The sequence below is a fragment of the Gobio gobio genome, assembly GCF_949357685.1.
Source record: "Gobio gobio genome assembly, chromosome: 4".
NCBI classification, from domain to species: domain Eukaryota; kingdom Metazoa; phylum Chordata; class Actinopteri; order Cypriniformes; family Gobionidae; genus Gobio; species Gobio gobio.
The window spans coordinates 4,585,755-4,857,504 of record NC_137100.1 but is presented as its reverse complement, the minus strand read 5'-3'; the positions used below and the strand labels follow the sequence as shown (position 1 = coordinate 4,857,504).

Below are 271,750 nucleotides of genomic sequence, written 5' to 3'. Positions count from 1 at the left end.
TACCCTCACTGGGGGCTGAATGAAAATCCTAGAATCGCCCCTGCTGGGTGGTATATCGGTTCATACCGAATACCGATATTTATTTTAGTTATGATATGAATTTTGATGATACCGCAATACCGGTATATGTGGCTTAATCAATTTTCGGAATGCGGCGCAGCGCGTCATTGTTCGAGGGGTCATGTTGCACTGTAGTGAGGACACAGCTGAGATCACATCACAGCCTATGGTAAGTCCCAAATCACCCACCCAAAGCCTCATTCACTATTCCCTACTTTATCCACTTATATTGTTCACTTGAAAGAGTGAATGAAAACGAGTGAGTGAATTCGGACAGCCGGTGTGTGTACATCAGCTGTACACTCGTTATTGCGGTGCATTGTGGGATTGAATGAGTGCACTCAGTAACGTCCACTATGGTTTCGGACACCACTACAAATGGCTGTCCCCTCAAATAATGCCCTATTTAAGGTTAAAAGGGGCGATTTCGGATTCAGTCCTTGATTTCAGTGGAGAATTCAAACTACAAGTGAATTTTTTCTTAAAACAAGCTAAATTATCTGCCAATGGGGTGAGAAAAATAATATTATTTCTGTTTGGGACAGAAACAAGATTTCAATCAGAAACAAGATTATTTTTCTCACCTCATTGGCAGATAATTTTGCTTGTTTTAGACCAAAAAAATTCACTTCTTTTTGATTTGATTTTCAAGAAAATTAGAAAAAATATCTTATATCATTTTACTTATCTAGTAAAAGCATCTAGATTTAAGAATTGGATAATTGAATAGACTGGAAACAAGACAAAAATACTAAGTAAGAAGAGCATTTTTTGCAGTGTGGACCTATTTCATATACTCTAGTGCTCTAACCATGAAGCAGCAGTGTGTATGCGCACATATTTCATCACGTCTTCTTCAAATGAAATGTATGCAAAGGACAGATACAACCGTAAGCCCGACCGCGATGACACGATGGGTTATTCTGCTTCACAGAAGACTGACAATTCAAAAAACAATGGGCAAAAATGTAACTGCTTTATTCTTTCTATGAAGAAGCTTTACACTCGACGGTCAAATTTGAGAAGAAACAGTACAGCACCTTAAAACATCAACCTGCGCCCTTGTCACACTCCCCACTTCATTTTTCAAAAGTGTTTAACTGTTTAGAAGCAGATCTCCTAGAAGTGGTAAACTCCTCACTTCTTTCTGGGACTCCAGGGACTTTCCAAACTCCCTTAAAACCGCAGTAGTTAAGCCTCTAGGTATCTAGATAAGACCATATTGAGCAACTACAGACCAATCTCAAATCTCCCCTTCATAGGCAAGATCATTGAAAAAGTTGTTTTCAGTCAGCTGAACAAATTCTTAAGCTCAAACGGATACTTTGATAATTTTTAATCTGGTTTCCGAACACATCACAGCACAGAGACAGCGCTCATAAAGATAATAAATGATATTCGCCTCAATACAGATATAGGCAAAACATAAATTCTGGTACTACTCGACCTCAGTGCTGCATTCGACACTGTTGACCACAACATACTCCTTGACAGGCTAGAAAATTGGGTTGGGCTTTCTGGAATGGTCCTCAAATGGTTCAGGTCATACTTAGAAGGGAGAGGTTATTATGTGAGTATAGGTGACCATAAGTCTGAGTGGACATCCATGACATGCGGAGTCCCACAAGGGTCAATTCTTGCACCACTCCTATTCAACCTGTACATGCTGCCACTGAGCCAAATAATGAGAGAGAACAAAACTGCTAACCACAGCTATGCTGACGACACCCAGATCTATTTAGCCCTATCACCTAATGACTACAGCCCCATTGACTCCCTGTGCAAATGCATTGATGAAGTTAACAACTGGATGTGCCAAAACTTTCTTCAGTTAAACAAAGACAAAACTGAAGTAATTGCATTTGGAAACAAAGATGAAATTCTCAAGGTAACCTTGAAGCTAGGGATCAAACAACTAAAGATCAAGTCAGGAATCTGGGTGTGATCTTGGAGTCAGACCCGAGTTTCAGTAGTCATGTCAGAGCAATAACTAAATCAGCTTACTATCATCTCAAAAATATATCAAGAATTAGATGCTTTGTTTCCGGACAAGACCTAGAAAAACTCGTTCATGCTTTTATCACCAGTAGGGTGGACTATTGTAATGGTCTTCTCACCGGCCTTCCCAAAAAGACCATTAGACAGAACACTGAGCAGAACCAGAAAATATGACTTTTAAATATCACACCAGTCCTCAGCTCTTTACACTGGCTTCAAGTTACATTTATGATCGATTTTAAAGTATTATTACTGGTATATGAATCGCCTAATGGCCTAGGACCTCAATACATTGCAGATATGCTGATAGAATACAAACCAAACAGATCACTCAGATCATCAGGATCAAGTCAGTTAGAAATACCAAGGGTTCACTCAAAGCAAGGAGAGTCTGCTTTTAGCTATTATGCCAGCCGTAGCTGGAACCTGCTTCCTGAACAGATCAGATGTGCTCCAACAGTAGCACTTTCAAATCCAGACTCAAAACACATCTGTTTAGCTGTGCATTTACTGAATGAGCACTGGGCTTTGTCCGAACTGCTTGCACTTTATTCTGTTTCAATTTAACCCGGTTTCATTTTTGCATCGTTTTACTCTTTTCATTCTTTTATACCTGTATCGTTTTTATTTTTATTTTATTCTTATTATAACTGTTTTAATTATAATTTTGTTAAGGCTGTCTGGGTGGAAGAGGTTGAGAGACGGGAGAGCGATAAATTGAAATCCCTCGATCCGTTTAGATCTGCTCTGACGGATAGATCTGAGATAGCCTTGGTGGTGAGAGGAAGGACCATGTAGATCCGCTCTGACGGTCAAACAAAGTGTTGATGGGAATATTCTGTTTTGACAATTAATATTTGACAAAAATTGATAAAGAGACCCCTGTGATGTTAAATTCTAACAGCTGAGAAGTCATCCTCCATCACAGGTAAGTTGTCATTGTATGATTTCCTGTGGTGGTAGGATTGATTGATTGATCCCATAGAAGGTAGAGATAGCCCTGGTGGTCCAGTCCAGGAAGATTTGTCTGCAAGGGTAATGTTTAAACGCACAGTTTCCTGACAAATATTTTTAAAGTAAACCTGACTCTCCATTTTCTTCCACTCCAGATAGGGGTTATACTATATACAGGTGCTGGTCATATAATTAGAATATCATCAAACGGTTGATTTATTTCACTAGTTCCATTCAAAAAGTGAAACTTGTATATTATATTCATTCATTACACACAGACTGATATATTTCAAATTTTTATTTCTTTTTTAATTTTGATGATTATAACTGACAACTAAGGAAAATCCCAAATTCAGTATCTCAGAAAATTTGAATATTACTTAAGACCAATACAAAGAAAGGCTTTTTAGAAATCTTGGCCAACTGAAAAGTATGAACATGAAAAGTATGAGCATATACAGCACTCAATCCTTAGTTGGGGCTCCTTTTGGCTGAATTACTGCAGCAATGCGGCATGGCATGAAGTCGATCAGTCTGTGGCACTGCTCAGGTGTTATGAGAGCCCAGGTTGCTCTGATAGTGGCCTTCAGCTCTTCTGCATTGTTGGGTCTGGCATATCGCATCTTCCTCGTCACAATACCCCATAGATTTTCTATGGGGTTAAGGTCAGGCGAGTTTGCTGGCCAATTAAGAACAGGGATACCATGGTCCTTAAACCAGGTTCTGTTTGCTTTGGCACTGTGTGCAGGTACAAGTCCTGTTGTAAAATGAAATCTGCATCTCCATAAAGTTGGTCAGCAGCAGGAAGCATGAAGTGCTCTAAAACTTCCTGGTATACGGCTGCGTTGACCTTGGACCTCAGAAAACACAGTGGACCAACAGAAGCAGATGACATGGCACCCCAAACCATCACTGACTGTGGAAACTTTACACTGGACCTCAAGCAACGTGGATTGCGTGCCTCTCCTCTCTTCCTCCAGACTCTGGGACCCTGATTTCCAAAGGAAATGCAAAATTTACTTTAATCAGAGAACATAACTTTGGACCACTCAGCTGCAGTCCAGTCCTTTTTGTCTTTAGCCCAGACGAGACTCTTCTGACGCTGTCTGTTGTTCAAGAGTGGCTTGACACAAGGAATGCGACAGCTGAAACCCATGTCATGCATACGTCTGTGCGTAGTGGTTCTTGAAGCACTGACTCCAGCTGCAGTCCACTCTTTGTGAATCTCCCCCACATTTTTTAATGGGTTTTGTATCACAATCTTCTCAAGGGTGCGGTATCCCTATTGCTTGTACACTTTTTTTCTAGCACATCTTTTCCTTCCCTTCGCCTCTCTATTAATGTGCTTGGACACAGAGCTCTGTGAACAGCCAGCCTCTTTTGCAATGACCTTTTGTGTCTTGTCCTCCTTGTGCAAGGTTTCAATGGTCGTCTTTTGGACAACTGTCAAGTCAGCAGTTCTTCCCCATGATTGTGTAGCCTACAGAACTAGACTGAGAGACCATTTAAAGGCCTTTGCCGGTGTTTTGAGTTGATTAGCTGATTAGAGTGTGGCACCAGGTGTCTTCAATATTGAACCTTTTCACAATATTCAAATTTTCTGAAATACGGAATTTGGGATTTTCCTCAGTTGTCAGTTATAATCAAAATTAAAAGAAATAAACATATTTGAAATATATCAGTCTGTGTGTAATGAATGAATATAATATACAAGTTTCACTTTTTGAATGGAATTAGTGAAATAAATCAACTTTTTGATGATATTCTAATTATATGACCAGCACCTGTATATTTTTTATTTTATTCACTTACGAATATTTTAATTCCATTTGTGTAAAGCACTTTGAATTGCCACTGTGTATGAAATGTGCTATACAAATAAACTTGCCTTGCCTTTCTGTGTTAAACTTACGTCTGTCATTTGTTCAGAGACTGTAGTGCTCTTAAATGTACTGAAAATATCCTTAGACAGTTTAAAGGTTCTTCCGCATTTCTCCCTCGTTTTGTCAATTTGTTGTTATATAGGGTTACATTTTTAAAAAGCTTAAGGTGCCCTCTACTGGGGGCTTTTTTCTCTCTCTCTCTCTATGGTCATATTTTAATATTCATGTGCCTGTAATGAGCATGGTGCAGGTCTGTGTTTTATTGGTTGTTGTCTCCCCATAATTTTGTGGGGCTTTGTAAACCTGAATTAACTCTAGTGTGGGATTTTTCTACAATATTCACTCATCATGACAGTAAAACAGGGCATTCTAGTCAATCTACAGCAGTATTTACTCTCTCAATCAGTAGAAAATGTGGTTAACACCCGGTCATGCATAGGGGGGAAAAAAAAATACTGTGATATAAATGTTTGGTCATACCGCCCAGCACTAGTTGTCAATTATTCCTTACTTAATGCACAGCCGTGGATTATCCCTTCCTTAACATGTTATACAAGAAATATATAACATGGCACTGATACAAAAAAAAACATCTGCTGTAATAAAATGATTTTTTAAACTAGTTAGGTATGTTGTTCTTCCTCTCTAGATGATCTGAGAGGCTAACAAACATGTATGGTTCCCAGCGTCACAGTCCCGAGGCTGTGGGAAGTGAGCGCTCTGCCTTTCATTGTGTGTCTGGACTGTGGTATATATCAAAGTCCCTATAGACTTCGACAGTCCGGAGCCAGTCTCATGCAAATGTCCTACAAAAGCGAACATCTGACCTTTCCTTAGGTATTCTGGAAAGGCAACAGGGCGATTTAAAGACTTGTTTTTAGTGTTGGCTGTACAACAAATCAGTTTTATTGATTTTAACAACAGAACCACATCGATGTGCAGTTTAAATTCTGAAAACTACATGCATGCATTAACAATGTAATGAGCAATACATTTGTTACTGTATTCATTAATCTTTGTTAATGTTAGTTTTAAAAAAAAGTACTGTCATTGTTAGTTCATGTCCGTAACTTTTTTTCTGTTCAAGATTTACAAAAATTATATAATGAGAATGTACAACATGAATCCATTTTCCAAACCGTGTTTTTGTCTTACCCTGAATCATTATGGTACACTAATAAGTGTTTATATTGGGATTATTTCAGCCAGGTCTGGTAGGAAGCGCTGCGGAGGAGCACAGTCCATGCGTGACTCGCCACAGACATAAACTGAGAGAAGTAGCTCCGGCTGCAATGTTCTTCCGCAAGACGCATGCAGTTCTGTTTATTAACCGCTAGAGCGCAAAAAGTTACAGACTGCAGCTTTAAATAGTATTAAAGGAACACGCTGACTTTTTGGGACTTTAGTTTATTCACCGTATCCCCTAGAGTTAGATAAATCCATACACACCATTCTCATCTCCGTGCGTGCCATAACACTGTCTGACACACTCACCGCTAGCTTAGCTTAGCACAAAGACTGGAGGTAAACTGCTCCAGCTCGCCTACCGCCTGAAAATAGGCTAACTTCTGTCAACATAATCAACGTGACAACCTGCTTGCACAGAGAGCGCTGGGGACTATTTCCAGGCACTGTGTAATATCATTGCTCCGCTGCACTCATGGTACGGCTCAAAGTTCATTGATCATTACGCAGGAATGAGAGTATAGTTCCTAGCCATATCGGTCTAGAAAATCACAACTTTTCATTTCCCGTCGGTCTTAGTACACAATGTAACTACACACATAACAACATGTAAATAGGAAAATGTTGGCGTTATTTTGTCACTTATTGAGCGGTAGGCTAGCTGGAGCCGTTTACCTCCGGTCTTTGTGCTAAGCTAGGCTAGCGGTGGCTGCGTCAGACAGAGTTATGGCACGGAGATGAGAATGGTGTGTATGGACTTACCTAACTCTGGGGGATACGGTGAATAAGATAAAGCCCCAAAAAGTAACTTTTCCGTCCGCTAGAGGTCGCCTGTTCAAAACAAAGGCGTAGTTTGATGACGGCACGTTTGAGCGCAGAATCTTGGGACATGTGGTCTCCACCTCACAGCCGGTGGGAAAGAATCGGGATTGGACTCGGGCAGAAATCATGTTGATGGATGTGATTATTAACGTTACTGTAGTCTGAAGTAGAGCAGGACCGAGTGTTGTGGAGCTGAGGAACCGCTGGAGTGATTGTTAATAAGATGAACGCAACACACGCCTCGCGAGCAGCGGGTCTTTTATTATTCCACAGTCGCCGGCGCCACTTCCGCTTTTCCGGTCATGAGTATGAGTTAAATAGTTGGAAACATTTGGGATGTTGTAAGTTCTCAACCGAACAAAATATATAACACTGGCCTAATGGTTTTTAGACATTTTAATGAAAAAATGTTACATAGTGCACCTTTAAGAAATCTGCAAATATTATAATGCATTTTAACTTTGCTTAAAATTATTTATGAAAAGAAATACTGCATTTTAGCTTACATTATCAATATCTTTATAACACATTATACATAAAGTGTTACCGATACAACGTTTGATTTTAATAATGTATTAGTAAATGTTGAAATTAACAATAAATAAATGATTTCATAATGCAGTTAACTATAACAAATGGAGCCTTATGTAAAGTGTTACCGATAAATCCAGCATGAATCTTATCATATATCAAATATATATTGTTTTCTGTATCTGTTGAAAGCGTTCAGGTATATGGGAATCTGTGTCAATTTATTAAAGACACGCACACGTTTTTTCCTGCAGTTTCTTAGAAAATGTTATGATTGTGTGTACCGAAGGCGTTTACGTCTCTTATAGGCTAAACGTATAGGCGTATCTCACGTCTATAATAAGAAACAGCTGTAAAGAGCAAATTCCTTAGGTTTCTTTACATGGGGTAAAACTATAAAGTGTCCCGCAGTCATTTTCATAATTAAGGATGAAAACACCAATAATTTAAAGCTCACAATAATTGCACTATTAACTTCATAATTACTGCACAAATCTCAAGACTGGAGAGCAAAAGCAACTCTGCAAATGCTTTTGCAGCTGAAAGTGTGTGTTTGAATGTGTGTGTTTGTTGTGCATGAGTGACTGAGGGGTTTCACTGTAAACACTGTGTTTTCAATGTAAAATGCTGACATTGTTCTCTGTTCCAGGTTCCAGAACGGCCCAGAGCACGAGAGAGAGATACAGCAGCTCTTTGTGCTTTATCACCCTGTTTTGTCGTTGAACCAAACAGGAAACACTTTTAAAGAGTACTATTTAAAGGTTTGGGATACACCTTTTTTATGCTTTTATTCAGCAAGGATGCACTAAAGTGACCAAAAGTGACAGTGAAGACATTTATAATGTAACAAAAGATTATTTCTTCAAATAAAGGCTGTTCTTTTGATCGTTCTGTTCTATTTGCGCTATTTCTGGGTGATTATTTGCATGTAATTCATGTAAATGTGTGTCTTTGATCATGTGACTCTCTGCACAGAAGAAGGCCAGACATTCTTCTATTGAAACTCAAGATGCTTTGGAACATCCAAAAATTATGCCGGAGAACCTGATCATCAGGTTTTTTTTTTTTTTTTGATTTTCAAGAGTAATCTCAAACTTTTTGATCCCACTGTATGTATAGCTACATATCTGTTTCTGCTGAATAATGAAACCCTTCTAATCCGGATAAACTGAGTCTGTCTTAACATGTTGGAGTTTAAGGGGACGGGGCTGTGTGTGTGTGTGTGTGTGAACGTGTGAGCATGTGTTTTTGTCTGTGTGAGCTTGTGTGTGTGTGTGTGTGTGTGTGTGTGTGTGTGTGTGTGTGTGTGTGTGTGTGTGTGTGTGTGTGTGTGTGTGTGTGTGTGTGTGTGTGTGTGTGTGTGTGTGTGTGTGTGTGTGTGAGAACATGTGTTTGTCTGTGTGAGCGTGTGTGTGAGTGGGCATGTTTTTGTGAAATATCAGGACACAAATGTGTATAATGACATGGGTATGACAAGGAGAGGGTGAAATATGAGGACGTTCCCCATGTCCTCACTTTTCAAAATGCTTATAAATCACAGAATTAGTTTTTTTCACATAAAGTAAACTATGCAGTTTCCTGTGATGGGTAGGTTTAGGGGCAGGGGCAGTGTGTGTGTGTGTGTGTGTGTGTGTGTGTGTGTGTGTGTGTGTGTGTGTGTGTGTGTGATGGGTAGGTTTAGGGGTAGGGGCAGTGTAAGGGGATAGAAAATACGGTTTGTACGGTATAAAAACCATTACGCCTATGGAATGTCCCCACATTTCACAAAACCCCTATGTGTGTGTGTGTGTGTGTGTATGTGTGAGCATGTGTTTGTCTGTGTGAGCATGTGTGTGTATGTGTGAGCATGTGCATGTGTGTGAGCATGTGTTTCTCTGTGTGAGCATGTGTGTGTATGTGTGCGCATGTGCATGTGTGTGAGCATGTGTTTCTCTGTGTGAGCATGTGTGTGTATGTGTGAGCATGTGCATGTGTGTGAGCATGTGTTTCTCTGTGTGAGCATGTGTGTGTATGTGTGAGCATGTGTATGTGTGTGAGCATGTGTTTCTCTGTGTGAGCATGTGTGTGTGTATGTGTGTGTATGTGTGAGCATGTGTTTGTCTGTGTGAGCATGTGTGTGTGTGTATGTGTGAGCATGTGCATGTGTGTGAGCATGTGTTTCTCTGTGTGAGCATGTGTGTGTATGTGTGAGCATGTGTATGTGTGTGAGCATGTGTTTCTCTGTGTGAGCATGTGTGTGTCTGTGTGTATGTGTGAGCATGTGTTTGTGTGAGCATGTGTTTCTCTGTGTGAGCATGTGTGTGTATGTGTGAGCATGTGTTTGTGTGTGAGCATGTGTTTCTCTGTGTGAGCATGTGTGTGTATGTGTGAGCATGTGTTTGTGTGTGAGCATGTGTTTCTCTGTGTGAGCATGTGTGTGTATGTGTGAGCATGTGTTTGTGTGTGAGCATGTGTTTCTCTGTGTGAGCATGTGTGTGTCTGTGTGTATGTGTGAGCATGTGTTTGTGTGAGCATGTGTCTGTGTGAGCATGTGTGTGTCTGCGTGTATGTGTGAGCATGTGTATGTGTGAACATGTGTTTGTGTCTGTGTGAGCATGTGTATGTGTGTGTCTGTGTGAGCATGTGTATGTGTGTGTCTGTGTGAGCATGTGTATGTGTGTGTCTGTGTGTGCATGTGTATGTGTGTGTCTGTGTGAGCATGTGTATGTGTGAGCATGTGTTTGTCTGTGTTTGTATGTGTGTGTCTGTGTGAGCATGTGTATGTGTGTGTCTGTGTGAGCATGTGTATGTGTGAGCATGTGTTTGTCTGTGTTTGTCTGTGTGTGTGTGTGAGCATGTGTTTGTCGGTGTGAGCTTGTGTGTGTGTGTGTGTGTGTGTGTGTGTGTGTGTGTGTGTGTGTGTGTGTGTGTGTGTGTGTGTGTGTGTGTGTGTGTGTGTGTGTGTGTGTGTGTGAGCATGTGTATGTGTGTTTATGTGTGAGCATGTGTATGTGTGTTTATGTGTGAGCATGTTTGGTGTCTATGTGTGTATGTGTGTTTATGTGTGAGCATGTTTGGTGTCTGTGTGTATGTGTGAGCATGTGTGTGTATGTGTGTGTATGTGTAAGCATGTGTGTGTCTGTGTGTATGTGTGAGCATGTGTGGTGTCTGTGTGTGTGTGAACATGTGTTTGTCTATGTGAGCGTGTGTGTGTGTGTGTGTGTGTGTGTGTGTGTGTGTGTGTGTGTGTGTATGTGTATGTGTGAGCATGTGTGGTGTCTGTGAGCATGTGTTTGTCTGTGTGAGCGTGTGTGTGTGTGTGTCTGTAAGCGTGTATGTGTGTGTCTGTGTGAGCGTGTGTATGAGCGAGTATGTGTGTGTGTAGCCCCTGGTTAAGAAAAAAGTAGCACACCCCCTTGTAAACCCCTTTGCCAACTGTTATATAACAAAGCTGTTAAATGAGAGGGGCCCTAAACCCAACATTATTTATGCCTCTCTGTGTGTGTGTGTGTGTGTGTGTGTGTGTGTGTGTGTGTGTGTGTGTGTGTGTGTGTGTGTGTGTGTGTGTGTGTGTGTGTGCAATGAAAAGTGAGAACTGAATGGATGACATTGAGATTTATACTGTATGTGTGTGCTGCTGAGTATCGGGGAACGGCACAGACGTACAAGTCTATTAGAGCTTTGTGTACGTGAGTTTACATATCTGGAGACAAATAATAATAATAACCAATTTGATATAAAATGGTTTGTGCTCATTTAGATGTGTGTGTAAAGTACTATATGTTGAAGTGCATTCTGGTTGTGTGTGTGTGTGTGTGTGTGTGTGTGTGTGTGTGTGTGTGTGTGTGTGTGTGTGTGTGTGTGTGTGTGTGTGTGTGTGTGTGTGTGTGTGTGTGTGTGTGTGTGTAAGGGGCGTGTGTTTATGTAACGGGGGGCTGTGCTATATAAGAGTGTGCCGTGGGACTCCGCTCAGAATTCACCCCTCGAGGTCCAGATTCCCACACACTCCGGACTGCGCTCTGCAGTAGCCATGCCAACCACCATGCTGGGATTGCTGGGAGTTTTGCTCTGTGCCCTTGCCGTTAGTTCTGAGGTCACGCCACATCCCGACTTCGACATCAAAGGGGTAAGACCGCAAGACGGTGATGAGAGGAGGAATCTGTATATGCATCCCACAGATTTGTAACGATGCAGGGACATGAACCATCACTACAAACCAGAACATCCTTTAGAAAATCTTGTTGATGTGTGTGTGTTTCACATAGGTGGCTGGGAAATGGTACCTGATTGGTTTTGCCACCAATGCCGAGTGGTTTGTCAGCCGTAAGGCGAACATGAAGATGGGGGTCGCCATGCTGACGCCGACTGATGAAGGAGATCTGGAGATGGCATATTCCAGTCTCAAGTAAGATCACTAAAAGTAAGAAACTCTGAATAAAACGTTCCCATGTTGCAACGATTGTACCTGTCTTTCCAGTTCTGACGGCTCATGCTGGAGGATGACCCATCTCGCTCAAAAGACTGATTTTCCTGGGATGTTCAGCTTCCGCAGTGACCGTAAGGAAGATATATGATCACCTAGACAAGAAATACAGTATAACAGGACTCGAATGAGAAATTATGTTTTTTTTCACAGGCTGGGAGACGGACAATGACATGCGTGTTGTTGATGTGAAGTATGATGAATTTGCTTTGATTCACACTGTCAAGACCAAGGCCGGCTCTTCCACGGTGCTCAACAAACTCTACGGTAACGGCATCAACACTCCTTAAAGTTTACTTGAATTTGTAGCAGGCTGTGAATTCAGATTCAGTTCACTTGATGTTTGCACCTGGTCTGGTTCAGCTTTGTTTTGCATGGAAAAACAACAGGTTATCGTCGTTCTAAACCCTGCTTTTTTCTGAACGTTTCACACACGCTGTGTTAGAATGTCATAATAACGACATAATAAATCGTTATTTCGACATAATATCTCGTTATTATGACAGAATAAGTCGTTATTTCGACATATTAAGTAGCTATTTCGACATAAGTCGTTACTTTGACATAAGTCATTATTTCGACATAATATCTCGTTATTATGACAGAATAAGTCGTTATTTTGAAATAATAAATTAGGGATGTCCCGATCAGGTTTTTTTGCCCTCAAGTCCAAGTCCAAGTCCGAGTCATTTGATTTTGAGTATCTACCGATACCGAGTCCCAATCCGATACTTCCATAATACATAAAAAAAGAATAAAGAAGAGCGAAAAAACAGATCCAGGATGTTCCTTATTTTTTATTTAATTCACCTTATTTAACCAATAGCGTCTCTGCAACAAAGTGATGTCATGTCGCACGCGTTGCTGTTTCTGTGTGGAATCAAAAGGGTCTAACTCTGTGCCACCGCATAACTATAGATGTGTTAAAAAATAATGAGAATATATATACATATATATCGGAATCCTGATCGGGAGGTAACGTCCGATTCCGATCGAGTCTGAAACCACGTGATCGGGCCCGATTTCTGATCACGTGATCGGATCTGGACATCCCTATAATAAATCGTTACTTCGACATACTATCTTGTTATTTTGACAGAACAAGTCGTTATTTCAACATAATAAATCGTTAGTTCGACATACGTCATTATTTCGACATAATATCTCGTTATTATGACAGAATAAGTCGTTATTTCGACATAATTCGTTAGTTGGAAATAAATCGTTAGTTCGACACAAATCATTATTTCGACATATCTAGTTATTATGACAGAATAAGTCGTTATTTCGATGACATAAGTCGCTATTTCAACATAAATCGTTATTTCGACATATCTCGTTATTATGACAGACCAAGTCGTTATTTCAACATAATAAATCGTTAGTTCGACATAAGTCATTATTTCGACATAATATCTTGCTATTATGACAGAATAAGTCATTATTTCGACGACAAAAGTCATTATTATGACAGAATAAGTCGTTATTTCGACATCATAAATCGTTATTTCGACATATCTCGCTATTATGACAGAATAAGTCGTTATTTCGACTACATAAGTCGTTATTTCTACATAATAAATCGTTATTTCGACATAAATTGTTATTTGAACATAATAAATCGTTATTTCAACATAATAAATCGTTATTTCGACATAATAAATCGTTATTTCGACATAAGTAATTATTTCCACATATCTCGCTATTATGACATTTATGACAGTTATTTCGATGTTTATCGACAGAATTTATTTTAACTACTTTATAATCAAAACCTTTTCTAATCTTCAATGACATAAGTCGTTATTTCGACATAATAAATCGTTATTTCGACATAAATCGTTATTTCAACATATCTCGCTATAATGACAGAATAAGTCGTTATTTCGACATAATAAATCGTTATTTCAACATAACATCTCGCTATAATGACAGAATAAGTCGTTATTTCGCCGACATAAGTTGTTTTTTCGACATAATATCTTGCTATTATGACAGAATAAGTTGTTATTTCGACATAATAAATCGTTATTTCGACATTAGTCATTATTTCGACATAATATCTTGCTATTATGACAGTGTAAACTTCCATCCATTTTGCCCAAAAACCGGATGCTAATGGCTTGGTCAAAAGGAATTCTGCGTGTAGGCCTTTTCAGTATTTTGGTGAAGTTCTCTTAATTTATTGATATCTTATTTTAAATCTGAGTCCATTAATAATTTTATCTGACTCCAATTTTGTGACTCCATAAAGTGTGCTACATTTAGAGTTTATCAGCTGATTTTAAGATTAGTTGCGATTTAATTTAGATCGTTGATTTTCTTTGTATCTTCCTAGTTTTCATATTCGTTCATCGAGAGACCCAAAATAGCTTTCCTGTAGCTCAAACAATAGAGCGTGGCGCTAGCAACGCCAAGGTCATGGGTTCGATTCCCAGGGAAAGCAAGAACTGACAAAAATGTAAAATGTGTACCTTGAATGCAATGTAAGTCGCTTTGGATAAAAGCGTCTGCCAAATGCATAAATGTAAATGTAAATGTAAAATCGCAGAGAAACAGACGCGTCTAGACCGCGCATTCACGGACACAAAATGGTAACTTCTGATATTAGTCAGAGGATGCAGAGTGAATATTTTACCTTTAAGTGGTTGCCCAAGTGGTCACTCAACAAAAAGCGTAATTTTAGTCATATCCACAAACTACAACTTGCTAATCCAGCAATAGTCAGAAATCGGAATATCGCGCACGCTGCGCCCCATGCTTCAGTCGTGGCGTCATCGGTGTGATCTATCATAACACTAGATTTTGCCGTAATTAAGGAGTCTACATCGATCCATACTAGAAAAATGATTTCAGAATCATACAAGATAAATCAAGATTAACATTTATTTTGGCCAGACAGGAAAAATAAATAGATAAACAAGAATCCATGGTACACAACTGATCAGCGTAAAAACATAAAACACAATTGCAAAGCAATATGAAAATAATTTCAAAGAGTCATCTTGTCTGGCTCATAGTCTGTGTATGTGTGTGTTCCAAAAGACACTGACACAGCACCACATGGGGGTTCTGGCTACAGAATTTTTTCCCACTGAAAGCTAGGTTACCCTCCCTTAAATACTCCAACTAGAACAAAAGGGTTGTAAATATTTGCAACACAACCACCTGGCTTTGGGGGAGTGGATCAGATATCTTTGAGGAGACTCATCAAAAGGAGGACTGAATTCTCATTAGTTTTCAATCTTTCTAATACTAATAGTGACTGCAGTGAAACTGAGTCCATTTTACCATTCGCACCGAGACATTTAAAAAGACATCAAACATGAAAGGGATAAAACAATAGATTTACAAGTTATATCATCACTGGTATATCTGGATTTGGTTACTTGAAAACAGGGCAAGGAGAGGGCAAAATGGGGAGGGGGGAGGAATGTTTCATCAGGGTGGCGTCCCACAGTTTCTGTGAGATCTTCTCTCAAGATTGTTGAGTTGCTAGGGTGACTTTTATTGTTCTATTGCTGGGGTGTGGATCTAAGATTTTATCTTAGCACCAAAACCGATCCTTACAACAGAATAAGTCGTTATTTCGACATAAATCGTTATTTCGACATTAGTCATTATTTCGACATAATATCTTGCTATTATGACAGAATAAGTATTTATTTCGACATACATCGTTATTTCGACATAATATCTTGCTATTATAACAGAATAAGTCTTCTTCTTAGTCTACTTACTACTTCTTCGTCATATCAATGCGTGCTCGGCAAGACCGTTTTGTCCTTGAGCGCCACCACGTCGTGTTTTACTGTCACTTCAGCAGCTCCAGGCACGTGAACAAAAGCGCCGATCTCATTGGTCGGCCAGTTTTTAATGCGCCGCATCAAAATAAAAAAACAAACCCGAGGCGTTTTTCTTTTTAAATTACGCTTTTACGCCTGCCGTTTTATGCGTCGTTGTGCACACTCAATTGGCGCCCTTTGCTTAGTCACGAGGAGGCGCTAAACGTCGTTTTACAGTACTGTTAAATTTACCATACAGTACTATTTACAGTTTTTGGAAGTGAAAAAGAACTAGTCATTTTGTAATTTCCAGTGAAAAACCGTAAATTGACATTCCCAGAATTCCCTGCGTGACACTTCACATTTGATGTATTTTCATTGAAATAACTGTTTCTTCTTAGTTTTTTCTAATCAGTTATGTACATTAGGATTGTATGTTACATCTAATGTTGTTAAATTAATGTTTATTGCATTTTTTAAATTGCATGTGTGTAACCATGATGGTGTTTAGTGTTTGTGTGAATGATACGTTCTAAATATGAGAGTTGTTCTCTTAAAAGCTATACTTGTGATGAACTTTGATTCATTATGTGACTCTCATCACCACCTGAGATTGGTGGTTGTCAGTATATATATCAAAGTTAACAGATATTAGTATTTCAATAAGTTGGTAATTTAACATTATTTCATTAAATGAAATGTTATTTTACCATAAATTTACCGCAATCTTTTATAGCGTACATGTAATTATTACAATATAAACCTTTAAATTATGCGGTTTAAATTATGCGGTTTAAATTATCAACCGAAGCTGCCTTTTTTTACTGTAAATTTTACGGGGGGGGTTTACAGTGCAGTAATGTTTTTTTTTTCTTTCTAAGGCATGTTTATAAAATATACTTAAACTAATCCTGGGTTAATCTAAGCCCTGTCTGTGAAACTGTATAAATAAATGGCGTTGTAACTAATGTGCTGATGTACAGTAATCTGCAAAAAGCCGTTCCTGAACCATCACCATTGAGCCCTTGAGCAACACACTTACAGTAAACATGAAAGACTCTTTTTACTTCCTCGTTCCTGATCTTACTGTCAATTAGTCATGTTATTCTTTCATAAGTTTGGTCAAAATGTAATAACTTGTTCGACTAACTAACATTAACATGAACTAAGATTAATAAATGCTTTAGAAGTAGGCATATTTCTCATTGTTAGTTCATGTTAATCAATGAAACCTTATTGTAAAATGTTTCTTGTTGAACATCTTATTCCTCTCAAATAATGAAATTATTTACTAAAGTTTGCATTGATAATGGTATTAGAGTCGGAGTTGTTTCTGTGACATTTCGATGTGCTTGTACTGTGTTTTGTAGGCCGAGCACCAGACCTGAGCCAGGACGTCTTGGACAAGTTCACTGCGTTTTCTCTGGAACAAGGCATTCTGCCAGAGAACATCGCCATCCTGCCAAAAAATGGTAAAACATTGTGTGTATAGAAAGCAAATAGCTGATTAATAACGTCTTCAGACCTGACCTGAACATCTTTTCTCTCTAGACGAGTGCCCTTGATGTGCAGATCCTCTCTGGCCCTGAATCCTGACTGACTTTTGACTGTAGTGAAACATTTAATGTGCCCTCTAGTGTTACACTCTCAGTATCAGTCCTTTTTTACCCTCTTTTCATCTCTTTCTATTATTTCTTCATGAGTTTGAAGCAATAAAATCTTTTTTGAATCTCTGTTATGTGGCTTTTTGGTGGAAAAGTGGAACCTTTATTTGGTAACACTTTCCAATAAGGTTTCATTAGTTAACATTAGTTAAAGTATTAACATGAACTAACCAGACATCCCAAGTCTCCCGGAAGTTCCGGGAGTCTCCCGCATATTTATAGCGGCTCCCTGATGCCCGCAAATTAGTTAAATTCTCCCGCAATCTAGAGCGAGCGAGCAAGAGCGCGCATGCGAGACACAAACTGTGCACGCGCGCACGGCAGAGAGGGAGAGAGAACGAGAGACCTTGCGTGTGTGTGCTAGTGTGCACCTAATGAAGCGCATGTAAGACGGAGAGCATCCTGATTGGCTTGTTTCGGTAAATCAACCAATCAATTGTCAGTGTGGGCGGGCTTTTATCTCTTCTCCCGAACCGAATTAATCAGTTCAGTGCATCTAGAAACTGGAGCGCATGACAGAGGGAGAGTGCCCCAAAAAACGAAAGTTTAAAGTATAAACATAATGACAATCTTGCACGCTGTACAGTTTGTTACTGACATGTTATGGTTGAGTTAAACAAGTTTCATTTCATGTGCATATTTTTCAGGTCGGCTAGTTGCCAAGGCTACATGAAAACAACAAACTCCTAGACCTGTTTAAAGTTGAAATGAAATATAAATAAAAGCAGTTTACATAAATAGTATAAGCAGCTTATGTAAATAGTAAAAGTGATCTACATAATTTTACATATTTCTTTTACAAATAATTGCATAGGCCTATAGAAATTATATTTTAATGATATATATATATATATATATATATATATATATATATATATATATATATATATATATATATATATATATATATATATATATAAGAGCCGGATTAACGCAAAGGCAAACTAGGCACGTGCCTAGGGCCCGATTGGCGGGATGGGGCCCAGACAGAGGGATAAAAAAATAAAAAAATTAAAATTTACAAATGTCCTATCTACAATTTATTTCAATATTTATTAATTAACTAAAAATAGTGACGATGTTTATCTTAACCATAGACTGTTACATTACGTCACATTAACGCCAGCCCATGACTGTATAATCAGGTCAGAGCGGGACAACAAGCAGGCAGGTGTTTTGAGTAGGCTAACATTCAAGATGCTTTCGGTGCGGCAAAACGTAAAAAGAAAAAAATTAAGAGGAACAAAAGAAGAGACAGCGGAGGGCTTTATAGAAGTTTCTGTCGGGCAGCCGTGAACCTGCTCGAGTCAGCAGAGCCAAAGGCCGAGCCATGCCCGGAGACACGGCCCGAAGACGCGGTGGAAGATGCGGCGGAAAATAAGTAAAACAACATTTCCGTGTCAAGTTTTATGCTGCGTTCACACCAAACGCGAATAGAGCGTCTGGCGCGAGTGATTTCAATGTTAAGTCAATGGAAAGGCGCGTTTACGCGCGTCTGGAGGTCCCGCGGCGCAGAAGGCGCGTTTCGCGCGGAACGCAGCATTAAGTTACAAGAAAATCTAATTCAAAATGATAATAAAAGATAAAAACAAATGTAAAAAAAATAAATAAATCAATAAAAGAATAATGGCATGGCCCTACTTTACCATACCTGTCAAGTATCCCGTTTTGGCCGGGAAAGTCCCGTATTTTACCCTTCTTTCCCGCCGTCCTCCCGTATTAGTATTTTCCTGTAAATCTCCCGTATTTTAACCTGCGTTATTAAAAAATAATAATACCGGAGTAAAAAAACAAAAACATTTCCAATCTGAGCTCTGTAACTAGCCTCGCGATAACTGGCATCTGCAGTAGCCTACAGTATAGGTGCCAGTTGTCGCGAGGTTAGTGTGTGAGGTCAGATGACGAGTGACGCGGGAAAAAAACAAAACAGAGACGGATGATGATGGACGTAACGATAGAGACGGATTAAGGCACTCCTGCCAAAATAAAACAAAAAAACCCTCGTGTAAATACCGTGATCAATGGGACAGCGAATTTAATTATAAAATGTAAGTGACTTAATGTTAATTAATTGTTTATGGAACTGGCGTATGAAATCAGTGTAATTTCCAGTCGTGATGGTATTCTGGAAAACAACACTCTTGTTAGTGTAATGTTGCTTAACTGTATCATATGTTATAAATATAATAACTACACCATTTTAACCGTGTATGTTAACTGAGTTTCTGTGTGTGAACGGCGCTCATTTGTTTTCGATTTTCTCTTCGAGAGGCTGCGCGAGCCTCAACCACTCAACATTGTTGTCAGTTCGTTTGATATTATTATCCACTATCGATCGCCACTTACACTAACTGAATGCAGAATCATTATTGCACTTTGGTGATTCCCTTGTTATTTTTTTGTTTTGACATTTTACTCAGGATACTTGTCTGTTGGGCAAGTAAAATTATTTTTCACTTGCCCCTTCAAAAAATCCACTTGTCCCGGTGTTCTGTCGATTTGTCCTACCTTGTCAGATTTTGATACCTCCCATTGAAACAGTAGGTAGCACGATTCGACAGCAAAAAATGCTAGGTATACTGAAATGTAAGAAGTATACCATCCATATACAAGTCTTTAATAGTCTGAATACCTTTAGTTTTCCATAGTTTAAATCCTCCAGCCTTATATTTATTATTATTTATTGTTAGACCGTTTCTAAATGGTCTTGATGAATGTGAAGGGGTCATGTTTGCCTTCTTGTTCTTAATTACAACATTTATAAATGTTGTAAGCTATTGCATTTTGCAGAAAATCTTAATTAAATGTGTTGATTAAATGTAAACAGAGCAAATAAGATAAACTTATTTGCTCTGTTTACATAGTTTACTGATACCTATTGTTTATTTACTGGTACTACTGCCTTAACAATGACACCCCCAATGGATGAGGATAATTTAATAGCATTTAATAGAGCCATGTAATGACGTATTAATAATGAATATCAAAAAATAGTCTGATGGACTGTTTAATATACAACAATTTGTAACCAAAGACTAGGCTATGTAAAATGTGAATTCACTTTTATTAGTAACTTTGGTAAGTTTCAGATTTCAATTCATAAATAACATCGATGGAGGGGGGCCCAAAAAATGCAGCCTGCCTAGTGTAGTCCATTTATTTAATCCGGCTCTATATATATATATATATATATATATATATATATATATATATATATATATATATATATATATATATATATATATATATATATATATATATATATATATATATATATATATCAGGGGGGCGTACCTCCCTGAAATTACTTTTTTCAGGTTGGGATGTCTGACTAACCATGAGCAATACATTTGTTACTGTATTTGTTTCTTTCTTAATGTTAGTTAATATAAATACAGCTGTTCATTGTTAGCTCATGTTAGTTCACAGTGCGTTAATGTTAATCCCAAATAACCACCGCCAAAGAGAATAACACTGTCGTTGACTCTGGCGCCATCTTGTGACACTTAAACACCACAGGTTACATGGAAGACTTCAAAGGTTTCACGGCCGGAACTTTACTTTATAAAGTTATAAATATGGATATTTTTCTTACAGAAACGCATCGATTCGCTTCAGAAGGCCTTTATTAATCCCCCAGAGCCGTGTGGAGCACGTTATTAGACGGACAGCTGCATTTTTATGGACTTCAAAAACAGAGCTACAACTACTGCTAGTATAAAGCTTAGATTAGCCATGATTTAATATAACTCCGATTTTATTCGTCTGATAGAAGAATGTCATACACACCTAGGATGACTTGAGGGTGAGTAAATCATGGGCTAATTTTCATTTTTGGATGAACTATCCCTTTCAGCATTAAATTCAACATATATGGTGGTAAAAACAAATATTTTCAGCAATAGATAAAGGCTTAAAGCAGTTTGGAACTGTTTTTCTTCGCGGAAGCTTTGCGTAAGAGCTAATAAAATATTTAAACTCTAGACAATATTTTGTGTCTAATTTACTTGAGACAATTAGCCGTGTAATAAGCGGGATTTCGTCGCTGTGTTGCCAACAATTTTTCAAGGAAAGTAGCTAAAGCCTGCCCAAAAAGTCATGCGTTAATTTATTAGCATATACGAACGTGACACACCACGTCTATTGTGTTCTGCCTGCCTATACGGTACTTTCTCTCCTAATCCGTGCACACATACTGTATTTTAAAATATTATAATATAGCCAACTGTCCAATAAATGTTCTCATTTCCTATATCTTTTTGTCATACAATAGAACAAGTATGATATAGTGAATGACTAAATTTTTGTGTAAAATAATCTGAATTGAGAGATGCCATTTAAAGCTCTGTGATAGTGAGTAATAGGCCTATACGATTGATAGAAACAAGAGAAGAATGGAAATCATAACATATCCGTGGCAACACTGTGCGCTCATGTGTAGCTGGCTCATTCATGTCTGTCAGCTGGTGTGTGTGTTCAACAGCGTTGCTGCTCCTCTCAGCCACTCACTGAACAGGTTAGACGCAGAGAGAAGTGTGACGGCAGAGAGAAAGCAAGACCTCGCGCTCGCAGGACATTACTGGCGACCATAGGCGTCGATTTCGGGGGGGGGGGGACGCGTACCCACCAGATTTCGTCATGAGTCCTTTTGTACCCACCACTTTTTTTTTTTTTTTTTTTCAAACCTCGAGTTCAATTTTGCGGTGAAGCATTGCTGACACACACATTATTTTTTCCACTGAATTGTGTCGTAATAACGATATCTTATGTCGTTTTAACTACATCTTTTCTCATAATAACGAGATCTTATGTCGTTTAAACGACATCTTTTGTTGTAAAAACGTTTGAAAAGCAGAAGCAAGCTCCGTAAAATAGGCTCTTCCGCTGCCTGTATCAGTGGCAGTGCCCATAACACGAAATTGTTGTAATGGATTGATGTAGCCTATACAGTTCTTAACAGCCATGGGTAGCAGGTGCCATGGACCGCTCATGATTTAGCCTAATGACGGACCCCGGTGCAGCCACAAATATCATAATTATCTATAGGCTAGGCCTACTGTAATTGAGACATTCAAGAAATGTATTAAAAAGAAAGACGCTTTCAGCCTTACTCAAAGTAGAGCCCTACATTTCTGCCCGAGCCCGACGGGCCCCGACTTTTTTACGCCCTAGGGCCGGGCTTCGGGCCAATTTTCCAGTCATAGCCTACCTCAGACGCGGGCCGGTGTGGTGCCGAATTCTGACCCCCTGCCAGATTATTACCCCCTAGTATTGGAAGGTTTAGGAGTAGGTGTGGGGGAGGGGTTAGGATTAGGGGTGGGGTTAGGATTAGGCAATCAGGTAGCGACTTCAACGAGGGGGGTAATAATTTGGCAGGGGGTCGAAATTCGGCACAACGGGCTTCGGGCTTTTCTAGGCTATAGGACGGCGCTATGCAACACGCATCGCCGCAAATGAGTAAAGCAAGCCAACACGCAAACTGCCACAAGTGTAACTGAAAATAAGCTAAGTTTTAGATGCTCAAAAGCACAATCATCTTCATTAAAATTAATGAGACTAAATGCCAGTGTTTAGGTCGCTCGTTCTCATAATGCGGTCTTTGATGTTGAAAAGAGCTGATGAAGAAAATACTCATATCGGTTGATTTCGTTGACATGAACTCCGTTAAATGTGCATATAGCACGGGAATTGAAGATCGGATATATATTCATTTCACGGAGAGGTGTAGCCTAAGGTAAGACAACCAGCATGTTTTTAATTTTTAATTATTTGTTTAGATTGTGTAGCCCGTTTTGTTTGCGCGCGCCGTTGCGATCTGCCTGCCTCATCTTGTCAAAAATGCCTTTTTACTGTGATGGTGGTGATAATAGGCTAAACGTTTAAACGATGCTTTAAGTGTTTTTTATGGATTTAACCTCTTCCCTGTCACCGTCCCGCTGGCGGGACACCTGGCACTCTTTTTTTGATCGGCTTTTTTTTGTATCATATATTTGAGTAATTATCATAAATTAGGTATCATTCGAAAGCTTACGAACTCAAAATTCATCCTGTGAAAACCGTTTTGAAATTGGACATTGCGTTACCATGGAAACGGTACTTTAAATTCTTCCAGCGGGCTCCTCCCCTAGTGGGCGTCATCATGTTTTATATTACAACATTTATTTTAACTACTTTATAATAAAAATCTTTTTTTATCTTGACAAAACACATATCGTCGGAAAGGTCTGAGTCTCAGGGTTCCATATTTGGTGACCATTTTGTGATGGAAGGGATATTTGGACAGAAATGTACAGAAAAATGCATCAAAAAAACAATCAATGGAATATGTGTGACACCCGGTGGCTATTTGTGGTACAGCGCCTAAACAAAATCTCATGGGAACTTCAATTTTTGTGATATCAACTTCAAATTTGGAACACAACTTGGTTAGACATATGGCTTTGATTTTATAGTAATTTTAGATTAAAACATTTTGGTAAAATATATATTTTATATAAAATAAAAATATTTAGTACAGTATTTTTTATTTACAGTAAATTTAAATTTCCATAACTTTTTCATACTTTCATATTTTGAATTGTGTTCACTTCAGCAATAATCTGCCGAGTGTCTTCTTTAAAACAAGACCAAACTTAGGTCTATATTCCAAAGCATTCTTGAATTACAGCCCTTTAAGTTTGGATAGTGCATTTTCATGTATATTCTCAAAATGGGGGGTGACAGGTAAGGGGTTAATAAGCAAGACAAGTCAAGTGTTGATTTCAGAAGCTAAAGTGTTGGGTTAACTCACTGTCGGCCGCTGGCCGCTTGGTCGTCACTTTAAAAAGCAAAAACTTTAGTTTAACAAACATTAAATGCTTTAAACATTTTTCTAAATTAACTTAATAAAGAAACAAAACGAAATATATCTACTTTGACATTAAAAACAAAACTGAACTATTTTAATGGCTGTAACTAATGTGTAATAGGGAGGATAAAAAAAACACAGGCTCCAGTGGGACTCTAATAATGAAGTGGTAAAAAAAATTGCAAAAATGAAAAATATTAAAGAATTCGCGGGACGCTTTCGTCGGCATGAGTAAGATAGGCTAGAAGACCCACAATATGTCTCTCATCTGACATTTTTATTTATTTACATTAGTAAGCTGCAGGACATAGTCTTTCAAAACATGACCTGCGCGAAAGAGGAAAAAAAAATGTACCCAGCACTTCTGAAAATGCACTTCTGAATGCGTCTCTGTCCCCAGCACATTTCAAACCAAACTGACGCCCATGTGGCGACATTTGTAAAGTAGCTGACGTTTGTCCAAAAAGTCGCTAGATTTGTCGCTAGTCCCTTTTTTGAAAAAAAAAAAAACTCGTTAAAGAGGTCTGAAAATATAAATATAGTGACAAAGTTACTACACTTACCCTACTTTTAACTAATGAAACCTTATTGTAAAGTGTTACCGTTTATTTTTAAGAGTGTATAAGAGACTATAATTACTGTTATATTGTTTTTAAAAAAAAGTTGCTGCCTTAAAAGGCACAATATGTAGGATTTTTAGATTAAAATATCCAAAAACCACTAGAACAATGTTATATATTTTATTGACTTGTGGCTTTAAACATCCAAAGTTGATTGTACTTAAAAATGTATGTCATTCCAACTTAAATTACATGAACCCTTTAACTGTCACCATCACATATTTTAGTAATAGTAATCATCATAAATTAGGTGTCATTCGAAATCTTACAAACTCAAAATTCATCCTGTGAAAACCGTTTTGAAATCGGATGTCACGTTCCCATGGAATCGGTACTGTAAATTCTTCTAGCAGGCTCCTCCCCCTAGTGGGCGGTGTCAGGTTTCATATTACAGAATTTATTTTAACTACTTTATGATCAAAACCTTTTCTAATCTTGACAAAACACATATCGTCGGAAAGGGAGTCTCAAGAATCCATATTTGGTGACCGTTTTGTGATAAAAGGGATATTTGGACAGAAAGGTTTTAATTTGTTTGGTGTCGCCTGGTGGCTATTTTTGGTACAGCGCCTAAACAAAATCTCATGGGAACTTCCATTTTTGTGATATCAACTTCAAATTTGGAACACAACTTGGTTAGACATATGGCTTCGATTTGATAGTAATTTCAGAGTAAAAATTATTTAGTAAAATATATGTATTTTATATCAAATAAACAAATATTTAATACAGTACATTTCATTTACAGTAAACTTCCATCACTTTTTTGAAGTGCTTTCACTTCAGCAATAATATGCTGGGTTTCTTCTTTAAAACAAGACCAACTGTAGGTTTATATTCCTAAGCATTCTTGAATTACAGCTATTCAAGTTTGGATAGTGAACTTAATTTGATGAGTTGGAGCAATGTAAAAACATAGGTTGTCATAACTTATTGATCATTTAAGGAATTGTAGCGTCGCAGTACAAACCATCATATGCACAGTTGCTCTCAAACATGATAATGTATGAGGTGAAGAAAAAATGGTATATAAACAAGATCAGCCTGGCTCTACCAGTTTAAACAATTGGAAGCATGACAATTATGTAATGAACAAAATGCAGATCAATTTTGCTTTTCAAAGTTGCCAAAAGTCCAGCTCTGCTCTTCAGTCTCTTGATGTGAAACACACTCTAAAAAATGCTGGGTTAAAAATAACCCAAGTTGGGTTGAAAATGGACTAACCCAGTGAATGGGTTGTTTTAACACAGCGATTGGATTGTTTTAATCCAGCGATTGGGTTGTTTTAACCCAGCGATTGGGTGGTTTTAACCCAGCGATTGGATTGTTTTAACCCAGCGAATGGGTTGTTTTAACCCAGCGATTGGGTTGTTTTAACCCAGCGATTGGGTTGTTTTAACCCAGCGATTGGATTGTTTTAACCCAGCGATTGGATTGTTTTAACCCAGCGATTGGATTGTTTTAGCGATTGAGTTGTTTTAACCCAGCGATTGGATTGTTTTAACCCAGCGATTGGATTGTTTTAACCCCAGCGATTGGATTGTTTTAACCCAGCGATTGGATTGTTTTAACCCAGCGATTGGATTGTTTTAGCGATTGAGTTGTTTTAACCCAGCGATTGGATTGTTTTAACCCCAGCGATTGGATTGTTTTAACCCCAGCGATTGGATTGTTTTAACCCAGCGATTGGGTTCTTTTAAGCAAACATTTAACCCAAACGCTGGGTTAGTCCATTTTCAACCCAACTTGGGTTATTTTGAACTCTTTTTTTAGAGTGCAATTTTAGGCATGTCCAACATATTTGCCTGGTACTGTATTCATATTAATGCATATAAATCATACATCTTATGGATTTCACAGTAAATTGCTTTGGCTGAAAGTGAAATAAATGTAAATGGGAAGCATTCAAAGACCCTGAACCACACTGCCATAATGAACAGAGGATGCAGGAAAATACTTTGCCTTTTATTTCCTTTTTTTTTTAATCATTTTTAAACAAATGTGAAGATACATCCATGACAACACAAAGTTCTGAACTCCTCTTTCCAAAGTGTTTACATCTACACTCTCTCTTTACAGATCTGTGTACAAAACAATAAGTTATAGTCCCATAGATTCCTACTTACATTTAACTATACAACAAAGTTTAAACGGTGACCAAATAAATATCTGCAGTATAAAAATGATCACGGGGGAGAGGGAGAGGCCCGGGGACGTTGGCGACCAATGGCGTCGTTTGAGTGAGGCGGCCCTCATTGCTAATGGTGCTGTTCGGACACAAACAGAGGCTGTTTCAGTGCTTACAGGAGGTCAAGTTCCTTTGGAAACCTCTAGCCAATCACATGCAAAGCTGGGTATGACATCATCCATCACAGGTGCGGGGAATTTGGACCCAAATTGATTCAATTAGCGTTACAAACAAACACAAAAAGGCGCATTTCCAACACGTTTTGCCTTGGTAATTCCAGTTTTTAGTTAACTGTGACTGTAAGGGATGCCAGCTTGAGTGGCGTCGACTATTAAGACAATTAGTTTGCATTGACCGTACATGAACACAGCCAAACAGTACCATCACTATGAAGTCGCCGAGATGAGATAGCGGTCACTCGAGGGTTAAAGGTGAGAGGTTATTGGCAACGGCAAACATATCTGATGCATTGCTTTGAGAATAAACCAGAAAACTCTGCTAACACACACTCATACGCACATACACACGGAGATATGATCATTTGTAATATTCTTGTAGACTTTTTTTAATAAAACTGCACGTCGTGTACACTGATGAGGGATACGCTTGGCCTGATACTGTCAAATAAGGTCATTAAAAATGACGCGATTGGCAAACTGAATTTAATATAGTGTATGTTTAGAGCTCATAAGGATGAAACTCTTTCTAAAAACAAATGCTCAGGTCAAATTTCACCCCAAACACAAGAGATAAAAATAATACATTAATTACAATTAATCAATTTGGACCATTAAGTCTTGCATTGAGACTGAAAATAATTATTTTTCTATAGCAGTAGTGAAAATTTCAATCTCAAAACTTATATTTCAGTATATTTTTTTAACGAATTTAATTAATTTCAATCATTCTGATTCATTTTTCAATGGTGATTTACTGTAATCCAAAAATATTTACTGCAATAATGATTTGTATTTAAAGGTGCAGTGTGTAATATTTATGAGGATCTATTGACAGAAATGAAATATAATATGCATAACTATGTTTTCAGTGGTGTATAAAGACCTTACATAATGAAGCGTTATGTTTTTATTACCTTAAAATGAGTCATTTCTATCTACACACCCTGGGTCCCCTTACAGTGAAGTCGCCATTTTGTGCCGCCATGTTTCTACGGTGGCCCTAAACGGACAAACTTCTCTACAGGGCGCTAGCTACTCTCTGCTGACATCTTTGTCCTGTGTTGGCCACCGTAGCTTCTCTGTGTGCTTCGAAAGGGAGGGGTGAGCTGTTGTAATTCGCAACCTCACCACTAGATGCCGCTAAAATTTACACACTGCACCTTTAAATGTAGAACAAATAATACAACCATTGTGTTTTTGTTTATCTCTCTTGATTGTTGGGTTAAAAATGACCCATGCGGGCTCTTGACATGACAGTTACCCATTTAGTCAACACGTTTAGTAAGTTCTGTGGTCCCATACATCCAAGTGAAATGCATTTAAATCGACTTTCAACATGAGAAAACATTTACCTTTGCATGATTCAAATCTGTCCTCTGTTACCACAGAATTCAAGCTTTCTTAAAATCAAAGAGGGAGTATCTGGTCTCGCATACCCAAAATGCATTGCTGCAGTCTCATAGAACTAATGTCCAGCGCACGCTCAAAATGACCTACAATGATAGGAAAGTGAAGGCAGAGAACGGAGTTTAAAACAACTTTGTTCAGGAGGTGGATGGACTTGATCCAGCAAGTTAAAACTAAGTTAAAAAGAAATGCAGCAGAAGAAAACTAGTTGTGCATAAACCTTAAAGGAACAGTTCACCTTTCAAACCTTTTCTCTTCTATGGAACACAAAAGAGATACAATACTGAAAAGCTCAAAACAGGACAAAAAAGCACCATAAAAGTAGTATATATATGACTTATGTTATATACATTACTGGTCAAACGTTTGGAAATACTACCATTTTTTAAATGTTTTTAAAGAAGTCTCTACTGCTCATCAAGGCTGCATTTATTTGATCAAAAATACAGAACAAAAAAATGTAAAATTGTGAAATATTTTTACTATTTAGAATAATGGTTTTGTATTTTAATACACTTTAAAATGTAATTTATTCCTGTGATGCAAAGCTGAATTTTCAGCATCAAAACTCCAGTCTTCAGTGTCACATGATCTTTCCCTAAATCATTCCAAAATGATTTTTTATTTTTTTTTATAACCGGTGATACTTTTTTTTCAGGATTTATTGATGAATAAAAAGAAAAAAATTGAAATCTTTTGTAACAATATACACTACCGTTCAAAAGTTTGGGCTCAGTCATTAGTTTTTTCTTCCTTTTATTTTAAAGAACTTAATAATTTTATTCAGCAAGGATGAGTTAAATTGATCAAGTGATAGAAAAGATGTTTATTTTGAATAAATTCAGTTCTTTTTAACTTTTTTTTTTCTCTGAAGGATCATGTGACACTGAAGACTGGAGCAATGATGCTGAAAATTCAGCTTTGATCGCAGCAATAAATTATATTTTAAAGTATATTAAAATAGAAAACAATTATTTTAAATTGTAAAAATATTTCACATTATTACAGTTTTTTTCTGTATTTTTCTGTATAAATACAGCCTTGATGAACATAAGAGACTTCTATCAAAAACATTAAAAATAGACAAATACATTAAAAATGAACAACTTTTCGAGCAATATTGTATATTCCAAGTCTTCTGACTTAAAGAAAAAGAGCAAAAGTTAAAGGGATAGTTCACAAGAAAATCATCTACAAACCTGTATTAATTTCTTTCTTAAGGTTGAGTAAATGGTAAAATAATTATCATTTTTGGGTGAACTATCCCTTTAATTCACATGAAAGCCTGGATTTTATGAGCAAATACTGACTTGTCATATGGCCTCCGAAAACTTTAGAGTCGTGTGAACTGTGTTTTTTAATGAAAACAGCAGCTTAGGTGAATGTGATTGTGAGTAAATGACTTTTTCCCTTTCAGGGTGAACTATTCCTATCAAACATAGTCATGATATGTTGTTTATAAGTCTTTGACAGATCAATCATGATTAACACTTTCAGCAATCATTCGAGTTTCGAGAGACCAGACATTCCCCGTTACCCTGTCCTGATATACGAACATTGCAAATTAAGACTGTGTTTTTAGTGCCTATGGTACCTTTCCAACATTTAAACATTTCCTGGTGTCGTCTGACCGCGCTTCGACTCGAGCAGACGGACATGCTAGTAAAGTGCAAGACTGAGTGAGATATCCATCACATGGTCCTATATTCACAAAGCATTTCAGAGAGTGTATGCGCTCGGAGGATTTCAGTCACTCAAAAATGCTTCAGGAATATGCCAAAGGCTGGATGTACATATTAGTTTCATCTGTTAACGTACAAAACCAAGCATAAAACATCTAAGTTAAAGGAATAGTCCACCCAAAACAAAAAAAAAGCCATTATTTACTCACCCTCGCGTCATATGCGGTATTATTTTCTACATGAGAGGAACATTTCAGTGTATAACGCCATTTTTAACGCCAAAAAAAATGAAGATACTTTACTTTTACGGTGCTTTTTAGAGCATTTATGATAAGAAATGTTTCATATTTATATAATACACTATTATAAATGACAACTATAATAATGTATTAAATGAAATAATACATTTATAATATGAAAACGAATCAGAATATTCTCTTTTTTTAACTCTTTCCCCGCCATTGACGGAGTGTTTTCACTGTTATACTGTAGGGGGCGCTATGACATCATCTCTGGATCAAAACACAGGCAACGACGAAGCGATATCATATGCATATGAAAAATAACGCGATTATCAACAATAAACAGCATGTAAATCAAAACGGCCTAGTGTTACTGAATAAGATGTCGACCGAGGACGAGCGATAGGAAGCTTCTACTCCATCTGTGTTTTGTTCATCGTTATGAATTGACAAAAACATTTTGCTCTTTTTTTAAACTTACCCACATTCAAGTGTTAATAAAACAGGGCTTTTGTTTAAAAGCAGAGGCTCTGTACTGTCTTTTGACATATTACATTTTCAGATATTGAATGTTGGCGGTGAAAGAGTTAAATTAAATAATTAAAAAAAAACGTATGTTCCTTGACTTTGGGGTCTCGGTCTACTGCATCTGTTTTGTTCATCGTTCTGAATTGACAATAACGTGACTTTTTGCTTAAAATTTTGAACTTTTTTTAAACTTACCCACATTCAAGTGTTAATAAAACAGGGTTTTTGTTTAAAAGCAGAGGCTCAGTACCGTCTTTAGACATATTACATACATCATTTTTTTATTTTAAACATTGGCGGTGAAAGAGTTAAATTAAATAATACAAAAAACCCTTATGTTCCTTGACTTTGGGGTCTCGATCTACTGCATCTGCTTTTTGTTCATCGTTCTGAATTGACAAAAACGTGATTTTTCTCAGCTTTTTGCTTAAAATGTTGCTCTTTCTTTAAACTTACCCACATTCAAGTGTTAAAGCTACACTCTGTAACTTTTTTAGTTTAATCTTAGCTAAAAACACTTAATGTATATTTACTTCTTTCAAGTAATAAAGTATTCTCGTAAGTTTATAATATGCCATTGAAAATACATACGGGTGAGGGGTTCGAATGCGGGTCGCCATGTTGCTCCTCCATCTTGAAAGTACATTAGCCAAAGAGGGACATACCCGTGAATTCAAGCTTCGCCTTTCGCGTTTTAACACTCGATGGCAGCGTGTCGAATGTGGACGAGGTCGAACTGGAAGCCATGTTAATCTTGGACTAAATCGGCCACCGTAGGAGTTAAAACGAAATCGGAATTGAGAGGAAGAGAAACTAATATTCACTGGATGGTCATATACATTTTTACCACTAGATGGGGGAAAATATCACACAGTGTAGCTTTAACAAAACAGGGTTTTTGTTTAAAAGCAGAGGCTCTGTGTCTTTTGTCTTTTTTTCAACGTTGGCGTCGAAAGAGTTAAATTAAATAATAAAAAAACCCTTTTGTTCCTTGATAGAGAGAAAGTCATGCACGTACTAAACAACATGAGGGCGAGTGAATGCGGACCCCCCTTAAATTTTAGGGTGAACTGTTCCTTTAAGACCGCAGACCATGTGATCATTAAGCATAAAGCATGTTCACATGCACGCCCTCGCATACCGACACAACACACACACGCGCGCGCCGCTATGCACGAGAGGTCTTTGTAAGAGGTTGCTAACATGAGAGATTTCGATTCGAATCAATGGTTGTTTAGTGTCTTTATGGAAGTGAGCGGAGGAAGGGGAGGTGCTCATTCTGCCGGCACCATGTCTTTATGGTGTCTCATAATGTGCTGGTTTTTCTCCGAAGGCCTCCGGAAGCCCTTCGAGCAGTACTGACAGCGGTGAGGATAGTCTTTCGTGTGGATGGAAATAACGTGTCTTTTGAAGCCGGACGCGTCTCCCGTGCTGTAGTCGCAATACTGACACTGATACACCCGCCTTTCCCGCGGACCCTTGGCGCCGCTGGCTTTCTTTACACTGGGCGCCGCTAACTGCGCCGCCCCTATAGTCCTCTTGGGGGCGCTCTTTTCTGTGGGCGGGGCTTGCGGCGGCGGCGACTCCGAAGTGGGCGGAGTTGGTTGTTGCGACGGTTGCTGCTGCTCCTTCGTGTGAACGGACAAGATGTGGCGGCTGAGAACAAACGGGTCGGCGATCTTGAAGTTGCAATGGCGGCACTGGTGCAGTTTCTTGGCTTTGTGCGACGCGGAGTGTTTCTTAAGCTCGGACGGCCGGTGGAAGCCTTTCCCGCAGATGGCGCACTTGTGCGGGTAGTCTTTAGTGTGCACGGAAATGACGTGCCGCTTCAGGTCGCTGGAGTTGGAGCTGCGGTGGTCGCAGTGGCTGCACTGGTGTCCGCGAGCGTCCTCGTGCGTGGCGGCGTGTTGAGTTAGCTCCTCCTCCTCTGCGAAGGTCTGGCCGCAGCGCTCACAGCGAAACGGGAGTTCGCGGCTGTGCTTGGTTTTCACGTGCGTCTTCAGGTTGGACGAGTCGGCCGATTTGTAATCGCAGTACATGCACGAGTACGGCTTCTCGCCGGTGTGCGTGCGCATGTGTTTCTTTAGCTCCGACGGGTGGCGGAAACCCTTGCCGCACTCCACGCAGATGTGCGGGAAGCTCTTGCTGTGCACGGCCAGCAGGTGGCGATTGAGCAGCCCTTGCTCGGCAGTCTCATAATCACAAAACTTGCATTTGTGCGTCTTGGACGCGGCGGCGGCGGGAGGAAGCGGCGACGCGATGGCCGTGGGCGATTTCTGCTCGCGGTGGTGGTGCTGGAGGCGGTGCGAGAACAGCGCCGCCTGCTGGTGGAACTCCTTACCGCAGGTCTCGCATTCGAACGGCGCTTTGTTGCTGAGCGCGTGGACCTCCATATGGTTGTGCAGACTGGCTTTTTTGTTGGTGGTGAAGTCGCAGTCCGTGCACTGGTACTTTTTGCGGCTCAACACGTCCTGGTGGTGGTTGCGAGTGTGGCGCTTCAGGAAGCCGCGGGATTTGAACTTCTTGCCGCACAGCATGCAGGGGTAGACGGTCAGGGGCTGTCCGTACGGACCGATGATGATCGCTGGGGAGACAAGAGAGATGTGAGAGGATGAAGGTTTTGAAGCCGATACAATGCAGACATGACTAAAACAATTAAAAGCCTTTTTGTTCGTTGAAATAAATATTAAACAAAATATATGTATTAGATCAGTGGTTCTCAAACTTTTTATACCAAGTAACACCTCAGAAAATATTTGGCTCTCCAACTACCACCATAATGACCAAATTTAAAATAAAGTAGCGCAGTAGGCCTAACTATTCAGCTACAGCTCTGCACAGATCAAAAACGAGGCAGTTTATTCCTAATAGGAATATGTATTGTTGTCAGCCACTTTAACATTGTAAATACACAGATTGTACATTAACACTGCACTGTGCTTACATACAGGTGAATAAAATAATTAAATAATGATTAAATTAAAGAGTGTTTAAAAGTTAAATTAAAACGGTACTGTACTTTAAATGTAAAAAAATAGATATATTTAGTGATTCCTCTGTGTACCACTAGAGGCAGCCTGAGTACCACACTTTGAGAACCACTGTATTAGATGTAAAACAAACTAAATTAGCTAACTAAAATAAATATACGTTGAAGAACTAAAATTACTAACACATATGAAAATGAAAATATATTAAAAAATAATTTAGTAAAATAACACTAAATACAACATACAATTCAATGATGGCAGTTTAAAGGGTTAGTTCACCCAAAAATGAAAAGTCTGTCATTAATTACTTACCCTCATGTCGTTCGACACCCGTAAGACCTCCGTTCATCTTCGGAACACAAATGAAGATATTTTAGCTGAAATCCGATGGTTCGGAAAGGCCTCCATTGGCACAATGCACTTTACACTCTCAAGACCCATAAAAGGTACTAAAGACGTCGCTACAAAGTCCATCTCACTACAGTGCAGGTTCTACAATAACTTTATAAAGCGGCGAGAATAGTTTGTGCGCAAAAAAAAACTAAATAACGACTTGTATAGTGATGACCGATTTCAAAATAATGCATCATGAAGCTTCGAAACGTTATGAATCAGTGAGTCGAATCATGATTCGGATCGCGTGTCAAACTGCTGAAATACGTGACTTTGGCGATCCAAACCGCTGAATCGACTCACTGATTCATAACGCTTCGAAGCTTCATGATGCATTATTTTGAAATCGGTCATCACTATAGATGTCGTTATTTAGGGTTTTTTTGCGCACAAAAACTATTCTCGCCGCTTTATAAAGTTATTGTAGAACCACTGTAGTGAGATTGATTGTAATGACGTCTTTAGTACCTTTTATGGGTCTTGAGAGTGTAAAGTGCATTGTGCCAATGGAGGCCTTTCCGAGCCATCGGATTTCAGCTAAAATATCTTCACTTGTGTTCCGAAGATGAACGGAGGTCTTACGGGTGTCGAGGGTAAGTAATTAATGACAGAATTTTCATTTTTGGGTGAACTAACCCTTTAACTGCTTGAATAAAAAATATCCATTTACTTTATACTAAATGTTGTCGTTAATATTTTTGTCTGTTATTCACAAATGGACTTGGAAAGATGCAGATCAAGTGCAAACAATAAGTGCAACCATAATCAAAGTACTCAATATTCAAAGTGCAAATAGATTCTTTCTTCAAGCATGATACAGAGCTAAGAGATGGTTACAACTGCACAGATAGTTTTCATAATGAGAGATATGCGCATGCCTCAGGGAGCCGCTTTCAAACAGCGTTTGAATGAGCGCTCCCGTTTACTTTCACTTTCACGATCTGTGAATAAGGAGCGGTGGTGCTGAACGCCCATTTTAAAAGATAAGACAATTGTCTGATACTTCTGTTGCGCAACAAATCCTTCTTCTCGTTACGTGATCAGTGCTCATGGAATTGAAGCGACTTATCCACCTGAATTTTTATTTCTACACATTTTTTACTGTTTTTATTTATTACAAAAGTAGAGTGGATGCGTAATGTAAACGTAGCGTTGACATATTCTATCCTAACTTCACCCTCACACTATGACACGAGACAGCTTTTCACCTCGACGAGAAATCTTTAGTCTCACGACATCTCGTCACACCCCTAGCATTTATGCATCGTTTAATACAAAAGTCGTGCAGTAAAGTCTCAAAACATGTTTATTAAAAGTTGAACTTCTTTTTACTTTACATGGCTTCCTAAAGATGCGGTTCTCTTGTGCGGGACACAAGTGCAATGATCAAATATGTCCATCTAGCGCTTGTTTACATAGAAAACTAATGGAAAAGCGGCTCAGAAAATGTGTTCTGTGTGAATGGCTTGGTTACGTTTGTGGTTTTGACGCAACCAAGACCTTCTCCGCATCTCTATTTCTGCAGTGTTTTGAATGAACAACAGCAGCGCTGCATCTAGTGGGTTCAACTGGACAGGCAAACAAAAACATTAAAACACAACAATAACTCTATCATCATCATCATCACACCTCGTGCACCACTGATAAGGCTGCCTGATGCACATTTTTATTTTAAATTCGACAACTATTCAAAATTCAAATTTCAATTTGACAGCCCTAAATCACAACAACAACAACAACAACAACAACAAAGCTAAGCACTTTCAAAGCAATTCTACAAAACCTAAAGGCCTGTTCACACCGGGATGATTTTCTCACGCATTTTTCGCCGACGTTTAACGCCTCGTGACTAAACAAAGGGCGCCAATGTGTGTGTGCACAACGACGCGCAATCCGGCAGGCGTAAAAGAGTCATTTAAAAAAAAAAAAACGCCTTGAGTTCGTTTTTTTGTTTTGACGTGGCGTGATAAAAACTGTCCGACCAATGAGATCAGCGATTTAGTTCACGTGCCTGGAGCTGCTGAAGTGACAGTAAAACACCACTTGGTGGCGCTCAAGCACAAAAACAGTCTAGCCGAGCACACATTGATACGACGAAGAGGAAGTAATGAAGGCTGAATCCGAAACCGCCCCCTAAACCCTCATTCACTATTCCCAACGTTAGTCCACTAATACAGTTCACTTGAAGGAGTGAATGAAAACAAGTGAGTGAATTCGGACAGCCGTTGTGTGTACACTCGTTATTGTGGTGCAATGTGGGATTGAATGAGGGCACTCCATAACTATGGTACAATCCATTATGGTTTCGAACACTAGTGATGCACCGATCATGATTTTACATGGCCGATTCCGATACCGATTTTTTTTTCAAGAAAACTGGCCGATTCCGATACCGATTTCTGATTTAAACATTTTTTTTTTTTTTACACAATAAAATAACGAAAGTATACATGAACAAGATGTTTATTTGGTATTTAACAGGCTAAATTGGCTTTTGGCTAATGAAAACAAGTCCGCAATCTGAAATTAACGGGAAATTGAATTGGAAATTAAAAGGCTGAAAGGTGAAATTAAAGGCAACAACTGCATATTCTGCAATCCAAACAAAGATGTTACTTAAATCAGCATTTGTTTTTAAATTCAGTGTAAAGAAAAAAAGTCTTTACCAGTGAAATTAAATAAAACCAAAGTATATAATTGTTCCAAAATGTTAAATCAAATAATGTTTAGTGCAACGGAAAAAAAAACTAAGATGCTAAAGCAGGTGCTTTTTAAATCAAATTAAGTCAATGTAATTTTAGGGTAAAATAAAGATGATCATACTATAGGCTACAGAACTGATAGTATTTCATTTCAAAAGTGCATGCATGTTCTTCTTTAGGCTACAAAAAGAAGTATTTCGGCTTTGTCACAAGTTAGTCTGTTTCGTTCTCATCCGATCCAACACGTGAGAAGCTGAGCTGAACAAACGCTCACTATCTACACTTGTGCAGGGTGGAGAGGTAAGATTGCGCAACTTCAGCTCGCGCAACTTCAGCTCGCGCAGGAAAGCGGCTCTTCATTCCCTTCAGCGTATCTCGTCTCTTCCCTCAGTTCTCCAGTTTCCGTTTGTAACACACAAGTGACATGTTCGCGAATGATTGCAATATAGGCGTATGTGCACGCGGGCGCACTTCCAGGAAAAATCGGCAGAAAAATACAAAGAAAACCGGACGGTTGCCGATCGCGCGCTAGAAGCAAAAACCGTCTGGTTCCGGTTTTTGGCCGGTCAACCGGTGCATCCCTATCGAACACCACTACAAATGGCTGTTCCCTGAAAAAATAGTGCCCTATTTGAGGGTATAGAAGGCGATTTCAGATTCCGCCAAAGAAGAAGATGAGCTGCTAATACTGCTTGCCAGTTAGCAAAAAGTGTGTGAATGGTTTTGGCAAGCACGTAAATACCGTCTCTCTTCTTCTTCTGCGTGACAAGCGAGTGTCAGAAGCGTAAAGTGGGGCAGCACCACCTTGTGTACCGGGAGCGCCATCTATTGACTTTGCACGTTCACTCAGTGCATCGCCAGTGAAAATCGCATGGGTGTGAACACAAAGACGCGCGAAACATTGAAAAATGCTGGCGATAAGCGTCCCGGTGTGCACAGGCCTTAAGTCTGATGATGGCAGGTGAGTGTGCGGATACCTGTTTGGACCTGTCGGGGTTCAGCTCGTCTCTTGTTCTTGCCGTGTTGCCGGTTGAGTTTGTCCAGTGCATCCGACTCGTCAATGTGCAGTAACGCGCTCGCCGCACCGTTGCGGTTCTCACAGCCCTCGTCCGCACCTGCTTATGATAGACACATGAGCGTGTTCAAAAATGATTTATGATTAGAAGAAACATCCTCATGAAGGAAAGAACACAGCATTATTGTCCTTCTAAATGCTCATATCTGTCAACCGCTATCAAAGGTGACATGAAGGCACAGTGTGTTTCTAGATCCAAATGCAAAAAGCTTTGAAAACAAGTTGAACACTATTCATAATTAAACAGACAAACCTCTCAGATTAACCAGCTCTTATACTATGGGGCTGTTGAATGCTTGAATCTGATTAGTTGGCGAATGTTCTAAGGTGTGCAATTATTTTCAGGGAAAACGCATGGCTAAAGTAGTTCCATTAGGTCTTGACCGCATTACAGCTTCATATCACTCCACCTAATGATTTCCGTGATTTCAAAAAGGTCTTTACAGCCGACAACAGCAAAAGAACCAAAACCCACAACGACACTGACCGGGCAAATAAATAGTTAACAATAGGATAAAAAACACAAATTATTTCCATGTTTTTTGCCACACAACTAGTTTTATTATGTATTATTATTAGGGCTGTCAAGCGATTAATTTTTAATCTGATTAAATACACAATGTGGTGATTAATTCATCTAATTAAATCACAAATTAATCGCACATCAAATTTGGCTGAGAAATGACTCCCAAAAGATAAAGATAAAGTCATTATTGTGTAAAAAGAAAAATCTAATAGACATCACAAAAAGCTTCAGAAAGAAATATTTTTGGGTAAACTATACCTATAATGTTTGTTTTTATTAACATGGAAATATGAAATTATACTCTAAATAAGAAACTGCCAGAAGGTGGCGGTAAATGTCTAATTGAGTCATTCATTCATTCATTCAAATTGTTCATTCAGGAGTGAAGTAAATGGTTCTCTTTATGAAAATGGTACATTTAAATGGTTTTCTCTATGAAAATAGTACATTTAAATGGTTCTCTTTATGGTCCATTGAATCATTGGTTCACCCAATTCGTTAAAACGTGAATTCAGAAATGAAACGCTGTTTATTGCCCGGAATCGGAGACACACAGTTCTGCTTTGTCTTTATATTTTGGTTGGCTAAACAGACTAAAAACAACACAATGTGGTCTAATGGTGCGTTCACACAAGACACGAATGAAGCGTTTCGCGCGAGTGATTTACATTTTAAGTCAATGCAAAGAGGCTTGGGACGAGATGTGTAGGAAATTAGTCCTACACACAAGCGTTTAAAGGATAAAAACCTGACAAATGTCTTAATGCATCATCTGAACAATGTTTTGAGGTGTGGTAACTGTAGTATAAGCAGAATAATTGACTCCGGGCCGTTAAATTATTGGAAAAATAATACTCAGCTACGCATCACAACCGCATTACCCCCTCGGGTGTGAGTTATTTATCTAATAATTAAACGGCCCAGAGTCAATTATTCATTATTTCAAAACTTCCATCACATTTGACATGAAAGTTTCTAGAGTTTGTTCAACAGATATAAGGGTTATTTTGACATTTCATCAGTGCTGCGTTGACAATCAGGGTTTCTGTAGGTTTCACCAAGTCAAATTTAAGACTTTTTAAGACCATTATGAATTAAATTTGAGAACTATATCACGCAATAAAAAAAGTACAAAGGAAATGCAGAATCACAAAATAATTAATGTATTAGTATTAGTAAACTTGCACCTCCTCATAGCTCAATCCCACCAGGATTGGAAAAAACAGCACTTTTTTTTTTCAGATTTTGTGGTGGTCATTTCCAGAAATGTGCATGTTTTTTTTTTCATAATTAGGATGCCACATTTACCATATTATTATGTTAGACGCACAATAGTCACACATGACAGGTCCAGTGCTGTATTATCTAGCTTTAATAACATGATCGTTTAAAGTGGAAAATATGACCAAAATCTTACAAGTAAACCACATCAATAAGCAAATGCTTAATATAAGTAAAAAGTTCTCAAAGTAATCAAGTAAAGGGTGTGTATTTGTGTGTATTTAATCGTATTTGTGTGTAATGTGTGTATATTAATCGTTCAGGGGCACTACACCTAGAAATAGAAGACATTTGCGCGAGTGCTGACAGGCGGCAAACGCGTGCACAGAATCCACAATCAGTCCGACATCGGTCAGTAACAAACTGAGTTTGAGGTTTATTAACTCTTTTTTTTGTGCTATCAGGCATATCATACTTTTATGTGGTCATTATGCGAGATGGCAGGTGAGAAAGATTCGTCTTTGCTTTCACGACTGCGGAACTGGAAGAACTGGAGAACTATGATTGAAGAATAAAATCTGTTTGATGCGTCTGTGGTACAATCCGAAAGAGACTCATAATAACACGAATAACGCCAATAACACGAAAGCTGATTGGCTGCAATATAAGATGCATGTTGGTCTCATTTGTAGTTGTAATACAGCGAACTATAATTGGACTAGCGAAATAAAGAATTACAACACCCCGGCCCGAATAAACACACACTAAAGCACTGTGGGAGCATTTCAATGTGCAATTATTTAAGACCTAGAACACAATACTTCAGTGAATTTAAGACTTTTTAAGGCCTAAAATTTTGATTTTGAAATTGACTTTTTAAGACCCCGCGGGAACCCTGACAATATCGATTTCTCGATTTTAATCGATTCTGATTTTGATGAACTGATTCTTAAATCTTTTATTCTATGCCGTTTTCAGTCGATGCATGAACAAAGCTTCATGAAACATTATATGTAGCACCTGCCATCCAATAAATCAAAAATACACTTCCTGCTTTGTTACTTTTGATATGAAAAGTTTTTAAAATTCTGTCAGTTTTATCATGAAACTCAGATAAATGAGTTCTTTATAGTGGCGTGACACTTTGCCCGTTTAATGCTTTCTTTATTTAATGTATGTTTGAAAAAAATCCATCAACGTTTAAGTGTTTATATTTTTAAAAAAATTTATTGTAGTAGAAACAATTATATCATGGGCTGAGATTTTCGTCCCTAGAGAAAAATTGACATGAAATTTGAGTCAACACTCTGCCCTACATTTCATAATCCCTGCGTGCATGCAGTGTGTTGTTTGTAGTCAATAGACACTGGTTTGTTTAAGTTCCTGTTATACTACATGTTCTGGGATTGTGGTGTCAGTGAAATGAGGAAGTGATTCGAGCGTCCTGACCGTATGCAGCTGCCCACGCAACAGGCATGAAGTCCTTGCTCAAGGCTGTGCCGTCATACGGCCGGTCATGAGGCACCGGCTCCTCGCCTCCAACCACCACCTCCATATACACCTCATCAGAGAGCTTAGACCCTCCTGCACACAAAACACAAGAAACCCGTGCTCAGACAGACAGAACTAAACAAAAACACTCATCTAAATGTTCAACAGCAGTGTCTAAAATGAAATAATGGCATCATCCACATAAGTAGCATGTTTCATGCTAATTTAATCCTTCAAATCACAGAGTTTCATCTTTGAAAACATGTCATTGCATTTTGTAGCTTAGTAAACCAAACAGGAGTACGTTTGGGACAGTAATAACCCATTTTTATGTCTACCGTGGTTATGGCGCCGGTTCGACAAGTTCCCAGGAAGTTACATAATTTGAAATTTGCAGCACAGAAAGAACAAAGTGCTTTGAGGAGCAGAAACTAAGAGGCTATTTGAGCTTTTGCAGACAATATCAAGCAAACATGTTATGTAGGGAGACGGGCGGCATAACTAAAACCTTAAATCACAGGGTGAATAACTTTACATCACATTAAAAGTGTACATCACAATAGTTATTTATGCTTGAAATGTGTTATATATATTAGTTACATATTTTATTAGTTATTTATATGTCTATTTTTGGATAATCAAGTGAAAGACATACTGTTCATATAAAATACATAGTTTATTAGTTATATAGTTATAGACTTTTTTCTCTTTGTACTTTGAAATTGATAGACACAAAATTTCAGATGATTCCAGTTTAAAAACCAGTGTTATTTTAGTATCAGTAATATACTAGTATATACTAGAATACATTTTTATTTTTAGATTTTTTTATTTTTTTTATTCAATTAAAAAAAATTTTTTTTTAATTTTTTTTTAATTTTGTTGGTTATTTGTAGTACTTCAATAAACTAAAATAAATAAATACATAAATAAATATTGCCTAGAAAACTATGTTTTTTTTATTTTAGTTAAAGGGGTCATGAAATGGCTTTTTTAATTTTTTTATACTATTGTCTGAGGTCAACTTATGAAGTTTGCGTATCATAATGAATAAGTAATAGGCCATTTTCTGCCCTGTTTTTGAGCCTCGGTTTTTATGGGCGTGCCGCACTGAAGACTTGGAAGTAAACGCCCACTGCTATGATTGGATGAGCTTTGCATATTTAATGAGCCTCGGCTCCCCCATGAGCACACGTGAGGCATTGTTTTGAAAGCGTGTGGGAAACGGCAACCGGAATGAAACGCTCACAGGACTCCCAAAATATCTTTATCAAACCCACACAATGATTCATCTCTCATCCACCCGCAATTGATTGGAATGCTATTTTTATATTACTTGGCCTGCCCGATCGCTGGATATAACCACGAACCGTGCATATCACACACACACAAGCCAAGTACGTTGCAGACAGCATGATAAAAACTTCCGTGATTGTATTTTTCCTTCAAATATCAAGTCAATAAAAGATTCTTTTTTTTTATAATAAGGAAGTTTTCAGCTCTGAAACTTACAGGATATTCGTATATCACAGTGAACTTTTATATATCAACGGCTGAAAGAAAAGTAGATTTCTCAATTCATGAGTGACCCCTTTAACATTATTTCAAGTTCTGGGAATCGAAGTTTTTTTTTTTTTTGCTAATTAATCGCATTCTTTCTGTAATTAATCGCGATTAATCGATCAAAATTGTTATATTTTGATATTGTAATAATTTCAGTTACTCTCCAAATTAATGAGGAAACAATTTAAAGACAGCATATTTTAAATATGTGTTGTAATGGCATGTTTTTATGAATGAAGGCCATTATCACTGATACTAATGTCTCTATGAAACATTAATGACGTTACATTACAGTATAACTGAAAGTTGCCAATTTCAACATTTATTAGACTTTAAAAAAACTACTTTTAATTTATATTTACCTGTGTCCTTCCCTGTTAGACATATACAGAAATGTAATAGTTATCAAACACCTTTCTTAACTGCATAAATAATAAATGAAATATAGATGAATCCTCATTAAAGCTACACTTTTCTCTGTTCCCGTTGTTCTGTGATGAACATTAATGACAGGCATCATCAGTGCTGCTGTCGCTTTAAGATCGGCCACTGCTGAACATGATGCGGATCTGACCCGCTGTCCCGCGCATCTCATTCTCACAAGTTCATTTCAGGCATTATTAAACTCATTTAAGACCCTAATATGAGAATACTCAACAAAACTGGCGTTTTGCCAAAATTCTCTGTGTTGTTGTTATTGTTTGTTCAAGAGCAAAAGAGAACTCGATGTATGCACGAGACTGGCACGAGTCTGTCTGTGCATCGAGTGTGTGTGTGTGTGTGTGTGTGTGTGTGTGTGTGTGTGTGTGTGTGTGTGTGTGTCAGAGTGTCCCTCAATGAGACACAGACAGGACACTCACATACAGCGCATTCTCTTCTGTCTTGTCGCGCTTAGATGGTTTAAAAGCATTTACATGAATAAGAGCGTGATCATATAATGTAACGCTGGGCAAAAATGGATATAAAAGCGGACGCTGCGTTAATTTCGTTAAATATTTTTAATGCGTTAAACTGAAAAAAACGAATCGCCCGCATTAACGTGTTAATTTGCCCAGCACTAATTATTTAAATTAACATAAATGTTTAAAAATATTTTAAGTGTTAGTTATGAAAGACTTGTGATCAATACTAAAGACTCCAAACAGTCAAACAAATATTATAAACTTTAATGAGCCACACCAATGCTGTTGTAAAATAGCCTGTTGTAAGCATGTCCGTTTAATGATATAGTAACGTGCGATGTTGTGATTTTCCTCAACAACCATAAACAAAACATTGTGTTGTGCTTAACAAAACCTCATATTTTCCATGCTTGCAATTATATTTACCTCTGTGTAAAAGTTAAACCGGATGCCACACTTCTATGGTTGCATGGTACATACAGTAATACCTCCCAGTCCTACTGAATGCTGTAAATGTAAAAGATGCAATGTGAGAGTCACTCACCATCAGTCTGTGTATGATGACCGTCTCCCACAGACATGTAGACCATCTTCTCTCTCAGCGGCCGAACCACAGGCTCAGCCAGAGTGACTGCCTCATTCTCCCCGAGATCCACGGTCTCTCCTACGCACAGAGAAAACATCAGACCATCAGTCATCTATCTAGTGTTATTAAAATGACACAAAGAACAAAATAAGGGATTTTTCGACATTTCGGATGCATATTTTGCATCACTAGGGCTGTGTCCGAAATCGCTCACTGTACCTTTTAAATATGGCACTATTTGAGGAAACAGCCATTTGTGGTGGTCTCCGAAACCGAAACCATAGTGGACGTTATTGAGTCACTCATTCAATCCCATAATGCACTGCAATAAGCTGATGTACACTCAACAGCTACAGAATAAGCATAATGGGTCGAATTAATTCCAGCGCCTCGCCAAAAGATGGCGCCCGCAGTTGAATCATCCATCCAGTTTCAACTGGTCCAATGTGGGTACAGTTATAAATTCCTTTTTAAAGGTGCACTATGTAACATTTTTTCAGAAAAATATCCAAAAATCACTAGGCCAGTGTTATATATTTTGTTCAGTTGAGTACTTACAATATCCCAAATGTTTCCAACTATTTGTAAATCGTGAGAAATTGCTCTTTTAACCGAGGAACCGGGACGTGTGAGGGCGTGGCCTGTCTATGACATCATATCCGCGTTCCCCTCGGTTTCTAGTTTTATTCTGCAGAAACGCTTTACTCTCACTGCAGTGTGAACAAGTGTCATAGCAGCGGCGAGAGAACGCACAGAGTAACGTCATCACATCCTCAACACACTCAGATGTGTGTAATATGATCAACAGAGCTGCGTTACCTCACACTCATGAGCGGAGGAGCGGAAGTGGCGCCGGCGACTGTGTCATAATAAAAGTCCCGCTGCTCACGAGGTGTTCATCTCATTAACAATTGCTCCAGCGGTTCCTCAGCTCCACAACACTCGCTCCTGCTCTGCTTCAGACTACAGTAACGTTAATAATCACATCAACATGATTTCTGCCCGAGTCCTGTCCCGATTCTTTCCCACCGGCTGTGAGGTGAAGACCACATGTCCCAAGATTCTGCGCTCAAACGTGCCGTCATCAAACTACGCCTTTGTTTTGAACAGGCGACCTCTAGCGGACGGAAAAGTTACATAGTGCAGCTTTAATTGATTAAATTGTTAGATTAAGGTTTATTCATAGTTTTCAGTCACATGACTGTCGCAGAGCCTTGGAAGGCAAAACCGCCATAGAACTCCATTGGACTGCAGCACAAGCCTGTCAAATTTCCATCTTTAAACAAAAATATGTGACCAAGATGCACGTTTTGGGCTCTTATGACCCATATACAGCAACTGCTGCAGTATTTCAGTCACTAAAAACAACGGGACGTTCTAAAACATTTATCGTGAAAAACACTTTAGGGTGAGTTGCACCAATAAGGTTTCAATTAAGTCAAGTTTAACACTAATCTAGGATTTGTTGATATGGGTTTTATTTTAAATCGAGTTGTTGCACCACTTCATTTTAAACACAGATTAATTACGCAGTAAAACCGTTATAGAGCTGATCAAGCAGCAGACGGAGGGTGAACCGATGCCAGGCTAAAGAATCAGTGAAGCCCACCCTTAAAATGCCGCAATGTACTAAAGCAGTGATATTAAAACATCAAATTCAGTTTACACCCTGTTTGATGATGCATACTATATACAGGCGAAAAAATGAGCCAAGAATATGAACGCAACGCGTTTCGTTTATAATGGGTTTCACTTAATGTTGCACTAATATTCGGTGTTCATCTGCTTTCATGGACAAAGTATGCATCATTAATAAGGTATATATTGAATTTGGTCCTTTAATATCACTACTGACTACAAACCTGGTAAAAATGACTGGCGGGCAATGGAAGAAAGCCTTGTTTTGCCCTCCAGGTGGGCGTTACTATAAACGTGTGACATCACGTGAAAACTATGAATAGATGCTAGTTTCCATGAAAGAGTTTAAGATAAATATTTTCAACACTGGAGCTGCCAGTTTGCTACATTTCAAATAATTATTCAACAGCAAGCATAAACTATGCAAAAGCAAAGCCCTCCATTCACACTGACTATATCAGTGGAATGATGTAGGGAATAGTGAATCAGGGGCCGATTTCGAAAACAGCTTAGATTCTTTTCTGATCTTTACTTGCCCTGGCAACATTTTCCGTGGCAAAAATGAAAAATGTCTGGGTGGGTCCCAACAACTACCTCACAATACAAATTTTCACGTTCATGATGCATCACGATATCATAACTGGATCACAAGTGATGCTGTGGCAAATGCCCAAGAAAGACCCAGCGTGTCAGAAACATTTTAATTTGTGTCACATGTCATAGAAGAAACTCTGACCTCTCTGAAAAACATCTGCTTCTTATTGAACTACAGGTTTCATCAACCGGCCCAAACCAGCGATGAATGTTAAAACTAAAAATATTAATTGACGAAAAGCAGAAATAAAATAAAATACAAATATTAGAAATAAATAATAATGAATAATTTTTGTTTTTGTTAACATTATTTCAATTAATGTAAATGTTTTTTAGTTTTAGTTAATGATAATAACAATGCTAGTACTGTAAATATACTGTATACAGGCCACCAGGGTAACATGCAGACTTTATCAAAGAATTTGCTGATTTTCTATCAGAGTTAGTACTGGCCCCAGATTAAGTCATAATTGTTGTTGATTTTAATATCCATGTAGACAATGAAAAAGATGCATTAGGGATTGGCATTTACAGACACTCTATACTCTACTGGCATCTATAGACAACACGTTTCAGGACCCACTCGTTGTAATCATACTTTAGATCTTATATTGACTCATGGAATCAATGTTAATGCCGTTGAAATTCTGCAGCAGAGCGAAGACATCTCAGATCATTATCTAGTCTTGTGTATACTTCATTTAACCATGGCTGCAAAACAAACCTCCTGTTACAAATATGGTAGAACTCTACCACTCTATCACTTCTACCACTAAAGATTGCTTTATGAATAATCTTCCTGATCAGTTTCATCTCCTCGGCATACCAGATAGCTTAGAAGAACTGGGGCACAGCTGGAAGAACAGAAAACTAGAGGTATTTTGCATTTTGTGGAAAGACAGTGTAACTGCATACAGAAAAGCCTTAAAACTGCTAAATCTTGGTTAGGACTAGGGATGCACCGATGTATCGGCCGATTTTTGATAAATTTACAACCGTCGGCATATTGGCTATAGCATGTAAATTGATCAAAAATCGGCCGATACATCGGTGCATCCCTAGTCCTAACCAAGATTTAGCCGTTTTAAGGCTTTTCTGTATGCAGTTACACTGTCTTTCCATGAAATGCAAAATACCTCTAGTTTTCTTTTTATTAACGGTTTATTGATGAACTGCGTGAAGGCACTGAGCTGTGTAATGTCTGATGCATTACCCAAGATTATAATGTAATATTCCTGCTGCGCTGCTGTCTGTATTTTAATGTTTATCAAACAACAAAAGACCAACAAACAAAAAAATTAATTGCTCACTACTCTTGACTAAACTTTCATAAGGATTATTTTGTCCGATGCGGATAACGCAGACAGAATACAGTCATAAAATCAGAATTTACTGCATAATGCGGAACGGCACGGAATTTGTTTTGATGTATAAATAAAACGTTGGTCAGCCACTTAAATCCAATCACGATATATATTAAAGGGGTGGTAAAACACATTCTTTTGAAGGCTTGACTGTGTTTGTGGGGTGCACTGTAACATGTGCTCATGCTTCGTTTTAAAAAAAAAATGCCTTATTTTTCATATATTTGACCTTTATTCTACACTGCTCTGTCCCTCCTTGTAAAACGGTCTGATGCTTTCCGGGTTGTATGAAGCCAGTCCCTCAAAAATACGCAGTGGGCTCTGATTGGTTAGCTGGCCCAGTGTGTTGTGATTCGCTAAACGCCTAGTGCACGTATGTCGGAAACGTCACGCCCCTTACCGGAGGCTGTTCAGTATTAGAAACAACGGCGTCAATAAAACCACACCAATCTGAGCCCGAATCAGACCCAGAACATTTGAGTGAAGATGATCGAGCAGAACCTGTTCAGTCCTCAAGAGTAAAGACTTCGGATCTATAATGATCGCTACTGAATGGCACTTTAACTTTTGTATTTTTAGAACGATTATAGCCAAATATCTGTCGCAAGAACTAACCCAAAACAAACACTAAGCACTGGCTTTAACTAGTAAGTTAGCCAAATCACACACAGAACCATGTTTAGCAAGCCTGTAGATAAACAATACATAAAAGCTCTAATCAAAGAATCATTTACACTAATGCCAGGTTCGCTGTTGAGATTTTAACGTTAGTGTTTGTAACGTTAGGTGTTCGTCGGATAACGTTAAGTAGGAATGAGCATTTAACAGACTGGTTTGCAGAACAGCGTTGTCATCTGTTTACTTCCTTGCTACAACCTATTACAGGAAAACACATCGATGAAAAATAAATCAGACTTACAGGTTGTGGCCCGTAAACAGCTTCTGTTTGTAAATCCAGCTTTCAGGACAAGCCGTTGTGCATATCCTGTATTGAACTCGCAAAGTTTGTGGAAGTTTGTGTTGTCCTCCGTGAAATGTGCAGCGCGCGCGTCATGCATCCACGCACCGGCAGTGTTTTTTTCACGCAGCTGACGTTGTGCAAATTTGGCATTGAAATCGCGAAGACGGTGGATGCAGGGAGCCCTGCGCGCGCCTGATTCCCCGCTGACTCAAACACACGTGCATATAACATGCTGTATGTTAAACGCTCTGCAACGCACCCCTGTCCCTATAAAGGCTGAACAGAGCAAGTACCCCAGACCTGCAATCCGGATGAATATAACAGCGTTTCCTCTGCATCGCGGCAACAACACTCCAGCCTACTATACCACAACAGCGCCGCGATACAAAATGGCCTCACCCCCCCTTATTTAATATTCTCGGAGGAGGGGTTTATGTAAATATTGAGCCTGTTGATGTCACCAACCCTGGAGGAATGTGTGTAGTCGCCTACTTGCCGTTTGCTGTAGTTCTTAGAAACTGATTTCTTTAAAAGCAAATATCTCCCTTTGCTTTAAACTTTGAACGTTGTAACTTTGCAGATGTTGTTTATGCTCAAGCAGCAACATTACACGCTAGCTAAAGTTAGAATAGTGAAATCGTGGTTTACCACCCCTTTAATGTCTGTGAATATTAAGCTACAAAAAGACTGTTTAAATATGAATCCTGCATGTTCCTGTTTCTGTGTCTGCGTGAATGAATGGAGATGCGCTGTGTCATTTACCTCGCTCGCTCTCACACACACACACACACACACACACTGAAACTTGCGGTGTTTTTCAGCCTCTGCCACCTCAATATAAGGACATGAATGCATCTCCAGTCACTTCATGAGCATTTTACCGTTTCAATCGACAAAATCTATTGTCATATCATAAACACACACACACACACACACACACACACACACACACACACACAGGAACTCGAAACTTTTCACGGCAACCCGTCAAAATAAAAGTTATGTGAGATGGTGGTCCAGTGGGTTAAACCATGGAACTGATACGCAGAAGGTTGCTGGTTCAATCCCAGCGGTCACCACCAGTGTGTCCTTGAGCAAGGCACTTTACTCCATGTTGCTCCAGGGGGTTGTCCCTGTAATTGTCACTGTAAGTCGCTTTGGATAAAAGCGTCTGCCAAATGCATAAATGTAAATGTAAATGTAATAAAAGTTCAGTTTAACAAAGTAATTTTGACAGAAATATATTAATGTTGTACAGTAGAATTTAGCTACGTCTCAATGTAATAATAATATATGCATTTAATTTATACAGAGAAGAATATGCAGTGTTATTTAACGTTAAACCTACTTAAAAAGCACAGTTTATTTCATGTTTCACAGCAAACTTTTAATTGCATTATAGTCCGTCTATTGCAATCTCAAAATTGGTCAGTTGATAATATCTAGAATATCACAAATCCTTTTCCCATTTAGCACCTAAACTCTGGAACAGCCTTCCTAGCATTGTTTGAGAAGCAGACACACTCTGTCAGTTTAAATCTAGTTCATTAGAAATGATTTGATAATGCAGGAATAAACTAGTTAGGCTATAAGTTAAAGTAATTTTTTTTTTTTTACTTTGCTGATTTAAAACATGATCAAAACACTCTATTTTAATGACAAAATTTCAAATAAGAGGGCAAGTGACAAATATCGGTATCGGCCAATAATTGTTTGGTATCGGTCCGAAAAAACCCTTTTTGGACATTTCCAAACGGCACAGCAGTAATGCCTTTATTAATTTCTTTACTTGCAACAGTTGCAAGATTTGTAGTATTATAACCATTACAGGGAAAATTATAACCATGCAACTGTATTGCATCAGACATCGTGCTATACACCCCGTTCCCTTCATTATTTGCTAAAGAAGAGGAAGAACCGTCTAAACTTGTTAAATCATCAAAATCAACAACATCTACAGTTGACCCTAAACAGACTAAGCTACAAAAAGGTCAAATATCCTTTTCTTAATATTATTAATGCATCATTGGACACGTACCAAAAACCTTTAAGCTGACAGTTATGAAACCTCTTATTTAAAAAACGCAACTTGATCCTAGAGAACTAGTTAATTACAGATTGAACACGAATCTGCCCTTTGGGTCAAAACTATTAGAAAAGGCAGTATCCTCACAACTATGTTCCCTTTTAGAAAGAAATGGTATCTGCGAGGATTTCCAGTCAGGATTTAGACTGAGTATCATAGGACTGAGACCGCTCTCGTCAGAGTTGCAAATAATTTACTCTTATCATCCGATCGTGGTTGTGCTGCATTTGATACTATTGACCACAACATTCTTTTGAATAGACTCAAGTCTTCGTCGTCAGTGAGGAACCTGGGTGTGCTCTTTGATACCAATCTCTCATTTGAAAGCCACATTTCTAACATCTGTAAAACCACATTTTTAATCTTGCAAATATATCTAAATTACGACATATGCTCTCAATGACAAAAGCTGAACAGTTAGTTCTTGCGTTCATGACCTCAAGGCTAGATTATTGCAATGCTCTACTGGGTGGTTGCCCTGCTCGCTTAATAAACAAACTCCAGCTGGTCCAAAACACAGCAGCTCGAGTTCTTACTAGATCCAGGAAGTGTGACCATATTAGCCGGTTCTGTCAACACTGCACTGGCTGCCTATTAAACATCACATACATTTTAAAATCTTGCTAATTACTTGCTAAGCACTGAATGATTTAGTTCCCCAGTACTTTAGCAAACTTTTAATTGCATTATAGTCCGTCTATTGCAATCTCAAAATTGGTCAGTTGGTAATATCTAGAATATCACAAATCCTTTTCCTATTTAGCACCTAAACTCTGGAACAGTCTTCCTAGCATTGTTTGAGAAGCAGACACACTCTGTCAGTTTAAATCTAGACTAAACCCATCTCTTTAACCTGGCATACACAACACAATCACATTTCTATAATCATATAATATCCGTTAAAGGATTGTTAGGCTGCATATATTAGGTCAACAGAACCGGGTACACGTCCCATAACACCCGATGTACTTGAAGAATGGCATCTACGCTAATATTAGTCTCTCTGTTTATCCTGAGGTTACCATAGTCAGTCGTATCCGGTCCGTATCCACATCAGATGGTGGACCTGCACCTAGACACGACCACAACGCAGCCCTGAATGTCAGCAGAGATCCTGTCAACTAGACAATCCCCTGTGAAGGCCTCGTCGACGCGACAGCCGTCTGCACAGATCCTCAGCAAAGAACCAGACAGGTCCTCCGCACAGACCTATGACCAGCTTCCTCTCCATACTGGCGTGATGAATCCCATCTTCAAGCAAAAGGAACTGGATGAAATATTTAAACGCTACCGATCCCGATCTGATTTCTGACTGCAGCCTGAATCATAATGACACCGTGTTCGTTCGCTGGACAGAGGAGAACTTGCACCTCGACTGAGCCTGGTTTCTCCTACGGTTATTTTTTCCATTCTGTCATCTGATGGCGTTCGGGTTCCTTGCCAATGCCGCCTCCTGGCTTGCTTAGTTATAGATTAAATGAACTAATTTAATAATTGAAGATCTTAACAACGGAGCTGAATCAACACTGAACTGACTTCAGCTGAACAATGACACTACTAAAAATTCATGCTAAACGGAAATATAAAATAACAAAAACTAATAAAAATAACAAAAGCACATAAAATTACTAAAACTTTTAAACACGGTTTTAAAATGAAAATAAATACAAAAAACTAAAAATAGAAATAAATAAAAAAAACACGAAAATAAAGCATACAAATAAATGCTAATAAATAATACAAAAATAGCAATCTCTTGTAGACACTTGACTCACCAAGGTCGTCCTCTCCCGAGTCTGCTTTAAAGATGTAAACTTTAATGACTTCCTGTCCGTCCTCATCTTTCTCCACCTCATGGTCATCTATCGCCCCCTCTACCGTCACCTCCTCTCCGTCTCCTGACACCATCTTACCAGCGTCGTCCACTACAGGGAGGAAGAAAGACCAATATTATGAACGGACCAGAAAAAAAACAGACAAATGAACAAATAAAATGAATAATGAATGAATTAATGAAAAAACTGACGGAATAAATGAACAACAAATAAACTCTCAGCTAAAGCAAGTGAACTAGTTAAACAATAGAATAAATGAATTAGATACAAATGAACAAATTAATGAATGAACAAAAAAACTGATTAAATAAAAGAATAACGACAAATAAACGGGCAACTAAGAGAGTGAACGAACAAATGAGTGAATGAAGTAGCTAACCAATAAAATAAATGAATTGGACAAAAACAAATGAACAAATCACTGATTACATAAAAGAATAACGACAAATAAACTGGCAACTAAGAGAGTGAACGAACAAATGAGTGAATGAACTAGTTAACCAATCAAATAAATGAATTGGACAACAACAAATGAACAAACGAACGAATGACTAAAAAACTGACTGAATAAATGAACAACAAAAAAACTCTCAGCTAAAGCAAGTGAACTAGTTAACCAATAGAATAAATGATTTAGATACAAATGAACGAATGAAAGAACAAATAAAAACTGATTAAATAATAGAATAACGACAAATAAACGGGCAACTAAGAGAGTGAACGAACAAATGAGTGAATTAACTAGTTAACCAATACAATAAATGAATTCGATACAAATTAACGAATAAATTAATGAATAAATGAACAAAAAAACGGATTAAATAAAAGAATAACGATAAATAAACTGGCAACTAAGAGAGTGAACGAACAAATGAGTGAATGAACTAGTTAACTAATAAAATAAATTAATTAGATACAAATTAACGAATGAATGAACGAATAAATGAACAAAAAAACGGATTAAATAAAAGAATAACGATAAATAAACTAGCAACTAAGAGAGTGAACGAACAAATGAGTGAATGAACTAGTTAACCAATCAAATAAATGAATTGGACAACAACAAATGAACGAACGAACGAATGAATAAAAAACTGACTGAATAAATGAACAACAAATAAACTCTCAGCTAAAGCAAGTGAACTAGTTAACCAATAAAATAAATCAATTAGATACAAATGAACGAATGAATAAATGAACAAAAAAACTGATTAAATAAAAGAATAACGACAAATAAACGGGCAACTAAGAGAGTGAATGAACAAATGAGTGAATGAAATAGTTAAACAATAGAATAAATGAATTAGATACAAATGAATGAACGAATGAATGAAAAAACTGACTGAATAAATGAACAACAAAAACTCTCAGCTAAAGCAAGTGAACTAGTTAGCCAATAGAATAAATTAATTCGATACAAATGAACGAATGAATGAATGAACAAAAAAAAACTGATTAAATAAAAGAATAACGACAAATAAACGGGCAACTAAGAGAGTGAACGAACAAATGAGTGAATGAACAAATGAGTGAACAAACTAGCTAACCAATCAAATAAATAAATTAGACAAAAACAAATGAACGAATGAACAAAATAAACTGACTGAATAAATGAAAAACAAATAAACTCTCAGCTAAAGCAAGTGAACTAGTTAACCAATAGAATAAATGAATTCGATACAAATGAACGAATAAATGAATGAATGAACAAAAAACGGATTAAATAAAAGAATAGCGACAAATAAACGGGCAACTAAGAGAGTGAGCGAACAAATGAGTGAATTAACTAGTTAACCAATAGAATAAATTAATTAAATACAAATGAATGAATAAATAAATGAACAACAAATAAACTCTCAGCTAAAGCAAGTGAACTAGTTAACCAATAGAATAAATGAATTAGCTACAAATAAACGGGCAACTAAGAGAGTGAACGAACTAATTAACCAACAGAAAGAAAGACAGAGTGACTTACAGGAGATCATCAGGTAGTCTCCACAGCTGTCCGAGTCGTGTTCGGGGTCCAGCCCGTCCTGCTCCCTCCCCTCCGCCACCAAAACATCCTCGGTCATCTCTGCCATGGCAACCCCATCCTCCTCTTCCTCCTCGCCCTCCAGTGACATCACACAGGTCTCCACGGCAACGCCCTCGTCGTCATCGCAGTGCACGTACTCGGCAACCACGTCCTCCACAGCGTCCTGGATGACGAGCTCGTCAGAGGAGAAGCCCTGCACGGACGCCCCCTCCCCCTCCACCTCAGACACCAGCACCGTCTCCTGCAGCTCCACCACATACTCCTCCTCTCCAGCACCTCCCTCGTCTACAACACACACACACACACTCGCTCAGTGCCTGCCAAAACTACTGATGACAGTCAAACAAGTCTGATCAATACACATAATTCATAACGGCCATTGAAATGGTTAATCACTGGACACTAGAGTAAACAAAAAAAACGATATATATATATATATATATATATATATATATATATATATATATATATATATATATATATATATATATATATATATATATATATATATATATATATATATATATATATATATTATATATAAAATCCTTTTATATCTACTTTTTACCACAGTAATAAAAAAAATTGATGACTAACATAATTGTACTATTAATAATAAATATTATTATTATTACACATATACATAACATATATACTTAGAAATATATAAAACATGTAATATATATTATATATTGTTTGACAATATTTTAATTGATTGTTATTGTGTTGTGGCATGTAATAAGTATTTTTAATTTTAATAATATTTTGTGTTATTCATAATTATATTACATACATATTTTATACATATAAATGTATATTCATAACATACATTATTGTAATAATAATAATACATATTAAATATATAATATTTATAAACATACAGTACCGTATATAAATTATTCAATACATATAAATGTATATTTATAATTTTATTTATATAAACCATTTTATATCAGCTTTTTGACAGTAATAAAAACATTAAACAACAAAAACAACATGCATTATTGTAATAACAATAATATACAATATTATTCATAATTATATATATTTTAGTTGATATTTTTATTGTGCATTGTTCTTGTGGTATTTCAATTTTTTTATTCATAATTACATATACATACATTATTGTCATAACAATAAAATAATAAAATATATTATTCATAATTAAATTATAAATATATTATATAAAATATATTTTGATCATTTTATTGTGCGTTGTTCGTGACATTTATTTTACAAATTACACATACATATATAAATAAATATGTAAGTATAATCAATTATGATACATTATAAAAACTATATATTATTAAAAATATATTTTTGTTTCAAGTTGTGGCATTTAACATTTTTTTAATATATATTTATTACACATATAAATGCATATTTACAATTGTTTATCTTTACCATAATTCCATCTGTTTTTATTTAATTATATGAAAAATATTTGTATTATAATTACATTTAATAATTATTCTAAATTATATATTTTTCTTATGTTAAATGATTATTTACGGCATCAAATTCACACGTCACATATGCCATCGATATGCTAGTGTACTTCTAAAAGTTATTTCGCTTCTGTGATCAAAAATATGATGTGCAATCACATGATCTGTAGTATGAGAATGATGCAACACCATCACAGAGCCATCATCATCATCATCATCATCAGACAGACGTCATGGTGTTTATTACCTGAGCCATGCAGTATAATCTTGGGCTCTTGGGAGCGGAGAGCAAGCCTTGTTGTCACCTCCTCATCCATCGTCTTTATTCTTCATTGGCCACGGCACAACTAAAACACAACAAACACACACAATTCATCTAAAACGCCTGCTAGAGATCACTTATTACAGCACACAAAATGATCATTTCAAACTGAATTAATGTCTCATACAAAAGTAAATACAGAATGAAGCCTTTGCTTTCTGGACTGGGGGATCATAATGTGACAGTTGTCATATTGTAAACATACAATAGGTTTGAAATAGATGTGTATGCACGGACAGACATGCATGCACACACAGATAATTATGAACCTATTATTGACGGTCGTGCATGTCCCTTAAATGTGCAAATGACTGCGACAAGATGAGTGACATGCATACATGCATGCTTGTGTTATATAAAAGGATGCAATGCATTTTAAACACGCATATGCATGAGAGGACACACTGGAAGCTTCATGCATTTGAGAAGAATGTGTGTAGCAGCGCGCGCCGAAGCTTCCCACCCCCCGCGCGCGCGGATAAAGGCAGTGAAGGTTTCCGAAACCGGACATAAACATGGCGCCTTGTTGTGGCCATAATTTCCCCCCGTCCCCTGAAAACAAAACCCCGCCATTTTGAGCCATAATACACCACCCGTTTAATTCCCACGCATGCATATACGCGAGCACGCGCTCTCTGCTTTAAAACAAAGGGGCGTTTGGTATCGCGCGCCTGTGCGTGCATGCAGGGCATTTATAAACAATAACCCACCCCCAGTGAAGAAGGCCCGAGTGCGGCCTACGCAAGGCCCGGGGCCCAATCCGAGGCCTCGCGTCTTCAGCAACATAATGCAACAAAACGTGCAATATCAATGCATTAACCAGACGCGCGCGTGCAACGAGCTCGCGGGATAAACCCCGCGCGGTCCGGTTCGTCTGTGCTGGCGCGCTTACCATAGAACAACGCGCGGGGCGGCCTCCAGATTTTCCCCGGGCAGGCAGGCCGTCGGATTCCCCCAGACTCGGGCAGGGCTGGATCGGGAGTTAGCGGGCGCTGGGCGGGCCGCGGAGTGCGCAGGGAGGGCGGAGCTCCAAAGACAGACGCGCTGCAGCCCGCAGCTTCTCCAGAGCGCGCGACCCGCCGTCAGCGCGACACGTCACTGCGCAGAGCCGCAGGAAAATGCGGAAGGCCGATGATGAGCAGTTTACCCAGAGAAAGCGATGCTAACATCGAACAGTCGCGTATATTTCCCCCGCCAAGCGCATAAGCGTCTCTTTAACTCACTGCTCAACCTTCACTGACCGTAGTGATCATATCAAAGATGCGTGTTTGCATTGTTTTGGCCCTTAAAAGTGCCCACTTCACACATCCTCCTGAGACCCAGGAATACACTTTTGTCCTCTGTAGTGGACATTATTGTAGTGCAAACATGTCACGGTTTTAAGTCTGGATGTCCTGTAAAGAGCACATTCAGGGCATTTCAGAGATACCACATGTTTGGAGGTTTCACCATAACAATTTCTCACATTCACCCAGTGATCAAATTTAGCACTCTTAATTTACGGAACTATGGTAATATTTTTTAAATTATCATTTAAATCTGACTAATTGTCATAAATCAACATGGTTTCCAATCAAATTATGACTTTTTTTTTTTTTTTTTGACATTGATTTTATTCCTGTAGGACACCAGGACTTAAAGGGTTAGTTCACCTAAAAATGAAAATTATGTCATTTATTCCTCACCCTCATGTCATTCGTCACCCGTAAGACCTCCGTTCATCTTCGGAACACAAATGAAGATATTTTAGTTGAAATCCGATGGCTCTGAAAGACCTCCATTGGCACAATGCACTTTACACTCTAAAGACCCTTAAACACTAAAGACGTCGTTACAAAGTCCATCTCACTACAGTGGTTCTACAATAACTTTATGAAGCGACGAGAATAGTTTTTGTGGGCAAAAAAAAAATTTAAATGGCAACTTTATTCTGGGCTTCAGACATAAAGTCATGGAGCACCACGACGCATGCGCGAGAATATGACGTAGGGCACGGTTCGGTCATCCATGAGATGCACACTTTAGCACCATTTTGAGCACTACGCTAATACCATAGACTGTAAAAAAAATATGGACGTAGTGTCCGTGACGTCACCCATAGGATTCTGAAGAGCAGTTTTGAAGCGTAAAGTAGGGACAAGCTGGCTGTCGCCATCTTGCCAGCGCGTTACTCGCGGATAACAGAAAATGGGCAAAGAGGCGGGACGTGGGCGGAGCTGAAGTGACGCGATGACTAACAGACAGCAGACAAACGACAATCCACCTGTCACTCAAAGTGGCCACGCCCTTAATTATGCAGAACTTTAAGGCTTTATATAATGTAAACAAATGAGTTATAAATAAATTCACCCCCTCACAGTCGTCATGAAGGGCAAAATTAGCCGTATAGACCAAAAGCACAATGTGTCCCAGACTGTAAACATGTGTTCTTCTGCTGTAAAGGCATTTTAACATGAGCTCAATGAGATTCTGCTCCTTCTGGAGTCTGTCTCTAGTGGCCAGTCCATGAACTGCAGTTTAAGTCACTTCCACATTGGCTTCAAGAGAAACTGCGGGAGGTTTCCACTTGGACAAGACCTAAAGCACAATCAATGTGTAGTGGTGCTTCGTGAGTTCACGTCAGATGCCCAGAATAAAGTTGAATAAAGTCGCTATTTAGATTTTTTTTGCGCACAAAAACTATTCTCGTCGCTTCATAAAGTTATTGTAGAACCACTGTAGTGAGATGGACTTTGTAACGACGTCTTTAGTTCCTTTTATGGGTCTTGAGAGTGCAAATTACATTACTGCCAATGGAGGCCTTTCTGAGCCATCGGATTTCAACTAAAATATCTTCATTTGTGTTCCGAAGATGAACGGAGGTCCTACGGGTGTCCAACGACATGAGGGTCAGTAATTAATGACAGAATGTGCATACTGGTACCTTAAAGCTGCACTATGTAACTTTTCCATCCGCTAGAGGTCGCCTGTTTAAAACAAAGTCGTAGTTTGATGACGGCACGTTTGAGCGCAGAATCTTGGGACATGTGGTCTTCACCTCACAGCCAGTGGGAAAGAATCGGGACAGGACTCGGGCAGAAATCATGTTGATGGATGTGATTATTAACGTTACTGTAGTCTGAAGCAGAGCAGGACCGAGTGTTATGGAGCTGAGGAACCGCTGGATCGATTGTTAATGAGATGAACGCAACACACGCCTCGCGAGCAGCGGGACTTTTATTATGAAGCCACAGTTGCTGGCGCCACTTCTGCTCCTCCGCTCATGAGTGTGAGGTATGATGAGTGTGTTGATGATGTTGTGACATTACTCTGTGCGTTCTCGCGCCGGCTGCTGTGACACTTGTTCACACTGCAGTGAGAGTAAAGCGTTTCTGCAAAATAAAACCAGAAACCGAGGGGAACGCAGATATGATGTCATCGACAGGCCACGCCCCTCACATGTCCCGGTTCCTCTGGTAAAATAGCAATTTCTCACGATTTACAAATAGTTGGGAACATTTGGGATATTGTAAGTACTCAACTGAACAAAATATATAACACTGGCCTAGTGATTTTTGGATATTTTACTGAAATTTTTACCTTTAAATGTATATATTAGTACCTAAAAGGAAAAAACGTGTACCTTTTGAAAAGGTACCGCCCCAGTGACAGCTTTTGTACCTTTATTTCTTAGAGTGTTTTACAATTAATGTGTTACAATATTGCATCTGGGTTTTTTTAAGTAAATGCATGCTCATATTTAGTCTAGAACTACAATAACAATCATGTTTCTGCACTTACTCATGATTTCTCTCAACATGTGGACAGGAGAGCGGTCAGGCAATAAATGGGGATACAAAGTATCTTGCATTACTTATTTGAAAAAGTAATTTTACTTTGCTCAAGTATTTAATAATGTAATGCGATTACGTAACTTGCATTACACGCAACACTGGTTACTGTACATGTGTAGTTTAGCACCTCCATCTGTTTCTGGGATGGATGTCTATCGAGGGTGCATATAAAGTATGAAAGGTGGAAATCAAGCAAAAGAGCCCAAACGTTCAAATACAAGTGTCACCTGTCGTTTATCATAGTCAAGTGAAGTCATCAGTACTGATAAAAAGTTACATTTTAATTGCCGATTAAAATTCTCAGAATAATGCACTAATAGTTTGTAGTACTTAAATCTGTTTCTCCATCTAAATGAGCTCAGGTGTCTCGACAGCATCTATATCCAGTTGTTTTGACCAGCTGCACAGTTTCTCAGCCTCTTCCTCCCATTCAGACTCGGATGAGTTGTCGTCATAGTCTTCAGTCTCAACTAATGGTAGAACTATCTTGATGCCCCATTTCTCAGTCGTCCCGTTCTGTTTCTTCATGTCATGGTTATTAATGCTGTCCATATGTTCATCTGACACCTGGAAATGGAGAGCAACTCGGGTTTGGTCACACAGAAAATTCAAAGGAATCATTTCATTTCTGGCAAGGTAATGGATGAGACAATGTTGATATGTTTGGCATTGGCGTGCAATATCTTACATTAATTACCCATAGCAAATCTATACAGGTGGAGCTGGGGAAGGTGTAGCGCATATTTACACTGTCTGATCATTCCATATCCCCTTTATAGTGCACTATGTGCCATTCACCATGTAGAAAATAGTAAATGTGTGAAGTGAGAGACTGTTTTGAATGCTTGTATCTTCTAAATGCGAATTTTGTCATTGTTTTGGAGAAACACTAGCTTAGTAAGGCATACTCAATTTTTATTTCATGGGGACTTTAAGGAGGTCTCAGCCTGCACCATCTAGAGTTTCATGACAGAACTTTGTTTTTCATAAACATGTCTTTTTTCTAATCTGTACTAGTATTGGATTTTTTTGAAGCCCGAGTTACAAAATATTTTTTTCTACAATTGTTGTAAAAATGTATTCGTACTATTGAAGTTGTTCTACTACAAAATGTCATGTTTGATTGAACATTGGCCAGACTGTTGATTGGCACAAGGATATCTCTGGTACTGGCTTCATTGCATTGGCTTCCTGTTGAGTTTAGAGTGCAATTTAAAGTTTTGTATGTGATTTTTATGGGATCACATGGACTTGCTCCAGAAAATATTCCTGGGCTGTTACAGCATCATCATACTCATAGACATGTAAGATATCAGAGCTTTCTGAGTGAAAATCGTTTCTACACCTATTATTTCAGTGTACAGTTGGTTGGCATTAAAGGTACAGTATGTAATTTTTTTGCCACTAGAGGTCGCTTATCAAGGCTCGACATTAACGGTTGAAATAAAATGCTGCGTGAGCTCAACCAATCAGCATGTTCAGTGCCCAAGTCCCACCCCCAAAAGTTCCTGAACTTTGAAAAAGTACTACCTCATGAGCAGGGCCGTTTGGAGGGGGAAATATTTACCCGGAACTTCATTTAGACCCTGATCCCTGCGGTCGAAACACATCGAGTACCACCCCAAAGTTCCTAGTTCCTGGGGAAAGTTCCTGCGGTGGAAACGCGGCTATATTAAAGCGTATTTGGTGTTTCCATGGTTTCTACCGGAAATGGTGGGTAACGCGGGTATGATTTCAATGATAGATGACGCACGGTCATGGTCCACTGGTTAAAATTGCTTATTTCTCTGGATTTAAACATTGTTGGAAACATTTGGGATAATGTAAGTACGTACTCAAGTCAACAAAATATATAACACTGTTCTAGTGGTTTTTGGATATTTTAATCCAAAAGTCTTACATATTGTGCCTTTAAAAGTGATGGGTAACCTTATATGTTTAGACCATAGACTGTAAAAAAAGATGGACGACGCGCCTTCACTTCCGTGAAGCCACCAGTGTTCAAATATGGCATCTTGGGTCGAGTCTGCGCAGTCGTGAGCGCGAAGTGGAGCCGTGATATCAAGGTCCCGCCCACACTCCCGCCTAACCAACAACTTTTTGTGAAAAAAAACTGTTATGGAAATGTCCAGATTAAAGTTAAAACGTCTCCCGGAGTTCCTGAAAAATGTCCGTTGGTGCCTCAGTGACAACTTCGTTCAGAGAAGCCGTCAATCTCAGCTGTCAATCATGATGTCACACCCCCCGATTTAATAGCATCAAATAACTAACTAAAACAAAACAAAAAAACACACTTGAAATGACAGCAGCGTGATAAAAACTGCCTAAAATGACAGAAACCATCTTTGGGAAGAAATGTATTTGAAGTGTAATTGGATTGTTTAGTTTGTCTATGTCACATTATATATCATGGAGAGTGCGGGCTTTATGACCTATACTGCATCCAGCCACCGGGGGGGCGATCGAGATGCTTTGCAGTGTTAATTTCGTTGATGAATAATTTTTGTCAACAACCTTTTTTCACTGACGAAAACGTGTTAGTGTTGGATGACAAAAACTATAACGAAAATCAACTGTCATTTTCGTCAACGAATAAAAACGAGACGAAAATGTTGGTGAGGGTCGATTAGGGAAGAGATCCAGTCAGAACTGATGTCCTGTGTAAAAGATGCACACATTTGATCTGAACTGATCTAACCGCTGGAAAACACAACGCTATTGCGCATCTACAGGCTCACCCATCCCCAATCCAGCGCTCCAGAGCGGCTCAATCAATGAATAATAGCGCACATTTATGCCAGGCAATTGTTTATGAACTAATGCTGATGAATAATGACAATGTTTACTTTACGATGTTTATATAGTAATATGTTTTAGACGGTTGTAACAATGCATATTTTATCTTCCTCATCTGAACTTGAACGAGCTGCTGCAACTGCAATAGTAAGGCGCAGACATTTCAAAATAAGAGTCAATGTGTATTTTGAGCTTGTTTATAATTAAAAGTCACGCATTATATAATCGTTTTTGGTTACACAATAAACTGTATTTAATTGAATTCCAATTTAATTCATAGTCAGGAGGAAAGACCAGTATTTGACACATATTCAATAAAGTATCAGGGTTATAATAGTTCACTAAAACCATTTAAAAAATCTTCATTACTTGAAATTAAATAAATGTTAACTGAAATTAAAAAAAATTATAAACAAACTTATTTGAAGCTTTAGCTTAACCTGATATGGCCTACTAACTAAAACAGAAATACAAAGTTATAAAAAACTATATAGATGTTTTTAAAAAACAAACAAAAAAAGTGAATTGAGCTCTCTTTCGTGAATTTTTAATGTCAAAAACAAAATGTCAGTTCAAGTGACAGTCACAATCTACTGTAGATTTAGTCGACTAAAACTAGACTAAAACTAAAAACAATTCAGGTGACTATAATATGACTAAAACTAAATGGCATTTTAGTCAAAATACTAAAACTAAATCAAAATTTGCTGTCAAAATTAACCCGGATGCTTTGGCTTCACTTTTCAGGACTAGTGTGGCACACTTGGTTTAGATAGATGCAAAAATGATATCTTAAAGGTATAAAATGTAACATACTCTGTCAGTCTCAGCCAGGCCGTAGAGGCGTCTCTTGCGAGATGCAGTGTTTCGAGCGCGGGCAGAGCGTCGTGTAGAGCTCAGAATACCTCTGGACACATCAGAATAATTCAAGTTAAAAGCATCCTGAGTGGAGAAATATTGCTCTGTAACTATGACATTTGGTTTGTGTGGGGTGACATTGTGTGAGACATTTGAGAATGATACAAGATGAAACTGAATACCTGTGTGAGAGCTGCTGTCCAGCCAGATCAGAGCGGGCATGATGTCCACCTACACAAAAACCTCTGGTTCCAGGCTTTACACCCTCTCTGAGCGTAATGTCCCGGGACAGCACCTTCAGAGACAGGAACCTCCACCCGTTCTCTCTTCCTCCGAGACGTGCCGGAAGCTCATCCATGTGGCTGGAATACTGAGTGGGAGAAAAGATGAACACAAATGCATGACCACTTCACCGAAATCCAGTTGTGAAATTATCTCAAGGGTGTTTTTCCTCCACCTGCATATAGTCTCTCATGCAAATCACGTCTTGTGGTTCAACTTTATGAATCTCGTTCACTGAAATGAGATCCATAAATGCTCTATTTCCCATCATCCTACAGGAGTCGGCTGTGGCCTGTTGATGTAGACACACATAATAATATACAATATTTAAAATGCATGTATTTTTTTCCCCTTTTGCCCTCATAGAAAACTATGGGAGCACATTTCCGCCACATGCTCTGGTAAATCATAAAAAGTAGAGTAATTCATAATTATGTGATAAAAAGTCACAATTATGAGGTAAAAAGCCAAGCTTTTAAGCGTTTAATTCTTCTGACTTTCTATGTCATCATTTTGACTTTTTAATCTTTTAATTTATTTTTAATTTATTAATTGAATTATGTCATAATCTAGGCTTTTCAGGTCAGAATTTTGATTTATCTCATAATTCTGTTTTTGTCAATTTTGACATGTCATACTGTAATTATGATTTTTGTAATCTCACAAATGTCATAATTTTGACTTGTCTCATAATTCTGATTTTGTCAATGTTGACTTGTCATACTGTAATTATGACTTTTTCATCTCACAAATATGTCATAATTTTGATTTGTGTCTCATAATTCTGATTTTGTCAATTTTGACATTATAATAATGACTTTTTAATCTCATAATTTTAACATCTCATAATTCTGATGTCTGACTTAATTCTGTCATAATTGCCTATTTATGTCATTATTTCAATTTAGTATGTCATAATTTTTATCTCATAATTATGATTTACCTGAGCATGATTATTTTTCTTATGTGGCGAAAATGGTCTTCCATAGAAAATATGTTGATGTAGACACACAATAATCATATGCAATAATTCAAATGCATGTATTTGTTTCCCTTTTGCCCTCATAGAAAACTATGGGAGCACATTTCCATCACATAAGAAAAAAAAACATGCTCTGGTAAATCATAAAAAATGAAAAAATTATGACAGACTAATTCATAAGAGATAAAAAGTCTAAATTATGACTTAAAAGTCACAATTATGAGGTAAAAAGCCAAGCTTTTAATCGTTTAATTCTTCTGATTTTCTATGTCATCATTTTGACTTTTTAATCTTATAATTTAGATTTTTTTAAATCTCATAATTATGATTTTTGTCATAATTTAGGCTTTTCAGGTCAGACTTTTGATCTCTCTCATAATTGTCATTGTCAATTTATTGTCAATTTTGACGTGTTATAATGTAATTATTACTTTTTTAATCTCACAAATATGTCATAATTTTGATTTGTCTCATAATTCTGATTTTGTCAATTTTGACATTATGATAATGCCTTTTTAATCTCATAATTATGACTGTCATAATTTTAACATTTCATAATTCTGATTTCTGACATAATTCTGTCATAATTGACTGTCATTATTTCAATTTAGTATGTCATAATTTCGGCTTTTTATCTCATAATTAGGATTTACCTGATCATGAGATCATGTCAAAAACTAGTCAAATAAATTATGAAAACACACAATTAAATGACTAAAACGTAAATAAAAATGGTTGGATAAAAACTTACCCAAAATATGAATAAAAACTATAACAGTATCTTTACTAAAATGTATTCATGACCTGGTTGGAGGGAGCAAAGACCCTTTGTCCAGACAGATGGTGTCCTCCTCCTCCGATGTGGAAAATCTTGAACACAACTGAAGGTGGAAATCGAGGACCTGCAAACCTGAACAGAAATTTGATATATAAAGGAGACCGGGGCAAGTTGTCACATTTTATTCCAGTAAATATTGGGTTTATTTTTGAAAGTCAGACACAAACATTACAGTACAGAAAACCCACTGAACATTTGAACACTAGCCTCGGTCTCCCTGCTTTATTAAAAATTGAAGGAATCATGTTATATGTGACCCTGGAGCACAAAACCAGTCCTGCGTCTCAAGGGTATATTTGAGTCAATAGCCAACAATACATTGTACGAGTCAAAATTATAAATTTTTCTTTTATGCCAAAATTCATTAGGATATTAAGATCATGTTCCATGAAGATATTTAAATTTCCTACCGTAAATATATAAAAAATGTATTATTAGTAGTAATATGCAGTGCTAAGGACTTTAAAAGGCGATTTTCTCAATATTTAGATTTTTTTGCACCCTCAGATTTTCAAATAGTTATATCTTGACCAAATGTTGTCCTATTATAACAAACCATACATCAATGGAAAGCTTATTTATCAGCTTTCAGATGATGTATAAATCTCGATTTCAAAAAATGTACCCTTATGACTGGTTTTGTGGTCCTGGGTCACATGTTTTCTATCCTGCAGCAAACAAACAGGTTGCAGTTATGATTCTAATAAGAGATGGACAGGCAATCTGATGCAATGTATGTGTGACACATTCTGGACAACAGAGAACTCTTTTTTAATATATAGTCTGCCTCATAATACTGCTTGGCAAGCGTCTGTATGAAATACACCTGAATCGGAGCTTGCACTTCAGACTGGGGTCTTTGAGGAGTTGGGCTTCTCTGGGACTGAGCTGATGCAGAACTGCTGAAGCCGGACACTGTTCCTGTGACACACACCGAAGTATTGCAATAAAAGACAGGTGCATATTTACCGTACCATAGGTATAGCAAACTTTTTTATTGCCTTTTTTCCATATCACGTGTTTTAGAAATCATCATAATGTCATTCAAAAGTGTAAACAATTGAGATAATTCACCCCTAAAATAAAGCAATAAGTCCCGTCAAGCCGGGGCTTCCAGTGAATTTATAACTGCTCATTAGGCCCGATGCTGTTAGCTGTTCTCTTTCATAGGTTCACTCGACGCTGCGTCACTTTATGTCGTAATGGGACGCCCTCTGGGTGTGCCGATTGTCTGAAGCCCTTATAGAATCACGCCAATTGATTGGCTGATGGCGTGCACGACGCCCCACTTGACGTAGTCACCTATATCAGCGCGCGCGCGCCATCTGCTCCTCAGATTTCTCTGCCTTCACGAAGCGGCCATTTCATGCCCTTCGGTTTTCGATTTTTCTGGCCCAAATTCTAAGGATTTTCAGTCGATATTTACCTCAGCACTTCAGCGACCGCGGATTGTGGAACTTTGTTCTCCTTGTGGTGAAGTGCAATGGAATTTCAACGTTGCCCACCGCCGTGCACTCGCTTCATCGCGATCGACGATCCCCACAGTAAGTGTGTTAAATGTCTGGGATTTCCTCACGCACGCGACGTGGTTCAGGGGTTCTCTAATTGCAAATACTGCGATAACCTCCTTCTCAAAACCCTCCGCTCGAGGTTTTTGAGAGGGAGTCTTCCGTTTTTCCCCGTCGCACTCCCGAGGCCGCGCAGGCCTCTCTTGGATCCGCGACCTGGGATTCGGATGTAGAGCTCGAGGATGTGGAGTGCGAGCAGACGGGCCTCGCCCTTTCTCTCCCTCTCTCCCCCGAGCACGTGCGCGGGACTCCGCCTGTGGAATACTCGCATGATTATCTCTGTCCCAGCCCGGAGGCACGCGATGCGGTTTCCTTCAGGCTGGAGGATGTCATCTTCACTGCAGCATCCGACTCTGAGGATTTCGGTGCTGCAAATACTGACGACGCTCTCCCGCCTAGCGGCCAGGAAGCGCGGCCATCAGCGGCATATGATGAGCTTGTGGATGTACTCGCGCGCGCTACACAGAAGCTCGCCATCGAGTGGCCGGATGAACCCCGCGAAGCTCAATCTTCTCGGTTGGATGAGAGATTCCTCAGCGGCCCTAATTGTAGGCATCCGCGGAGGAAGCTACCATTCTTCAGTGATCTACACAGTGAGATTTCCAGATCCTGGAAGCAGCCGTTCTCAGCCCACCTAACTAACGCGGCAGCCGCTGATTTTACCAACCTCGTGGGTTTTGAGAAACAGGGCTATTCCGCTATTCCCGCGGTTGAGGACACGCTGGCCACTCACCTCGCGCCATCTTCAGCTCCCTCGTGGAAGTCCCGCCCCCTTCTTCCCACTAAGCCGTGTAGGACCACTTCTGCCCTCATTGGCAAATCCTACATGGCGGCTGGTCAAGCTGGCATGGCCCTTCATACTATGGCCATTCTCCAGGCCTATCAGGCGGATGTGCTTAAGGAAATGGACGAGGGCACCGTTTTGACACCGGAAGCAGTGAAGGAGCTACGCAAAGCCACGGAGTTGCCGTTACGGGCTACTAAACACACAGCTCGCGCTGTAGGATTTCTCAGTCCGGATTGTTTGGGGAGGCGGTTAATACTGTGGTTGAGAAGTTCAGATCTGCAAAATCCCAGTCTGCCGCTCATAAGCAGTTCATGCCGAGGAGAACGAGGGACGCTCCTTCCCCCTCCCCCTCTCAGTCCAGAGATCGCCCCTCTTTCAGAAGAGAGTTTACCGCCAGGAGGAGCGACCAGAGTCATCCTCCACCCACCACGGTCTGGGGAGCTCCCGGTCGTCCATTTCCCCGTCAACGTCCTCACAGATGCATCGACCCAAAGCGGCCCAGCAAACCTTCTGCTTCGGCCACTTCGAGTTGCTCCTGACCCTCTGGTCAGAAAAAGGGGAGCTGCAGTTCCCGACCGGGGCTGGGTCAGACCGCGCAAGCGTTTCTGCCCGCCCTCCACCAGCTTTCCCTATCCAGCTCTGTCATTTCTGCCACCCAGCGCGCCTCGGAATACAGACTCTATCCTCGCCTTTTCCGGCGCTGAAGGAAGGAGACGCTGTTTGCTTTCTCCCCTCACGTCTGATTGGCTCACCATCCGCCGCTCGTCCAGACGGAGACACATCCGGTCTTCTCCGGGAAGCGGAGCGGCCCAGTCTTCCACTGCCTACTCCGTGCCAGGACGCCACGTGCTCTCCTCTGCGGATGGCCACACCCCCCTCAGAGGTCCAGCTCGACACGCTATCTCAGGTATGTCCACCGCACCTCACCATACCTCCCAGTTTGTCAAATTTCTTTCACGAGTGGAAGCTTTTGCCAGGGATATCATCCTGGGTCCTCCGCACGATTCAGTCAGGCTACACACTTCAGTTCTGTCGCAACCCTCCTCGCTTCAACGGGGTCACTCAAACGGTAGTAAAAAGCGCCTCTCAGGCTTCTGTGCTACAACAAGAGCTCTCTTCTCTCCTCCTAAAGGGGGCAATAGAGGAAGTTCCGGTAACAGAGGAGAAATGTGGCTTCTTCAGCCGTTATTTCCTTGTTCCGAAGAAAGACGGCTGTCTGCGTCCCATCCTGGACCTCCGCCGCCTGAACTTCGCCCTCTACAAAGGGAAGTTCAAGATGCCAACGCTCAAGACTATCTTGTCTCAGATACGTGCGGAGGACTGGTTTGTCACTATAGACCTGAGAGATGATTACTTCCATATTCAGGTTGTCAGACGACACAGGAAGTTTCTCAGGTTCGCCTTCAAAGGGAAGGCTTATCAATACAAAGTCCTTCCCTTCGGCCTTGCCCTGGCACCAAGGACGTTCACGAAGTGTATGGATGCTGCTCTGGCCCCGCTGAGGCTCCAGGGCATCCGTATTCTCAATTACCTGGACGACTGGCTCATTCTGGCCCACTCCAGGGAGTTAGCCTATCATCACAGAGATGTCGTTCTTTGACACGTTCAATATCTTTGGCTTGAGAGTGAACACCGACAAGAGCGTTCTTACTCCGGCTCAGCAGACCACCTTCTTAGGTGTTCGTCTGGATTTCGTTCCGATGCAGGCCCGTTTGGCCCCTGCTCGGATTTCCAGTATCACAACATGCTTGGTCCGCTTCAGGCTAGGCGATCATGTTTCTGTGGGTACGTGTCGCAGGCTCCTGGGTCTCATGGCCGCAGCTTCCCCGGTGCTTCCCCTGGGACTGCTCCATATGAGGCCCTTCCTCTGGTGGATGAAACGCTCAGGGGCTCGGTCAGCAGGATCGGCCCTTCGCCAATTGAAGGTGTCACGCGGCTGCTTTCGTGCCCTATCAATGTGGCGAGACCCTCTCTTTCTTCAGAAAGGGGTCAAGATGGGGGCTGTTTTCCATTGCCAAATGGTTACGACGGACGCCTCTCTTACCGGCTGGGGTGCGGTATTCGAGGGCAGACCAGCTATGGGGATCTGGGAGGGGGAATTTCTCCCCTGGCACATAAATTGCCTGGAGTTGAGAGCGGTATCCCTGGCCCTTCAACATTTACTACCCTCACTCAGGGGGCGTCATGTTATTGTCAGGACCGACAACATGGCAGCGGTGTCTCACGTAAATCGCCAAGGAGGATCACGGTCGCGCACCCTGGACAGGCAAGCGCGCCGCCTCCTCCTGTGGTCTCAGGACAAGTTTTTGTCCCTGAGAGCAGTCCATGTACCCTAAACCTCGCTGCAGATTATCTGTCGAGACAGAAGCTCCAGTCGGGGGAATGGATGCTGAACCCTCAAACTGTGTCACAGATTTGGGAGATGTTCGGGAAAGCGGAAGTGGACCTCTTTGCCTCGAAGGAGTCGTCCCAGTGTCGGCTCTGGTTTTCTCTGAGCTCTCCGGCCCCGTTGGGGATAGATGCGTTTGCGCATCCATGGCCCAATCTGAAACTCAATGCGTTCCCGCCCATCAAGCTGATTCCGGCGGTTCTGTACAGAGTAAGGGAGAGTGAGGCCAGCCTCCTGCTGGTGGCTCCACACTGGCCATCCCAGACTTGGTTCTCGGAAATGATTCTCCTCCTGAACTCCTCCCCATGGGAGATACCGGTCAGGAAGGACCTTTTGACACAACTTCAGGGCAGGATTTGGCATCCTCACCCGGAGATTTGGAAGTTGTGGGTATGGCCCATCAAGGGCCAACGACTCTAAACACTGGTCTTTCTGCGGACGTTCAGGAGATCATTGCTAATGCGAGAGCCCCCTCCACAAGGAAGCTCTATTCCTCCAAGTGGAGGGTGTTTGAGTCGTGGTGCTCGACTCATGCAGTAGATCCAGTTAACTGCCCGGTTGGTTCGGTTCTGGAGTTCCTGCAGGAGAAGTTTGCTGCTGGAGCAGCGGCCACCACCCTTCGGGTCTATGTCGCAGCTATCGCTACCGGTAGGGAGTCGGCAAGCATAGATTGGTTTCATCTTTCATGCGAGGGGTTAGGCGCCTGAGACCAGCACGCTCCCCTGGTATTCCCTCTTGGGACCTCTCCGTGGTCCTTGAAGGGCTAACTTTGGCTCCATTTGAGCCTCCTCGTGCGCTGATATAGGTGACTACGTCAAGTGGGGCATCATGCGCGCCATCAGCCAATCAATTGGCGTGATTCTACGTATAAGGGCTTCAGACAATCGGCACACCCAGAGGGCGTCCCATTATGTCATAAAGTGACGCAGCGTCTCGTTCCCTACTCAGAGAACATAGGTTATGCAAGTAACCTGAGACGTTATAAATTCACTGTAACCCAAGGCTTCACAGGGCCTATTGTTTTTATTAAACGGCTACCTGTCACAATATAAAAATTACAGCCAAAATATATGTCAATGCAACTTTCATGAAGTAAAATCACTAAAAAGCCTTCTATGGTTGGGCAATATGTCCCTAAATTTGCAGTTGATGATGTTTACAATAAAACATCGCGATGGTCGATGATAGTAATTTACTAGGCCTATATCTCTTTACATAAATACTTCTACTTTAAAAATGTAATTTTGTTATTTTACTAACCCATGTTTTGTATGTGAATGCTGTTTCAAGTGAATATTACCACAGGAGTGAAGCACAACGCTTTGTTTAGCCTACAAAGGAAATAAATTAGCAGTTAAATGTTAGCCTACATCGCAGACATGAAAACATGGATTTCATGCCGAATAGAGATAGGCTGAGCCCAATTTAAGATTTGCGAGCTTTTTATTCTGTTTTGCGATATGTTCAACCGATTTTCCGTTCATTTTAACAATAGGCCTATCCATTGTATCCCAATGGACATGGACATCTCGTTTCTTTTCCAAAATCTTCACTCGCGTCGCATTTTCACAGGGGATTATTAACGTTTCTTGCTTTCGTTTGCTTATAATTAAGTCTATTACAACTATTCACATCCTTTACTGTGGTAAAGTATAGAAAACACTGTCGGAGTAGGACGAATTCCTTTTTACGTCAAATTTTATTTAACAGTTTGTTTTTGTTATTAAACTTGGTAAGGCACATCAAGTTTATTTGAATAGCACATCACACACACAAACACACACACACACACACACACACACCGGTGATTTTAGTTTCGTTTTCTCTGGCAGTGAATAATCAAACATTGCCTAAATGTCTTGACCCGGTCCCTGTGGAAGATAAAATTCGCTCTTCAGACCTTGGCTTTTACAACAAGTGTTGCTTAACATCGCGATGGACGGGCACAACCCTTCCGCTGGAAAAATAGTCCCTGACCATGAACAGCAACCACTGATCTATATTAAAAGCAGTATATGTAAGATTTTTGGATTCAAATATCCAAAAACCACTAGCTATATATTTTGTTGACTTGTGTACTCACATTATCACAAATGTTTTCAAGAATGTTTAAATCCAGAGAAATTAGCAATTTTAACCACGTGTCGCCATATGACATTTTACAATCTGGTTTTCTTGATTTACCACGATTTTACCATGCCTAATATCGATCTAGCTTAGTGTGCAACAAGTGTCTCATAGTAGCCGCCGAACGTACGCACAGAATAGCATTATAACATAACTTTAACACACTCAAATGTTTAGAATTATTTATTTCAGTCTTAAGGCCTGTTCACACAGGACGATTTTTGCGTGTGTTTATTGTCGACGTTTAACGCCTCGTGACTAAACAAAGGGCGTCAATGTGAGTGTGCACACCAACGCGCAAAACGCCACGCATAAAAGTGTAATTTTTAAAAAAACTCCTCGGTTTGTTTTTTATTTTGGTGCGGCGCGTTAAAAACTGGCCGACCAATGAGATCAGCGCTTTTGGTAACGTGCCTGGAGCTGCTGAAGTTACAGTAAAACATGACTGGGTGGCGCTCAAGCACAAAACGGTCTTGCCAAGCACACATTGTTACGACAAAGAAGTAGTAAGTAGACAAAGAAGAAGATGAGCTGCTAATGCTGCTTGCTAGTTAGCAAAAAGTGTGTGAATGGTTTTGGCCATAGACATAATATATCTATGGTTATGGCAAGCACATAAATACTGTCTCTCTTCATCTTCTGTGTGATAAGCGAGTGTCAGAAGCGTAAAGTGCCGCAGCACCACCTTGTGTACCGGGAGCGCATCTACTGAATTTGCACGTTCACTCGGCGCATCGCCAGTGAAAATCACTTGGGTGTGAACACTCAAGACGCGCCAAAAAACGTCACGAAAAACGCTGGCGATAAGCGCGCGATATTCGTCCCGGTGTGTACAGGCCTTTATGAATATGACATTTTTCACATTTTTAGCAGTTGATGACGTGAACTGTGACGTGACACTGAAAAGTCTAATCACACTGGTGTGATTCTATGCTTTAAATGTAAAATTATTATTATTATTACTATTATTATTATGATTATGTCTTTTGAAAGCCATATTAAAATCCATTTGGCTCAAATATCTGATGGGAACTCACAGCTGAGCGCACAGTATTCATCAGGAGCCTGAAGATCCGTCTGTCCCTACACGATCTCCAGTATGACTGAATTCTTCTGGCACAATTCTCATAAATCTCCATTCTGACAGAGAAAGGATCTTTCTGCATTTTAGAATCAATGTTCTCTGATATTATTTGGTGTTTATGAAGTTTAGAAAGTATCAACCTCTCCTCCATAACAATCACACACACACTCACTGGCTGACTGACTGACACACAGACAGAAGTGCTGCTGTAAAACTGGCCTTGATGTTTGTTGTCAGAAACTTGTCTGTAGTGGTTGCTAGGAAACCAGTTAAAGAGTTTCAGCTAAGTTGCACAATCTAAATTTCCATTATGGAAACTTTCCTTCTTACAAACAAAATAATATATCCGTCTGGACCCAGGAATTATTAATATTTTTTTTAATTTAGTATTTTTTAATGTCATTAGAATAAGAAACAATTGGGAAAAAAAAACATTTTTGAAAAATGATATTTTATGTTATGATATGTCCTCTGTAGTTGACACCAGGACTCAGTTGTTTAAAAAATAAAATGACATGAAATTGCATATAGGCAAAAACAATGGGATTTATTTTTAATTCACCAATCAATTTTTAGGTTTCAAGTTTTTTTTTTAAACAAACTTTGTTTAAATATGATTCTGAACTATGTTATGAAAGATATAATGAAATGCATTGATATACCATTTTACTTTATGAAATATGTGGGTAAAATGGCCATACTTGGATTTTCCCATTCAATACAATGTATCTATACACTGCATCTAATTTGCATAGTAATGTGTTCTTGGTGCAAAATGTAATGAAAAAAGAAGTGTAATAATGGGAGTAATAATTGGCAACATTTTCATAATAATATATATTATTTCATAGGAAAATTGAAATGTAATTGCTTTCCCTATTCACTTGTAATGTCTCCAGAATGCCTGATAAACATGATTTAAGTCCTGGCGTCTCTACAGTGGACATTTATGAAATCAATGCCCTGTTCTGTAACAGAAAATCATATTTTGATTAGAAACCCCTTAACATTTTTCTGAGATGTTGATTTATCACAAACAATTTGAAAATTAATCCGATTTAAATTATAATAAAAAAATATTATCATATTTCCATAAGAGTGCTAAACATTATTGTCAGCCGTATTTGAAGACCAAGAAGTTGTTGTTGTCCTGGGGAAACCTCCAAACATTTGGTATCTCTGCAAAGCCCCGAATGTGCTCTTTACAGGACATCCAGACTGTGACATGGGACATGTATGAGGTCAGAGAAATTCCCTAAAATATAACGTCCACTACAGTGGACAAAAGTTTATTCTTGGGTCCCAGGAGTATATAATAAATGTATGTGTAAGCGTTAAACCATTTATGGATATGATTAAAAAACATCCGATTAGTCAACATATATTTTTAACTGCAGTACGCTTCCTGAACACTAGATGGCGGAAAAACTCTGCTAATGCCTCAAATCAAAACATAATTGTGTTTATAGCCTATTTTTGAGTCACTTGGGACGTAAGCTGTGGTGTTGATTAAGATCGGACAATGGTCTAAGCTTTAATAATAATTATTAGACAAACCCTCAACAAAAAAATGATTAATTACTCCTTAACTTTATCACTAATTGACTATGAATACAATAGAATAATTAAAAACGCATGGATTGCACAACAAAATAAAATTACATTAATTATTACACAGCTCTGTGGAATACTTGATTCTGATTGGTCACTCGCGCCGCTCATCCGGGTTCTACGAGTTAACTTGACCGGTACTACTTATGCTTAACGTGTCACTCCGCTATCATTGACTGTCTGGCGCCATCTTGTGACTGAGAAACACTAAACCACCACGGGTTACAATGGAAGACTTCAAGGGTTTCACGGCCAGAACTTTACTTTATAAAGTTATAAATATAGATATTTTTCTTACACAAACGCATTGATTCGCTTCAGAAGGTCTTTATTTACCCCCCAGAGCCGCGTGGAGCAGTTATTTGACGGAAATTTTTTATGGACTTCAAAAACAGAGCTACAATCACTGCTATTATAAAGCTTGGATTAGCCAGGATTTAATATAACTCAGATTAATATTTTTTAATATTTCAGATTGTATTCATCTGAAAGAAGAATGTCATACACACCTAGGATGACTTGAGGGTGAGTAAATCATGGGCTAATTTTCATTTTTGGATGAACTATCCCTTTCAGCATTAATTTTTCAACATATATGATTCAAGATTCAAGATTCAAGAGTTTTATTTGTCACATACACAGTTATATACACAATATACAACTGGCAGTGAAATGTAAACAGGTCCGCTCCATGGACAGTGCAAATAACAGTTACAAGAAATTAAAATAGAAATAGAATAAAATTAGAATAAAAAGTATTAACATAAGTAGAATTATAAATAAATCAAGTAAAGATAAAAATAGGAAATAAGATAAAATAAAAATATAAAAAATATGTGGATATGATAAGTGAGATAAACTGTAGACTTAAAAATAAGTGGTTAACATAAAATATATATATATATGTATATATAAAGAAGTATAATGTGCAAGGTTTATTACAGGTTGTTACGCAGTAACAATAGGAAAGTAAAGTGCAGTGCAATTGCAGTATGTGGATGTTAATGTTAAAAAACCGTATGTTTATGTGTGTGCGGGGGTGAAGTGAAGTCACGTGACTGAGTTCAGGAGTCTGATGGCCTGGGGGAAGAAACTCCTCCTGAGTCTTTCAGTCTTTGCCTGAATGGTGGTATGGTGGTAAAAACAAGGTAAAACAAAACAAGGTAAAAACAAGGATATGGTGGTAAAAACAAATATGTACAGCAATAGATAAAGGCTTAAAGCAGTTTGGAACTGTTTTTCTACGCGGAAGCTTTGCGTAAGAGCTAATAAAATATTTAAACTCTAGACAATATTTTGTGTCTAATTTACTTGAGACAAGTAGCCATGTAATAAGCGGGATAATGTACATCCAGCTGGTTTTTATAACAAAATAAACCACGACAGAGTGATCAGGACCCCTCCCTTTCATAAGCAATTAATAAATAAGTTAATAAATACATTTAAAAAACCTGAACCGAAGACGAGATTAATGTTGTGCACATCAACAAACAATATTCTCCATACTTAATCATTATTTAACTCTAAATAATTGCAATTAATCACATCTAACATAAAAGTTTATTACATAATATGTTTTTAAATATTATATATAATGTATCATATATATTTTAAAAAACATATAACAAACTTGTATGTTAGATGTGATTAATAATCGCTATTAATCGATTTGACAGCACTAAAATAAATACATACATAAATAAAATAAAAAAAATTCTATTGCAAAATTATTATTAGAAATTGTTTGTAATTTCTGCAATGTTTTCTACATTATGCCCTAATGCTGTTGAACAGATTTATGCCAAAAAATAAGTATATTTGAAGGCTGTAGTTGCACGTTATGAACTGTAGATGGAGTCAGCGCACAGAGTCTGGTCGCGGCGCTCAATGGAGCAGAAGAAGAAGAAGACGACGGGAACATGTACAAGGTGAGAATGAAAAACTTCAGCCGGTCCTTCATTTCGTGACTGTGATCCTGCGAATACACTCATAACGCGTTTAATACACTCACAACGCGCTATTCAGTCGTAAACACACACCTGCTTTGATTTCAGGTCCGTTCAGTTTATTGTGAAGATGATCATGCTTGTTTTTGAGCTTTAAAAAGGCGTTTGAGGACAGGAAATACAAGGACACTACAGAATATATAAAACAAAATTAATTATTTAACTTGTTTAAATGAAGAAATTATCCTATCTGCTATTTTAAGATGCTCTAATTATGTAGACTTGGTTTATTGCTTAAAACTCGTAGTTTTCTGAGTGTTATCAGTAAAAGTTCAGTCTGTCTTTATTGACTGTGACACTGTTTGTGCTGAAAGTGTCAGATGACATTAGAGGTTATAACGCTTTATAAATCTCACATTTATAGCAGGTCAACGGTTTTATCCAACGATTAAGATATACGATTGGACACGAGATGGCAATAAAACACCGTTAATCCGAGAAAGAAACTAAAAGCGATGTTTTGATGGTGGTTTAACTCTATTATGAGGGCACCACTGATATATACAGGTCAAAAGATTAGAAACATTACTATTTTTACGTTTTAAAAAAAGTCTGTTTATCAAGACTGCATTTATTTGATCAAAAAATGCAGAAAAAGCTAATATTGTGAGACATTACCATTTAAAATAATGGTTTTGTTTTTGAATGTATTTTAAAATGTAATTTATTCCTTTATTGGAACCTGTGATACTTTTTTGTCAGGATTTATTGATGAATAAATAGTTAAAAAGGACAGCATTTATTCAAAATAGAAACATTTGCTATCATTTATCAATTTAACACATCCTTGCTGAATAAACATTAATTTATTATTGATTGTTTCAATAGATTTATATTTTAAATAAATGCTTTTTTTCTTTTTTATTCATCAAAGAATCCTGAAAAAAAGTATCACAGGTTATAAAAAATATCATAAATCATCATATTATGATTTGTGAAGGATCATGTGACACTGAAGACTGGATGCTCAATTCAGCTTTGATCACAGGAATACATTATATTTTAAAGTATATTAAAACAGAAAACCCTTATTTTAAATTCTAATAATATTTCACAATATTACAGTTTTTTTCAGTATTTTTGATCATATAAATGCAGCCTTGATGATCAGAAGAGACTTCTTATATATATATATATATATATATATATATATATATATATATATATATATATATATATATATATATATATATATATATATATATATATATATATATATATATATCTTCCAAACTTTTGACCGGTACTGTATATACAGTATATATAATTTAACTAGATCAGTGTATGAGAGCAATTTTAAAAAGTGATATTTAAAAATATATATATATATATTGATTAGGAATATTTCCTTTTGATAACATGAACCTAAAAATAATATCTTTATATATACTCAAAATTACAAAACATATACTTGGAGTACTGAAAATGTGAAAACAATGACTTTAAACAATTGTATTACACTTAATGTTATTTAAGTATTATTTCTATACTATAATAGTATTTATGTTTTGAATTAGCTTTTTATTTTTATAATTTTAGTCATTTTTTTATGTTTCTATTTAGTTTTAGTTTGATTTCAGTGTTAGTTTTAGCAATTTTACTTCTTCAACTTTAACTTATTTTATTTTAGTTAGTTACCAAGGCAGCATTTCTATTTTAGTTTTTTCATCTATTTATACTTTTATCATAATTTCAATTAACATAATTTTAATTGGCTTTAGTTGACAATAACACTGATGACTGACTGAATATGAAACAAACACCAATTGCTACAATAACAGAATTACCAAGTTTAACCTGTAAAAAAATATCATATTTAATATTTTATATAAAAGATATATTTTACAAAACATGTTGGACTCTAAAACTGCAAGAAAATCAAAGCCAAAAATCTGAACAAGTTGTGTTCCAAATTTTAGGTTGATATCTCAAAAAATGAGCTTTCAGTCAGATTTTGTTTGGGTGCAATACCAAACTTTTTAACTAAATGACATCCAAGCTCCATTTTTTACCATATAAGGGCGCCTGCATTTCCTAATTTTCATACAATTTATGAAGTAGACATCCTATTCAGAAGTAGTATGGGAAGTTTGATATGAATTCAACCTCTAATAAACACATAAAAAGAACATGTATGTGCGTTATAGCTAGCCGCCACATCACAAATAGAGAATCTATAATTTTTTTTCTTTATATTAAAACATTTTCAGACCTTTTTTTCTCAAAAAATTTAATGGATGTTATCTTTTGAACTCTTGGCATGAAAACAAAAAGGTTTCTACCCCAATCTATCGTTCATGATTTTTTCTGTTCATCGCTATTTCAAAATAAAGGTCTGAACGCCTTTTGAGTATGAAAATATTCTTGTTGCAAAATTATTGCTCCTCTGTAATATATTTTGAAAAACAGGGTTAGCAAATATGAAAACTAGAGTTTGTAAGCTTTCAAATGATATGTAGTTTGCCAAGATAAGTTTATATGTAGTATAGGATATTACGGGTTTAAAATGCAATGGATGTGGGCCGATGGCGTTCACTAAAAATCATTTATTCACCCAAGTTGTTCCAAAACTGTATGAGTTTCTTTCTTCTGCTGAACACAAAAGATGATATTTTGAAGAATATGGGTAATCAAACAGTTGATGGACTTTAATAGTATGAAAAAAGAAGAAGAAAGAAACTCATACAGGTTTGGAACGACATGAGTGTGAGTAAATGACAGAATTTTTCTTTTGGGTGAACTATCCCTTTAACTTTATACTTAACATGTATCAATTGCAGTGGTATTAATTTCTCATACGCATCCTGAGTGTGCGAAGGGGAAATAGACGTGAATATCAAGAGAATCAAAATATAACCCGTTTGTGTGTCTTCAACACCCGTATATGAAATGATCTGACCTCCACTTTCTGATATTGTGTCCCTCATTAAATCCCTCACAGTTTCAGACATGAGGGACCTTGAATGTGTTCAAAACAACTGTGTGTGGGTTTGAGTAAATATGTGTCTGTGTGCATGAAACATTCTGTGTGTGTTGAGTGAGTACAGAGCGGACTGTCTGCAGATAAAGAAGCCGTTGTGAAGTTCTGCAGTGTTTTGTGTTATAGCATGGGGGTTTGTGTATCAGGACATTCCCTCCGACCGGTTCATTCATGCTCTCTGTTCTGTTGTGACAGGTTGGAGGGGTTGCAGGACTCTCTGGAACTCTGGGATTGATCTCAGCTTCTGTTCTGGCCGCCACCGCTGATGACAAACCCAGCACTACTTTGAGTGTAGATGAGGTACTTTTTATAGACTTCTCAGGGTCACATTTTAACCCTAAAATCAACAAAACAGACAAAAAAATGTGTGTTTTTATGACAATTCAAATAAAAATATTTGAACATCATAGTATTTGTTGTACTGCCTTTAATTCATGATTTTGATTTTTTTTTTAAAAACAGTGTATTGTTTCTCTGTAATGAGAATCACCATAGCATTTAGAAAAGCTCAGGATGCATTACGGTAATTAGAATTGGGGGTGAACTGGCATGAAAATAAATGTCAAAATACAAAAAAATGATTAATAGTCATATGAAACGGGCATAGTTTTCATCATGAAAAAAAAATAATTTCGTATTATTTCCTTTGACTGTCGGGTGAAATTTGACAGAACCTGATTGATCTCTCCTTCTTATAGTTCAACGTTAAGGAAATGGTCATTTTTACATTAACATAGCTTTTTGTGCAGATGAGGTATTTTTAAAAACTTCACAGTAGCTGCGTTTCCATTACAGATTTGCGCAAAACTTTTGCAATATTTTCTAAATGTCGATCAAAAACGATTGCTAAATGACAGCATTTCCATTAGCAGCATTCATGCGACTAAAACTTATTTTTTTCCACTCGTGATAGGTCATTCCAAAAATTATGCCACCTATGTTGTTAGGTTTGTATATCCCATCCACCACACTAGCCATTATTTTTAATGGAAGGAGACGTGTGTGTTATCCAAGCATTAATGGCAAGGAAAGCCCCTTATACTTGAGCGGCCACGTATGAGGTGTTTGTGGGTGTTTCTCCCTCATATGCTTCAAGGTCTTCATGATAATGTGGCATTTCTGTGTTTAGAATCCAGTATTCCTGTCATTCTATTGTCTTTTATGAGTTTAATAAAGAACTCTTTCTCGTCTTCTGTCCAAACATACTAAACATACCAAACATACTTCTGTCCTAACCTAACCTAACCTAACCTAACCTAACCCATCAGTAAAGAATGATAGACTTTTACGCACGCCTGGTTATTGTGACGCATTGCCACATATACTGTAGAAGAGCAAAATGTTTGAATTTCTTTTACCACTTCGTTATTTTGGCTTGGAATTTCGTTTGTTGGAAATATTAACTGAATTTAGAAATGCTTTTGAAATGAAAAACATTGCGTTTAATAAACAAAATATATTTTAAAAATGAAGTCAGCGTTTGGAGTGCATGCAAAATAATATGTTGCCTGAGTCCACGGCCTTTGTTATTGTGAGTGTACACAAATAAAAGTAGACAGTTTATAGTTTATAATTATATCTTGCACTTATCTGTATGGCAAAAAATGACGGAGTATTGTGAGTTGTTTCCGCTTTCATAAAGGAAAAAATCCATCAGAAGGCGCCGACGCATTCATCGGCCATGGGTTAAAGAAAACGTAGCCTACTTAGTTTCACTGTTAGGCTATGTTTAAATATTAGCCTATAATATTATTTAAAAAATGTCATATGTTTATTATGAAAAGTGAGCAGTATAAGCAGAGTAAGATAGGCTACATCATAAGATGCGCAATATGTCTGGAGACATGGGGTTAGGCACGATTCATTGAGTTTTATTTTCTAGAAAGTCTTTAAAATTAATTTCATTTTGTATAAATTGTATTTTAATTTTGATCAATGTTTCATCAACTAATTGCCTGTATATTTAATAAATAAGAAGTAAACAAAGATCGTCTGGAATGGATTGACGTGCGTAACTGCCATGTTTCCGCGGTCTCTGAGTAAGGCTGAAACTATAGCGTCTTTCTGTTTTAATAAATTCTTGACTATATGTCTTAATTACAGTAGGCCTATAGTTATGATATTTGTGGCTGCACCGGGGTCTGTCATTACTAGGTTAAAGTTACGCCACTGCCCTTATTAGGAGAAAATATATGTCGTTTTAACGACATAAGATCTCGTTATTACGAGAAAAGATTTTGTTAAAACACATAACATCTCGTTATTACGACATAATTGAGTAAAGAAAATATGTTTGTGGCAGCAGTGCGTCACCGTACCAGGTGACCTGTAAATGCGGAAAAACTGTTTCCATTGCAGTTTTGCGAAAATATCCTCCTCATGCGAGGGAAACTTTTTTGCGATATATGGGAGTTTTTGCGAAATTGACGTGTTTCCATTGGGCGTATTTTCAATTCGCAATTTCAATTTGCGCAATTTAAAAGGTTATGGAAACGCGGCTAGTGTCAGTTTTACATAAAGTAAATTAAGCCAGAATTTTTGCATTTTAATGCCAATATTTGAACACCGTAGTATTTGTCTAAATTCATGCTGATTTCAGTAACAAAAAAACATTGCATTGTGGTATTTTTACTCTATTGCATACATGAGAAATTACAAAAAAAACAATAAAAAGTCTGGATGCGTTACGGTAATGAGAGAAAATGTGCTTAATAATGTCAAAATAAAGTAGGTGTAGTTTTTTTCATGCAAAATATAATTTCATATTTTTTATTTTAACTTTAGGGTGAAATTCGACCCGAATGTGTTCGACACTACCTGAATGATCTGTCCTTATAATCTGTATTACAAACAAGAGTTTAACATTAAACTCAAAAGTAAAATGTCTGGATTTGTTACGGCAATGAGAGGAAAATGTACTTAATTGTCATGAAAATAATGTCAAAATGCAACAAATCGTCAAAAACTAGTCCTGAAGCAGGCATAGTTTTCTTCATGAAAAATATAATTTCATAGTTTTTCCTTTGACTTTGTGGTCAAGATGTTCCAGATGTTCCCTAGAACCTGAATGATCAACATTACAAACCAGAGTTTAAAGGGGTGATGAATTGAGAAATCAACTTTCCCTTGAGCTTTTGATATATAAAAGGTCATAAGAATATCCTGTAGGGTTCAGAGCTGAAAACGTCCTTGTTAGTCAAAGAAAAGCTTTTATAGACACCAGGCCCAGAAAACGAGAGCTCTCAGAGTGTGGTGAAGCACCGCCTCAACAGAAGAAAATCAACGCCTGATTCTGTAGCCCTGCCCAACGATTCGTGCCTGACATGACATAGGCCTACATAGAACTAAACCGCATCGAACTTCTAAGCAATAAACATACCGCATAAGCTTCATTCGGATTCCAATATTATGAATGCATGGATGAACTTTATTTTTAATGAATATCCAGCTCACGTGGGGAAGACATTGCGCGTCTGTTCCTTCATTTCACCGCGGATTCGTTTGTAAACAAGAGACTGGATTTGCAGACAGGTTGAGATTAACGTTACAAATTGACGAATTGAAGCAACACACTAATGTGAGTAAAACATGTTTTTTATATGTGATAGTATTGCATTGTTACAGATCGTATTGATTATGTGTACGTGTCTAACTGAACATACATTAGCACACTGTCACAGGCTGAAGAATCCTTTATTTGTAGTGTTGTTGGTTCATTGCGATTCGGGATCAGACTCGGACGTCCCGGGGCTATGTGTTTTCCAGACGGGCTACCAAAACGTAAGCCTGGCCTGCTGACGGGCTATCTTAAATAGTGGAATAACATTCCTTTCTTGATGTGCGTTCACTCTCTTGACTTGATATTTGAAGGGCGCGCGTGTGTGTGTGTGTGTGTGTACAGTTTGCGGTTATATCCACCGATCGGGCAGGCCAAGTAATATAAAATAACATTCCAATCAATCACGGGTGGATGAGAGATGAATCATTGTGTTTGTTTGATAAAGATATTTTGTGAGCCCTGTGGGCGAATCATTCCGGTTGCCGTTTCCCCACACGCTTTCAAAACAATTCCCAATTCAGAGGAGCTGAAGCTCATTAAATATGCAAATCTTATCCAATCCTAGTCGTGGGCGTTTACTTCCAAGTCTTCAGTGCAGCACGCCCATAAAAACCGAGCGTTTTTCAGAGAGCCTCAAAACCAGGGCAGAGAATGGCCTGTTACTTATTCATTATGATGTTTCTGAATGTAAAAAACACGCGAACGTCATCAGCTGACCTCAGATAACAGTATAAAAATTTTAAAAAAGCCAGTTCATGACCCCTTTAATGTTACGGAAATGATGGTTTTCTAACATATCACAACTTTGTTTCGTAGCTGTCTCTCTACACGAGGCCGCCGCAGCAGAAGATCCAGTATGTGGAGCCTGAGAAAGGGTCGGTGGAGGAGAGCGTTTCCACACTGAGAAAGCTCGTCGAGCCGTATGCCAGCTGGTGCCAGGTACAGCCTCCGCTAGATTAACACCAGCACACTCACCTCGCGTCATACACAGAGCTGCTTTTGTGCACCGATTAACTGTAATCAAGCTCGGCTTGATCAGGATGCTCACTCACACGGTCTCTGTCCTAGTTCTATAATCACAAGATAGTATTGAATTTGTGCACTGACCAAAACAGTATTTTTATTGTTATTGGAACAGTATATTTATGCATTAAACTCATGGCATAAGCGTGCAGTAGTTGCAGCATGTTGGCTAATCTGCTCTGCATGGCTTTTCTATCTCCATTTCATGACAGAATATGTTCCTAATTATTATCTACAACACCATAAACGCTCTATAATCATCATGTACAATCACTAGAATAAATCAATCATTTACAACACCAATCAGCCAGGATATCGCACAAAATCCAGTCCAGATCATGTATAATATCATTTATTTTTTTGATTTTGGGATAAAATATAGTTCAGTTTTTTTGTAAAAAAAAAATTATGTAATGTCACAATGTAATATTAAAGGGATAGTTCACCCAAAAAATGCATCTGTCCGTCAAATAACGTGCTCCACGCGACTCCGGGGTGTTAATAAAGGCCTTCTGAAGCAAATCGATGCGTTTGTGTAAGAAAAATATCCATATTTAAAAATGTATAAACAAAATTTCTATGGCTTTGCATCAGCCGGCCCCGTGCCATCACTTCCGGCGAATAAGGTCAAAATACCGCCGCGATCATGGATATATACATAGATTCCTCATTAGTGCCTGCGCGGATCGGTCGAATGAGGCATCTACGTTTATATATCTTTGATCGCGCCGGTATTTTGACCTTATTCGCCGGAAGTTATGGCGCTGGGAATACTAGATGACATTCATCTGATAAAAGGTAAAAAAATAACATAAATACTATTGGGTTTCTCGCAGAAACCGATCATTTCGTGTCTTAAGACATCAATGTGTCGCCACGAGCCGCATGGTTTAAAATGGATTCATATCTCTGTGTGCTCTCATACTCTAAAATATCCCCATTGACATGCATTATACGACTGACAAACTGCAACGGTTGGAGTTAAAAATCTTCATTTGTGTTCTACTGAAGAAACAAAGACGCTACATCTTGGATGCCCTGGGGGTAAGCAGATAAACATAAACATTTCGTTTTTGGGTGAACTATCCCTTTAGTATCATTATTATTTGTCCTAAAACTGGATCTATTTTAGGATTAAATGAGATGCAAATATGTTTAACTTAACTAAAACAATTTATTACACTCATACTAGATTATAATATTGGTAGAAAAATCAGTAACACTTTATAATAAGGATTCATTTGTTGTTACTTTTAACATGTTTTAATAATGTAGTTAACTAATTAAACCTTAACGTAAAGTGTTACCGAAAAATCTTGAGCCCAAAAAAAAGAATTATATATATATATATATATATATATATATATATATATATATATATATATATATATATATATATATATATATATATATATATATATATATATATATATATATATATATATATATATATTATTAGGGATGCACGTTATTATCGGCGCGACATCGGAATCGGCTGATAAACGCTTTAAAATATAAAAATCGGCATCGGCTGATAGGAAAAATTACGCCGATTTGCCTTGCCGATATGATAACGTGTTGATATGAGCCTGCAATAACTCACGTATGCAAGGACTGCTATAGCGATAAGATCATGTCAGCCGTGTGGTCATTCTTGAAGTGAAAACAAGCAAATACATTTCATGTATGGTGATTTATATTGACATTTTTTAAATGCTGAATTTGTGAATCAACACAGGGTTGCCAGGTTTTCACAACTAAATTAGCCCAAAACAAGCACAATCGCGTCTCTCCACTCTCTAGCTCGCGCAGCAGCTGAAGCTCCTCCAGGTCCTAGTGCCCGCCCGGTAGAACATTATATATAGCCTATTTAGTGGGGGCCAGGCCCGGCTCTCTTGAGAGAGATCATGGTTTTCGGTTGCTTGCCATCAAAAAATCAGCTTTTTATTTAGAAACTAGAAAGCCTGATTTAAGTCTCTTTTTTCAGCTAAAAGGGTTAGTTCACCCAAAAATGAAAATTCTGTCATTAATTACTGACCCTCATGTCGTCCGACACCCGTAAGACCTCCGTTCATCTTCAGAACACAAATGAAGATATTTTAGTTGAAATCCGATGGCTCAGAAAGGCCTCCATTGGCACAATGCACTTTACACTCTCAAGACCCATAAAAGACACTAAAGACGTCGTTACAAAGTCCATTTCACTACAGCGGTTCTACAAGAACTTTATGAAGCGACGAGAATAGTTTTTGTGTGCAAAAAAACCCTAAATAACGACTTATATAGTGATGACCGATTTCAAAACACAGCATCATGAAGCTTCGAAGCGTTATGAATCAGTGAGTCGATTCAGTGGTTTGGATCGCCAAAGTCACGTGATTTCAGCAGTTTGGCGGTTTGACACGCAATCCGAATCATGATTCGACTCGCTGATTCAAAACGCTTCGAAGCTTCATGATGCTGTGTTTTGAAATCAGTCATCATTATATAAGTCGGTATTACGTTTTTTTTGCACACAAAAATTATTCTCGTCGCTTTATAAAGTTATTGTAGAACCACTGTAGTGAGATGGACTTTGTAACGACGTCTTTAGTGTCTTTTATGGGTCTTGAGAGTGTAAAGTGCATTGTGCAAATGGAGGTCTTTCAGAGCCATCAGATTTCAACTAAAATATCTTCATGTGTGTTCCGAAGACGGAGGTCTTATGCTGCGTTCAAACCAAACGCAAATAGAGCGTCAGGAGCGAGTGATTTCAATATTAAGTCAATGGAAAGGTGCGTTGACGCGCGTCTGGAGGTCCCGCAGTGCGTTAGACGTGTTTTGCGCGGCACGATGGACACGATTCCGCCTCATTCGCGTGTCCAGTTTACATGAATGACGTGAATTGAGCGTCTTGCTCGAGTGGTGTTTTTTGTGCATTCACGCGTTTGAAGCGAATTCGCGTCTGACGCCCGAGTTGAACAATCTGAACTTTGGCATCAATTTGCGCCGCGTTAACCAATCAGGAGCCTGCTCGCTGCTGTCACGTGGTGAAGTGACGTGATGAGAAACCCTGCATCATTTAAAAATACTACTATTGTGTCACAAAATTTAGTTTTAAGACTTTTTCAGGTGAGAATGTAGTTGTTTAAAGTGCAAATCTGTGGTTTATTTATAAAGAGAGTGCCTATTTAAAAATAATAATCTTGTGTTTTTGGAGTTGTGAGATCCAGGCGATCACCGGGCGCTCAGCGCTCATTAACCCCGGCGAGAGCAGCCTTTCCTCGGCCAGTCCTTCTGACGTCTGCCGCTGACTTTGATGTCTCTGTAGTGGTTCATCTTGTGTGAATCTAATGGCCGATCTTTGCTCTCATGAATCTATAATTTCTTGTCTGCCAAATCGTTTTGACTGAGGGCAAAGAGAAGTTTCATAACTTTACTTTTTAAGGATATTTAAATATACATGCAGTGAAGATAATGTAGGAGTTGCCTATTAATGTTTAATATATATTTTTAATGAAAATGAAAAAAGGCAGATTAGTGTTTTATGACATATTTCTCCTGGAGCGCCTTGAACACGTGTCTATTTCGCTTCAAACGCTCAATTTTTACACGCGTCCAATTCGCTGTGGACGCGCGAATGGATTAAAAATGTTCACGCGTCAAACTAGACGGGGTAGACGCGATTTTGACGCTCTATTCGCGTTTGGCGTGAACGCAGCATTACGGGTGTCGAACGACATGAGGGTCAGTAATTAATGACAGAATTTTCATTTTTGTGTGAACTAACCCTTTAAGCGTTCAAACGATTTTAAATCATTACGCAAAAAGACTCGCTCGTGCGCTGTTTTCTCTGCGCGTGACCATACCCAAAGTGCGCGCAGAGAGCCGCGTCTAGAGCGCTCTCTTTTGCGTCACCTGTTCACGCGTCATTTCTTTACAGAGAATGATAATTTCTGTTATTTTTCCACTAAACTATGTGATCTGAATGGCTATCACACAAGCAACAGTGCTGTCTTCATCTGCACTGTGACAAAAGAAAAAAATAAGTTACCGAGTGGCTAACTTCCATAGACACATTGTGTTTGTGCTCTATCGAAGAAAACAGAACAAACAGCACAACCGCTGCGTCTCGGAGCAACACTGTGTTTTATTCCTCCAATAATAAGCGTATTTGAATGATTCAGAGTAAATTATTTATGTAAGCTACTCATTCATAGATACAGTCGTTTGCTCAGTTAAATAAATGAGCACTTTGAACAAGTCAGTTTTTAGTCTTAATACAGTAGCTAAACTACTGGCGGTTTTAGTTTCATATTTAAAAAGTAGCCTATTATTTAATTAATTATTAGCTACTAATTACATCTTCAACAGTGTAATTAGATTACGTTACCAATTATTTCTCTTCCATTACTTATTACCAATTACTTTCCAAATCCCATATTAATCTCGACCAGTTGAACAAAGATAGACATAAAACTGCTCTTTTTAATTCTTTCAAATAAATAATATAAAATGGCATAAATTATTCTTGAACTGACCAAAATATTTAAAGAGAGGTTACATTACAGTTTAATATAAGATTTAACATGTTGTAGTCTACAGTATTTAAATCACATCAGAAGAAATGAAGAGTAATTCCTTACTTTACTTTGAAATTAAAGTAATTAATTCATTAGTTAGTAATGCATTACACCAACACTGATTATGCAACTGCAGTGCAAATCCATTCATGTCACATCTGAGTTGCATTAAGTGTAAATACATTGATGGGTTTTGTTGATACTGACTTTTTTTGATTGGTAATATACGTACAGTGTTGTCTTATTCTGATTGAATTAATTGATTTATGACATAAGAGGACACAGTTATGACAATACATTTAAAAATAATATTCACCTCTGGCTTTATTGTGTTATTTCAGGGTTTTGATCTTCTCTTGACTGAGACACATCCTGTATTTTATTGTATTATACCTCTTAACTTTGGCATGTTGCATATTAATTGTTCTAGGAACCTCAAAGGATATGAACCTGGACCAGAATGAACTTGTAGAAAAGCTCCTTTGCATTGAGCCCTGTAAATATAAAGAGCTCCTTTCAAGACCTGCCTCTTTTGTTATACAATAGTTTTGTTACTGGGAAAAAATAATGTTAAAAGTCTGGGCCCACCCACCGGGAATTTCACTTGTCCCACCCTGCATCTCAAAGCTGGAGCCGGGCCTGGTGGGGGCGCTGTTGTTATAGTAATATTAAGTTACTAATATAAAGTCACTTCTTTTTCCGAAAATAAAGCAGCAATGATGTCAAAGCACAAGCATGACACTTGTAAATTAAATACTTTTATATACAGTTTATTAATCTGTAATACAATTTAATTAAATGGATGATTAAAAATAATCCAAGGAGCACTAAAATAATTGTCTTTTTTTTTTTTTTTTTGAAGCTAAATACAGCATCAACTGATGCAATGCCACCCCCACTTCATGTGCACAAACGTTACATCCAAAAATAAAATATTTAGGTTACAACTGCATCTGTCTGGGATGAAAAATCACTGACTTTATTATTGTTATTTTCAGCACTTTTAATACACTCTTATTATAAAGAAGAACTTTATTAACATTTATTTATCTTTAACAAGTATCCTTTTAGTAAGGAGACCTCAGAAATCTGAAACCAGAATGAAAAAAAAACGTTTTTGCTCAAAATGGTGAAGAAATAAACATATATGGGTATCGGCATCGGCCAAAATGAGTTGAAAAATATCGGCATATCAGATATCGGCAAAAATCCAATATCGTGCATCCCTAATATTTATTAAGAAATTTTTTCTAAATAGATTATTTATTTATTTGTTTAATTTTTAGCTCAATAGTCAGTAACACTTTACTTCAAAATTCTTGTTGAGCCAAAAATAAACTAAATAAATGAATACATACATATATATATCAAATCTAATTGACTAATAATTCTGTCTAATTGATTTGATATTTCTAAACACTCGAAATTCACTTCTGTTTTTTGTTTTTTTTACTTTTGTTGTCTGATCTAGAGCTGCATTCTATAAGTCTGTGCATTTGAAAGCTTTTAGTTTATTAGTCACAGAAGAAACAAAACTTTCCCCCTCTTCTTTTGAAGTCAGACACAAAAGTGGTCACAGTGTTTTGAATGTGGCTTTAAAGGCAAGGAATGTCCCGGGGTCAAAGGTTAAATCTCCATGTACAGCATCTGTGACCTGCTGTACCATTACCACAGAGAAGAAGAATAAATAATCCCTCAGTTTGAGGAAAAACAAGCAAAAATCATGTGTACAATGAATCCATAACTTCCGTCTGGTACATACAAGGGTACAAGAAAGGGACGGTTTACAAGGAGAACATGCTTTTTGTTTGTTTTTACAAATTGAAATGGAAAGTTCAGATTATTTTGTCACAGATGTTTTCAGTGGAGCTGAATCTGGAACATTACTTGAATATGTTACACTAGTTTCTGAATGTTGAGAGATGAATTATGGCATGCAGCTCTTTCCTGTAATCTGTGACTCTTTACATTGTGATTTATAATCATTTGAAATTCATGCTGTTGATTTGGTTCCTCTTCATTGCGCTTCTGATTTTGCCGTCTGGTCCTGGTTGCTGGTGGTTCGATCCGCGTCCAGCAAACGGCCAGCTCGGCTAAACAGACAGTCCAGGTACCCATGAGCACTTGCACACGTCATCACGCATGCTGCCCGCAGATGTTCGGAATAGCTTACTGCATTCAAAAGCGGTTTCACATACTATTTTTAGAAATAGTTGGCAGTATTCAGTCTATGCTACATTTCTGAACATACACTATATTGCCAAAAGTATTGGGACGCCCCTCAAAATCACTGAGTTCAGGTGTTCAATAGGGATGTGACGGTGAGGAAATTTTCCCACCGGTTAATTGATGTGTGACAACACCGGTAATAGCGGTATCACCGGCGGAGGCTTTTAAATCACTAATTCTATCTAACCGAAGGTAACATGCACACGACCGCTCTGAACTGAAAACGCGCCAGTGTTGCGTATTCACACACCGTGAATGACAGCTCGTCTGTAAATGCGCGCTCTGTGAGGCCATGGGTGCGTCTCAATCAGTTCCCTAGTTCAGTAGTCAGGGCACTGATCAAGCATTGATCAGTCTATGATTGAGATGCACGCCATGAATGAATAACAGTTCGTTCGTAAAGCCTTTATACTCGGTGCGCACGGCAGAAATAAATGCGCACAGTCAGCGTAGCGCGGAGGCTCGCACTGCGGAGCCAGGCGAAAGTAAACAATGCGCGCTCTGTGCGCCGTGCACATTTTACTTTCGGTTTTGAATTATCGCCAATTCGGCTGCGGGTTGCTTGAATTGTGGGTTCATTAGCCTATTATTTTTATTGAAAAACACAAGAACAAAACAAATGACAAACTCCCTTAAATAGGCGCTTTTACGTTTCGCTTTGAAACCAAATCTTCCGCGATTATCTCAGTCAGCTCCTCACTCTTAAATCTGATGAATGACTCCTGCCGCTGCCGAGACGCACGGTCGGATCCTGCTTTATTAAGCAGATACGTTCAGTTTTTATTTGTATTGTCTGTTCTCTAACTGAACTAAATTATTTTATTACTATAAAAAAATCTAAAAGACGGTGGGTGGTGCCACGGTGGGCAAGTGATGTAACCGGTGTTGAGTCTGGACACCCCGGTAACACCGGCAACACCGACTATCGTAGCAAGCCTAGTGTTCAATCACTTCATGGCCACAGGTGTATAAATCAAGCACTAGGCCTGCAGACGCTTCTACAAACATTTGTGAAAGAATGGGCCGCTCTCAGGAGCTCAGTGAACTCAAGTGTGGGAACTCAAGCGTCCATTCGGGACATTTCCTCACTACGAAATATTCCACGCTCAACTGTTAGTGGTGTTATAACAAAGTGGAAGGAATTGGGAACAACAGCAACTCAGCCACGAAGTGGTAGGCCACGTAAAATCACAGAGCGGGGTCAGTGCATGCTGAGGGTCACAGAAGTCACCAACTTTCTGCAGAGTCAATAGAGACCTTCTGTGGCCTTCAGATGAGCTCAAGATCAGTGTGTAGAGCTTCATGGAATGGGTTTCCATGGCCGAGCAGCTCATCCAAGCCTCACATCACCAAGTGCAATGCAAAGCGTGGGATGCAGTGGGGTAAAGCGCCCCACCACTGGACTCTAGAGCAGTGGAGACGTGTTCTCTGGAGTGACCAATCACGCTTCTCTGTCTGACAATCCCATGAGTCTGGGTTTGGCGGTTGCCAGGAGAACGGGACTTGCCTGAGTGCATTGTGCCAAGTGTAAAGTTTGGTGGAGGGGGGATTATGGTGTGGGGTTGTTTTTCAGGGGTAGTTCCAGTGAAAGGAACTCTTAATGACAATTTCATGCTCCCAACTTTGTGGGAACAGTTTGGGGACGGCCCCTTCCTGTCCCAACATGACCAGTGCACAAAGCGTCGCTCCATAAAGACATGGATGAGCGAGTTTGGATGAGCGAGTTTGGTGTGGAGGAACTTGAGTCCTGACCTCAACCCGATAGAACAGCTTTGGGATGAATTAGAGCGGAGACTGAGAGCCAGGCCTTCTCGTCCAACATCAGTGCCTGACCTCACAAATGCACTTCTAGAAGAACGGTCAAACATTCCCATAAACACACTCCTAAACCTTTTGGAAAGCCTTCACAGAAGAGCTGAAGCTGTTAGAGCAGCCGACTCCATATTAAACCCTACGGATTAACAATGGGATGTCATTAAAGCTCATGTGCATGCAAAGGCAGGCGTCCCAAAACTTTTGGCAATATAGTGTATAGCCATTGTGTGTGCAAAGAACAGATGTTTGCTCTATGTGGCTCAGATACTGTACATCTGTCTTTAAAAGTGAAATATGTCACTTTTAAACTACTAGCATTACCAAGGACTATTGCATCAACAACGTCTGTTTTAAACCCTCTGGCCTTTGCACTTGTTCAGACAAAGTTTCGTTTCAGTCAGTACTGCGGTGTCGGGCTCCTCGGGATAATCGTAAATCATGCGTTTACAACATTTTCAAATGTTCATTTTCAGCCTAAATTATGCAATGTTATGTGCCATTATAATATTTCTATTTAGCTTTGATGACTTATTTCAGTTTAGATGAGTAACTTTTGTTGCCAATGCAACATTTTCGTTTTTTACATTTAAATGAATGTAATATATTTAATTTTATTTACAAAAACGATTTTTTAATCCTTTTAGTTTTAATTAACAGTAACAACACTGATGTCTGTTTTACTCCATTCCCTGAGGCCTGTCGCATGAAGCCGGTTTCAGTTCCTACCCAGCAGTTTTTTTAGTTTGTGCAAACTCTGGTTTTTCGGGCTCAAGAAGGTGAACTGGTAACTTGCGCTACACGCCTAACCTGATCCGGAGCCGGCTTTATTCTGAGTTTGAGACCGCAAACCAAAACTGGACCAATCAGCCACTCCCACTGTATCTCTAGCTCCAAATTAAAGCAGTTTATAGTGAAAAAAGCTGTCTTTTGCTGCTAATTATTTATAGTATTTATATTATATTAATTATGTTTAATTCATATAATTATATATATTGACAATATTTCAATTTACATTTAAATTTACACATACATTTAAATAATTGTATATATACAGGGAGTGCAGAATTATTAGGCACGTTGATTTTCTGATCATATTTTTTTTCCAGGCACATTTGACCAATTCCAAACCACAGTAATCCTAATAACTACTATTGATTTAGTATTTAATAATGTATAAGTGATATATAATTGTTCATGAAGGCTGGAAATGAAAATCACCTTATATTCAGGTGTGCAGAATTATTAGGCATGTTTTCTTTTACAGATAAATTGAGCCAAAAAAGAGATTTAACTCAGACTGAAAAGTCAAAAAGTATTAAATGCCCATGAGAAGGATGCAATACTAATGCAATACTAGACATTGCAGTTAAGGCATGACCACGGGACAGTGAAATGCTCGTTGGGTCAGCAGGATCTGACAAAAACATGTGGCGGAGAAAAGACACCTGTTAAGTAGTACGTTTTGGGAGTTCATTTTAGTCCATTCTGAAGTCCGTTTTGCAGAGATGGACTAAAAATAAACTCCCAAAACGTACTGCCAGATTCTGGAAGATGAATTCTTCAAACAGTGGTACTAGAGGATGTGGTGCTGGTCCTTCAAGAGTCACTCTCAACCTATCTGTCCATAAAGCCTATAAAAAAACCTTCTTCATGTATTTTACAACACTTCAGCTTGTGATTCTTATCTAGTGGGGGTCATTTTTTAGGATTCTTTACCTAACTGAAGTCTCTGAGATCCTGACACCTTCACTTCTGGAGACTCCAGGTCGGTTCAGCTCTGGAAAATGGTGGCGCTGGACACTAAAGGGTTCCTGATGGTTTCACCCTTAATTCTTCACCTTAATTCTTAATTCTTTTGCAGTTAACAGGTGTCTTTTCTTCACCACCTGTTTTTGTCTGACCCTGCTGACCCAACGAGCATTTCACTGTCCAATGGTCATGCCTTAACTGCAATGTCTAGTATTGCATTAGTATTGCATCCTTCTCATGGGCATTTAATACTTTTTGACTTTTCATTCTGAGTTAAATCTCTTTTTTGGCTCAATTTATCTGTAAAAGAAAACATGCCTAATAATTCTGCACACGTGAATATAAGGTGATTTTCATTTCGAGCCTTCATGAACAATTATATATCACTTATACATTATTAAATACTAAATCAATAGTAGTTATTAGGATTACTGTGGTTTGGAATTGGTCAAATGTGCCTGGAAAAAAATATGATCAGAAAATCAACGTGCCTAATAATTCTGCACTCCCTGTATATATATATGATATATGTAAACATACATACGTACATACATACATACAAGCTTTAATATATAAACTACTTTTACGTGTGCTCTTTATGAACCTATAACTTATTTAAATTCATATGCTGCCTTCTAAAACACTCACTTAAGGCCCAAAATTAACACGTGCCAAATACGAATAAAAATCAGTGTTGGCACGTATATGAAACGGTGTGAAACGCCTGTTGGACTGTAATATTTTTATGAATTCTAGCAATGCAGTGTTGTGAGAACATGAACATGAATGGGAACAGCGCTCGGGAGAGTTGACAGGCTAGCGCTGCATCGTCATGAAAGTTTAAAGGTCCCATGGCATCAAATTTTCATTTTATGAGGTTTTTCAACATTAATATGAGTTCCCCTAGCCTGTATATGGTCCCCAAGTGGCTAGAAATGTTGATGGGTGTAAACCGAGTTCTGCCTGTCTTTCTCAGCCTTTGAGAAAATGACAGCCCAGACGAGCTGATCTGGAATTTTTCTCCCTTTCCTCCGCCCAGAGAACTTGTGAACGAGTGAATGCTGGCAGTTTCTCAGTGTTTGGATGTACAAATGAAAACAGAAGTCTTTTTTCAGTTCCTTCTGATCTGTGATCAGTGATTTCTGATGTGTAGCTGATTATTCAAGTTCACACAGAACTTTATTATTCGTGCTGTGGCTTCTCTCTCTCCCGACAGAACGGTGTTTTCGTGTTTTCTATCTTGTGAGTCAGTGTGTTTTTACGTCCTCGTCGCGTCTATCTGTTCTACAATGTGCATACAGTCGTGAGTTTCTGCTCAACATCGGCAGACTCACATGTCTTTAGAGATAAACCTCACGCACGCCGAAGCTCGGGCTGCATTGACCGGTCGGCCTTCAACATCCCCGACCCCCAGTACTGCATCTGGCCCACAGCGGAGGCACCAAACGCGGGGCGAGATTAAGCAGAAGGGGGGTAAGCGTGAGGGTCTCAGGGCTAGCCAGCCTAGCCCCACAATAAACTGATTAGATTCAATTACTGCTGTATTTGTTTGCGCTCTGTGCTCAATGCGCGTCACTGACGCTTTTCATATGATAGGAAAATATCTAAAAATAATGCTATTATCAACACTTACTGGTAACTCGTTCATCTCCTGTAATGGTACATTACATGTGTTACAAAGTTGGTAGAATAATGATGAAGACGGGCTCGGTGTGACTGGGACTCTATTCAGAACTCTCAGATACAAGTTTATTCAGAACTCTCAGATACAAACACAATAAACTCGCGCTGACAGCGCTCTCACAACTCAGTAGTACAATACAACTTTGTTAGAGATCGCTCCGTCTGGTCCATTAGTGATGTGCGGTTCGCGAACGAATTGTTCTTTTGAACTGGTTCTTTTTAGTGAACCGGTCGAACCAGTTCACCAAATCGGACTGAAACGTTCTATACGGTTCGCGTCTCCAGTCAGCGCTGATCCATCATTTACTAAAGTTACTATCTTTCTTTCATGAGTGACAGCCCCTCCGACTAGAAATAAACTAATAACCTGAAGTATATGCTAGTAACTACAACAGTTCACTGAACTGAGACGTGCTGAGAGAACTGATGAGAAGTGAACTCAGGTCCATCCGTCTCTCTGGCAGGCCCGTGCCTCATAGATCTCATTAAGCCACGCCCCCTCCGCTTCAAAATCTAATACTCATTTCAAATGCAAAGATGTCAGCCAATCACAACAGTGGGCGTTTTTACTGAAGTCTCACAGCAGACACGCCCCTTGAAACAGGGCATTCAGCCAGAGGGCAAACAGTATAGAAAAAAATGCCTTTTATTTCTAAATTATGACATTTTATGATGTAAAAATCATACTAACAATATAAGTATACCTCAGAATACATTATAAAATAAAATAAAAAAAACCATGCCATGGTACCTTTAATCCTTGCCAATTGAAATACTCAAGCGCAAGAAGACGTGAAAAGGAACTCTGTGCACAAACATCCGTCTCAGACAACGCGCTAATACTAATTTGAAGTCTCTTTCACGTCTTCTTGCGCTTGAAAACACATGGGCAAGTATCCTCGTAAAACACAGTTATGTCTTAAGTGAACATAAACCGTTAAGAAAGAAAACACATGTGTATCAGTATATTGGATCGGTGCATTAGCTCTTAAAGTGACAGCAGCGTAATAAACCTGCTGCTCTCTGTGTCCTTAAAGTTAATCAAACAACAAAAGACGAAGAAAAATCACTCATTGCTCTTGACTGAATAACTTTCAAGTTTAATAAGGATTAAACTATGTTTAATTTATACAGTGAAAACTATGCTATTTTACATTTGATTACTTTATTGAATTTATGTACCAGTTTCATGGCCGGTGTAAAAATATGAATGGCCAGTAAATTCTAAAAAAAGCAAAAAATTAATTTTAGGCCCTGCTCTCACTGCAGCAGCGTTTATTCCTGCCTTGTAAATGCATTTAAAATTCATGATATTATTCATAACATCGCCTAATCTTCATCAGAGAAGTGAATTACGCCGGCTCTCTCGCGAGAGTCAAACTGGCGCTCTCCGTGTCCCACGTGATTGGCTGTTCACTGCACGTCACACCCTCTAGAGTTAATCACAAACTCTGGATCAAACTCTTGCCTCATCCCAATTCGCCAACTTATACTACGCCCTAAAAGTATGTACCTTTTTGTGAAGAAAAAAAAGTACCTACTTTTGAGTGTGTAGCTTTGTGATCACGCCATAAAATTGCATCTTTAACAAACACTCTGTCACCATAATCTGCCCTGTCAATCATCTTCTCACAGTTAATATCCTCCACATTTCATATAATTTAATTTCCTACATTATTGACGAAAAGTAGTCGCACGTTGATCTTTTATTATGCAGTTTTTGCATAATGATGCATTTAAAGGTTAAAGTCGCCATGAAAATTTTTTTTTAAATGTAATATTGTAATGTTTGTCTGTACACTTCATTATTTTTTTTTAATTCATGTGTCCTCATAATCTTTAATCAAAAATGTTAACCTTCCCTCCCCCCTCGAAACGACTTTGCTTCTCTTCCTGTCATGTGATATGGCGCGAGGGCGAGGTTATCGCGGTCTGTCTCGTTTCCTCCATTTTGTTAGCAACGCCCAACGATCCAACCAATTCCCTAAGGACGAAATCAAGTCCGGCGCTACATTTTTTTCTAATTTAAGAAGCCGTTTCACTCGGATATACATCACACTAGTGGGGGAAAAGAGCAATCGCAACTTACGTTTAATGCCGACTTTAATGGTGAAACAGATCTTTATACGTTTTCATGTTGTTGCAGATGAAATATAACACGGATAACATTAAATAAATATTTTAATCTGGTTAAATGTTGATTATTAGTCACTCAAACCCCTTTATTTAAACCTCTCCAGGGCTCCAGACTGCAACTAAATGGTCGCATTTTGCGATCTTTTTTCCTGCTGGTGCGACTGAATTTGGTTGGAGGTCGCACTGGTGTCCAACTGATAAGAGCTGCCATTTCTGTTACATATGAGAAACATCGGACGGCAAACCAAACGAAACGAAAGCGTAACAGAACCACGCTACTCGTTTGAGCTGCGCAGCGCGGACCGTTTATCAGCTCGAAGCAATAATATTATACAGTAAATATATATATAAATAAATAAATATATACAATATTAATAACATCGCTACTGCGAGACCTAGTGGAAGCGTTTGGTGCAGAATTCTGTTATAAACCATATATCAGAGCAAACAGCTGACGTGGAGACCAGGAGAAACATTTTGAAACATTCAGGGGTTTCAGTCAAGAAAATAAATAATCACCATGGATTTAATGTAGTGACACCCCATGGTATTGTGGAAGAAATAGTCAAATGTTTTTTCTTTTTCTTTTTACATTATTCATCTCAGGGTAACCTTTTGAGATTGAAATTCAAGCACTTTTCAAGTGTTTCACACTTTTTCCAGCACTTCAGCTCTAAATATTATCCAATTTTAATATTATTTTTAGTGTGATGATTTGTAAAACCAAAAGTTTAAAGGTGCTGGCCACTTTATGGCAAAAAAACACACAAAAAAAACACTATAACCAGTAGGTGGTGGCATAGGAGCACTTATTTGACTTATTAGACATTTCCACTCCTCAATATATGGAAAAAAGTAGGAAGTCACAAAGTCTCATGAAAAACTAAAACTTTTCTTCAAATTGTGACTGGATTACACAGAAAACAAGTAAAGAGTGTTCCTTTTAGTTCAGTATGATACTATAGAAGAACAATACTACATTTAATAAAAGTGGAATATTGCAATTTTCCTTATAAAAATGAGGTTCTTGCACATTACTGTTAAAGTTCAATTTTTCTGCATAACAATTCAAGCTCAGCGCTTCACTGTTATTAATAATGTAATTTCCAATAAACAAGCATTTACTATTATTAGTAACTGCACTTATTAACAAAACAATGCAAAACAATAGTAATTTTATGATTAAATTAACCTAATGTTAAATTTTCACTGGTGCCACTGCTCTCAAACGTTAGTCTGGAGCCCTGTATTATCAAAGTTTTTATTTGTAAAACAGTGGAAATTAGTAGATTTGGTTAGCATGTTGATTTACGGTGTGCGCCCCTACATTTTCTGGTTGTGCAATGCTTTGTGGGCAATATTAGCCATTAGAGTGTGCACGGATCCACACTTCGAAAATCTATCGGAAATAATAGTAGACCATCTGGGGACTTTTTGCATACTCTTTTCAACATACTACATTTTAGGACACACTTATTCTAATCTCACATGCTATTTAGGATGGATAGGTCACACATTGGGATGGCGGGACAGAGTTAGCACTGTGAGCCCTGATCTGAACCAGGTTGGATTTGTATGGTTGTGTCCAGTGTTGCCACAGTTACTTTGAAAAAGTAACTTAGTTACTTTACAGATTACTTGATTTTAAAAGTAACTAAGTTACTTTACAGATTACTTGATTTTAAAAGTAACTAAGTTAGATTACAAGTTACTTTATTAGTTACATTCATCAGTTGCCGACAACACCCCTGCCGCCTCAACATAGAAATGACAACTGTTTTTGCCAACACTAAACATAAAACATGTTACTAAACATAAAACACTAAACATAAAACCCTAAACATGTTAATGAAAAGGTACAAATTACTTTGTGTTCTTATTAAATACATTTATGAAAAACAATTTATATTTAATTTTTAATTTATATTTATATATGAATGTAAATAATTATATGGGCCTACACAAATAATATAAAATTACAAGATTTATATTTTATTGTAAACGTAATGTGCAGCTCTGTAAAGGGACAACAAATATATGATCGATCCGTGAGAACAATATATTTTTTAATAATCTTTAAGTGCACAAAACTATGAAAATATATGAAACGCTTCAAAACAGAGCGGCAACACAAAGCGCTTATGCGCATCCCGGGTGCCGAATGATGCGCTTAAAGCAACATGGAATCAGAGTGTGCAGTGCAGCGCGAGTGCACATTGAAAAGTCCACGGCATAAAGAGAAGATGAGCGTTGAGCCCACAAATCCTAGTCTACTATGTAGCCTATATCGGTCCAAACATTCACTGATTATTTGTTTCTTCACAGTTTTTCTTGTGCGTGTGATGCTAATTAATAGTCCTTGTGTTGTCACCCGAGTAGCGAGCACAACATCTTTCAGAAACTGCTAGATAAACTCCAGGAAGATAAATTATTTTATCAACATATCAAGTATTATAACGGGAATATATCATATGGAGTGAGCTTTACCGCTGACTGGAACCGAACGACGCGCAGTTTTGCTGAATGGAGAATGATTGACAGCTACAGCGGAGGAAAGACATTCAGCTATGGAATGGCTTTAGATTACTTTGTAGGCTACTAGCAAATAATAATATACTAATAATGATTGCTGAAGGATAATGTGACAATTTATATTTCTGATGATTATTTAATTATCACGACATGCCTAATCTGAAGTGACTGCCTGTCTTGAGTTTTGTCGACAGACGGAGGAGGCAAGAAATTTGACGGAGCGGCCGCTTCGTAATTCTCTATGCAGGAAAACCCCTGCTGAGACTAAACAAGAAAGCAAAAATAAATATTTTTACTAAGGAAAATGACAAAAAAAGTAACTCACAGTGACTTGGATAAGTTACTTTAATCTGATTACTGGTTTGGAAATAGTAACGCGTTAGATTACTCGTTACTGGAAAAAGTGGTCAAATTAGAGTAACGCGTTACTAAGTAACGCGTTACTGGCATCACTGGTTGTGTCAACTCTAAACTTCTCTGAAAAAGACAAACTCTCAAAGTGTAGCTTCATGCATGTAGCTTCATGCATCAGGACATTCAGTTCTCTGCTTTTAGTGCACAGCATGGATGTGTCGAGTGATGGTACAACGTGTGAATAAAGAGTGTCCACCAATGTCACAAAGTGAAAAAAAAAATTGTCTTATGCAATATCATAATGAGATTTATGCTGACACAACCCTTACAGCAGCTGATAAAGCGTTTGACACATTGCCAGTCTTGCCCTGTCACTCTGCCCTCACTATTCTACTCTACACAGTTTTATTTGGCATAAACCACATGAGGAAAGGACACACTGACCCACTTCTGAAAGCAGAACGCCTTAAAAATAAGTGAAATTCTGCTGACAGGGGCACCGCTAGCAATTTTGGGCCCTATGAAAGAATATGAGGTTGCTGGGCCACACCAAACACACAAGCCAAGCTCGCTATCCAAAATCTAATACTGACCTATTACGCGAGCACGCTCATTCCACAAGAGAAATGCACATTTCATTACATAATCAGAGAGTAGCCTATTTCTTTTCGTTTTGAATTGTTTCGTTTAAAAGTAGACATTTGAAGCGACATATTTCTCATGTCTGCGAGACGCGCTCTTATTCACGTGCAAAGCTTTTAATCGTGCCGGCGTTTCCATGTCTCGATTATATTGACTGCTATATTTTGCTTGTTTATTAAATCCAGGCAATTGGTTGATGTAACATTGATTCAAATTAAGATATAATTTATACAAAACGAAATTCACTTTAAAGAAAGGCTTTCTACTAAACAAAACTTAATGAAGTGGGCAAAATCATGTCTGACCCATCCATGTCTTCCAACATATTACACATTTAAGATGTGTCCTTTCTTACTCATGCTGTTCACTTTTAATAATCAACATAGATGAAATTAACATTTTGATATTTAAACATAAATATGAAACTAAATACATCTTCTTAAAGGCTACAGTGAGCATGAGCCGTTCATGTGTGTAGCGTTTTGCCGGAAATGCAGAAATAAGCCATAATTTTTTTTGTATTTGTAACTCTTTGGTAGATTATACATTTATAATTTATAATTACATTACTACTAGGCCTACTAATAAAACCGATCTTTGGGGGCCCCAAAAGTGTGTGGCCCATAGAATCGTCCTAACTTCCCCCCTTAGCAGCGAAATGTCATGACATGTCAGCGTGTTAACCCTTAGCCTTACCCAATGGTGTGAGTTTGGGGCGGGACTCTCTCTTTGTCTGACCAATCGCATACAGCGGGACCTGTTTGAAAACATTATTTTTCAAATAAAAATAATGTTTACATTATTATGTGTAATGTTTACACATAATGAAAACATTATTATTTCATTATTTTTGCAATCCCATTTGGTAAAGCCACAAATCACACACAACAACTTGAAATATGCTAATATCTCTGAAGGTGTTATTTGCTTAACACAATGCAATTCGACAATTTTTAATAAACAATCACAGAATTAATTGTGTCTTAATTTATTTGGACACAGTATTATAGTATTTAATATAGTGTTGTCAAACGATTAAATCACATCCAAAATAAAAGTTTGTGTTTACATAATAAATGTGTGTACTGTGTGTGTGTGTGTGTGTGTGTGTGTGTGTGTGTGTGTGTGTGTGTGTGTGTGTGTGTGTGTGTGTGTGTGTGTGTGTGTGTGTGTGTGTGTGTGTGTGTGTGTGTGTGTGTGTGTGTATATTTAAAAAGAATTGCATGTAAATACTGTGTGGTTTTATATATATATATATATATATATATATATATATATATATATATATATATATATATATATATATATATATACACATTATAATTATGCACAGTAAACGCACACATATATTACGTAAACACAACTTTTATTTTGGATGCGATTAATCGTTTGGCAGCACTAATTTAATATATTTCATGTTTAAAATATTTTCAGTTTTCATTTTTTATTTTAATTTTAGTCTTAGGCATTTTTTTGCTCTTGTCTTTTTTGATAGTTTTTATTTTTTAATTATTTGTATTTAACTTTGTCCAATGTGTTTATTTTGTTTTTGGTTTTAATAATTTTTGTAATTCAACTTCTACTTATTTTGGGTAGTAGTAATTTCTTATTCTAATTTTTTTTTTTTAATAATCCAAAATTTGTATTTTATTTCAATTAACTAAAATTATTTTTAGTTTTAGTGAACAATAACATTTGCACAAAGATGAATTCTAAGGAAGGCCTTCTGTCACACTTTTTCCCCATTTTGTTTAATCTTTAATTATATTTATATAATTCAAGTGCTTGACTTTTGCATATTCATATCTCTATCTATATTCTCTTATCTCTTAGGGCACATATAGCAGACTATCTGATAGGATATAGATACTCCTTATATCTCTGTCAGTCATGCATTATTGGTTTATGGCGCCGGATAAAGATTTGCCCAGGAGGTGCATTTAGCAAATATCAAAATATAACCTAGACGTTATAAAGTACAGTAATAAACCTTTGGACTCTACAGAAGAAGTTCAAAGAAATAGTTGAATTCTGTCATCTTGTCATTCCAGACACTAAATCAGATCAACTGACCAAAGTACGTCTTATCATGCATTATATATATTTTCATAAATAATTGTAATGCATTATAACATTAGCAAATTCCTTGTTACACCTGAAATTGGTTGTTTGTCATGAGTTTTAATGCATTATACCTTCAAAAGGTGTTGCAATGAATAGATAAGCATTATAACTGTGGTTCATGAGACCATACAAGGCATAATTAATGCATACAAATACATATATTATGCATTATATATAAAGGCTTTACTATAGAAGTAATTCATCTTAAAATATTAATTAAATATTTAATTAAAGCTGCACTATGTAAACATTTTTCAGTAAAATATCCAAAAGCCACAAGGCCAGTGTTATATATTTTGTTCAGTTGAGTACTTACAATATCCCAAATGTTTCCAACTATTTGTAAATCGTGAGAAATTGCTATTTTACCCGAGGAACCGGGACGTGTGAGGGCGTGGCCTGTTGATGACATCATATCTGCGTTCCCCTCGGTTTCTGGTTTTATTCTGCAGAAACGCTTTACTCTCACTGCAGTGTGAAGTGTCATAGCAGCCGGCTGTGAGGTGAAGACCACATGTCTCAAGATTCTGCATTAAACTACGCCTTTGTTTTGAACAAAGCAGACGGAAAAGTTACATAGTGCAGCTTTAAACTTGCTGCTTTGGTTAAAGAAATGAAAGCGGTCATGCTTTTCCAGTCACATGTTCTACAGTCAGACCTGGTCTTTTCTCACAGAGTAGCATTTCATTTTCACAGTGATTTTAATGAAGTAAAAGCAACTAGTGTCTCATTCTGTCTCAGGGCGTCTATGGGACAGTGAAACCCAAGGTTGACAGCACCGTACAGTTCGGACAGAGTAAGCGAACACTCACCTGCACGAACACAAAGAAAACATGCTTTGTTTACTTTTTCATCAATGAAGTGATTCTTCTGCCCTGTAATCCAGACAGTTATGCCTACTTGAAGAACCCTCCGCCGGAGTTTTACCCCCGAGCCGGAGTCATCGGCTTTGCCGGGATCCTGGGACTTTTCCTTGGAAGAGGTAGTGGAAGTTTTATTGATGTATTTTTGTATCTCAACTGACCTAAAAAAACCCATAGACTGTAAAAAAATATGGACGTAGTGTCCGTGACGTCACCCATAGGATTCTGAAGAGATTCCCGGATAACAGAAAATGGGCAAAGAGGCGGGGCAATCGACAATCCACCTGTCACTCAAAGTGGCCACGCCCTTAATTATGAAGAACTTTAAGTCTTTATACATGTAAACGAATGTGTTATAAATAAATTCCCCCCCTCATAGTCATCATGAAGGGCAAAATTAGCCGTATAGACCAAAAGCACAATGTGTCCCAGACTGTAATCATGTGTTCTTCTGCTGTAAAGTTGGGCATTTTAACATGAGCTCAATGAGATTCTGCTCCTTCTGGAGTCTGTCTCTAGTGGCCAGTCCATGAACTGCAGTTTAAGTCACTTCCGTATTGGCTTCAAGAGAAACTGCGGGAGGAGCCGCTTCCTAAAACGTGTATTTGCAGTCTCACATGCACTGATATTTCAAATACACAACTGTTTACAAGTTTGAGTTCGGTAAGATTTGTAATGTTTTAGAAAGAAGTCTCTTCTACTCAACCAGGGCTGCATTTATTTGATCAAAAATACATTACACATTGTGAAATATCATTACAACTCAATATACATGTTGTTTTATTTGAATGCATTTTCACATGTGATTCATTCCTGTGATCAAAGCTGTATTTTCAGCATCATTACTCCAGTCTTCAGTGTCACATGACCCTTCAGAAATCATTCTGATATGATGATTTGCCAACACGATCTCTTTAAAGTGCGTTTCTATAGCACGAATTGTGCAATATATACACAAAAATTAGTATTCTACGCACTGTAAACCCCTTGGGTAGGATTATAGTTGTGGGTATGTGCGTATTACACTTCATAAAGTGCGTATCATATGCACACAAATACAAATTTTTGCGTATATACAGTGGCAAGAAAAAGTATGTGAACCACTTGCAGAATCTGTGAAAATGTGAATAATTTTAACTAAATGAAAGGGATCCATTCAAAATGCATGTTATTTTTTATTTAGTGCTGTCCTGAGTAAGATATTTGACATCATTTTTTTTACATATAGTCCCCAAGACAAAAAAAAACAGCTGAATTTATTAATATAACCCGTTCAAAAGTTTATGAACCATTGATTCTCAATACTGTGTCGTTCCCTGGATGATCCACGGCTGTGTGTGTGTGTGTGTGTGTGTGTGTGTGTGTGTGTGTGTGTGTGTGTGTGTGTGTGTGTGTGTGTGTGTGTGTGTGTGTGTGTGTGTGTGTGTGTGTGTGTGTGTGTGTGTGTGTGCGTGTGCGTGTGCATGTGCGTGTGTGTGTGTGTGGAACCCTCTCCAGCAGGGACTGTGGGATTCTGAGATCTGAGGACGATTGAGGGACTCAAACATAACTATTAAAAAAGGTTGAAACATTCACTGATGAACGACGCATTAAGAGCCGGGGGTGAAAACCTTTGAAAAGGATGAAGATGTCCAAATGAGTTTAAATGTCTTTTTTTTTCATTTAGTTCTGCCCTTCAGAAGCAACAGAAGATACTCACATGTTTCCCAGAAGACAAATTGAGTACAATTTACCTTGATCTTCAAATTCAATAAGTTTTCACCCCCCACCCCCCGGCTCTTAATGCGTCGTGTTTCCTTCTGGAGCATCAGTGAATGTTTCAACCTTTTATAATAGTTGTGTTTGAGTCCCTCAATCGTCCTCAATGTGAAAAGATGGATCTCGAAATCACACAGTCCCTGCTGGAGAGGGTTCAAATGTGCAGGACCTGGAGAACATTGGGCAGTTTAACTGCTCAAGACAAACCATAGACTCAAGAACAACCATCACAAAACACACACACAGCCGTGGATCATCCAGGGAACGACACACACACACACAGCCATGGATCATCCAGGGAACAACACATACATACACACACACACAAACAGCCGTGGATCATCCAGGGAGCAACACACACATACACGCACGCACACACACAGCCGTGGATCATCCAGGGAACGATACACACACACACAGCCATGGATCATCCAGGGAACAACACACACAAACACACACACACAGCCGTGGATCATCCAGGGAACAACACACACATACACGCACACACACACACAGCCGTGGATCATCCAGGGAACGATACACACACACACAGCCGTGGATCATCCAGGGAACAACACACACAAACACACACACACAGCCGTGGATCATCCAGGGAACAACACACACATACACGCACACACACAGCCGTGGATCATCCAGGGAACGATACACACACACACAGCCGTGGATCATCCAGGGAACAACACACACAAACACACACACACAGCCGTGGATCATCCAGGGAACAACACACACATACACGCACACACACAGCCGTGGATCATCCAGGGAACAACACACACACAAACAGCCGTGGATCATCCAGGGAACGACACGATATTGAGAATCAATGGTTCATAAACTTTTGAACGGGTTATATTAATAAATTCAGCTGTTTTTTTGTCTTGTGGACTTTATGTAAAAAAAATGTGTGTCAAATATCTTATTCAGAACAGCACTAAATAAAAAATAACATGCATTTTGTATGGATCCCTTTCATTTAGTTAAAATTATTCACATTTTCAGATTCTGCAAGCGGCCCACATACTTTTTCTTGCCACCGTATTGCACAATTCGTGCTATAGATACACACTTTCATGAGATGGGGTTGGATTTGCTGCTCAAGAAACATTTCTGATCATTATCAATGTTGAAAACCGTTCATATTTTTGAGCATTTTTCAGAATTCTTCGATCAGTAGAAATTGATCTTTATTCTACAAAATGTAATGCCACCTATTAATCTCTTTCCAAATAAATGAATCTGACTGACCTCAAACTTTTTGTACGTTGAGGCTCCCGGCTGAAGAGGCTGATCTACCCTACCGGTCTAATGGCTGTGGGAGCGTCCATGTATTATCCAAAAGAGGCCGTGACCGTCGCAAAGGTAGGCGTGTCTCGAGTTTATATGTTATCATCTGGGACGGTGTTTTTGAGCGTTCATGCACTGCCGGGACAGACCTCAAAACAAGAGGAGGTTACGATCTGTAACTTTCCACCACATCAGCCCAGCTAAAAAACAGCAGATGGATCACATTCCTAACAACTCCCAAGGACACACAGCGAGCCTCACGCTGGGACGTGCATCAACACTGCGTTTATTATCAGCCGTTTGTCTGTTTTGATAGTAACTAATATGGTTTTTCTCGCTATCTCTCGTCGTCACACACGTCCTGCTGAATCCCTGTCAACACGCATCACGGCACGAGCGAGCGCTTTTAGATGGGAATCTCTCTAAAGGGCCGTTTCAGCGCTGCATGCCCTCGTCCTGTCAGATGTGCTGATAGATACGTCCTGAACAGCCAGCGGGGTCACTGGTTAAAAACATAAAACAGCCCAAAATAGGCAGAGACCAGAATTGGTCTGTTTTCACCCTGATGCCCCCTCAGGTCACATGATGTGCTCAAGGTTAAGCTGGATTATTGCGTAGACCCGTTTGCTACACTACTACACCATCTGGCCCCAAAATGCATTGCACTCTCACCTTTTGAACGTAGCTGTGTATTCTGACTAAAACATTAAAACATAAAATTACATCAGATATTTAGTCTTTTGAAAAATGTATCAATTAAAGACCCCCTGTGGTGAAGTTTTTAATGTTGTTTATACACTCACCTAAAGGATTATTAGGAACACCTGTTCAATTTCTCATTAATGCAATTATCTAATCAACCAATCACATGGCGATTGCTTCAATGCATTTAGGGGTGTGGTCCTGGTCAAGACAATCTCCTGAACTCCAAACTGAATGTCAGAATGGGAATGAAAGGTGATTTAAGCAATTTTGAGCGTGGCATGGTTGTTGGTGCCAGACGGGCCGGTCTGAGTATTTCACAATCTGCTCAGTTACTGGGATTTTCACGCACAACCATTTCTAGGGTTTACAAAGAATGGTGTGAAAAGGGAAAAACATCCAGTATGCGGCAGTCCTGTGGGTGAAAATGCCTTGTTGATGCTAGAGGCCAGAGGAGAATGGGCCGACTGATTCAAGCTGATAGAAGAGCAACTTTGACTGAAATAACCACTCGTTACAACCGAGGTATGCAGCAAAGCATTTGTGAAGCCACAACAAGCACAACCTTGAGGCGGATGGGCTACAACAGCAGAAGACCCCACCGGGTACCACTCATCTCCACTACAAATAGGAAAAAGAGGCTACAATTTGCACGAGCTCACCAAAATTGGACAGTTGAAGACTGGAAAAATGTTGCCTGGTCTGATGAGTCTCGATTTCTGTTGGGACATTCAGATGGTAGAGTCAGAATTTGGCGTAAACAGAATGAGAACATGGATCCATCATGCCTTATTACCACTGTGCAGGCTGGTGGTGGTGGTGTAATGGTGTGGGGGATGTTTTCTTGGCACACTTTAGGCCCCTTAGTGCCAATTGGGCATCGTTTAAATGCCACGGCCTACCTGAGCATTGTTTCTGACCATGTCCATCCCTTTATGACCACCATGTCCCCATCCTCTGATGGCTACTTCCAGCAGGATAATGCACCGTCACAAAGCTCCAATCATTTCAAATTGGTTTCTTGAACATGACAATGAGTTCACTGAACTAAAATGGCCCCCACAGTTACCAGATCTCAACCCAATAGAGCATCTTTGGGATGTGGTGGAACTGGAGCTTCGTGCCCTGGATGTGCATCCCACAAATCTCCATCAACTGCAAGAGGCTATCCTATCAAAATGGGCCAACATTTCTAAAGAATGCTTTCAGCACCTTGTTGAATCAATGCCACGTAGAATTAAGGCAGTTCTGAAGGCGAAACGGGGTCAAACACAGTATTAGTGTGTGTTCCTAATAATCCTTTAGGTGAGTGTACACCGATCAGGCATAACATTATTACCGGTGAAGTGAATAACACTGATGATCTCAGTGGAGGCTTCAGATAGGCCTCCATTGGCATTCAGTACATTTACACTCCCAAGACCCATAAAAACCACTTAAAACGTCGTTACAAAGTCCATCTCACCACAGTGACTCTACAATAATTTTACGATGCGACGACAATAGTTTTTGTGGGAAAAAAAAAATCTAAATAACACCTTTATCCAACTTGTTCTTGTCTTCCGCGTGTGCCTCCACGACGCATGCGCGAGAATATGACGTAGCGGCGGGGTTCGGGAATCCATGAAATGCACACTTAAGCCCCATTTTGAGAACTATGCCGAGACCTAAAGCACGATCAATGTAGAATTCAACAGCTTAGACACGCGCGTCTTCCTCTGCTTGTAAACAAATCGCTTCTGGGTCATGTGTCCGAACGCCGGATCTGCGTCATATTCTCGCGCATGCGTCGTGAAGGCATACACGGAAGACAAGAACAAGTTGGATAAAGGCGTTATTTTGATTTTTTTTTGCGCACAAAAACTATTGTCGTCGCATCGTAAAATTACTGTAGAGTCACTGTGGTGAGATAGACTTTGTAACGACGTTTTAAGTGCCTTTTATGGGTCTTGGGAGTGTAAATGTACTGAATGCCAATGGAGGCCTATCTGAAGCCTTTCTCAGCATCAGCTTTCAACAAAAATATCTTCATTTGTGTTCCGAATATGAACGGAGGTCTTACGGGTGTCGAACGACATGAGGGTGAGTAATTAATGACAGAATTTTCATTTTTGGGTGAACTAACCCTTTAAGGCCCTTTCACACCGGACGCGTGGCGGAAAAGCGGAGCGGAAAAACGAATATTTCGTGTGCGAATAGTTCGCGTCAAAACCATTCACATCAGCCGCGACGCGAGTTTGCGACGTCTGTGACGTTTCAGAGCTCCAACATTCCCAAACATTCACAGCAACAGCTGAGAAAACAAGATTCCTCATCCAGTGAAGATGAGCTTTTCATTTTATTTAAAAGACAGAGAAGAAGGTTGTGGGTGCTCCCAGTCTTAAAGAACAGAGAGTCTGAAGGGGAGTATCATGCTAATCTTGTACAGGAGCTAAAACTTTATCATGGCCGGTTCCACACTTACTTCAAATGTCTGGGACAATTTGTGGAGCTCGAGAGAGACAGTGGCAGTGCATCTGACCAGACAAACACACACTTCAGGAACCATCGATCTGGAGCAGGTGTGTTTCCAGTTGAGTCACAATGTAAACATTTAAGTGCCAAAGTCATACTGACGGAAACACATTCACTTTCTATAGTCACGGATACAATTAGGTTAGAAAAAAATCTACGAGTTTTAACTCAAAAGGTGATGTTATCGTTATCTGTAGCCTACAGTGGGCAAACACATGTGCATCTGTACAGCTGTAAACACAACTACAGCTGTAATCTCATGAGAAATGCCATACCTGGCAAAGGTTAATGTTGATTGAATGGCTAATGACATCAACTGGACATTTCGTGACCTTTGTTTCCTTGTATGTGATTGGTTTAAGCCTTTTATGTCGCTGCGAGTGTTAAAAAAAATCGATATCGAAACGAAAAAAATAAACATAGTTTTTTCGCCGCAGCACATTCGCATTCGGTGTGGAAGCTCTCATTACACAAACAGCTGATCAAAAAATAAAACCATCGCGTCCAGTGTGAAAGGACCTTTAGAAGCAGGAAAAATGGGCAAGAGTAAGGATTTGAGTGAGTTTGACAAGGGCCAGATTGTGACGGCTATAGATATTTTAGATATTTATATTTATTCATTTGGCAGACGCTTTTATCCAAAGCGACTTACATTGAATTCAAGGTACACATTTGGTCAGTTCTTGCTTTCCCTGGGAATCAAACCCATGACCTTGGCGTTGCTAGCGCCACGCTCTACTGTTTGAGCTACAGGATAGCTACAGGATAGATCAGAGCATCTCCAAAACTGCAGCTCTTGTGGGGTGTTCCCGGTCTGCAGTGGTCAGTCTCTATCAAAAGTGCTCCAAGGAAGGAACAGTGGAGAACCGGCGACAGGGTCATGGGCGGCTCATTGATGCACATGGGGAGCGAAGGCTGGCCCGTGTGGTCCGATCAAACAGACGAGCTACTGGAGCTCAAACTGCTCAAGAAGTTAATGCTGGTTCTGATAGAAAGGTGTCAGAATACACAGAGCATCTCAGTTTGTTGTGTATGGGGCGGCACAGCCGCTGACCAGTGCCCATGCTGACCCCTGTCCACCGCCCAAAGCACCAACAGTGGCACATGAACATCAGAACTGGATCACGGAGCAATGGAAGAAGGTGGCCTGGTCTTATGATCACATGTTCTTCTACTTCACGTGGATGGCCGGGTGTGTGTGCGTGGCTTACCTGAGGAACACATGGCACCAGGTGCACTATGGGAAGAAGGCGTGGCGGCGGAGGCAGTGATGCTTTGGGCAATGTTCTGATGGGAAACCTTGGGTCCTCCATCCATGTGGATGTTACTGTGACACACACCACCTACCTAAGCATTGTTGAGACCATGTCCAGCCTTTCATGGAGATGGTATTCCCTGGTGGCTGTGGCTCTTTCAGCAGATAATGCGCCGCCACAAAGCACAAATGCTTCAGGAATGGTTTGAGGAGCACAACAGCGAGTTTGAGGTGTTGACTTGGCCTCCAAATTACCAGCAATGATGAATCACATTTATGAATGGCTATGACCAGTTGTGTAGCTCTCCAATAACATTAGGGCATTCAGGGCATGAAACGCACACTACCACTAACAATACATGTACTTCCAGTGAAAACAATCCCTGTGTGTGTGAATGAGTCATTACACTGAAGTGATTCTTCCTAATCTCTCCACATCAGAACACCGGAGACTCCATATACGACCTGGCGCTTCAGGCTTATGTTGCTGTGGAGAAGCTGATCAAAGACACACCAGCCTCAAAGAAGGCGAGTCTGCCTATTCCCACCCATTTATAAATATAGCTTTTTTTTATTAGTTCATGCATTCCCTGGGAATCAAAGTGACCTTGGCGTGTCATGCTGTACTGTTTGGGCTACAGATATTTGCCCGGTTTCACAGACGAGGCTTAAGCTAGACTAAAATGCATTGCAACGTGCACTGATACATCTCAAAATATGTCACCGCCATTGTTTTGTCTCAAGACGCACAACAGTGAGGCTTTTTTTTTTATAAGGCACGTTAATACAATCTACTTAAATTGAACTAAAGCCTAATCCTGGCTTAATCTAAGCCCTGTCTGTGAAACCAGGCCTGTGTGTTTGGGAACAAACTGAGCTTTCACTTTACTTTGTCTTTTAATAGGTTCAAGCGGAAAAGAGTTCCAGCGGGGAGACCAAAGCTTAGGTACGACAAACATTATAAACAGCCTGGAAACACAACACAGCTGCACAAAATGGACAAACAACATTTATGAAGTCGTACCAAGCCCTTTTCCATATTGCATTGAGAACTGCATTGCATTTTTTACATATAAAGCACGTTAAATGGCTATAAAATTACCTTAAGTGAATATCCACCACTAAAATCCTGAGTGTTTAAAGTCATTTTGCACAGTGTAGAGAATCACATTAACTACATCATCCAATCACAAACAAACATTAAGCTTTGTATCAGTAGAAACCCCGTAGTATATTTGAATTACGGTACTTTACTCCCTCATATCCCCCTGAGACGAGAGAATTATGCATTTTATTTCTGGGAAAAATTCTCCGATAACGCAAATATCTTAATTTTGCGCCATCGGAGGATTTTTTGGCCAGAGGCTAAAGACTACAGCCAGTAGTAGGAGCTACTTCTGCATGTTATCAACCCGCCCACAGGGGTGTATCTCACTCACAGAATGTAAATGCGCTCGGCTCGGCCTTGGGCATTCATAACCGAGCGCTGCGGAGCAAAGTGAGTGTTTCAACTTTTCAATGAATTCCTATGAAAATTAAAGGGATAGTTCACCCAAAAATGAAAATTAGCCCATGATTTACTCACCCTCAAGTCATCCGAGGTGTGTATGACATTCTCCTTTCAGATGGATAAAATCGTAGTTATATTAAAAAAATTTTGGCTAATCCAAGCTTTATAATGGCAGTAATAGTTGCTCTGTTTTTGAAGTCCATAAAAAGTGCATCTGTCCGTCAAATAACGTGCTCCACGCGACTCCGGGGTGTTAATAAAGGCCTTCTGAAGTGAATCGACGCGTTTGTGTAAGGAAAAATATCCATATTTAAAAATGTATTTCATTTTTTTCTATGGCTTTGCATCAGCCGGCCCAGCGCCATCACTTCCGGCGAATAAGGTCAAAATACCGGCGCAATCATAGATATATACATAGAGTCCTCATTAGTGACTGCGCGGATCGGTCGAATGAGGCATCTACGTTTATATATCTTTGATCGCGCCGGTATTTTGACCTTATTCGCCGGAAGTTATGGCGCTGGGAACACTAGATGACATTCATCTGATAAGAGGTAAAAAAATAACATAAATACTGTTTGGTTTCTCGCAGAAACCGATCGTTTCGTGTCTTAAGACATCAATGTGTCGCCACGAGCCGCATGGTTTAATATGGATTGGTATGTCTATTTGTTTTTACTCTCATTGCTCTCATACTCTAAAATATCGCCATTGACATCATTATACGACTGACACACTGCAACAGTTGGAGTTAAAAATCTTCATTTGTGTTCTACTGAAGAAACAAACACCTACATCTTGGATGCCCTGGGGGATAAGCAGATAAACATTAAAGTTTTTGGGTGAACTATCCCTTTAAGTTTCCATATGAGATCTGAAAATGCCCCAGACTGGACACGCGTCGAGAATGACAGCCGCACTTACCTTCTCTCGTGAGGAATGAAATCTGACACTGCTGTGTCTGTGCCTTGACTTTCGTTTGGCTCACTCAACCTTTATTGAAAAGACACGTTCAGTTTTTAATTGTAGTGTGTATTCTCTAACTGAACGAAATTATTGTATTACTATGAAGAGCAAAAGGACGTTGGGGCGGTGCCGCGGTAGGCAAGTGATAACCAGTTGCCGTGGCTTTGAGAGTGGCCTCATAGGGCAGTGAAGCAAGTGCATTCTGGGAGTTGTTGTCTTTCATCAACATGTGACAAAAAATAAATTTTCTGTCTTTTCTCAGTCTAGAAGGCACCAAATTCAAAAATAATTTCACATTTCTACTATATAGATGACCCAGTTTAAATACACATTCATCTTCCCAGCGCTGCAGTGCCCCTTTAAATGAATTGCGTTTATCTCTTAAGCTCTGGGACCATTTTTGGGATTTGGCCGACCCAAATTGAAAAGCTTCCCATACACACATACAGTGTCTCTAAATACACAATACTGGTGTCATTTTAAAGGAAACCCTTTGAAGTTTCATAAACCACTGCTAAAAGGGATACACATGTAAGTATATGTTGTCTGAGCTGTAATAACTGAGCTGTAATTTTGATTTTTTTTTGGTTATAAATTCAGTTTTGAAAGTGTATAGTGTATATCTCAGACCCTGTGTGCTCTAGCACCCTGCAAACAGTTTGGGCCGTTTCCACTAGACTCCAGAAAATACTGGAAAAAAGATTGTCTGTATCATGTATGCAAGATTTATTCAAATGAATCTGAAGGGATACCCATATACAGTGGTATAAATGCAATATCCCAGTGTCATTGAATTATTATTATTTATTTTTTTCAGTGTTTGCTGAGATATGCTGCAAACAGCTCAAACTGTCTGCAGGGTGCTAGAGCACACAGGGCCTGAGATATACACGTTAAATGTATAACCAAAAAATCAAAAACGTCTACTTTTTTGAAAATATTTTATGTTTATTATATCACACATAACATATACTATAATATTTATCACTTTTCTGAAGTAATTTCAGGGTTTTCTGTAAAAAAGTCAGGGATATTCCATTTATACCACTGTATATGGGGAGGGGCAGGCGGAAATTACATAAACAAGGTCATATTCCTCCATTCAGATCCATTTGAATAAATCTTGCATACAGGATCCAGACAAAACTCTTTTTTTCCAGTATTTTCTGGAGTCTAGTGGAAACAGCTCAAACTGTCTGCAGGGTGCTAGAGCACACAGGACCTGGGTTACACTTTAAAAAATGAATTTATCACCAAAAAATCCAAAAGCGCCTCTTTTTTTGGGGGGGGGGGGTTATTACAGCTCAGACAACATATACTCACATGTTTATCACTTTTAGCTGTGGTTTATGAAATTTCAAAGGGTTTCCTGTAAAATGACACCAGAATTGTGTATTTAGAGACACTGCACTGTAAAAAATGCTTTTCTTATTTAGTATTTTTGTTTTGTTTCTAGTCTAAATATCTAAAAATTCTTTAATCAAGATGCATTTACTAGATAAGTAAAATTACATAAGATATTTTTTCTAATTTTCTGAGAAAAAAAAACCCAAATGAAGTGAGTTTTTGCTTGAAACAAGTACAATTATCTGTCCATGGGGTAAGAAAAATATTATTGTTTCAAGATTAAAAAGACAAGATTTCAAACAGAAACAAGCTCATTTTTCTTAGCCCATGGACAGATAATTGTACTTGTTTCAAGCAAAAACTCACTTCATTTGAGGGTTTTTTCTCAGAAAACAAGAATAAATCTCATGTCATTGCACTTATCTAGTATACTAGTACTTATCTAGTATGTGTGTATGGGAAGCTTTTCTATCTGGGTCGGCCAAATCCAGGCGGCAATGGTACCAGAGTAATTTAGTGTGAATAAGTAACTTTGTGTAAAACAAGTGATGCATATCTCCAGAAAGTAGAGACTCTAAGCTTTCAAATGGCACCACATATGAGGTCAGAGCTCCTCCACAGACATTTAACATTTAAAGTATACACTTGATGATGTCGTTCCGGACCCTGTACAGGATGGACAGTTCACCCAAAAATGAAAATTAATTTACTCACCCTTACAAACCTGTATGAGGGCACCCATTGACTTTCATAGTAGGAAAAAAAAATACTACAGAAGTCAATGGCTGATCATCTTTTGTGTTGAACAGAAGAATGAAACTCAAACAGGTTTGATGGTGAGTAAATGACAGAAATGTCATTTTTGGGTGAACCATCCCTTTAATAGTTAAAATAAATGCTTGGTGTGATATTTTGCCGTCTAATGGCCTGTATTTTGTTTGTTCCAGCCGTGTTGTTTTTCACAGTGCTAAATCTTCACTTTCTCAGAAGTCAGCGTGACTTTCTCTCGCTGTGCTGTTTGTTTACAGGTTCATCATCACCTCTCAAGGTTGTTGCGGTGCGGCAGATACGGGATTTCCAGCGTTCGCCCACTTCAGTGACCTGCTTTTGCACTAGCCACTTCCTCTTCACTCATCTGTCAATCATCAGTGAGGAGTTAGTGGTCTGTCTGGAAAGTTTTTAAAACGACTGGGATTGTGTTAACAAATACACTGGTGTACCTAAAATAAATTATATATATATATACAGTGTGATGTGATGTGTGATTTCAGACTAATATACACACAGTATATATAGTAGAAGGTTAAGAGGAAACACCACATTTGGGGTTGTGTTACGGTTTGAGTTGGTACTTCCTCTTTCTAAGGAAGCACTAAAACAAACTCTAAACCGGTTGTGTCTTGATTTAGACGTCTACTTGTTTCCTAATGGCGTTGCATGATTAAAAAGGATGTCATTAGGCGTGTTCGACTTGTGTGTTGACATCAAAAGCATACAGAGATGCTCTGGAATCGCTCTTGCGGTACTAACCTGTTCAACGTGTCAAGATGAAATCAAATTAGATTTTTATGTTTTGACATAACAAACTATGAACCAAACCATTATAGAGACAGAGCGTATTTAAAAAAACGAGCGTTTAAGGAGACAAAAGTGAATACAGGCAATAAGAATGGGATCCTGACACTCAGTGTGCTTATGTGTGCAGTAAACATTGTCACTGTTAAGTCAAATATCCAAATGTCAGTTTTTTCGGGGCGGCAGTGGCTCAGTGGTTCATGTAGGTTGTCTACAAACCGGAAGGTTGGTGGTTCGATCCCCGGTTCCACCTGACCAAGTGTCGAGGTGTCCATGAGCAAGACACCTAACCCCAGCTGCTCCCGACGAGCTGGATGGCACCTTGCATGGCTGACACCGCCGTCGGTGTGTGAATGAGTGTGTGAATGGGTGAATGTGAGGCAAAAATGTAAAGCGCTTTGGATGGCCGTAGGTCTGTTAAAGGCGCTATATAAATGCAGTCCATTTACCATTTATATATTATATTTCCTGTTGCTGATAACGTTCCCCTCTAGTGGGCGAAGTTCTCAGTGTTTCAATTGTCTGTATCCACTTTTTTTTTCTTGTTTTTTGGGTCAACGGCTCATAAAAATTTCTGGGTTTTTCTTTCTGGGTTGTTTAGCTTGTTTGCTGTACACTTTGTCACATATCAGCTTTTAGACATTCTGTTTTTTGTTATAAGTCAAAAATGACAAGGAGGCGCTTCACGCAATACAAAGTCAATAGAGACGGTTTGATTGTTTCCCCCCGGTGGGCGTGATCTTCATATTATGACGTGTGTCGCTCTGTCTCTATGCTGCGTTCGCACCAAACGCGAATAGAAATCGCTTCTAGTTTGACGCTTGAACATTTTGACTCCATTCGCGCGTCCACAGCGAATTGGGCGCGCGAATAAATCGAGCGTTTGAAGTGAAATCGACGCACGTTCAAGGCGCTCCAGGAGAAATATGTCATAAAACACCACTCTGCCTCTTTTCATGTTCATTAAAAATATATTATAAACATTAATAGCCACACAAATGTGGTCCAGGCAACTCCTACATTATCTTCACTGCATTTGTATTTTAATATCCTAAAATAATAAAGTTATGAAACTTCTCTTTGCCCTCAGTCAAAATGATTTGGCAGAAAACTAATTATAGATTCATGAGAGCAAAGATCGGCCGTTAGATCCACACAAGACGAATTATATATCTGATGTTTAACCACCACAGAGACATCAGAGCCAGCGACAGAAGGACTGGCCGAGGAAAGGCTGCTCTCGCCGGGGTTAATGAGCGCCTGGTGATCGCCTGGAGCTCACAAGATTTTTTTTTTTTAAATAAACCACAGATTTGAGCTTTAAACAACTATTCTCACCTGAAAAAGTCTTAAAACTACATTTTGTGACACAATAGTAGTATTTTTAAATGATGCGGGGTTTCTCATCTCGTCACTTTACCATGTGACTGCAGCGAGCAGCTCCTGATTGGTTAATGCGGCGCGAATAGACGCCAAAGTTACAATTTTTCAACTCGAGCATCTGATGTGATTTCGCTTCAAACGCATGAATGCACAAAAAGCACCACTCGCGCATAACACGCGCATTGCGCAAGATGCTCAATTTGCATCAATCGCGCGAACTGTACGCACGAATGAGGCGGAAACGCGTCCATCGCGCCGCAGGACCTCCAGACGCGCATCAACGCACCTTTCCATTGACTTAACATTGAAATCACTCGCTCCTGACGCTCTATTCGCGTTTGGTGTGAACGCAGCATAAGGTTTGCTAGTGTTTCTGTTTGACAACCTTTACTTGGACCAATCAGTGATCACTCACTCACTCAGTCTCATAAAGTATAAGCTTTATTTTGAATCATACATTGCATATGTATATCAACTATTATCATCTACTCCAGTGTTTCCCAACCCTGCTCCTGGAGGCACACCAACAGTGCAGATTTTGGATGTCCCTTTTCTACTTCTGGTCTTGGTGTCTCTATGAGCGAGATGAATTGTGCGTGTTCGATTATTGGAAGAGTTAGCGCTGGTGTGCCTCCACGAACCGGGTTGGGAATCACGGATCTACTGTATCGAAATCCTCCCTTTAAAAAAAATCGAACTCTCTCCTCTGCACTGGCGTCTACTTGGATGACATCTTGAGTAGGTTGCACTTGTCGATCTCGTACAGACGCCATCCCTCCTCGTGGGAAAGATCGGACGCGCCGCGCCGCTTGTAGAACTCGATGGATGACGTGTTCCACTCGGCCACGATGAAGTGCATGCCGCTGCATCGAGTCTTCACTGCCGTCTGGAAGACATATGGATAAATGGGTTTAAAACGCAGAAGAAAAATATCTTAAAAAAGGTCTTAATGTGTGTTATGCATACCTCACTCAGCATCTTCAGGATCTCAGAGCCCATCCCATAACCTGAAATAGCAGGAAAATAATAGGTTTGAAATATTATATGACAACTTCAAAGCAATTCTTCATACATGCAATGTATTATAATAATATGAAATGGGCAGACCCACACGGAATCTGTCTAAAATAAAACCGACCGGAGGAGTTAAGGGAAAAAAAGTACTATTTATAGCTATTAAAATAGCTAATTTATTTACTTAAGTATGTATTTGTGTTGCTGTATTGTTGAATGATATGAAATTGTAAGCAAGTCGTTTAGTGGATGTACTAAAAGAGTAAAAAACACAAGTTGTCCTGTTTGGATTTGCATTTTAAACCTTAAATAAAAGTTAAGAAGTGAATATTTTATTTGTAACGTTTTCAGGTCCAATACTCTTCGATCTTTTAATTTTCGTATCATATATTTTAGTAATCATCATAAATTAGGTGTCATTTGAAAGCTTACGAACTCAAAATTCATCCTGTGAAAACCGTTTTGAAATCGGACTGTGTGTTACCATGGAAACGTACTCTAAATTCTTCTAGCGGGCTCCTCCCCCTAGTGGGCGGCGTCATGTTTCGTATTACAAAATGTATTTTAGCTACTTTATAATCAAAATCTTTTCTAATCTTGACGAAACGCATATCGTCGGAAAGGTCTGAGTCTCAAGGGTCCATATTTGGTGACCGTTTTGTGATAGAAGTGATATTTGGACAGGAAATCAATGGACAGCAATCAATGGAATGTGGATGGCTAGTTTTGGTACAGCGCCTAACAAAATCTCATGGGGACTTCACTTTTTGTCATATCAACTTCAAATTTGAAACACAACTTGGTTAGACATATTTTAGAGTAAACATTTTTTTTGTAAAATATATATTTTATATAAAATACTAATATTTACTACAGTATTTCTCATTTACAGTAAATTTAAACGTCCATAACGTTCATATTTTGAAATGCTTTCACTTCTGCAATAATCAGCTGAGTGTCTTCTTTAAAACAAGACCATATTTAGGTCTAAAGCATTCTTGAATTAAGTTTAAGTTTGGATAGTGCATTTTTAGGACTATTCTCAAAAAGGGGGGTGACAGTTAAGGGGTTAAAACCTTGAATAAAAGTTAAGAAGTGAATATTTTATTTGTAACGTTTTCAGGTCCAATACTCTTAGATCTTTTAAACACCATTCCACTGATTTTTCCACAAAATGAAGCGCAGAAATCGCAAAAAATAAAGTGTTTAGATTGTGTGCGGCCCTGGTAATGGGGTACAAATGCAACAATACAATACCTCTGAATTCCTTCATCACATAGAAGTCCTCCAGATAAAGCAGCTTCCCAATCCAGGGGTCATAGGTGAAGTAGTACATAGCAAAGCCAACCACTGTATAACCTGAAGTGAAAAAAGTACACAATGTTAAAAGGAACAGAAAGTAGCGGGTCTGACGTCACACCGAAAGCATGACGCACAAAGATAAATTTTAACATTTCCATCATAAATGAAACCTTTGCGGCAACAACGTATCCATGACAACAAACGTGTAGCTCATCGATAATGTGGGAATAAAACCACTGATGTTTGATAACTTGCCTTCAACGGACTGTTTATCTTTCGGTACTTCAGCGACGACGCAGTGATAAAACGGATGATCTCCGAAACCGTCCTCGAGCAACTCTATATAAACAATAAACAATAGGTCTAAATAAATCATCATACATTCAAATATTTAATGAAAAAAATAACAATTGTGTACCTTTCTCGGTCAGGACGACCTGTTCCTCCATTTCCTCGAATTTCGCAAGTTCCTAAAACCAATTAAAGAGCGTAAAATATCCCACCATCGACTTGATTTAAACGTTAAAACATAATAATGATGATCCTGCGCATGCGCAGTAGCTCTGTTTTTTACCTTTATGAGTCGCAGTATGTCAGACACGTCCTTGGGCTCGGCCTTTCGTAATATAAACTTGTCCATTTTCTTCTTTTACTCTTTTTCCCTTTTCTTACTAGTCCTCGGTATGTGAAATGCAGTAAGATTTGTTTCTTCATTCGGTTCCAAGGGGGCTACCCTCAGCTGAAAGTCTGGGTTTCTCACCCTGTCAGTGAAGAGATTACATGAAGTCGTCGCCGGAAGCGCTTTGTCTCGAGCTCGAGCTCCAGCGCTATTTATATGCGGGGCGCTGACGTCAGGAACAGGAAGTACTGAGTTCAAGTTGACTCACATCGGTAGTACAGCGAGATAAACCAGTACGAACCAGATATAATGAGCAGTATGGCAAGCCCCATCAACATTTAATCTTTAAAACGTACTGGTATCTATTTTCATGCTACTACTGCTTATTTTTTAGATACTAGTATTTATTCATTAGCTACTAGTGCCTATTAAATTGGTACCAGTACTTATTCATTACTTATTATTAGATACTAGTAGTTATTCATTATTTACTAGTACTTATTATTAGATACTAGTAGTTATTCATTATTTACTCATTCTTATTATTAGATACTAGTACTTATTATTAGATTCTAGTAGTTATTCATTATTTACTCGTTCTTATTATTAGATACTAGTACTTATTATTCGATTCTAGTAGTTATTCATTATTTACTAGTTCTCATTAGATACTAGTAGTTATTCATTAGTTACTAGTACTTATTAATTAGATTGTAGTGCCTATTAAATTGGTACTTGTACTTATTAGATACTAGTAGTTATTCATTAGGTACTAGTACTTATTATTAGATTCTAGTAGTTATTCATTATTTACTAGTTCTTATTATTAGATACTAGTAGTTATTCATTAGTTACTAGTACTTATTAATTAGATTGTAGTGCCTATTAAATTGGTACTAGTACTTATTATTAGATACTAGTAGTTATTCATTATTTACTAGTACTTATTATTAGATACTAGTAGTTATTCATTAGGTATTAGTACTTATTATTAGATACTAGTAGTTATTCATTAGTTACTAGTACTTATTATTAGATACTAGTAGTTATTCATTATTTACTAGTACTTATTATTAGATACTAGTAGTTATTCAATAGTTACTAGTAGGGGTGTAACGGATCGCAGTTGATCCGTGATCCGTACGGATCACGACCCACGGTTCGGCACGCACGTGACCCGCGGATTTATTGTGCTTTTTTTTAAACTTGTGGATTAATCTGAATTGTTTAGCGATCGCAGACTAAAAGACAGTTTTTCTGCCGATATTGCTTTTTAAGTGATCTCGTTCCTTTAAACTCGATGCGGAGTTTCAGAGAAACACATGTGTTCAGGTGAACAGGGCATGTTAATCAGTCAACAGTGGCTAGCGGAGAAGTAGAAGAACTTGAAAAGCCTCCTGCATCATTCAAATCACGTGTATGAGAGCATTTTGGCTTCCCCGTAAAATATAATGATGACGGAAGAAGGGTGTGGACAAAACTGTAACAGTATGTATAGGCACTGTGGCACGAGAAAGCCGTATGAAAGTGGCGCATACATCGAGCATGGCACCTGCTGACGCCCGTTTCACACATACTCCGTTTGCGTATGCGGTGCGTATTTTTTCCGTACCCATGTAAACGGATACTGCACGCGGCTTCGGTCCGTCAGTGCGTTCTAGGAGCGCGTAGCCATACAGCTGTGCTGATCGTTTCCGCACTGAGTCTATTTTCTGATGTGCTGGCGCTGAATTAAAGTGACAGCGCATCCGCATTAAAACAAACATGTATCGATGCGAAAATCTATTAATTCCACCACAGATGCATATAATGTAAGTCTACTCTGTTTCAAAGTCAACACAGCTTTTTACCTCGAGTAAAGCAAGGAAAACGGCCTTAAACAAGAAGAAATAATGGATAGCACCTGTCCTTTCTTGGAGGTGGAAAAACAAAGTTCTTTATGACCTGCAGGATTTCTTGTGAAAAGATTTAAAAACGAAAGAAAAGCGTAAATTTTAATTTAAAATGTTTGTTATTTTAACATATAGTCTAATGTCTGTTTTGCAATTTGCATGAGCAACGTAATATATACATCTAAAGTAGGTATTAGGCTATATAAATACAAAGTAATGAATTCAATAAAACATTGTTTAAGTGTAGTGCGTTTAAACATGATATCTATAAAATAGTGTATTGGCCTACAAAGAGAATTGCAATGCTGACAAGTGTGAGAGGTCTACTCTCCCTGAGAATGTTGACATCCTAATCTTAAAAAAAAAAAACTAGCTCAGGCCCATTTTCACGTCTCAGGTTGTTTTTAGTCAAATTTGATTTATTCAAATGGTTATTTATTTATTTTATTTTTGTTAACACCAAAAGTTCCATGTTAACCTATAAACCATATAGGTTATGTTAACACCAAAAGTTTCTTGTTAACCTATAAACCATATAGGTTATGTTAACACCAAAAGTTCCATGTTAACCTATAAACCATATGTTAACACCAAAAGTTCCATGTTAACCTATAAACCATATAGGTTATGTTAACACCAAAAGTTTCTTGTTAACCTATAAACCATATGTTAACACCAAAAGTTCCATGTTAACCTATAAACCATATGTTAACACCAAAAGTTCCATGTTAACCTATAAACCATATAGGTTATGTTAACACCAAAAGTTTTATGTAATAAATGGAAAGCAAATAAAAATAGTCTCCTCCCCCTTTTATTCTGATCCGAAAAATGATCCGATCCGTGACTCATGATCCGTAGTCGATCCGAACCGTGAGTTTTGTGATCCGTTGCACCACTAGTTACTAGTACTTATTAATTAGATACTAGTAGTTATTTTTTAGATAGGCCTACTTGTACCGATTAAATAGATATTAGTAATTATTTATTAGCTACTAGTAGTTATTCATTAGATTGCAGTACCTATTACTAGTACATATTCAATAGATAGGGCTACTAGTACCGATTAAATAGATAGTACTTATTCATTAGGTACTAGTTCTTATTTATTAGTGTCACAATCACCAGTGAGAGTGCCCGTGATTACCACCAGAGGGCACTCCATCCCAGACTGTCACTCCATTGAGGACTACATTACCCATAATCCTTTGCTTGGACTCATCATCACTCATTGTTTTCACCTGTGTCTCATTTTCCTCATTACCTCTGCCTATCTAGCCTGTTCACCCAGTCATTCATTGTGAAGTCTTGTTAAGTGTAATGCTGCATCTCTGAGCATTCTCTCTGGTTTCTTGGCTCTTGGTCTTGGATTACTTGCCTGTTGCCATTCCTTTTGCTTGTCTCTCCTGCCTTGTTTGCCTGTTTGACCTGCTTGCCTGTGTATGACCTTTTGCCTGTTTTTGACTAAGATTGTGATTACCCTTCAGTAAAGCTGCATTTGGATCCTCAACCTTTTAAGTCTCGGAGCAGTACTTTACAATTAGACACTTGTATCTTTTTTAATTGTAACTAACAATTCGTAGCTTACTAGTCACACCTGTTTTTTTACTCGTCTTAGGTTATGACTAGTCAGAATGGCCACTGTAGAGTTCAATGAAAAATCTTACTAGTAACATTTTGAATAAATACTAGTATCTAATAAATAGGTACTAGTATCTATTGAATAAGTACTAGTAGCTAATAAATAAGTACTAGTATCTATTGAATAAGTACTAGTAGCTAATAAATAAGTACTAGTATCTATTGAATAAGTTCTAGTAGCTAATAAATAAGTACTAGTATCTATTGAATAAGTACTAGTAGCTAATAAATAAGTACTAGTATCTATTGAATAAGTTCTAGTAGCTAATAAATAAGTACTAGTATCTATTGAATAAGTATTAGTAGCTAATAAATAAGTACTAGTGTCTATTGAATAAGTACTAGTAGCTAATAAATAAGTACTAGTATCTATTGAATAAGTACTAGTAGCTAATAAATAAGTACTAGTATCTATTGAATAAGTACTAGTAGCTAATAAATAAGTACTAGTATCTATTGAATAAGTTCTAGTAGCTAATAAATAAGTACTATTATCTATTGAATAAGTATTAGTAGCTAATAAATAAGTACTAGTATCTATTGAATAAGTTCTAGTAGCTAATAAATAAGTACTAGTATCTATTGAATAAGTATTAGTAGCTAATAAATAAGTACTAGTATCTATTGAATAAGTTCTAGTAGCTAATAAATAAGTACTAGTATCTATTGAATAAGTTCTAGTAGCTAATAAATAAGTACTATTATCTATTGAATAAGTATTAGTAGCTAATAAATAAGTACTAGTATCTATTGAATAAGTACTAGTAGCTAATAAATAAGTACTAGTATCTATTGAATAAGTTCTAGTAGCTAATAAATAAGTACTAGTATCTATTGAATAAGTATTAGTAGCTAATAAATAAGTACTAGTATCTATTGAATAAGTACTAGTATCTAATAAATAATAGTACCAATTTAATAGGCACTAGTAGCTAATGACTACCAGTATCTAAACAATAAGAACTAGTATCAAATTAATAACTACTAGTGTCTTTTAAAAAGGTACTAGTATATAAAAATAGGGAGTAGTACCTAAATAATAAGCATTAGTAGCTAATGAATACATACTAGTAACAAATGAATAAGCACTAGTAACTAATGAATAAGTACTAGTAACTAATAAATAAGTACTAGTATCTAATAAGTACTAGTAACTAATGAATAACTACGAGTGTCTTTTAAAAAGGTACTAGTATATAAAAATAGGCACTAGTACCTAAATAATAAGCACTATAGCTAATGAATAAGTACTAGTATCTAAAAAATAAGTACTAGTAGCATAAAAATAGATACTAGCTCGTTTAAAAGAATACATGTTAAATCGGCTTGCCATAGTAGCAGTACTTTCGGATAGTGTGTCACGGTTGCAAAGCACGATTATTTTAGACTTCTGGACCCACTGCATATACCAAAGTACAATAGCATCATCAGATACAAATAAAAATTAAAAAATATATGATTTGACTGCAGAATACAGTCTCTTTTGCTTTGTTTTGTAGTCCCTATAGGGTGTCATTAAATCAAGCCAAGACAGGAACAACATATTTCACAGTTTGCACAAAACCCTGTTGCCTAACTCAACTGCTAGCTACTACTTGAGCTTTTTTAATAATTCATGTGATTATAGGTCTGCATTTTTCAGGCTTTTTTATTATTATTGTTCATGATGACAGATTGTTAGCTCAGCTGTGTGATGATCTAGCACACCTTTTTTTTTTTTTACATCCAACCTAATTAGTTCACTCAAAAATGAAAAAAATCTGCTTTCATTTGCTCACATAGCTACTGTTGGTGTGTTTATCATCTGCAGAAAACAAGCACGGAAACTCTACAGACGTGATGTGAGATCAAACACTTCACATGTGCAGAGCAGGAAGGAACTGTACGCCTCAAAGGCTGATACCACTGCTGAGTGAAAACAGGATATATTCAAATAATATTTCCATATTTATCATTTTGTCTGTGTGTCTCAGGTCAAACAGAGTGTGCATACTTCTTAGGATGAACAACCGTGGATAAACACATTGTTTTTAATAATGGAGATTGATGTCACTAGATATTGTCAATTGATATTGACTACATTAGATATATTCAGAGGCTCATGCATCATTTGCTCTGTGTGCAACGGTAGACATTTCAAAGGCAGAATAACCTTTATTTGCCTTTTAAAGTTATGATCAGTCAGTCAAAAAAAATGTTAACACCATAAGTATATGCATTATGTAAATAAGAATATATGTGACATTACCCATTGCATTATTGTTTAAAGTGCCAGTCAAGTATAGAGTAGCGGATGTGCGTAATATTTACTCTAAGAAAGGTCAAGATAGATAGGATTTTTAAAGGGTAACTAAACCCTAAACCAACTTTTTTTAGTTAATGATCTGCAAGACTGGGGCTTTATTAGTGCTGTTCATTGAGTCGAGTAAATGTTTTGACATTTGGGTATAAAGTGTTTTAATTCTATAATATATGGTGTAAAACCGTCTGAGTGCTGCCCTCTTAAGGTTGAACAGTGGCTACTGCAGTTGGATTTTCCTATTGGACGTTCCAGAAAAATGCGGCTTTTTTTTTGTGATTGTTGCGGGCAAAAATCCTTGATAATGCGGCACGTTTTTTTAAAAAATGCGATGGAAAATGCGGGGTATTTATGCAATTTTATGCTATAAAATTGTGGGAACTTGCAACAACTGTGGTTTGATGAAAAAAAGCACTACATCAGAAAGTGCTGGGAACATTTAAGTTCTCATCTTGTTTTATTGAAGACCTTAATAAACACATGGCTCAAATTTACAAAACATTGAGTTAGCATTTTATTGCATGACATAAGTATTGGATCACCTACCAACCAGTAAGAATTCCGGCTCTCACAGACCTGTTAGTTTTTCTTTAAGAAGCCCTCCTGTTCTCCACTCATTACCTGTATTAACTGCACCTGAATGAACTCATTACCTGTATAAAATACACCTGTCCACACACTCATTCAAACAGACTCCAACCTCTCCACAATGGCCAAGACCAGAGAGCTGTGGAAGGACATCAGGGATAAAATTGTTGACCTGCACAAGGCTGGGATGGCCTACAGGACAATAGGCAAGCAGCTCGGTGAGAAGGCAACAACTGTTGGCGCAATTATTAGAAAATGGAAAAAGTTCAAGATGACGGTCAATCTCCATCGGTCTGGGGCACCATCGAAGATCTCACCTCGTGGGGCATCAATGATCATGAGGAAGGTGATCGGAAGCAAAACACACAGCCAGGGCAACTAAGGAGTGGCTCCGTAAGAAGCATCTCAAGGTCCTGGAGTGGCCTAGCCAGTCTCCAGACCTGAACCCAATAGAAAATCTCTGGAGGAGCTGAAAGTCTGTATTGCCCAGCGACAGCCCCGAAACCTGACGGATCTGGAGAAGGTCTGTATGGAGGAGTGGGCCAGAATCCCTGCTGCAGTGTGTGCAAACCTGCTCAAGAACTACAGGAAACGTATGATCTCTGTAATGGCAAACAAAGGTTTCTGTACCAAATATTAAAGGGTTAGTTCACCCAAAAATGAAAATTCTGTCATTAATTACTCACCCTCATGTCGTTCGACACCTGTAAGACCTCCGTTCATATTCGGAACACAAATGAAGATATTTTTGTTGAAAGCTGATGCTGAGAAAGGCTTCAGATAGGCCTCCATTGGCATTCAGTACATTCACACTCCCAAGTCCCATAAAAGGCACTAAAACGTCGTTACAAAGTCCATCTCACCACAGTGACTCTACAATAATTTTACGATGCGATGACAATAGTTTTTGTGCGCAAAAAAAAAATCAAAATAACACCTTTATCCAACTTGTTATTGTCTTCCGTGTGTGCCTCCACGACACATGCGCGAGAATGACGTAGGGCCAGCGTTCGGGAATCCATGAAATACACACTTTAACCCCATTTTGAGCTCTACGCCGAGACCTAAAGCACGATCAATGTAGAATCCAACAGCTTAGACACGCGCGTCTTCCTCTGCTTGTAAACAAATCGCTTCTGGGTCATGTGTCCGAACGCCGGATCTGCGTCATATTCTCGCGCATGCGTCGTGGAGGCACATACGGAAGACAAGAACAAGCTGGATAAAGGTGTTATTTTGATTTTTTTTTGCGCACAAAAACTATTGTCGACACATCGGAAAATTATTGTAGAGTCACTGTGGTGAGATGGACTTTGTAACGACGTTTTTAGTGCCTTTTATGCGTCTTGGGAGTGTAAATGTACTGAATGCCAATGGAGGCCTATCTGAAGCCTTTCTCAGCCATCAGCTTTCAACTAAAATATCTTCATTTGTGTTCCGAATATGAACGGAGGTCTTACGGGTGTCGAACGACATGAGGGTGAGTAATTAATAGACAGAATTTTCATTTTTGGGTGAACTAACCCTTTAAGTTCTGCTTTTCTGATGTATCAAATACTTATGTCATGCAATAAAATGCAAATTAATGACTTAAAAATCCTACAATGTTTTGTTCTCTCACAGTTGAAGAGTACCTATGATAAAAAATTACAGACTTCTACATGCTTTGTAAGTGGGCAAACCTGCAAAATCGGCAGTGTCTCAAATACTTCTCCCCACTGTTTCTCAGGCTCAGCACAAGCATCTCAAGTGTTTTTCCGTTTACAGTTTCAGTTCGTGAGCCGGACTGTATTTCCAAATGGGATACAATCAGCATTGACTCATTCACATCCGCCCTCAGCTGGAATTCTTTACTGAGAGCCTTATAGGAAGTTTCCTCTGACGGCATGGAGGCCGAGTCATTTCCAGGACACTTGACCCAACAAAAGCGTTCATGCATTTTTCTTAAGATCTTGAAAATAAGACTACAGACCTATTGAAAACCTTTTAATAAATAAAGCAATTGTGTGCATGGATGTCTCTGACGTCACTGGGCAGGAAGGCTGTTATTTTCACAGCCCTTTCACTCAACACTCAAGACAGAACCTGCATCACATATGGATGAATTTCCTAGATAAACCATCTCTTTATTACAGAGTTTAAAAAACAATACGGTGTCACATTCCATCTGCCTGCAGGAGTATGCAGCGGCAGACAGGCCTTTACAAATAAACCTGTAATTCCCATTCAGTTTGGCTCTGTTCCCGGGAATTTCTCAGAAACTCTGCTATTCAGGGGTAAAGGAATGGTAAACACAATGTTCCTCAATAAGACACATGATTTAAGGGGAAACACCGCAGGACAACATACACGCTACACTTCAAAGTCGGCATACTTGCAGGTTCGGGACTTTGTCCATAAGCAGTTTCCATGATATATAACACTTTGTTCACATGCCATTCCTTGACTTCTGACAGTCTGCAGATACTTGGGCTTGGGATATTCTCGTGGAGAGAGACAGAAACCAGTAAATGAAAAGGTGTCATATCAGTCACAAGTTCTTCACACCCATCCTTCGGATGAGACGTTAAACCGAGGTCCTGACTCTCTGTGGTCATAAAAAATCCCAGGATGTCCTTCGATAAAGAGTAGGCGTGTAACCCCGGCATCCTGACCAAATTTGCCCATTTGCCTCTATCCATCATGGCCTCCGAATCATCCCCATACGATTTGCTTTGTCTCCTCTCCACCAATAATCTGGTGTATGGTGGGTGTTATGGCACAATATGGCTGCCGTCGCATCATCCAGGTGGTGCTGCACATTGGTGGTGGATGAGGAGATTCCCCCCTTCTATGTAAAGCGCTTTGAGTGCCTAGAAAAGCGCTATATAAATGTAACACATTATTATTATTACAAGTTCAGTATGGAGTACCGCAAGGCTCAGTACTAGGACCGTTGCTTTTCACCCTGTACATGCTACCACTGGGAGATATCATTAGGGAGCATGTAATGCTGCGTTCACACCAAACGCGAAAAAAGCATCAAAATCGCGTCTACCGCATCTAGTTGGACGCTTGAACATTTTGAATCCATTCGCGCATCCACAGCGGATTGGACGCGCGTTTAAATTGAGCGTTTGAAGCGAAATAGACGCGCGTTCAAGTCGCTCCAGGAGAAATATGTCATAAAACACCACTCTGTCTCTTTTCATGTTAATTAAAAATATATATTAAACATTAATAGCCACACAAATGTGGTCCAGGATTTGGCAGACAACAAATTGTTGATTCATGACACCAAAGATCGCCCGTTAGATCCACTCAAGACGAACCACTACAGGACATCCGAGCCAGCGGCAAATGTCAGAAGGACTAGCCGAGGAAAGGCTGCTCTCGCCGGGGTTAATGAGCGCTGATTGCCCGGTGATCACCTCGATCTCACAACTCCAAAAAGCAAGATTTTTTTTTAAAATAGGTGCTCTCTTTATAAATAAACCACAGATTTTAACAACATTCTCACCTGAAAAAGTCTTAAAACTACATTTTGTGACACAGTAGTTTTTTAAATTATGCAGGGTTTCTCATCACGTCACTTTACCATGTGACAGCAGCTCCTGATTGGTTAACGCGGCACGAATTGACGCCAAAGTTCAGATTTTTCAACTCGGGCGTCAGACGCGAATTCGCTTCAAACGTGTGAATGCACAAAAAGCACCACTCGCGCAAGACGCTCAATTCGCGTCCAATTCGAGTCATTCGCGCGAACTGGATGCGTGAATGAGGCGGAATCGCGTCCATTGCGCCGCGCGAAACCTTCAGACGTGTGTCAACGCGCCTTTCCATTGACTTAACATGGAAATCACTCCCACCAGACGCTCTATTCGCGTTCGGTGTGAACGCAGCATTAGAGATATAATTTTACCATCACGGTGACGAGTGTAGCATGAGCTAAGTTTTAGAACAGGTATATGCTCTATATTGTCGTACTCATTCGGCTATGTTAATGCTATCAAAGCATTTTCCACTACTAAAAATGTTTAATAAAAAGTTAAATATATGAATTGGCTTACTCAGATATTTAAGTTACTCAGATAAGTTAAGAGCAATTATAATAAAAATCTGCCAGTTTTGCTTATTTAAACTTTGAATTTCTTAACATATCTTTTATGTAACTGATTACATCAAATTTTTGTAGTTTTACCAACTTATTTGTGTTTACAGTGTGGTTGATATAAAAAAAATGGATGACTAGTAATTTCCTGCAACTCAGTTCAGAAAAAAAATGAAATTTTAATTATTGGACAAAAAAGCTCCACAAGTAGTAACCTAGAATACTGTCTAACACTTGATGGCTGCTCTGTCAAGTCCTCGTTGTTTTTTAGGAACCTGGGTGTGCTTTTTGATACCAATCTTTCGTTTGAAAGCCACGTTTCTAGCATCTGTAAAACTTCATTCTTCCATCTTAAAAATATGTCTAAATTACGGCACATGCTTTCAATGCAAAATGCTGAACAGTTAGTTAATGCGTTCATGACCTCAAGGCTAGATTATTGTAATGCTCTACTGGGTGGTTGCCCTGCTCGCTTAATAAACAAACTCCAGCCGGTCCAAAACACAGCAGCTCCAGTTCTTACTAGAACCAGGAAGTGTGACCATATTTGCCCGGTTCTGTCAACACTGCACTGGCTCCCTATTAAAGGGGTGATGAATTGAGAAATCAACTTTCCTTTGAGCCTTTGGTATAAAAAAGTTAATCTTGATATAAGAATATCCTGTAAGTTTCAGAGCTGAAAACGTCCTTGTTAGTCAAAGAAAAGCTTTTATAGACACCATGCCCAGAAAACGAGAGCTCTCACAATATGTCGACCATTGACGTCATCATGATGACGGGTCGCTATCGAGCAATAAACATGCCGGTTCCAGCTCACGTGCATAAGACATTGCGTTTGTTCATTTGTGATCAGACTCGGACTTGTAACGCCAGCTCGCAAAACCCAACGTCCCGGGGCTATGTGTTTTTCAGACGGGCTATCACTGGCCTGCCGACGGGCTGTAGTTAAATAACATTCCTTTCTTGCGCGCGCAAGAAAGTGTGTGTGTGCGGTTTGCGGTTATATTCACTGATGATCGGGCGAAATTATACAAAAATAACATTCCAATCAATCGCAGGTGGATGAGAGAGGAATCATTGTGTTTGTTTGATAAAGACATTTTGCGAGTCCTGTGAACGTTTCCCCAGATGCTGAGGGGAGCAGAAGCTCATTAAATATGCAAATCTTATCCAATCCTAGCCGTGGGCGTTTACTTCCAAGTCTTCAGTGCGGAACGCCCATCAAAACCGAGCATTTTTCAGAGAGCCTCAAAACCAAGGCAGAAAATAGCCTATTACTTATTCATTATGATCTTTCTGAATGTAAAAACCACGCAAGCGTCATAAGTTGACCTCAGACAACAGTATAAAAAAAATTAAAAAGCCAGTTCATGACACCTTTAAACATAACATACATTTTAAAATCTTGCCCTGCATCCCAATGTCCACACTATCCATCCTAAATAGTATGTGAGATAGAATAAGTGTGTCCTAAAGCGTAGTATGTTGAAAAGAGTGTCATAAGTCCCCGGATGGTTTACTATTTCCGGAAGATTTTCGTGCACACTATAAAGGCTTATATCACCCACAACCCATTGCGCTTTGGAGGAGGATTCGGTTCAGAACTACAAACACGAGTAAAAAGTGTTACAAAAAACTACAACACATGGCGGAAATGTATGACCGGCGTTGAGAGGTTTAGATAAAGTTTTGAGTGACTAATAATCAGTTTAACCTGATGAAAAATCTTTATTTAATGTTATCCTTCTTATATTTCAATAATAATGTGGACTTTTATAAAGATCCATTTGGACATTCCTTATATTAATGCATAATGATGCATTTAATATTTAGAGACCCGCGACTGCAGATCAACGTGCTACTGCATTTCTCAAAAATGAAATGTAGTTTTTAACTGTGACGAGATGATTTACAGGCCAGTTTACAGTGACAAGATGCAACAGAGCAAAGACAAATTGTATGACGTGTGACCCAAAAATGAGTCTACTCTTTTGCTACACACTATGTACTTTTCTTTACATACTTTAAGGGTGTAGTAGGCCTATAAGTAGGCGAATTAGGATGCAGCATTGCTTACAAAGCACTAAATGGTTTAGTTCCCCAGTACTTAAGCGAGCTCTTAACACAAAACTTATTTAATAAGAAAGAATCTTTACAACAGAACTGAATCAGCACCGAACTGACTTCAGCTGAACAATGGCAGCGTTTTCTTTTAGAGCAGCCGAAATGAGCTTAGTTTTTTCCTGCTATCACTGTGAAGCTGCGTTGAAACCATCTGCATTGTATAAAGCTCTATATGAATAAAGGTGGCTTGACCAGATGTTGAAGTCTGTTTTGAAACGTGTTCATACGTCATCCGTTTGCGCTCGCCATGGGGTTCCAGTGTAAAGTAGATCACAGAGTCCGCAGGTCTAAAAGTACCAGCTAATTTAACTCACGTGTCCTAGACTTGTCCTGCTTTAGCTTTCCTCTGGGAGTCTGTTTTTGGCTCACTCTCAGATCTCACGTCTGTAATATCTATCTTCTCCGCTAGTCTGCTTGTTTGGAGTCCTTCCTATCTATAACCTTCAGAATAAAATTGTAAAGTTTCACCTGTAGTGTCTGTGCCTTAAAGCTGCACTATGTAACTTTTCCGTCCGCTAGAGGTCGCCTGTTCAAAACAAAGGCGTGGTTTGATGACGGCACGTTTGAGCGCAGAATCTTGGGACATGTGGTCTTCACCTCACAGCCGGTGGGAAAGAATACGGACAGGACTCGGGCAGAAATCATGTTGATGGATGTGATTATTAACGTTACTGTAGTGAAGCAGAGCAGGACCAGAGTGAGATTTTGGCGGCGACGGCGGCGGGGGTTTGGGTGGGCACGGGGTTCTGATCTGAAAAATGACAAATCGTACAAATAAAAACATTTAATTCAGCATTTCTTAGTGTGTGTGTGTGTTGTGTGTGAGAGAAATGTGAAAACCTTTGGCCTAGGCTATTTCATTATATTTTATCCAGACAATGCACAGTAGGCTATTATTGCATTTGTCTATTTCAGAGATGTCAGAGAGGAGGCAAATGGCAAATTAATATTTCATAATAATTTTTACTATTTTATTTTTTCTTTCCTTACCTTCTGAATCAGTACTAAGGGCTCGGCATTAAGCCTGTTCGCATTAGATTAGATTAGATTAGATTCAACTTTATTGTCATTACACAAGTACAAGTACAAGGCAACGAAATGCAGTTTAGGTCTAACCAGAAGTGCAATAGCAGCAAGTGCAGGATATACAATGGATGCGTAAGTGCAGGACATGGATATGTACTGAATATGTATAAATATGTATAAATAGAGAGACGTTATTACTATAAACAGAACTGAATTTACAGGTGAATATGTACAGTGAATAAATATACAGATGGCTATTACTATAAACAGAATTTACAGGTGAATATGTACTATGAATACAATATACAGATGGCTATAACTATAAACAGAATTTTACAGATAGAGGTATACAATAATATGCTAGGCTAATATGAGGAATAGCAGTGGATTAGGGTAGTGCAATAAATTATGGACAGAGCTATCCGGAAAAAAAAGTGTAAAGTGCAGTGGAAAGTGGTTGCATATTACAGTTAGAAGTACAGTGCAAAATGCAAATGTAAACATTGGTACTATAAATACAGTCGGCAGTGCAAATGAGCATAATCCAGTTAAGATATGGCAGTGCAAGATGCATATGTAAACAGTTGTTACTGTGATAAACAGTCTGTAGTGCAAATAACAAAGTGAAGGAAGATGTGAGGTAGGAGAGTTATCAGTTTATGAGGGAAGTGGATCAACGGGGGTTTGAGTTCAATAAAGAGACAGCTCTGGGGAAAAAACTGTTCTTTAGTCTGCTGGTCCTGGTCCGGTGGATCCTGAAACGCCTGCCGGAGGGCAGGAGAGAAAACAGTCTGTGGGCTGGGTGAGAGGAGTCCTTGAGGATGCTGCGAGCTCGATGCAGGCAGCGTTTCCTCTGGATGTGTTCGATGGCAGGCAGTGGAGTTCCTGTGATGCGCTGGGCAGTTTTCACCACCCGCTGCAGTGCCTTGCGCTCCGCAACAGAGCAGCTCCCATACCATACTGCCACACAGTTGGTCAGGATGCTTTCTATTGCGCAGCGATAGAAGTTCACCAGGATAGCTGAGGAGAGCTGATTCTTCCTCAGTGTCCTCAGGAAGAAGAGGCGCTGGTGAGCCTTCTTGACCAGGCTGGAGGTGTTGGTCGTCCACGACATGTCCGCCGAGATGTGGATCCCCAGGAACTTGAAACTGGAGACACGTTCAACAGCCATTCCATTGATGTGGATGGTGTCGTGTGTGCCTCTTGACTCCTTCCTGAAGTCCACGATGAGCTCCTTCGTTTTGGTGGTGTTGAGGAGCAGGTTATTATCAGCGCACCATGTGGCCAGGTGCTGGATCTCCTCCCTATAGGCAGTCTCATCGTTGTTGCTGATGAGACCAATCACCGTAGTGTCGTCCGCAAACTTGACGATGGAATTAGATCCATACACAGGCTTGCAGTCGGCGGTGAAGAGGGAGTAGAGAAACGGACTTAGCACACAGCCCTGTGGTACACCAGTGTTGAGTGTGATGGATGTGGAGCAGGTGAATCCTGAACGAACATTCTGGGGTTTGTCAGTTAGGAAGTCCAAAATCCAGTTACACATTGAAGTGTTGATGCCCAGGTCTCCAAGTTTGGCTATTAACTTGGATGGGATGACAGTGTTGAACGCTGAGCTGAAGTCAACAAACAGCATGCGTGCATACGTGTTCTTATGGTCCAGATGGGTGAGCATAGAGTGCAGTGCCATGGAAACGGCATCCTCTGTGCTCCTATTGCTGCGGTAGGCAAACTGGTGTGAGTCCAATGTGGATGGTAGAGAGTCTTTTAGGTGTTCCAGGACCAGCCGCTCAAAGCACTTCATAATGATGGGTGTGAGTGCTACAGGGCGGTAGTCATTAGGGCACCTCGGGTTAGAGTGTTTCGGCACTGGCACAATGGAAGTGCGTTTAAAGCATGTCGGTACAGCTGCTTGGGCAAGAGACAGGTTGAAAATGTCTGTAAAAACCCCAGCGAGCTGCTCCGCACATGCCCTGAGCACACGTCCAGGGATGTTGTCTGGTCCAGCAGCCTTGTGTGCGCTGATCCGGCTCAGTGCCTTGCAGACATCTGTGGAGGAGAGTGTGATTGGTGGGTGGTCAGCTGAGGGTTTGAGCTTGGTGGCAGTTTCTCTGTTGTCTCTTTCAAAACGAGCATAAAAGTAATTTAGCTCGTTCAGGAAGTTGACATCAGTGGCTGCGGGGGTGGAGTGGGGGGGTTTGTAGTCACTGATGGCCTGAATGCCCTGCCACATGCGTCGAGGGTCAGAGTTGGAAAAGTGACCCTCAATCTTAAGCTTGTAGCAGTGCTTGGCCTTTTTGATGCCCCTCTTCAGGTTTGCCCTGGATGTACTGTAGGCTTGTGCATCACCTGATCTGAAGGCAGTATTGCGTGACTTCAGCAGGAGTCGAACTTCCCTGTTCATCCAAGGCTTCTGATTAGGGTATGTGGTGATCTGTTTCTGGGTTGTAACACTGTCGATGGTGGTATTGATATGATCCAATACAGAGGAGGTGTAGGAGTCAATGTCCGTGTGAGCGCCACTGGTGGCTTGAGAAGCAAACATACTCCAGTCTGTGTTTAGAAACCTTTCCTGGAGTGTGGAGTCTGCCCCCGCAGGCCACACCTTGATGGTCTTTACTGATGGCTTCACACGGTTGATGAGGGGTGAATATTTGGGTGATAGAAACAAAGAGAGGTGGTCTGACTGTCCCAGGTGGGGGAGGGGTGTCGCAACGTAAGCGCCAGCCATGTTTGTGTAAACATGGTCTAAGGTTTTGTTTCCTCTGGTGTGGCAGGAAACATGCAGGTGAAACTTGGGTAGCACTGACTTTAGGTTTGAATGATTAAAGTCACCTGCAACATTAAACGCAGCTTCCGGGTGATCAGTCTGTTGTTTACTGATGGCTGCGTGAAGTTCTTTCATAGCAAGCTTGGCATCAGCATCCGGGGGAATATAGGCTGCAGTGATAATAGTGGAGGTGAACTCCCGCAGTAGATAAAACGGTCTACATTTAACCATGAGAAACTCCAGGTTAGCTGAACAATGACTCCCAACAATAGCAGAGTTTGTGCACCAAGCTTTGTTAATATAAATGCACAATCCACCCCCTCTGCTCTTCCCGGAGCCATCTAGTGTTCTATCCGCCCGGAGTGTGTGGAGTCCCGCTAGCTCAATAGCGGTGTCCGGTATTCCGCTGTTTAACCAGGTTTCAGTGAAGATTAGGACGTTACAGTTCAAAAGTTTCTTACTGTGTGTAATGCTGAGTCGAATCTCCTCCATTTTGTTCACTAGCGATCGTACATTGGCAAGGAAAATGCTGGGTAAAGAGAGCCGGTAAGGAGTTAGCCTTAGCTTAGCTCTTAGACCTCCACGCTTACCCCGCCTTTGTTTACGGTCACAGCGCCGCCTTCTAGCACTTCCGCCCGGCCGGGCAGAGCGCATCGCCTCGGGCGTCCTAGCGATCTCAGGAAGGAGTCGAAGATTGTCCATAAAACTGTCGGAAATTCGCAAACCAATATCCAAAAGCTCACAACGGGTGTACGATGTAAAAGCACAACTGTTCTGTACGAACAGACCCGAGATGAACAAGAAAAATACCGCAAAATTGCAGAATCTGGAGAGACGCTGAGCCTCGCGATCTACTCGCGCCGCCATCTTGGTCGTCATCTTGGCATGCTGTCCTTCAGACAAATAAATCTGTCATTCACTTGTCTGAGTAAAACATTTGCTTGCAGAATTTTTTTGTTTGTGTTGTAAATATAATTTATTCTGAAGCAATATTCTCACCATTGTTCAGTCAGCTTTGACATATTTAAATCTGCATATTTGTGATATTTTTACCTTTTATGAAGATAATTTTTCCACAATGTTGTTAAATATAGGCTATGCTTCAGCTTTCATTTTATATTTTTAAATTTGATCCATACATTAAATTAGAATAAGACACTATAGGGCAGTTACCAATCAAATGAAATAATTTACACTGAAAAATGTTATGAGGTTGTTTTACATATTTTTGAATATACAAATAAGAAATGTTGGAAAGATGAGAAAAACTTATGCTGATTATCTGGGAAACATTCTCTAACAGTTGACATTGTTTGTGTCAAACAAGTTGTGAATTTTTTGTAACATTAACAGGAGATCATGACTAAGGCCCCGATCACACAGAACGCGTTTTTCAGGTTCGAAAAAGCGAGACGCACTGCACTGCCTTTATTGGTTCACGGTTGATGTAATTGGTTCACGGTTTTTTATGTAAACCCCAGAATCAGCTGTGCTGATCTAATCAAGGTAACGGTCGCCACAACGGAAAGCCCGCCTCTCCATTCATTCGATTGGACAATAGAAAAAAAACGTGATGACGTCAGGCGCTTTTCCGCTCAGAGTTGATTTTTTTTCAACTTCATGTGTTCAGAGCGCTCCTTGTAAAACGCGAGGTGCCCGGGGCGCATAAGCAGCGCAGCATAACGCTCTCTGCCAACATAAATCTATTCAAAAGAGGCGCCTCGTCTCGCTGCAAAAACGCGTTCTGTGTGATCGGGGCCTTATGCTGCCTTCACGTGCTATCGGAATTATCGTAAATACGAGTTTTCGAGGTAAAAATTGCACATGAACGCCCCCACATTCTGAAACTTAAATGCAATGAGCTCGTAATCACAACTTCAGAAGTCGGAATTATCAAATTTCCGATAGCACGTGAAGGCAGTGTGCTCAAAGTGATGCTCGGAGCTCCAGTGGTTTTAAACGAGGATGATGGTGAACAATTCCAGGATCTGCTTTTTTTTTCACTGGTTGTTGCGTTAAATCTTACCCAGATACAATAGTGCTATTCTCTGATTGGCTATTGTGTAGCCTCTTTCTTTTATTTGATTGGCTGATAACTGGCAGCCTCGACTAAGAACTCCAGGGGAGACGCGCTTGATTCCTGCCCGGTTCCATAGAGAGAGCGGCGCGGCCAGATACATTTTGGCCGCTGCGGCATATTAAATATATAATAAATAGTTTTTCTGCTTGAGAAATACAATGTGTGGCGGGAATGCGTGCAAAAGACCAAAATGAGTGACTGTCACTGTCATGCGTGACACTTGAGATTCCTGGAGTGTTGTGGAGCTGAGTAACCGCTGGAGCGATTGTTAATGAGATGAACGCAACACACACCTCGCGAGCAGTGGGACTTTTATTATGACACAGTCGCCGGCGCCACTTCCGCTCCTCCGCTCATGAGTGTGAGGTAACGCAGCTCTGTTCATCATATTACACACATCTGAGTGTGTTGAGGATGTGATGACGTTACTCTGTGCGTTCTCTCGCTGCTGCTATGACACTTGTTCACACTGCAGTGAGAGGAAAGCGTAAGAATAAAACCAGAAACCGACGCAGATATGATGTCATCGACAGGCCACGCCCTCACACGTCCCGGTTCCTCGGGTAAAATAGCAATTTTCTCACGATTTACAAATAGTTGGAAACATTTGGGATATTGTAAGTACTCAACTGAACAAAATATATAACACTGGCCTTGTGGTTTTTGGATATTTTACTGAAAATGTTTTACATAGTGCACCTTTAATGGTAATAAAAATAGCACAAGGTTATGAAAATTGTCAGAACAAATCTGTTCGCCTGCACTTCAGGGTGTGCTTGATTTTCCATCAGGAAACAAAGTTTTGTTCCCAGGCGCTCACAATGAGCACTTACGAGAAAGCACTAATGAATGCAAATGCAAAAATGCCATCAATTCTTTGAAAGACTGTCATGAATTTAGTTTAAAGTACAAACAAGTACCACTATAAACAACTTTCATGCTCTTGAAATAGTCAGTGCTTATTACTTGAAGAAAGATTGACATTTGGACTACGCATTTGCCATATTTCTTCATGTCTGAACAATCACTGACGCATCATCTGAATTATTTTTCTCTTTGTTACACACGAGGCCTGTCAAAATCATGTATAAAACCAGAAACCGAGGGGAACGCAGATATGATGTCATCAACAGGCCACGCCCTCACACGTCCTGGTTCCTCGGGTAAAAAAGCATCTCACGATTTACAAATAGATGGAAAAATGTGGGATATTGTAAGTACTCAACTGAACAAAATATATAACACTGGCCTAGTGGTTTTTGGATATTTTACTGAAAATGTTACATAGTGCACCTTTAATCTTTTGGGATGAAATTGTAGTGATGCCAAGTATTAAATTGGAAGCATCATAAATAACATTAAAAAGATCGGGGGGAATAAAGAGTAACTTTTTATTGATTTTTTTCCCAGTATAATTTAAGATGAAGTATACAGAGAAGTAAATATGCCATATCTATAAGTCTCTCTGATGCATGAATTATTAAATCACAAATTGAAAAAAATCTTCAAAACAAGAATACAATCATATAATCTTTTCAGATTTACGCATCTGAAGATAATAACTTTGTCAGCCTTTTTATACTTGCTGTCATACAAAAAACACAAAGACATATAAAGAGGACAGCCATATAGAATTATGGGTAAGAGTCAAAGGTTGTGGATGTAACATCACACCCTAAAAGCTTCAGTCATAGACTAAACACAACAATATACAATATACAAGCGGTCGGTTTCCTCCTGCCATCCGGCTCACTCCTCGTCCGTCATCTTCAGGAGGCTCTGCTTGTCGATCTTGAAGAGCCTCCACCCTTCCTCCAGAGAGAGATCTGAAGCTCCGCGCCGCTTGTAGAACTCGATGGAGGGTTTGTTCCACTCCGCCACGATGAAGTGCATACTACTGCAGCGAGTCCTGACCGCCGTCTGCAGAACACCAGTCAATGATAACACTGATTTAGTACAAGATATACTGCCGTGAAGAAGATTGGAGGGGCTGTATAATGTTAGATCATTAACCTGGGACTATACTTATTAGCTAGAACTGTATACTTTGATCTTTGGTACCCTTGTGAAAAAGAAGTATACTTTACGGGAAAAGAATACGGAATGCTTTCAGGCACACATTGTATGTTGTTTGCAATTACATGAAAATGTACTAGTTAAATTTTTTAATCGCGATTATAAGTTTGTTTACAGTATATGTGTGTGCGTAAATATATATATATATATATATTATATTGAGAAATCAATGTTAAGTGGTCTCTTATTTTTTTCCAGAGCTGTATATACACATATACACACACATATAAACAAACTTATGTTAAATACAATTAATCGTGATTAATCGATTTGAAAGATTATATAAAAAATTGTAAATATGTAATACACATATATATATATATATATATATATATATATATATATATATATATATATATATATATATATATATATATATATATATATATATATATATTATATAAACATATATATATAAACTTTTATGTTAGATGCGATTAATCGATTTGCTAGCACACATATAAACAAACTTATGCTAAACACAAATAATCGATTTGAAAGATTATATGTAAAAACAATTAACCGCGATTGTAAATATGTAATACACACAGATATAAATATATATATATACACCTACACACACACCCATTATATAAACACAAACTTTTATGTTAGACGCGATTAATTGATTTGCTAGCACACATATAAACAAACTTACGCTAAACACAATTAATCGTGATTATTCGATTTGGAAAATTATATATAAAAACAATTAACCGCTATCTTAAATATGTAATACACACACAGATATAAATATATATATATATATATATATATATATGTATATATATATATATATATATATATATATATATATATATATATATATATATATATATATATATATATATATATATATATATATATATATATATATATATATATATATACATACATACAAACACACACACACACACATATATTATATCTGTACACACACACACACACACACACACATATATTATATAAACAAACTTATGTTAGACACGATTAATCGATTTGCATGCACACATATAAACTTATGTTAAACAAAAACTAATCGATTTGAAAGATTATATATAAAAACAATTAACAGCGATTGTAAATATAATACACACACAGATATAAATATATTTAAAAAATGTATGTTAGATGCGATTAATCGATTTGCTAGCACACATATAAACAAACTTATGCTAAACACAATTAATCGTGATTAATCGATTTGAAAGATTATATATAAAAACAATTAACCGCGATTTTAAATATGTAATACACACACACATATATATATATATGTATATAAACACAAACTTTTATGTTAGACGCGATTAATCGATTTGCTACCACCAGTTTATACTAATACTAAATATATTCATATAAATTATATTTATATGAAATGCAATTAGTTGCTTTTTGCCCCACATAAGTACATCCTTATATGTAATTTCATAATTATTTCGATTGTCTTTGAAATATTGTTAAAATGTGCTTACTAGCATTTATTGTAAACTAAAATATACTCTAATGTCATTTCTATATTGAAACGTGCATAAACGTATTTGTAATTTCACATTTGCAATGATGATGTTGAAATGTAATATCAAATAACACTACGGTTAAAATTATAATTTGTGCTTTAGTATGTTAGTCAACACATCAAAACAAGGGCACTTCTTTAAAGCACGTCAATAGATGCGATCTAACAGCTCACAGAAACACATGCTGTCGATCTTTAGGTGTTATAAAGGAAATCACCTGACTCAGTTTCTTCAGGATTTCAGAGCCAATTCCAAAACCTAATTTGAGCAGAAGGAAAAGTGTTATCATCATGACAGTGTCTCATAAATCTGACCATTTGATTTCACAAATGCATAAGGTCACACATTCATACCCCGATACTCCTTCATGACGTAGAAGTCCTCCAAGTAGAGCAGTTTCCCAATCCAGGGGTCATAGGTGAAATAATACATGGCAAAGCCAACGATCACATGACCTGGAAAAAAGCTTCAGTCACTCTAATGCAAGAGAACGCGTTTTGTAGCAACTTCAAAATCACAGATAAGACTTGCTGAAATTAATTTCGGGTGGGATCATTGGCATCACAACCCTCGCATACACCACAGTCACGTCATTCCAGGTGTCACATTTTCGATTAATCTGTCATTTTTTCTTTTCACATTTATTGTGTTGATTTGAACATTTTATACCACACTGCAAAAAATATTTTTCCTTACTTATTTATACTTACTTATTTTTTTGTTTTATATACATACACTATATTGCAAAAAGTTTTGGGACGCCTGCCTTTGCATGCACATGAGCTTTAATGACGTCCCATTGTTAATCCGTAGGGTTTAATATGGAGTCGGCTGCTCTAACAGCTTCAGCTCTTCTGGGAAGGCTTTCCACAAGGTTTAGGAGTGTGTTTATGGGAATTTTTGACCGTTCTTCTAGAAGCGCATTTGTGAGGTCAGGCGCTGATGTTGGATGAGAAGGCCTGGCTCTCAGTCTCCGCTCTAATTCATCCCAAAGGTGTTCTATCGGGTTGAGGTTAGGACTCAAGTTCCTCCACACCAAACTCGCTCATCCAGGTCTTAATGGAGCGACGCTTTGTGCACTGGGACAGGAAGGGGCCGTCCCCAAACTGTTCCCACAAAATGTCTTGGGGAAGCATTAAGAGTTCCTTTCACTGGAACTTAGGAGCCAAGGCCAACCCCTGAAAAAAAACACACACAAAAACATAATCCCCCCTCCACCAAACTTTACACTTGGCACAATGCAGTCAGGCAAAACCCAGACTCGTCCATGGGATTGCCAGACAGAGAAGCGTGATTGGTCACTCCAGAGAACACGTCTCACTGCTCTAGAGTCCAGTGGTGGCACGCTTTACCCCACTGCATCCCACTTTTTGCATTGCACTTGGTGATGTAAGGCTTGGATGAGCTGCTCGGCCACACAACCACATAAACTCTTCGAAGTCAGTTTTTTTGAGTATTCGTGGTTCAAGTGCGACAAAAGTCCTAAGGTCTTGGACCACTCTGATGAACTCTCAATTTTCAAAAAACGTTTAAAAATGAGTTTCAGATCAAAATGACCCGAGGGAAGGATGCGGCATATAAATCAAAGCCTAATGTTACTGAATGAAATGTCGACCCAGGACGAGCTCTAGGACTGTGAAGCGTTGGGGGGTGTTGATGGACTCGATCTACTCCATCGATGTTTGATCAACGCTCTGAATCCCAAAAAAGCATTTTCCCAGCTCTTCTCTCAAAATATGTAAACTTCAACTATTTTTCGGACCCATTTTTTAAGCATAAACGCTTCGTTTTGATCAATTTCTCAGAAAACAAAACTTAGTATCCTAAGTAAATTTGCTTCTCAAGTAAACATATTGTAAATATTTAGATATGTATACTGGAAAACAAGGCAAAAATACAGATTAAAGTGTTTGAGTCGGGTTGGGAATCAAAACACGCTACTGGACACTAGAGCAGTGGAGACGTGTTCTCTGGAGTGACCAATCACGCTTCTCTCTGGTAATCCCATGGACGAGTCTGGGTTTGGCGGTTGTCAGGAGAACGGGACTTGCCTGACTGCATTGTGCGAAGAGTAAAGTTTGGTGGAGGGGGGATTATGGTGTGGGGTTGTTTTTCAGGGGTTGGGCTTGGCCCCTTAGCTCCAGTGAAAGGAACTCTTTATGCTTCAGCATACCAAGACATTTTGGACAATTTCATGCTCCCAACTTTGTGGGAACAGTTTGGGGACGGCCCCTTCCTGTCCCAACATGACCAGTGCACAAAGCGTCGCTCCATAAAGACATGGATGAGCGAGATTGGTGTGAAATTCATTCCTCCACAGATGTAGCAATTAGAATCGTTTCCCAAACATTTGCCCTTCCTCGGAATTACTAACAGATTCATTAATGGAATCGTTCATTCCTTGCAATTCCCATCCCTAGTTGTGAGTATGGTAAAAAAAATCCCTATGATCCATCTGTAAGAGAGCTGTTAGTTTTGGGCATGTTGTTGTGTGGTGTAAGGCTGGTGGCGTCCCAGCTGTTGAGGGCCTTACCTCTGGTTTATTGTATTTGTTACACTATCGTAACCGATCTTTCAGTTACCTCCCCGCCCACCCATGTACACGCCACGGGCAATGTACATGGCGAAGCAAGAGACTGTAGCCTGAAGACAATAAATTACAGAGGGGGATTGGATAAGCGTTCTTGGCAAGTGAAATTCTCTGTGTTGAATGTTCAGATGCACAAAAAAGACACTTTACATTGCAGTGTTCATGTTACAGTGTTACATCACTAAATAGCTCAGCCAAACAAGATACTCTGGCATTATTTACTCACCCTCATGTCATTCTAAACCATGCAGATCTTATCACCATAACAACAGCTACAAAATATGGACTATACATGTAGTATAATACAAGTTAAACGGTAGAAACAGACCCAAATTTAAGTTGTTGCCCTGCAAAAATGATGTATTTTTGACTAATTCAAATATCTAAACATTCTTAAATAAATATGCATTTAATTGTGAGGCAAAATACTTAAAATAGCAAGTCTGGTTTTCTGACAAATGTATCAAAATTAAGTGACAAGAACTAATATCTGGCAATGTGGTCAGAAAAACCCTATTGACCTATTTGAGTTGAAATGACTTAAACATTCAAGTTGATTGTACTTAAGAATTTAAGGCAGCACCTTTTCTTTCCTTTTTTTACAGTGCATAAACTGAACCCAAAAATCATTTTTTTGAAGTGTGCATAATTATAATGTTCCTAAAATCTCATTTTTGGGCGAACTAATTCTAATGAACTGTTTATAAAATGTGTAACATGGGAACTGCAATGCAAAGTGGTTCACTGTTTTTGCGTCATTATGCACAGAAACACTTTTGGTAGCCCTGGGAGTTTAACACACTTCTGGTGTGCTCACTTCCTGATCTGTGGGAAGAAAAAGAAGAACAACACAACATATTGTGCAATGAACTGGTCGAGTCTTACCGTCGGCGCTCTGGTGCTGTTTAGGCACTTCAGCCACTATACAGTGATAGAACGGATGATCTCCAAAACCATCCTCCAGGAGATCTGCAGGAGCAAAAGAGCAATTACAATACCATAACAGAGGCTACAGAGTGTCAGAGTTATTGCATTTACACTGGTGGTCAAAAGCATGGAATAATTATGATTTTTAAAAGTCTCTTCTGCTCACCCAGGCTGCATTTACTGGATCAAAAATACAGTAAAAACATAATTTTATCAAACTGTTTTCTATGGAAGCTTGTTTCTACCATGGAATAAAACAATTTAAAAGATAATTGTGACTTTATATCTCACAATTCAGACTTTTTTCTCAGCATTGCATAATATAAAGTCCAATTTTGACAGAATTGCAAGTTATAAAGTTACGATTGCGAAAAAAAGTCAGAATTGTGAGATATAGTCGCAATTGCGAAAAAAAGTCAGAATTGCAAGTTAAAAAGTTGCGATTGCGAAAAAAGTCTGAATTGCGAGTTATAGTCGCAATTGCGATAAAAAAGTCTGAATTGCAAGTTATAAAGTTGCGATTGCGAAAAAAAGTCTGAATAGCAAGTTATAATGTTGCGATTGTCAAAAAAAGTCAGAATTGTGAGATATAGTTGCAATTGCGAAAAAAAGTCAGAATTGCAAGTTATAAAGTTGCGATTGCGAACAAAAGTCTGATTTCCGAGTTATAGTCACAATTGCGAAAAAAGTCTGAATTGTGAGATATAGTTGCAATTGCGGAAAAAATCTGAATGGCGAAAAAAATCTGAATTGTTAGTTATAAAGTTGCGATTGCGAAAAAAAGTCAGAATTGTGAGATAGTCGCAATTGCGAAAAAAAGTCAGAATTGCAAGTTATAAAGTTGCGATTGCGAACAAAAGTCTGATTTCCGAGTTATAGTCACAATTGCGAAAAAAGTCTGAATTGTGAGATGTAGTTGCAATTGCGGAAAAAATCTGAATGGCGGAAAAAAATTTGAATTGTGAGTTATAAAGTCGCAATTGCGAAAAAGAAGTCAGAATTGCAAGTTATAACGTTGTGATTGTGAAAAAGTCAGAATTGCGAGTTACAACGTTGCGCTTGCGAAAAAGTGTCAGAATTGCGAATTATAGTCGCAATCGCGAAAAATAGTAAAATTGCGGGAAATGTCAGAATTGAGAGTCAGTCGCAATTGCGAAAAATAGTCAAATTGCAGGAAAAGTCAGAATTGAGAGTTATAGTCACAATAGCGAAAAATAGTCTGAATTGTGGGAAAAGTCAGAATTGCGAGTTATAAAGTCAAAATTGCGAAAAAGAAGTCAGAATTGCGAGTTATAACGTTGCGATTGTGGAAAAAGTCAGTATTGCGAGTTATAACGGTGCGATTGCGAAAAAGTGTCAGAACTGCGAGTTTTAGTCGCAATTGCGAAAAATAGTCAAATTGCGGGAAAAGTCAGAATTGCGAGTTATAGTTAGAATTGCGAGTTATAAAGTCAAAATTGCGAGTCAAAGTTGATATTGTGAAAAAAGTCTGTATTGTTATAAAGTTGCGATTGCGAAAAAAGTCTGAATTGCGATTTAAAAAGTCGCAATTACCTCTATTTTTTTATTTTGTGGCGGAAACAAGCTTCCATAGTTTCTTAATTAAATCCATTTTGAAATGTAATTTATTCCTGTGATCAAAGCTGAATTTTCAGCATCATTACTCCAGTCTTCAGTGTCACATGATCCTTCAGAAATCATTAATTGTATTCTTTTTTTATACTGTATTTTCATCAAATAAATGCAGCCTTGTTGAGCAGGAGATATTTTTTCAAAAACATCAAAAATACTCAATTATTCCAAACTTCTGTCAGTCGGTGTACTTCTAAATGTACCTTTTTCAGTGAGAATAACTTGTTCTTCCATTTCTTCAAATTTTGCCAGTTCCTAACACAGAAGATACATATTCAGGTTAAAATTATGAAGATTGGATTACTAATTAGTAGTGCTGTCAAATCAAATAATTGTGATTAATAGCATCTGTCATAAAAGTTTGAGTATATAAATATATATATGTTTTTATGTTTGATGTGATTAATCGATTTGACAGCACTACTAACTAGTACTGAAACTCCTCAGATCTAATCATCACAAACACATCTTTATCATCAGTATTGTGTAGTTGCACATCATCAGTCATGTTTAAAACTGAAGTAATCACCTTTATGAGTCGCAGTATGTCAGACACGTCCTTGGGCTCGGCTTTCCGCAATATAAAATTGGCCATTTTCTTCTCTTACTCTTTTTTCCTTTGCTCACTAGTCCTCTGTATGTGAAGTGTAGTAAGATTTGTTTCTTCATCCGATTCTCAGAGGGTCACCCTCAGCTACAGGTCAGAGATCCGATCTCTCCCGTTTGGAAAGGCATCCAGGGGCTGTTCTGCTGAAACATCAGCTGTGCTCAAAGACGGGACGCTTCCTCCTTTTATTGATGCTCAGAGGGGGCAGAAACCGACAGGCTCCTCCCAGTGTAACTGCTCCTTCCTGATAAATGTGGCTTGTTTGTTCACTCAAAACAACATGAGTTAATGTTTACCATTCTGGACAGATAATCTCCGGTTCATGTACATACACTTCATTATCAATCTGCAGATCATGTAAAGGTCATGTAATGCATAACAATCCTTGATTACCTAATAAAGTGCACCAATTAATTTGTGCAATAATTTTTTTTAATCACAATTGCACAAACAGCCAAGATGTGGACATTGCATATTTGACAGTTATATTATTTCTATATTGCAGATAGGTCTATATGTAAAAATGAATTGTCAAGCCCTATCTAATGAGCAGATTGGCCAGTATAATACCGATATATACATAATAATACACTTTAATGACAGAAAAATAATAAGTGCACTAAAATAAACACTTATTTTAAATAATATGTACTAGGGATTCACAATATATTGACCACCATATCGGTATCGGCTGATATCTGTTCATTTTTAATGTTATCGGCCAGATAAGAAAATGTTTCCGATATATTAAAGCCAATAAATAATGTATTATTAGAGTTATCGGCTAATATATCGGTTATCGGCTTTCAAAAATAAAGAATAATCGGTTATCTGGAAAAAAATTTTTTAGATTTATCGGCCAAAACATCGGTTGTCGGCTTTCAAAATATAAAGAATTATTGGTTACCGGAAAAAAATTGTATTTAGATTTATCGGCCAATATATCGGTTATCGGCTTTTAAAAAGAAAGAATTATCGGTTATCTGGAAAAATTTGGATTTATGGGCCAATATATCAGTTATCGGCTTTCAAAATATAAAGAATTATCAGAAACATTTTTTATTTAGATGTATCGGCCAATATATCGGTTATCGGCTTTCAAAAATAAAGAATCATCTGTTATCGGAAAAAATTTGGATTTAGATTTATCGGCCAATATATCGGTTATCGGCTTTCAAAATATAAAGAATTATCGGTTATCGGAAAAATTTTTGATTAAGATTTATCGGACAATATATTGGTTATCGGCTTTCAGAATATAAAGAATTATCGGAAAAAATTTGGATTTAGATTTATCGGCCAATATATCGTTTATCGGCTTTCAGAATATAAAGAATTATTGGGAAAAATTGGATTTAGATCTATCGGCTTTCAGAATATAAAGAATTATTGGGAAAAAATTTGATTTAGATTTATCGGCCAATATATCGGTTATCGGCTTTCAAAATATAAAGAATTATCGGTTATCCGAAAATATTTGGATTTAGATTTATTGGCCAATATATCGGTTATTGGCTTTCAAAATAAAAATAATTATTCTTTATTTTAAAAATAAAGAATTATCGGTTATCGAACAAAATGTTCATATCGGTGCATCGCAAATATTTACTCAAAACAAGACACATTTACTACTCAACAAGTGTATAGTCTGATCACAAAAAGTCAAATATCAGTCAATAAAAGTAATGGAATATCAAATTTAAAGTGTAGAAAGTCAATGCATATTTGTATTTCTTTCTTTTTTAATCAATAGGTGGCACAGTTACACATGCAAAGTTTCAATATGGCAAAGCATTGAAGAGATACAGCCTCACTTCGTCGCAGCGCTATACGAAAAAGGTTTTGTCTATCAACACAAAATCCATAACTTTTTATCAGCATGTTATAGAGATGATAGGATTCAATTAAAAATTGTAAAAATAAAAGTAAAAATTGGATAAACAGTCTAGGTGGAGTTTGAAAAAGTATGTTCGAAAACAACATATGATGGCTGACAGGAAGTTTGCCAAATATGGCAAACTTGCTATCTATGTTCTCGGCGTGACCCAGGAAATCTATTGAGACCAGTTTCATTACAATAGGCTAATTTAGTCAAACGTTATTAGCCTATTTGTACATTTCATTATAAGTATGGACCACATGGTGGCGCTGTCTCGAAACCTTTTGAGTACCTTAAAGGCATGGTGCTGATGACACACCAATGCATTTGTAAAGTATAGCATTGCATACTGCATTGTATGCAATTGGAATTTCATGTTTTGTTCAATTATAGCACCACCACGAGGCACAATCATCGGTTTGAATACGATAAATCGCTGCGGAGATATAGCCTTAAGTGTATTTTCGCAACCGCTACAGAAAATTTGTTTGCATGTTGTTTGCGAACGGTTGTACGGATCAACTTGAATTCCGTAACTTTTTGTCAGCATGGTCTGAAGATGTTTTGGTTAAATTTTCGTGAAAATCGGAGCAAGAGCTTAGGAGGACATTTTCATGATGGAAAATGACGTTATATGATCATCAGAATTTAGTTTCTAGCCCTTAGGGTTCAAAAGTTATTAGCATGAACATGAGTGAAACTTTGGACAGGTGGTGGCGCTAGAGAGATTTACTTAGAGTTCGCTATGGTGAATGTGTGGACTGTCCTCTATCAGTGTGCCAAATTTCATAACTTTCCTGGTTGCTATATGGGCTGCCTTAGACTTAGAATAATACGAAATCTAACTACAACCCCAAATCAGAAAAAGTTGGGACAGTATGGAAAACGCAAATAAATAAAAAAAGAAGTGATTTCTAAATTTACTTTGACTTGTATTTCATTGCAGACAATATGAACACAAAATATTTCATGTTTTGTCTGGTCAACTTCATGTCATTTGTAAATATGCATCCTTTCCTGTCATTCAGACCTGCAACACATTTCAAAAAAAGTTGGAACAGGAGCAATTTAGGGCTAGTAATGAGGTAAAATGGTTAAAAAATGATGTGATTTGAAACAGGTGATGTCAACAGGTGATTGTAATTATGATTTGGTACAAAAGCAGCATCCAAGAAAGGTCTAATCCTTTAGGAGCAAAGATGGGCCGAGGATCACCAGTTTGCCAACAAATACGTGAGAAAATTATTGAAATGTTTAAAAACAATGTTCCTCAAAGAAAGATAGGAAGAGATTTGGATATTTCACATTCAACAGTGCATAACATAATTAAAAGATTAAAGGAATCTGGAGGAATTTCAGTGCGTAAAGGACAATTGCGCAAGCCTAAGCTGAACAACCGTGATCTCCGATCCCTCAGGCGGCACTGCATCAAGAATCGTCATTCATCTATAAGCGATATCACCACATGGGCTCAGGACTACTTTGGCAAACCTTTGTCAAGTACCACAATACGTAGTTACATCCACAAATGCCAGTTAAAACTGTACTGTGCCAAAAGGAAGCCCTATGTTAACAGTTTCCAGAAGCGCCGTCGACTTCTCTGGGCTCGGAGGCATCTGGGATGGACCATCACACAGTGGAAACGTGTACTGTGGTCAGATGAATCAGTATTTCAGGTATTTTTTGGGAGGAATGGACGCCGTGTGCTCCGGACGAAAGAAGAAAAGGATCATCCAGACTGTTACCAGCAACAAGTCCAAAAGCCAGGGTCTGTCATGGTATGGGGTTGTGTCAGTGCCCTTGGCAAAGGTAACTTGCACTTCTGTGAAGGCACCATTAATGCTGAAAAGTACATAGAGATTTTGGAGCATAATATGCTGCCTTCAAGAAGACATCTTTTCCAGGGACGTCCATGCATATTTCAACAAGACAATGCAAAACCACATTCTGCACACATTACAAAGTCCTGGCTGTGGAGGAAGAGGGTACGGGTACTTGACTGGCCTGCCTGCAGTCCCGACCTGTCTCCAATAGAGAATGTGTGGCGCATTTTGAAGCGCAAAATGCGACAACGAAGACCCCGTACTGTTGCCCACCTTAAGACTTGTTTGCAGGAAGAATGGGACAAAATTACACCTGAAACACTTCATCATTTGGTGTCTTCAGTCCCTAAACGTCTTTTAAGTGTTGTGAAAAGGAATGGCAACATTACAAAGTGGTAAATGCTTTACTGTCCCAACTTTTTTTTAAATGTGTTGCAGGTCTGAATGACAGGAAAGGATGCATATTTACAAATGACATGAAGTTGACCAGACAAAACATGAAATATTTTGTGTTCATATTGTCTGCAATGAAATACAAGTCAAAGTAAATTTAGAAATCACTTCTTTTTTTTTTTTTTGCGTTTTCCATACTGTCCCAACTTTTTCTGATTTGGGGTTGTATTTAAATTGAAAGACTAGAAAGTCGATGCATACTTGCATTTCTAATTTGAAAACATTTTTCCAAAATAGGTTTAAACATCATGATTTTATAACCAAAAATACATCATATGAATGACGGAAACCTGCAAAAACACCCATATGAAATCTTATTAATAAACTATATTAATAGATCAGCATCATTTGTGCTTTATGTCAGGTTTGCACATGATTTAATACATGCAAACCTTTAATAAACCAGGGCCAATGTGCATGAGGAAGTTTGAGGACTGTTTTGCCATGAGTTTGTCTGTATTTTGCCATGACGTGCTCATGCGTGGTGTCAACACAACCCGACTTACAGCTGCTTTGATGGAAACTAAAGTCTAAAAGAACTGATATTTCTCCGATTTATCATCATCTTCAGCGAGATCACAGTTCATGCCAGGAAGTGTTTCTGCAAATATCTTTCTTATACGCGAATGATCTTAAAAATAAACGGGTGTGTAAGATATAAAAAAAAATTTGCACATGCAACTGGATGACATATTAATGTATTAAAATGGCTAATATTACAAGAGAGTAACTCTCCATATGCTGATTTTTCCATTGTTCTTGACACATGACACTGGCAGTATTTTTTCGTGGAAAACTTTCCAGAGTTTTCGCACCACACCTTTGACCCAAACATGTGATTGACCTTTGCTGCATATACAAAAACACAGTCTACTGGAGTGAAACCAGGTCTCTGGGGAGCAGTAAATAGACACTGCTCCATTCGTTCTGGCTATTTTGAGATTCATAATGGATTATTATCATCTGTACAGTAGGATTTCAGCATTACTGCAAAAGTCAAACTATTGGGATACAAACTTAGCCATTAGTTTGGTGCAGTACTAAGTCTCATCCATGAATGCAAGAAGGTCTGAAATAGCACACTTCAAGACATTAGCAATAGTTGTTCCCCCTATGTTGTGCACTGTAAACCCTAACGCTCAAAATAACGAATTGGATTGAGTAGAGCCAACTCAAATTAAACAAATTAACTTTTATGAGTATTTAGAACTTTCTTTTTCTTTTGAGTTCTCGAAACTGACATATTTTAAGTAATCTGAAGTGTTTAATTGTTTTGAGTTTTATGAACTTGTTTCTGTTCATTTAGACAAACTGGGATGAGATTTCTATTTCCCAGCATGCTTTGCCTTGACACTCAAAAGGGACAGTAAATGCCAAAATTAAGTGTTATATTATGAGTTTTTAGTGCAAGATTAAGTTTTAGTAGTGTTTAATGTAAAGTTATGCTAGTTTGTAATTTTTTTGGTAGGGTTTCCATCATGTGACGAGTGGAGCATGAGCTTAGTTTAAAGAACAGATGTGTTAAATGTATTATATAAGTGCTATGCTATCTAACTAGCAAGGTGGCATTTATTGAATTGGCTAGCTAAAGCTAGTCAAGTTTCCACTACTAAAAATGTGAGATTACATGATATTTTTAAGTTAAATGCATGAATTATCTTACTCAAATATTTCAAGTTCAGAGCAATTCAAATGTATGATTACAAAAAAAAATCTGCTTACTTAAACTTTAAATTTCTTAACTTAAAAATTGCCTCAATTCATTGAGTTTTGCCAACTTATGCGGGTTTACAGTGTATTCCTACACCTCATGACCAATGAATTTCCATGACTTATATAGTCATTTGTGCTTACTGGAGTAAGTTTGTTAAAAACAAATTGGTATAAATACAATTGTAATACAATCTACTTGATGAAACTGGAAGAAAAAATATCATATTAATTGAAGAAATATTCATGACTTTTAAGATTTTACTTGTTTGGCCATGCAATTTCCATGGAAACCCAAATATTACAAAAACATACATGATAGGAATACATAATTAAAATCTAAAGGACTACATCATTTCAGTTTTCAGTTCATAATACTGCAGCAAAACTGTATGATCCCTTTATTGTGTGGCAGTTCATATGTCTGCACTTTGGCCTTAACATCGGTCTGGAATGGAGTCAACTAACAGCCTTATCTAGTCTTTAACAGTGTGATATTATGGCAGCTGCACATGTTTTAATAGAGGCTTTCCCTTAAAGGGGCCATGACATGAGAAATCTTTTGATATATAAGAGATCTTTGTACCATTAAAACATCCTACATGTTTCAAAGCCTAAAGCGTCCTCCTCATTATAAACAAGCATTTATTTAATCAAGATATTGCAGGATTTGTAATGTCACACGGGCAAATACATTTGCATATGCCCGCCTCCAGAGCAAGACATCGACCAATAGTTATACATCGCAGCATAGGCCCCGCCTACTGACGTTCAGTCTATTAACGGCTGACATTTGCCTACACTGAAAGCGAGCGCCACGTCAAAAGCAATTATAAAAGCCATTATAATGACTGACACTGTCGACAGTTTCTGACACGCTTGAGTCTGTCGACAACAGGACAAATGGAAAAGTGAAAGAACGTTTGCTTTGACACGTCCAGTTTAAACGGCTGGTTTGAGTCTCTCTACAGACTTCAGAAGATCCCAGCGGAGCATTTTGTTTTGTGGCATTGTAATGGAGAGTTCGCAAAGAAACTTTTGTTTTTGTACGATGAGCGACTGTATTAGATCTGACAGCAGTTGCATCACAAACCATATGTTAATAATTTTATATGGATCATAGTTTCTAAACACTTACTCGTGTGCAATAGCAAGTGCCGTTGCAATGACGTTAGCCAACCATAACAGTGGCGTTACTGAGAGGCCTAATGGTGCGTTCACACCAGACGCGAATGAAGCGTTTCGCGCGAGTGATTTACATGTTAAGTCAATGCAAAGACGCGAATAGACATTCTGCGGCACAATTCGCGTTAATTGAGCGTTTGACGCACGAATGGCGCGAATCACGCAAGTTGAAAAATCAGAACTTTGGCGGATATTCGCGCCGCGTTAACCAATCAGGAGCTTGCTCTAGTAGTGACAATGAGGACAAATTCATATGTGGATACCCGGAGCTGTACGATACATCTTCATACTTTATAGAAACAGGAATAAAAAGTGAAGAAAGTGAGTGAGGAGGTCGGACAGTCTGGGGAGTTGTAAAAAACGCTCTTTACTCAATTTGAGATATACATATATACATATTGAGACTACAAGCTAGCTAAAGAAGGCAAATTGAGCTTATTCGCTGTATTTTAAAACAATCCATGTCAGCCATTTCGAAACAAGACAAGCCGGCTGGCAGAAGCCCCTCCCATGACACGAATTTGCGTCTGTTGTGAAGTGAATGTCACGCGTGGCTGAAGCGAGTAAACTCAAAATGTTCAAGCGTCCAACTACGCATGAATAGCATGTAGCTATTGAACTCTTTCCCTGCCGTTTTTGGGGAAAAAAGTGCCGGTATTTTTTATTATTTTGACAACTTTCATGGCCCCCAGAATATTTGATTGTATGAATATCTGAACATGCAATATATCCAAAGAAACAGTGCCTCTGCTTTAAAAAACAAAAACAAAAAACAGGTTTATTCTAGCTTCAGGCGTTCTTTATCAACACTTGAATCTGGAAGTTTCATAGAAAGTCATAGTGCTCGTCCTGGGTCGACATTTCATTCAGTAAAGTTAGGCTGTTTTGATTTATATGCTATTTAATGTTGATCTCGTTATTTTACATATGCATATGATTACAAATGCTATCGCTTTTTTCTGCTTCTTCATCGCCTGTGTTTTGATTGGGAGATCCTGTACTCTTTCAGATGTGTAATGGTGCGTTCACACCAGACGCGAATGAAGCGTTAAGTGCAAGTGATTTACACGTTAAGTCAATGCACAGACACAAATAGACATTCTGCTGTGCGAATGACGTGATTTGCGCAAACTGAGCATTTCGGGCATTTGACATGCGTAACACATGATGAGTTGAAAAATCTGAACTTTGGTGGATATTCGTGCTGCGTTAACCAATCAGGAGCTTGCTCTATTAGTGACAATGAGGACAAAATCATATGTGGATACCCAGAGCTGTACGATCCATCTTCATGCTTTATAGAAACAGGAATAAAAATGATCTTGCTTGGAAGAAAGTGAGTGAGGAGGTCGGACAGTCTGGTAAGTTGTAAAAAGCGCTCTTTACTCAATTTGAGCTATACATAGCGTATTGAGACTACAAGCTAGCTAAAGAAGGCAAATTGACCTTATTCGCCGTATTTTAAAACAATCCATGTCAGCCATTTCGCAACGAGACGAGCCGTCTGGCAGAAGCCCCTCCCATGACGCAAATTCGTGTCTGTTGTGTAGTGAACGTCAAGAGCAAATGAAGCGAGTAAACTCAAAATGTTCAAGCGTCCAACTACGCGTGAATAGCATGTAGCTATTGAACTCTTTCCCTGCCGTTTTTTGGGGAAAAAGTGCCTGCATTTTTTATTATTTTGACAACTTTCATGGCCCCCAGAATATTTGATTGTATAAATATCTGAACATGCAATATATCCAAAGAAACAGAGCCTCTGCTTTAAAAAACAAAAACAAAAAACAGGTTTATTCTAGCTTCAGGCGTTCTTTATCAACACTTGAATCTGGAAGTTTCATAAAAAGTCATAGTGCTCGTCCTGGGTCGACATTTTATTCAGTAAAGTTAGGCTGTTTTGATTTATATGCTATTTAATGTTGATCTCGTTATTTTACATATGCATATGATTACAAATGCTATCGCTTTTTTCTGCTTCTTCATCACCTGTGTTTTGATTGGGAGATTCTGTACTCTTTCAGAAGATGTGTAATGGTGCGTTCACACCAGACGCGAATGAAGCGTTAAGTGCAAGTGATTTACACGTTAAGTCAATGCACAGACACAAATAGACATTCTGCTGTGCGAATGACGTGATTTGCGCAAACTGAGCATTTCGGGCATTTGACATGCGTAACATGATGAGTTGAAAAATCTGAACTTTGGTGGATATTCGTGCTGCGTTAACCAATCAGTAGCTTGCTCTAGTAGTGACAATGAGGACAAAATCATATGTGGATACCCAGAGCTGTACGATACATCTTCATGCTTTATAGAAACAGGAATAAAAAGGATCTTGCTTGGAAGAAAGTGAGGGAGGTCTGGTAAGTTGTAAAAAGCGCTCTTTACTCAATTTGAGCTATACATAGCGTATTGAAACTACAAGCTAGCTAACGAAGGCAAATTGAGCTTATTCGTCGAATTTTAGAACAATCCATGTCAGCCATTTCGCAACGAGACGAGCCGGCTGGCAGAAGCCCCTCCCATGACACGAATTCACGTCTGATGTGAAGTGAGTCACGCGCGAATGAAGCGAGTAAACTCAAAATGTTCAAGCGTCCAACTACGCGTGAATAGCATGTAGCTATTGAACTCTTTCCCTGCCGTTTTTTGGGGGAAAAGTGTCGGCATTTTTTATTATTTTGACAACTTTCATGGCCCCCAGAATATTTGATTGTATGAATAGAGTGCCGAAGTAATGACGTCACTTTGTAGGCCAACCCGGAAGTTAGCGGCGCATGGGTTCCCTCGATCAAAAAGCCATTCATTTTCCCCATAGACTTTTGGAAAATCGCAAAAAATAAGATCTGTGTTCAACAAAGAGTAATGACCCTTACACGTTTTGTCTACCAAGATAATCTTTACAAGTTAATCCAAAATGTATACATTTTGAAGCCCAAATAAAGCCGTCAGATATAAAATGCTAACGGTAGGCTATAAACGGACTACAGCACACCATGGTCGCGGATCAACGTCATCATCAAGCTTCCTCAAACTTTATTTAAAAGCACGCTCGCTCATTATGATCTGCGCTGTGTATGAACACTTATCCACTTTTTCATGAGAAATATTGCCCATTCGTTTTTTCCAAAAATGTTAGAAACTAATTTTGTTTATGCGTGCCTCTCTGAGATTTATCTTTTGTTAATGTTTTTTCAGACAATATGATTATCACTGTGATAACATTAAATTACATGAAACTCAACCCAGACTCTTTTTGTTAAATGCAAGTTTATGTATGATCAATAATACAAAACGTATAATAAGCTACACATGAAATAAAGCAAACAATTCAGTCAAACATTCAAAGTCAGTGCTAGTCGGCTAACTTACAACGGTAACGTAGTTATAGCCTAAAAAATAAACAAGTAATGAAACTTATCTTTGCACTCAGCCTAAACGATTTGCCAGGGAACAAATTATAGATCCATGAGAGCAAATATGGGCCGTTAAATCTCCACAAGACTAATTATAGCTGGAGACGCCACAGAGACATCAGAGCCAGCGGCAGACGGCAGAAGGACTAGCCGAGGAAAGTCAACTCTCGCCGGCTAAACAAGCGCTGAGCGCCGCTGACTCACTGGAGCTCACAACTCCGATAACACCAGATAAAATGTTTAAATAGGCACTCTTCTTATAAATAAACCACAGATTTGAGCTTTAAACAACTACATTATCGACTGAAAAAGTCTTAAAACTAAGTTGTCACACATTAACAGTAGATTTTAACACAAAAAGACATGTAAACACAGCCCATGTCAGCCATTTCTCAACGAGACAAACATGTGAAGAGAGTAAACTCCAAATGTTCAAGCATCCAACTTTGCGCGAATAGCGCGATTTATTCACGCCACATAAGTTATTCATTCTTAGGCTGAAACGCGGGCTAGTGAGAGATTGCCTGTTTGTCACGATGACGTCTAAAGTCCCCGCCAAAGGATGTAGTCCCTTTTAGCAACTTGTTAGCAACCATCGTTTTTAAGACACAATAAAGTCTTAAAAAATCACAAGCAGGTTATAACTAGTGTGTTTTATGTCATAGATTAAAACGTGAAAATATATAGAGGCTTTGTTAACCACAGACCTTATTTCAGGCGATTTAGCAAAACCCCATTCAAAAAACCCATAGACTTTAGGGCGAGGGAACCCATAGGGCTAAAATGCTAACTCACTTCCGCGTTTTGGCCTACAAAGTGACGTCATTACTTCGGCACTCTATATCTGAACATGCAATATATCCAAAGAAACAGAGCCTCTGCTTTAAAAACAAAACAACAAAAAATCAGTGGAAGTTTCATAAAAAGTCATAGTGCTCGTCCTGGGTCGACATTTCATTCAGTAAAGTTAGGCTTTTTTGATTTATATGCTATTTAATGTTGATCTCGTTATTTTACATATGCATATGATTACTATAATTCAAGCGTCCAACTACGCATGATTTATTCGCACAAGTCGCATCTGGTGTGAATGCACAGTAATAGTGCCCCCTACCGTATAACAGTGAAAACATGGACAATTCCAATGACGTGGAAAGAGTTAAAAACTGATCATTTCCGACAGAGGGTCAGAATGATTGTATATATATTTATTTTGTGCAAAAAACTTTATAAACATGACCCCTTTAAAAACAATCAAATGAGTCATTTAATGCCCATAGCTCAGTCTGAACTCAATTGAAATGTCTTGTAATTACAGCAGCTGCAAAGCATCACTGCTGATTTACTTCACTTTCAGATCATCTCCTTTGCTGACAGGATTGAGGGTTGTGTGCTTCAAAACCTGCACCACACCCCCCTCTAGTGTCGGGCAAATCTCACTCTTTCAGGCTGCCCACACCTTTGACCAATGAATGTCCATGAATTTCCATTTAAAACTGCCGAACATTTGCATTTCAGACACCAATCTGCAGAGTTGATGGATTTAAACCATTATACAAGGTAGTGTTGATACTACTACAGTTTTTAGTAGAAGTTTGATTTTTTTTTTTATATATATTTCATTATATAGCAGTTTAAATGTTAGTAATTTTGTTGAGTGTGCGTCATTATTAAAAAAAAATTATTATTCAGATATTTTAGTAGATCAAGTTAGACTAAATGAAAACAAGAATAGTTTCTTTGGAAGTTAGCTGAAATTTTATTCATTTAATATTTTATTTTAGTTAACATTTATTTTCTTTCAAGTAGCAAACTTTATGGTTTTAGCTTTATTTAACTATAATAATCCTATTACAAAAATCTCCAAAAACACACAATTCGGTAACACTAGAAGATTTCATTAGTTAACATGAACTAATAATATTTCTACAGCATTTTACCAATATAATTGTAAGGCCCGCCCAATCGTCCCAATGAAGGCTTACGATTAGTGGGTGAAGATCTCTTGCACGTTTTCAGCGGGGCAAAATTAATTCCAATTTATCTTTATCTGACTCCATTTTATCATGACCTTGAATTTAGGTTAGAATGCGGATTGTTATTAGGTAATTTATATAACAATTTAACTACACATTTGATTAATCAGTTAACTCTTTACACTTATTGAAATCATTCATTCGGTTCTCAGAGTTCATTATGTGGGCCCACAGTCACAAAGTTACCAGTCTTGGTCACTAGACAGAGGTAAATGACTATACTGTTTTAGTTAGGTGTTGTTCATGGTTAGTTCATGTTAACTAATGCATTAACTAATAGAACCTTATTGTAAAGTGTTACATTTTCTATTGTTTATTGCTAAGATTTTATTTATTTCTATGACATGGGAAACATGTTTTGTACAGGCATACAAACAATCAGACACAACACAGGGACAAGACGTGTTTATCAAAACTCTCCTTTTATTCTGCACTTTGGAAACAGTAATTGGTCAGAAACCAGAACAAAAACCTCTAGTGGAACATGAACCTCATTGGAGTTTATCGAAGTACTTCAGTTTGCCTGCGGGGTCTGGGATAATCTGTGTGGAGAGAGAGAGAGAGAGATAGTGTATATATTTACAGAGAAACACACACACACACACACACACACACACACACACACACACACAGATATCAGAGGTCAAGTCTTACCGTATCACTGCCAGGCTTCCATCCAGCCGGACACACTGACATCAGAGAGACAGAGACGGCGTCAGTAACACACAAACCAAAACCCTTACTTTTATGTCAGTGCATGCTCATATTCTTCTTATTCACGTATGACATATGCTATTTATATTACAATGTTTTGGTTGGTTGGTGTTTTAACGCCATACCAGCTTCCTTGGCTATTTTCATGGTGAGTAACATGTAAAAAAAAACTATATAAGGGCAATGTAAAGTTTGCTTAAGATAAAAACTCATATGGATTCTCAAAGTGTTTCACAGAGTAATATAATTTGTGAAGAGAACCTAAACCATGGCAATTAAAATCATAAAAAATATGATTAAGAGATGCTGGACTCTTCATTTCAACATTGTGGCTGATAATGCATATCACCATTTACAATATTTAAGGAAAAGTGATTTAAATCTACTAACAAGAATACTGACATGCCACACATTTGAAGAATATCCTCTCTTACTTTAAAGGAACACTCCACTTTTTTTGAAAATAGGCTAATTTTCCGTCTCCCCTAGAGTTAAACAGTCCAGTTCTACTGTTTTCGAATCCATTCAGCCGATCTCTGGGTCTGGCGGTGGCACTTTTAGCTTAGCATAGATCATTGAATCTGATTAAACTGTTTTAGCATCCAAAGAGTTTCAAAATTGTTCCTATTTAAAACTTGACTCTTCTGTAGTTTAGGGATGTCACGGTACCAAAATTCCAGTAGCCGGTACCAATACCATAGAAATTTTACAGTACTTCGTACCAATTTCAGTACCACAGCTAAATGTTTTTTATTATTATTTTTTTATTATTGAACTATTTAAAAAAAAATTATTAAGTTTATTATTTATGATGACTAATTATAAAGTGAATAATGTATAAACATTTAAAGGCTGTATGCCGTTTAAAAGTAAACATTGTTTATAAAAAAAAATCAAGTGAAAAATAATTAACCATCTAGGCATAATTTTTATTATTAGTAGAGACGTATTATTATGACAGAGCTAAACCTACTGTAGGCTACAACAGTAGCCTGATATATTCTGTAAATTAATTATTTTTTAAACCAAACTTTTATTTTGACGGGTTACCGTGAACACCTTTGAGTGTCTGTGTTCATGATATAACAGTTTTCTCAAATGAAACTGTAAATTCTTATGAAGTGACTGTTTATGCGTTTGTGTCCTCATATAGTGACTAGAGCCCGACCGATAAAGGATTTTTAAGGCCGATACCGATACAAATATTTGGTCACTTAAAAATCCGATATTCCGATATATCAGCCGATATATATAAAAAATAAAAAAATAAAATAACAGAAACGCGTAAAAAAACACAAACAGATTTCCCTTATACATCAGTTATTTGTAGTTATTCATGATCCCTCAGCCTCTCTAAAATAATATGATAATGCAGTTTAAAAATAAACTTGTTTGTTTTATTGTTACAACAGAACAGAGGAACATAAAATATATTAAAGTTCTGATAAATAAAATGTATAAAAATACAAACTTAAGATATGAAACTTAAAGTCGTTTGGACGAAAACACAATAGGCTAACAAAAACAAAAAATCAAAGTTACCAGTATTAATAGATGTGGTAAGCTTTATAAATATAACTTTTAGCAAGACTGGAAAAAAAAAATATTCAGTTAAGTTCTAGAAGTTCTGATAAATAACAACAACAGCAAAACATAAACTATATACAGTATAAATATGAGCCACCTTATAATTACAATGTCAACTTGCTTATCCCTTTACATGCACTTTTAATTCTATCCATCAAGCTACCACAAACCATTTTCAATCATCATTTGCTGCCTGCCTTCTAAAATCTACTAACGTTACTGATGATGACTCGTGTAATCCATTATTTGACTCGTTAATGCGGCGTCTGAACGAAGTCACGCACTTTCGTTCACTCTTCACGAGCCTAACTTACGATTTACAATGCAGAGACTGGAACTACAAATATACTAGTTATAAATACAGTAATCATTACTTTATTTAGGCAGAATAAGTTTGTTGTGTTTTTCAAGGCGCATTAATGTTAGCGGTCTCCCACTGATAGCCATGGCATTAGCTAGCTTTGTGGTTAGCGTCTATGATAAATTATAATTTAGAAATATGTATACTTTTTCAAAATAACGGGCAGGGGAGAGATGATACGTCTCATGATGTCAAACTGTCAGACTATTAAAGAAATACATTTTATTCAGTCACATTGTCTGAGGTAAAATAAGTCAGTCAACTGTAACCTAGCGTAATTACCAGCTCTCTTGGCTTACATGTAACAGCAAAACTGGACTTGGCAGTTACAAATTGTGTCATGTTATTTGAGTTAAGAGAACTGATGGGGATGTTCTTTTAACTGTTATTCAATTCAAGCAATGTATGTCTCGTTGCCAACTTACATGCATTTCGCGGATGATCTGTGTTGTGAATGCAGCGCTCAGAGCGCTGAAGCTCAGCATGACTCTGCTGGATCAGCTGGTGGTGTTGCCAGCCGGCACGTTGTAGAGCGCCCTCTGGTGGACAAACTATGAAACGCCAACACTCAATGTGTTTGAGAGGTGTTTCGTCCGGTTTTTTTATTTTTAAAAAAATATTCATTTATCGGCCATCATAAATGCCGATACCGATAGTTTGGAAAAAGCCTAATATCGGCCGATAATATCGGCCCGCCGATATATCGGTCGGGCTCTAATAGTGACACACGGCAGAGACTACAAAGACAGTGAGCGAGTGTCACACGTACGTGTGTGTGTGTGTGTGTGTGTGTGCTCCCGCCCGCCCATCATTCACACAGAGAGGCAGAACATGCAGGAGTAATATTTAAATAGTATTTTGCAGTTTAATATTCACAGACACTAGTGTGTGTATAGTCAGGGCTCCAGACTGAAGCCGAATATTTATTTATTTATTTATTTATTTATTTATTTATTTATTTATTTATTTATTTATTTATTTATATATATATATATATATATATATATATTCGGCTTCAGTCTGGAGCCCTGCGCTTAGATAAACACGGAAGCGACTGAACGCAGCTGCAAATGTACTAAGAGTCGGTACTACCGGTTCTACAGAAATGCTGGTATCACCACATTTTTATAATTTCAGTACCGACTTGGTACCGAAGTACCGGTACTTGTGACATCCCTACTGTAGTTACATCGTGTACTAAGACCGACGGAAAATGAAAAGATTTTCTAGGCCGATATGGCTAGGAACTATAATCTCATTCCTGCGTAACAATCAAGGAACTTTGAGCCGTACCATGAGTGCAGCGGCGCAATGATATTACACAGCGCCTGAAAATAGTCCCCAGCTGTGCAAGAAGTAGTCAAGTTTTAAATAGGAAAAATATTTTATATTTTTTAAATATAAAAAAAAATTTTTTGAGCGAGATGCTAACGGTCTAATCAGATTCAATGATCTATGCTAAAAGTGCTACCACCAGACCCGGAGATCAGCTGAATGGATTCAAAAACTGTAAAACTCGACTGTTTAACTCAGGAAAATGAGCCTATTTTTTAAAAATAGTGGGGGGGGGGTTCCTTTAATCATAGGAAATATAGGAAAATCTATTGTCTACCGTTTTGAAGTTCAAACAATTAATCTCAAACTCTGTATTTGCATTCAAATATTTTTAGGATTGAAATAGAAACATTTATTCTCATTAATCAATGCATTAACTTTGCCAGCTCTAACAAACACTGCTATAACCTTTTCAACTGATTAAAGCCTAAAAAACATGTCAGATCAAACAAAAAAAACAGATGTGAAAGTGTTAATACTGGCGTACCTTCTCCGTGTTTGTCAGTGTACTGGAAGGCCTGCACCAGTCTGAGGGTCTCGTCAACCGAGCGGCCCACTGGCAGGTCATTCATGGTGATCTGACGGAGGACACCTTTATCATCGATGATGAAGAGACCTCTAAAACACAGCAGAGAACAACATTACCACGTGATATTGATCTAATATTGCAATACATGCTTTAAAATCAGGGTTCTGATTGTTCACTGGACATCTATGATTTTCCAGTTGTTTTTGATTAGGGGTATAACAATATAATGTGCCACAATATATCACAATACAAAAATGCAACAATATGTGTCGTGTATAGCGATACTGTTTGTATTTTATACAGTAATGGAAGATTAGACTTAATTTAAATTAACCAAATAATAACCGGAGTGGAATTTGGACACATTGCGTGACTTATTTATTAAACAAGCCCAAAATACACCGGGACTCTTATTTTGAAATTTCCACGCTTTTATTGCAGCTGGTTATTCAAATTAACACCGTGAAGTAAACATTGTCGTAATTGATCAGCATTAGTTCATAAGCAATCGCATGGCATAAATGTGCACTATTCATTGATCGCAAACTCTGAAGCACAAATTGTGATTTTTTTTTTAAATTTAATACCATTTAACTCCATTTTGGTTTTGTTTAAAGCATCATGAGATCAGTACCGTGTATCGAACCAAAACATGACAGTGTATAGTTACACCGCTAGTGAATAGATTAACAAAAGTCAATGTTTAAGTCAATGAGGCCTAAAAAAACGAAAGGTTACAGAAATATCCAAAATTTAAATGCTCTAAAGGGCATGTATTAGTGACAATTAAAGTACCAGTCATAAAAATAACCAATTGATAAAAAGCCAAGGCCTGGTTTCAGTACCTGAGTGCATGTCCCTGATCCTCAAGAAAGACTCCATAGTCCTTGGATATCTGGTGAGTGAGGTCAGAAAGAAGAGGGATTTTCATTGGTCCGAGACCTCCTTGTTTCCTGGGTGTGTTGATCCTGATAAAGAAAAGGAAAGCAGCAATGAGTCCATTCATAGTCCTCAATTGTATCAGATATCATATACACAATTGACCGGTAAGCCCCACCCCTCGAACGCAGATGAGCCAATGGCAGCTGAGTATCAGTTGCGCTGGTACCGGTACTCGGAAATCTATTAGGTTTCAGCGCCATAGGTAAACATTGGAAAATCCGAAGCTCTCATCGGTTTGATGGTGTTTATGCTACAAAAATGGTAAAATGTCGTGCCTGAGGTACTGCAACACTGATTCCAGAGATCCTGAGAGGATTTTATGGGTGTCATACACTCATTAAGTCTAATATTCAAACCGAAATAACTAACTGTTCTCATGTCGTGTAGGTCAAAAACACGAAGGTCTATATTTCAGTGCCTCTCCATATTAAACTGGTTAAATGTTTGGATGTTGTCATCTGTGATCGTGAGAGGCTTCTGTAAACCATCGCTTCCAAATTCATCTCTCACCATATTTATTTGACTCAGTGATTCATAACGCTTCGAAGCTTCATGATGCTTTGTTTTGAAATCGTTGTCACTATGCAAGTCGTTATTTAGGGTTTTTTGCGCACAAAAACTATTGTCGCCGATTCATAAAGTTATTGTAGAACCACTGTAGTGAGATGGACTTTGTAACGACGTCTTTAGTACCTTTTAAGGGTCTTGAGAGTGTAGAGTGTCATTGAGCCAATGGAGGCCTTTCAGAGCCATCAGATTTCAACTAAAATATCTTAATTTCTGTTCCGAAGATGAACGGAGGTCTGACGGGTGTCGAACGACATGAGGGTAAGTAATTAATGACAGAATTTTCATTTTTGGGTGAACTAACCCTTTAAGTCCCTCTTGAATGCTACTCGACGAAAAGTGGTCCTTCTGTGTCACAGACGTTATGGTGATTTATCGTTTTTGTTTTTTTTATACATTAAAAAAAAAGATAGATATTTTCTGTGAGTTTATGTTTACGGCCTACATTATCTGTCTTACTAAGGAGGACTCTTATTTTGATGGGTATCAGTTTACGGGTAAGTTAGTGAAAGCGAGAGCTCGCACGCAGTTTATCGGAGTTGTTTTGCAGATACAAAGTTTACCAGTTATTAACTGCACCTCCAAAAAGTCATACGCTCTGTGTATGTTTGTTTACTGTGTTTTTGTGTAATTTGCTGTGTATGTTATTGGTAATGCAACGGAGAGAGATAGTTTGTGAATGTGACGTTAATGCGCACTTCTTATGCTTTGTTTGTTCAGCTTTTACGATGATTTTTGGGAGTGAAAAATTATGTAATAAACTTCATAAACCATCAGTTTGGCCATCATTCGGACGGGGTATACGTTACATCCTGTGTCCAAAAACATCTTGGGATAAGGTTTTCACACTGACAGCTGTCATTGTAAGATAATAGCAACTCCGTTTGTTTGTCCGAGTTAGCGACAGTAACTAAGGGGGGCGGGGCTTACCGATAGGTCAATTGTATCAGTTTTAAACCATATGTAGCCCCAGAGAGTGTGTGTGGTCTAACCAGGCCAGGTGTGTAAACTGAGAGTCCACCGAGCAAGCGACCACCTCAGCGTTGATGCCCTGGAACTCGTGCACGCGATCACTGAAGGCGATGATCTCAGTAGGACACACAAACGTGCTGTGGATCAATAATACAACAGAGGCGAGGTTCTTGACATTTACACCACCAGGTAAATATATGGAAAATTGTATTTTGGGAAAATCTCTTCTGTTCATCACGGCTGCATTTATTTTGTCAAAAATACTGTAAAAACAATAATATTGTGAAATATTATTATCCTTTAAAGCAGCTGTTTTCTATGTGAATATATAGTAAAGTGTCATTTATTCCTGTGATCAAAGCTGAATTTATCATCATTACTCCAGTCTTCAGTGTCACATGATCCTTCACTAATCATTCTAATATGAGGATTAATATAGAACTTTGTTTCCCATATTGATTAATAAATCATAATCTGTTATGCTGGTTGCTCGAGTTAATTTTCACTATGCAGTTTTTACATTATAAAGATGTTTTTTTTCTATCATTATAAAGTCATTATAGCAAATTAATATTAATTTTTATTTTTAAAAAAATATATACAGTACCGGTCAAAAGTTTGGAAATATTACTATTTTTAAAATAAATGTTTCTTCTGCTCATCAAGGATGCATTTATTTTATAAAAATACTGTAAAATTGTTAAATATTATTGCAATTTAAAGTAATGTTTTACTATTTTAATATGCTTTAAAGTGTAATTTAGTGATCAAAGCTGAATTTATCATCATTACTCCAGTCTTCAGTGTCACATGACCCTTCACAAAGCATTCTGGCTTTAGGATTTGCTGCTCAAGAAACATTTATGATTATTATCAGTGTTGAAAACAGTTTTGTGGAAACCATTCCAATGTTTGGGGCAAGTACGTTAAATAAAAGAAGAAGAAAAAAAAAACTTTTATTCAGCAAGGATGCATTAAACTGACCAAAAGTGACAATAAAGACGTGTGCATTTATTATATTGCAAAAGATTTCTAGTTTAAATTATATGGTGACGCATTGCTGCCACATACAGTCAAACCAAAAATGATTCAGACACCAGATATGTTTTTTACTAGTGTGTGCAGGACACTATAGTTCATTTCTGTAAGTGAGGAGAGCAAATTAAAGCAAACTGTGACATATTACACCCAAAATTTCTTCATACAGTGACTACCAGTAAAATTTGGGAGCAAAATGATTCAGACACTTTGACCTGATCATGTTTTGCTTCAGTGTTTTTTCTTTAATTTAACTAATGCGACCTTTGACACCACAGACTGAACTAAATAAAGCATTGGTTGAGCTAAATTGGTATTATTTAATTGTGTCCATTAATCTAACAGCTGATTGGTTGATTGTAATCCATTACACACCTTTCTATCAAAGTTATCTGACATTATCCAGATTAATTTGTTCTGACACAGTTAGTCATATTTTATTACCATTTTCTAAATTATAGCAAATAAACTGTGATAATGTGAGAAAATGTTGAAGGAGTCTGAATAAATTTTGGTTTGACTGTACATATTTTTCCACTCAATTGTCGTAATAAAGAGATTTCATGTTGTTAAAACTACATATGCGTCATTAAAATAAGAAATAATATGAGACAGCAATGTGTCGCCGTAAAATTAAATGCTGTTCTGTTGAACTTTCCATTCATCACAGAAACCCGAAAGAAAATTAATTTTGGTTTCCACAAAATTATGAATCAGCAAATCATCATATTAGAATGATTTCTGAAGGGTCATGTGACACTGAAGACTGGAAGTAATAATGCTGAAAATTCATCTTTGATCACAGGAATGAATTACATTTCGACAATATATTACAAATGGAAAACATTTATTTCAAATGGTAAAAATATTTCCCAATATTACTGATTTTATTGTGTTTTTGATCAAATAAATGCTGCCTTGGTGAGCACAAGAGACGCATTTTAAATGCATTTAAAAAATCTTAATGATTCCCAGTTTGTGTAGTCAAAGCATGCTCACAAATCCAGCGGGTAGAAGAAGAAAACCAAGTATTTCCCTCTGTAATCGGACAGTTTCAGCTCCTTAAACTCTCCATTGATCACAGCTGTTCCCTCCCAGTGTGGAGCTGGTTTTGAGACTACAAAAGAAAGAATCACATCACAAAAAGTAGTGCATTATTATTAAACCAGATCAGCTTGTGCATATGCATGTGAACGACTCTCTCTTTTTCTTTCTTTTTTTTTTGAACGACTGTCTCTTTAAGAGATTCAAGTTTCAAACCATGACGTGTCCAAAAATTATTAACAGAAAAACACAAGTAAAAAAGACCCGAACTGCACAAAACAGCACATATTAATAACTAAAACGCGGATGTTAATTAATTATACTGATTATAATGCATCAAATGAACTGTCATGAAGACAAAATATTGAATTTATGCCATTTTCATTCTCTCAAAGTAAGTTTTATAGCATTTTAAAAGACGTTCATCTGAAGTAACTCCACATATTTATCAAAATAATAGAACATGCTAATAGGCTAATAGTAGTAAGTTACATGTTGACAGCTGTTACAGAAACATGATGCAAAATAACGGGGGGGGTTTTTACAATTAAAATATTTTAAAAAACACTTAAGCTCAAGTTGTGTCATTTAAACTCGCACACGGTGCTTTTAAAATTCGCGATACGCACTTTTGGCTTTGCTCAGGTGTAAGGAATGATCGGAGACGGGAGCGCGGAAAGCCTCTCCGGGATAAACGTGTCCACTGGCATAATTATGACACTCCTGCTCCCTCTTCCCGTTTGCACCGTCGCACACAACCGACTCGGTGAGTAAAAGTAGTGTGCACGCAACACCGAGCCATTCTCTGGGCGTTTTGATGTAGCGACTGACATCCATTGCTGAGTCTTGCAGGAAGCACGTCTCTCCTAGTTTGATTATTATTCCTCTTTCTGGCGCCGCGCACGGTGACGTCACCGATCTGTAAGCTAAACGGATCGACTGCAGCTGCATTCTGCTGAGCGGGTCTCGCGTCGATGTTTATGATATAAAGATCTGAGGTTTCCGCTTCAGCGCGCCATTATTTTTCGTCTGTTAGAAGAATGATTTAATTTATTTACTAATTACTATTTAATAACACCCGTTGTTTTATTAACAGTTTTAATAATTTTTTTGACCTAAAAAAATAACATGAAGTTGCGAATGTCTTAGTATAATTGTCACAAATTATATATATTTTAAAAACAACTTAATTCCATGATGTTGAAATTATGTGAACCTATGTTTGTTTAACTTAATTGATTCATGTGGAACCGATGTACATGATTAAATCATGTAAATCCAACACAACTTCTTTTTTCAGTGCTTAAACACTAAAGAATTGAATGAATACGTATAGTCTGTACTGTTGTCTGTACCTCTCACTGAGAGAAAGCACATGTTATCAGTATGTTTTGGGAAACTTTCTGATCAGTACTAGAGCTCAACAACTCCAACCTTGGAGAGACTGTGTATCTGTGCACTCAAAAAAATAACTCTTTGAATGAACATAAAAAAATCATGGAAAGTATTTCCACATGATTAACTTGCTTTATTTCAGCATTATGCAATTCTGTTATTCCAATTTGATGTACTTACGTTGGGTCAACTTAAAGGGTTAGTTCACCCAAAAATGAAAATTCTGTCATTAATTACTCACCCTCATGTCGTTCGACACCCATAAGATCTCCATTCATATTCGGAACACAAATGAAGATATTTTTGTTGAAAGCTGATGGCTGAGAAAGGCTTCAGATAGGCCTCCATTGGCATTCAGTACACTTATACTCCCAAGACCCATAAAAGGCACTTAAAACGTTGTTGACGCGCATGCGTCGTGGAGCCACACACGGAAGACAAGAACAAGTTGGATAAAGGTGTTATTTTGATTTTTTTTGCGGACAGAAATTATTGTCGACGCATCGTAAAATTATTGTAGAGTCACTGTGGTGAGATGGACTTTGTAACGACGTTTTAAGTGCCTTTTCTGGGTCTTGTGAGTGTAAATATACTGAATGCCAATGGAGGCCTAACTGAAGCCTTTCTCAGCACCAGCTTTCAACAAAAATATCTTCATTTGTGTTCCGAATATGAACGGAGGTCTTACGGGTGTCGAACGACATGAGGGTGAGTAATTAATGACAGAATTTTCACTTTTGGGTGAACTAACCCTTTAATAGGTTCACATAATTACCAATAACAACAATATTTTTTAACCACTTAATTTTTCCAATACTTGAAAATGAACAAAGTTGGGGGAAAAACCTTTTTAAACCTTTTTGAATCAGAGTACGAAGCAGTCACGTGGGTGTGTGTGAAACGAAGGCTGCGTCCCAATTCGCATACTATCCGTACTAAATAGTATTCGAAAAAAGATTTAGTATGTCCCAAATCGTAGTATGTTGAAAAGAGTATTCCAAAGATTCCCGGATGGTCTACTATTTCCGGTCAGAATTCGAAGTGCAGATCGATGCGCACTCTAACGGCTGATATTGCCCACAACCCATTGCGAGAACTACAAACGCGGATAAAAAGTGTTAAAAAACTACAAACATGGCGGTTACGCAAGTCTGACGGCTAAGTAGAGAGGTTTAGATAAAGGGACTTGAGTGAGCAATTATCAGTATTTAACCTGACGAAAAGATATTTATTCAATGTTAGCCACATTATATTTCACCTGCAGCAGCATTGTGAAATTTTGTAATGATACGTTTGGCCATTAACTTTGCAAACACATGAGAGGAGTCTCTGCATTAAAGACCCACGAATGGCAGACCAACGTGCTACTATATTTCTCTCCGATACGGTAGGAAATTAAAGTGAATGTGGAGGATTTTAACTGTGACGATGATTGACAGGGCAGTTTAAACGGTGACGGGACTAACGTAACTAAGCAACAGAGTCCGTTAAAGATGACGAAGTAGTATGTCCCAAAGCTTGCCTACTTTTCTGCTACACACTCAAAAGTATGTACTTTTTCTTAACAAAAAGAGTACATACTTTTAGGACGTAGTATAAGTAGGCGAATTGGGACGCAGCCGAAGCTTCGGACATCATTGGTCACGTGATTTTGATAGAACGAATCAAGCATCGATACAAAGCTTCACTAGCTGTGTCTCATTTCATTTAATTTTGAAGGCTGCATCCTCTGGAGGACACATCCTGTTAAGTCCCAGTGAACCGGAAGTTGCAACCGACTTTATTTCAGTGATTTGACGTATTTCCGAGAGAAACGGAATACTAAATGAGCAGAACAGAGGGCGTGGTTTGTTTTTTCCTCCCTGTGACCTGATTGGATATAGAAACATAGGCGTTTCATTCAAAAAACGCACCTCCTCGCCATCTCTGTTTATTAGCTCGCGGGTCAGTTGGATGGGCGTGTTTAAAGATGGCATGTCGGCGTCGAAGCCCAAGCCGTCAAAGAGACGTCATCAAAAAAGACCTACCAATGTAGAGGGGAGGAGCATTTTCAGATTTTGATTAAAGATTACGAAGCCAAATAATTTTTTGATGCGGATTGACTTGCACGGATGGATTGTTCACCACAAAACTAGCAATTTGCGCTAACAAAGTAAATATGGTCAATTTTGATTTCACGAGGACTTTAATCAGAATTAAACGAGACGTCCTCCATAGGACACACAGGCAGGAAATATCACGTTGCTATGCCAACACAGTGGAGTTGCACTCTCACACCAGTTATATGAATGAAAATTATTTATAACTTGAAAATGACTATGAAATGTTTCTTGCCTTGACAGCAAAGTAGGCTGCTGTTCTAAACGTGTAAAAATCACTAAACACTTGTAATCCCGTTTACCACAACTATCTATTTGAGGTAATACAGCTTAAAAACAAAAACAAGCTTGCAGCTACTTAAGTTTAAAGACCACATCTTCGCTTGCATGTATATCTATCTGCAGCATTTTACATCCATATTTAATATTTATTTATTTAAAATATTTACATAGTTTTAAGGGTAGGTTCAGGGTAGGGGTAGGTATGGATATTAATAAAGCCTCAAATCAGATGAATATGATGCTGGTAGCACAATCTGATAGGCAGCATTTTTTGCTGTTGAATTGTGCTACCTACTGTTTTAATGGGAGGTAGCAAAATCTGACAAGGTAGGACAAATCGACAGAACACCGGCAGCGCCATTTTTTCAAATCAAATCCAGGGGGCGTGGTTGGATCCAGATCCAACTCCTCCCACTTTATATGCGATTCGTCAATCGTCATCAGCATATTTGTGAAGTTGCAGACTCAGGCCTAGTCCACACGTACACGGGTATTTTTATAACCAGAGTTTTTCCTCCTCCGTTTTAAAAAACAATCGCGTCCACACAAGCATGGTTTAAAAAAAATCTCCGTCCACATGAAAACGCAAAACCGCGCTATGATTGGCTGCTTGATTTCCACATGGGTCCCATCCACGGCACCGATGCACTGAGGGATGCCATGGGCTCAGTAGCCACGTTTACATGCGCACTTTTTTGTCATTCCGATTAAAATCATTCCGATTGAAAGATTCTGCGGGCTGTTTACATGAGACGTTATCTAAACCGATCTGGTGTTACATGTGCTGACTTTCAGTCGGGATCCTTTTGTGACATGCGCACACAGTTTGTCTGCCGCCTCAGATTCGTAATGTTAGTATCGTGGATCAATAGTTCTGTGTTGGTAATTTTTATATTTATTTATTTTTCTGTGGGCGGACATGCAGTAGTTTAACCTAATTTATGTCCTATACAATGGCTATATCAACAGCTGTGAATGATGAATGCGGAATCAAAATTAATTCAATTCATTTATTTTGAAAAACACAAAATTAACAATAAAATGCACCCAAATTATTAATAAAAACATAGGATGTACGGTGAAATGTGAATGAAATAGCATTCAAGACGTGCTCAGCATCATTAGTACGTTAACAGTTACTAAACATAGATATTTCAGATGATTAAGGAAAGATACCATAATCACAAAGGTATAAATATTAACAAAGTAATTAAAGTAGACTGTGGGTAATGCTACTTAACCAATTTGAAGCAGTTGTTGAACTTTTTTTTTTTTAATCTAATTTACGAGAAACCGAGAAATATCGACACGTCCCCTCCAACAGCTTGAATGTTCCCCGTTGAAATGGCAGCTCTCAACAGCCACCAGGACTTATAACGTACAGTTTTAAAGAAGCTATTTATTATTTGTCGTAAAGTGTAAGAATCACTTCAGAAAAATAAATTATTCTGTCAGGCGCAGTTGAAGCCTATGACAAACGCTGTCAAGATGAGATCTGTAGCCAGGCTATGTCTGTGTCATTATTACAACATCATGTTCATAACATGCTACGAAATAAAAAGTTTAATACCTCAGAAAAATGAACTTTCCTCTCTTGTCAACATTAGCCTGGTGTGAGCGCGGCGCACGCTCTTCAGTTGAGGAGGCGCGCGCTGTATATCACGTCACAGAAAGACGTGCACTCAAAGTAATCAGATCAGATCGTTTACATGGTGGAATTTTTCGTTTGATCGGTTCATGAAAAGGTTTATCCCACCTCTCTCAAACCCATTACAATTTCATTCGGTTTGGCCATTTTTAATCCGATTGAGGTGTTTATATGGAGCATTTTCATTCGGATTGGACTTTTAAACCGATTACAGTGCTCCATTGAAACGCACCTAGTGAAACCCTTCTACAAGTTTACTTTGGAATCAGACAGGTAACTGTATACACAGGGGCAGGGCTCAAGTGGACTGAAGCTTCACACACTTGCCTTACTATGTTGTATTATTGTATTCTGGCGCCCCTGTTCTGCAATACAATGAGATAACTGCACATGTATCTGTATATATGTAATAAGTGCTGTTAGCAGAGTTATTAAAAGTTACATCCGCCATTGCATAGACTCCACTCATGTATAAACAAAAGCGATAACGGCTCACATTTCGACTTAACAAGCCGAAATCTCCGGTTTCACCGTCTACACGACAATGCTATAACCGGAGTGTTGTAGAGTGAGCTTTTGGTAGATTGACCTGTAGGGGGCAATCTAATGCAGTTTGACTTTGGCTTAAGAGTAGCAAAGAAGAACTTGTTAGGTTACTACACCTGGCTGCTATCAATGCTATCATGTGTACTGCTGGCTTGATGTCTCCAAAGTAAATGAGCTTCCTTGAACAGTTTTGTCTCCTGTAAGTTATTACATTTTGGCGACGAGGATGAAAGCAAGAAAAGGAAATGCTTTGAAGAGAAGTGCTGGAAGGTGAAGAAGTTTAATCCATACAAGTTGGAGCTTTGGAAAAGAAGATGGCCAACATGGTAGGAACAGTCACACCATTTGACAGTCAATCTCAGTCTTGGGAAGAATATTGTGAAATCTTGCAGCATTTTTTTGTGGCCAATGAAATTACAGAAGCAGTCAAGCAAAGAGCTATATTGTTGAGCACTGTAGGAGGTCAAACATACAGTCTACTGAGGAATTTACTGAGCCCCGTTAAACCAGGAGCAAAGACATTTGATGAATTAGTGGATTTGCTTAAAGAGCATTTCAACCCAAAACCTAGTGAAATTGTGCAGCGGTTTAAATTCAACTCAAGAACAAGAGAAGAGGGGGAAACTGTACTCGAGTATGTGGCAATTTTGAGGAAATTGGCTCATGATTGTAATTATGGAGAAAAATTGACAGAAATGCTTCGGGATAGACTGGTATGTGGCATAAATGATGACCGCATTCAACGTAGACTGTTGGCAGAAGTGGATTTAACCTTTGAAAAGGCTTTGAAAGTAGCTCAAGCAATGGAAATGGCCAATAAGGATGTGAGGGACTTGCAAGCTAAGCACTCAGAAACATCCATGTCAATGAGAGTGCATAAAATGGCAGTAAAGCAAGAAGAAAGTCAAAGCAGAGCATGTTACAGATGTGGAAGTTTGCAACATTTGGCCAATGAGTGCAGATTTGTTTCTGAGAAATGTCACAAATGTGGGAAACAAGGTCACATCATGAAAGTATGCAAATCAAAAAGTTCCACCAGAGATACAAACTTACAAGGGGGAGAAAGACGTAAGAGAGTTGTGACCAGAGGAGAACAGAGATCGTATTATGTGGGCAGAGACGAAAAAAGTGCATCTGATGAAGAGGGTATTTTTACAGTTCACAGTTTGAAGGAAACCGAGATTCCAAAAGTTGCCCCACTGACGATCACATTGGCTGTTAATGAGACAATAATACCTTTTGAAGTTGATACTGGATGTGGTGTGACTGTGATGAATGGGTCAAATTTTTCCAAATTATGGACAAGGCATCAAATTCCAGAATTAAAGACCTGTTCTTTGAAGTTAAAAACCTATACTGGCCAAACTTTAACAGTGTTAGGTTCTGCGCAGGTGGAAGTTAAACATAAAGGAGTCATGAAGGAGTTACCGGTAGTGGTAGTACCCGGAACAGGACCCAATTTATTGGGCAGAGGATGGATTAAAGACTTGGGCATGGAATGGGAGGCCATACATAAAATTCACGGGGTGGAAAAGGTAACCTTGACTGAAGTGCTTAGCCAGCATTCAGAGTTGTTTAAAGAGGAACTGGGTGAATTGAGAGGGCCACCAGCAAAGATTTATGTTGACAAGGAAGCAGTTCCCAGATTTTTCAAAGCCAGACCAGTTCCTTATGCGATGAAGACGAAAGTAGAGGCTGAAATAGAACGCCTGTTAAAAGAAAAAATCATAGAACCTGTTAAACACTCAGAATGGGCTGCACCTGTAGTGCCAGTCTTAAAGTCAGATAATACTGTACGACTATGTGGGGACTATAAGTTAACAGTAAATCGAGTCTCAAAGTTGGAACAATATCCTATCCCTCGAATAGACGATTTGTTTGCCACATTGTCAGGTGGGCAAAAGTTTACAAACCTGGATATGAGCCATGCTTACCATCAGATTGCATTAGATGCAGAGTCCAAGAAATATGTCACAGTGAATACCCACAAGGGCTTGTTTACTTACCGTGTTTTACCCTTTGGAGTGTCTTCTAGTCCTGCCATCTTCCAGAGGACCATTGAGGGAGTACTGCAAGGTCTTCCGTATGTGGCAGTTTTCCTGGACGACATTCTGGTGACTGGTCGCAATGATGAAGAACATCTGCAAACGCTTGCCAGGGTATTGGAAAGATTGCAAGAAGCAGGATTGCGGTTGAAACGGAGCAAATGTTCCTTTATGGAAAAAGAGGTAACGTTCTTGGGTCATAAAGTAGATGAGACCGGTCTCCAACCCGTACCAGAAAAGGTTACTGCTATTCAAAACGCTCCATCACCAAAGAATGTGACAGAGTTGAAAGCCTATTTGGGACTATTAAACTACTATAATAAGTTCTTACCCAACTTGTCTACCGTTTTAGCCCCTGTGCACCAGTTGCTGCGGAAAGATGAAAAATGGAACTGGAAGAAGGAACAAGAGGGTGCTTTTGCTCAGTCCAAGAAAATGATCCAATCAGTACAAGTTCTGGTTCACTATGACTCCCAGAAGGATGTGATTTTATCATGTGATGCTTCTCCTTATGGCCTAGGTGCAGTTCTTTCGCATAAGATGCCTGATGGTAGTGAGAGACCCATTGGATTTATGTCACGGACTTTGAATCAAGCTGAGCGGAATTATTCGCAGTTGGACAAGGAAGGGTTGGCCATCATGTTCGGCTTACAACGCTTCCATAAGTATTTGTATGGTCGTAAGTTTACTATAGTTACGGACCATAAACCCTTGTTGTCGTTATTTAATGAGTTAAAAGCTGTTCCTCAAATGTCATCTCCTAGGATCCAGCGATGGGCTGTGACACTAAGAGCCTATGAATATAACATCCTCTACAAGCCGGGCAAAGATCATGGAAACGCAGATGCTCTAAGTCGGTTACCATTGTCAACGGAAGTGGACATTGAACAGGAGGAAAGAGTCCTGATGCTGGAGAATGCGGACGTAACCTTAATTACTGCCGAACAAGTGAGAGGGTGGACGCAAAAAGATCCAGTATTATCCAGGGTGAGAGAAATGGTGCAACGTGGTGGGCATGAATTAATTGGAGCAGAGTTTGACCCTTTTACATCACGAAAAGATGAATTAAGTGTACAGGATGGTTGTGTGCTCTGGGGGGCCAGAGTCATCATTCCCAGTGTGGGTAGACCAGAAGTCCTCAACCAACTGCATCAATGCCACCCAGGAGTGTCCAGGATGAAAGCTTCACCCTGGCCGGAGTTTTCAAAAAAGTCCGGTTTCAGTAACCGGATACAGCGTTTGCGTGTGGACGAACAGCCAAACCGCGTAGAAAAAGCTGCGGTTTTGAAAATACCCATGTTCGTGTGGACAGGGCCTTAGACGGTGTTTGGCGGTTGGTAGTTGCTGTTTATCAATGTAAGTCTACATTTGATTGATAATATGGTCGAGATTGATTCATATTTAGTGTACGTGTTAAAGTTAAAGTGTTAAAGTTAAAGTGTTAAAGTTTTGACAGTGTCCATATACGCCAAGACATGTTTAGCTAACTTAGTCAGCTATCCATAAAAAATATATATATATATTCTGACAGGAATTTAGTCAGCGGAATGTTTCTGACAGGAAAGTGTGTTTTCTGAAGTATTTTTATCACTGAAATTGCATTCATGATTGTGAAAAAAGTTATAAAAATGACTAAAAATATATATTCTGACAGGAATTTAGTCAGCGGAATGTTTCTGACAGGAAAGTGTGTTTTCTGAAGTATTTTTATCACTGAAATTGCATTCATGATTGTGAAAAAAGTTATAAAAATGACTAAAAATATATATTCTGACAGGAATTTAGTCAAGGGAATATTTCTGACAGGAAAGTGTGTTTTCTGAAGTATTTTTATCACTGAAATTGCATTCATGATCGTGAAAAAAGTTATAAAAATGACTAAAAATATATATTCTGACAGGAATTTAGTCAAGGGAATATTTCTGACAGGAAAGTGTGTTTTCTGAAGTATTTTTATCACTGAAATTGCATTCATGATCGTGAAAAAAGTTATAAAAATGACTAAAAATATATATTCTGACAGGAATTTAGTCAAGGGAATATTTCTGACAGGAAAGTATGTTTTCTGAAGTATTTTTATCACTGAAATTGCATTCATGATCGTGAAAAAAGTTATAAAAATGACTAAAAATATATATTCTGACAGGAATTTAGTCAGGGGAATGTTTCTGACAGGAAAGTGTATTTTCTGAAGTATTTTTATACTTCATACATTTTTTTACTTAATACATATACAATTTTTATACATGCACCTCATGCAGCCCCATCATGGAATCCCCATTCAGGCCAGGTGAGCAGGAAGGAAATGAGCAGCTCTAAAGTGTTTAACCTGTTAACCTCCTTCTCTCTGGTCTTCCTCCAGGCTGAGAAACATCCACGATATGGATCTTGGTCCTCCACCTCCTGTGATGAAGACCTTTAACGAGTTCCTGCTGTCTCTGGACGACTCCGTGGACGAGACGGAGTCGGTCAATCGCTACAATGAGTACAAGATCGATTTTTGGCTTCAGCAGAAGCAGGACTTCTTCCTGGCCCATAAAGAAGAAGATTGGTACGACAACAGTTGCTGTTTTTTCTCTAGTGTTTTGTTTAGGTGATGTTTGCGCATTTAAGCTAGTGATCGCAAGAGAGTGGCGAAACAAGTCCTGCATCTCAACAAAGAAGAGGCTATTTTCTGCATCCTCCTGAACCTCTGAACTGTCTTCTGTTTATAACTACATCCGGCCTTTAGTTAGAATGGTTTGTTAAAAGGCTTTTGGCCACATAGTTTTGTCTTTTTGGGCTTGCACTGCGCACAATGCAGCTGCCATTAGAATCCAAGTACCAGGGCTCTTAGTTAGACAGTCGAACACTCACAATCCAAACCTGCCGTTGCGTTCATGGGAATATTTTTTCTCTTTTCTGTAGTGTGTGATGTCTTTCTTCCCTTTTCTTTTGTCGTTTTTTGATATTTGGATCAATCAAAACCCCCCCAATGTACACACAGGGCTCTACGCTAAAATTTTTCTTGAGGAGCACAGTCAAAAATGTAGGAGCACTTTCTGATCAATAACACGCATTCCAATTATAACTTTCCCATTACAGGACTATCTTTGTCCCTTTAAATTAATGTCCAGGGGCATTTTTACCATTATAAGAGCAATTTTTTCTAATCTTATTAAATATATGGATCATCTTATCAATTTCTTCAATTAAAATAAAAAAGTTGTTTTTAAAATGTTAGTTTAACCAATAAATTCAGTTAGAGCAATAAGACACAATCAGACTGTAACCAATCTAATTAAATCAGCATCAAAAGATCCATCTTTGCAGTGTAGAAGTGGCACAGCAGCTCCATCTGAAGTGGTGTTTAGACACATTTACGTAGATTTAATGCAGCTCATGGGTAAATAATGTTGTATGAATGTTTTAAATATAAGTTTTTGAATTTAGAAATGGGTTATGTACAAGTTAAACTTTAAAAGTTTGATATTTTAAATAAAAAGTTCATGCAAAGTATAAATATGAAAATAAAACCGCCAATAGGGGGCGTCAAGTCTATGTGTGAGTCATTGATTCAATCGTTCAAACGCAGATTCATTCGATCGAACCGCTTGGAGATGCGCAACAGTTCTGATGTAGTTTTGATTTTCACGAAATAAACAGTATTGTGGCTAAAACGTTGTTACTTAACATCAGCTTGTCTATTGGACTTTTGTACAAGATCAGTATCACATTTGCAATCATGCCAATACTCGGAGCAATAGCAGTCCGTAACTTTAGGCGCTCTGGCGCTAATAAACAGAACTGCAGGCGTCTTGCAGAAGAACATTTTAGCCGGAGCTACTTCTCTCTGTTTGTGTCTATGGCGAGTCACACAGGGACTGTGCTCCTCCGCAGCGCTGCGACCCGAACTGGAATAAAATAGTCCGAATATAAACACGTATTATATGTGCACCGTAGTGATTCAGGGTAAGATAAAAACACGGTTTGGAAAATGGATTCATGATGTACTCACTCATGTATACATCTAGTAATTTTTAAACACGAGAAAAGTTGTGGACTGAAGCTGATAAAGATTAAATCAAGAACTCATACAGGGGATTTTTTTTATTATTATTTAGTAATTCATTTTTGCCCCAAGCCCCCGTTAATTTCCGACCTTGTTTATGATAATCCAAATGTGGTATTTCTAGTTAATTTGGATTTGGCTGCAAATAAACATCAGCGCGAGGCGTCTGGTAAGTGCTCATGGCCGCGTCACACCCGTTTCACATAGTAAACAATCTATGAAGTGTAGTCCGTCGCACACGTTTTTTGCACATACTCTGCTGACAGAAGGCATGACTAGCAGTCGATCGCAGCACGAAACGCAACTGTTGCTCAGTCAGTGTTGATGCACTTTGGCAGTTGTAGTTTTTATTCCGATTGTATTATAGGCTACATTTATTCATGAGAATCGATCGGGTCACTCGCACCAGTGCCCCGAAATATTTTTTCACAGTCGCACGCAGTAATTTTCAGACGCAAATGTGCCCAAAATGGTCGCTATGTAGAGCCCTGACACACTCCGCTGAGAAGATCGCTCTCAGTGTAAATGTGTTGTAATGCGGGGACTACATCAGGTAAATTTAGTGCACACAATGGAAAATGTTTCACCCAACTGTTTGACTTTCATTTCCTGATAATGCATCAGTTTTTATTGTTTTTTACTTTTTTAATTTTTCTTCTTTGGTGGTGAGTGTTACTGTATTACACACACTTGAACACACATGTTCTTTTTTTGTAGTATGTAGTAAGACTGACAAGTGCACTTAAAACTTTAACCAACAAATTGGTGTCAATGCTCTATTCAAAAACCTAGTGCTGTCTAATGCCTAAGGCTACGTCTACATTAATCTGGATACATTTGAAAACGGCAATTTCATTTTAAACCGCTCTCCGTCCACACTAGCGTTTTCAAAGTTTCTTGTCCACAATGAAACATCGGAAAACATTAAATTCACCTTACTCTGCATGTGTTAAACCTCATAAAAGCTCATGAGATGACGGACAGAACAAAACATTATCTAGTTATCACACACATATCTCACCTTTTACTGATGCATCCAGGTCCCACTCACCATTTATATGTTTGGTCTAAAACGCAAATGTTGCCACAGGACAGCAATTGCAAGTAAATTGTGTCATCTTTGCAGGACTGATTTATGAAGAGTGTGCAAAGTCGGTATAAACATGAATACCTATTGGCAGTGTTCTAGTCAAAACCACCTAAACTGAGACCAAGACCAGCGTGTGCCAAGACCAAGACTTTGTCTTGCCCTGCCTTGGTCTCAACCCCACAGAGTCAAGACCAGACCAGCGCTCCTTAATTTAATTTAAAAGATCCATATCTACTGTCTGAGAAATTAATTGTATTTATTTATGTATATATACAATTAGAATAGTAAGACACTATAGCACTGTTACCAATCAAATCACTAACAATAAAATTAATGGCACAGAAGTTGCATCTGAATTGGTACAATTACACCTGCATAAATAATGTTCAGATTAATTAAACATTAAAACATGAACATTATTTAACAGTCACTGAATCCTTTATTCAACTGATTTGTTCAAAGCAGCTGATTCATTTAATAACGAAACAGACACAGAAGACACAGTTTAAAATGTAATTTAATATTAACTTCTTGTTTATTGAACGTTTGCATAAATAAATATCATTTGCAATCACGCTTATATTCATGAAAACAGCTCTCATGTGCTTGCGATATTGCTTAATTATTTTCTATGTTATATAAAAAAAACGAAATGTCCGAATTTTGTGGGCATTTATATTAATTTTGGGCTTTTTTGAGACAATACTGCAATGATTTTGAACCCGGGAGCACAGAAACAAAAGAAATCACATTTTTAACAAGTTATTGATTGCATTAAGCTGTAAGTTTTACATCGAAGCACATTAATGATGTTCAATCAGACAATGTACCAGCAATTTAGTGATATCCTTGCAGTTGTGGTCTTGACTGGTCTTGAGATAAAATCCCGAGTCCTCTAAGTCCGAGACCAAGACAAGACCATCAAAAAAGGGTCTTCAGACCGTTCTCGAGTACTACAAAACTACCTATTGGTACAATTTGCGTCACATGACTAAACATGCGTCACTGTTTTCAAATACCTCCGTTTTCACAGTCCACACTACAACGCGAAGACGGCGTTTTCAAATTGATCCGCTTTGGAGAGCGTTTTCAAAAAGCGATTGTTTTTTTTTCGTTGACTTAAAACACGTCTCAGTGTGGACGGAAGGCCAAAACGCAGAGAAAAACTTACGTTTTCAGACAAATGTGTATTCGTGTGGACATGGCCTAAATATGCTACCTTCTAAGAGAGCATCTTTACTGGAATGATTTGGAGTGCTCTACATAAATGTTTAGCAACATTAGTGCCGAACTGTATACGTTTATTAAAGGTCCCATGGCATGGCATTTTTCTATTATTTTATAATGTTTCCTGAGGTGTACTTATATTGTTAGTATGATTTTTACATCATAAAATGTCATAATTTAGAAATAAAAGGCATTTTTCTAAACTGCTGTTTGCCCTGTGGCTGAAGGCCCTGCTTCAAGGGGCGTGTCTGCTTTGAGACTTCAGTAAAAATGCCCACTGTTGTGATTGGCTGACATCTTTGCATTTGAAAGGAGCGGAGGGGGCGTGGTTTAACGAGGTCTACGAGGCACGAGCTGCTGCCAGAGAGACGGATGGACCGGAGTTCACTTCACATCAGTTCTGTCAGTCTCAGTTCAGTGAACTGTTGTAGTTACAGCATATACTTCAGGTTATTAGTCTATTTCTAGTCGGAGGGGCTGTCACTCATGTCAGAAAGTTAGTAACTTTAGTAAATGATGGATCAGCGCTGACTGGAGACGCGAACCGTTTAGAACGATTCAGTCCAATTTGGTGAACTGATTCGGTTCACTAAAAAGAACCGATTCAAAAGAATGATTCGTTCGCGAACCGGACATCACGGAGACGGAGCAATCGCTAACAAAGTTATTTATAGTTACTACTGAGTTATGAGAGCGCTGTCAGTCAGCGCGAGTTTATTTTGTTTGTATCTGAGAGTTCTGAATAAACACGAGTCCCAGTCACACCAAGTCCGTCTTCATCATTACCAACTTTGTAACACATGCAAAGTACCATTACAGCTGTCGAGATGAACGAGTTAGTAAGTGTTGAGTATAGCATTATTTTTAGATATTTTCCTATCATTTGAAAAGCGTCAGTGACGTGCATTGAGTACACAGCGCAAACAAAGACACAACAGCTGTAATCGAATGTAATCCAGTTTATTGTGGGGAAAGCTGGCTAGCCCGGATATGCTCACGCTAACCCCCCGTCTGCTTAAACTCGCGCCGCGTAAGGCACCTCCGCTGTGGGCCAGATGCAGTACTGGGGGTCGGGGATGTTGAAGGCCGACCGGTCAGTGCAGCCGAGCTTCGGCGTGAGTGAGGTTTATCTCTAAAGATGTGAGTCTGCTGATGTTGAGCAGAAACTCACGACTGTATGCACATTTTAGAACAGATAGACGCGACGAGGACGTACAAAAACACTGACTCACAAGATAGTAAACACCGTTCTGTCTGGAGAGAGAGAAGCCGCTGCGTGTGCACGAATAATAAATAATCAGCTACACATCAGAAATCACTGATCACAGATCAGAAGGAACTGAAAAAAGACTTCTGTTTTCATTTGTACATCCAAACACTGAGAAACTGCCAGCATTCACTCGTTCACAAGCCATGATCTCTCGAGCGTTTGCAAGGGCCAGATTCTCTGGGCGGAGGAAAGGGAGGAAACCGTTCCTGCTTGGACGTCAAACCAGGAGACTTCAGGATTAGCTCGTCTGGCCTGTCATTTTCTCAAAGGCAGAGAAATACAGCCAGAACTCGGGTTTACACCGATCAACATTTCTATCCACTTGGGGACAATATTCAGGCTAGGGGAACTCATATTAATGTTGAAAAACCTCATAAAATGAAAATTTCATGCCATGGGACCTTTAATAATAACTTATCATTTCTCTCGCCTCATCTTGAAAGGAGGCATGCAATGCTGTCTTTCAATCTCGCCAAAGAAGGCGACAAAAATCATGCTGCCTAACTTTTGGAGCAGTCTTCACATTAGGAGGATGCTTATGTCACCTGTGTAGTCAGCTCACTAGTTTTAGAATAGAGCTACAATATCATATAATGATAAGGTTGGTAGATTATAATTGTTTAGTTTAAAAATTGGTGGTTTACATAAGATCATCAATTGTCAAATCACTTACAGATCTGTTTAGAAGGCAGGCTAGGACTAGAACGTGACTAATTTCTGAGGTTGAAGCTCACATGACTGGGAAATGGTTGCTAATGTCTTGTTTTTATTTCCCCAAACACCCCATTTGTCCCTCTTTCTCCTCTGTCCGCTTGTCAGGTTCCGTTCAAAGTACCACCCGGATGAGGCTGGGAGGCGCAAAGCAGAATCCCACAGTGCTCTACAGAACCGGTTGAACGTCTACATGTTTCTCATGGACAATAGCTGGTTTGAGTCCGTCAATTTGGACATCGAGCGTGCTCCACAAATCACCAAGATTTTAGATGCAGGTTTGGAGAAGTGCATGCTCATCTTAATCATCTAAAAAAAGTAATTTGCTCACCCTCATGTCATTCCAAACTATATAATTACCCAACTGTATAATTGCGAGAGAACACGAAAGCATTGAAATATATTTTTTCCTCCCATCTCATGTATTTCAATCACCATTTTCCTCTGTTCATTTTCTTTCTGAACAACACATGTGGCTATGGGCACATCCTTAATATTGAGGCCTTTACTGTACATTTCCTCAAAGCAAGCGTTTCCTTTGTTTTTGTTAGCTGTCATAAAGATGGAAGGAGGAGGGGATAATGACCTGCGCATCTTGGAACAGCCCAACGAGGAGGAGGAAGAGCGAGAGCGAGAGAGACTCTCATCTGGTGGGCCTGGTTCTGAACCTCCCAAACGAGACGAACCCAGGCCTGTGGATGTTGAGCGCAAGCCCTCTATTGAAAAAGACAAGATGGTGAGTGAACGTTGCATAATAGAGCAAAGTGTCATGTAGTATTAGGAGGAATGATGATGTTTAATTTTGTACGTCAATAGGGAGAGGGTGATGAGGTGAATGAGAAGGATGCAGCCGCTTCTGCAGGAGGGAGTGAAGGAGAGAAGACTGAGAAAGAAGCACCTGCCGAACCAATCCCAGAACCCAAGAAGGTTAGCCAAGTTCGGCCAGTTTGGGTAGTTGATGCGCCATCTACCCAAGACCAAGACCAATGTGTGTTGAGACCAAGACAAGACCAAGACTTTGAGGGGTTGAGACCAAGACCAAGGCAGGGCGAGACCGAGTCGAGACCAGTACTCCTTAAATTCATAAAGATCCACAGTACTGCCTAAGAAATGACTTATTTTCAATCAATACATATAATTAGGATAAGACACTATTTAGAGCTTTAACCAATCAACTGAATTTACCCAATTACATTAATGATGTTAATAAATCAATCAGACAATGCACTGGCAATTTATTAATATCCCAGCAGTTGTGGTCTTGACTGGTCTTGACGCTCGTGACGTCACGTAAAACACAATTACGTTGAAAAGGCTAGATGCTAGACGCAGCAGAAGTACCGAGTCAGTGTTTACAAATGAGCGGAAGGAGGACCGTATCCACATATTCAAACGTCTTTGTGCCTGCGTAGCGCGACCTTTTCAACGTAATTGCGTTTTACGTGACGCCACGAGCGCGCATCACTGAACAGAGCACGGCGAGCATTTGTGCTTATAAAACTTAAACTTTATTTATTTAAAAAAAAATGACAGATTGTTTCGCTAGATAAGACCCTTATTGATCGTCTGGTACCGTTTGATGTGGTTTAAAGCCCTTTTGAAGCTGTACTGAACCTCTCATTTGGACCTTGAACCGTATGGGGTCTATTGACTTCCGTTATATGGAGAAAAATCCTGAAATCTTTTCATCAAAAATCTTCATTTCTTTTCGACTGAGGACAGAAAGACATGGATATCTTGGGTGACAAGGGGGAGAGTAAATTATAAGCAAAAGTTTATTTGAAAGTGAACTAATCCTTTAATGCCATGTCAGCAGCTAAGGCTATATTCATGGCAAAAATTTAATTACAAAAATACAAATATCATATAAATACAATAAAACCAAGCAAACAAACACGTCATATACAAGATTTTTTAAAATCAACTTATGATAAAAAAATCCAAAACCTTTTCATGCATAATCTTACTAAATAAGTTCTTAAGTGAAATAACTTGATAAAAGAGCATTCTTGTTTTAACCCAGGACAGTCCAACAAAATATGTTTAACAGAGAGGGGAATCTACAAAACATGCATAAAGTTGGGTCTTTACCTTTAAGCAAAAAAGCTTGAGTCAAACTATGACCTATACGACAAAAATGGTCTGAGATTGAACAAAGAACCAACACCAGATGAAATATTGTTAAATAATTAAAAGCTTATTTATTTAAAGATTATTTCTTCAGTAGTACAATGTAGGCTAGCAGTGTGACCACAGCTAAAGTCATCTGACTACAGCCAACACAAACTGTTGTGAAGACAGTGGGATTAAATAATGAAGTGTATATGCTGTGTGTGTGTGTGTGTGTGTGTGTGTGTGTGTGTGTGTGTGTGTGTGTGTGTGTGTGTGTGTGTGTGTGTGTGTCCTGGTATTCCCTACTTTGTGGGGAAATGTCTCCACACGGATGATAACATTATTAGTAGTAAATGATTTGTAAAAACAATGATAACACCTTTGAGCCTGTCAATATTATGTGAACATGAAATCTCAAACACACAGTAGCACTTGCTACTATAGTTTCTGTTGCACCTGCGTCTCTCGTCGGCGCGTATGTAACGGCGTTCTAAAAGCAGTGAGCTTAAGTTCAACGTGCGTCTCATTACCTTGTGTCATTTCCCATTTCACTGCCACAAACTCATTCTTTTTGAACAGCTGTTGAACGGGACTAGCGATGTGTTTTCACTGCACGCGTTGCGTCTCAGGACAGCGGTTAATCTCCTCAGCCACTTCACGCGCTGTAGCTCCACAGACACTCCCTCAACCGCTACAGGTCAGATTCTCCGCCACAGTAAAGAGAGCTTATTAAATACGAAAACGAATATTTATTTTTGCTAATTATTATTTTATTTCAGTTAGTTTTTCAGTAAGAGTTGTTATTTTAGTTTAGTTTTAGTTTTTCATTTATTATGATTTTTTAATTTTATTTCAGTTTACGAAAATGTTTTTTGACCAATAGTTTTAGTCTTAGTTTCAGTTTTCGTTTACGAAAATAACCTTGATGACATGGTCACAAATACGAATAGTTTGATTTCCTAAACACACCAGTATGAATGTGATGCATACTGAGGTACTATCACCACTAAAAAGAGGTTTGAGTCCCAGTACAAGTCAATGCAAAGACACTTTCTGTTCAATTTTGCTCTCAAAGTGCACCAGATTGATCCATTTAACTTTTAAAATGCATCATTTAAAATGTAAACTTCGATGGAAAACACTGCATTCTCTTTCTCTCACTAGCTGAGTAAGACGAGGAAGAGGAAGCACAGTGGAGGCAGTGAAGATGAAGCCAGTGCATCTGAGAGCGAATCCGACTCGAACCCTCACTGTTCTTAGAAACCCTCCGAGAAAGAGAGAGAACCCGACGAGGGAGAGGACAAGGAGGGAGAGGAAGAAGAGGAGGGGGAAGGTCAGTGTCAAGGCTTCTGACAGTGAATCAGCAGAGTCAAAGTCTCATGGTTGCTGACAACCCTGTTCCTGTTCTTTTAAAGCCGCTGATGTAAAGGAGCGGACGGAGGAGCAGAAGGAAAGGGAGAAAGAAAAGGAGAAGAAGCCGAAGGATTATCAACCTCCACGACCTCGCCCTCTTCACAGGACGTGCTCGCTCCTCATGAGTAGCATCCCTCCAACTATATCTAAAGCGGAGATCGTCGCTGTGAGTTTTCACGCAAAACACTGCTGAGTTTATTGTCCATGTTGTTCAATCCTGATGACTTGGCTCTTTCTTGGCAGCTGTGTCGACGTTATCCAGGATTTATGCGCGTTTGTTTGTCAGAAGCACAGCCAGAGCGCAGGTAAGTTGAATTTGATTTCAACACACTTGAGGTCAAGTGGTATAGCTGAGAATTGAGGATATTTGACTGGAATTTGCATTGAATTTTCTGTTTGGCTGCTTTGAATTTATGATACGAAGGACCTGCAGGGACTCTGAATACATATTTTACAGGGTGTCCGCGGGGTTGTAAAAGGTAGTAAATTAATTTAGCCAAAATTAAGGGCATTACAAAGTAGTAAAAAGTAGTAAACGTCATCTGACGAGGTATTCAATTTTCGAGCCCAATTTTTTTTAGATAAATTTTCAATTTGTGTTAAGTACAGGCCTTTTTTTTTCTTCTAAAATTCGTGTGGATTTAATATGTTGAGAGTAGGACCTGCGTGATATCATGTGAGGTGGTGTTCGTTCGCGCGCGCGCGCGCGCTGAAACAAACTGGGTACCCGGCTGGCTTGCCGCCAAACATGTACGTGAGCTCGCTTCCATTCAGTAAGTAAAGCATGGGGAAATGCAAGTTTTCGGACCTCTGGCTGGAGGACTCACGATTTAAATCACTCACGGTGGTGGCGCTGCTCAGCGGCCGACACGCACGGCGGAGCTCTGTTTGTTTAAAGTTTGTTTGTTAGTTACTATCCGTCGTTTCTGTTTGTTAATTACGTGTCTAGTCCACACGTTTTGTTTGTCTCGAATATAAACGTCAGCAATCGGATGCAAACAATGGATTGTAACATGATTTACCTGGAACTCTGTCTGGCGATCACCCTACTCCTGACAAACGGCGAACCATCCAGGATAACCTACGGCAGACATCAACTACTTCAGCTGGGCCTAACAACACAGCTGCAGTGGACACCTCCAACAGACTTTCCTTTGGAATGCCTACGTCCAACTGAACAGCGACTTGTCAGGATCAAGAGAAAGCGTGGTTCGAGATGAGGAATTAAACGCCGAGTTCGGGCAAGGGGATCTAAACCACCACTACCAACAATAGTCCTCTCTAATGTGAGATCGCTAAGGAGCAAGATAGATGAACTTCATGCATCTACGCAATACCTGTATGAATACAGAGATAGTTGTCTGCTATGCTTCAGTGAGACTTGGTTAAACCGAACAGTGACCGATGACAGCCTCTCCCTGCCTGGCTTTGGCACACCGTTAAGACTTGACAGAGAACGACAAGCCACCGGGAAATCGATTGGTGGAGGACTTTGCATGTACATTAACACCAAGTGGTGTAAACATCATATAATCAGACACACCTTCAATTCCCCACACCTAGAACTTCTGTCGGTTTCCCTTAGACCCACATATCTACCACGAGAGTTTGGGCAACTATTCGTGTGTCTAGTGTATATTCCTCCAGACGCAAACTACAAAGAGGCAGCAGATGAGATTTATCGCCACATACAAGAGCTTGAGGCGGTGTCCCCAGACACCCCCAAACTTATTCTGGGTGACTTTAATGGCTGCTCCTTGTCATCAGCACTACCCCACTATCAGCAATATGTGAAGTGTGCCACGCGTGGATCAAAAACAATTGATCTATGTTATGGCAACATAAAAAATGCATACAAAGCCATCAACAAACCACCAATAGGCGGGTCAGATCACAACACTGTCTTTTTACTGCCCTCGTACCGTCAAAAATTGAAAAGGGAAAAACCAAGATCTACATCAGTGAGGGTGTGGGAGGATGACAGTATGACAGCGCTGCAGGGCTGTTTGGACTGCACGGAGTGGAGTGTCTTTGACTGTGCGGACCTCAACAACCATGCGGATGTCATCACGTCTTACATTAACTTCTGCGTGGATAATGTGATCCCGACAAAACGTGTGAAACAGTTTGCTAATTCTAAGCCTTGGATTACGACTGACATTAAGAAACTGTTGACGGATAAAGAAAGAGCGTTTAAAGCAAATGACAGAAGTGGGGGGAAGCTGATTCAGCGGGAAATACAGACCAAAATCAAACAGGGCAAGAGACAATATAAAGACAAAGCTGAACAACAACTCAAGGAAAACAACTCGCGCTTGGCGTGAAGGGGTATTAAAACTATTATCGACCAAAATCAACACTCTAACACCCCGGTACATACAGTCGAGCAGGCGAATGCTCTGAATGATCACTTTGCGAGATGGGAGAGTGACGAGCCAGTCACTCCAATCAGCCTTAGTGGAAGTGCTCCAAGTGCACCAATCACGGTAAGCTGTGAGGAAGTGGGGCGGATCTTCTCCCATATAAGGACACGGAAAGCTGCCGGCCCTGACAGGCTGGAAGGCATCATCCTAAAGAGCTGCAAAGAACAACTGAGCCCGGTGTTCAGAGGACTGTTTCAGAAATCAATTGACACGCACACAATACCAGTGATATGGAAAACAGCGGAAATTGTACCACTTCCTAAGAAACCCAAACCAGTTGGACTAAATGACTTTAGACCAGTGGCACTCACTTCTGTTGCCATGAAGTGCTTTGAGCGGATCATTTTAACACGTCTTAAAATACAAACTCATGCACACATGGACACATTACAGTTTGCGTACTAGGGCTGTCAACGAATATTCTAAATTCGAATATATATTCGAATAGTTTTTAAAAAACGAATTTCGAAGGTGAAAATTAATATTCGAATAAACAAAAAAATGTGGGGAAAAAAACGCCCGCGGTAGTAGAGGCGTGGCTGTCTGCTTTGCGAGTGGGCGCGCTAGCGCGCCTGAAGCCTTGTGTACTTTGGCCCGTCTCCAGAGCGCGAGCCCACGCTGACTGCACGCGCTCCTCCCCAAACGGACGAGGCGTTTATATTTGACGCGCTCGGCGTTGTGCTTTTCTTTGAAACGACAGATGGCGACTCGGAGTAATTGTTCTATAAACTATCAGGAAAAGCGTCGAGAAGAAGTGGGCTAATGTACACAGGTGACGATATTTATTTTAGTACACTTCACCGAAAACCACACTACAAAAGAATCATGTAAAACAGATCAAAATAAACCTTGATATTACTTGTGACATGAGAACAAAATGTATGTAGAAATGTAACGTTAACTTATACAACTCAATTTATGATATCTAAATGTTTCCTAATTTCACTAAACACTTTAGTGAGTTTTCACTTAGTTTCGTGAACTTTTCTTTATTAAACAGGCTTTTTTATGCTTTTGTAGGCTCGTTTTGTAAATATAAGCAACTAATTTGTATGTGCAAACTGGACCACCCTTACTTTGCATCGCCCGCCACAAGCTTCTCTGTCTGCAACACGACAAGAGGCCATAACGGAGAAATTAATTTAGTTCATTTGTAAGGACATGAGACCGATCAGTGTCGTGGATGGGGCAGGCTTCAGGGAGTTCTGTAAAGCAATGGAACCGAGGTACTGACTGAATAGATATTGCATGAATGAAGGATAAATGCACTGCTTCCACTAGTTTGATTATTTACCGTTTCATGTCAAGGAAAAGTTCCATGTTTACCACAGCACAGCTCGCTCGGAGCGTTCAATAATATGCTGTAAAACTTATATTAATATTTGTTTCAATCACTGAATGAAGCCTGTTATATTTGGGACAAGAGTCGCGACCTTAAATTGCTTGCACAAAACTCTTGATCAGTCTCAAAATGTGTGTGTGTTCATTTAAGCCGTTATGCGCAGAGAGCGTGAGGGCGAGAGAGAGTGAGGTCTGCGGTCTTTAGCCATTAGTGATTTACTTGTTTTTGTTTAGGTAATACGTTGTCAAATATGTTTAATCTTAAATAGACTACCTATATAAGTAGTTATGTGTCTTTTGTATTCATTTGTCCTGTTATTGACGTAATGCGCGTCATTGATAAAATGCGCAACCAGATGTTCGAATAGTTCGAATATTCGTGCTTTATTTAGAGGGAATATTCGAACGTCATTTTTGAGCAATTTTGACAGCCCTATTGCGTACAGAGAGAGGAGGGGAGTGGAAGATGCTGTCACAACCCTCCTGAATGGATTTTATAAACATCTGGAAACACCTGCCTCTCATGTACGCATTCTGTTTGCAGACTTCTCTTCCGCTGTCAACACCATTCAGTCACACATGTTGATAGAGAAGCTGACCCAAATGGGTGTAAACCTCATTTTGGTGCAGTGGATTCAGGACTTTTTAACAGGCAGACAACAGTATGTGAGGGCGGGTTACAGTCATTCTAGAACCATCATTACAAACACGGGTGTGCCACAAGGATGCGTTTTATCACCATTGTTATTTATTTTATACACTAATGATTGTGTTAGCCACAACTCCAACTGCTCACTAATTAAGTTTGCAGATGATGCTGCACTAGTTGGTTTTTTAACAGACAGTGATCAAGACTACAGGTCTGAGGTTGACCATTTCCATGATTGGTGCAATCAAAATTCACTTATTTTAAACGTGTCTAAAACAAAAGAAATGGTGATTGATTTTAGGAAAAGGCCCCCTCCATTGCAACCTATCACTATTCATTGGTTTTTTTTTTTTTTTTTTTTTTTTTTTTCTCCTTTATTTAACCAGAATAAAACTCATTGAGATTAAAAATCTCTTTTCCAAGAGCGTCCTGGCCAAGACAGGCAGCAGCACATTTAACAAGGTTACAGACATAAAAACATATAACATCAACATATAACAATTTGTACAAGTAATAAATAATTATAAAGTCATAAGAAATCAGAATTTCACATATTATCGCAAGCGATAAACAACAGCAAGGATCGTCCGTCATAACTCAGTCAGTCATAACATCTACAGTCAGTTTGTGTAGCTTCCATGGTTTTTAAAAGTAACTTAAAATCAACCAACGAAACTGGCTCCTTAAGATTCAGCATATTTTGCAGCTGATTCCAAGTGCAGGGGGCCGCATACTTGAAAGCCCCTTTTCCCAGTTCTGTCCGGACTTGAGGGACAGTTAATAATAATAAGTCCTCAGAGCGAAGACAATATCTTCCTGTACTTTTCTTTTCGATGTAAGATTGAAGGTATGGGGGAAGCAGACCAAGAATTGCCTTGTAGATAAAAATGTACCAATGATTAAGTCTACGGGTGGACAATGCAGACCAACCAACCCGATCATACAAAGAACAGTGATGAGTAAGTGCTCTAAAGTTTGTGATAAACCTAAGAGCTCCATGATAAACAGTATCCAACAGTTTCAAGCTTGTGATGGAAGCATTCATGTATATAACATCGCCATAGTCCAGCACTGACAAGAAAGTGGCAGCAACAAGCCTCCTTTTTGCCTCAAAGGAAAAACATGACTTGTTTCTAAAATAAAAACCCAATTTCAGCTTTAGTTTTTTTACCAACTGTTGAATGTGAGGTTTAAAAGAGAGTGAATCATCAATTAGGATACCAAGATACTTGAATTTAGAGACAGACTCAATCTCGCAGCCCTGAGAAGTAGTGATGGGTAGAAGGTTCCGTGACTTTGATTTTGCATTTGAGAACAACATAAGTTTTGTTTTGTCGTCATTCAAAACAAGTTTTAAATCGAACAAGGTACGTTGTACAGTATCAAAAGCAAGTTGAAGCTCACAAAGAGCTTGGTTTGGAGTTGGTGCAGAGCAATATATCACAGTATCATCGGCATAGAAATGAAAATTTGCGTTGGAGACATTTTGATCAAGATTGTTGATATATAAAATAAATAGAAGTGGTCCCAGCACTGACCCCTGGGGCACACCCTTGGATATACTAAGAGGGCTGGAGGTTAGACCATCTACCTGTACACACTGGGATCTACCTGATAGATAGTTTTCAAACCAGCCAACTGCTTGTTCTGACAACCCAACACTGAGGAGTCTTTGTTTTAATATTGCATGATCCACAGTATCAAAAGCCTTCGATAGGTCAATGAAGAGAGCTGCACAATGTTGTTTTTTATCTAAACAGTCAATAAAATAATTTACTACTTTTAGGGCTGCAGTAGTTGTGCTGTGTTTTTGACGAAAACCTGATTGAAATTTAGACAAAATATTGTTGATAGTTAGAAACTCCTTCAATTGTTCGTTCACCAGAGTTTCCATAACCTTGGCCAGGACAGACAGTTTCGAGATGGGTCTGTAATTATTTAAATCAGTCATGTCGCCTCCTTTTAACAGGGGAAGAACAAATGCGGATTTCCATATAAGTGGAATTTCATTCGTGTCCAGAGAAAGATTAAAAAGATAAGTCAAAGGCGGTGCAATAAAATCAGATGCTAACTGTAGAAAATAAGGCTCCAAGTTATCAGGACCAGCCGATTTTCTAATGTCTAAAAGTGTGAGGGCTTTATGCACTTCTGAAATGGAAAATGGCTTAAAACTAAAAGAATTACTGACTCCAGAATGACCATGAGAATTACCTTTAGGATGGTTCTGATGTGAAGTGTTGAGGGAATCAAATAATGAACCAGAGGCAATGAAATGCTTATTAAAACAGCCAAGCATCTCAGCCTTATCGGATAATTTATGTGAGTCCTTAAGAATATATGGTGGCAGCTCAATGCCAGTTTTGTTTCCAGCCAAGGACTTAATCGCCTTCCAGAATTTTAAGGGGTTATTTAAATTATTTGAAGTTTCTATAAGAAAGTGGTCAGCTTTGGCCTTTCTGATAGCCACGGTGCACAAATTGCGCAGTCTCCTGAAGAGCAGCCAATCAGAATCCAGGCTTGTTTTCCTGGCTTTGGCCCAGGCATTATCACGCTCATGAAGAGAGTTGGCTAAATCTACAGTGAACCATGCATTGTTTCTGCCTTTTACTCTATATTTCCTGAGGGGAGCATGATTGTCAACAATTTCTTTAAAACCATCATGAAAAAATTTCCAAGCATTATCAACATCTGCAATAAGATACATTTTATCCCAATCAAAATAAAACAGGTCATATAAAAACCCTTGTACCGAAAAATGTTTTGTGTCACGCTTAATAATGATACGTGGGTTGGTTTTGGGAATTTTTGTGTTTCTGACCGTGGCAACAACACAGTGGTCACTAATGTCGTTTGCAAAAACAGAAGCTGCTGAGTATTTGTAAGGAACGTTGGTTAGGATAAGATCAATTAAGGATGATTTATCTGGACATTTCAGGTTAGGTCTAGTGGGACTGTCAACGAGCTGAAAGAGATTTAGCGAGTCACAGTAAGCTTTAAACTCATCAGATACTGGATGTAACCAGTTCCAATTTAGATCTCCAATGACTACAATTTCGTTCTGATTTAGTCCTGATAAAAGCTGCATTAAAGACGGCAGAGCATCCCTGACAGCTGATGGTGTCCTATAGCAACCAACTACCGTAATGTGGAGATTCCTAGAGACCTCGAGATCAAGAGCTAAAAATTCGAATTGCTTACTCACTGATTTAGAGAGAAGCATATTTACACGAAACTTATTTTTAATATATACCGCAACACCCCCACCCCTCCTGGGACGATCAGTCCTATATACATTGTAACCATTAATACTGATATCCTCATTCAGAACAGATTTGCTTAGCCAAGTTTCTGATAAAACAATTACATCAGCTTCAGTTGAGTGTGCCCAAATACGAATCATATCTATTTTTGCAATCAAACTACGAACATTCAAGTGAATAAAACCAAGGCCAGCCCTGGATTTAAAATCAGCAGGGGTATTGAAACATATAGCAGAGTCTGGGCCTGGATTGGGTTGCACATTTCCTGAAATCAACAGCAATAGAACAATTAAACCCCTCAGCTTAAGTGATTTAAATGATTGAATAGAAGATTCATGCTTTGAACTTATTTTTAGTACAAAGCTACGAAGGCTGCTTTCAGAAATGGTAAAATTGTCTTGTAAAACCATAACACTGATCAGACGGGCCAAGTCCACAGTGTCAGAGGAGAAGAACAGAGGCAGGTGCATTGATTTAATGTCTGACGCACAAACAGATGCGCACGTCCCACAGCCTATTGAGAATGTATTTAAAAGACCTGCACGGGAGTAGTTGGTCCTGTGCGGGCTTCCATACTTTCCGCTCAAGGTTAGTAAACACATTACAAAAAAGGGCAGCGCCATTGTACGTTCCGTTCCTAGCCGATGCGTTAGTAATCCAGTCCAGATTTTCCGACCTCCTGAGACAAATGACGTTACATCACGTCACATGTAAACAGGAAACCAAGCCCAATGAAACAATGCTGTGAGAGAAGTGATTAAAAATCAGGACCCACTGGATCTTAAAACAACAAAGATACAGATTCAAGCACAAGACACAAAGACAAGAAAAAAGCACTTCCCTTTCTCATGAGAAGTTTGGACACATAAGATTCGAAGGCGTGTTGGCGATTTAGCTCCGTTGAACAGGATCCAAGTTCTACACTAACAGGGTGGTCCGGGTCATCCGAAACGTCAAGAGAGTAAGTTTCACTTCAATTAAATCCAAATTCGATGTGTGATGGACTGGTTCTCGAAGCAAGTCCAATATTTCAGAGACAGCACCATCAAGGAACAATAACATTAATGACAATCACACAGACAGAGACAGAAATGTAGACGGTTTGAGACATGCTGCCATCTTGGATTTAGCGACACCTAGTACACGATAGACATGGGACATGGGACACTCATTGAGACAGTGGAGGAGTATAAGTATCTAGGCACTATTATTGATCACAAACTCACCTGGTCTTCTAACACATTGGCACGATACTCAAAAGCACAGCAAAGGCTTCATTTTTTAAGGAAATTGCGCAGTTTTAATGCAGACACCACAACTCTGACATTGTTTTATTTAACTTTTATTCAGAGTGTGGTGACTTTTGCCATCCAGTGCTGGGGGGGGGTGCTCTTTCTGTCCAAAACAGAAACATGCTGGACAGGGTGACTAAGATGGGCAGGAAGATCACTGGATCCGAAATAAAAAACATAACTACTCTCACCGAACAGTATACCCTCAATCTAGCCCTGAGGATACTGGATGATCCATCCCACCCACTTTTTTCAGAGTTTTCCCCCCTGCCCTCTGGACGTAGATTCAGAATGCCCCGGACTAAAACCAAACGTGCCATTATATCTTTTGTGCCAAGGAGCATACAGTTACTGAACAAATCAAGCTCAGGCACATAGATATTTTAAATATGCACCTTTTACCATTTATTATTTACTTAATTTTATGCATTTTTAGCTACTGGACTGATGCGCTGTCATTACTGTATTGATCTTGTTGTTGTTGATGTCAATGTTCTGTATTTACGTCCTCAATGCGGTTAGATGTTTGTTGTGTCTTTTCTTTTACTATTTATCTATTGTTATTTATTGTTGTTTGTGCTTAAATGTTCAATGTGGCTCCACTGAGTGCAAGACAAATTCCCCTCGGGGCAATAAAGGTTCATTCATTAAAGACTGGCTTAGGCCAGTAGTTTGCAACAGCCGCGAGGCTTATTTCCACGTCTGCAAGAAGACAATTAATATAACATGGGTGGGGGTGAATGGCGTCAAATCGCATATGTAATCATATAGCAGCCACCAAGCTAGGATGCGCGGACGTAGCGAGCAGCTTCCCAAATCAATGTTCTGCCTGCGCTACGGATGCATCAACGACCTCAACCTCCACTGCTTTGCCCTCAACCCCGAGTCCCGACTGCTCTCCCGATTCAAACCACTGCCAGTAGCCTAACGTTAGCAGCATCATCAACAGGTGCGTGACAGACGTCAGACAGCAGACGCTATGCCCTATCACCACCACTACATTACATTGCGAGCTGAGGTGCTGTGGTGTTTAGACCTTGCAACTAAACACCACTCTTTCAATTTGAACGATGGCATTGAAGAGCTGTTTCGATATATGCAAATTGCTTAAAGCTGGGCATACACTGCGATTTCAGCAATGTTATCTACTCACACTGTACGAGTAGATCGCATGCGATGTAAAGCCAAAGCTCACGGTTTATGTGCTCACACCATGGCTCGGATCGTCGAGCGCGACTTGTCTGCTCACTGTATGAGTGAAATATGTGGAAAAACCTATAATAGAGAGATAGCCTATCAAATGCATCCGCTATCGATATCAAGAGGATTTAGCATTTACTATTTATGTATATAAATGATTATTATTATTATTATTAGGGTAGGCCTACTTTTATTATTAAATTGATATTACATTTAATTTGCCCCTGTGATAATTTCATAATGCATCAATGCATAACCGACGCTGCATAATAAAAGAATAGATAGATTAGCTTACTCCTCATTATTTAAATACATTTTGCCCAATTAAACAAGGAATTAAAATTGTTTAAAATAATTAAAATGATTATCTGTCTATAATATGTCAGAACACTACAATAATATCAGTATTATCAGAAAGTAAGAGCAGCTTTATTTCAAAAACAACTTGTTTAACATGAAATGGGCCTATACTTCTCTTCTAATTTGTTTCACAATATGGGCCACAAGTGAAATATTAAGAAAATAAATTCAGACAGTGGTAGGCTATACGTTATCAGCATATGTTAAAGCAGATTTATATAAATAACGAGATATCTCTTGTCTCTGTGAGAATATGCGCCGAAAGCTTGTCAGATTTTACTTTCACTTTCTGTAGTGAATAATTGACCAGGTTTTTAGACTCCACCGACTCTCGCGCACATTGCGTTTTTGTGTGATATCCACTGACTCGCCTTCATGATTTAAAACGAAAAAGAAAAAAAATCTATATTGCGCCGAGAAAATTGCTCTCGTTTCCCTCTGTACACTGCACGAATTATGAAGATGTCGTCTCCTTCCTCTTCTGTCTTTATTTCTATTCTCATCTCTGTGGGCAGTTGATGTTAAGTTATAATGACCTCGTTACATTGTGATGCAATATGTTATTCCATTTGGAAAGATATTTCATTTACGCTACTATATTTGCAGCATGAAATCGCGCTGGTATTAAAAAATATTTTTAAGGTATTAAAAAAGGTAGTAAAAGGTATTAAATTCAACTTAAGAAGTCCTGTATATACCCTGTTTTAGTTTCATCAAATTTGAGGTCATAAAATATCTCTTAATAGTTATAACACATTTCTTAATTATTGTAAGAGGTCTTAAATTTGGGCATGGAAAAACATGAATTGTAATACAACCTAATTGGGCTGTACGATTAATCGAAAAATAATTGAAACCGAAATTCAGAACCTCTAACCGACGCATTTTTCCCATGTCGGTTATTTCGGTTTTTAGTCACGTGACTCCGCCCCATCAAGTGCAGTTTGCAGGCACACAGAGAGATGCAGGAGCAGTTATCTGTGTTTATAGATGCCCAGAATCACTATAGTAACTGCATGTTTTACACAGTTTATACAGGTCAGTTAATTGCCGTTCTTTAAGCTTACGCAGTGCCACACACACACACAGACGGCGCGCGCAAGCCCCGAAGCCAGATCGCTTTCACTTTCGTCCTCATAAAGTTTGTCAAGTAAATGCGTTTAAAGGCTTGAACATTTAAAGCGATTGTGCACTATTCAAAAACAACAATACGGAAAACTTCTCCGTTCAGGGCTCAGCTTTTTCTGTGACACAGAGAGCCGAGCCGTGGGCAGACCTCTTTCACCTGCGTCCTCACAAAGCTTTGTCATTTGTCATTAAATTTAGAAATCACTTCTTTTTTTTTTTTTGCGTTTTCCATACTGTCCCAACTTTTTCTGATTTGGGGTTGTAGTACTTATAATGCATATATTAATGCCATGACCATATTCTACATCCCTTAATCCTAACCAATAACTAAACTTAACTACCTTACTAACTATTAATAAGCAGTAATCAGGAGTTTGAGGCAAAAGTCGTGGTTAATAGTTAGAATTGGACCCTAATCTTAAGTGTGACCATTTTTATGGACATATCATGATGGTTATTTGTGCAGGTCTTAAATGTTTTTAAAAACTCGGAACCTCCTGTAGTACTGTTAAAAGAGCTATGAAAATAAAAGTGACTATTAAATTAAAATCTTAGATTTTTTTTTAAATTATTTGTTTTTCTTCATTCAAAGGATGTCATTTACGTCAAACAGTATTTATTGCCAAGTAGATTCAAAACAGTTTGATATATTCACCCCCCCCCTCCAATTTTTTACTAAATTAACAGTAATTTATATGTGCCTGTATATGAATAAAAATGTTTCACTAAATAATTTTAATACATGAAAGGAGGTATGGGAACTTCTAAAAATATAAACATCTCGTCTCTGTGTGGCTCAGGTTTTTTAGGCGTTGCTGGGTGACCTTTGACAGAGGCGTGAACATCAAAGAGATCTGCTGGAACCTGCAGAACATCCGGGTGAGTTCTAGACTCGTCCGCCTGAAGAACCATCATGCATAGCAAACGTCTCGCTCATTCTTCCTCCTGTTCCTCTTTGACCAGTTGCGGGACTGTGAGCTGTGAGTTGGCTCCCGGAGTCATTCATTTTTCGTCGCGTTGTGTGCGTAGCGTAAACGGAATCACTCAGCACAAGCAGGTTCTCCGTAATGACATCAAGATGGCTGCTAAACTGATCCGTGCACTGGACGACAGGAAGCGGCTCTGGAGCCACAAACCCACAGAGGAGACGGTATTCTCACTTGCACAATTTCAGACTGATACAACTTTAAATAGCCTTGACTAGTGATGAAAGATGAAAAATTGCAGAAATTTCGGTTTTGGCCAAATCAGCTAAATCAGTGATTTAAGTAGCACTTCCCTGATGTGTGTTGACTGTTTCAGTGTCTATTTCATGCACACAATGTGGATAAGCTACAATAGGTAAACATGTCAGCTGTTAGTAGGGCTGGGCGGTAAATCGAGTTTGTACAATATATCAATATATATTTTTAGAAAAGATACTGAATAACTGAAAAAATAAATAAATTACAAAACTACAATTTAAAAATATGCATTTAACACTGAACATGTGTGGCAGCAGACATTATATAAACAAAGCAATTAGCTTAAAATAAATTAAAACAAAGTAAAATATAAAAAAATTATTTGGCCATCTTATCTTTGGCCTATTATGCCTACAGGTATCATAATCAAATTTTGTTTGTTTGTTCATGTTTAAAGTATAAACAAGGCTTCCGCACTTCCGACATGTTTGCTGCATTTAGAAGCGTGCACGCCTCTCACACACGCTGGTTGCTATATTTGAGCGCGTCATCAAAAACCTCATTGTTCTGTAAAATTTATTCTGTCTTTTCACTTATTAACACCCAAAGTGCAATCTTTGCTATTTTCGGCCGAATAATTTCAGTTGCCGAACATTCGGTGCATCCCTAATATGTACTGTATATCACCATTTTACCAACAAAAAATACTTCTTTTTTTTGCCATATCGCCCAGCCCTAGCTGTTAGGACACTAGCTGGATTGTCAAAATTGTGGCATGATACAATAAAAAATAAACATGAATGAATATCAGAAGGTGTTAGTACAACTTACTCAAATGTATCATGTCTCATGTAATTCAATCAGTTTCACCAATGAAAAGATGTCAATCAAACTGTTTGTAAACAATGTCAAGTAATGTTACGTTTACCTCAGGAATTAACTGTCCATAGCTTGTTAGTCATTATATTATCAGAAAATTGATATAAAAAAACTGCTTTGTGCTGTTTAATGTTTGTATACATATAGCTTTGATTAAATACATTTAATTAATTGATGATTTAAGTTTTAATTTAGCTGAAAACCTAAACAGAGTCTTTTTGGTGCATCATCTTGTGAGTGACTCTTTATAATTGTTTCGTTTTTTTCTCCATTTTTCTGAAGATCCCTGATCAGAACCCCATTCTGAAAAACATCAGTGATTACCTCATAGAGGAAGTGAGTGCAGAAGAGGAAGAGCTTCCTGGAAGTGCTGAAGGAGCCGACTCTGAGATTACTGTGGAGAGAGATGAGAAACTTCTCAAGGTCTGAAGGAGACTTTAATGAGTGTGATTATGCAAGAACATGTCCAGAACATATTTCACACTAAACATAAAATAAGAAAATTAAGCTTATTTTTAGGACCATTCTCATTATTGTCATAAGGTGAATTCTTGTGATTAAATTGTCATGGATGAAATTATGCGCTAACCTGTAAAATAGGTTTAATTTTCACCGTAGGCCACTTGTTCCATGTTTTATGTATTTGATTCTGTCAGTGAGATGCATTTTAAATCAGACTTTCGGGTCTTTATGTTAGTTTGTTGCTTTGGTCCACTAGCAAACGTAGATTGTACTTTGAAACCCATTCCTCAGGAGTGTAATATATTTTGTTTTTCTGCCAGGTGTTGGATCGTCTCCTCTTCTATCTGCGTATCGTACACTCAATTGATTACTACAACACCTGCGAGTACCCGAGCGAGGATGAGATGCCAAACCGCTGTGGCATTATCCATGTGCGAGGGCCCATTCCCCCCAACCGCATCACTCACAGAGAAGGTACCTGCTGCTTTCACTGCTAAGAAATGACTAGTGTACAAATGTGGCCTTAAAATACAGTCTCTTAGAGCTGGGCCGCTTCTGAGTTAACCAATGGCCAAATATTTAGGACAGGACTAGCTGTTGGTTTGATGTGAAGAAGAGTAAGTCACTGATTCTGTTTGACCTGGTTGTATCTGTCTTGTAGTGGCTGACTGGCAGAAGTCATTCGAAGAGAAGCTGGAACACTTGTTCAGTGTGAAGGAAAGCCTGTCTGAAGATGAGCCGCAAAGATCCAGAACAGGAAGTTGAAAAGTTTGTGTTGTCCAACACACAGGAACTGGGCAAAGACAAGTCGCTTTGTCCTCTAAGTGGCAAAAAGATTAAGGTCGGTAAATAAATACATGCCGTTTTGTTCATGTGCTAGTTAATCTGGTAGCCTTAATATGGGATGATTTTATACTCAAAATGATTAATAAATGCACACACACTTATCCATGAACTTGATAAAATTTGCAGACATGTTTTACTCTCCACAAACAAATGCCTTTTTACTTGTGTGTGTGTGTGTGTGTGTGTGTGTGCAAAATACAGAATTACATGAATGTGCAGCGATTTGTACAATTAGAGACATAGTTGTGGATACAAAACTTCGATTTTGTATTAATGCAAGTCAGAATTTTTGCGTGCAACGAGTAAGATGTGCATTTGTGGATCCGGTGACACGCATTCATTCAGTGACTCGTTTGTGAGTCGATCCTATTTGATTCATTTGGATTTTGAGACTTTCATTTAGCTGGTTTGGCCTTGCTTGATCCACACACACAGCTGTCTAAGAAAACCTGCTGCCACTAGATGGCAGTATTCTGCCAATACGGACACCGGCACCGTGAGCGTTCTTCTGCCTATAAGACGCTTTGTGTCCTCGTTATAAAGACGAGGAAAATGCTTAACAGGCTAATGTTAAAAAGGGGCCATATAACATTCTACCTAATAACATATTAGACAGGAATGACAAACAGATCGTATGCTAATGAAGACGGAGAATGTGAGCGCTGTGCTCTGGCTCTGGAGTTCTCAGCGCAGTCAAAAGCGTGGCTTACATCACTTCAGAGTTCACTACTGGCGGTGCGAATGCAACCAGGAAAATGGGAACATTTAAGTTCTCGGGGAACCACCCTGATGCCTAGTTCCTAGAACTACCCGCTGGGAAAGCCCCTATTATTGTACCATGCATATCTTTATTTAAAGAAACCAAACTAAGGTATAGTTGACATGAGGATTGCAGTTGCGTCAAACAATGGTATAAAGCTATTCAAAACATCGTTCAATGTAAATTCTGATAATCGTAATTAATAATCGCAATCACAATTTCAAGGGAATGATCGACAATTATGATTTTTGTAATCGTGCAGCCCTACTTGGAATCACTCGGATAATCCCGCAGCTCCTTCATGAGGTGGAAATCTCCTTCCTGTCTAAGCAATCTCTCTTTCTTCTCTTTTTAAGAAGAGAGAGTACAACAAAATCCTCCTCACTCCTTGAAGACTTCATTTTAATTTTAAACAGATTGATTAATTTAATACGAGTCGGACTTGGTGTGCAAGGTTTCTGTGTGTGTGAGATGAATTTTTAGGATGACTAATATATAAAATTTGGGACTCGTGTGCAAAGACCTTTAGGGAGGATGTTAATTTAAAAAGATCAATTAATCTCTCTCTCAAGGGCCCAGAGTTTGTGAGGAAGCACATCCTCAATATACATTGTGACAACATTGTGGAGGGAAGGAAAGAGGTGGTCTTTCTCCACAACTTCTTGATGGATCCAAAAAGACCCTCCATCTCAGAGATGAAACCGCCACCCCCTCCAGGTCCAGGACAAGGTAAAGCAAGCTGTGAAAGTTGTAAATGAAGATTATTGGAGTGATTTTTACAAGAAAATATCATTTCAGTTTTTCTGCTTAAATTGCAGATTGTGGGTCACACTTCAGCTTAGGGTCAAATTCTCTCTATTAACTACGACTTTTGCCTCAAACTCCTAATTACTGCTTATTAAAAGTCAGTAAAGTAGTTGTTTAGGTATTGGGTGGATTAAAGGATGTAGAATGATCATGCAGAATAAGGAATTATGTGCTTTATAAGTACTAATAAACAGCCAATATCCTAGTAATATGAATGATGATAACTTCATGAGAATTGCGCCTGAAAATAAAGTGTTACTGAAAAGACACTTTCAGGTTTTCTACTTAAATTTCACATTTTATTTCAATGTTACCTGCTGTTTCTTTTGTCAATTGTTTCAGTGCATCTGTCAATCACTTTGATTTGGTGTTGAAATAAATCTATCAGAAGTTGGAGGTATGAAATGAACAATTTTTGTTTGTCTCTCTCTCTCTCTTTAGGAGTGCTTTCACCTGGAGATCTAACATTGTCACCTCAGGCTCTTCAAGGTCTCATGGGTTTTGGCCAGCCCAGACCTCCAGTTATGGGATATGGAGGTGTGTGTTGGTTTAACCCATTTGCGCTGGATGCTGCGCGCCGAAACATTACATCTACCGACGGTTACTGCGTTGCGCAACTCTGAACCTCCTGCCGGCTGCTGCGTATCGTACACTCCATTGATTACTACAACACCTGCGAGTACCCGAGCGAGGATGAGATGCCAAACCGCTGTGGCATTATCCATGTGCGAGGGCCCATTCTCCCCAACCGCATCACTCACAGAGAAGGTACCTGCTGCTTTCACTGCTAAGAAATGACTGTAGTGTAGAAATGTGGCGTTAAAATACAGTCTCTTAAAGCTGGGCCGCTTCTGAGTTAACCAATGGCCAAATATTTAGGACAGGAATAGCTGTTGGTTTGATGTGAAGAAGAGTAAGTCACTGTCTCCAACAGGCTGTGCACCTTCCTCTCAAAGAATAGGTTTATCGATACATCAGTTCAGAAGGGGGGAATCACAGGAATGCCTGGATGCTTGGAACATACAGGGGTGGTGACGCAGCTCATCAGAGAGGCCAGAGAGAACAAGGGCTATCTGTCAGTGCTGTGGCTTGATCTGGCAAATGCATATGGCTCAATACCACACAAGCTTGTGCAGCACACTCTGACAAAACATCACGTCCCCACTAGGGTCAGAGACCTCATCGCTGATTATTACAACAACTTCAGGATGAGAACCTCTTCAGGAGCAGTGACATCAGGCTGGCACAAGATCGAGATCGGTATCATCACAGGCTGTACCATCTCCGTAATTCTGTTCTCCCTGGCTATGAACATGCTTATAAAGTCTGCTGAACCAGAAGTTCAAAGCTTGGCTATACCAGCATGGCATTCTTCCCAGGATCCTGCCCCCGTGCATTTGTTTTGGATTTTTCGGAGACGCGAGCTTGAAAATGGCAACGACAGAGGAGGATTTTGACAGCGAGGGGAGTGACATTGAGTTGGAAGATAGTGAGGAGTTTGAGAGGGAGGAGGTGGTAGAGGATGATTATGATGAAAACATGCCGGATGATCCTTTGGATAGAGCACAGGCGTGGAATTTGTGGGACACAGAAGGAGAGGAGGAGGAGGAGGAGGATGGCTTTTACGGATTCCAGGTAGACTGGAGAACTGAGGGTTACCAGCCGCGCAAGGCGAAGCAGTTCACCCGCAAACCGGGGGTGAAACAGCCGATCCCCGTGGATGCTAGCCCCCTGGATGTCTTTTCGCATATTTTTACCGATGAGCTTTGGGACATGTTGGTGATGGAAACTAATCGGTACGCCGAACAGACGCGCGGTCAGACCCCCACCAACTCGAAGTGGAACGCTGTCTCCAAAACGGAGATGAAAACATTTGTCGGTCTGTGTCTCGCCTTCGGTATTTTGAAGCTGCCAGCACGCAGGGATTTCTGGAGGCAGACAAAATGGTTGCACCTCTTTTTATAATGAATAACTAGCATAATAAATAGTAATACAATAATGGCATAATGAATAAATAGCATAATAAATAATATAATTATGTGATGATGGTTGATAATGATGATGATAATAAATACAATAATGTTAATATATAAATACAATACTGGCATAATGAATAAATAGCATAATAAATAATAAAATTGTGATGATGGTTGATAATGATAATGAATACAATAATTTTAATATATAAATACGATACTGGCATAATGAATAAATAGCATAATAAATAATAAAATTGTGATGATGGTGTATAATGATATTAATAAATACAATAATGTTAATATATAAATACAATACAGGCATAATGAATAAATAGCATAATAAATAGTAATACAATAATGGCATAATGAATAAATAGCATTATAAATGATATAATTATGGTGATGATGGTTGATAATGATAATAATAAATACAATAATGGTAATATATAAATACAATACCGGCATAATTAATAAATGGCATAATAAATCTGAATACAATAATGGCATAATGAATAAATAGTCATAATTATGGGATAATGAATAAATAACAATAAAAATAAATATACACACATAAATAACAATACATATAAATAAATATAATGATGGCAGTAAATGTAATGTTATAAATTAATCTTGTCATATGCATTTTCAGATATCTCCATCTCCAAGATAACACAGACCCTGCCGTGGACAAAACAGACAAGCTCTGGAAGATCCGGCAGTGGATGGACCTCCTCCTGGTTAGTTTCAAGGCGCTCTATGAGGTCAATGGCTTTGTGACCGTGGATGAGTCCATGGTGAAGTACAAGGGCCGCCTGGGCTTCCGGCAGTACCTCCCCATGAAGCCGGTGAAGTGGGGAATAAAGGTGTGGGTCATGGCGGAGAGCAAAACAGGCTACGTCACCAATTTTCAGGTGTACACGGGTGCCATTCAGGGTAAGACGGAGAAAGACCTGGCTCACCGGATAGTGTCAGACCTGGTGACCCCTTATTACGGGTCCAACCTGTCCGTATACATGGACAACTTTTACACCAGTGTGAAGTTGATGGTGGACCTCAAGGTCAGAGGGGTGCAAGCTTGTGGAACGGTGCGTGCCAACCGAAAGGACCTCCCCAAGAATAAACAGCTCACAAAGAAGGCTGGGTTGAACAAGCACGAGTTCAATGTGGCGCAGCGGGATGAGTTGACCTTTTGTGTCAACAAAACTTTTTTTATTCTCTTCATTTTAATCCTTTTTCTCAGCATTTTCTTGTCATTCATTCCAGACACTGCCCATCACACCCTCTTTCTGTCCACGCCCATGTATTACAGTAGCGCTCCGCCTGAAGTGACCGCATGTCCTTTACGTTGAACGTCATTGAATACGCCTTTTTTTCTTCCAATAAAACTTTTTGATTTGGACTCCTTTTGTGTGCTGTATTGGTTTTTTAACTTCTTAAGCTCTGGGACCACATTACAGCTCAAACAACATACGTATACTTACATGTTTATCACTTTTAGCAGTGTTTTATGAAACTTCAAAGGGTTTCCTGTAAAATGACAGCAGTATTGTTTATACATCATGTCATCTCCGGTAGCGCGCATGCGCTCTAAAGTTCATCTCGGTCCGCACATGCAGCAGTATCCAGGCTCACACGCACAGCTCATGGACAGTGTTAGCGCACACACATTGTGCGCATTGTATTGAACGTCCAGTCCCATTTATTTTAGTTTATCATCATAGAGGTTATATTGTGTTCTGTTTCACCTTTATTCACCAAAAGCTTTGTTAGTATTGTGTTGTTTTATTTATGCTATATCCATATTTATATTCGTATTTTGTATTCTATATTCACAGAACCACACATCTATGCACATTCAATATAACCAAAGATTTGGATTATACCCCGAGTGAGACATCATTGTTCTGACCGGACAAACTGTAGCCTTCAACCAATCCCGAACTAGAAACACATTCGTTATTTTATGCCTGAAATTAGTTTTCAACATTTATTATAGAAGATACACCTCTGAACAAGAGGAACTTAACACAGGGTTCCTACGGGGTTTGGAAAAGTATGGAATTTGATTTGAGTGATTTCCAGGTCTGGAAAAGTATGGAAAAAATAAATCAGAGTATGGAAAAATATTTATGTTTCCAGACTATTGTCCCTATTTCATTTTTTTTAAATATAAAATTAAGAATTTCTAAATAATAAATATATACACAATCGTTTTTTTCAATGAATGAAAAACTTGTAGCCTAGCTATGGCAGTAAAGGTCAGACCTGTGTGTTCCTTCCTTTCCACAGTTCAACAGTGGTTAACACAGCACTTCGTAGTTTGAGAAGGCAAGTTGGGTTTGAGGATAAAACAGTCGATGGTGGAGTTCTTAAAGGAATAGTACACCCAAAATGAAAATTTGTAATTTATTCACCCCCATGTCTTTCAAAACTATAAGACTTTATTATGTTAACATTTTTAATATTTTAAATCTGAGATTTCAGTCCCTTTATTAAAGGACTTGTTCACCCCAAAATGAAAATGTCCTAATCATTTGCTCACCTATGATATGATCCAAGATATCCATGACTTACTTTCTTCAGTGAAAGATACATTAAGTTTTTGAGCAACCAACTGGGTTGGTTGCCATTTTGGATGGCATTGGGGTGAGTAAATGATTAGGACATTTTCATTTTGAGGTGAACTAATCCTTTAAATATCTTCATGTGTCCAAGATTTCCAAGATTAACAAAAGTCTTATTAGTTTAGAATGACATGAGGGTAAGTAAATTATGATAGAAATTAAATGTTTGGGTAAATTAATAACCCTTTAAAAAAATTGTGACTGATTTAGCATTTTGATCGTTAAGGACACCAAAGGCAATATTTTAATATAGGATTTCTAAATATTAGATAGCCTACATAGAGGTTTTGACTCAGAGTGTAACATACTTGTCGGCGCTGATAGCATTGTGGGTAAGTGCGTCGCCATGTAGTGCTGTTGTGCTTCGGGAGACCCGAGTTTGAGTCCTGCCTCATGGACTTTTCCCAATCCCACCCCCCTCTCTCTCCCGCCTTACTTCCTGTCTAGCTACTTTCCTATCCTAATAAAAGGCAAAAACGCCAATACTAAATCTTTAGAATGTAACACTTGTCAGCAGTTGAATTTGAAAACATTTTATCAGAACAAGTTAAATATGGTCGGAAAAATCTGTAGGAAGTCTGGAAATTAGAGTCTGGAAAAGTATGGAATTTTGAAATGAAAATTGTGTTGGAACCCTGTTAACAACAAACACAGATGACTGACTAACAAGGGGCACAGGTGATACAGATGATAAACTACACACAGCTGAACAGAACTAGACTAACAAGGGTAACAGGAACATGTGACAAATGCAAACAAAACAACAGAAACACAGATATGTAACAGTAAGTAAAAAGGCATTTGTTTGTGGAGGGTAAAACATGTCTGCAAATTTGATTAAGTTCATGGATAAGTGTGTGTGCATTTATTAATCATTTTGAGTATAAAATCATCCCATATTAAGGCTACCAGATGAACTACCACATGAACAAAGGAGCATGTATTTATTCACCCACCTTAATCTTTTTGCCACTTAGAGGACAAAGCCACTTGTCTTTGTCCAGTTCCTGTATTTTGGACAACACAAACTTTTCAACTTCCTGTTCTGGATCTTTGCGGCCCATCTTTGCTGCCTCATCTTCAGACAGGCTTTCCTTCACACTGAACAAGTGTCCCAGCTTCTCTTCAAATGACTTCTGCCAGTCAGCCACTACAAGACAGATAAAACCAGGTCAAACAGAATCAGTGACTTACTCTTCTTCACATCAAACCTACAGCTAGTCCTGTCCTAAATATTTGGCCATTGGTTAACTCAGAAGCGGCCCAGCTCTAAGAGACTGTATTTTAACGCCACATTTGTACACTAGTCATTTCTTAGCAGTGAAAGCAGCAGGTACCTTCTCTGTGAGTGATGCGGTTGGGGGGAATGGGCCCTCGCACATGGATAATGCCACAGCGGTTTGGCATCTCATCCTCGCTCGGGTACTCGCAGGTGTTGTAGTAATCAATTGAGTGTACGATACGCAGATAGAAGAGGAGACGGTCCAACACCTGGCAGAAAAACAAAATATATTACACTCCTGAGGAATGGGTTTCAAAGTACAATCTACGTTTGCTAGTGGACCAAAGCAACAAACTAAGATAAAGACCCGAAAGTCTGATTTAAAATGCATCTCACTGACAGAATCAAATACATAAAACATGGAACAAGTGGCCTACGGTGAAAATTAAACCTATTTTACGGGTTAGCGCATAATTTCATCCATGACAATTTAATGACAAGAATTCACCTTATGACAATAATGAGAATGGTCCTAAAAATAAGCTTAATTTTCTTATTTTATGTTTAGTGTGAAATATGTTCTGGACATGTTCTTGCATAATCACACTCATTAAAGTCTCCTTCAGACCTTGAGAAGTTTCTCATCTCTCTCCACAGTAATCTCGGAGTCGGCTCCTCCAGCACTTCCAGGAAGCTCTTCCTCTTCTGCACTCACTTCCTCTATGAGGTAATCACTGATGTTTTTCAGAATGGGGTTCTGATCAGGGATCTTCAGAAAAATGGAGAAAAAAACGAAACAATTATAAAGAGTCACTCACAAGATGATGCACCAAAAATACTTTTTGTTTAGGTTTTCAGCTAAATTAAAACTTAAATCATCAATTAATTAAATGTATTTAATCAAAGCTATATGTATACAAACATTAAACAGCACAAAGCAGTTTTTTTATATACATTTTCTGATAATATAATGACTAAAAAGCTATGGACAGTTAATTCCTGAGGTAAACGTAACATTACTTGACATTGTTTACAAACAGTTTTATTGACATCTTTTCATTGGTGAAGCTGATTGAATTACATGAGACATGATACATTTGAGTAAGTTGTACTAACACCTTCTGATATTCATTCATGTTTATTTTTTATTGTATCATGCCACAATTTTGACAATCCAGCTAGTGTCCTAACAGCTAGGGCTGGGCGATATGGCAAAAAAATAAAAGTATTTTTTTTTGGTAAAATGGTGATATACAGTACATATTAGGGATGCACCGAATGTTCGGCAACTGAAATTATTCGGCCGAAAATAGCAAAGATTGCACTTTCGGTGTTAATAAGTGAAAAGACAGAATAAATGTTACAGAACAATGAGGTTTTTGATGACGCGCTCAAATATAGCAACCAGCGCGTGTGAGAGGCGTGCACGCTTCTAAATGCAGCAAACATGTCGGAAGTGCGGAAGCCTTGTTTATACTTTAAACATGAACAAACAAACAAAATTTGATTATGATACCTGTAGGCATAATAGGCCAAAGATAAGATGACCAAATAATTTTTTTATATTTTACTTTGTTTTAATTTATTTTAAGCTAATTGCTTTGTTTATATAATGTCTGCTGCCACACATGTTCAGTGTTAAATGCATATTTTTAAATTGTAGTTTTGTAATTTATTTATTTTTTCAGTTATTCAGTATCTTTTCTAAAAATATATATCGATATATCGTACAAACTCGATTTACCGCCCAGCCCTACTAACAGCTGACATGTTTACCTATTGTAGCTTATCCACATTGTGTGCATGAAATAGACACTGAAACAGTCAACACACATCAGGGAGTGCTACTTAAATCACTGATTTAGCTGATTTGGCCAAAACCGAAATTTCTGCAATTTTTCATCTTTCATCACTAGTCAAGGCTATTTAAAGTTGTATCAGTCTGAAATTGTGCAAGTGAGAATACCGTCTCCTCTGTGGGTTTGTGGCTCCAGAGCCGCTTCCTGTCGTCCAGTGCACGGATCAGTTTAGCAGCCATCTTGATGTCATTACGGAGAACCTGCTTGTGCTGAGTGTTTCCGTTTACGCTACGCACACAACACGACGAAAAACGAATGACTCCGGGAGCCAACTCACAGTCCCGCAACTGGTCAAAGAGGAACAGGAGGAAGAATGAGCGAGACGTTTGCTATGCATGATGGTTCTTCAGGCAGACGAGTCTAGAACTCACCTGGATGTTCTGCAGGTTCCAGCAGATCTCTTTGATGTTCACGCCTCTGTCAAAGGTCACCCAGCAACGCCTAAAAAACCTGAGCCACACAGAGACGAGATGTTTATATTTTTAGAAGATCCCATACCTCCTTTCATGTATTAAAATTATTTAGTGAAACATTTTTATTCATATACAGGCACATATAAATTACTGTTAATTTAGTAAAAAATTGGAGGGGGGGGTGAATATATCAAACTGTTTTGAATCTACTTGGCAATAAATACTGTTTGACGTAAATGACATCCTTTGAATGAAGAAAAACAAATAATTAAAAAAAAATCTAAGATTTTAATTTAAAAGTCACTTTTATTTTCATAGCTCTTTTAACAGTACTACAGGAGGTTCCGAGTTTTTAAAAACATTTAAGACCTGCACAAATAACATCATCATGATATGTCCATAAAAATGGTCACACTTAAGATTAGGGTCCAATTCTAACTATTAACCACGACTTTTGCCTCAAACTCCTGATTACTGCTTATTAATAGTTAGTAAGGTAGTTAAGTTTAGTTATTGGTTAGGATTAAGGGATGTAGAATATGGTCATGGCATTAATATATGCATTATAAGTACTACAACCCCAAATCAGAAAAAGTTGGGACAGTATGGAAAACGCAAAAAAAAAAAAAGAAGTGATTTCTAAATTTACTTTGACTTGTATTTCATTGCAGACAATATGAACACAAAATATTTTTGTTTGCCAACAAATACGTGAGAAAATTATTGAAATGTTTAAAAACAATGTTCCTCAAAGAAAGATAGGAAGAGATTTGGATATTTCACATTCAACAGTGCATAACATAATTAAAAGATTCAAGGAATCTGGAGGAATTTCAGTGCGTAAAGGACAAGGGCGCAAGCCTAAGCTGAACAACCGTGATCTCCGATCCCTCAGGCGGCACTGCATCAAGAATCGTCATTCATCTATAAGCGATATCACCACATGGGCTCAGGACTACTTTGGCAAACCTTTGTCAAGTACCACAATACGTAGTTACATCCACAAATGCCAGTTAAAACTGTACTGTACAGGCATTAGTTCAACATAATACACATCTGATGGTCTAAAATCGCTTCAATGTTCAAACTGGCAGGGCTTAACAGGGCTCTACGCTAACATTTTTCTTGAGGAGCACTTGTGCTCCTAATTAAAAAAAATTAGGAGCACAGTCAAAAATTTAGGAGCACTTTCTGATCAATAACACGTATTCCAATTATAACTTTCCCATTACAGGATGATCTTTGTCCCTTTAAATTAATGTCCAGGGGCATTTTTACCATTATAAGAGCAATGTTTTCTAATCTTATTAAATGTATGCATCATCTTTTGTCAATTTCGTAAATTAAAATAGAAAAGTTGTTTTTAAAATGTTAATTTAAACAATAAATTCAGTTAGAGCAATAAGACACAATCAGACTGTAACCAATCTAATTAAATCAGCATCAAAAGATCAATCTTTACACGGTAGAAGTGGCACAGCAGCTCTATCTGAAGTGCTGTTTAGACACATTTACATAGATTTAATGCAGCTCATGGGTAAATGTTGTATGAATGTTTTAAATATAAGTTTTTGAATTTATAAATGGGTTATGTACAAGTTAAACTTAAACTTAGTTAAAAGATTTATATTTTAAATAAAAAGTCCATGCAAAGTATAAATATGAAAATAAAACCGCCAGTAGGGGGCGTCAAGTCTATGTGCGAGTCGTTCATTAAATCGTTCAAACGCAGATTCATTCGATCGAAACGCTTGGAGATGCGCAACAGTTCTGATGTAGTTTTGATTTTCACGAAATAAACAGTATTGTGGCTAAAACGTTGTTACTTAATATCAACTTGTCTATTGGACTTTTTTACAAGATCAGTATCACATTTGCAATCATTTCAATACTCTGTCCGTGACTTTAGGCGCTCTGGAGCTTAATAAACAGAACTGCAGGCGTCTCGCGGAAGAACACTGCAGCCGGATCTACTTCTCTCTGTGTGTGTCTATGGCGATTGGCGAGTCACACAAGGACTGTGCTCCTCCGCAGCGCTGCGAACCAAACTGGAATTGAATAGTCAGAATATAAACACTTATTGTATGTGTACCGTAGTGATTCAGGGTAAGATAAAAACACGCTTTGGAAAATTGATTCATGATGTACTCACTCATATGCATCTAGTCATTTTTAAACACAATAAATGTTATGGACTGCAGCTGATAAAGATTAAATCAAGAACTCATACAGGAGCGTTTTTAAATTATTTTCTCCTAATTCATTTTTGGTGGCATTTTTGCCCCAAGCCCCTGTTAATTTCCGACCTTGTTTATGATAATCCAAATGTGGTATTTCTAGTTAATTTTGGCTGCAAAGAAACATCAGCGCGAGCCGCGAGGCGTCTGGTAAGTGCATGGCCGCGTCACACCCGTTTCACCCATAGACCGTGGTTTCAATCGGTGAAGTGCTATTCCATCGCACACGTTTTTTGCACATGCTCTGCTGACAGAAGGCATGAAAAGCAGTTGATTGCAGCACGAAACATAACAGTTGCTCAATCAGTCAGTGTTTAGTTTTTATTCCGATTGTATTATACATCTATTCATGAGAATCGATCGGGTCACTCGCACCAGTGCGCCTAAATATATTTTCGCAGTCGCACGCATTAATTTTCAGGCGCAAATGCGCCCAAAATGGTCGCTATGTAGAGCCCTGCTTAAAACACATACAAATGACAAAGCTTTGTGAGGACGCAGGTGAAAGAGGTCTGCCCACGGCTCGGCTCTCTGTGTCACAGAAAAAGCTGAGCCCTGAACGGAGAAGTTTTCCGTATTGTTGTTTTTGAATAGTGCACAATCGCTTTAAATGTTCAAGCCTTTAAACGCATTTACTTGACAAACTTTATGAGGACGAAAGTGAAAGCGATCTGGCTTCGGGGCTTGCGCGCGCCGTCTGTGTGTGTGTGTGGCACTGCGTAAGCTTAAAGAACGGCAATTAACTGACCTGTATAAACTGTGTAAAACATGCAGTTACTATAGTGATTCTGGGCATCTATAAACACAGATAACTGCTCCTGCATCTCTCTGTGTGCCTGCAAACTTTTTCGATTAATCGTACAGCCCAATTAGGTTGTATTACAATTCATGTTTTTCCATGCCCAAATTTAAGACCTCTTACAATAATTAAGAAATGTGTTATAACTATTAAGAGATATTTTATGACCTCAAATTTGATGAAACTAAAACAGGGTATATACAGGACTTCTTAAGTTGAATTTAATACCTTTTACTACCTTTTTTAATACCTTAAAAATATTTTTTAATACCAGCGCGATTTCATGCTGCAAATATAGTAGCGTAAATGAAATATCTTTCCAAATGGAATAACATATTGCATCACAATGTAACGAGGTAATTATAACTTAACATCAACTGCCCACAGAGATGAGAATAGAAATAAAGACAGAAGAGGAAGGAGACGACATCTTCATAATTCGTGCAGTGTACAGAGGGAAACGAGAGCAATTTTCTCGGCGCAATATAGATTTTTTTTCTTTTTCGTTTTAAATCATGAAGGCGAGTCAGTGGATATCACACAAAAACGCAATGTGCGCGAGAGTCGGTGGAGTCTAAAAACCTGGTCAATTATTCACTACAGAAAGTGAAAGTAAAATCTGACAAGCTTTCGGCGCATATTCTCACAGAGACAAGAGATATCTCATTATTTATATAAATCTGCTTTAACATATGCTGATAACGTATAGCCTACCACTGTCTGAATTTATTTTCTTAATATTTCACTTGTGGCCCATATTGTGAAACAAATTAGAAGAGAAGTATAGGCCCATTTCATGTTAAACAAGTTGTTTTTGAAATAAAGCTGCTCTTACTTTCTGATAATACTGATATTATTGTAGTGTTCTGACATATTATAGACAGATAATCATTTTAATTATTTTAAACAATTTTAATTCCTTGTTTAATTGGGCAAAATGTATTTAAATAATGAGGAGTAAGCTAATCTATCTATTCTTTTATTATGCAGCGTCGGTTATGCATTGATGCATTATGAAATTATCACAGGGGCAAATTAAATGTAATATCAATTTAATAATAAAAGTAGGCCTACCCTAATAATAATAATAATAATAATCATTTATATACATAAATAGTAAATGCTAAATCCTCTTGATATCGATAGCGGATGCATTTGATAGGCTATCTCTCTATTATAGGTTTTTCCACATATTTCACTCATACAGTGAGCAGACAAGTCGCGCTCGACGATCCGAGCCATGGTGTGAGCACATAAACCGTGAGCTTTGGCTTTACATCGCATGCGATCTACTCGTACAGTGTGAGTAGATAACATTGCTGAAATCGCAGTGTATGCCCAGCTTTAAGCAATTTGCATATATCGAAACAGCTCTTCAATGCCATCGTTCAAATTGAAAGAGTGGTGTTTAGTTGCAAGGTCTAAACACCACAGCACCTCAGCTCGCAATGTAATGTAGTGGTGGTGATAGGGCATAGCGTCTGCTGTCTGACGTCTGTCACGCACCTGTTGATGATGCTGCTAACGTTAGACTACTGGCAGTGGTTTGAATCGGGAGAGCAGTCGGGACTCGGGGTTGAGGGCAAAGCAGTGGAGGTTGAGGTCGTTGATGCATCCGTAGCGCAGGCAGAACATTGATTTGGGAAGCTGCTCGCTACGTCCGCGCATCCTAGCTTGGTGGCTGCTATATGATTACATATGCGATTTGACGCCATTCACCCCCACCCATGTTATATTAATTGTCTTCTTGCAGACGTGGAAATAAGCCTCGCGGCTGTTGCAAACTACTGGCCTAAGCCAGTCTTTAATGAATGAACCTTTATTGCCCCGAGGGGAATTTGTCTTGCACTCAGTGGAGCCACATTGAACATTTAAGCACAAACAACAATAAATAACAATAGATAAATAGTAAAAGAAAAGACACAACAAACATCTAACCGCATTGAGGACGTAAATACAGAACATTGACATCAACAACAACAAGATCAATACAGTAATGACAGCGCATCAGTCCAGTAGCTAAAAATGCATAAAATTAAGTAAATAATAAATGGTAAAAGGTGCATATTTAAAATATCTATGTGCCTGAGCTTGATTTGTTCAGTAACTGTATGCTCCTTGGCACAAAAGATATAATGGCACGTTTGGTTTTAGTCCGGGGCATTCTGAATCTACGTCCAGAGGGCAGGGGGGAAAACTCTGAAAAAAGTGGGTGGGATGGATCATCCAGTATCCTCAGGGCTAGATTGAGGGTATACTGTTCGGTGAGAGTAGTTATGTTTTTTATTTCGGATCCAGTGATCTTCCTGCCCATCTTAGTCACCCTGTCCAGCATGTTTCTGTTTTGGACAGAAAGAGCACCCCCCCCCCCCCCCCAGCACTGGATGGCAAAAGTCACCACACTCTGAATAAAAGTTAAATAAAACAATGTCAGAGTTGTGGTGTCTGCATTAAAACAGCGCAATTTCCTTAAAAAATGAAGCCTTTGCTGTGCTTTTGAGTATCGTGCCAATGTGTTAGAAGACCAGGTGAGTTTGTGATCAATAATAGTGCCTAGATACTTATACTCCTCCACTGTCTCAATGAGTGTCCCATGAATAGTGATAGGTTGCAATGGAGGGGGCCTTTTCCTAAAATCAATCACCATTTCTTTTGTTTTAGACACGTTTAAAATAAGTGAATTTTGATTGCACCAATCATGGAAATGGTCAACCTCAGACCTGTAGTCTTGATCACTGTCTGTTAAAAAACCAACTAGTGCAGCATCATCTGCAAACTTAATTAGTGAGCAGTTGGAGTGGTGGCTAACACAATCATTAGTGTATAAAATAAATAACAATGGTGATAAAACGCATCCTTGTGGCACACCCGTGTTTGTAATGATGGTTCTAGAATGACTGTAACCCGCCCTCACATACTGTTGTCTGCCTGTTAAAAAGTCCTGAATCCACTGCACCAAAATGAGGTTTACACCCATTTGGGTCAGCTTCTCTATCAACATGTGTGACTGAATGGTGTTGAAAGCGGAAGAGAAGTCTGCAAACAGAATGCGTACATGAGAGGCAGGTGTTTCCAGATGTTTATAAATTCCATTCAGGAGGGTTGTGACAGCATCTTCCACTCCCCTCCTCTCTCTGTACGCAAACTGTAATGTGTCCATGTGTGCATGAGTTTGTATTTTAAGACGTGTTAAAATGATCCGCTCAAAGCACTTCATGGCAACAGAAGTGAGTGCCACTGGTCTAAAGTCATTTAGTCCAACTGGTTTGGGTTTCTTAGGAAGTGGTACAATTTCCGCTGTTTTCCATATCACTGGTATTGTGTGCGTATCAATTGATTTCTGAAACAGTCCTCTGAACACCGGGCTCAGTTGTTCTTTGCAGCTCTTTAGGATGATGCCTTCCAGCCTGTCAGGGCCGGCAGCTTTCCGTGTCCTTATATGGGAGAAGATCCGCCCCACTTCCTCACAGCTTACCGTGATTGGTGCACTTGGAGCACTTCCACTAAGGCTGATTGGAGTGACTGGCTCGTCACTCTCCCATCTCGCAAAGTGATCATTCAGAGCATTCGCCTGCTCGACTGTATGTACCGGGGTGTTAGAGTGTTGATTTTGGTCGATAATAGTTTTAATACCCCTCCACGCCAAGCGCGAGTTGTTTTCCTTGAGTTGTTGTTCAGCTTTGTCTTTATATTGTCTCTTGCCCTGTTTGATTTTGGTCTGTATTTCCCGCTGAATCAGCTTCCCCCCACTTCTGTCATTTGCTTTAAACGCTCTTTCTTTATCCGTCAACAGTTTCTTAATGTCAGTCGTAATCCAAGGTTTAGAATTAGCAAACTGTTTCACACGTTTTGTCGGGATCACATTATCCACGCAGAAGTTAATGTAAGACGTGATGACATCCGCATGGTTGTTGAGGTCCGCACAGTCAAAGACACTCCACTCCGTGCAGTCCAAACAGCCCTGCAGCGCTGTCATACTGTCATCCTCCCACACCCTCACTGATGTAGATCTTGGTTTTTCCCTTTTCAATTTTTGACGGTACGAGGGCAGTAAAAAGACAGTGTTGTGATCTGACCCGCCTATTGGTGGTTTGTTGATGGCTTTGTATGCATTTTTTATGTTGCCATAACATAGATCAATTGTTTTTGATCCACGCGTGGCACACTTCACATATTGCTGATAGTGGGGTAGTGCTGATGACAAGGAGCAGCCATTAAAGTCACCCAGAATAAGTTTGGGGGTGTCTGGGGACACCGCCTCAAGCTCTTGTATGTGGCGATAAATCTCATCTGCTGCCTCTTTGTAGTTTGCGTCTGGAGGAATATACACTAGACACACGAATAGTTGCCCAAACTCTCGTGGTAGATATGTGGGTCTAAGGGAAACCGACAGAAGTTCTAGGTGTGGGGAATTGAAGGTGTGTCTGATTATATGATGTTTACACCACTTGGTGTTAATGTACATGCAAAGTCCTCCACCAATCGATTTCCCGGTGGCTTGTCGTTCTCTGTCAAGTCTTAACGGTGTCCCAAAGCCAGGCAGGGAGAGGCTGTCATCGGTCACTGTTCGATTTAACCAAGTCTCACTGAAGCATAGCAGACAACTATCTCTGTATTCATACAGGTATTGCGTAGATGCATGAAGTTCATCTATCTTGCTCCTTAGCGATCTCACATTAGAGAGGACTATTGTTGGTAGTGGTGGTTTAGATTTAGTTGCCCGAACTCGGCGTTTAATTCCTCCTCTCGAACCACGCTTTCTCTTGATCCTGACAAGTCGCTGTTCAGTTGGACGTAGGCATTCCAAAGGAAAGTCTGTTGGAGGTGTCCACTGCAGCTGTGTTGTTAGGCCCAGCTGAAGTAGTTGATGTCTGCCGTAGGTTATCCTGGATGGTTCGCCGTTTGTCAGGAGTAGGGTGATCGCCAGACAGAGTTCCAGGTAAATCATGTTACAATCCATTGTTTGCATCCGATTGCTGACGTTTATATTCGAGACAAACAAAACGTGTGGACTAGACACTGGCACGTAATTAACAAACAGAAACGACGGATAGTAACTAACAAACAAACTTTAAACAAACAGAGCTCCACCGTGCGTGTCGGCCGCTGAGCAGCGCCACCACCGTGAGTGATTTAAATCGTGAGTCCTCCAGCCAGAGGTCCGAAAACTTGCATTTCCCCATGCTTTACCTACTGAATGGAAGCGAGCTCACGTACATGTTTGGCAGCAAGCCAGCCGGGTACCCAGTTTGTTTCAGCGCGCGCGCGCGAACGAACACCACCTCACATGATATCACGCAGGTCCTACTCTCAACATATTAAATCCACGCGAATTTTAGAAGAAAAAAAAAAGGCCTGTACTTAACACAAATTGAAAATTTATCTAAAAAAAATTGGGCTCGAAAATTGAATACCTCGTCAGATGACGTTTACTACTTTTTACTACTTTGTAATGCCCTTAATTTTGGCTAATTTAATTTACTACCTTTTACAACCCCGCGGACACCCTGTAAAATATGTATTCAGAGTCCCTGCAGGTCCTTCGTATCATAAATTCAAAGCAGCCAAACAGAAAATTCAATGCAAATTCCAGTCAAATATCCTCAATTCTCAGCTATACCACTTGACCTCAAGTGTGTTGAAATCAAATTCAACTTACCTGCGCTCTGGCTGTGGTTCTGACAAACAAACGCGCATAAATCCTGGATAACGTCGACACAGCTGCCAAGAAAGTGACATGTCTTTAATCATCAGGATTCAACAACATGGACAATAAGCTCAGCAGTGTTTTGCGTGAAAACTCACAGCGACGATCTCCGCTTTAGATATAGTTGGAGCGATGCTACTCATGAAGAGCGAGCACGTCCTGTGAAGAGGGCGAGGTCGTGGAGGTTGATCATCCTTCGGCTTCTTCTCCTTTTCTTTCTCCCTTTCCTTCTGCTCCTCCGTCCGCTCCTTTACATCAGCGGCTTTAAAAGAACAGGAACAGGGTTGTCAGCAACCATGAGACTTTGACTCTGCTGATTCACTGTCAGAAGCCTTGACACTGACCTTCCCCCTCCTCTTCTTCCTCTTCCTCCTTGTCCTCTCCCTCGTCGGGTTCTCTCTCTTTCTCGGAGGGTTTCTAAGAACAGTGAGGGTTCGAGTCGGATTCGCTCTCAGATGCACTGGCTTCATCTTCACTCTCGTCTTACTCAGCTAGTGAGAGAAAGAGAATGCAGTGTTTTCCATCGAAGTTTACATTTTAAATTATGCATTTTAAAAGTTAAATGGATCAATCTGGTGCACTTTGAGAGCAAAATTGAACAGAAAGTGTCTTTGCATTGACTTGTACTGGGACTCAAACCTCTTTTTAGTGATGATAGTACCTCAGTATGCATCACATTCATACTGGTGTGTTTAGGAAATCAAACTATTCGTATTTGTGACCATGTCATCAAGGTTATTTTCGTAAACGAAAACTGAAACTAAGACTAAAACTATTGGTCAAAAAACATTTTCGTAAACTGAAATAAAATTAAAAAATCAAAATAAATGAAAAACTAAAACTAAACTAAAATAACAACTCTTACTGAAAAACTAACTGAAATAAAATAATAATTAGCAAAAATAAATATTCGTTTTCGTATTTAATAAGCTCTCTTTACTGTGGCGGAGAATCTGACCTGTAGCGGTTGAGGGAGTGTCTGTGGAGCTACAGCGCGTGAAGTGGCTGAGGAGATTAACCGCTGTCCTGAGACGCAACGCGTGCAGTGAAAACACATCGCTAGTCTCGTTCAACAGCTGTTCACAAAGAATGAGTTTGTGGCAGTGAAATGGGAAATGACAAAAGGTAATGAGACGCACGTTGAACTTAAGCTCACTGCTTTTAGAACGCCGTTACATACGCGCCGACGAGAGACGCAGGTGCAACAGAAACTATAGTAGCAAGTGCTACTGTGTGTTTGAGATTTCATGTTCACATAATATTGACAGGCTCAAAGGTGTTATCATTGTTTTTACAAATCATTTACTACTAATAATGTTATCATCCGTGTGGAGACATTTCCCCACAAAGTAGGGAATACCAGGACACACACACACACACACACACACACACACACACAGACATGCACGCGCACACACACACACACACACACACACACACACACACACACACACACACACACACACACAGACATGCACGCGCACACACACACACACACACACACACACACACACACACACACACACACACACACACACACACACACACACACACACACACACACACAGCATATACACTTCATTATTTAATCCCACTGTCTTCACAACAGTTTGTGTTGGCTGTAGTCAGATGACTTTAGCTGTGGTCACACTGCTAGCCTACATTGTACTACTGAAGAAATAATCTTTAAATAAATAAGCTTTTAATTATTTAACAATATTTCATCTGGTGTTGGTTCTTTGTTCAATCTCAGACCATTTTTGTCGTATAGGTCATAGTTTGACTCAAGCTTTTTTGCTTAAAGGTAAAGACCCAACTTTATGCATGTTTTGTAGATTCCCCTCTCTGTTAAACATATTTTGTTGGACTGTCCTGGGTTAAAACAAGAATGCTCTTTTATCAAGTTATTTCACTTAAGAACTTATTTAGTAAGATTATGCATGAAAAGGTTTTGGATTTTTTTATCATAAGTTGATTTAAAAAAATCTTGTATATGACGTGTTTGTTTGCTTGGTTTTATTGTATTTATATGATATTTGTATTTTTGTAATTAAACTTTTGCCATGAATATAGCCTTAGCTGCTGACATGGCATTAAAGGATTAGTTCACTTTCAAATAAACTTTTCCTTATAATTTACTCACCCCCTTGTCACCCAAGATATCCATGTCTTTCTGTCCTCAGTCGAAAAGAAATTAAGATTTTTGATGAAAAGATTTCAGGATTTTTCTCCATATAACGGAAGTCAATAGACCCCATACGGTTCAAGGTCCAAATGAGAGGTTCAGTACAGCTTCAAAAGGGCTTTAAACCACATCAAACGGTACCAGACGATCAATAAGGGTCTTATCTAGCGAAACGATCTGTCATTTTTTTAAAAATAAATAAAGTTTAAGTTTTATAAGCACAAATGCTCGCCGTGCTCTGTTCAGTGATGCACGCTCGTGGCGTCACGTAAAACGCAATTACGTTGAAAAGGTCGCGCTACGCAGGCACAAAGACGTTTGAATATGTGGATACGGTCCTCCTTCCGCTCATTTGTAAACACTGACTCGGTACTTCTGCTGCGTCTAGCATCTAGCCTTTTCAACGTAATTGTGTTTTACGTGACGTCACGAGTGTCAAGACCAGTCAAGACCACAACTGCTGGGATATTAATAAATTGCCAGTGCATTGTCTGATTGATTTATTAACATCATTAATGTAATTGGGTAAATTCAGTTGATTGGTTAAAGCTCTAAATAGTGTCTTATCCTAATTATATGTATTGATTGAAAATAAGACATTTCTTAGGCAGTACTGTGGATCTTTATGAATTTAAGGAGTACTGGTCTCGACTCGGTCTCGCCCTGCCTTGGTCTTGGTCTCAACCCCTCAAAGTCTTGGTCTTGTCTTGGTCTCAACACACATTGGTCTTGGTCTTGGGTAGATGGCGCATCAACTACCCAAACTGGCCGAACTTGGCTAACCTTCTTGGGTTCTGGGATTGGTTCGGCAGGTGCTTCTTTCTCAGTCTTCTCTCCTTCACTCCCTCCTGCAGAAGCGGCTGCATCCTTCTCATTCACCTCATCACCCTCTCCCTATTGACGTACAAAATTAAACATCATCATTCCTCCTAATACTACATGACCCTTTGCTCCATTATGCAACGTTCACTCACCATCTTGTCTTTTTCAATAGAGGGCTTGCGCTCAACATCCACAGGCCTGGGTTCGTCTCGTTTGGGAGGTTCAGAACCAGGCCCACCAGATGAGAGTCTCTCTCGCTCTCGCTCTTCCTCCTCCTCGTTGGGCTGTTCCAAGATGCGCAGGTCATTATCCCCTCCTCCTTCCATCTTTATGACAGCTAACAAAAACAAACGAAACGCTTGCTTTGAGGAAATGTACAGTAAAGGCCTCAATATTAAGGATGTGCCCATAGCCACATGTGTTGTTCAGAAAGAAAATGAACAGAGGAAAATGGTGATTGAAATACATGAGATGGGAGGAAAAAATATATTTCAATGCTTTCGTGTTCTCTTGCAATTATACAGTTGGGTAATTATATAGTTTGGAATGACATGAGGGTGAGCAAATTACTTTTTTTAGATGATTAAAATGAGCATGCACTTCTCCAAACCTGCATCTAAAATCTTGGTGATTTGTGGAGCATGCTCGATGTCCAAATTGACGGACTCAAACCAGCTATTGTCCATGAGAAACATGTAGACGTTCAACCGGTTCTGTAGAGCACTGTGGGATTCTGCTTTGCGCCTCCCAGCCTCATCCGGGTGGTACTTTGAACGGAACCTGACAAGCGGACAGAGGAGAAAGAGGGACAAATGGGGTGTTTGGGGAAGAAAACAAGACATTAGCAACCATTTCCCAGTCATGTGAGCTTCAACCTCAGAAATTAGTCACGTTCTAGTCCTAGCCTGCCTTCTAAACAGATCTGTAAGTGATTTGACAATTGATGATCTTATGTAAACCACCAATTTTTAAACTAAACAATTATAATCTACCAACCTTATCATTATATGATATTGTAGCTCTATTCTAAAACTAGTGAGCTGACTACACAGGTGACATAAGCATCCTCCTAATATGAAGACTGCTCCAAAAGTTAGGCAGCATGATTTTTGTCGCCTTCTTTGGCGAGATTGAAAGACAGCATTGCATGCCTCCTTTCAAGATGAGGCGAGAGAAATGATAAGTTATTATTAATAAACGTATACAGTTCGGCACTAATGTTGCTAAATATTTATGTAGAGCACTCCAAATCATTCCAGTAAAGATGCTGTCTTAGAAGGTAGCATATTTAGGCCATGTCCACACGAATACGCATTTGTCTGAAAACATACGTTTTTCTCTGCGTTTTGGCCTTCCGTCCACACAGACGCGTTTTAAGTTAACGAAAAAAAAACAATCGCTTTTTGAAAACGCTCTCCAAAGCGGATCAATTTGAAAACGCCGCCTTCGCGTTGTAGTGTGGACTGTGAAAACGGAGGTATTTGAAAACAGTGACGCATGTTTAGTCATGTGACGCAATTTGTACCAATAGGTAGTTTTGTAGTACTCGAGAACGGTCTTAAGACCCTTTTTTGATGGTCTTGTCTTGGTCTCTGACTTAGAGGACTCGGGATTTTATCTCAAGACCAGTCAAGACCACAACTGCAAGGATATCACTAAATTGCCGGTGCATTGTCTGATTGAACATCATTAATGTGCTTTGATGTAAAACTTACAGCTTAAAAAGCAATCAATAACTTTTTAATAATGTGATTTCTTTTGTTTCTGTGCTGCCGGTTTCAAAATCATTGCAGCATTGTCTCAAAAAAGCCCAAAATTAATATAAATGCCCACAAAATTCGGACATTTAGTTTTTTTTATATAACATAGAAAATAATTAAGCAATATCGCAAGCACATGAGAGCTGTTTTCATGAATATAAGCGTGATTGCAAATGATATTGATTTATGCAAACGTTCAATAAACAAGAAGTTAATATTAAATGACATTTTAAACTGTGTCTTTGCTAATTTGGCAACGTTTCGTTATTAAATGAATCAGCTGCTTTGAACAAATCAGTTTAATAAAGGATTCCGTGACTGTTAAATAATGTTAATGTTTTAATGTTAAATTAATCTGAACATTATTTAAGCAGCAACTTCTGTGCCATTAATTTTATTGTTAGTGATTTGATTGGTAACAGTGCTATAGTGTCTTACTATTCTAATTGTATTTATTCATTAAATACAAGTCATTTCTCAGACAGTAGATATGGATCTTTTAAATTAATTTAAGGAGCGCTGGTCTGGTCTTGACTCTGTGGGGTTGAGACCAAGGCAGGGCAAGACAAAGTCTTGGTCTTGGCACACGCTGGTCTTGGTCTCAGTTTAGGTGGTTTTGACTAGAACACTACCAATAGGTATTCATGTTTATACCGACTTCGCGCACTCTTCATAAATCAGTCCTGCAAAGATGACACAATTTACTCGCAATTGCTGTCCTGTGGCAACATTTGCGTTTTAGACCAAACATATAAATGGCGAGTGGGACCTGGATGCATCAGTAAAAGGTGAGATATGTGTGTGATAACTAGATAATGTTTTGTTCTGTCCGTCATCTCATGAGCTTTTATGAGGTTTAACACATGCAGAGTAAGGTGAATTTAATGTTTTCCGATGTTTCATTGTGGACAAGAAACTTTGAAAACGCTAGTGTGGACGGAGAGCGGTTTAAAATGAAATTGCCGTTTTCAAATGTATCCAGATTAATGTAGACGTAGCCTTAGGCATTAGACAGCACTAGGTTTTTGAATAGAGCATTGACACCAATTTGTTGGTTAAAGTTTTAAGTGCACTTGTCAGTCTTACTACATACTAGGGCTGCAACGACGCGTCGACGTCGTCGATGACGTCGACTACGAAAATACGTCGACGTGCGTGAAATGCGTCGACGCGTCGGCTGCACATTATTTACGTTCTAGAATGGAACAGACGATCTAGAATAATGGCAGCTTCTGCTCCCGGGCATAGTGAAAATGATCATTTATCATATAAAGCCAGACCGCGACATTCAAAAGTGTGGAAGTACTTTAAACAGAAGCCGAATAAAACTGTGCTTTGTTCGCTCTGTAACGCCGGTTTCACACTGCACGCGGTGGCAGAGCAGAAGCTGTGCGCGTGGAGAGCGGGAGCTTTCACACTGCCAGTCAGTGTTGCCAAGTCCGCTTTTTTTCCGCGGAATTGAGCTACTTCTACACTGTTGCCGCGGGCTGCGTCTCATGTCCGCGGGTTGAAGCAAAAAAACACACATATTTAACCCCCCGAACGCGATGTTTACCAGAGAACCTCCCCGAAACGCGATTGGGCTAGTTTTGAGTAACGAATGGGTGGGTTTTGTTGTGTAAACCTGGCAACCCTCCTGCCAGTGTTCTCTCGCGCACCTGAACCGTGGCGCGTGTATTGCAACAGACGGTCACATTTTCCGGGGTTCTTCTCCGACCCCAGTACGTCTCGTGCTTTTATTTATTATGGGCTGCATATATCTGCTGTTATTGCGACCTGGTTCCCCTCTGTCCCAAACACATATGCATAATAACATGCTGTATATTAGGTAGTTTGCATGATTAAAGTAACATTAAAGTTAAGATATGCCTCTAGCTTTAATCATTTAAATGTGTCTTTGAAGTTTGGGCAAAAACTTCTGGCCGCTTTAGTCGTTGTTTATGCACATGTATCTTCAAAATAGACGACTAGTTATACATTAAAACTATGCTGAAAGCTCCTGTATGTGAACCTTTTGCAGATAAATAAAAGTGCATTTTCGTTTACTATTGACACAAATCAATAAGTAAATCATACTCAACTACAATAGTAAACAACTTTTCCTAATTAGGCCTACTCTGTATACATTTTATGATGAATAGTATCATTATATATTATGTTTAAAAAGCTTCCTGTGTTCATATATTTCATTATAAAATGGCATACTATGTACACTACCCTTCCTGAAATACAATTAATATTGTCATCATTCATTGATTTCATGTTAAAATAATATACAAATTCACTACCCTCTTTGAAATACAATAATCAGTAAAAAAGAATAATAAGATTAATCTGGAAAAATAATCGTTAGATTAGTCGACTAATCGAAAAAATAATCGTTAGATTAGTCGACAGAAAAAATAATCGTTAGTTGCAGCTCTACTACATACTATAAAAAAGAACATGTGTGTGTAATACAGTAACACTCACCACCAAAGAAGAAAAATTAAAAAAGTAAAAAACAATAAAAACTGATGCATAATCAGGAAATGAAAGTCAAACAGTTGGGTGAAACATTTTCCATTGTGTGCCCTAAATTGACCTGATGTACTCCCCGCATTACAACACATTTACACTGAGAGTGGTCTTCTCAGCGGAGTGTGTCAGGGCTCTACATAGCGACCATTTTGGGCGCATTTGCGCCTGAAAATTACTGCGTGCGACTGTGAAAAAATATTTCGGGGCACTGGTGCGAGTGACCCGATCGATTCTCATGAATAAATGTAGCCTATAATACAATCGGAATAAAAACTACAACTGCCAAAGTGCATCAACACTGACTGAGCAACAGTTGCGTTTCGTTCTGCGATCGACTGCTAGTCATGCCTTCTGTCAGCAGAGTATGTGCAAAAAACGTGTGCGACGAACTACACTTCATAGATTGTTTACTATGTGAAACGGGTGTGACGCGGCCATGAGCACTTACCAGACGCCTCGCGCTGATGTTTATTTGCAGCCAAATCCAAATTAACTAGAAATACCACATTTGGATTATCATAAACAAGGTCGGAAATTAACGGGGGCTTGGGGCAAAAATTAATTACTAAATAATAATAAAAAAAATCCCCTGTATGAGTTCTTGATTTAATCTTTATCAGCTTCAGTCCACAACTTTTCTTGTGTTTAAAAATTACTAGATGTATACATGAGTGAGTACATCATGAATCCATTTTCCAAACCGTGTTTTTATCTTACCCTGAATCACTACGGTGCACATATAATACGTGTTTATATTCGGACTATTTTATTCCAGTTCGGGTCTCAGCGCTGCGGAGGAGCACAGTCCCTGTGTGACTCGCCATAGACACAAACAGAGAGAAGTAGCTCCGGCTAAAATGTTCTTCCGCGAGACGCCTGCAGTTCTGTTTATTAGCGCCAGAGCGCCTAAAGTTACGGACTGCTATTGCTCCGAGTATTGGCATTATGCAAATGTTATACTGACCTTGTACAAAAGTCCAATAGACAAGCTGATGTTAAGTAACAACGTTTTAGCCACAATACTGTTTATTTCGTGAAAATCAAAACTACATCAGAACTGTTGCGCATCTCCAAGCGGTTCGATCGAATGAATCTGCGTTTGAACGATTGAATCAATGACTCACACATAGACTTGACGCCCCCTATTGGCGGTTTTATTTTCATATTTATACTTTGCATGAACTTTTTATTTAAAATATCAAACTTTTAAAGTTTAACTTGTACATAACCCATTTCTAAATTCAAAAACTTATATTTAAAACATTCATACAACATTATTTACCCATGAGCTGCATTAAATCTACGTAAATGTGTCTAAACACCACTTCAGATGGAGCTGCTGTGCCACTTCTACACTGCAAAGATGGATCTTTTGATGCTGATTTAATTAGATTGGTAACAGTCTGATTGTGTCTTATTGCTCTAACTGAATTTATTGTTTAAATTAACATTTTAAAAACAACTTTTTTATTTTAATTGAAGAAATTGATAAGATGATCCATATATTTAATAAGATTAGAAAAAATTGCTCTTATAATGGTAAAAATGCCCCTGGACATTAATTTAAAGGGACAAAGATAGTCCTGTAATGGGAAAGTTATAATTGGAATGCGTGTTATTGATCAGAAAGTGCTCCTAAATTTTTGACTGTGCTCCTCAAGAAAAATGTTAGCGTAGAGCCCTGTGTGTACATTGGGGGGGTTTTGATTGATCCAAATATCAAAAAATGACAAAAGAAAAGGGAAGAAAGACATCACACACTACAGAAAAGAGAAATTCCTGTGAACGCAAAGGCAGGTTTGGATTGTGAGTGTTCGACTGTCTAGCTAAGAGCCCTGGTACTTGGATTCTAATGGCAGCTGCATTGTGCGCAGTGCAAGCCCAAAAAGACAAAACTATGTGGCCAAAAGCCTTTTAACAAACCATTCTAACTAAAGGCCGGATGTAGTTATAAACAGAAGACAGTTCAGAGGTTCAGGAGGATGCAGAAAATAGCCTCTTCTTTGTTGAGATGCAGGACTTGTTTCGCCACTCTCTTGCGGTCACTAGCTTAAATGCGCAAACATCACCTAAACAAAACACTAGAGAAAAAACAGCAACTGTTGTCGTACCAATCTTCTTCTTTATGGGCCAGGAAGAAGTCCTGCATCTGCTGACGCCAAAAATCGATCTTGTACTCATTGTAGCGTTTGACCGACTCCGTCTCGTCCACGGAGTCGTCCAGAGACAGCAGGAACTCGATAAAGGTCTTCATCACAGGAGGTGGAGGACCAAGATCCATATCGTGGATGTTTCTCAGCCTGGAGGAAGACCAGAGAGAAGGAGGTTAACAGGTTAAACACAAGGACTTTAGAGCTGCTCATTTCCTTCCTGCTCACCTGGCCTGAATGGGGATTCCATGATGGGGCTGCATGAGGTGCATGTATAAAAATTGTATATGTATTAAGTAAAAAAATGTATGAAGTATAAAAATACTTCAGAAAATACACTTTCCTGTTAGAAACATTCCCCTGACTAAATTCCTGTCAGAATATATATTTTTAGTCATTTTTATAACTTTTTTCACGATCATGAATGCAATTTCAGTGATAAAAATACTTCAGAAAATACACTTTCCTGTCAGAAACATTCCGCTGACTAAATTCCTGTCAGAATATATATTTCTAGTAATTTTTATAACTTTTTTCACGATCATGAATGCAATTTCAGTGATAAAAATACTTCAGAAAATCCACTTTCCTGTCAGAAACATTCCCCTGACTAAATTCCTGTCAGAATATATATTTTTAGTCATTTTTATAACTTTTTTCACAATCATGAATGCAATTTCAGTGATAAAAATACTTCAGAAAATCCACTTTCCTGTCAGAAACATTCCCCTGACTAAATTCCTGTCAGAATATATATTTTTAGTCATTTTTATGACTTTTTTCACGATCATGAATGCAATTTCAGTGATAAAAATACTTCAGAAAATCCACTTTCCTGTCAGAAACATTCCCCTGACTAAATTCCTGTCAGAATATATATTTTTAGTCATTTTTATAACTTTTTTCACAATCATGAATGCAATTTCAGTGATAAAAATACTTCAGAAAATCCACTTTCCTGTCAGAAACATTCCCCTGACTAAATTCCTGTCAGAATATATATTTCTAGTAATTTTTATAACTTTTTTCACGATCATGAATGCAATTTCAGTGATAAAAATACTTCAGAAAATCCACTTTCCTGTCAGAAACATTCCCCTGACTAAATTCCTGTCAGAATATATATTTTTAGTCATTTTTATAACTTTTTTCACAATCATGAATGCAATTTCAGTGATAAAAATACTTCAGAAAATCCACTTTCCTGTCAGAAACATTCCCCTGACTAAATTCCTGTCAGAATATATATTTTTAGTCATTTTTATAACTTTTTTCACAATCATGAATGCAATTTCAGTGATAAAAATACTTCAGAAAATCCACTTTCCTGTCAGAAACATTCCCCTGACTAAATTCCTGTCAGAATATATATTTTTAGTCATTTTTATGACTTTTTTCACGATCATGAATGCAATTTCAGTGATAAAAATACTTCAGAAAATCCACTTTCCTGTCAGAAACATTCCCCTGACTAAATTCCTGTCAGAATATATATTTTTAGTCATTTTTATAACTTTTTTCACAATCATGAATGCAATTTCAGTGATAAAAATACTTCAGAAAATCCACTTTCCTGTCAGAAACATTCCCCTGACTAAATTCCTGTCAGAATATATATTTTTAGTCATTTTTATGACTTTTTTCACGATCATGAATGCAATTTCAGTGATAAAAATACTTCAGAAAATCCACTTTCCTGTCAGAAATATTCCCTTGACTAAATTCCTGTCAGAATATATATTTTTAGTCATTTTTATGACTTTTTTCACGATCATGAATGCAATTTCAGTGATTAAAAATACTTCAGAAAATCCACTTTCCTGTCAGAAACATTCCCCTGACTAAATTCCTGTCAGAATATATATTTTTAGTCATTTTTATGACTTTTTTCACGATCATGAATGCAATTTCAGTGATAAAAATACTTCAGAAAATACACTTTCCTGTCAGAAACATTCCGCTGACTAAATTCCTGTCAGAATATATATTTCTAGTAATTTTTATAACTTTTTTCACGATCATGAATGCAATTTCAGTGATTAAAAATACTTCAGAAAATCCACTTTCCTGTCAGAAACATTCCCCTGACTAAATTCCTGTCAGAATATATATTTTTAGTCATTTTTATAACTTTTTTCACGATCATGAATGCAATTTCAGTGATAAAAATACTTCAGAAAATACACTTTCCTGTCAGAAACATTCCCCTGACTAAATTCCTGTCAGAATATATATTTCTAGTCATTTTTATAACTTTTTTCACGATCATGAATGCAATTTCAGTGATAAAAATACTTCAGAAAATACACTTTCCTGTCAGAAACATTCCCCTGACTAAATTCCTGTCAGAATATATATTTTTAGTAATTTTTATAACTTTTTTCACGATCATGAATGCAATTTCAGTGATAAAAATACTTCAGAAAATACACTTTCCTGTCAGAAACATTACCCTGACTAAATTCCTGTCAGAATATATCTTTTTAGTCATTTTTATAACTTTTTTCACAATCATGAATGCAATTTCAGTGATAAAAATACTTCAGAAAATACACTTTCCTGTCAGAAACATTCCGCTGACTAAATTCCTGTCAGAATATATATATATATATTTTTAATGGATAGCTGACTAAGTTAGCTAAACATGTCTTGGCGTATATGGACACTGTCAAAACTTTAACACTTTAACTTTAACACTTTAACTTTAACACGTACACTAAATATGAATCAATCTCGACCATATTATTAATCAAATGTAGACTTACATTGATAAACAGCAACTACCAACCGCCAAACACCGTCTACGTCTGCAACTTCACAAATATGCTGATGACGATTGACGAACCGCGGCATTTAAAGTGGGAGGAGTTGGATCTGGATCTAACCACGCCCCCTGGATTTGATTTGAAAAAATGGCGCTGCCGGCAGATAGATATACATGCAAGCGAAGATGTGGTCTTTAAACTTAAGTAGTTGCAAGCTTGTTTTTGTTTTTAAGCTGTATTACCTCAAATAGATAGTTGTGGTAAACGGGATTACAAGTGTTTAGTGATTTTTATATGGAAGGCCGTTTCAGCATAAAAACGTTTCAGCATAAAAACGTTCCAGCATTAATATTTTTATATGGAAGGCCGTTTCAGCATAAAAACGTTCCAGCGTTACTCGTCGTAATTATATTTTTACTAGTAACAATTAAATTGAAGAGCTCTACAATTCAATTATTACTAGTAACAATTACAATTAGAGCGCTCTATAATTCAATTATTACTAGTAACAATTATGATTAGAGAGCTCTCATATTCAGTTCTTACTAGTAACAATTCCAATACAGAGCTCTCTAATTCAATTCTTACTACACTGAAAAAAATTATTATCGCCCTTATTAAATTAAGCTTAATCAAATTTAGCTTGCTTAAATCATTTAAATTTAGTTTTTGAATTTAATAAAAAAAATTAATTGAATTACATGTGTTTTGAACCAAGCTAAGTAAATTAATTAAATCCAGTATAAAAGTTGGTCCAGTGGCTTAAAACCATGGAACTGATATGCAGAAGGTTGCTGGTTCGATCCCAGCGGTCACCACCAGTGTGTCCTTGAGCAAGGCACTTTTCTCCATGTTGCTCCAGGGGGATTGTCCCTGTAATAAGGCCACTGTAACTCAGTCCACTTTGGATAAAAGCGTCTGCCAAATGCATAAATGTAAATGTAAAAAAAGGTTGGTTCTCTGCGCATGCGCGTGAATACTGTTTCTTTGGCGCCTCTGCAGTCAGTTTCACGCATAGGTTTCACGCAGTGAGAGTCGAATCGAGTTTCATCATTCGATGGATTCGCACGGTAAGTAATATTTCATATTATACATTACTGTTTATCACAATAAATAGTTTGTTGACTATAACGTTAAAGAATATAAAAGGTTCAGAACGCATATTGGACAAATTCCACAGCGGCCATCGATCACATAAGTTAACTCGCGCGCCGGCAGCCTTATATACAAATAGTACCGATTTATGTCATGTAATGTACTTTTAAGATATTTTTTGGCAAGAATGTTGCTTTATAAACGTAAAATATACCGTTTATTCATAAAGATAGCTCCTATTTAAAGTTGCTTCAACGTGTTTGAGCTCCAGTCGTCATCAGCCGTTCCCACCGAGAACAGCTTTAAAGGGTTAGTTCACCCAAAAATGAAAATTCTGTCATTAATTACTCACCCTAATGTCGTTCGAGACCCGTAAGACCTCCGTTCATATTCGGAACACAAATGAAGATATTTTTGTTGAAAGCTGATGCTGAGAAAGGCTTCAGATAGGCCTCCATTGGCATTCAGTACACTTATACTCCCAAGACCGATAAAAGGCACTTAAAATGTCGTTACAAAGTCCATCTCACCACAGTGACTCTACAATAATCTTACGATGCGACGACAATAGTTTTTGTGCGCAAAAAAAAATCAAAATAACACCTTTATCCAGCTTGTTATTGCCTTCCGTGTGTGCCTCCACGACGCATGCGCGAGAATATGACGTAGCGCCGGCGTTCGGGATTCCATGAAATGCACACTCTAACCCCATTTTGAGCACTACGCCGAGACCTAAAGCACGATCAATGTAGAATCCAACAGCTTAGACGCGCGCGTCTTCCTCTGATTGTAAACAAATCCCTTCTGGGTCATCTGTCCGAACGCCGGATCTGCGTCATATTCTCGCGCATGCGTCGTGGAGGCACACACGGAAGGCAGTAACAAGTTGGATAAAGGTGTTATTTTGATTTTTTTTGCGCACAAAAACTATTGTCGTCGCATCGTAAGATTATTGTAGAGTCACTGTGGTGAGATGGACTTTGTAACGATGTTTTGAGTGCCTTTTATCCGTCTTGGGAGTATAAGTGTACTGAATGCCAATGGAGGCCTATCAGAAGCCTTTCTCAGCCATCAGCTTTCAACAAAAATATCTTCATTTGTGTTCCGAATATGAACGGAGGTCTTACGGGTCTCGAACGACGTGAGGGTGAGTAATTAATGACAGAATTTTCATTTTTGGGTGAACTAACCCTTTAACGTGAACCGCCGCCAGTGCTGCTAGAATCGGCAGTGGCTTCTAATGTGTCTTTGGTGGTTACACATACACATTAGCCGAGCGCCTGGCGTTTCCAGTGGCTGAAAATCACTGTGGTGACACGTGAAACACGTAAATGTACCATTTGTGTAAGTTAAATAGAAAAACAATGGAATGGAAAACGCGTTCTGTGTGAAAAGCCTCCAATATATCAGTCAACGACTGTGTTTGTGTGTGTGTGTGTGTGTTTGCGCTGTAATATTTTATAATATGTGGAGAATTTCCACATATTTCCTATAGTTCAAATTCACATTCACAGTATAGCGTTGGAATTCTGAACCTTTTTAGTGTTACACGTTAACAAGGGGTTACTATGATCCAGAGACATCCCTTCTTTTTGCTAGCTTTAATAGTGTGGTAAATGTATCCAGAATGAACTATAATAATCATTGTGTGCTTGCTTTCATTTGAGGTGTTCCTTGCACATGCGTGTGACAACAGACGGAGTTTCCAGGTTCACATTTTCAGTCCAGTCCGAGAGTTTTGTTCCAACAATTTGCACAGTAAGTAGTATTTCATTATAGAGAGCATCATTCAATACAGTAAACAATCTATCTTAAAACACTAAACAAATGTTTTAACCATGCATGTAATACTAGCTTTTCCGAAATGTATGAAAGATTATTTTATAGAAGGTTCGAGTGGTGTGTGTATGAGAGGAAATGGAAACAAGCACAATATGGTGCGTGTCTACTGCTACGGAGCGTGCGTATTTAGTTCATTCCTATGGAAGTTGAGCATCTTCAGGTTCGCAAGAGTGAAGCTCCCCTAGTGTCAACTGGCACAGAGCAGGGGAAGCATTTTCAGTGAATTCTTATTGAAGTTGAGCGTGAAGTTCAACTTTCATAGGAATTAACAGAAAATGCTTCGCTCGCTTCATGCCAGTATTACCATTACGCTGCAGAACAAATATTGCCCAGCACTTGCCCTCCAACTTCAGGGAGAAACTGCTGTCTTTCCAGCGCTATGTGATAGGCCTAAGCGAAAAACAAAACATGCATGTTCTCTGAGAGGTAATGTGGATCAAACCCCTGTTTGTCATGCCAAAATCTGTCTCTATACAAAAAGAAAATAAATCAGTCATTGTGAAATCTACTGGAAATGAGAACTACAGGTGATTTTTATTTTTATTGTATTAAAGTCTTTTTTTATTTTTACCAGTATTTACCAAACGTACAATATAAAAATAAAAATGTGCAATGTGACAGTATTTTCAATTTGGTCCTAAAAAAGGGGTTAGTCTTATATTCAAAACAATGGGTTATAATTAAGGTAATTCATTTTTCTGCCAACTGTTTATGGATTGTAAATATTACAAATTTGATAATTTTTTTCAGACAAGTGATGTCCATATAAAGAGAGAGGCTATCCTCAGAGCTCGAAGTATCTACCTTGGGGAGGATGAGGCATGCCTGGTGAAGGAGTACATGGTGAGTGTTGGTATTTTTCTGAAGAACAGTGGGCAATTTAAATGTGCTGGACAAACTGGTGATTCAACTATCAAAAAAAGTTGTTGCTCATCTAGGTAATCAGGGCTTTTCGTGGCTCATAAATGGTTAAAAATTTAAGTTTTGTTTGCTCACCAAGGCTGCATTTATTTAATTATAAGTACTGGAAAAACTGTAATATTGTGAAATATTATTAAAATTGAAATAACTCTTTTCCACTTGAATATGTTACAAAGTTGAATTTTTTTATTTTTATCATTACTCCAGTCTTCAGTGTCACATGATCCTAAATAATTTTTTTAATTTATTTTTTTTCAAAATTATCAATGTTGAAAACTTTTTTTTTTTTTTCAGGATTCCTTGATGAATAGAAAGTTCAAAAGAATAGAATTTATCTAAAATGCAAAGCTTTTGTAACAATACACTACCATTTAAAAGTTTGGGGTCAGTAAGAATTTTATTTTAATTAGAAATGAATACTTGTATTCAGCAAGGATGCACACATCAAGTATTTTTTGAGCATCAAATCATCATATTAGAATGATTTCTGAAGGGTCATGTGACACTGAAGACTGGAGTAATGATGATAAATTCAGCTTTGATCACAGGAATAAATTACATTTTAAAATATTTTCAAATTGAAAAGAGTTATTTTAAATTGTAATATTTCACAATATTACTGTTTTTACTAGGGCTGTAATCAACCAAAGAAAATCTTGGTCGACTGAAGTCCTGAAATTTTCGACTAAAAATCGACTAAAATGACGTTAGGAAAAAAACGTTAAATGAATAAGCTGCACACTGTGCGCAGTACTTGGTAGCCTTGTTGTCTGCCTAAATTAATTATAAATAAACATAAAAAAGGCTATTTTCAGAATATTAAATAGTTTTTGGCCTGATTATTTTGCACTGAAATGAGTCTGACACACGAGTCTGTCGGCTCTGACAGCGCTGCATCACGTGCACCTGCGCAATATCATAGCCTATGACTTCCGAAAATATAGTATTATGTGTTGTCAACTAGATATCATCACAAGAACTTTTGAGGAATATGCAACATAATTTAGACAATTGTTTTTGTCATATGTATTATAATAACTGACAGACTATCATTTCAGCCGCTCTGTGCAGCTCGAACATATAGGAGCTCAGCTTGGCGGCTGAGACACGAATAGACTATTAACTTAAAGCTTTTACTCTTAAACACAAAAGGCACGTCCACTTTAATAAAAAAGGAATATTTATTAAACAAGCCAGATCAAGAGCAGAAAAAACGCTCTCACAATTAAATAAATAATATACAAGAAAACGAGCCTTCTTCAATCTGTCTCTCTTCTCCAGTGGGTTGGGCTAATCCAAAAGAAGTGGAAAAAACAGGGGTGCTCTGAAAACACCCCCATTAGCAATTAGTGCTTTCCACCTGATGAAAATGAACGCGGCGCGGCAAAACTGATGAAATGAACGCAGCAAAACGTTTCGGTTACTAACGTAACCTCGGTTCCCTAAGAAGAGGGAACGAGTATTGCGTTTTGCTAAAACTCTAGGGGGAATTCCTTTCCTCGAGATATTGAAGCAAATTTTTATCCAAAAATACCTTTTATACGCAGTGCAGCTGCAAAACTCTCAGCAGGAAGCAGCTGCGTGCTGATTGGCTGTGCCGTTCACAAAATAATCGGTCTTCAAAATAAGCATTCTTAGCTTTCTAATATTTCACATATTACGTTAATCAAAATCAAAAGGTCGGAAGACCGAATCCATGTTGCACGTGGCGCTATCAGACGATGTTTTCCTTTAATTCCCGCTGGGTGTGAAATGCGCTCAAAAAACATTGACTGATTCTCTGACCATCTGACATAAAGCATACTTTCAATAAACGGGAAACAAATCCTATCCGGTTATGAAGTGTTTTCTGTGTGTTGACCAATCTTTCGCGATGTTCTAACAGACGGGATTCACACACAACGCGTCTGCTAATGTCCGATTCGCCACCTAATGACTCCTTTGAACCGAATCATTTCAACGACTGGTTAGAACAACTGATCCGTCCAACACTGAACTAACGAATCAGTTGAATCGTTTACTCAGAACATCTGAAGAGAACAAGTGTGCTTACCCAATTTAGCAAGAGTGGGTGTAAGAGTTAGTTGTAATTATTCACAGCCTTTTAGCTTATTTATGTTCATAATGTGTAGTAAAATAAATAGCCTATAAATCACTTAGTTTAGACTGGAGTGAGGTGAACCCAGAACAAAGTTGTTGTTAGCTAGCTGATCATTTTATGAAATTGTATATGGCAGAAAATTAGGCTATTTGTTCATTTTTTTATTACTACTTTTTAATATTGTTATGATTATATACCAAAACAATTATCATTAAATAGTGTAAAAATGAGGAACAAAAACAAACATCAAGGTATCCCACATGAAAAAATACTATAGTATATTATAGTATTTACTACACTTTGTTAATTTACTGTAGTATATTTACTATAGTACGGTTCAAAAACACTATAGTATTTACTAGAGTAATTTTACTATAAAATACTACAGTATTTTTTCATGTGGGATCAAAATAAGATAAGCAAAAGTTACAAACTTTCTTTGAACTTATTTAAAATGTATTGTCAGTATTGTGCTTGCAGATCACGTGGGTAGGGTACTTTTTTACCGTGCGTGCGTGTGTGTATGGATGACCATGTCTGTCAGCCACCACCGAAGACCATTTTTGACCCAGGAAAAACCCTGAATCAGGTCCTTCCAAATTCCCGCCACAAGGGGCAACAGAATTTGCATAGCCAAGGGTATATAAGACCCACTCTCGCAAGGTTAGTCAGGTTAATCGACTGAAGCGACTCCTGAGCAAGTGAGCAAGCACGGCAAGCAAAACGCAATGCTCGTTCCCTCTTCTTAGGGAACCGAGGTTACGTTAGTAACCGAAACGTTCCCTTACGAGAGTACTCTCGTATTGCGTTTTGCTAAAAAGCTATGGGGGACCAATGCAAAACGCCGTGCTTGCTTAACGGCTCTAAAGCCGACGACACCAAACCCAGGCCAACCTAGGTGGGCCCGTAATATGATATCAATAATTCAGAATGAGCCAGACCTGAGTCGGGCCCTAATGAGAATGAACACGATATACGTGCAATAATAAGAATAGACCAGACATAGTCAGGTCAGGAATAATGAATGGCCAGATAATTCGAGCCGTATAAGGAATATGCTTATGACTTATACAATATTCAACCCAGGCCGGACTTATCGAGCCTTAAGGGGTTAAATCTGTTCATACAGCAAGAAGCCCAGCTTGTAAAGCCGGAACATCTAAATTATAGAATCTGATAAAAGTGGACGGGGAGGCCCAGCCTGCCGCCGCACAGATATCATTCAGAGAAATGCCAGTAGACCAAGCCCACGAAGAGGCCATGCCTCTAGTAGAATGGGCTTTAATGCCTAAGGGGCAGCTGAGATCTTTAGACTCATAGGCCAGTGAGATAGCGTCCACTATCCAACGTGACAAGGTCTGCTTTGTAACCGCGCACCCTCGGGTGCGGCCGCCAAAGCACACAAAGAGCTGTTCAGTTTGCCTGTAAGCAGCGGAACGCTCTATGTATATTCTCAGCGCTCTGACAGGACAGAGCAAATTAGCATCTATTTCATCTAACTGTGATGAAAGTGCCGAAAGTGAAATGACCTGTGCTCTGAACGGAGTTGAAAGCACTTTAGGTACGTATCCATGTCTTGGTTTGAGGACGACTTTGGAGTCATTTGGCCCAAATTCCAGACACGAGGCGCTCACAGAGAGCGCATGCAGATCACCCACTCGCTTAACTGATACGATCGCTAGCAGAAAAGCGGTCTTTAGTGACAGGAGCTTTAAGCTCACTGAATGCAGAGGCTCAAATGCAGAGCTCTTCATGGCATCCAGGACCGTGGACAGGTCCCATATAGGGACTGAAGGGGGGCGAGGTGGGTGAAGCCTTCTAGCCCCTTTAAAGAAGCGAACAATGAGATCGTTCTTTCCTAGTGACAGTCCGTTCACTTGAATGTGATATGCTGCCATAGCAGCCACATAAACTTTGAGCGTGGAGGGGGAGCGACCCGCGTCCAGAAGCTCTTGTAAAAATGTAAGCACCTCTGACACTGCACAATCATGTGGGGTCAGACTTTGCGCTTTACACCAGTCTGAAAAGACTGACCATTTGCCTGAATAGAGCCGCCTAGTCGTGGGGGCTCTAGCTTCAGTAATAGTATTCATTACGCTTTCAGAAAGGTTCTCATGTACCCGTTGATGGGCCGCGACTAATGTCGCGGAGCGGGAGTGTTACGGATACGTGGTGTTGCCATAGACAATTAATTCATTTGGTAAATAAATATAAACAACATTTATTTATACATCACACAACTATTTACAACACAACAGAGGTTGGCTTTGCTTGAGTTGTTGCTCTGGATTTTGTTGCTTTTAAGAAGAAAAAAATTTTTTTTTTGCCTGTTTAGGTTCGTCACCTTCTCCATTGCATTTTTACATTTTTACCATTAAAGTTCTACACGCAAATCCGTGTTTTTGTGTTTGTTGTTTTTTTGGGGGGGAATATATTTCAGGGCTCAGAATTTTCACTGACCCCACCACAAAAAAAACGACAAATTAAATAAAATAGGCCTAGTATTGTTTTTGAGCCATATAAGCTTAATAAATAAGGTTATGACTCTAAAAACTAATATCCTAACTCATATATATTTTTTATATTGTTAAAGACCGTCAGTAATAAAAATAAGAACAAATAATCAAATTATGAGCAAAAGCACAAATAAATACAGCAGAACAAACATATACAAATTAAATAAACAGTTATTTTCATGTAGGTCTAAACTATATTGTCAGGTACAGAAATAGTAATCAAATGTAAAATATCACTGCATAGTCTGCATAAAAGTATATGCCACTGCATATAAATACAGATTAACCCTTATTAAAAGTTATTCAGTCAAGAGCAGTGAGTAGTTTTTTTTTTTGTCTTTTGTTATCTCAATATTTATATAGCCAATGACGATATTTTCCGGCTTTCCATGTGTGTTCACTGTTATACGGTAGGGGGCGCTGTAGCGCATTTCCTGCACGAGAACAGAATCTCCTGATGAAAACACAGCCGAAGAAGCAGGAACGTGCGTTATCATAAGCAGATGCATATGTAAAATAACGCGATCATCACCATTAAACAGCATATAAATCACAACTGCCTAATGTTATTGAATGAAATGCCAACCCAGGACGAGTTATAGGACTGTGAGGCTTTGGGGTGTTGATGGACTCGATCTACAACATCTGTGTTCCCTTTCGTTCAGTCACTACGACGTAACGTTAGTGACTAACGAATTGGGGTTTTGCTTAGAAGCCTATAAACTTCGAGTTTTGAGAAAACGCCCAATGGCGTGCCAATGCCATGGGCATGCCGAATTTGCATACGTAACTCCGCCTCACTGCGTGAGTATATAAGGAAGTACGAGGCAATATCGCATTATGTTTCTGCTTTCGGAGCCAAGAGTACCTACCTCTTCACTCCTACAGCCTTCTGAGACTCTAGCTGTGTCCCAATTCAAGGGCTGCGTCCTTTGAAGGCCGTGTCCTTTGAAGTGCGCGGCCGACGCAGCCTTCAAAGGACGCTCCGAGACTCGTTTACAGTGGAAGGTATAGCGGATTGCGTCACCGCGGCGCGACGAAGGCTGTCCCAATTCGTAGGTCCTTCGAAGGCTCCTTCAAATTACGGCCTGCAAATGCGTCCTTCTTTTCCCATGAAATGAAGGATACTCGGATGGATGCTTCGCAGCCTTGCCTTCCCCAGAATTCATTGCGCGAAATTTCAAAAAGAGAAATTGCCAGATTACACTTTTAAATGCAAGTTGTGGGTTTCAATTTACTCCAGTAATCTAATGTTTCTACAGATAAAAATATGATGTTGACTTATATGTTACCAACATACGATTTTATATAGTTTATACTCTTTATTATGTAGCCTACATAAATGGGCCGAGGTAAACATCTTTAGTTTTGTTTTTAGGCAGTTGAATATAACTTTAAAGTCCAGTATAAATGTTCATTTCAGTTCTCTTCAACGGCAGCTGTCAACAGTTGCTAAATATTACAAATAATGTAACGAAATACATTTACTCTGTATTTGAGTAATTGTGAAGTAGCCTACCTCAGATTTTTATTCAACTTCATCTCAGAGGCAAATATTGTGGTTTTATGAAAAACAGACTTTTTACACATGGATATTAGCCTACATTTTGATATTATCGTTTAAAAAAGAAACTAAAAATAAAATACACTAGAAATATGTCTTATAGATCAGGGATAGGCACCGTTGGTCTTGGTTCAGCTCATAGAAGAGTTATGCATGTTAAAATATTTTATGGTTTGATTTGAGGATGTGAGTTAATTTAATTTATTCTTCCCTATTTCTGAAAACATCTTAGCGACATGGCAGCCGTCGAATAAGTCCGCACTGCAAACCTGTTGGTAGACAGTGGAAAATGCACTGATCCCAGATGATGTCCCGCTGACCCAGAGAGGCTTCACCAGGGTCAATAAAGCCCAGCTCAATAAAAGTCTACATAAAAACATTTTCTTCCATCTGTTTTATGTACTGTTAATTTTAAAATTATTTTGTTTTTCTAATCTTAAACATAACTTATGTAAATAGTTGTAAAAAGTACTGTAAATAATGTATAGAACAATTTGTTTCATTTAAAAATTAATTGACATGACAAAAAAAATGTACAGAATTATTTATTTCATTTACAAATTATAACTTGCATAACAAAAATAATGCATAGAACGAAAATATTTAATTTACACATTTTAATTTACAAAACAAAAAAGTTAGTTCTCAACTATCTCTCAAGAAGAGAAAACAATCAGTCCACTCTCTCCCTGATCTCCTATGTCTCTCGCTCTTCCTGTCCTCCCTCAGTCTCTCCATCAGCTCATCCTCTCGTCTCGTCTCCTGTTGGCTGGAGTTGCTCCTCCTCATCTTGGTCATCCACTGCTGAACTTGGCCCTGGTGTGTCCTCAGGGATGATGGAGGCAATGAGGACAGTGGGGTTGTCCCAACACCTCAATCATGAAGACAAACCATGGCCAAGTTCCCCACTCCCTCACCTGTCCCAGGACACTTTCAATCCTAAAGCAGAGAAAATAAACATGTCTGTCAACAACAAACACAACAGCACAATACATTTCAGTAAAGATGTGTCTATTAACTTGCATAATTTTTTTTTTTTTTTCAGTTGTAATAAGTTTTTTTTTTTTTACCTGCAAGGCAGGGGTGCAATCTTAAGAAAATTAAAAAATATGATGCACCAGTAGCCTACAACGTTACATACAAAATACTCCAGAAATCATATTTATAGATACTCAAATTCTATATTCTCGATTTTTCCGGCCTGGTAAATAAATACTCATTTGCTGCCCTCATTTTAATAAAGCTGCTTACAAGTTACTTGATCCATAAAACAAAACGAAATATTACATCAGATCACCTAACTAATAAAGCTGTGCCGTGGTAACACAGAAATAAAGACCACCGCCTTTTAAAACGTTTCGTTGGTTATTTTAGTAAATTAAAACACAATAGGCTACTTACATGTATAAGTGTTCCTCGGCCGCGGGATGGGCAGTGTATTCACACTGCGAAGGATCCACTTGTTCTGGTTGGTTCTATCCTTCGCGGCCGGGGAGACGGATGGGTTGGGTTGCCAGGTCTCTGCAACAAAAGTAGTCCAAAACTCCCAATGCGATTTTCTCCATCGAGCGGCCAAATTCTCCACTGGAGTTGTATGTTTGGGGGTGTTGGAGCGGCGAAATCGTACTTATGGGGTAGAAACAAACCCGCGGAAATAATTTTTCACCCGCGGCAACAACTTAAAAGTAGCCTAATTCGGCTGAAAAAAACGCGGACTTGGCAACACGGACGGCAGGCTGCATTTGAAGGCCCCTTCGAATTGGGACAGCCTTCGTCGCGCTGCGGTGACGCAATCGGCCTTCAAATGCGGCCTTTGAAGGATGCAGCCCCCGAATTGGGACACAGCCTCTGTCAGCTTCTTCGAGACGAGCAGCTTTCCAGTCGGTGTTGGTGTGACGGCGCGTTCCAGTGATCGCATACTTCCTGCCTGCTGATCTGTGCAGTGGTCCGCCTGACAGCTGGTGTGTGTTTCCCTGGGCGCTTCGGCATCGACTGCGAGGCTTTCCTCTCACAAAAAGAGCTTGCGCGTGGCACGTCTTTTTCAAGACGGCTCGCCCGTGCACTTCCGGGTGCGGTCGATTTTCCGCTGCTGTCTATGGACGCATTCACTGCTCAAGCGTGTTTGGGCTTCAGCACGTACGGGCAGTGTTTGCGGATGTGTCACGTTTCCATTGCGGGGGCGTGACCATCGCGATGTTGCAGTCGAGACTCAATGATCTCCGTGAGGAGAGAGAGTCCCCTCTGCCACACCCCAATCTACCGTCCCCGAGTGAGATGGTACTTTGGCTGGTGGCCAGGGTGACCTGAGGGCGGTGCTGTGGTATTAAGAACCCCGACGTTCATTCCTCGGGCCACGCCCCCCTCTTATACATCGCTTCCGTGAGTGTTGGATTGAATCTACGGCCCGTCTCTGATGCCCCGTTCGTTCAGTTCACGCTCCGGATAGCAGTGAGATGTCGATCGCCGCATCCCAAGGTGGGCTGGAGTCCTTTGGGGATGACGATTAGGTTGTGCTCCGCCTCCGGGTGTGTTAGCACTGCCTGATCTGACCTAAAGTTGACAGCCATGTTATCTCGGGCAGCCGCGAGTCTCGCGCTGGTGTGGAACTCCGCCCAGTCGCGGGTGCTCGTGGTTGCGCGATTGGTTTTTGGAGGCGGCACCCGACAGCTGTTGGGCCCCGCCCCCAATGCCTTTCGCTCCCGGGGTGCATGAGGAGGTCACACGGTCCCGGAAGTCCCCGTGCTTCCCGCGGCCGTTTGGTGGCCTCCTCCGCCTTCTCTGCCCTTGATGGGGCCGTGGGCTAGGGTACACTGGGGCCCCCTCCCCCCCACTGTTGAACTCTCTGTTGCGCACTACGGTGTCCACAGAGGGCTTTGACGTGGCGTGGTGTGGCTGTCCTAAGCACCCCCCCCAAAGCCTGTGGGCTCGTCTACTTCGGTGGCGTGGTCCCGCAGAGCTACGGGCAGGCCGCCGCCCCTTTGCACATGCAAAATCCTTCCGCTGCTGGCCCCCGGGCTAGCGGCGCTTGGGAAGAACTCATGTTCCTGTCTCTGAGCACCCAGAGACCGGTGATAACAGTGCGCGCCACCTTCGGGTCTCGCCACTCGCATCCCTCTCTGTCGCCAGCCCCCTGGCAGAGCAGACCCCAGTGGAACGCGAGTCCTTCCCTGGTCTCCTCTGCCAGGGCGCAGCCGTTAACCGTGCCCCGACCCCGGGACGCCCAACAGCCTCCCCTGTCCGCGCCGGTAACGCTGCCTCGCTGCCCCACCCAGGGTACGTCTGCCGTCCGTATGACCCCGTTGGTGCAGTCTCTGGAAGCCTGGCTTCAGCTTCCGGGGCTGTCCCGCTGGGTTGCCCGGACCGTCAGGCTCGGCTACACGATTCAGTTCGCGCAGGCTCCTCCCCGTTACAGGGGAGTCCGCTATACCGTGACCGGGGCCCATGCCCCTGTCATGCGTGCGGAGATTGCCACTCTACTGGCGAAGGGTGCGATCGAGCCTGTCCCTCCAGCCGAAATGAGGTCGGGGTTCTACAGCCCCTACTTCATTGTACCCAAGAAAACCGGTGGGTTACGACCAATCCTGGACCTTCGCATCTTGAACCGATCCCTTCACCGGCTTCCGTTCAAGTTGTTGACTGCGAAACGCCTTTTCGAATGCGTTCGTCCGTACGATTGGTTTGCAGCGATCGACCTGAAGGACGCCTACTTCCATGTCTCCATCCTTCCTCGACACAGACCGTTCCTACGGTTTGCTTTCGAGGGGCGGGCATACCAGTACGCGGTTCTCCCATTCGGGTTATCTCTGCCCCCTCGCGTCTTCACGAAGATCGCCGAGGCAGCCCTTGCGCCCCTTCGGCAGCACGGGGTCCGCATCCTGAACTACCTCGACGACTGGCTCATACTAGGCCACTCTCGAGAGCAGGTTTGCGGACACAGAGATCTGGTTCTCCACCACTTAGCCCGTCTGGGCCTTCGGGTCAACTGGGAAAAGAGCAAACTTTGCCCCGTGCAGAGGATCTCTTTTCTCGGTATGGAGATCGCCTCGGTCGCCATGTACGCGCAGCTTTCGAGCGAGCGCGCGCAGTCTCTGCTGACTTGCCTCCGACAAATCGAGAGCAAGAGTGCGGTTCCACTGAAACTATTTCAGAGGCTCCTGGGGCATATGGCATCTACAGCCGCGGTAACGCCGCTCGGATTGCTTCATATGAGACCGCTTCAGCACTGGCTTCGCGATCGAGTCCCGAGATGGGCATGGCAGTCTGGCACGCTCCGGGTCCAAGTGACTCGGGCCTGCTTACAGACGCTCACCCCATGGTCGAACCTCAGTTTTCTACGGGCCGGTGTGCCCTTAGAACGAGTTTCCTGGCATGTTGTCGTATCGACGGATGCCTCTGCCACGGGCTGGGGTGCCATGTGCAATGGACAAGCAGCCGCGGGCTCCTGGACAGGACCCCAGCGCCTCCTGCGTGTCAATTGCCTCGAGTTGCTGGCAGTACGGTTCGCCCTGCACCGCTTCCGAGCGCTGCTGAAGGGTCAACATGTGCTAGTCCGGACAGACAACACGGCCGTAGTAGCGTACATCAACCACCAGGGCGGTCTACGCTCCTGCCGTATGTCTCAACTCGCCCGCCATCTCATCCTATGGAGTCAGAAGCGCCTGAAGTCCCTTCGTGCTGTCCATATTCCGGGAGTCTTGAACCACGCAGCCGACGAGCTCTCGCGGGTTCAGCCTCTCCCGGGAGAATGGAGACTCCATCCCCAGATGGTTCAGCTGATTTGGGAACAGTTCGGCGACGCACAGGTAGATCTGTTTGCCTCCCACGACTCTTCCCACTGCAGCCTGTACTATTCCCTGACCGAGGGCACGCTCGGCACGGATGCACTGGCGCACAGCTGGCCGCGGGGCCTACGCAAAAATGCGTTCCCCCCAGTGAGCCTACTCGCACAGCTCCTGTGCAAGATCAGGGAGGACAAGGAGCAGGTTCTTTTTGGTCGCCCCGTACTGGCACGGCCGGACCTGGTTCCCCGAACTCATACTCCTTGCGACAGCCCCTCCCTGGCCTATTCCTCTGAGACCGGACCTCCTTACTCAGAGACGGGGCACCCTTTGGCACCCGCGTCCCGACCTCTGGAGCCTCCACGTGTGGCTCCTAGACGGGACCCGGCAGGTTTGAGTGGCCTACCACCTACGGTGGTCGCCACCAACACTTCCGCTAGGGCAGAGTCTACTCGGCATGCCTATGCGTTGAAGTGGAGCCTCTTCGTCACCTGGTGCTCTTCCCGCCAAGAAGACCCCTGGAAATGCCCGATCGTGTCCGTGCTTGAGTTTCTCCAAGAGGGGCTGGAGCGAAGGCTGTCTCCCTCCACCCTCAAAGTATATGTGGCTGCAATATCTGCCCACCACGATCTCTTGGAGAACAAGAAGGTAAGTCAGCACGACCTGGTCATCAGGTTCCTGAGGGGAGCCAGGAGACTGAATCCTCCTCGCTCTCCTCTCGTACCCTCTTGGGACCTTGCAGTAGTGTTAACTGCTCTGCAGAGACCTCCCTTTGAGCCTTTGCGGTCGGTTGATATTAAGTTTCTGTCTATGAAGACGGCTCTGCTGACCGCATTGGCCTCAGTTAAGAGGGTCGGGGACCTGCAGGCATTTTCGGTTGACGAAGCGTGCCTGGAATTCGGGCCGGCTAACTCTCACGTGATCCTGAGACCCCGGCCTGGATATGTGCCCAAGGTTCCCACCACTCCGTTTAAGGACCAGGTGGTGAACCTGCAAGCGCTGCCTTTGGAGGAGGCAGACCCAGCCTTGGCATTGCTCTGTCCAGTACGCGCCCTCCGCGCCTACGTAGACATGTCGCAGTGTTTCAGGACCTCAGACCAGCTCTTTGTCTGTTATGGTGGAGAGCGGAAGGGAAGTGCTCTCTCAAAGCAAAGGCTGTCTCACTGGATAGTGGACACCATTGCTTTGGCTTACCAGCAGCAAGGCCGACCATGTCCCCTTGGTGTGAAGGCACACTCCACCCGGAGTGTGGCCTCCTCTTGGGCTCTAGCGCATGGCGCCTCGCTAGCAGACATCTGCAGAGCTGCAGGCTGGGCGACACCCAACACATTCGCCAGATTCTACAATCTCCGAGTGGAGCCAGTGTCCGACTATGTACTCGCCCCCCCCGAGGGGCCGGTGATGGGCCAGGCTCAGGTGTCTTCGCTTGCTCGCCACTCCACTCCACGGACTGGATACGTGCGATATTTCCTCAGGTGAGCTCCCCGAGAGCCCTGAGCTCCTCCAGCACTGTCGACGCCGACATCAGTTCAGTCTGCCCTTTCGAGCCCAGACCCTCATGTCCGGCCAGGTGCCCCATGTGCATGGTTCCCTCTGGCGACCCCCTCATGTGTATTTCACCGTAAGTCTCCGCAGTGAGCGGGTTTCTTCCCTTGGCGTGTCCCCGCCACCCCTAGGGTTAAAATTCCACCTTCGGCTGGTACCCTAGAGATCTTCCATATGCAACCCTCAGCGGGTCTTATGTGTCTCTTAAGTCCTCCCCACGGGTAGGCATTTTTGGCATTCCCTCACTGGGATATGCTTCCCAGTGTACCTTGGTATTCCTGTGTTAAGTGGGAGTCCTTCGTCCATACTAGTCTTACGACAGGGTACTCACACTTACGCGGGGCACTGGAAGACAGCTGAGTGGCGGGATTATATTGGGACCCCCATTCGTTAGTCACTAACGTTACGTCGTAGTGACTGAACGAAAGGGAACGTCTCTGTTACGGATGTAACCCTCGTTCCCTGAGGAGGGAACGGAGACGTAACGTCCCCTTGCCACATCAGCTGTGCTACCTGGAACGCAGGAGTTCAGTCTTGGCTCCTCAAGCAGGTAACATAATGTGATATTGCCTCGTACTTCCTTATATACGCACGCAGTGAGGCAGAGTTACGTATTCAAATTCCGCATGCCCATGTCATTGGCACGCCATTGGGCGTTTTCTCAAAACTCGAAGTTGATAGGCTTCTAAGCGAAACCCCCATTCGTTAGTCACTAACGTTACGTCTCCGTTCCCTCCTCAGGGAACGAGGGTTACATCCGTAACCGAGACGTTTTGTTCATCGTTCGGACGTAATGTCAGTCTTTTACAAAAACGTGATTTTTTCAGCTTTATGCTCAAAATGTTGCTTTTTCATGAAACTTGCAACATTCAAGTGTTGATTAAAAAAATAATGTATGAAGCTGGAATAAAACAGTGGGTCTGTTCTTTCTTTTGATATATTGCATGTTCAGATATTCTGTGGGCCATTAAAACTTGTGAAAATGACTATAAATGCTGGCGGTGACTGGCAAATTTCATGTTTACGTTCATTTAAAAGACCTAACCGACTATGTTTATTTTGTGTGATTATTCGCGTGCTGTACGACGCGTGGCCGTGCGTGTGTGTTGTTGCTGTCCTTCGCGAGTATCAAACTGAGAGACACTTTCTCGTCTATGAGCGCTTGAATATTTAAATTGGCAAGGCTTAAAAATGCGCAAATGATCAGTTTCCGTGAAGATGCAGCTTTGGCCCGAGTGTCTTTCACGCTGGCACTGAACCATCGGGCAATTCTTATTGTCGACCGTAATGACAAATATTTTTTGTCATTCATTCAGGGGGGGCGGTGGGTCGTTTTGGGAGGGTGGGGCGCCCCCCCAAAACAATGGTAGGGGAAACACTGCTTTGCCCCTGGACAGCATGTCCGGACCCAAATTCAGAATGCCTGGCACGTGAGTCGCTCTCAGCGAGCTCAGATTGTGCTCTGCCCATATTAGGGCTTCTTCCGCCATTGAGTGCAGATCGATAGATCTCAGACCGCCTTGGCGATTTATATAGGCTACCACCGACCTGCTGTCCATTCGGATCAGGACATGGTGGTGTTTTATGTACGGAAGGAAAGCTCTTAGCGATATCATGACCGCTTTCATCTCTAGACAGTTTATATGAAGGCTCTTCTCCGAGTCTGACCAGAGACCGGAGATCGGCCTGCCCTCGTGAAGGGCTCCCCAACCTAGGTTGGATGCATCTGTCGAGATAACTTTATACTTCGTAGCAATGCCCACACTCACGCCCGTCTTGTACCAGACGGGATTTTTCCAAGGAGCCAGAGCCAACACACAGCTGTGGTCTACCTTGATTCGTAATCGGCCCGAAAGCCATGCGTGAGCTGGAACGCGGCGATTCAGCCAGTGCTGTAGGGGGCGCATGTGCAACAGACCCAGTCTGAGAACTGGCGCCGCCGAGGCCATGAGACCCAACATCCTCTGAAAGTGTTTGAGAGGAATGTGTGCACCGGACCTGAGGGAAACCGCTCGGTTCCGAACAGAGCGCGCGCTGTGACGTCAGCCGCGCGCTCATCTGCAGTGAGTCCAATACTGTTCCCAGAAACGAAACTTTCTGTGTGGGAGACAATAAACTCTTTGCCACGTTGATTCTGAGTCCCAAGCATTGTAAATGGTTGAGAAGCCAAGATCTGTGGTTTAATAACTGTATCTCTGACTGAGCTATTATGAGCCAGTCGTCGAGATAGTTGAGAATTCTCCTTCCCCGAAGCCTCAGCGGGGTTAGCGCCGCTTCCATGCACTTTGTAAACGTGCGAGGGGCTAGAGATAGACCAAAAGGTAGCACCTTGTATTGGTAAGCTTTCCCCTCGAAGGCGAATCTCAAGAATGGCCTGTGATGGGGGGCTATTTGTATGTGGAAATAGGCATCCTCTAGATCCACAGTGAGAATGTGCGCGAGGATTTGTTTCATTCTCAACATTCTGAACGGGCGCTTCATAAGGGCTTTGTTCAGATGTCTGAGATCTAGGATGGGTCTTAGACCACCGTCCTTTTTTGGTACAAGGAAGTAACGGCTGTAAAAGCCTGACTCGCTCTGTGAGGGGTGTACGGCTTCTACCGCTCCCTTTATTAACAGTTTTGATATCTCGGTTCGAAGCACGTGACTTTTGTCGCTTCTCACCGTTGTCTCTTCCACGGCGCGAAAGCTGTTTCCCGCCGCCTGAGTGCAGGGGGCCGGGGGACATAGAGTATTGGTGCTTGTGTACAGGCGAGCGCGTTTGAGTACGGGCTCGTTGACTGTGAGAATAATGTTTCCAGCCACCTGAGTGCAGGGGGCTGGGGAACATGGGGGAGTGCTTGAGTGTAGGGGTACATGCTTTAATGCTGGCACACTGCCTACAGAGAAAAAGCTCTTTTTGTGACTCATATGGGTCGCCGTGAAAACGGCGTTTGTGTACAGGCGAGCGCGCTTGCTTGCGGGCTCGTTGGCTGTGAATGTGGCGTTCCCAGCCGCCTTGAAGGGAGCTGGGGAACGTTTTAGGAGAGAGAGAGGCGGTGCACCGGCCGAAGCGGGCACTATCCGCCTTCTCTTCATACCTCTGGCTAGGACGGCTTCAGAGGCTCAGGTTTCGACACATTGCTGGGTCGTGTACCTCGACGCTCCGGTGGTCTGCTGCGGCTCGTAGAGCGGGAACGCTGTCCGGGCTTGGAAGCCGCGTGAGGCTGGCGAGCTGAAGGTGGCGCCTTGGTGGGCTGGGCTGGTCCAGCTTTAGCGTGACAGCTAGCGGAGGAGCTGGAACGCTTAGGCAGGAAATGTCGCATTGCCTGCGAAGCCTTCTGTGCTTCAGTGAAGCGCTCCGTGAACCCAACCACGGCGGGACCAAATAATCCTGAAGGCGAAATGGGCGCGTCCAGGAAAGCGGTCTTGTCCGCGTCCTTCATCTCGGTTAAGTTAAGCCATAAATGGCGCTCCAACACCGTCAGGCTGGCCATACATCTGCCGATCGCCTGAACATTGGCCTTGGTGGCGCGCAGGGCCAAGTCAGTGGCGCCGCGCAGATCCTTCAGAGCCTCTTTATCAGGGACAGACTCATCCAAGGAACGGAGGAGTTTGGCCTGGAAGACCTAAAGCACCGCCATCGAGTGTAGCGCTGACGCCGCCTGGCCGGCGGAGGCGAATGCTCGACCGGCGAGGCTGGACATAGTGCGGCAGGCCTTGGAAGGGTGCACAGCCTTTGACTGCCATCCTCTGGTGGAGGGCGGGCAAAGGTGTGCAGCGACGGCTTCCTCGAGGGGAGGAAGGGCTTGGTATCCTTTTTTCTGAGCGCCATCGACCACCGAGAGCGCTGGAGAAAAAGAGGATTTGGCGCAAGAAGAAAATGGCGCCTTCCACGACTTTGTTAGTTCCTCGTGGACTTCTGGGAAGAAGGGAGCGGGCCTTTGAGCGGTCGGTTGACGGCGGTTCTCGAAAAACCACTCATCCAGTCGGCTTCTCGTGGGCTCCTCGGGTTGAGACCAGTCAATGCCGAGGTCGTCCACGGCCTTCGTGAGCAAGCGCATAAGCTCAGCGTCGACTGAGGTTATAACGCCGCTAGCCGTCCGCGTCGAAGTGGCGTGCTCCGAGGCGGTCTCCGACCACCCGCTTTCGGATGCAGCAAGGGAAAGGCTGTCATCCTCTTCCTCCTCCGGTGCGCCGAAGGAAACAGCAGCAGCCGCCATGTGAGGGGAGCTGTGCTGTTCCTCGACGAACAATACGGGCGATGGCGAGGCACGCGGGGACATGCCCGGCGTGTGCTCGTCAGAGCGCTCCGGTGGCCTCTGGTCGCGACGTTTCTTCTTCCGTGGCTCGAGAGGCTGAGAGCAAGGGACGGGATTCGGGTCGAAACTGGCGAGCCGAGCCCGAAGGGTCTGCAGCGTCAGTTCGTCGCACTCCGGGCAGCCGCCCTGGTTGAGTGCAGCCTGCGTGCGGTCTCGTCCGAGACATGACACGCAGATGATGTGACGATCCTCGTCCGCGATAAAACCTCTGCACGAGGCGCAGGAACGAGACATTTGGAACAACGTCTCGGCTCTTTTTGAATGTGTAAAACACAGAAGGTATTAAAAAGATATGTGCCGGATGGCGCAGCTGGAAGGCAGGCTGAAGGCGGAGAATCCGACGTCCTCAGGCTGCAGAGTTCCGCTGGGTGCATGTCGACGGCAGGCTTCGATCCAGAGCTCAGCGATAGCAGTCGCTGAAGAAGAATTAATCTGACTAACCTTGCGAGACGGGGTCTTATATACCCTTGGCTATGCAAATTCTGTTGCCCCTTGTGGCGGGAATTTAGAAGGACCTGATTGGTCCGTCCCGCCCCACAGTCTCGCTATAGGTTGCTGCAGTTGCAGCGGCACAGCCAATCAGCACGCAGCTGCTTCCTGCTGAGAGTTGTGCAGCTGCACTGCGTGTAAAAGGTATTTTTGGATAAAAATTTGCTTCAATATCTCGAGGAAAGGAATTCCCCCATAAGCGTTTTAGCAAAACGCAATACGAGAGTACTCTCGTAAGGGAACCATGGGACAAACAAGATTCCCTTCAGTCAAACTGCACAGATAAAGCTCAGAGCATTGAATTAACTCCTCTGCGTTAACATTATATTAAAATAACTAATGTGATTATCACACACAATTGAATGACCAATGCAATGCAGGCTAAGTTCTAGTTCTGCAAACTAGTTCACACTGTGACCAAAATTTGACTGATTTGGAAAAGTCTCTGGGTTGGCAACTGTTTTATTTTGAATGCCATTATAATGCTTAAGATAATACACGCATGTGTGCAGATTCATTTAGAGGATATAAATTATAATCTAAAAACGTTTCTATGGTAACCAAGGGCAAATAATGGTAGTTGATGTGTCTAGATAGTGACTTTGGTCCCTGCTAAGATATAAAGACTAGAAATAAGTGTGTATCTGTGAAGGTGGATCCCACAAGTCCTAAATGTTAAATCCAGACCCCACAAGTGACCCAAAAACACATGTGGAAGAAATTTAGTTTGAATTTTGCTATATTGAAGTGATATTTCTTATCAGGAATTTTGTTATCTTGCTTGATTTTTTTATAAGGCTGTAGAACCACGGGAAGTGGTGGACCCCACAATTTGGCCAAAAACGGGGGTCCCCCTAATGTGACAAAAACAAGTGTGTGTGTGTGTGTGTGTGTGTGTGTGTGTGTGTGTGTGTGTGTGTGTGTGTGTGTGTGTGTGTGTGTGTGTGTGTGTGTGTGGTTAAACCGTGTAAATGAATGGTGTGCTGGGCTAACTAGAGCTCTTCTTAAAACATACTTTATTCTTATATTTTTATAAGTATATAGGCTATTCTTTAGGTAGGAATAAAATACAATACTGTTTTTATTTGTATGTATTTTCTACACTTCAGACAGGTGTCTGTCCGGATTTGTGTATAAATGCAAGACGTCACATTAGGCTATTCAATTTGTTTCGTTTTGTGAAGAAAAGGATATGTAAATGTGAAGATGTGAACGTTTGTTTGTGGATGTGTGTTGTTTGGAGGATTCAAACGATTTGTCATTGCTTGCACGAGCGCATATGAGGAAAACACTCGGACAGTGTGTGAAATAGTATTATAATAAGGAAAAATTTCCCATAGTTACCAAATGACCATTAATAGTGTTCAAATATAGGCATCATTGTGACACTTACCGCTACATATTCTTTTGAGGGTGGAATTCTTGTATGCTGAGATGCAGGGGCGCTGCTAAGGGGGGGAAAGTTGGGACAATTCTAAGGGCCCACGCACTTTTGGCCCCCCCAGAGATTGGTTTTATTAGTAGTAACAGTAGTAGTAGTAATGTAATAGAAATTATAAATGTGTAATCTACCAAACAGTTACAAATATAACAAAATTATGGCTTATTTCTGCATTTCCGGCAAAATCCAGCAAAACGCTCCACTCATGAACCGCTCACGGGTAAAACGACATTTGCTCAAATCCCACTCCGACATGAAATTTTTCGGTACTGTAGGCTACTATATTGTTGTAGCCATTAAGAAAAGGTATTTCGTTTTATATTTATGTTTAAATATTATAATGTTTTTTTTTTATGTCTATCTATGTTGTCAATCTGTCAATCTATGTTGATTATGACAAGTGAACAGCATGAGTGAGAAAGGACACATCGTAAGATGGCCAATGCCAGGAGACACGGAGTGGGTCAGACATGATTTTGACCGCTTCATCAAGTTTTGTTTTGTAGAAAGCCTTTCTTTAAAGTTAATTTCATTTTGTATAAATTTTATCTTTAATTTTAATCAATGTTTTATCAGCCAATTGGGGCATTCTGGGTTGAGCAAGCGGAGCTTAATTGGTCAGTATTATTAAATAGCAGACAAAGATTTTGGATAGCTAGGTTGGTGCGGTAGAGGGCCCAAAATCATTTTCTTTCATAGGGCCCAAAATTTGCTAGCGGTGCCACTGCTGAGATGTCAGTTCGTTTTGGTGCACACAACATGCATCGCATTATGAAACTATTCTTTTTGACATCTTGGAGTGAAAACATAGACTGAACTTGAGGGCACGGGCAATCCTTTCCGCTTCGGCCATCATCTTCCGACTAAGCGCGCGATAATTATAAGCGGGCGATGCGTAGCAACCTCTCGCGAAGCAGCCTCTCGCGAAGCAGCCTCTCCAACATTTCGCAAAACTTGCGAAAGTCATATTAACTTATTTTAAAATGTATAATATAATTATTACCATTTGACAGTACACTCAAAAAAATAGCACATTGGTTGAACATGATTTAATCGTGGACAGTGGTTCCACGTGATTACACCACATTATCTTAACAACAATGGATGATGTTCAACCAGCTTGAAATATTTGTGTTAATATAACATGAACAGATAACATTCACTAAACATGATTTAAATACTTATTTTTAACTTGAATTAATGTTTTTTTTATTGAACTTCAATTAATCATGCTATCTTAAATTTAATCCTTGATGTTAAGCCGATATGTTTACATCACTTCCAATGAATCCCATTTAGTCAAGTTACTACTGTGTTATAAATTAATGAATATCACCCGTTTTCCCCATAATTCAATGATGACTACGGAGGCAGCAAATACACTCAAAAAAATTACTCTTTGAATGAACATAAAAAAATCATGGAAAGTATTTCCACATGATTAACTTGCTTTATATTATTAAAACAACTTTAATAGATTTAGCAGGTCCTCACCCCAAGCACACACTCTACACTTCACCACAATGGTAACCTCCAAAAACACTAACATAACACAAACTTTTAAACACCAACATAACAAAACATTAAGCATTAAAAAGTCTCTCAATTTTCTCATCTTGTTAAAAATGCATCAAATTGCACTTTATTTAAACATTTACTCTCCGAATTCAGCCCCTTTGCAAAGCATGATGGGTAGTGGAAGTCTTATTTCTTTGGGTTACTTGATTGAAACATGTTGTTTCAAAATGAAAACTTTATGTTTAACCAACGAGTGACAGTTTTAAGTCAGTTTAACATGACACCATCATGTTGAAATGAAAAATAGCCAAAATGGCATTAATTCAACATGAATTGTTCAGGTAAAGTGAACAAAACTGAAAAATCTTTTTTTTGAGTGTAACGGAGGAACGCCACAGAATGTAATTCGTTACTACCCACCTCTGCAAATAACTAACTCAAATTAAACTTATTTAAAAAATTAACACTTTAAATGAAATCATCGTAATAAAAACTGCCTAAAATGACAGAAACCATCTTTAGGAAACAATTATTTGAAGTGTAATTGAATTGTTTGGTGTGTCTCGCGTCCATTCAAATACATGGAGAGGTGGGGTTTAGGAGCTATACTGGGACCAACCACCGGGGGGCGATCATGGTGTGGAGGCTTCAGTTTCTGACAGGAGCACTACAGGCTTGCCTGTGATACTATCAAGTGCACTGCAGCGCTTGCCGCTGATATCCCTGACTAAAAGAACTGTCTTGAACAGATCTGTCTCTCGCAAGTTATTACAGTTGATGTCTTTTGTTGTTTAATCATAACGATCGTGTTATTTGAGCTGTTGAGAATCGGATCTATTGAATTTACAACACATCCACTTCTGCCGAAAGACTACATGAAAGTAAGTGGCCGGTGAACTGGGAGAAGAATAGAGGAAACTTTAAAGTTACTTACACAATGTGTATCTGATATGAATAAACCTAGTTGTCTAATGCCGCGTTCCAGGCAACCCGTAACCCGTGTTTTTCCAACCTTCTACCCGTGAAAGTGCACTGGAACGGCAGCCAAACCCGTGACTTCCCACCCGTGAACTCGTACTAGATCGATGTTCTCCCAGTTACGAGTTTTGACGTCACATAGCCCGTGAAGCAACAATGGCAGCCCCCTACGGATGCAGTGTTTATGAAACAAATATACAAATAACGTAAAATAAAAGGTATAACAGCTTTTCTTGCCGTCTGCGCTGTTTTTCTCCTCTGTTTCCCTCAAATAAGCAAGGAGTAAGCACTTTTTGGCGATAGAAATTATTGTAATTTGTAAATGAGCATACACCCCGTATGGTACATGCGCTATGCTTTGTTTACATCTAACTACCACATAATTCCTTGCGCTAAGCAGTTTGGCGTGACTTTGCCTGGAACACTACAAAGTCGTGAGTCGTGGTTTGAAGTTGTAATTTACGGGCTCAAAAACCTGCCTGGAACGCAGCATAAGTATAATGGAAAAAGGGTTGTTTTTACGGCTTTTACAGACGTTGGCGTGTATTTTACAAACTCTACATCTGTATTGGTTTGCTGCTACTTATGTATATTTTAATAAATGTCAGAAACCTATAATAAACACGCGGTTAAAAAAACAGTGAATAGTTGTTGTATATGTGACGAGCGCGCCTGTCGCTGGCCCAGCGCCAACTAGTGAGTGAGTCAATGCTGCGCGAGAGAGCGTATGGATTTAGGAGTTGATCGCGTGGTGCGCTGACCGCTCTAACCACAGCGGTGTGGGACCAGCCCCAAGACTAGTTGGACCTGTGTGGTAGTTGAACTAACTTCACAAAAGCTAAAGAATCTTTGTCCATTTTTCTGCTTCGTATTCGTTATCACTACGTTTGCGCCAATAGCGAGGCTGCGTGTTTGCATAAGCTGCAAAGCATTGTGGGTAATAGGACTGTTGTGGATTTAAAAACGGCACATTAAGCGAATAAACGTAGAATTTGCATTCGTGTTATGTTTCATATGTCTATTTGATTGGTGCAAGTATATCAAACGTGTAAAAGTCGCAGGCTAAATTATGTTACCGTCAAAGAGAAACAAAGCTCTTTTCAGGGGTTAATATACTATGCGAAAATACAATGTATTCTGGTAAGGGACTTTATGCAGATGCATCCGGACCCCACGATCTCCCTGCAAGCAAAAATTGATGGGATAGCGCAAATCTCCTTGCTTGTATGATGGATGATCTGGCTTGTCCTCTCCCTTACTTATGTATTTATATACATGTATATATTTAATTTTATTTAATTTTATTAAATTAGCTACTTTTTAAATTATTCGGGGTAGGGAGTTTATGCTGTTGCATCCGGACCCCATTGATCTCCTTGCCCTGCATACGGGACGTCCCGGGTGTTGTCCCTCTCCCTTACCTTTTAAATTAACTCATAAATAAATACTGTGTTTTTAGCTTGCTGCCAAAGCAACATTTCTCTTATATTAATTCAACTTGATGCTCTAAAACAGTGGTTCTCAAACTGTTTATACCAAGTACCACCTCACAAAATATTTGGCTCTCCAAGTACCACCATAATGACTGACATTAAAATACAGTAGTGTAGTAGGCCTAACTATTCAGCTACAGCTCTGCACAGTTAAAAAACGAGGCAGTTTATTCCTAATAGGAATATTTTTTTGTTGTCAGCCACTTTAACATTGTAAATACACAGTTTGTACATTAACACTGTACTGTGCTTACATACAGGTAAATCAAGTAATTAAATAATGATTCAATTAAAATGTGTTAATCTAAAAGTTAAATTAAAACTGTAATGTACTTAAATGTAAAAAAAAAAAAACTTGACTCAAATAAAGATAAAATTAAAATGTATTGTTTTAACATTAATTTATATTTAAAGTCAAAATTCAATATTTGTTCTGAGTTTGTCACACCACAGAAAAAATGTATTATTAAATGTGTGCCAAATTTAAATGATAAACACTGTCTGCGCTGAAACCACGCCCACTAGCGGGAAAGCAGCAGTAAGAAGCACACAAGACAACTGGCCACCAGTGGCACGTACTGCAATGATGGCACCAGATGTTGGCGGGACGGGCGGATGAAGTTCTGTGCCAGTCCGGCAGTGGATTATCAGTGAATCAGAGTTGTTTCCGATGAACGTTTGTAAAACTATCCGGTGTAAAACGATCACCGCAGAGGCAGGTGTTGGTGGTGTTCAAGGTAGCTGTTCACAAAATTAATCCACCTCTTCTTGATATCAGCGATTTGGATCTATAAGCTTTTTATAGGTTTTACAGTTAGGTGTAAGACCGCATGAATTCGCTCCAAGGATCGATAGCGAACCGCGGTGAAGGCCGCACGCGTTCAGTGTTTCAGCTGGAAGAATGGATTTGATTATAATATTCTTTATCTGACTCCATTTATCATAGTTGTCGCATTTAGAAGAGAATGCCAACTGGTTGTTTGGTCATCTATATTTGATAGTTAATCATACATCTGATCGTTCCGTTTTAACCCTTTGTTGCAATTATACCGTTCCACATTGGAGATAGTTAATAATTACAGATTAATTCAGAAAGGATCAAAAATGTAAGAATTTATTAACAATCAAGTAAATGTAAAATGTCAATTACATAATAGACAGAAATCTCTTCTAAAAGGAAACACAAATTCTAGTTATGGTTACACTTAAAATAGTTTCAAATAGTTGTAAACATAAACCCTTAATTATGCTCAGTAGGCCTCTGCCTAGAATGTTACCTGTGAGATAGAGAGAGAGAGAGAGAAAGAGAGAGAGAGAGAGAGAGAGAGAGAGAGAGAGAGAATCCAAAGAAGCCCTCAAGAGAAAGCAGAGAATCCAAAAAGAGAGCGAGCTACAGTTGAAATCCTCTTTTATCCTTTTCCCTGATGTCACCAAATTCAAATCCGACTCTTGTAAAACTGACCAATCAGACCAAACCGTAATACATTTGAAAATAACCAATTAGACAAAACTTCCCCCATTGTATCAAAGGTGCGAAAACCTTTTGGCCAGCCGGCCAGTCATTCTTTTGTCTTTCTAACTCAAACTGGCCCTTCTGATGGCGTTAAGGGGGAGGGGGTTGAGTCAATTTCAATATCTTGATCACGACGATGGCAGTTAACAGCAAAGCAGATGATTTTGTTCTATTTCAAATATCTTATTGCTTATATCTTATTAATATCTTTGAAATATTATTTTCCACCTTACAGTGGGTTTGGCTAAACAAGGGTTTGTTATAGCCCAAGGGCCTTACGTGTTCTTAATTCGGGATTTAATCATTTTTATAATAACCATTTTTATGTTTGAATTTACATTGTGAAAAACAAGGTTGTGTTGCATATTATTTTAACACAGTATCATCATCATATCAGTGTAGATGTAGATGGACCAAAATAAAACCATTAAAATATAAAGTAATTAAGTTTTGTGATACTTGGTGCCACAGTGACACTTTTGTCCCAAAAAGTATTGCTATACCACGATACTCAATATGTTGTCCCACGGTGAGTCATTTTTCCTTGTTGCACCTACACAAAATTTGAGGGTTCCCCCACCTGCCAAATCCCACTTTAACCACTGCTTACATGTGTATCACTTTTAGCAGTGTTTTATGAAACTTCAAAGGGTTTCCTGTAAAATGACATCAGTATTTTGTATTTAGAGACACTGTATGTGTGTATGGGAAGCTTTTCAATCTGGGTCGGCCAAATCCAAGCGGAAATGGTCCCAGAGTAATGTAGTGTAAATAAGTTACTTTGTGTAAAACAAATGCCAAAGTGATGCATATCTCCAGAAAGTAGAGACTCTAAGCTTTCAAATGGTACCTCATATGAGGTCAGAGCTCCTCCACGGACATTTAACATTGAAAGTATACAATGGGGAGAACAAGTATTTGAGACACTGCTGATTTTGCAGGTTTTTCCACTTACAAAGCATGTAGAAGTCTGTAATTTTTATCATAGGTAGTACTCTTCAACTGTGAGAGACGGCATCTAAAACAAAAATCCAGAAAATCACATTGTATGATTTTTAAGTAATTCATTTGCATTTTATTGCATGACATAAGTATTTGATACTTCAGAAAAGCAGAACTTAATATTTGGTACAGAAAGCTTTGTTTGCCATTACAGAGATCATCCATTTCCTGTAGTTCTTGAGCAGGTTTGCACACACTGCAGCAGGGATTCTGGCCCACTCCTTCATACAGACCTTCTCCAGATCCTTCAGGTTTCGGGGCTGTCGCTGGGCAATACAGACTTTCAGCTCCCTCCAAAGATTTTCTATTGGGTTCAGGTCTGGAGACTGGCTAGGCCACTCCAGGACCTTGAGATGCTTCTTACGGAGCCACTCTTTAGTTGCCCTGGCTGTGTGTTTGGGGTCGTTGTCATGCTGAAAGACCCAGCCCCGACCAATCTTCAATGCTCTAACTGAGGGAAGGAGGTTGTTGGCCAAGATCTGGCGATACATGGCCCCGTCCATCCTCCCCTCAATACGGTGCAGTCGTCCTGTCCCCTTTGCAGAAAAGCATCCCCAAAGAATGATGTTTCCACCTCCATGCTTCACGGTTGGGATGGTGTTCTTGGGGTTGTACTCGTCCTTCTTCTTCCTCCAAACACGGCGAGTGGAGTTTAGACCAAAAAGCTTTATTTTTGTCTCATCAGACCACATGACCTTCTCCCATTCCTCCTCTGGATCCTCCAGATGGTCATTGGAAAACTTCAGACGGGCCTGGACATGCGCTGGCTTGAGCAGGGGGACCTTGTGTGCGCTGCAGGATTTTAATCCATGATGGCGTAGTGTGTTATTAATGGTTTTCTTTGAGACTGTGGTCCCAGCTCTCTTCAGGTCATTGACCAGGTCCTGCTGTGTAGTTCTGGGCTGATCCCTCACCTTCCTCATGATCATTGATGCCCCACGAGGTGAGATCTTCGATGGTGCCCCAGACCGATGGAGATTCACCGTCATCTTGAACTTCTTCCATTTTCTAATAATTGCGCCAACAGTTGTTGCCTTCTCACCAAGCTGCTTGCCTATTGTCCTGTAGCCCATCCCAGCCTTGTGCAGGTCTACAATTTTATCCCTGATGTCCTTACACAGCTCTCTGGTCTTGGCCATTGTGGAGAGGTTGGAGTCTGTCACCACCAGTGTGTCCTTGAGCAAGGCACTTTACTCCATGTTGCTCCAGGGGGATTGTCCCTGTAATAAGGGCACTGTAAGTCGCTTTGGAAAAAAGCGTCTGCCAAATGCATAAATGTAAATGTAAATGAATGAGTGTGTGGACAGGTGTATTTTATACAGGTAACGAGTTCAAACGTGCAGTTAATACAGGTAATAAGTGGAGAACAGGAGGGCTTCTTAAAGAAAAACTAACAGGTCTGAGAGCCGGAATTCTTACTGGTTGGTAGGTGATCAAATACTAATGTCATGCAATAAAATGCAAATTAATTACTTAAAAATCTAATCTTAATAAAAATAAAAATAAATCTTAAAAATCACTAATGTGATTTTCAGTTTTTTTTTGTAGGAAAACCTGCAAAATCGGCAGTGTATCAAATTCTTGTTCTCCCCATTGTATAGATGATGTCATTCCAGACCCTGTAATACATTTTGTCTTTTTTAAAGGCACTAACAATTCAAGCAAACATTGCAGAAAAATTAGAAGCTTGTATTTTCGTGAATTTAAACGTTTAAAAATGTCTTATTAGATCTGTAATGTTATTTAAATTGTCCTTTTTAAGGTCAGAGTCTTTCTGTGAGGATGATTTCTTCTGAGTGGAGTTTGCTCCATGTAAACAGGTCCTTTCTGGTTCTCACGTTTGTATTGTGTGTATTATGAACGTTTTCCAGTGTTTCATGATCGTGACGTTGTAGATGAACGACTGGATGTGTAACGAATGTCAGTGAACAATTTAATCTCACTAGTCTTCTGAGAACACGTTTGACGAACAAGCCTTTGGCTGCACTTTTGAGAGTGTTTGAATGTTTATTTCATTATTTTCTTCTAACTCTAGGAAGCAATTGACCATCATCCCACAAATGCAGTTAAACTTTACCGTACATCATCCCTTGAACATTGAAAGAAATCATACAGCTCACAATATTAGATGCATTAAGCTGAAAGCCACTCATCAGTTTAAAGAGAGATCTGATTTAGTATTTCACGCGCAAGTATTAAAAGCAAAATACAGGACCGACTCAAACCTTATGCATCTAAAGCATCTTATCGGTTCTGTTCATTTGTACATTTTGCCCAGCAACTCCATATTCAATCATCCTTAGAACCAGTTACAGATCAAGTTGTACATATCAATTACTCTCGCTTCCCTAATTCAGTTTCATGTTTGAAAGTCCAAACTCAGCACAAATGCAGTATTTTGTTCACTCAGCTAAATGATTTTAGTCTTTTACTATAGTACTGAGAAAAAGACAAATTCCCTACATCCTTGAGAAAGCATTGAGACGTTTACAGAGTCGCACTGGTGATGACTTATGAATTTACACATGGTCTTAAAGCATATTAAAAACAGAATACCTAGAATCTTCCCAGATCGAATTTGCCAAATATCAGTTCCTCAAAATGTGGAAGTGTTTTTTTTTTTTTTTTTTAAGGAACATGATTACATGAATTATTATTTTCTTTTGAATTTCAACTATAAGAAGCAAGTGAAGCAATTTGCTCCCATTTTACAGTCTCAGAAAATGGATTCTCAAGATTACATTAAAATGGAGATGGAATGTGAACCACAGAAGTCGTTCCGGAGAGGTTTGGAAGATTTACAATATCACATTCAGTTATATTCAGAAACTCTTAAAGCGTTAAACTAATTTGGCTTTTACGGCGTGAGTGAAGTCCTGCCATTACATTTATTTCAATGTCTTGACAAACTTTAATTATTTCAAAAGCATCTTTTATAAATGAAATGATATTGTAATGCTGAGAATGTTTCTTCCTTGGGTAGAGACTGGATAACGTCTCAGATTTTTAACCAGCGAGCTTCAATAATTAATCATGTTCATGCTGATTATGGTTATTAATATTTTGCACTGCTCAAACTTCTAAGTATAAATTTGGGCATGTCACTTGTTCCGGTGCCATTTTTCTACAGACATGAATGATCTCAAAATGTGGCAAAAAGAACTAAAGCATGGCTTTGCAAAATTAAATTATTACATTTCGACATTGTATATGAATCTATGTCTGTTTTCTGCAGGTCGCCCGTGAAGCAGACAAACTGGCATCTTTGTGCTTCTAGGAACCGTCTGCATGATTATTTTCATCATGACTTCGGTCATCTGTAAATACTGGATGACGTGTAATTTTCTGCTATTAAATTCAGATAAAACAGAGGTATTACTTATTGGTCCAAAAAAACTGCCCACAAAACCTCTCACAATACAACTTTAACTTGGAAGGATGTCCTGTCACTTTATCCACTACAGTAAAAGACCAGGGTGTTATATTAGACCGCAACTTGTCTTTCGAAAATCATATTTCATATATTACAAGAACGGCATTTTTCCACCAGAAACATTGCTAAGCTACGTAACATGCTATCTATTTCTGATGCAGAAAAGTTGGTTCATGCATTCATGACCTCGAGACTAGATTACTGTAATGCTTTATTAGCTTGTTGTCCTGCATCATCAATAAACAAGCTACAGTTAGTCCAAAACGCAGCTGCTAGAGTTCTTACTAGGTCAAGAAAATTTGATCATATAACATCAATTTTATCATCTCTACACTGGTTACCTATTAAGTTCCGTATCAATTAAAAAGTATTGCTACTGACCTACAAAGCCCTAAATGGTTTAGCTCCAGTGTATTTAACGGATCTTCTATCGCCCTACAATCCATCGCGCTCTTTAAGATCACTAAACTCGAGGCTTCTGGTCATTCCTAGGATATCTAAGTCCACTAAAGGAGGGAGGGCATTTTCACATTTAGCTCCTAAACTCTGGAATAGTCTTCCTGATATTGTTCGAGGTTCAGACTCGCTGTCCCAGTTTAAAACTAGATTAAAGACGCATCTCTTTAGCCAAGCATTCACATTATAATTACCTTTTATACTACAGTTAAATCGGATCAAAAGCATTAATATTCTGAACAGCAGCTATGCTAATTATTTCCCATCTGCTTCTCTGTTGTTATCTCGGGACACTAGTCCCAAGGTAACTAGTTCCTCAGCTCCAGTTTGTATCCAGCCGCTCATG

At 39.2% G+C, this 271,750-nt stretch overlaps 5 protein-coding genes and 2 pseudogenes across 10 annotated transcripts; 3 read left to right on the top strand and 4 right to left on the bottom strand.

The window, feature by feature from the left end:
• The first annotated feature begins 11,389 nt into the window (after positions 1-11,389).
• LOC307125539 (lipocalin) lies at positions 11,390-17,413 on the top strand. The gene is made up of 6 exons (XM_079815442.1): positions 11,390-11,538; positions 11,678-11,817; positions 11,890-11,969; positions 12,049-12,162; positions 17,051-17,152; positions 17,232-17,413. Exons 1-6 carry the CDS (start codon positions 11,443-11,445, stop codon positions 17,243-17,245), a joined length of 546 nt encoding a protein of 181 aa, XP_079671568.1. The 5' UTR covers positions 11,390-11,442; the 3' UTR covers positions 17,246-17,413.
• Positions 17,414-29,224: 11,811 nt separating this feature from the next.
• LOC307125020 (zinc finger Y-chromosomal protein 1) lies at positions 29,225-57,752 on the bottom strand. The gene is made up of 8 exons (XM_079814625.1): positions 57,665-57,752; positions 56,698-56,797; positions 54,940-55,284; positions 52,905-53,054; positions 44,445-44,564; positions 41,394-41,528; positions 38,100-38,237; positions 29,225-33,621 (listed from the first exon to the last, which is right to left on the bottom strand). Exons 2-8 carry the CDS (start codon positions 56,765-56,767, stop codon positions 32,312-32,314), a joined length of 2,268 nt encoding a protein of 755 aa, XP_079670751.1. The 5' UTR covers positions 56,768-56,797; positions 57,665-57,752; the 3' UTR covers positions 29,225-32,311.
• A 20,046-nt stretch (positions 57,753-77,798) lies between these two features.
• Positions 77,799-120,935, top strand: apooa (apolipoprotein O, a). Of its 2 annotated transcripts, XM_079815437.1 has the most exons (10): positions 77,799-77,855; positions 81,109-81,213; positions 85,289-85,411; positions 92,135-92,167; positions 106,063-106,117; positions 106,208-106,303; positions 109,237-109,328; positions 114,166-114,252; positions 114,629-114,670; positions 118,576-120,935. In XM_079815437.1, the coding sequence occupies exons 1-9, from the start codon at positions 77,847-77,849 to the stop codon at positions 114,668-114,670; spliced, it is 642 nt and encodes a 213-aa protein (XP_079671563.1). In that variant the 5' UTR covers positions 77,799-77,846; the 3' UTR covers positions 118,576-120,935. The 2 variants fall into 2 exon arrangements, with proteins under 2 accessions (XP_079671563.1, XP_079671564.1); XM_079815438.1 differs by lacking the exon at positions 92,135-92,167 and having other exon boundaries at positions 77,803-77,855.
• Positions 120,936-121,223: 288 nt separating this feature from the next.
• LOC307125538 (diamine acetyltransferase 1-like) lies at positions 121,224-151,499 on the bottom strand (the record flags this gene model as incomplete). 3 transcript variants are annotated; one of them, XM_079815441.1, is made up of 6 exons in its annotated part: positions 151,225-151,430; positions 150,899-150,950; positions 123,077-123,160; positions 122,777-122,878; positions 121,472-121,512; positions 121,224-121,391 (listed from the first exon to the last, which is right to left on the bottom strand). In XM_079815441.1, exons 1-6 carry the CDS (start codon positions 151,288-151,290, stop codon positions 121,224-121,226), a joined length of 513 nt encoding a protein of 170 aa, XP_079671567.1. In that variant the 5' UTR covers positions 151,291-151,430. The 3 variants fall into 3 exon arrangements, with proteins under 3 accessions (XP_079671567.1, XP_079671566.1, XP_079671565.1); XM_079815440.1 differs by lacking the exons at positions 150,899-150,950; positions 151,225-151,430 and adding exons at positions 123,240-123,291; positions 123,396-123,631; XM_079815439.1 differs by lacking the exons at positions 121,224-121,391; positions 121,472-121,512; positions 122,777-122,878; positions 123,077-123,160 and adding exons at positions 143,328-143,870; positions 145,764-145,804; positions 145,900-146,001; positions 149,022-149,105 and having other exon boundaries at positions 151,225-151,499.
• A 12,701-nt stretch (positions 151,500-164,200) lies between these two features.
• Positions 164,201-173,775, bottom strand: prdx4 (peroxiredoxin 4). Its single transcript, XM_079814647.1, has 7 exons — positions 173,523-173,775; positions 172,849-172,966; positions 170,832-170,948; positions 169,176-169,298; positions 168,289-168,419; positions 164,459-164,493; positions 164,201-164,346 (listed from the first exon to the last, which is right to left on the bottom strand). The coding sequence occupies exons 1-7, from the start codon at positions 173,728-173,730 to the stop codon at positions 164,296-164,298; spliced, it is 783 nt and encodes a 260-aa protein (XP_079670773.1). The 5' UTR covers positions 173,731-173,775; the 3' UTR covers positions 164,201-164,295.
• A 15,475-nt stretch (positions 173,776-189,250) lies between these two features.
• Positions 189,251-212,753, top strand: LOC307125263 (serrate RNA effector molecule homolog; annotated as a pseudogene). The gene is made up of 14 exons: positions 189,251-189,535; positions 189,809-189,993; positions 190,074-190,184; positions 192,534-192,702; positions 192,785-192,948; positions 193,026-193,087; positions 205,236-205,314; positions 205,399-205,585; positions 206,781-206,921; positions 207,281-207,434; positions 207,622-207,801; positions 209,139-209,295; positions 209,815-210,141; positions 212,005-212,753. The product of its transcript is annotated as a serrate RNA effector molecule homolog (transcript).
• Positions 212,754-214,923: 2,170 nt separating this feature from the next.
• On the bottom strand, positions 214,924-235,925 carry LOC307124795 (serrate RNA effector molecule homolog; annotated as a pseudogene). The gene is made up of 13 exons: positions 235,882-235,925; positions 235,615-235,803; positions 229,834-230,003; positions 229,376-229,560; positions 229,161-229,295; positions 226,561-226,707; positions 226,315-226,478; positions 226,169-226,230; positions 217,432-217,510; positions 217,168-217,347; positions 215,830-215,970; positions 215,317-215,470; positions 214,924-215,129 (listed from the first exon to the last, which is right to left on the bottom strand). The product of its transcript is annotated as a serrate RNA effector molecule homolog (transcript).
• Between the last annotated feature and the right edge of the window lie 35,825 nt (positions 235,926-271,750).

Bases quoted from the DNA above. Each gene is read 5' to 3' on its own strand.
- LOC307125539 (XM_079815442.1), top strand. From the start codon at position 11,443: ATGCCAACCACCATGCTGGGATTGCTGGGAGTTTTGCTCTGTGCCCTT. The intron at 11,818-11,889 runs GTAAGATCACTA...CTGTCTTTCCAG, and splicing joins ATGGCATATTCCAGTCTCAA to TTCTGACGGCTCATGCTGGA. The intron at 11,970-12,048 runs GTAAGGAAGATA...TTTTTTTCACAG, and splicing joins GTTCAGCTTCCGCAGTGACC to GCTGGGAGACGGACAATGAC.
- LOC307125020 (XM_079814625.1), bottom strand. From the start codon at position 56,767: ATGGATGAGGAGGTGACAACAAGGCTTGCTCTCCGCTCCCAAGAGCCC. The intron at 53,055-54,939 runs GTAAGTCACTCT...TCCTCCCTGTAG, and splicing joins AGACTACCTGATGATCTCCT to TGGACGACGCTGGTAAGATG. The intron at 41,529-44,444 runs GTGAGTGACTCT...TTTTGTGTGCAG, and splicing joins TCATCATACACAGACTGATG to GAGGGTCTAAGCTCTCTGAT.
- apooa (XM_079815437.1), top strand. The intron at 81,214-85,288 runs GTACTTTTTATA...TTTGTTTCGTAG, and splicing joins CTACTTTGAGTGTAGATGAG to CTGTCTCTCTACACGAGGCC. The intron at 106,118-106,207 runs GTAAGCGAACAC...CCTGTAATCCAG, and splicing joins CACCGTACAGTTCGGACAGA to ACAGTTATGCCTACTTGAAG.
- prdx4 (XM_079814647.1), bottom strand. From the start codon at position 173,730: ATGGATGTCAGTCGCTACATCAAAACGCCCAGAGAATGGCTCGGTGTT. The intron at 168,420-169,175 runs GTACTGAAACCA...GCTGTGTTTTAG, and splicing joins GATCAGGGACATGCACTCAG to AGGTCTCTTCATCATCGATG. The intron at 164,494-168,288 runs GTACGCCAGTAT...CTCTGATGTCAG, and splicing joins CACTGACAAACACGGAGAAG to TGTGTCCGGCTGGATGGAAG.